The 284993-nt window shown below is 48.2% G+C and overlaps 2 protein-coding genes and 1 long non-coding RNA gene across 20 annotated transcripts in view; 2 read left to right on the top strand and 1 right to left on the bottom strand.

Moving 5' to 3' along the window:
* Positions 1-7495, top strand: part of LOC115343045 (translation initiation factor IF-2-like) — a 9399-nt gene extending 1904 nt beyond the window's left edge. The window contains exons 2-3 of the mRNA XM_030018500.1: positions 1803-1883; positions 7477-7495. Coding sequence (XP_029874360.1) covers positions 1803-1883; positions 7477-7488 — 93 coding nt within the window. The 3' untranslated portion in view covers positions 7489-7495. The remainder of the gene's footprint in view (positions 1-1802; positions 1884-7476) is intronic.
* A 54174-nt stretch (positions 7496-61669) lies between these two features.
* On the top strand, positions 61670-274225 carry CASZ1 (castor zinc finger 1). 17 transcript variants are annotated; one of them, XM_030017674.2, is made up of 21 exons: positions 61670-61809; positions 98113-98256; positions 160033-160092; positions 220723-221292; positions 228983-229823; positions 232647-232715; positions 237629-237719; positions 239799-239963; positions 242502-242674; positions 243438-244306; positions 246289-246433; positions 247662-247725; positions 250309-250469; positions 253916-254038; positions 255428-255763; positions 257505-257703; positions 258236-258407; positions 261276-261424; positions 263274-263508; positions 264949-265242; positions 268633-274225. In XM_030017674.2, the coding sequence occupies exons 4-21, from the start codon at positions 220767-220769 to the stop codon at positions 269874-269876; spliced, it is 5856 nt and encodes a 1951-aa protein (XP_029873534.1). In that variant the 5' UTR covers positions 61670-61809; positions 98113-98256; positions 160033-160092; positions 220723-220766; the 3' UTR covers positions 269877-274225. The 17 variants fall into 17 exon arrangements, with proteins under 17 accessions (XP_029873534.1, XP_029873528.1, XP_029873537.1 ...); XM_030017668.2 differs by having other exon boundaries at positions 160033-160118; XM_030017669.2 differs by lacking the exon at positions 61670-61809 and adding an exon at positions 62110-62217 and having other exon boundaries at positions 160033-160118.
* Positions 246411-277022, bottom strand: LOC115342759. Of its 2 annotated transcripts, none has more exons than XR_005932662.1 (6): positions 275476-277022; positions 267637-267714; positions 266464-266606; positions 263066-263179; positions 262763-262939; positions 246411-246500 (listed from the first exon to the last, which is right to left on the bottom strand). It is a non-coding gene; the product is annotated as an uncharacterized LOC115342759 (long non-coding RNA). The 2 variants fall into 2 exon arrangements; XR_003923891.2 differs by lacking the exon at positions 246411-246500 and adding an exon at positions 250394-250486.
* Between the last annotated feature and the right edge of the window lie 7971 nt (positions 277023-284993).

The raw sequence follows: 284993 nt of genomic DNA, 5'->3' as shown, positions 1-284993 counted from the left end.
TATTTTCCAAAAAAGGAAAGGGCAAAAAAGCCTGAACACTGATTCTTTGAAAGCTGTGAAACTTAGAACAGGTGTGAGTACAGGCAGCTGCCGGGGTGCTGTGTGCAGATATTCCTGCTAATGCCTCCTTAGAACTTAATCTCTGAAACCATCTGCTTATGGTGAGCACATGTCCCGGGGGGGGGGGGGGGGGGGGTGGGCAAGAAGCAAATCCAGCAGCCCCACAACTTCTTCCACTGTAGCCTGAGTAAGAATTTTGAACAGCAGAATAAGCTTGAGTTGTGTGTCAAGAGGCCTTATTTTCAGCTTTTATGAAGTAGGAAAACTCCAGTGTCAGTTCCCCAACTTCAGGGTGGTTACTGGAGTCTCAGAGATCAAGATCTGGCTCATGACCATCTGAACAAAAACAACACAGGAGACAGGTTTTGGAACTGCCATCAGCAGAACCCTTTGTCCCTACAAATATGTGGGATCAGTTTTTCTTACTCGGGGTCTCAGTCTGAACAAGATCAGCTAAAACCTCCAGCAGAATGCCTGGCTTGTATTACTCTAGTTTTCCAGTCTGAAGTCACTGGGAAGTTGAGTAGGTCCTTTATCTTGTCACCCTTAGTGCAGCTATCCTGATAATCTCCAGTGGAGCCTCCAACAGTTATCTCTGAGCAAATCACTTCTCTTCGTCATACCTTTTTTTCTCCTCCTGTTTCTTTGCTTTTTGACTTTGGGAGAGACAGCCCCTGCTCCAGGGTCTCTGTTTGTTATTGTTGTTGTACTTACAATGTACCTGAGGATCATAGATGTTACTGTGTTAATAAGGGAATCAAACCCACCCACTGCTGCTTGCTGTGCTGCTTGCTTTTTACCTGTCTACGCTTGTTTGCAGAGGCCAAATTGCTCTCAGCCACTGACCTATTAATGAAAAGCTAGTTTATCAACTTTGGCAAAAGAAGAAAGCAGTATTAGCCCCTGTTGCCCTGTGACTGCCAGAAGCAGTATGGTGACAGGAATGGGTCATACTTCAGCCTGTGACTGAAGGGTCCCCAGCTTCAGAGAGACATTCAGAGACTTCCCCTGCATTTGGTGCTGGCCATAAAAAATTGATCATCCTTTGTTACAGCTTCACTTCTGTCACTTTCCATCCCAGAGTCTGTTTTTTACAGAAAACAAGCTACATTCATCAAAAATGACAGAACACAGACTTAATGTAATCATGTATGGGAACATGAATTGCAAATGCAGAACACAAGCACTAAAATGTATTTTCCATTACTGCCACAAAATGAAATAATCATGAACATTTTCCCCAAGAATGAGAACACATGTAGAGTACACTGACACCTCAAAATCTGCTGCCGTGCCCTGGCCTCAGGTGCAGGTAGACTTCGTGTCTATCAGCAGGGCAGAGATCTGCTAGTATCAGAAGAGGTGGCTATCTTATAATCCTCACCATGGAAACTTGTGTTGGTTATTAGTTACGGCAGCTTCTGCAGGCTCATTTGGGTGACCTTCTGGTCATCTCTGGTTGTTAAAGATCTCATGGTACTCTTAAGCATAACCAAGCAGAAGTGCTGGAAAAATAGACAATGCTGTGTTGCTCCTTAATTCTAGATTCTACTTCTAACTACTGTTGGATCACTTTCTGATAACTTCGAACAAGTCCTCTCACCCCTACCTTGCTTTCATGCATAAGCTCCAAAAATACAGATATGCCTATTTAAAAAAAAAAAAAAAATCTGTTAACTGATTTAGAGTTGGTACAGGACAGCATGACAACATGTTAATCAAATTCTTCCTGTCCCTTGCAGATGCACTGGACCACAGTTTTGCCATGCTCTGTTGAACATCTGCTGTACCACACTCCAGATGTGGCTGTGTTTCACAGACAGGTAAGGTTATACCTGCCTTTATATCTGATTCTTTTATTTGTTTGTAACTTGCTTTAGTATCAGAAATATAAGTGACTGAACTACCTATGTTGATCAGGGTGTCAGGAGAGGCAATGAAGAAGGGTAGTAAAATTGGGAATAACCAATCTGTGAACTAAACTAAATCCAGTACTTGCTCAGTTATTTAGAGTATATTAAACATATGCAAGTTCTCATCCAGCCTGTACTTGCCACAATTCTGCAAATACAAAGCCACTAATAAGGGGTGTTGGAGCCTGCCCTGCTGAAGGATAGTTGGATATGGATCATGATGATGTCTGGAAGGGAAACTACTAGTTTGATCAAAGCCTTGTACTCAGACAGCACTGAGTGCTGATGGAATGATATAGGGAGAATAAGGCAGAAAGACAGTGGCTGGTTTGCATCTCATCCAGCAGAAGTTGTTATGAGGGACTTATTGATCTCTGATTCAGCCACAGGCCATGAGTTAAATGATGGGATATATCTGAGAGCGACCAGTCTAACTGCACCCGACAGGAGGTGCTGAAGAGAAGAGCATGCTGTGCTGGGGCAGTCTTTTTTTTCACCCTAAAGACAACGTGACCCTGTCATAAAGGGAAGAGGGAGAGATTTTGTTCTAAATGAATTAAAATTATGTCTTTGCATGAGAGCAATTCAGATTATAAAAAATACATAAAACAAATAGACGCAGCAGCTGTAGAATCCAAGAGAAAATCTGTATTTGGAAGAGATTCTTAACTTTTTTGTACTGTGACAGTAAGGAAAAACATTTGGTCTTATGCATCTTTCCAGCTGTTTACATATAGTCTGTGTCCTTTCTGACAAGTTTGCTTAAGGACCTTTATAGACATGTTCATATGGTCACATACATGCAATCTCCTTGTACAAGAATGTGGGGATATGTGCATATGTATATTTGACACACTTTATGTGCATGTACATCATCTCATAGAAATGAACTTCCTCTCTGAATTAATGTGCTTATATGCATATACATCAGTATGTCCCAAGGTGCATATATGTATCTTTGTTCATATTCCCATATATGCATGAGGTGATCAACATAGTCAAATTGAAAAACTAAGTTATTCCAAATCTGTGTTATTTCTCATTTCGTTCCCAAGGGGTAAATGGACCCATTCCAAATGAAAGGTAATCTTGGGACCTGAAGTTTTACGTTTCAGCATATAGTGTGGTTTTAACACTCTGTACCATAGATTGTAAGCTCTTCGGGGCAGTTAGTAGATTCCCTTCCTTGTTTATGCAACAAAGGCAATGTCAGATTGTTTAAGAATTTAGGTGCTAGGACAGTGAAAATAATTAATAAAAATGGTCAGATTTTATGGAAAGATGAGATGAGCTGGGTGGGAAGGACCGCAAAGAACAAACAAAGCCATCCATGTAAACTTGTGCAGGAAGTTTGTCACTGTTTTTTCTACTGGGTTGGAATACTTTCCCTACAACTTTGAACACATACCCATTTCAGTGTTGTCTCTGTGTGGCTCAAAATCTAGCACACGTGGATATTACATACTCTTCTCTAGAGCTAATATACATATGCATATGTAGTAAAAAGCCCAAACTTTCAGAAATAAACATTTACGTAATATGTCAAACGTGTCATCATCGCAGGTAACCATCTATGTACAGCATATGCGTGGCATTGGAAAGACGTGTGTCATATGTACATAAGTCTATGTAAACTTACATAGGTTTTATGCTTGTGTATATTTAGCCAGGAGTGTATGTACACGTATTCATACAAGCACTGAATCAAGTAGTGCAGTACAGATAATATGTACGCACCTTCCAGAAGAGGGCATCTGTCTCCTGATGCAGGCAGCCTTTCTTAACCAATGGCCCCCAGCCTCTCGCACCTGGGCACTTGCCTCTTGCTTGCCAATTTGAGGTTAACAGTGCCAGCACAGAGTGAAATATTAAGGCAGCCGCTTGAAATTCAAAGTGTTTCTTTTAATTAATGGGTGGATGCCACAAGTTGATCCAATCCAGCTCTTAAATTAATCTTAATTACATGGATTTTGTAACTTTGGCATTAGCCAGCCACACAAAATATGTATTTCATAATCCTAGAAACGGGTGAAAAAGACTGCTGCTGAGCTGAGAAGTCAGCTGATGATGTTATCAGCCTCTGTGGCTGTGGGTGTAAGTGTCATTGGGGTGTGTCCGAGATCTTATCAGGAATACCAAATTAATTCACTCCTGCAAATATCAAAACAAGCTTTTTTTGCCGGCAAGTAGGGAATAGGCAAGAGATTTCTGAGCTGCTATATTTGGAGTTTCTATGCCATCCAGTGCTGATATAATAAAGAATAGAAGCATCAGGGAAGGGTAGTTGGTGATCTGTCCTGTTTGGTAATGAGTTTTGAGTGTATACCCAAAGAGTGCTACTCAAGCCTTTAGCTGTTCACATTATACTTGTTGACTTGGACTGGGGATCCGGAATCCTGCCTTTGTAGCTCTGCCATTGGCTTGCTGTGTGTGACTGGTCAAGGAGAGGGAAGCTTTCCATCCCTGTGCTTGTTTTCCCTCTCTGCATATTTGTTTGTTCAGACTTCTCTTTTTCTAGATAGGAGCTGCCTCTTAGTATGTCTCCATTCAGCATTATATGGCATCTAGGTGCTACTCTGCTACAGATGATGATAATGGATAAATTGAATTATCTCAGGAGAATTGATACTGCTACTCTCTGTTAGGGATGAGCATCCAGGATCTCTCTGAGCATCCATCACACCAACTTTAAATAGAAAACAGAGCTGGGAATAGATGGTCAGGGATATTCATAGGAAATGCAGACACACAATTTGCCTAACCAGTCACTGCATATTCTTTAAACAGGAAGCAGGGCCTTGGCTGTCCCCAGGGATTGGTATTCCCTTGGGATTGACATTGCTGCTCACTGGATTACACTCCTGCTTCTGCAGATGAGACTTGAAAAATGATGGATAAAACTGGGATTAAGCACAATTGCAAGCTATTCTTTAGTCGTCTTGCTCTAAATCTGAGTCAGGATAGGAGCAGAGCCTGTATATAGCCAAGAATGACTAGTTGTGAAGTGGTAAAGTGCATTTGCGAGCTTTTCTCTGTCACTACTGCAAACCCGGGGTGGGGTGGAGGAAGACTATTGAGAAAGAGCAGAAGATCTGTTTGTGCGTAAGCACATTCACCTGTGGAGAAATATTCTGCTGTATACAGATGTACGTACATGCACACTTGTGCACACCTGTACCTTTTATTTGTGCCTCCATAAGCATCCTTTTTTCATTTACTCTACAGTATAGGCCCCTGAAATCTTTGTAGAGATAATTTTTCTCTAGAATGGGCTTGTGAATGCTAATCTTATGTCTGACCTGTGAGTTCTCTCAGTGCCTGTGTGATACACTTTGTTTGAAGACAGTCCCTCCTTCTCACAGACTTTTTTGTATTTTGCCAATCTTTTACTGCTGATTATACTTCTGTCTTTCTGGTTAACAATTTTACCTTGTAAAGCTTTTCCTGAAGTTGCTTTACAGGGCAAGGTTAGTTTGAACATCAATTTGAGGAGCTGTTTTCATAGTACTTTTGGAAACATAAGTGGGAAAATGTTAAACCTCATGTCAATTTGCCTAATTGATGGGAAACTTGATTGTGGCCAAGGAGGAGTGGATTTCCCTACTTCAGTCTTATGAATAATTTGCTCATCTGAAAAGAGAGAAAAATCTAGTCAATCCTGGCAGCCAATACGACTATCCTCACAGGTTGAGATTCTCCCAAAATACAGAATAAAAACAGGGAAATTATGCGCCTGACTACCTTGGGACACTTTTATAATGCTGAACCTGTGTATTTTATTTGTTTTGGTTGGAGTTGATGAGGTCTTCCATGGAACCAAATTATTTTGATTCCAATTTTGTCAGGTTTCTTGTGCTTTTCTCCAAAGCACTTGTTTCTCAAGTAATGGTAATGGAATCTGGATTAGGTAGACTGGTCCTGAAATACTGTATCATTTCTGTGTTCTTGAGATACTAGAACATGCCTGCTTTTGCAATTTGTAATCTCCAAGGCTTGCTGGAGTTGGTGTGACTTGGATAGGAATGATACAGAACTTCCTCAGTTTTCAAATTTGAAAACTTTTAGATGTCTGAACTCATCCAGCAATGGGGAGGAAGCCAGCAGGCAAATGGAGAAACCTTTCCAGCTTTCAGTGTAGGTAGGAAACAGAATGAGTTAATGTTGGCCCAAAGGGCCACAATAAATAATGAGAGCTCTTCCAAGTATATCGGGGGAAAGAAATACGAGAGAGAAGGTAAGCCCATTAATAAATTAGGAGAGAGATGGAATCAATGGTGATTCTAAAATGGCTGAGCTACTTAACTTTTTTTTTAATTGGTCTTTAAGAAGAAAAATACAGAAATGGAATATGGACCATTAGGAAGTAATGAGCATCTTGGCACCCTAGCTGTTGATGTAAAGCAGATAAGGGAACACTTGAAAGAATGGATAGCAACAAATCAGCAAGTCCATCTGATGAGCATCCTGGGATGTTTGGCTGCTGAATTCACTGAACTGCTGGCAGGTATTTTGAAAAGTTGTGGATTAAACAGGCAGATCCTTCATGGTAAGTCCATATCAGTAGCTCTGGAACAAAGGCCAGCCTTCAAGAAGCGTAAGTTCAGAAATTGGCCAGACTGACAATCAAACTAGATAGTTCTTTTCTTCACATAATTAAAATTACCACTTTTGTCTTCTCAGTGAACTTGCACAATTTGACCGGAGCTGATCCAACTGTGTCAGGGAAACCCACCTAATAAATTTACCTAATGGTTTGTGGATTTCAGTTTAGCTTAATGTTCAAAAATGCAGTGCCTTCAGAACAGTCTACCAGATGGATCTCTACTGGTGTAAGCTTTCTGCTGTAAGACTTCAGGCTGCTCTGATTTTTCCTGCAAATTAATTTTTTTGATACTTCAGCCAACCTTGTGCTGCTGCTGAGGCTCAACTTAGTCTTTTGTACACGGTGCTAAAGTTGCTCATTTGCAGTGAAGTACAATAGCATAGGCTAAGCAGGTCGAGGCACGTTCTAGACTGTCAAAATTGACAGGCTCTCTCTGCTGATCTGGAAGGGCTAAGTCCGTTCTTTGAGTATGGGAACACTCAATAGGCATGCCACCTCTCTATAGGTATAGGTCTCTAAACAGGAGTGGTATCTTTCCCTTAAAAACCTGGGGGATTTCCAAGTCTGCAGAGAGGATCTGAGCTCTTTCTCCTGATTCTTTGTCAGGATTTATGGAGAAAATTGGTAAGCAGAATGTAATGAGTGGTAGCACTGGATAGTGTTGGTGTTACAAAACGATTTCCCCTGTAAAAATGTCTATGAGAGGGCAATGCTTACCAACATGGAGGAATTGGCAATCTAAATACAGTGATGGATAGTGGAAAGCAGTGTATGAGCACTGTTCAAGATGGAAGATCTTGCTGAGCTGCCATGTAAGATGGTGTAGCATATCACAGGCTGGTGCTCTCCTCAGCCTAGAAATAGCTCAGTGATTTTTTTTTTTATTTATTTTATCAACAGAAAGAAATATGAAGCAGAAAATGAAGCACTTGCACAGATGGATAATTTACTTAAGGTCTTATTAATTCCTTTCTCTGAAGTTTACTAAATAAACCATCCAGCAATACAGAGCTTCCCCAGATGATATTTTCAGGTGAATAAATTTTTGTTTCCCACATTTTCTTAACAATTGAGATAACTTTAGGCAAAAGCCTGTAAATTATCTTTGCAGGTTAAAAGAATAGAGCTGGATTTTATCCTGTAGTAAAGCCCGTTCCCTTTCTAATTTTCCTCCAAAGGAGCTCATTCTGATTTGGTATATGGTTTTACAGAATTCAGAGTTAGCCCTGAAAGTCCATGCTCAGGCAAGACCTATCTAACAGCGGAGCTGCAATCTGGAGCTTGTTAGGAACCCCTGGTCACTGACCTCAGGGATCAATAACGCCCAGCCAGGATGGCTTGCTAACTGCATCCACCCCTGTCGTCAGTTCTGACACAGATAGGGACAGTGCACTGTGTGCAATGTCCTTCAGAGGGCATAGCTGAGAGATGCAGTGGAGAATAACTCTTCCCAGGTATTTGATACCTTGATTGTGTAGAGTCTTTTCCATTTGCAAATAATGTATGGAATACATTAGCACAGAAGCCGAGATTCTCCAGCAGTTACATTTCAATTGTCTGTCTGTCTTTCTAACTTCTCCTCCTACACAGCTTCTTTATACCCCCCAGTGATATAGAAAGCTTAGATTTAAATGATTTCAGTGGGTGAGAGGCAGGAGGTGGGGAAGGAACTAATATGAAAATTACTTTAATTTAACAGTCTGTCACTCACACTGGCCCAAAGGAACTCTAAGACCATTATCAGTGACCCTACTAGCCACCCTGCTTCTCCCTTCCTCAAGCATAAACTTGAACTATTATACAAACTTACGGGTGAGAGCATACTTTCTTCCATATCTGAATGTTAAGAGGTAAAATAGGGAAATGTTTGTGATGGAGGTTGAGGACACTATGAATATGAAGTCTTAACTTACCCTTGCACAGTAAGTGCTCAGAGAACTTGATTGCATTGGTGAAGTCCAGGTTTAGTTTATGTTTAAAACAGGGGTCCCAGAGGAAAAAATCATCCATGTTTGTGGTCATGGAGCAAGCAGTTCTGGGCTATTGTTATTTATTAATATATCTTTTGTGATAATGCCCAGGGACCCAAACACTGGAGTATTAGAGAAGGCTCTGTAGCAGAGGTTGAATAGGGACACTCAGCTGTCTCATCTCTTCAGTAATGGAGCCCTGGTTCAAGACTAAGGCTCCTAGATCCCACAGTAATGAATGTAATTAGTTCTAATAATGGGTGAGGTGATACTGTCAAATGAGAGATGGGAAGGTTCAACTGGGTACTTAGGGCCCTGTTCTTGTTTATGCAAAGGTCCTTTTACACCAGTCTGGCAGTGCAAAGAGGTCTGGAGGTGAAGTGAAAAGTTAGGAAGCTACCCTGTGAGTCTCTGGCTGTGACATTCATCTCTGTTCATCTGACAGAGCTGGAGGGAATCAAATACCAAGCAAATACAGTGGACTAAAATCTCCACTGGTGTAAATCAGTATCACTCCTTTGATTGCAATGAAGCTATGCTGATCAAGGCCAGCTGAGGACTTGATCCAGGGAATAAATGATTTTTGTCCTTAGTCTGCAAGTCCAAAGTCAAGTCCTTCGCATGTCATGTCCCATTCAGTGTTAGAGAAGGTCATATTTCGCCTCCTTCTCTCCACCCGGGCTGTCCCCTCTCCTCTGGATAAACTGTATTTCCCCATTGCATTCCCAGTCCCTCACGCTTCACCAGAATTAAATTCATCATTCATTTTTTATGGTTTATACATAGCAGTAATTTATGTTTTCAAATATATTGAGGTCACACTTTAGCAGAAAAAGAGTGTTTCACATTTAAATTGAAGGCATGTTCATTCCATTAAATGGAGATGTTTTGGATAATTTTAAAAGGCTAAAAGTAGTAGAAAGTAACATTAAAATAAAATTTGAGAGATGTAATTACACCTAATCGTACCATAAAATAATCAATACTGCATTACATTATTTCTGACTTCCCCAGTTATAGCCTTTTTTTGTTAAGCTTTTGAATATTGATGAGGTCAGTGGGGTCGCAGTCGACTCTCTGAGGTCTAATGGAGGTGGAATTAAGGTGATGTCCTCTCCTATTATATCTGCACGGGGAGGTGAGCTCTATACTTTCTCAAACTGGGGAGATAACATGGCATCAGAAGCCAATACCTCGGCAACATTTCTTGAGCTGAGATTAGGCTGTCAGTAACTGCTGACTGGGAAGCTGGCAGTGCTGTCTCCCCATCACAGACCCACTCAATTATACACGCCAGGACGCAGAGGAAATGATGTTCATGTCAACAGAGATCATTAACAGCTGGAGACCAGTGTGTGTGAGGTGACAAGAACCAGTTTGTTCCAGTTCAGCTGGGGCTTTCTGTGTTGTCTCTGTTCTCTGTGGGAGACTGAAAAGGGGTCTTGTTGTGGCTGTTTCCTTCCCTTCTCCTTCTCTGCCCATTTAGTTGTACCCCTCCACCTGACATATACCTCACTCTGTTAAAACAACAGCCCCCTCTGACCGGATTGCAAAGCATTCATCCTTCACCAGCCTTTATGTGTGTGGACATGCAACACACCGGAAAAAGCTGGGCAGCTGCTGGGATTCAGTACAGGTGTTCGGTCTAGGACCTTATTTCCACCGGTTTGCCCCAGAAGGTACAGGTCTGACTGCATATGAGTGAATGCGTCTCACCGTAGAGCGCTCTGTTTGAAAGGGATCTGCTTTTGTCCTGGTCAGTACTGTTCTTCATTTAGGGATCTTTTAGCCATCCGTGGATTTATGTTTGGGAATTCTTTCCCATGTAAAGAAAAAAATTACCTGCTGGGAGACAGCGATCTGTATTTTCCCTTGGTTCAGTGTGTACCCCTCTAACTACTTTCATACTTTGGGCTAGGGCAGTGTTTAGCATTTAAAGCAAGAGATGAAATACTGGATGGCCCATGTTCTGCACCCAAATTTCTCATAATGTACTGGTCTGTGCCTTCCTGCAAATGCTTTAGAATTTAACTTAGGGAAAGGGCTGGGATCTGAAGAGGCATTCAGCAATAATCTTAGGATTTGTATTTTGCCTTCTGTGCCTCTGTTTCTCCATGCATACAATGAGTATAAGGTTCTTTTTATTGAAGTCTGTTTTGCATAATGGAGGCAAGAAGAACATTTCTTGGCTTTTGAGAAACCCTTTGAAAAAGGCAACAAAATGTCATTTTTCTGGGTTCTGATCACAAACATCAAGAAGGATGGAATTTTAAAACAGAACCAAATTGAGCAGTACCACTGCATTAGCCATTTCACATTGCCACAGCATCCTCAGATTACAGTGCTCATAACAAAAGGAAAGATAACGAGCAGGCCCCTATCATTACCATTAATAATAAAAATGATATAATGTATTTTTAAAACTTTCCTTAATGCAACACCAGCCCAGTCATCCCAACACTCAGATTATCACATCTTCCCAAATATATATATATAAATACGTAGATGAAAGTGTCAGCAGGGCAACATGCAAAATACACTTCAGATGCTGGATCTCCCCCATCAACTGTATTTCTACAGAGGGGCCAGTCTCCTCCCACTACTGTTTCCACACAAAACCAGCCACTCTGCAGGCTTGCCAGCTGCCTGTTAAGTTATTCCTTCCCTTACACCCAGTGCTGTCCCTGGGGTCTGACTATGTCTGTGTGCCCCTGCCCTCATCAGTCCCACTGTGCCAATTGCTAAGGTATTTTCCTGGTACTTGTTCGCATGTACACCAAACTCTGTACTTTTCCCTTCTCCCACCCTCTTCCATTTATTCCATGCACCCCATTTTGTTCCTGCTCTGAAATCCAATTGTTAAAACTTGTGGTAGAAGGTGGGTATTTGCCCAAAAGCAAACTAACAGTGGCCCTCCCTCTATTGCAGACACAAGGCAGCCTTGCTCTTCTGATTAGACTGAATTGCTTTCAATTGACTAACATAACAAGCTGCTGCTGCTTTTTCTTTTTTTTTAAATTTGAAAATGGAAGGGACACTATTAGGAAATTTACATTTGCGAATATGATATTTAATTAGCAATATTAATAAATTAATAGAAGTAAAGAACCTTGTCGAGACTCCAGATTAATAAAACATGCTCTAGCTGAGTAAATGAGGTGAGCCAGGGATGTGATGCCCATAGAGGATACAGGGGAAATCTCACTCCCTAAATACCCCTTAAACAAAGTATGAGGGGCAATAGTGAATTGAGGCAAAGCTGCTTCTGTCTTATAGTACCTCTCACACTTGCACACTAGCCCTTTCCCTGTCCTGCCACATTACTTATACAGGAAATTAAGCACAGCTTTTCTGCCCACCTTCCCCTTTGCCCTGCCAAGAAGCTGAATGAGTCAGTGGTGGGGAGTGAAGAAGAACCAGTGCTTGCAGGTATAAGGTAACCGAAAGGACAGTGCAGGGCAAATGCTTATAATGCTTGTTCAGATCCATAGAAAGCGATAAAGGAGACGTAGCATTTCCTGATCTGATCCTCTGCCGAACATGGAGCACAGACTCTCACTTAGCTATGACTGTTTTCAGCTTGGTCTCTCCAGGGCACTTAGGGCTTTGCCTCAGAGGGACCCTCAGTCTGTGGCATATAAAGCAGTTTCACGCAGGAGGTGGTGTCTCGGTGCAGAATCCAGAAGGGAAGCAGTACAGTAATGTCAGTGTGTGCTCAAACTGAGAAGAATGACCACATTAAGCAAAGGTCTGGCACAGCATGAGATAAACTGCTGTAAGGGTCACAGGGGTCAGTCCCAGCTAGGTGTCCTAGTCTTAATGGGCACCTGTCACTGCTTTGAATCTTGGGTGCTAATGCAAAAGTGGGGGCCAGTCTTCTGCCACTCACTGATCCACCAGTCTGCAAGGCGCTCCAGCATGTGCTGCAATTTAGGCATACCTGATTTGGGGGCAATGTTTCTGTGCCTCATCTGTCCTGGAAAAAACTCCTCTCTCTCCTGGACTCAGCAGCGCAGTGAATGCAGAAGAATGTGGTACAGTCCTGTCCCATACTGCTGTGTTAGTGCAAGCAATGGTTCAGAGGAGACTGGGTGTTGTGGTTTAACCCCAGCCAGCAGCTAAGCAACACGTAGCTGCTCGCTCAGTCCCCCCCATCTAGTGGGATGGGGGAGAGAATTGGAAAAAACGTAAAACTCGTGGGTTGAGATAAATACAATTTAATAGGACAGAAATGAAGAAAATAATGATGATGATGATAATAATAATAATAATAATAGAATTGGAATATACAAAACAAGTGATGCACAATGCAATTGCTCACCGCTTGCCGACTGATGCCGAGTTAGTTCCCGAGCAGTGATCCCCCCTGCTTCCCGCCAGTTTATATACTGGGCATGACATCACATGGTATGGAATACCCCTTTGGCCAATTTGGGTCAGCTGCCCTGGCTGTGTCCCCTCTCAGCTCCTTGTGCCCCTCCAGCCTTCTTGCTGGCTGGGCATGAGAAGCTGAAAAATCCTTGACTTAGCATAAACACCACTTAGCAAAAACTGAAAACATCAGTGTGTTATCAACATTCTTCTCATACTAAATCCAAAACATAACACTGTACTAGCTACTAGAAAGAAAATTAACTCTATCCCAGCTGAAACGAGGATACTGGAGCATCAGGACTCCAGGGATCCAGTTAAGCAGGAGGCTGCAGTGCCAGGTGACTTCATCTGTTATGAAGTCTGGGACAGAAAGAGGAGAATGTGGCTCTCCGTAGCCTATAAATATGCGTGGAGAAGCCTTTGCAGTGTGATGGCAGAGAATCATCAACTGCCTGGAGATATCTTAGCTGGTGAAGTATGCCTATGTCTGTGTGCAACAACCGGTACAGTCTCTTACCTTTATCCCTGGCTCAGGATGGAGAGCAAAGGAGAAGCAGGCCCCTTGGGAACCAAGCTAGCAGTCAAAGCAGTAGCTCTCCTAGGGCCTGTGTGACATTCACACACATCACTGTGAAGTCACGCTCTCCTGCAGAGCATGGGAGAGGTGATTATTTATTAATGTACTGAGCACTGTCCCCATGCATCACTCTGCCTTGCTCTGCTGCAGCCTCAGCAATGAAGCACTGGGACACCACAGACCTGTGGCCCTCACTGTGCACGCCAAGGAAGAATGTTTCAGCACCTAGGAGGGGCCCCAGAGAAGGGCAGTGGTGCTGGAGGAGAAGGCAAACACATGAATTGTCTGCCATAATGTTGAGGTTTTTGTAATGCTTTCTGCATGCTCAGCTCTCATGGATCAGCACTAGACTCAAAACCAGCCAGTCTGATGCTCCATGTGCCTGCCCTAGGAGCCCGGGGTGCTTTTCAGCTCTGACATTAATGCTTAGTGGGCAAATCTCTCTGTCTCAGTGTTCTCCTCTGCGTATTGGGGGTAGTAGCACGTGTGGGACATTCATCCTGCACTGTCATTCCTCCCTTCAGTGCAAAGTGGGTGGAAAACTCTCCCAGTGTAAGCCCTCACTCCAGGAGAAGGGGAAGCACTTTTCTTAGGTGTGAAGGAGAACAAGGAGGACAGGCAGGGCACAACCCATTTCTTTCTAAAATTGGACAAAGGAGGATAACAAGAGGGATGTGACTACCTTGCCTGATCCCACAGTGGCTCAGCTGCTCTACTCCCTTCTCCAGGGATGGCTTGTCCCCACTACGTGGTTTGTGTTATGCTCCTGATGCCAACACCTCCACTAATTGTGGGAAAGTTTGCTATTGGAATGGCATGTACACAGGCCTCCTGGGAGAGGTGGAGTTCCAGGAAGAATTAGGAAGTGGCAGAGATACCTGGGGATTCTGGCTTGCAATGCCACTCTTGGTACAGTGACAAGGATATGGTAGGTGTGGCAGAAGAAGAAAAAAGAGAAAAGTTGGCTTGGGTGGGGTGCAGGGAGTAGAGACGGGTGAGGAAGGCATGAGCTCATAGATGTAGGCAGGAATGGAGCTCGGCAGCATGTGGATGTGAAATATGCATTGGGATCATTTTGGGATAAAGGAGAAGTCCTAGTGTAGGCAGTCATTAATCTCAGAGATGTGGGCCATGATGAGGCATTCTGAAGCTTAGCCCCAAGGTGGGGCTGCCTTTGATGGCAGCGAGCACATACACAGGCTTTGGGGCCGTGCCTCCAGCGAGTGAGGGCAGCTGCCTGGGAACCACCTCCTGACTCACTGTGGGTGGTGGGCACTTGCTGGGCCTTCCATGGACTTTGGCTTTGGACAGTAAGGCTGCCTTGCTAAGGGTCTGCAAGGTCAACTACGTGGTCTGCAGGGGGAAGGATTGTGCTGCAGAAAAGCTTCGAGACCAACATTTTTGGGTTTTTTGTTACTATGGGCTATTTTTTGTCTGCACATTGCAGGTTCATAGGCCTTAGGTCTTGAGCTATGGAGACCCAAGGCCTTTGTAAAATGTTCTCTGTCTGCAATAGTCGGTCTTGCCTTTCTTCCCTCCTTCTCATCCATGGCTTATGAAGCACTGGGAAAATTCAATAGCAAATTTGAAATACCTGGACTGGGTCTTTGTGTTCAGAGCCCATTTCTGTGCCTGGCAAAAATCCTGAGAATGAAATCCTGAGCCCTGCATGCTGCCCCAGGCGTTGCTGCTTATCGCCCTCTGTGTGGGCCTGACGCATCCCAGAAGCTGGCATGCACCGTCTAAGCTCCCACAGACATGCTGCTCTGCCACTGCATCTCCTTCCTGACCTGCTCTTCCTGTCCTGGCTCTTTCTTTAGCTCAGGTTACCAGACAGGGTGCTGGTTTTCTGAAGAGTATAGGCTACTCCAAAGCTATCTTTCTCTGTGACCCAGACCCAAGGTCTCTCATGTGAAAGACTAGGATCATAACCTTTCCACCACTATCCTGTTTAATCCCCTGCTTCTAGTGACAGACACTCCGTGGAAGCCTGAAGGAGTGTCTGGGCTCATTCATTAGCTGGAGCTCTGTCCTGCCCCTGGTACTTGGAACTGACGCCCATGTAAATGACAAGGGAGGAAATTGCAGCAGAGGAGAGAGTGAGGAGGGCATTTCCTTGTGCAATACTTGAAGGACTGGGGGAACCATCTCCACATCCCTGAGCATGACTCTCTGAGGCTATGGTGCTCAAAGGGTCATGTCAGAGGTTGTCCTGTGAGTGGGTTGAGGTGTAGCCACCTGTACAAAGTCCCTGAGCTCAGCCCTTGCGCGGCTGAACACCGCAGGCCTGAGCGCACTGCAGGCCCACCTGATGCCCTGGGCTCACACTGCTGCTGCTGTGCAGCTGGTAGGGGCTTATGGCATGATGGACCTCCTGGGGGTGTAGTTCCCACCTAAGTTTCCCAGCAGTTTTATGTATTGCATTGGGCTACATGGAGAACAGCAGGGAAAGCACTAATTCTTGTCTTTTTCTGCCTGGAGGAAGCACCGCAGTTGCCCGCCCTGGGCATAGGGGTTTGCAAGGTAGCAGACCAGTTGCAGGGAATTAATTTCTCCAGTTGCAGACACTATCCAAACTCTGAATCTGGCAGTAAAAGTCAGTCTGAGGATGCTGCATCTTTGGAGAAAGCACTGGGGCTGATGTGGCTGGGGAGCCCTTAGACCTGTAGGTTTATCCGCAGGAAAAGCTCTATTGTGCGTATTCCTTCCTTAAACAGGTGGTAAATTCTGTACTGAACTGTTTTGGCCATTGTAACTTTTCACGTACATGTATGGGGCTGCCTTATCCAGGCTGAGGTACTCTCCGCTGAAATCTTGCGGCATCCTCTCCTCTATACAGGGACTTCAGATTCTGGTGGGCTTGATGAAATCACCACTTAATAACTGCTCTTCTAAAGCAAGCCCTCCCTCCATCTCTCGCTTAGCCTAGCGTGTGCAAGCGGGGCGAGAGCTCCCAGGGAGCCCGCCTGGGAAGCACGGCCGGGCCGGACCCCAACCGAAACGCGCACACGACCCCGGTCCCGGCTTATCGCCTGCCGCGCTCCGGAGAGCCCCTCTCCTCCCGTCAGCCCCATCCCCGGGCACTCCCAGGCTCCGGGTCTCCGGCTGTGCCGCCGGCACCCCGGGGCTGCCGGGCAGCAGGGGGCGCCCGGGGCACGCCGGAGCCGCCGCCTCGGCTCGGCTCGGCTCGGCTCGGCTCGGCTCGCCTGGGCTCGGCGCGGCGCGGCCGGCGCTGCCCGCAGGCTGCCGGGCAGCGCCGGCACAAGCCGTCACAACATTTTGGCAGCTCGGCGGAGTGGCAGTTTAAGCGAACGCGGAGGGTGTGCAGCCGCGCAAGGGCCGAGCGATGAGGCGCGCACAAAGGGAGGCTTTGTCGCTCCCGGCCGCGGCGGCGGTGGAGGCGGGGGGCTGCCGGCTGCCTCGGCCGCAGCCCCGGCCCCCGGCTCGCCCCGCTGCGCGGCGGCCAGGTTGCACGATGCTGCAGGTACCGGAGCTGCTGCTCCTGCCCCCGAGGTTTCTACAAAGCCCGGTTATATAAAGTTTAATTATAATACTTGGCTCTCGTGTAACGCTTTCTATCTGCAGATCTCAAAGTGCTTTCTAAGCATTAAACAAGCCTCACAATGCCCTCTCCCGTCTTCATGTGGGAGGGTTTGCTACACCCTTTCTTTATTTATTTTAAATGCTGTCAGGAGAAACTGAGGTGCAGAGATGGGAAAAGGCTTGCCCAAGATCATCCAGCAGGTCAGTGGCAGAGCTGGATGCGGAACTGAGAAGTCTCCTTGATTTGTTCCTGTCTTTAATTCCCCGGGAATGCTGCCTTCCGCTGGGAACAGCTGTGCCTGGAATCAACTGGGTTTTGGGATCTGACTGGCCTCTGCTGATCTGCAGTGAAATGCCTCAGTGACCTACACACAGTTCACAACAGGGCTGTTCTCATTTTGGGAGCTATTCCCCTATCCCCACTCAGAAAGTTCGGGCCCAAGCCTGCCCCACTGCCTGTGGTGCCTTTTCTTGACTTAGTTTTATGAACTGCTGGTGAGGAAGGAGTGGGACCTCAGCTCAAGGTCTCACTATCAGAGGCTGGGGAGCCAATTTGGCTGTAGTGCGTTTGTACCTTAGAAGGGACCGTTCCCTGCCATCTCCTTCTCCTTCCCCATCCCCCCTCATGAAAGGTCAAGGAAATGAATGGGACAGCGAGATGTGCAAGCCTGTAAATATTTAGCAAGCCACTTGCTTTTACATTGCAGATTTCGCTCTATGGGCATGGCCGTTAATATCAGTGAGACATTAGCTCCGAAAAGCACCCGTCACACTGTTAACACTAAAAGTACTCCGTCAAAGCGGCTTGCCGTGAATTACGGGACTCGAGCATTCTTTATTAGCCTGGAGTTTGTACAGCAGAAACATCAACCTCAGACCCACAGCAGAGGGAGAAAAACCTAGTAGCAAATTAAAAGGAAAGAGTGTTACCTGCAGAAGTGATAATGCCCTGCCAAGAGCTGGGGCAGAGAGCAACCTTTACCTTATGTGGGGAGATCTTGCCTTGACAGACTGCTAAAAGTAGCCCTGATCTGTTCCATCTTTATCAGAAAGCATGTTACGTGAAGAGTGATTTGGGAGGGGGGGCAGGAGCATTTCCTTAGGGTCTTTGACTGTGTTTGCAGAGATTTTTTTTGTCTCAGAGTAGGGATGGTGAATTTTTGGTGCTGGGGGAATCTCTTGTCCCCAGCCCCCCAGTTGCAGCCAATCTGCGGTTATGTGTTGGACTCAGGGTCACAATTTGACTCAGATTTCGTTTCATTTGCACAAAGACTCATTGACGCCCGGGCCTAATGAACATCAATATTCTTAATGACAAGGAAAAGATCTGTTTTATGGGACTCCAGACAGGCAGCGTCTCTGTGCTCCTTCTGCAGAATCACAGGAAAATAGCCCCAATCTCACACACATTTGGGTTACCACCATTACAAAGTTCAAACCCCAACCTCAGAGGAAGCTCCCCAGATAAGAGCATCTTGCTTGGGAACCTCTGTCAAAGTTTTTCAGAATTAAGTGCTGTGCTGTCTTCTCAGCCTGGCTTCTGTGTTTCCAATAAGCAATCCAATTACACACATTCTTTCTTTAGAGTTGTGATGATACTGTTGGTTTTCCTGCCAAAAGATTCATAAAAACACGATGGGAATTTTTGTTGCTTTCTGATTTTTGTTTTTGTTTTTTTTTTTTTTTTTCCCCCCAAACCTAAAAATTCAAAGAGAAGTGTTCTGAAAAAAAAAAAAAATTGCTGCAACTGAAACATGAGATTGAATGGGTTGCATGTCAGCTTCACTTGCACTTCTGTTTTGTTTTGGGGGGTTAGCTTATGGGTTTTTTTCCATATAATTTTGCATTTCTACCCTCAGCCTTTTGCATCTTTGGCTACCAGATGTGTCCCACATTGAAGAATTATTTCTCCTCCCTAGAGTGAAATAAATGCAATCAATATGAGTATTGCTCTCAGGGCCTTGAAATATTACATTAATGTTCCATGTGGTGACATTTTAGCTGGAATTTTCAAATACATTATGATGGTTCAAATTAATATTTATCAGATCAGCTTTTATATTTTGCAAAAGAGAGAGAGGGAGAGAGAGAGTAAGCATTATTAAAATACAAAATGCAGATGAATTCCAAAATCGATGGTCCATTTTACCAGCACTTTCAAGGGGCTGTGTTTTGCTTTCTGGTTTTGTTTTTAAATTTATTAGTTTTACAGGCAAATCTATTTATCTTCCTTCATTTATTTTTTTCACCCATTCAGGGTTTTTCAGTTGTTTCTTTCTTTCACTCTTCTCTATTATCCCAAAATGTAAATTATGACGTTAGCTAGGTTTTTTCTTTTTTTCTTTTCAGTGATTAAATCTGCTACATGACATCTTTGTCCTTTCTATAAATTAAATCATCTTTGCTTTCCACCTTTAGCCACTGCCAGCAGCAATACTCTGATTGCCAGCAATAAAAGTCCTCACTTTACGGTCTTTATTTCCTACACAAAGCAAACCCCCCCCCTCCTTCTTTCCCCTGTGCTTATGGTGCTTTTTTTTTTTTTTTTTTTTTTTTTTTGCTAAGGGGGTGGTGGGACTAACTCCTGTTTTCAATGTTTCTCCATAAACAAGGAATTTGCAGAGAGAGATTGCAGAGGAAAAAAATCTAAACCACATTCCACTTTATTTCAGTCATTCCTAAACAGATTGTTCTATGAGGTGGAAAATCCAGGCAGATTAATGGTGTCATTTGTTTTGCTTTTTTTATATTTCTGTCTGCCCCCCTCCTGCCACTTAGGTTTGGTGAAAATGTTTGAAAAGTACCTTTTTTAGACTAATGCAGCTTTAAAGATTTGTGGATTATCAGCTGAATTTATTCTGTTGAAACAATGCTGCTTGCAGAATAACCCTCCTTTTCCCCCACATGGAAAATTGTAGGAACTGTCTGGGATCTTACAGCATTTCCTTAAAAGCTTTTGCAATTCCTAGAGGAGAATTTTTGGAAGGGTTAATATTCCGGTTTAGAACTGAACAGTACTTCCAAACTTTTCCCACTTCCCAGCTTTTTTTCCTGTCTCTGAAATAGTTTTACTGTAACAACATCTCATGGGTTTGTGACATACAGATAGCCACAGGAAAAAACATGTATGTATGTGTGTGCGTGCGTGTGTATATATGAACATCTTTATATATGCTCATGTATGCACACTTGTGTGCTCTCTCTTTCTGTCTCTGGGTGTATAGATGTACATACTCCAGGCTGCCCTTCCTATTTTCCTTCAATGCTGATCTGGGCAAAAGAACGACAGGAAACTTAAAAAAGAAAAGGAGGAGGAATCGATTGTTCGACCCGCACTTGAACTCTCCTGAAAGAGATAAAGCAGAATTTTCAATAGGTCCCCTGCCCTTTTCACCAGGAGGGAAAGAGGAGAAGAAAAACAAGAGATATTTATATGACAGCAGCTGCTGAAAATAGCATTTCAGAGCAATAAAAAAAAAAAGGCAAAAGAGATTCAATGGTAAAAAAAAAACAACCAAAACCCACAACAACAGAGAAACTCTTTTTCTTGTGCTCCCCAACAGGCGCATGAGCGGCTCGTCCTGGAAATGCATGCATGCCTCCTATAGATCTGTTTGAAATTATAGTTGTCATTGAGAGTGAATTTATGCTTCTATTGATCTGCAAAAGGAAAATATTAAATGGTTTGGTTTTGATCTTTAGCTGACCTCAGGGTCAAGGGTAGCCTAAGATTAGTATTCATAGAATTCATCACCAAATTGTAGTCTGCATCTACTTTATGCAAACATAGGGAAAACATTGAAAGATAAATACAAAGCAAAATGACAAACAATTTCACCACCACCCACCCCATCAAAGAAAAACCCCTCAGACAATAAAAACAGGGAGATACATACATGCACAAACCCAGGTAACTGCGTACAGCATAGACGGGGGAAACGGAAAGAAAATACAGAGAAGCACACAGACAGAACCAGTGAATTGCACACACGGGAAAAGACACACGACTCGGAACAAATATCAATGCACAACTATACTGAAACATGCCTGCATGAACACTCCAACACAAGTGCAAGGGAAACATATGAAGAGCAAAACAAATATAAAAAGCACACTTCTGATATATATATATATATATATATATATATACACACCTACCCAGGAAAAAAGGTGCACTTCTGTGGTGAAAAAGAAAGGAAAAGAATATGTTCACACATTCTCACACAAAGCCAAAAAAAAGAGCAAGCACGAATACAGTGAAACAGGTGCACATACTGATACATGCTGACAAACATAGTGATACACAGTTGTAAACATGTCATGACACATACACAAATGCAGACACTTCTTGTATTAGGCATTGTGGACCTCCCTCTTTCTCAGTAAGGGCAACACAAACTTAGTGAAATAATAAGAGAAGGAAATATACTCAAGTCTGAGTGAAACATGCTTGCAAAAGTCCTCCACTAAGTCAGCTCAGTTGTTCAGAAATTCAGGGCAGAATGCTTATAAGAGCAGCAAAGCAAATTCACTTACTGACAGGCATTCAAAGGCACAGGGAGATCTGTTTACTCACAAGGAGAGTGAAGTCTACTCACAAGCATTAACAGTCCAGGCTATAGCAAAAACACTCCTGCATGAACATAGTAAGTGCCATTTGTGCACACAGGAAGTATATACTGAAAAATGAAAGCAAACTCAAAGAGCACAAGGCCCCATGCCTGTTTACGTAGTCAACCCAAAGACAGAGGAAAACATCTGTAACTGTGTAGACAAAAACACAACTGCACAGAAACTCAATTGAGCACCACAGGATGCTCACCAGCACCCTGAGAAACTTAAGTAAAAGAAACTTGGTACTTTCTAGGCAGACACAGCAAATACTTAAATAGGCGAGCAGGGTAAAAGATGGTTTCTTAGCTGTTTCCAAGACTGTATCCTGTGTAGTCTGGCAGCTGATAGCCAATGTAGCTGGTTTGCACTTAGTCTCCGCTTCTGTAGTGTCAGTGTCACTGAATACGTCCAAGAAAGCATGGAGCACTTGTAAGTGGGAAAAATGCGTGGTGCAGAACAAAAGCATTGATACTTATTTTTATAATCAATTTTCCCCCAAATATAGCTTTTTTTGACTAAAGCAAGTGTTAAAAAACAACAACAATCTTATTTTAAAAAATTTGATTTCCTTTTGGTGTACAAAACTGCAACCTGAGCATTCATCAAAAATATAACCGTATTTCATTTTTGTTGTTTTGCTTATTTTCCCTGCTATAATTAAGATTCATATTTTAGTGTAAAAGCCTCAACCAACTCTGAAGCCCACCATGCTTTGTACCATATATTTGCATTGCTGGAAACAGTCCTTGTCCTGAAGAGCTTGCATTGCAGCTGGAGGAGCAGAAGAAGGAAGCAGGAGTAGCTCTCATTTACCAGCGAAGCCCCAAGGAAGTACTTGTCCAGGCTAGCCATAGAGTCTTGGCAGAGCTAGGAATTGGAGCTGCATCTCCTGATTCACAGGCCATTGCTTCAGAAATGAGATCATCCTCCTTTCCTGATTTAAATATACCTTAGCATGGGCTACCAGTCATTTAGTATTTGTGTGATCCAGTTATGAGACCCAATGAAAACAGTACTAAGTAGGAACAGTTTTTGAGCTAAACTTGTGTATAGGAAGGGCTAATTGGAATATATCAGTATAGCTGTGCTGTGAGAACCTCTCAGCTCTGACCTCGCTTACCTGGCCAATGAATGTATTAGCCATTGCAGCTTATACCACTTCCTCAAAGGATATAAGCTCTACCACCAGGAGTATTCTTTTGTCAGCATAACCACCTATATGCTTGGGCACTGGCAGTACAGTTACACTGGGAAGAATCATAGTCCCAACACTAGACATAGTTATATAGGCAGTATTTCCAAATATAGACCCGATCGTAACAGCATCTTGGTGTGGGCAGAGATTGCAACGAGCACGGCTGTGCAAGGCACCATTGGCGAAAGCCGAAGGGTGTGACGGCACTTGGCAGTGGGGAGGGGAGAGCGTGCCAGGGAGGAGGGCTCTGTGGGTAGGATCTTGGAAATGACAGAGCATGGGAAGATGCAGCAGTATTTGCTGCAGAAGTGGTAAAGGGAAGGGAACAACACAGAGATGTCAGTGGATTTCATCTGATACTGAGCAACGTGCATTACTGGAGACTGGTTCTGTAAGTCACTCGTCATCCATTGCCTGAATCCCCTGAAGTCAAGGAGAGTGTTGTGTGTGTGAGCTGTACAGCCTGGCCCTTACTCAAGGGCAGGTCTCCCTACAGTGAAGAACCAGCGCTCACTTATCATGACAGTAGAATATTCTTTATTACAGCTGCAGGACAGAGCTGGCCCCTTGCACGCTCTGTTCAGTGGATCACTGTCTTCTCAACATGATGAGGAAACTATACATTGCAATGGCAGCATTTCCAAAAATCCTCCTCATGGCAGGAAAAGACTTCTGTACAGGTTAGGTGTACAAAAATGGTGCATCCTTGCCTGACGCTACCTCACTAGCATTAAACTTGTCAGAGATACAGACTATTTTGGTGCTGTGGATAGAGGAAATGCAGCTAGGAGGGCAGAAGAGAAGATGAACACATTTTTCTCTGTTTGTTCAGTGTCTAGCAGTTTTTAGGTTGTATTATAATAGTAGTCTTGATTCATCTACTGTACTGAAATAAATATATATTCTGGGCAGCTGCTTTTCCCCAGGCTGTGTCACAGAGCATGGATTCAATCATGTTTTCATCCTTTTGGCAGATAGAGGAGGAGAAAGTGTGAAGGAGGGAAGCAGCAAGGCACAGAGGTGGAGGCAGCAGGAGAAACTGGTGTTGTCGTTTCTGTTTCATTGTTTACTGTCTATGACTTTGTACAGCTTTTAACTCCACTGTTTGGCAAGAGAGCAGCTGGCACCACTTGCCTTCTTTGGAGTGCATGTGCTGCCTGGAGGAAGACAGCCCAGGTTAGCTAATGTGAGAAGAGATGGGATCTCCTCCCAGTGAGAACGTGGGCTTGGACCTACAGACAGTCAGTGTTGAAAACCTCTCAGGTCTGAACTACCCCTCTCCCCCTTGGATCTCTCATCCATTCACCATTCTGCTCCTTTTCTCTTTATGCAGGTTTATTTCAAATAAACTCCTGTAACTTTGTACCCTGTTAAAATACCATATAACCATTTATTCATCTCCCTCCCCATCTTCCCTTTTGCCACCCATGGAGAGCTAGTAGTTCCTTCTCCTCTCTGCATTAATGCTGAACCAGTTTCCCCAGCTCATGTGCTGTTGGTAGTGCTCCTTTTTGAATGGTGTTGAAAACTAGGTCCTTCCCATTTGTCATTGTTAGATCTCCATAGCACTTTCTCCCTGTGTAACAGCTATAACCTGGGTGTATTGACTGAATCCTAAATGGCTGATGGCCAAAAATTCTAGGTAATTTCAGTGGGACTTGATACTCTTCATTTCTGGTCATAACTTGATCATATAATTTGGCTGTGTACTCTTAAAGAGCTGCTGTGGCTGGTGGAGTCATTCTTATATCCATAACAGTTTGTAAAGCACTTAAGGGTACCTTTGGATGAAAAGCACTAAATAAATGTTCAGCAAGATGATGTTATTTATCCATGTAATCACCTGTCACTTCCACCCAATTTTTGTTCCTCCCTGTCCCATCCAATCGGCCATATTATATGCTCATGCATATGGTCATGCACTCATCAATCCACCTTTATCCATATGCAGAGACACTCAAGTGTTATGAGAGCTACACAGAAAGACAGATGCATGCATCTAATCCTTCCCCGCTCATCTGTCCTCATCCAGCTTGTACAGACACATAGCAACATTTTTTAAGCACTTAAGTGACTTAGGATCCTAAGTTTCATTTCTGAGAGAGGCATAGGAGTTTAAATGCCCCTGAAAGTCAGCGAGATGTGTTCTCCAGATTACAATTCCTCAAGTCCATAAGTGTCATATTTTCAAAGTGCTCTCTTTATGTAAAGATCCAGATAGGCACCTTGTAGATTATCAAAACTGTTTAAGATAGGCACATAAATCCAAATGATTTTAATGTAGCCTGCCTTGAAAATTTTAAGACCCCTCTGGGCACTTATCTTTCAAAGGCATCTAAATCCTTTTGAAAAATTGGTACCAAGAGCCTCTAAGATCCTTTAAAAAGCAGCTTTTAAGTTACTTGCCCATAGCCAAACATCAGAAGAGCGACTGCTACCTTAGGTAAATCCATACTTTAACGAGGCAGTTTACAAAAAAGGTTACTCTGGTATCTGCTTTAATTAATGAAATACAGCATTTGGTGATTCCGTGATCCTGTAAAGGTACGGCATGAGAATCTCTTGTCAGCTCAGGCAGCCGTAACAGACCTGTGTGGGTCCTGCCCACATTTCCTGGGCTCTGCCACTAACATTGGCTCTCCCTTGTTCTCAGCAGGACTTTCCCCTGTGCCTGTGGGACAAACCAGCCAGGAGTGGTCGGGAGAGCTCTGCTCGCTAATGTCTGGGTGCTGGGTCTCTGGATGGTGGGATAAGAATTGTGGTGGGGATGGAATGCCTATGCTGTATACGAGCATATATAACAGAAAGTTATATACAACCCTATTTGTTATAATCATTGAAAAACTTAATCACTAACAGGAAGAAGGGCATTCACCTGTCAGAATCCCCTGGTCAGCAATATTTCTATGTAGGATCCTGGCTAGCTGTGGTCAAGTGAAAGGTTTGTGGAGTGGGGTTGGTGGCTCTGGTATTTGAACAAACTCATCACGTTCAGTGGACACTCACTGGTGCTGATTCTGGCATCCCACCACTTCATACAGGATTCTGCAGAAAAATCTCATAAAACAAACAAGCTTTCCAGGAAAGAAAATGAAGCAGAAAATCCTGCCCCTCTTATAAATTATGTCCAAGTAGGCTGAGCTGGCGAGAATGCCTTCAAGTGTGAAGTTCTTTCCATTTTATGGCTAGGAGTTCCCAAGAGACTATCTTCTTTCTTCTTAGGGTTTTTTTTTTTCTCTTTTTTTTTTCCACCAGGGGTGGAGGGCAGATACTGTGTGCATGATTTGGCTGGTAGGGGCAAGAATCTGTCAACAGAAAAAGGGCCGTCAGCAAGAGAAAGTGAGCTGCAAATTGTCCATTTCTAAACTGCTTGTTCATATGACACTTGCAAACTCAGAAGCCACCTGTTCAGCCATCAGTCACCAAGTGAAAATGAAGCTTTCCTTAAACCAAGATTCTGACATATACAGAAAACTAAAAAGAGAAAAAAGAGAGGAGAGAAGGAAATTCTTTTGAATTTGCTCTACTGTGAAATGAGAATAGAAACTAAGACTAAAACCCAAAGGGAGGTTTTTATTTCCTCTTCTCTCCAAACTGTAATATTTTAAGTGCTTTTTCAAACAGCAACACAAACAAACAAACAATCAAAAAATCCAACACCTTTGACGCAACATTTTTGCAGAAATCCGGAAGTGTTTCTGAAGACAGAAGTTGCCACCTCTCTTCCCCCCCCCCCCCGCCCCCCAGTAGTGGCAGATTTTGGGGGTGTGACTGACTCCTTGCTAAAAGAACACTCTGCATGTTAACAAGTGGTGTAGCTCTTTGAAGTTGCGAAACTAAAGAGTGGATTAGCTGTGATACCAAGTGCAGAGTAGGCTTTCCCCTTTCCATGCAAGGTCAAATTAAGACTGGACCAGCCAGCTACCCAAAAGTAGACCATACTAAGCAGCTGATTATTTTTTGCCCTCTTCGGGTGCAATGCATTCGCCTCTCTGAAGGAGAATTTCAGGGTAGCAGCCAGCAGGGTAGTCTCTTACGTGCGAGGTTTTTCTGGCTGACCACAGAGCACATAGCCGATGCGCCTGATCAAATAGCTTGTTAATTTCATCATTTCAGACTTTTATGGTTTTTCCAGTTGCTGCTGCTTTTATAAACAAGCATTTCGGTGACCTTCCCCTCCGGACATCAGCGCATTCAGCTCTGCAAGAATCCCAAGCTCTGAAAGTTTATAAATAAGCCTTCTATCAAGTTCCACAACAGGTGTGACCTCCCCCCCTGTCCTAAAACTGAACAGTTTTCAACAAGCAAATAAAGACTGCACAGTCCTGTCTTAAAGGGGAAGCACTCTCGAAAGTAGTATATAGGCCCTGATACTCTCAACAGAAGGCCTGGCCCATCTGCAAGAAGGGATTGTGTGGCCATAGTCTGGGGACTCCTGTCCCTTTTAGGTGGCCCTTTAAGCAAGAGTGAGAGACACAGAGTGGAACAGTGCTCACCATGACCTACATCAGCATGACATTCCTGGGCTGTCCCATGCACTGACCCCGGAATTGATTCTGGTAGGTTCTGAGTGCTGTGTCTGCCTGGCTGAGGCATGGGATTTCCAGGAGACTTTTGTCATAAACCGAAGATGCACAACCAGAATCTCTTCACTTTTGATGGGGTTCCTGCGACTGTGTCAATGGCACGTTGGCAACGCTGAGTAGAGAAGAAAGGGACAGGTCCTGTTGTGAGCTGCAAACTGGACAGCCTCATACTTGTCTGCATTTGCTTAAAATGAGACTGTTCTCCTGATTTCTGGTATACTGCATGTACTATATCTACACCTCCTTTTCCACTTTCTTAAAAATGTTATAGGGAAACCAGGGTCTTGAAGAGGGGAAATGGAAATCTGAGACTGCAGTTTCCTTCTGTGGGTGAGCACTTCAAAAGCTGAGATCGAGACAAAGATGAGGCTTCCATCTTTGTAAGAGGGCCCTACTGGCGCTCTTTCCCTCCATTTAGCTGCAACATAATCTGAGCAGAAATTGTGAAATAGGGTCAAGAGAGGAATTCACCTATGGGAAATAGTATTTTTCTCTCTCTGTTCTATGAAACTGTATGGTGTTGTCTGTTTATTACATGTGTAAGTTTGAAAGGAAACCAAATGACTTGAAGTGTCTAAGTGGGCTTCTTGGTATAGACTATTAGATCATATAAAATAGTAGTATGGTGTTCAGTGAGAAGATTTTGTGAAGTCATTGCGACAGCAGGACATAGGGGGCACTTTGGTTCCAATATAATCAGCGATAACTGGATCTCGGTATCATTGTGGAAGACATTGGCTATAACCGTTGAGACAGGAAAATACCCATATAATTAGTACAGCTGAGGAAGCCACTATAGCAAATGAGACAGGAAGACTCAATATGCTCAGTGCAGTGAGAGGAATCAGTACAATCAGTGTAATGGGGAATACCTGGTACAATCAATATGTGCTCCAGTGTTTTGAAGCTAGTGTGATGGTGTACTATGGGACAAACAGAATAATTCCACAACGAAGAGGTTTAATATGGTCAACAGATATGAGGAACCCAATGTGATCAATTGGAAAAGGGATTAAATGTTATCAGTGGGTGTGGAGACAATCATAATGATATAATCAATGGGACATCAGGTGTTTTGGCTTTCAAGCCTCATGCTGTCCATTCTTGACACTGAAAACTGCTTTAAAGAATATTTGTTTATTATGTATCTAGCACACAGTTTGCAAAAGTGTGAGCACATTGCTGTGATGTAGAAACCATGTCAGGTTGCTCCACCATGATGAATTGCACTTGTCCATGTAGTCAGGTAAGTAGGCGAGTGGAGCATGCGCAAGTGCTAAAATGTGTGAATTTTATCAGATGTAGGGAATCGGTGGTGGTGCTGCAGATCTCATGCTGCAGTCCCTTTTCTGCATCATTATGGAAGGATTTGGTTCTAAGAACATCCTAAGTACCCTGCGGAGAACAATAAGAGCAGCCATTTGGCTCATGGTGAGCCTCGTCCCTTCTAATGCACTTGCAGTCCCCCAGGGCCACGTCTAATTACTGCTCAAACACAATTGTTGCAACGATGCATCATGCCAAAACCATCCAGAATAAGCCTCACACAGTGGGATTTGTTGTCAGTCTTGCCTTTTTTTTTTTTATTTTTCTTTTTTTGTGCAGTGCTGGTAAGAAAACTTTTTAACCCCCATTCCTATTCAGGGATCTGCAGCATCTGCATCTAGCTGGCATCTGTCAAATCCCCAAGAGATCCTAAAGACAAGGTTACTTCTGAGCTCCATGAGGATCACTGGATATTTTCTACTTTGGTGAAGAGAAAGTTCCTTCCCAGGAAGTCTCTGCACGCAGAGGCTTTTCATGTGGGCAGATTTTGCTCTCCACTAGAAATCAAAGTCTAGTCCTCCCCTCAACTAAAGTCAGCCTCTGGACTGAAGTTATCTCTAAGGGCACTGAAGACCCTTTAACAGGAAAGGACAAGCTCTCTCCAGTGATAGTGTCTTTGAGAAGGCATCTAACTGCGTATATAAGCTCCCATTTAAAAGAAAACTAATGTTTCCGTTTGCTGCTACAAGAGCTGACCATAATCTTTGCTCTATCTGAACCCTTCCTCTGACATTATAAGCCCTGGTTGTCATCCCCCCAGTGTAGTTTTACTTTCAAAAATTATCATCATTTCTCAGGGATTAGGGTGTGGTCACTTACAGCAAACAAAGATAATGTCAAGCTTGCATACAAGTATATGGCTATAAGATGGATGCCTGCCTGTGCACATGTATGCACATATATATGCAGGAGTGCATAGCTATACATTACCTGTACATACATAGGAAGGTAAATGGATATATACAAACTCAGCCTGTGGTAGTTCAAACAGTTTCAAACATAATTTATACCCTCGTGGGAGGAGTCTTGCTGGTTAAGATAGTCTTTAATAAACTGATGAAGTTTAAGCACAAGGAGGTCCAGCACCGCCCCACAGGCAGGCCACAACACTTCAGGATTTCACCAGCAATGGCCCCATATGGGTCAGGAACCTTTTCAGAGAAGCTGGTGAAAACTCATATCCATTCACCAGCACAGATGGTGACTGAAAACCAGAGTCCAAATGCAAGAACTCCCAAATGTAAGGAAGCTTAAAATCTGGGTCCCCATAACCTTACACAGTTATACCTGAGGCTGAAGTCAATTCATAGTCACTGATCAGACAAATTTGCTGACTACTGTACCATAAGACATTGACCAGTGTCCTGCAACAGCCTGAAGAAAGCACATGTAACTTCAATTTATGTGAAATCTCAGGCGTAGTGAGAGCGAGGGATTGCTCACATCTGGGTTTCAACTCCTATCAGTGGTGCTGTGGAGAGCTTCATGTTGCATTACAAATTGAGATATGTGCAGGTGTATGAATGCAAAACCAGGAAATTTAAGATATCTCTTCTCTGTTCAGTGTACTTTGCATGGTCCTCACTGGTGTGAATGGCAGTTAGAAGAGTGCAATGTAAAGAAAATACACCCACAAAACAGAAGCTCTGAAACAGCTCTGTAATATGGCCAAAAAGCCATGAGTGTCCAGGAGGTAAGCCTAGATTCAGAACCCAGTGCTCTGAAATCTCTGGTTACTAGCAAAAGCATTTGAAAATAAATATAGACACAAATTAAAATGATACCATTTTTGACAAAGTAGACAGTAGTTGAAATATAATGAGGCACTGTAGAAAAATGCCCCTCCACCAAGCGAGCACTTGCTGGGCGGATTAGCCAGCATTCCTTCTCCTCCATTGAGTGGTGTCACAAGCTAATAAATATTTCAGAATTGGCTGTATTCAATCCAGCCCTTGTCCCGGTTGACGTCTGTTCTCTCAGTTTTCAGAAGGAGACAGGTGCAGAAGGATGAAAAGGGATTTAATTACTAAACATCCCCTACTCCCAGAATCCAAACACATGCTGTACTGTACATATACACCACACCTACTGTACTCAGAAGCACATATAATACTCATGCACACAGAGTCACACCTACTACACTCTGCGACACACTTACTGAATCCATGTTGCACACAGATTGTGTTTTGGAAGTAGAGGATTCATACTGCATTGCACCAATGTGTTTTGGCCATTGGACGTGGAAGGTATATGTGTGAACTGAAGTTATAGCACACATTCCTCCTCTAGAGCCACACACCCTGTTACAGAAATGCAAGAAAGACAGAAATGGCTTGTTTGTCCCCTCCTTGTGGCCAATCTGTAAAAGAATAAGAATTGGCTCCAGCTGCCTGCCAGCAAATGTAATTTTTTTTTTTTTTTTTTTTTTTTTTTTTTTTTTTCCTTCTTGTGCTCAATGTCCTGTGTTCAGTCCCTGCCTCTTCTCAGTTCTGGTAGGTGACAGAGAGTCACGCTGTACAGCACTATACCCACATGGTAGTCACCATATACTCCCTCACCTGCAGAGAGTACATTACATGCTTACATACATGTGACTTATTTACTGTGTTAATGGTTTCTGTCTACACACTTCGCTCTGATACAAGAACAGTACAAATGCCCTAACCATAACCTTTAAAACTTCTGTTCTTCTAAGGCTAGATTTTCGGATACTTTTCACCCACAATCAAGGGCATTCTCAAGAGCTCCATTTAGACACCACACAATAAGCTAGGGAAGTGGTGCAGATCATTCAGTTGGTGTCTGGATCAGTGCTGTGGCGATGTTATCTTCTCTTCCAAAGACTTTCCTGCTGTTTGACAGGGAAGATCTAGTGGTACTTTTCACAATAATAATAGTCTTAGTCTGGCAGTTGTGGGCAAATTTCAGTGTGAGAAGCTGCATTCAACCTCTTTAAACTTCCCTGGCACTTTTCAGCTACAGACAGGATACTCTTTCGTTTCCTATTCCAGGCTGCACTGGCCTAACTGTTCTTGTGGGTTGTTCAGCAGCAGTTGTGCTCCACCACAGAGACAGCTGCGTGTCAGAAAGGGCAGTGGTAGGCAGTGTGGCCAAGCTGGTGGAGCCTCAGTGGGAGTTTAGGAGATAACATCTTCCTTGGTTCTGTCCCTTGCCCATTGGAAGAAGTCAGGTCATTTTATGCCAGTTGCCTCAGTTTCATCATCTGTAAAATGAGGCTAGTAATATGAACTTTTGGAAAGTGGTTTGAGATTTACTGAGCTAGCAAATACTTGTCTGGGTAGTCTATTAGAGTGCTTTGAGATCTTTGAGGGACTCCTGAGTGTATCAGCGCAATATATTGCTGTTACCAGCTACTTTACACAGCAAAGAAAAAAGAAAGCAACAGAGTTGAAGAAAGGAAAAGTTGGGTGCTCCTCCAGTCCTGCTCCCACTGGAATTGTACTGTTGACTCCAGTCTAAGCAGGATCAGGACCTGGAAGCTCAAGTGATAGATGGTGACAAACACCAAGAAAATCAAAAGTGATGGATGCTGAAAGCAAATGGTTCTGTGTGTGGGCTAGAAGGGGTTTCCAGATAATGTATCACTTAGGTCAAATACATAACTCCATTGGCTTTAGAGCTAGGTAATTAGTGTATCAGAAAATTGGGGGAAATTATGTATGTTTTTAAGATGGGCTATTAAAGCAAGCCATGAATTATTGAGAAGGGAAACTGCTTGCTTTCTTTTATTTAAGTTAACCTTGGAGAGCAGAGAAAGAACATCAGGATGATTTTTTTCTGAGACACATGTTCTATATAAGAGCACATGTGGTTGCAATGATATTAGGTCCCCCACTGCATCTCATACACTGCAAACACATGCTTATGTGCACATATGTGCATTCATGCATACACACACAGCAGAGTCGGTAAATATTCTTGCTACATGTGCACAGTACATATATGCATACGCACGCTTGTTATCTTTTATATACAACGCTCTGTACACACTCAGAATAAAGCAGTCAGACCTCGTATGTATCACACAAATAGTTAGAATAGTATACTTAAATGTTGCACATAGAATAACGTGATAAATATAGCTTTTTCCCACCGTGCTTACACTACTTGAAATACTTCTGCAGACTCATTTGTAGATATACAAATATTTTATTAAAGTAATCTTAGGTTTCATATGCATCCCTAAATTGTAATAAAAAATTCATACTATTTTTACACAAATGTTTGTGCAAATTATACATACTGAGCAAAAGTCCCGTGCAAGTTCCTGTGTGACCCCATGTTGAGATCTACAGTAGCTTCCAAATTCTTAGTTTACAAACTTTGCTACACATACTTGTGTGCACTGTGTGTGTTTGCATATATTCTATTGATGGACTATGTCCACTCAGTACAGAATTCAGTCTTTCCTATAGCAAGCTGTAGAAGGGTTCAAAAGCTGAATTGGACCTCATTCTCCATTTGACTGGAGGGTTTTAGGAAAACTTCCATGGAACTCCATTTCCATTAAACTCTATAGGGTTTTTCTAGAGGAGATGGACTGCTCTGTTAAAAACAGGAGTGCTAATTAAGTTGATTCCACTGTAACTCTCATGGTTGGTTGACTCTACTGTCTGCGTCACCATAAGAGTGCTAATTTGATTTCATGTATAAAGTGTGTTTGTTTCCCCACACTGCTCTTTTGGTCTCTGATTCTTCACATACTTATAGACAGGCTTAAGTTCTGGTGCAGGAAGACCCTTTTTGGCCTCAGTATGACTTGATGGGTTTGTGCAGCATTACTTATTGCTAAGTGCCACCTCAAATTTTGCAGAATCAGAGCTTAAAACTGTTCTTTTCTCTACAAGACTGCCCAGCAAAAGCACCCAAAGGAGCAGTTAATTTAAACAAGCAGATTCTCACCATTTCATAAGTGAAATAAAATTTTCCTGTAATCTGGGAAACTTAAGTGGGACTGCAGGAGTCCAAATGGGAAGCACTCGTTTTTGGCACTGGGGCTTTCATTGGCATATTGCTGCTTGGGGGAATTAGTACGGAACTAGACACCATGCAGCCCCTCATCTTGTCTTTGGGCCTTGTGGTTGCTATTGTAAAGCTCTGTAACAGCCCAAATCAAAGGTTTATATCTCTGCATCTTGGAACACTGAGAAAATCAGATCTGATTCCAGTTTTGCTCTTTGTACTCATCCATCCTAATTATGACCTATATTCTACTCTGCAGCTGGGAACCGGTAAAATCTGTGACTACTTTGTGCGTGAATCAAACCACAGTGGGGATCATTCCTTTGATTGCAGGGACCAGGACAGGCCTATGGGCTGCCCAAAGTATTTGTGTTTAAATCAGGACTCTCTAGCAAATATTTGTGCCTTTTTTTTTTTTCTTGACATTTACCACCCATTCCAAAACAACAGATTGTGTGATACCGTAAGCTACAGTTTTCCAGTAGGGATAACATGGAAAGAACAAACACATTGCCTTGAATTTATTTGTAAAAACACAATTTTAAAATATTGCAGTTTCTTTCTTAAATGGGAATCTTCTGTGGCACAAAAGTTTTCTGTCTGTGGAATGATCTGTTTGGTCTCCTTTTTACCTCAGAAGGAACTGGATGTCTCTCCTGTTTTCTGTGTGCAATAGATTGACCTTTATCAGGATGGAATTTGGAAATGTTAAATTATGAAAACTTTGAGACTTTTGCAGAAATGTTCTTATGTAAAGGATGAGGCCCAGGAAGTAGGAATTAAATTGCAAGAAATAATGGCCTTAAATTCCAGCAAGAAAGATTTAGGTTAGCCATTAGGAAAAACTTTCTTACGATAAGGATAGTTAAACATTGGAATAGATTGTCTAGGTAGGTTGTACAATCTCCATCAAAAGAAGATTTTAAGAACAGGCTAGGCAAACAAGAATGATGTAGCTATAGTTGGTCCTGCACAGAAGTGGCCAGACTAAGTGACCTCTAGAGCTCCCTTCTAATCCTATATTCCTATGATATTAAGAGTCTAAGATTTAGCATTGCTTGGGTTATAGCTAATACAGCAATGTGTGCAGTGGGATGGATAGTTGGATGTTGAGGACAGATATATCCTTTCTCACATTAACACTAGTCATGGTTATGGTCCATCTAAATTCCAGTGCATTGCTTAGAAAAATGTGCCCTTTAATTTCCTAATAAAACAGCTGGGTAAATTCTTCTACTTGCAGCTAAAGAAAAAAAAAAGAACACTTGAAATGAATTTTTAATACAGATTTGAGTGGGATTGCAGCAGGCGCTTCTGATCTGATAATTGCACTGGATCAGCCACAGTCGTCATCTTTTTTTCCCATCAGAAATTTTGTGTGAGAGTTTAGTGCTGGTGAAAGTTCCCAGGCTGAGGGCTTGCAAGGTCTCCAGGTAGCCAGCGAATGGGAAGCCCGGGCAGCAGTGTGGACAGGATGGGTGAGGGCATGGGCAGCCATCAGCTCAGCTGCTGATTCTCATCCCTTCGCATCCTGTCAATAGAAGCAAGGTCAAGAGAAATCCTCGCTGTTTATTTAGGCAGTGGCCCCTGCTGAAATTGTCAAAAAGAGCATACAGTAGCACCTACAGCATGGAGCATAGCCAGCTAATAGGAACTAATGTCCGACCCCTCTCCACTAAATAGTGACTCAGATGGCTGAATCCAAAGGACCAAACAAGAAAAAGACACACGTATGTGGTCTTGAACACAGACACTTTTTTTGCTTTGTACCTCAGTAGGAAGTGCCATTTGGGGAGTCACTGACTTTACAGTGTGAGCGAGTCTTTGAAAGGTTCTTCCCTCTAGGTGGAGTCTTTATGGGGACTGCTCACAGAGGCTATCTTTAGCTTATTGAGGTTAATCTCTCTGTTCCCTGTGCAAACACGGAGAGAGGCATACTTGCCTGGGTGGCAGTTCAGAGTAGAAGCCAACCTAGCCACTGATTCACCCTCTGGGGTAGCCTGTTTTCTTCCTTGGCTTTGAAAGGTTAAGGCTAAAGTTCACTGGGCAAAAGCTAGCCCTTTTGAATACCCCTTGAAAGGGTATTGGAATAATACTTGAAATGTATTCCCCTTTCTTTCTTTAAGACTATCCCAGACTCATTACACCATCTTACTGTCTTTCCTAATTGACACTAGAACATGTTGGCTGGTATTGCTGTCAGTACATCCTACTAGTGAGACAGAGCTTGGATCAGCCGAAGAGTGCTTTTGTTGGCTTGGCATGACTTAAATTCGTTTCTTGAGGGAAATCAGCTATCTTGGTAAAAGCACTTTGGTTCCTGTATCACTGCAACTACACTACAGCTTTTCGCAGTGTAGAAATACAGTTAAAAAATCATGGCCCTAATTGACATTACCATAAATAATTTCTAGCATAGACCTGGCTCTGAGTGAATGGGGAAGTATAGCAAGAAAAGCCTCTGTGTCCTATTACCAGCTGCCCTAAGCCAAGTCTTGCCTTGACATCCTCCCAGCTTTGCTCCTGCAGCCTCACAAGACAGACCTTGTGAGACTGGTACAATCCCCAACAGTTGGGAATCCAGTGGTAAACACAGAAGGGAAATTTAGGCTGAAAACCCTGGCAAACCTGTGTTGACTTCCCCATGATTTCCTGAGCACTTGGATTTTTCCTTCAGCCTACCAACACTTCCAATAAGACGGTTGTGCTACGAGATGAAAGGGCAAAGATTTTCTGTGCCTTGCTCCCTGTATTTTTCCTTCTTTTTTTCCTCTTTCTTTTTTTTTTTTTTTTTTTTTTTGTGCCATTCTGGAGAGCCATTGGCTGCTGCCTGAGATATCCTGAGAGATGCGGCAATTAATTTTCTTTTAATCAAGGTCGGATGAAGTAAATTGGTGCGGCTCTGCAGCCCCTCATTTTCTGTTTTTGCAGTGATGCAAAACAAATATGATCAAATTATGCTCCTTCTCACCTTATTGAATTAGGAAGCGTGACTGATCCGGGAGAGCTGAGATGTTATATACTGTACCAATCCTCACCATCCCCCCTCCCTGACAAAGCCATCGGGAATCTTTTTGCAGGTTTTTTATTTCAAGTTCGGAGGGAAGTGTGGGAGTGGGTGTGGGTGGTGGGGAGAGAGTCCTATTTATTTTTCTTAGTCAGTGGGGTGAAGCTGTATATTTCACCTTACAGTGATGTGTGAGTAATCACAATAATCAGGTCCATCTGGGCTTAGGAATAAAATCTGACAAGAGGACAAAGAAGTTAAAGAGCAGACCTGCAAAGAGAAGGGCCTTTCATCTGTTCCAACAGCAGGTCTTACCTGTATGTTTGTCTGCCTGCATTGTGCATAGCTGTATGACTGGTGGGCTTTGAGGGATCTGGGAGTTGAGGGTCACAAGGGGCTCTCTCCAGCTCTGCCACTCACTTCTTCTGCAGCCTTGGGCGTACCGCCTTGTCCCTCCATGCCCCAGCTACCCTGCCTGTGCAATATGGGTAATGAAGTTTGCCATGAGATTCGCAAATGAAAAGCATTACATGAGAGCTAAACATTATTTGCACCTTGTTAGCTCTTAAGGACTATTTTGTGTTAATTTCATTGCAGCATGCCAGAGGACAGAGGAAGAAAAAGAGACATACATGCTCACACACAGAGCTGTCTCATGGAGATTTTGCTTATAGTTAGTTTGTTCATGTAATCTAAAATGAATGTTATTCTGACTGACAGCATCGGTTTGCTCTTTGTATATAGAGAAACATTACAAATGCTGTGATCAATACCACTATGGACATACAAATCGCACAATATATATAGTCCTGTAACCCATGGCTGGGAGGTCTCAGCATCCAGCAGACTCAGGCTGCTATGCTGCTATTTATTTCAGAGGGTCTCTCTGCGTAAGGGCTGCAGCAGCAGGATTCTATGGTCAGAACTTGTAATACCCTTGAGGGAGTAAAACATGGAGATGCAGCAGGAAAAATGCATAATGAGTGGGCTAACGTGTACACTATTCTTCTTAGAAAGAAACTCAATGTGGTTGTGAGCTTGACCTAAAGGGATCCTTTCCGGCGTGATAATCATAGAAATGGACAGAGAAGTCTCCTGGGAGGGAGGAAAGTATGTAGTCCATCCTCTACCCTAAGGCAAAATGAAGTGATGACTGAAATATGAACTTTCCTTGAACGTGTTAAAGGAGCTGGCCCAAGAGAGCATGGGTCAGCAACAGGAATTCAGGACTAGATCCTACTGAACTGTGAACTAGTACTCTACACACAGCATGGTGATCTCTGCACAGCTAATCTTAGTTGGTTAGATGATCTCATTGATCCCTTTTGGGGGGGAATTTACACTTCTATTAGAAACAGAGTACCCAGTAGATATGGTGGCTGGGATTTAGAAAAAAGCAGGGCAGACTGAGAAAGGCAGTCAGTCCTAACTCTGGCTAGGATGCAACAGATAAAATTCCTATTTTGGTGAGAACCTAATGACGCTAAGGACCTCTGCTAGCCAGAGCTCATCCAAGAAATACCTCTTTGTGACCCTCGTAACATGCTGAAACATTGCTCTGGACGTGATTTGAGGTGAATGAGGAAAAGCATCACTTCCTGTGTCACCAGAGCCAGTACCTACTGCATGTTAGCCCTGCAGAGCAATTTCAGCTGAGCATCCATTTCCACAATGAGAAAATGTGGGAGAGCTGGGCACTGCACAGGTTGGCAAAGGTGTAAGGCACCAAGAGAGAAAATTTGGCAGTATGTAAAATACTTTCCTGGGCATGCTGTGTGATAACAATAAATAGAGGTTATTTAGTGGGGTTTGGGGTTTTCTTCCTTTCTTTTTTGAGAGAGAGAGAGAGAATTGGAGAGAAGGTACTTAGACTGTAGGTTTTAATGTATAGACTTTACATTGACCCTTTTCACCCTGACCCTTTTCCTCATCAGGTCAGTCTTGTTCAGCTGTACTGCTCATTCTGCTTAATCAGAGCGCAAAACCAACCCCAGACCAGGTTGATAAAAGGAAAGGGAAGTTTACAACAGCTTTGCCTATTCATTAGGGTTTTTATTTAAGCACAAAACATTATCTGTAAGTCTGTCCATCTGAAATGTTTTGTACTGCTGCTGTCCATCAGTGTTGAATCTTAGACTGGCAATCACAAATATTGTGCGGGGTCTCGTGAAGGCTCGTTTCCCTGCCACAGGTATAGAGAACTTCACTTGATGTGGGGTTGTGTTGCATTGGGTGAGAGCAGATCTGGGAAGATGATTATGATTAATGTTGTCTTAGTTATAGGAGAACTGTTCAACCTCACCTCTTCTCACAGGGAGAAAGGAAAAAAGAAAAGAGGTAGGAAACAAGAATTCCTATCGGAAAAAAAAACCAAACCAAAACTGAGAAATTCCTTATCCTAGCAGGCTTAAGGAGAGGGCAAAGATACACAGGAGAGAGAAAAAAAGACACAAAGATAATATTAGGGAACATTTTATTTTCCACATTCTTCATTTTTAACCACCCTTCTCTCCTTGTTCATTAATCCTGCAATCTTTTCCTTTCTTTGAGACACTTCTCTGAGGTGTATGGCTTATGACTGCAGTCAGTGTTAATCGAAACTCTTCCTAGCAGGAGCAGGGGAAAACTTGAAGCTCTCTTTGGTCTCTGTAAAAACTCTATTCCTTCAAAGGCTGTGGGTACAAAAGGGCTTTTGAAGCAAACTCGGTGTACCAAATTACAGACTAGACCAGGACCCTGACTGTAATTAATGACAATGATGAAGGAAGGAGATACTTCTTGTTATATGGTCCAAGTTTAGGATACATCCAGCAGGGCATAAACAGAAACAAGCCCTGAAGAGGAGTCTGCTGTGCTAGTAGACATTGGAGGGGGTCATTGAGAGATTGGTCAAACAAGATTAACTCTCTCCTTCTGTCTCCTGGGTTGCTATATGCCTTAAGACCCAGAATATCTCCTTTTTGTCTTTTCTACATGTATGACTTCACAATATCAGCTGCTAACATCTATCAATGACCCAGATGTCTAGTGACCTACTGATTTAAGCCACTGCAATTTCCTCCTGCAGTGTTCAGTCTAGCTCTCTACTCCCATTATCTCCATGTCCTCTGTCTTCATAGTCTCAAATCTTTTTTCTTTCTCTTTCACATTTTTCCCCCGTTCCCTCATTGTTTCATCTCCTTCCTGTAGCAGATAGATCCAATTCCTTCGGGGGTGTTGAGGGGGGAGAAACACAACCCACAATGCATGAACCCACCAGCTCAGCAGATTTTACTTGGTACTGTTTTGGCATCCAATCCTACCCATATTTCTGTGAATCATTGTGCCATTCGTGATCAGAGCTCCAAATGAAACTCACCAGGAATTTTTATTACTCCAAGAACAGTGAAGTAATAGTCCAAACTACCAATCACTGGAGCTGGCAGGACGGGGCTCCCAGGGGAACGCAGGGCAGCACAGCTTTAATTGTCCTTTTTTTTTTTTTTTCTCCCTTTCCCTGACAGTAGGAAAGGAACCCCAGCCCCCTTACAACTGTCCCATCCTATATTTTGTTCCAAAAACTCAGATACTATAATTTCCATTTTCTGTGAAAAGCATTCTTAAGTTTTGGAATAATGCTGCCTTTGTGGCTGAAAATAGTTGCTGCATTTCTTGCTGAGGGTCTGATTGTTACAAATCATTAATAACATCCTCCACTTGGATTAGCTAGCAAGAACACCTCTTTGTTGTTATCCCTAGATCTCAAAGCTTTGTGTGAAGCAAGTCAGGATCATTATTTTCATTTCACAATGATTATTATTTTCATAGAGGCACCAAGAGGTGGGATGTCATTCCTAGGGGCAGAGCCAAGCATAGAACCCAGTTTTCTAGAGCCTCGTTTCTTGGGACTATACCCCTCATCACAAAAGGTAGCAAAGGGTGTTCCCAACTGTTCTAGACCCAGATTTTACCAGAAGTCAGAAGCTGACATAGCAGAGGGCATCAGTGAAGGCTTGGTACAAGGAACAACAGAGAAATGCTGGTTTAGGCAAGCCCACACTGGTACAGATGCCACAAGGAGCTCTGGTTGTGTGGAAAGCTTGTAGCTGCTGCAGGCTGAGGCTCAGCCTCTTCAGGTGAGAAATGCAATAAGGAGGGATGTAATGCCAGGAAGCAAAGATCTACTCTGTGCCAGCTATAAGTCTTGGTGAAGAGCACGCAGCTCACCTCATCTCTGCTAGAGTCAAAGCAGTGGCTTTCAGGGTTATGATGGTGTTCTGCTACTCTGCAGGGTGAAATAGCTATCAGTAGGAGAGATTTCCAAATACAAAATGAAAGAGTTAATGAAATGTCTTACCACTTGAGGCAGACCCTTTCTGGTGAACACAAGAGCTTAACTTGACACACCTTGTTCTGTTCCCATTGTTTATGTGACTGGGATAGGTAGGTTGCAGGAGAGAGGAGAGCTGGGAAGGATCAGGTCCCCCTTCCACATTTTTAGCAGTGAGATTCCAGCTCGGTTTGGTGGTGATGGCAGGGAAACCTCCATCTAGTTGAGTGCTGTGTCAGAAGCTACTTTCAGAAAAAAAAAGATGGTGTAGAGAGTTGGGATAGGATGTTCTTGGAAGCTGCTGAGGGAGAGGCACAGGAAAAGGTGCTGCTTTTTGGGTGACTTTCATCACGGTAGAGAGGCCCCCACTGTTCTCGCAGCCCTCTGGCTGGGAAGTTCCACAACCAGCATCTCTGGGTTAGGAGATGGAGAGACTGGTCTGATGCTACTGCCGTGCTGTGGGTCTGGCTTCCCCTCCCGAGAGGAATGCCCTTCACTCTGCACACAGGATTTTCTCTCGTCCCATTGAGAGTGGGCTCTGTGCCACTTTATACTTTGGAGGATCATTAGCAGAAATCATTAGCTATGATACAACCTCCCCCATAAATCTCCCCTGCACCTGGATCATTTGTCCATGCCTAATTTCCATCTCCCTAATTTTATGATTTGTCCCTCATTTGATGAGAGTTCCTTCCATTAATTGTGTAGTAAGTGCTTCCAGATAAAGGGCTGAGGAGTTGACCCTGTCTTGGAAAGACACAGTTTGGGTTTTTTTCCTGAAGGAGAGAGTCCCTCTGAAATATTCTTGCTTCCCTTTCAGAGGGCATCACTCCAAATCTTAAAGGCACCACAGCAGCTTCCCACAGGGAAAATGCCTCTTTCAGATAAATCCTGTTCACTGGAGGCGCTGCAAGGCACATGAAAGCAGCAAAGCTCAAGTCCAAGGTGTCCTCCGCCAGAGTTGGAAGAGTCTTGTAGGCATTATCTGTACAATTCAATTCAGACCAAGGAATACTTCTGCTTTTTCTCCCCTGGACCCCTCCTAATTATACTTTGGTGCCCAAAAGCAATTCTGTGTCCTCCCACAAAAATCTCCTCTGCTGAACTATTTCATGTTATGTTAGGCTGCAACAGAGATCCTTAGCCTGTGTGATAATGGGCAGGGAGGGAATTGGTCGAGTTGGTGGAAGAAGGGACTTAGCATCAGGCCTGCAGAGCTCTTTTTCCAGCTTTTCTGCAGACCTTCTGGGTGGTCCAGAATAAGGCAGCTCTTTCTCGGTGCCTCCATTGCCATCTAAATAAGATGGTGATACTAGCAGTAGGGTGCCATGAGAGTTTAATTAATTAATTTGCAAACGCTGTGAGATCCTCTGATGAAATTCACTGCATCAGCACAAAGTCGCATTTAATCTATATTACATATGGAGATCCCAATAGCAGGAGCATCCCAAATGCGCAGGAAAACTGAACCAAAAAGAGGTGCAGCCAAACTTTCTGAACACCTCACTACATAGTTTATGTCTCTGGCAAACAGGAAAATTTTTCCAAATCAAAGCATTTGTCCTTGAACTTCTCACTATGCATGAGTGTGAGGCAGCTGAAACAGCTCACACTGGGACAAACAACCTACTGGAGCGCTCTCAGAGCTGAATTTGACACAGTGGGTCTGCTCTGCTGTGCTGACTGTGTTTTATTTCTCCCAGCCTAATCTCCCCCATCTTTTCTCATACCTGTCCCATATTTGACATGGATGTTAGAAAATCCACCGAGATAAAGCTTGATCCAAAACTCAGTCAGAGAGTGCAAAAGCTTCCCTGGAACCACCAAGGCTGTAAATGGTGCAGGAGGCAAAGCTGTCAGATTCTCAGCACCTCTCTCACTGACTGGTATCTTTAACTGTTGATTTACTCTTGAGGGTCTGTCTGTGACATTCTTGCCCTGGTGCTCTTTTCTCCTGAGTTTCTGTCCATCGCAGGGGTAGTACAAATTCAGAAGAAGGGCATAGGAGAGGAGAGAGGCACAGTGCTAGAAGCAGCTTGCACATTTTACAGGTAACATTATCTTTTATTGGCATCCTAAAAAGAATGTCAGGCACTAGAGTGGTTTTTTCTTTTTTTTTTTTAATTTCTGCTTCACTGCTGTTCCACTGCAAGATTTTTATCACATCCATGATGCCAGCAGAGGCAGGCAGCGCTCAATGACACAACTGGCCATTCACAAGATTTCTGGAGACCTTTTGTCACATCCTCTGGAGCAAACTGTGAAGGTCTCAACATCATTTCTGTTCTAAAGCTGGAAGTAGTCTGAGACTCAGCAAGGCACAGGCCTTCCTAGCTGACTCTCCAGCCAAAAGGGTCTCTCTGCTAGTCAGCTGGACCTACTGAGAGAGATCTTCCCATTGTTTTACAAGTTGAAACAACCTTTTAGTAGTTAACCAAGACAGGTATTTCTAGCAGTCATCCAGGCCATGGAGTGTTCTTGCTCTCTCTGAAAGTCAGTAAAAACATTTCTATTGATGTCTGGGCCAGTAGAAACATTTTCACTGGCCAGGCATTGCTTTCTGACCCAAAGAGCTTCTCAGAGTCCAGGCAACTCTTGTCATTGGCGTATTTCATGTGACAGTTGACATTGCTTCTCATTTTCACAGCAGCTCAGTTCTCTCTGGTCAAAGTTTATGGTAAGATAAGACCTTTTAGACCAGCAGCAAAAACTCTGGTACCAACAGACTGACCTTGCAGTCTGTCTTCTCCTTCGTTTCAACCTCCTGATTTTCCTGACTGCTTCCCTTGTGGTGGGCAATAAAAGTACAAAAAGTATGATCACTCCCTCTGCCAAACCCACTGAAGAGCAGGTAAGTCTGTTCTGTAAGGGCAGTTGTACTGTTGCCACAGAAAGCAGAAGTGAGAAAAGTCTTTACCAGGTTTTGGATGGCTTGGCTAGCTTTGGTTGGGAACTGGAGAAAACACTGCGTTGTGACTGCCAGAAAGAGCACTGGTGCTGGAGCACTGTCATGTCAGCTCTCCAGGACAGCAAGTACAGTTTAAAACCTGGAACTTAGAGCCCTGTGGATTTGCAGAGCCCTGTGTGACAGAGCAGGACCACTTCAGTGGCTCTGACTCCAGTGGCTGCCACCCCAACCCCAAGCCAGCCTGGGCTGTGAGCACTCCAGAAGTAGATTTTTACCCTGTGACTCCTCAGAGCCTCAGCAGCAGCTGCATGGAGTCAGCAGCTGAGGTTTCTGGGTGTGTATGGAGGCGGGTGGAACTGGGCTGTGGGTTTTTGTCCTGAGTTTTGCAGTTGCTGTCTGACCCTGCAAAGGCCTTTTCTCTCTTTTTGCGGAAGACAGCAGAAACAAGCAGTTGAGCACTGGATCCTGTCCTGTATTCTCTCTGCCTTGCAACCTTCCCCTTTTTGCATGGAGCCATGCAATAAATGCTGCTGTGTCCCCTATGGCAACTGCAATGGCATGAGGAGCTTTGCTGTGGCCACAGTAGCATCTCATGCCTTTCAAATTCAAGTATGATTTTTCCCCAGGTATCAATGACTGCAGGTAGAGAGGCAGCAGGATAGCTCTCACACTCATGAGTGCCTCTTACTTTTACCAGCCTTCAGACGAACCTTGAAAAGACACCTGAGATGGTGTAAGCTAGCATAGTACTGCCTAGGCTTACTCCCACCTGAGAGAGGATCTTAGCAGGGCATCAACCCCATCAACCCCAATGTTTCTCCTTCGTGTTGCAGTTTTGAGAACTGTGACCATACACTAAATTTCTTTCCTAGTTTTCTTTTGCCTGAATGAGGCTATTTTTACTAGCTGACATGAAATTTTTACTAAATGCCACCAAAATTCACAAAGCACTGAATTTTGGGCCTCATGGCAGTAGCTAAAATATAGAGTAATTGTATTGATTTCATTGCATTTTCCCAGATGACGATGCAGATTGGAGTTAAACCACAGAAAGCAAAAGTTCAGCATGGGTGTTATCCAGTCTTTTGAAATTAAGCTGAGTGAGTTGCAGATGAGATATGCAGTGGCATACCTGGTTCTGCAGTAGAAGCAAATGCAAAGCTGGCTATAGCCCTACTTTCCACCAAACTCACCCTCTAAGGAAAGGATGAAATAATTTTTTTCCCAAGGAGGGAGGGACACTGTATATTATCTAATGATTATAGCAGGATCTAGGAAACAGGACTTCTGAATTCCTTACCCTGCTGTGCCACTGCTTTGCAGCGTGGTCTGAAGGAAAACATTTCCACATTTCTTTTACTTGGATAACATACTTGTGAAATAAACCATGCTTTATATAGGATTTTATTTTCAAAACATACGCCATGTCCATATGCCACAGTACAATGACTTTGTCTGCGATAACAGGCCGGGGTAGGAAACTTCCCACTGTCTGTCTCTGTGCTGTGAGGTGAGCTGGTAGGATCTGGTTTTCTGAACTACTGAACACCTGTACCTCAAGTCAAAATCACTGTATAGTCAAGGTGCCAAATACACTGGAGAATAAGGCCACTGAGCATGTGCATTGAACTTTGAGGTACTTGCATAGAAGGAAGTAGAGAAGTAGACAGCATTGTTGTTAGCATTGCCAAGGACTTAAGCAGGTCCCACCTGAGCAGAATATTCAGCTGATGTTGAAAATCATAGAGAAGAATGTTTGTCTCAGTTGATTCTGGCAAAAAGAGGGCACAGTGTGTAGCCATACCCTCCAGCTTTGAGAATTTAACTGAGTTGTTCTGAATCTCCTCCTTGGTTTTGGTACTTTGCATGATCGCAAGATGGATGTGTGGCGTAGCTGATGGAGGATCATAGGTGTACCCCCAGCACATGCAAAGTGCATAAAGGTGGCCAGTCACAAAATGAGGAGTACATGAGAGAACAGCCACACAGATCTGCCCCAGTCTCAGATCAAGGGCTTGACTGCAATATCAACATCCTGCAAAGTTCTGCTCTGGATGTGAATCTCTGCACAGTTAGCAAATCTCCTCAGACAGGCGTGCACCTCTCACTGAAAGTATTGTTAGGATCTGTTGCTGATCCAGACTGCCTAGAAAGCTGGATTTGAAGGGACAAGAAACTGCAAAAGTAAGGGCTTTTATTTTTTAGGTAGTCTGATTTTTAACTATGTAAATTCACGGATTATATTCTGATGATCCAAACACTCTGGGTATGGAACAAACACTGGAATTCCTTTCCAAAATAAATTCCAACACACGCAGCATTGAGAGGTCTGATCTTTCTTCTGCAGTTATCATACTGAGTTTATGTATTATGCTTTGTGTGTGTCTGCACACGAGAGTGGTGCTATTGCAAGTGCAGAAAAACGTGTGGAAACATGTGAATGTGGACAAGTGCCTGTGCATGATAACATGTGCAAGAGGCTTTTTGTGTGTTTGTGAGAGAGGGCATATGTATGTCTACAAATTTGTGTCTATGTGGGAGTATATATGTGTGGGAACATGTGCATGTATGTAATTTTGTGCTTGTGTGGGAGAGAGGAAGGGAAAGCATGGTAAAGTTATTTGAACCTGTTTGAAGGTCGGGTCTCCCCAAGGTTATCTGCTTTTTTTCCCTTGAATCTGTAAAGTAATGGTATTCACACTCACTACTTGAGAAGTGTTTCTTTTTATAGCTCTTCCAGATGACAAATAATGCCTGTTTTTGAAGTCCTTTTTAAGTCATTGTTCCCTGGACGCAGATACCATGTTTGGGTGCAGGAGGGGAACAGAGCGCAGAGCTATTTCCCCTTTCTGTCTGCAGAGAGCTTTACTGGGACTAGTGAAATTCCAGCCAGGATCATCCAAGGGGCTGCAGACTTACAGCATATGAGCTAATAGGACACCCTCTCCTTCAAGCCCCGTGACACAGTGAGAGAGAAGCAGACACCCACCACAGTCCACTGCAAGCTCTTCAGGTCTAGACCATGGAGGCTGTAAAATCCAGCTGAAATCAGTGGTAGATTTCCTGGAGTAAGCCTCCCCAAGTTCACCCATTGAGAATAAGTCAAATTCAGACTGGGTGAGTGGACAGGTGTCTGGATCAGAGCCACCCCTTACTGGGGGGCTGGGGTTCATCAGATATTGCCCATCTTCAAAGATTTTGGGCACTGTTGCCCCCTGTGGGCAGTATGGGTGTGTGGGCAGCACATACAAAATTTTCTCCACTTCCCAGAGAAGTACAACTAGCCTGTTACCCAGCAGACTAGTACAGTGCTGCGGGCACTTGGTGATACTGTTCTCTCACCATAGTGGCAACCTTTGTTTTTTTAAAACTATCCCCTTCTTCCTTGCCTTCCCTTAATCCTAAGTGCTTTGGCTAACGTCTCTCTGGTAGCAGCAACAGCCATTCTGTGCCCAGAAATTGTTCTGTACAATGTAAGCACAGGAGCATAACAGGAAACAGTATTTTGTGCTGCTTTGCCCAGGGACAGACAACTCGTGCACACCACAGAGCGCTCCCATTCCTCGCTGTTGTAGTGGAGATTTTGTGTGCCCATCACCAAAGGACAGTGAGCTTATCCCCATCTCTGAAGTCTGGCCACCGATTTACTCTCCTCCCTGCAGATGGGATAACTGAGTTTTTTCTGCTGGTCAGATCCTGAGATGTGCTGGAAGCTCAGTGTTCCCAGTGGCTATGATAGAAATTTTCCGGAATATAAACTGAATGGGTCTCTCAGGATTTGGGCCAGAGGGAATTGCAGATACCCATGAAGGTGTTCAGCTCCATAATGGAAAAAGCTCAGGGGAAATGGCCTGTGGGAAAAATAATGAGCACAGTGGAAAAACAGGGAACAGAAAAGGGGCAGAAAGATTCAAGAAGTAATCCAGAAGAGGACAGGGAGAAAGCTTGGTTGAATGGATAAACGGTCTGCGAGCAGGAAACGATATCTGACTTAATGTATTAGTCAGACAGAAAAATTAGATGGTGTAAACTGATCCTTCCTGCAAGGGGTGCTGAACTTTTTTGGTGACTTTAGAAGGCCATGTTTACAGTAACTTCAGCTCGTGACCAGGCTATAAAGGCAGGCTCTTTGGGGCAAGCAGCGTTTCATTAACACACACACCTGCCTCCATGGGCAACCTGGCTTTGCAGTTAGTGGGCTTTTTTTTTTATTATTATAAGATTGTACTTTGCTTTTTAACATAGAAATATAAAATATGCATGCATATGGCTTATCAAAGATGATAACATTCACAGGTAAGGGAACATAAGTCCACTTTATAGCAATAAATTATCTTCCCCACCCTTTTGGACTGATTAGCAGCTGCGTGTCACCTAAGCTTTCTAGAGTTTTCCTTTTAATTTTTCACCTGAATTGTTTTCTGCATTTTAGCTACAGTCATAGGGGGTGTTTTTATAAAAGTGCCTACAGGGATTTCCGATTGTTGTTCCCACTGAGCCCCTGAAATTACTCAGTCAGTTTTGAGATGCTCGCCCGAAGTGTTGATTATCACAGAGTTTAATTTTAATAACAAGAGGCAAAGGCTACTTTAGTTTGCACTAGATTTCCATTCACCTGCAGGAAGTTACCCCAGTTTGCTCTGGTTTGCACATTCATTGACTAAGTGTGCTTTAAGTCTTAGGGAGACTGAGGTTTAACATTTAGAGCTCTTCAACAGGATTTGAAAACCTGGCTATATGAACTGGTGCAAGTCTGCAAGCTGGGGACAGCTTGATATGCACCATTATATAACCCGGTTTATCATTATAAGCCATTGAAACTGATAAACTGTTTCAATCCATGGAAAGGCAGTGTGTCTCCAATAGCACCAAGCCAAATTTATTGGTATTAGGGTAAGATTCAAGTCAAGCCTCAACTTAATAGGTTACCAGTAAAGTTGCTACAGTAATTATCAGTGCAGTTCCAGAGTAAAATTTGCCTGGTTGAACCATGTTGGCATTTATGTTGGTTCAGACAAATATATTTTACTTTGCCATTGCAACTGGTCAGGAGTATGGTCAGGTACTGCATCTCAGTTGGGGAGAGGGGAACATTAAGCTGTAATAATTCAGCCACTTGAGATAATTTGTACATACCTTTAGTGTACAGGCAATCCCCAAACTTCTCCTACAAATTTTCTTGACTATCTACTTTTTCAAGTACATGAACCGATTGTGGACATCATGTGTTACTTCATAACAGTCCCAGAGAGAAACAGTTTAATAACAGAGGTTAGGTAAGCAAAACCAAAACTCATACCTTTTCCCTAAATCCACTGAAGGGAATAGCTGTGCTTAAGAATGTGAGATACACCCCCGAAAGTAGCTGGTTCAATAGTTGCTCAGAACTCTTTGATACCACTTGGGACCTTTTCCAGTACTTCTGGTTAAGCAAGTGCTCAGCTGCTCTTCTAGTCTGTGGCTGCCATGTGCATTAGAGTCAAGTGAAATATAAAGATGTCAGACACTTCCCACCTTAAATATCCTGTCTGACTTTGCCTGCATAAATGGTCTAGCCATTTTACATCGGAGGGATATACTCTGATTCCTTTGGTCAGGTTTTGTACAAATTCAACTTCAGCACCTTCCCTGATACCTGAATTAGAGCAAGGACTTTGGGACTGGGTCCGAGACCATTCACGAGGCATTTATAGTAACTGCTCCAGCATGTGGAAGGAGCAAGACTGAGTTGGGGTTACATGGGACTCTGCTTTCACTTTCTCCCAGGACTGAATGCATCACATGGAGATCATACCAGAGCAGGTCCTTGGGTGTGCTGAGTGTCCCTTCTGCTTGTGAACAAGCTCTGGCAAACACTCGCACATAGCAGTGCAGTGACCTTTGTATTTCCATAGGTGTCTCAGGTACAGCATGTTTTTGCTGTTGGAACAGGAAGGAGAGCTACCTGGAACCGGACCAAAGCAGAGACAAGGAAAGTCTGCACAGATCTGAGTACCCCACAGACAGAGTGCACTGAGGTGGCTGCTCTCTATACGGCATTTCCAGGTGGAGCTAGGCCTGGTTACATAGAGATGGTTGGGTTTTCTCCCCAAGCTCACAAATGGCCTGTAGCTCCAAATACCAAACAGACCCTGGGATCTAGTACTGTTTTCTCTGCTAGGTTGTTTCCTGCTGTTTTCAGAGGTGTCTTTCACAAGGAAATTGAACTTTTAATGCCAAAAGAGCCGGATTCCACTGGCAGATCTGGGTGACAGAAATGTGTGGCGAAGTCAGAAGTCTGGGTCTGGGAACTGAGAGTGAGAGGGTAGGACATGAGCTTTTCTGAAGGTGAGGAGGCTCTGCTGGTATTGGTTATCATACTAGAGGACAAATGTTCCTTCCCTTTGATCTGTAGCCTGTTTCACCCTGTAGGATTTTCACAAGAGGATTTATCAGCCTGTACGTTTGTTAAGTTGAAGCCGGAAAGGGAAAATAGTCCCTTCAGTCTTTGCTAGTGGAAATTGCTCTGTATGGAAACCCAGAACACAATGAGAAATAAATAAATTGAAACCCAGAGCTGAGAAATAAACAATCCCTGTGGGAATAGTGTGATCACAGGAAAATAAGAACAATAAATTGCCCTTCTCTGAGGTTTCAGAGCTCTTAAAAAAAGATCAAATAAGTCTCATAGCTCCTTCTGAATGTGGTAGTGATCTTTTCCCCCATTTTACAGATGAGGATGCTGAGGTACAGAGTGACAAAACAGTAGAAGTACCAGTTGCAATATTTAGTATATATGTACACTGCACAGCGCAGTGCCTTTCAGAGATACCTGAGCTAGCTTGATATCAGAAGAGTACAGCTCTATTAGTACAGTGATCTGTCTGGTATAATTTTCCACTGCTTGCTGTACTTATTCAGCAGTGGCTTGGGTATCTTTAACCAGCATTGTCCTATGCAGTGTCGTCATACCTTGTAATCTGATTCATATATTCCTAGGACCAGTGTGATTTTCTGTCTGACCTCTTTCATATCATGGACTGAAGAAGTGCCCCAGCCTCTGTTCTTTACACTGGTAAGCACATAGCAGAAAGCAGTCCTGCCCTGGTTTTAGCCAATGAATCCAGGTGGGACTTAGCAGTATTTCCCACCTCTTCACTTTTAGGTTCTAGGTTCATTTTTCCAGAGAAAACATTCCGGACTCATTCTCTAATCTAGCTTCTGACTGATGCTTTTTGGCTTTACCATGCTACCTAAAACCAAACATGGTCTGTTTTTCATGAGAGTTAAAAATATGAGAAAAACTGTCTGAAAAAGAGAGAAATGAGTGGCCATCAGCTGAAACCAGAGGAAGGGGTGTTTCCTCTTGTTCCTTGGGACTGGCCTCTGGGGGTCACTGTAACTGCAGACAAATGGGTTGGGTAGTGAATTAACCAGGCAGCAAGGAAAGCAACACTTAAAGGTAACGTTTCCAAAAGACATTCTGGTCTAGTCTGGACTGTTAGACTGATTCTTTGTGTGCATGAAGGTCACCATCCTCAACCAGGTTACAAACTGAGTCTTTCTGAAGTGCAGACTTTTATTGTTGAGGCAAGCATCTCCCGTGGTTGCAGAAGGCGGCTGTAAGCTTCATAGAGGGCAGTGGTTTATAAGCAAAATAGCCATAAATACATCAGCCAATGGATTAGTAACTTGTGTGGGTGGGTGTAGTACATGTGCATACATATACATATAGACATGCATATACACGTATTTATTTCTCTGCCAAGCTTATGCTAAGTGGTATCATTGAAATAAACTGCCAGAAGAGTTAGGATCTTTGGGTGAAAGTGTATATGTTTGAAAATATAGCTATAACAATATTTCCTTTGAACAGACCACTGTGTAAAGATATAATTCCATTGCAGAGGCTCACCAAAGAGTGGCTCGAATCAATCTGCGTGCTAAATCTGGTGAAACAAGTCTACAAAACAGAGTTTGTTGGTGAACTGGTGGTAATTACATTGCAACTGAAGGTTGCTTGCAGACGCAAGACTAAGCTAAAAAATCTGAAACATATTAATTATCATTACCTGCTGCAAAGCCCCTTTCACTATGAGTTGGTTTCACACTGCTCTGGGAAGGGGGTAAAAGGTAAATTTGGAGACACAGAGGAATAAAGTGTGTTGGCTAAGAATCAGCATTTTAGGCTCCCTTGTTACTTGGGAGTGGTGACTTCCATTTTTTAACACAGATTACAAAGAAATGGTCTTAGAAAAATTTCACAGATTTCAAAGGGAGAGGAAGATCCCGTGCGTGCTAGGGAAGAATAGCATGCAAAGATGTAATGCAGAGATACAATATTTAAAAAGAGAAGAGTAGTGAACATCTATGGGCTTGATCCAAATGCCTACTGAAACTGATTAGACTCCTTCCCCAGACTTCAATGGGATCAGGCCCTTGATATTTTATAAACACAGATATATATTTAAAATTATTTAAGAAAGTTAAGATGATAGAGAGATTGTCAACTTCCAGCAGCGGTGGTTAGATAGTGTAACACCATCCTCCTAAGAGATGCTACATCAAGATGATCAGGGAATTATGTGCATAAAATAAATCCTCAGGCTTCAAGATAAGAACATACTGCAGTTTCTTGCCATATGGTTCAGACTAAAATTTCTTGCTAGCCCAGCTCAGATTCTCTTCCTTCTCCTTCCTGATACGCTCCAGCTGAGCTCAGCTATTCCTGGGCTGGTTCTAAGCATATTAAGAAAAATGTATGTCAGTGCCCACTGTAGTTTATTTTCAGTAATCTGAGCTACACGGGCAACCCCTTGCACTGCTGTTACACTCTGCTGGCTTCATGGGGTCTCTGTCAGCACCTTGGGTCTGCCCCTGGGCAGCAAAGAGCAGAAGAGGGACCTCAGTCTGCTCCCTGGGGGGGATTTTTGCAAAAGCTTAGCCTCAACCTAACTGCACTCCTGTTGGAGTCAGTCACAGCTTTGCTGTGTGGGAGATTTAATGTTGACTACAGCAGGGAGCAGAACACTGGAAAAATCTCACAGGAAATAGCTGATTAGAGAAGAGTAGTAGTTTAGGCCAAAGTGAAGAGGAATCTTCTCATTCAGTTAGGATAGATGATTTTGATCAATTTTTGCAGTGGCCAGTGCAATGTGTCTCTATTTTACATGAGTTAGGGAGAATGAGGCGAGGGCGGGGGTGCGGGAAGAGAAAGAGAAAGCAGTTAATTTGACTGAATAAAGATAAAAGAATGCAAGCGCCACCGAGTTTGCTGTTTATCTGGACATTGTGTAATGTTGCGGAATCAGATGTGGCGCTCTGGCTTTTGCACAGAAATGCCCAGGGAGAAATCCAGCCTTACTGCTAGCAATAATGAGTTTTTTAGAGGAGACTTCCTGATCTCTTCTCCTCTCCACAAGGCATCCACTTTGAAAGCAAATTTGTGGCACTCTGGGCTTCCTAAATAAGAGGAATTTTCCTCTGATCTGAGGAATGAATCTCTGTTTTCACCCCACTGCAGGGCAGAAAAGGGCAGGGGAATGCCAAGTTGCCTGAACACAGAGACTGTCCCTGCAGGGGAGAGTATGGCTATTTGGGAGAGGCGAGAGCCCAGCCAGTCCAAAAAGACATTGTGAATTCATCCAAAGTTAACCTAATCCTTTTTGGTTGGGATGGAGGACTCTAGGTGTTTAATTAAGAAACAAAGGAGGGAAGGGAAAGCTGCAGAGGTTGTAAGGAAGAGCAAAGCCCTGGGATTGCAGAAGGTCTGTGAGGTCCCGCCAGGTCTGGATTGATTAGTATGCAGTATTTATAATATCTCCATAATGGTAAAACAAAAGAAAACAAGCCCAGAGAATGCATTTTTAATCATCAATCATTGCTCTTTGTTTGTCATGAATGAGTGGCGAGGGGAAATAGTCTCCCATAATCACCTCCCTTCACATCTCCTGCCACACAGGCCTCGCTGGGTGTGCTAAAAGGGAAATAAATAAACAAGCAGCAGATCTCAAAATAAATCCCAGAGACATGGGTGCTACGTGGGTTATCACACTCACACACAGGGGTCTTGTTGGAGATACGAACTGAGGGAAGGACATTTAAAAAGCAGGAGACAAAGACAAAGACAAAGCATAGACATGGCATTAAATGCAAGAAAAAAGAAGGACTGGAGTTACTGAGGGGCAGCAGGTGAAAGAGGAAGAAGCTTTCTGGAGAATGATCAGTGGTGAAATAATCAATAAGCAAAAGCATGTCAGAATAGGGACTTCTCATGGGACATAGGACATCGGGATGGAAAGCTTGAAAAGCCAACAAATCCAAAAGAATTTCAACCTTTTAAGTATCTGAGGATCGCATAATTTTAGGTTTTCCACATGAAAAAATTATTTCTTTTCAAGGATAGCATTCATGCTAGAAAAAAATATTGAAAAGCCCATAGTTTCTATTAAGAGTCCCCAAAACCGTATCTTATCAGGAACAGCACTATGCTGAACTTCTCCAATGGGATCCCTGCTTTGATCTTGCAGCAGTTCTCACAAGGCCTTTATTGTAGTCCCAAATGCCTCTTGGGAGGAAGGGAAACATTATAATTCTCCCTTAATAAGTGAGATAACAGGCTGCTGGGAGGGTAAGGCCCAAATTTTCTAAAGCAGGGCTGGTGACTCCACACCCACTCGGTGCGTTTAGCTGAATGTTCTCAGAGAGTCGGGAGCCCGGAGCCATCAGGACAGCCTGTAAGGAATAGACACGCTACATCTGAACCCTATTGAAAAATAATAAAAAGGTAATGACTTTGTCATTACTGGACATGGGTTTGTCTGTTGGTGAGGGGGGAGGAAGGGGAGGTTTTCTGCATTCAGGCTATAAATAATGTTTCCCATTATCCCCTGCAGTTCTCATGCATTCCTTACACAGCCCTCAGTTTGCCTCCATCTCACTTGGCCAGCCTGTGAAGCCCCCCATGCCATCCCATCAGGCTGGCACACACTGCTGGAAAAAAAGGAGAGGGCCAAGCAACTCCTTGTGCCCGGGCCCCAGTGCCAGCATGACCACAGAAGACACTGAGTAAGACAGAGATAATAAAGTGACCTCCTCTTGCCCGGTACATGGGTGCAGGGTGACCAAATGGGAGCAAGTGTCAGCCTGGGACACATATTGGAAGGGATCAAATTTCAGAAAAGTCCATAGATAAATGTGCCTTGATAAAAGCGTTCCGTGATACCTGAGAGATGGAGTGTAGGAGGGTTATCGTCTTGTAGTTAACTTGGCTTTGCCCACTTAAAACAGAGCAGCTCATTTGCTTAGTAGCAGCTCCTTAAGCATTTGAAACTTGGTTGCAAAGCCTGACTTTGAAGAAGTTTAAACCATTTATTAAAAGGCCAAACTAAATTGCAGTAACTCTGTCTTTAACCAAAATCAGGGCATTCACCAATGTTTGCATTGTTTAGTGAAAGGCACTCAAAATTGCACATCTCAGTTTAGTAGATGAAGTTTACTGGTGAAATGCGGATGGGAGGGACCCAAAGGACTGTTGTGACTTGGGACCTATCTGGAAAATAGCAGCATTTAAACCAAAGGTGTGTTTTTAAGTCAATGGCCCGAAATGTAGATGCCTACAAGGATATTTTTAAAACTGCATTTATATAACTAGCTTGATATAATTAAGAACTGATTTAAGCTCAAACAAAATAACTCCCTCTTGCACCCAAATTGAAGTCTCCACACTAAGAATTGCATCTGTTGAACTAAATTAGTCAGAAAATCAGGGCAGCTTTATGCTGTAAACAGACTTAGAGCTGTGGAGGATATTCCAGTTCTGTGTCCGGCTCTGCCACTGATTCACTGTGTCCCTAGGCAAGACTCTTAAGTTTTCCATCTATAAAGTGTAATAAAACCTATGTAGGTGCCAGGTGATGTAGTGCTTAATTAATTAGTAAATTAATATAATGAACTCTAACTTGAAGGTCTGTATCAGCACAAATGAATTGTTAATATAAATTTTTATTATTTATTGCTATTTAGTTGATTATTTTCTAACACGGGCAGGCTATTACAAACATACAACTTCACACTTGAATTCCAGTTTTATTATTGTTGTTGCTTGTTTATTATTGTTTTCCTCTGCATTTATTTATTGCCTTTAGTAGCCTCCCTTAGGACTAAGCCCCAAAGCGGTGGATATTACCCAGACACCCAGAGGAGTGAGGTCACTGGGAAATTTTGGGACAGAACTGGGGTTAAATGCCAGATATTTCTTGCTAAATGCCAAGTCTTTTTCTTGAACCTTTATACAGATTTAAGGCAAATAAAACATACAAGGACAGATTTTGAGCTGAGTAAATTCTTGTCTACCCTCATTTATACCAGCCAAAACTCAGTATCAGTCTATAATTTGCCCCACGTGGTTTCAATATTTTTATTATATACTTACATACTGATATTCACTACATATATTTCTAAACAAAAGTTTGCAGTTTCAAAACACAGGGCCTGATCCTCTTCGTAAGTCTTGCCCCACTGCTGTCGATGTGAAGCAATGCGTACTCTGCTCTGAGGATTTGGACCAGGGTACAATGGGGATCCAATCAATTTCTTTTTTCTTCTGAAGCATGCATATGCAAAGAAATAGTTGCCTGTGAGAAAATGGCACTTGACAAACAATGACCACATGATATTCTCTGATTACTCGTGCCACTCTTATGATAAAAAAAGAAAGCAGGTCATATTTACTTGCAACTGAAAAAATGCCTCCTCCTTCTTTGCAATTACTTTTCATTTTCCATTACGAAACTAAGTAAATCCACAGGATTTTTCTAGTGCATGTCTGAGTGATTTCTTCATTCTTCCAGTGCGTTGTGATGCGGGATGAGAGGTCCTGGATAGCACCTTGGTCTATGCTAGGTTTGGAAAATATCACTCGTGATGCCTGATGGCTATTGGGTAGTCTATATGAAATAGATGACTGTTTCAGTCCAGTTTGGTAGACTGGTCAGCCTAGACCTCAGCCTCCTTCTCACTTACCAGAGATTAAGTGCCTCTTTGAGGAATTAATGTGGCATGTAGGCCTATGTAAAGCATGCCATCTGGTCTGAGCGGTCGGGAACAAGGCATCTAGGCCTGATTCTCTGTTGCCACGTGCCTCAGAGCAACAGGAACCCCTTTTGCAGTCCTTTGTCTTCCCCTCTCAAAAAAGTGGTAGCCAGGTCACAGCAGGGTGAGCTGAGGACAGAGTTAGAGCCCTCAGCATGTATATCTCTGCTTTTGTCATTGTAATCCAGGCCCTTTTTGTGTTGTTTTAGCATCATTTTTCTTGTGTGAGTAATTTTTTAAGGGTATGTCAAGTTTTCTCAGGCTGCACTTGCACAGCTTAGCCAGATGGAGTGTGTTCTGAGGTATGTACTGGGTGTGAATAAAATACATTAATGTCTAGTCTGCAGTAAAGGCGTAGCCTATATGCTTTACCAACAGCTGTCCTGTCATCAGTCTAAATATTCTGTTCACTTCTCTTCTGTATGGCTTGTACTACCTCATCATACTCATATCTCACTACTGCACAGCAGCGCAGGAAGGAATGTGACAGATATTCAGTCTCTGTGTCCTTGCACCCCATATAGGTAATTGCAGCATGCCTACACAAGCTGCAACCACACCATCCTAATGTGGAAATAAGAGGACCCTGAGCAAAAGGGGGAACCATTCATAAAGTTCGGTTTAAGAGAGAAATTTCTGGATTTAACCAAGAGTTGTGGAAAGCAGACATAGAGGACGACCTAATAATGAGTTTGGATGCTATTATTGCTAATTGCTGAATGATAAATAGCATGAAAGGTGTCCTACAATTTCAGTCCATGGAAATTTATTTGAAATATGTAGCTCAATACCACCAATGTCTTATGGGCAGTAAGCTTTCAGTGAGCAGGATGTCCTCTCCCCAAGGGCAGCAACTAATGGTATAGCTACATGCTATGGCAGCTAAAGAAAGACTGGGAATAGATGAAACCTGTTTGGAGATGAAGGAGCACGTGGAATCTGAGCTGGCAATGATCTTGTGCAACTGAACTGTTTGTTCAATATTTGGGCAAGAAGGAAATAGTGAAGGTAGGAACCATAACTGTGTAAGGTCCCACTGGTTTTAGTAAATGATGGTAAAGAAAACCACAAAGGGAAAGGGAATGATAGTGATGTCCAAGACTCCTTTTGGATTTTTTCCACTGTCGTGTCGTATACATAAAAAAGAAAAGAGCAAAACCAAGAGGCGTTTTGGTTAGAGGTCTTTGGTTAAAAGGTCTTCAATCCCAACGAGAGAGAGGCGGTCTGGTTCAAGTTGAATCCTGAGCAGTGGGCAAGGAACCCCCACTGGCAAGAAGAAAACTGAATCTGTACTGAAGCATCCCACTCCCCAAGTACATCTCGCTCAGCTTCTGTAGAGAAGGTTTATTGTTGAATTTGCCAGTGCTGTAAACCCTAGCATAGATTTGTTGAGAAAGTAAATCGTATTTTAGGGGTTATCTGAATTAAATTGCGTATGTCCAGAACTGGTTAAAGGCTCTTGAGATTGCTTCGCCGATGGCCATATTGCCCCTTTCTTAGTCTTTCTGTGTTTCAGACCCACTTTTATGATAGATGCAGATGCCAGCACTTATGGTTTGGGGGCAGTATTGACACAAGAACACAAAGGACTTGTGAGGGTGGTGCCTTATTACAACACTAAATTAGTTGGAGAGAGATTACTGCACCACTTAAAAGGAACTCCCGCAATGGTTAAATCTATAGAACATTTTCATCCACTGTTCAACACGGAAGTAAAATTGCTTTGGGTTGATGACAGGAAGATGCTGCATAAATAGTTAAGTATGCATCATTTGCAATTTGCTAAATTATTTTCTTTCTATCTAGAACGGGCTGTGTAAGGTGTCATTACCTCATGTTCTATCTGACTGAGGAGCCGTGTGCTCTGGGGCCTTTATTGGGAGCTCGTATGGCAAACATCAGATGGGCTGAATGGGGCTTTGCACAAGCAAACTTCAGAAAGCAGGGACTACAAGGTCAAAAGACACAGGTTAAGCATGCAGAGTGGGGCTCTAAAACACATGCAGAGAAAGCTTTTGGGCAAGGTGTGGTTTGGAAGGAGGCTTGAAGCTGTTGTCAGAGGTACAGTTTGTAAGGTGTCTGAGCCTCATGCCGTGTGCAGGGGAGCACAGGTATGAGAGCTCTTTGGCGATAAACAGGACCGGCTCAAAAACACTTGACTGTCCCCAAGTTCTCCTCCTAACTAGGACAACTGCACAGCACTCAAAAATTAGCCAACTTCCAAGCAGAAAGAAGACCATTCAGTCTGTGTTCAGCACCCCAGATGAGAGAAATGCAAAAAAGCAAACAAGAGAAAATAAGTAGTAAATGCAATTAAAAGTAACGATGCAGATTTAATTAAAGGAACCTATTCTCCCAACCCTTCATTCTTCAGGGATGCCTCATAAGCAAGAATTCATAGCTTGGGACCTGCTCTTTTATACTTTTGTACCAGAAGTTGGGACATTTACTTTCAGAAACACATGTTTTTTAACCTGGCAGTGTCTCTCCAGCATACAAATTCAAGAAGTTTGGTCCTTTTATTTTCAGCAATTTATAAATACTTGCCACAGTTATTATAACAGTCTCACACAGCCCTATTTACTTTAATTATCCCATTTTCATCCCCATTTTCCTGCTTTCTTATTGTGAGCAGGTAAAAATAAATAACTACAGAATGATGAATACCAAACAATATTCAAACAAACAAAAGTCCAGATTCTGCAAAGACACAGACGCTTTAAATGCTCTGAGTATTTCCACAGAAATGTACCTCTCCGCTGTAAATTTGGCCTCGTTAGTAAAAGTCTAGTCTTTACAGGGACCTAAATATTTAACTCAATAGATGTACATTGCTAAACTTGTCTGTTCAAAATTCATGAGTCAGGCTCCCCCCGTCCCCAAGCTGCCAAATCACAGGATTTTCGCAAAAGCTATTAAAACTCCATTTCTTTGGAAGTTTCTTCTTTGTCCTCTGGCTTCTGAGGCTTTGGGGAGCACTAGGCCACATTTCCAAGCTTTCCTGTGTAAACACAACTGCTAGAAACATGTCATTCCAGGAGCCGGGGATCAAAGGAGAACACCAAATATTGGAAGACTCACAATAAAAGCTCAAGAGCTGGCAGCTGTCCTGCAAACACTCACGTATGTGAGTCACTTTTACTCACATGAGTAGTCACATCGAAATCAGAGGAATTAGTCTATTATTATTAATTATTGTTATTATTTATGTGTGTGGCAATAGCACGTAGGAGCTGTGATCATGGAGTAGGGCCCCATTGTGCAAGGCACTGACAAATCCAGAGCAAAACCATGGTTTCTGCCCCAAAGACCTTACAGTGTAAGCATCGGACAAGAGGCAACAGGTGGAGACAGACACAGACAGGGAAGCTCACGGGAAGAGCGAGACGCTCCTGCAAGGGGTTCTGTGTGGGTGTGCTGACGCAGAGCTCCCTGCTCCGAATGAGTAAAGTTATTCAAGAGTTTACAGGTTTGCATAGCTTGGGCCTAAGGCCCAAATCCTGCAAGCCCTGTGATGGAGGCAGATACATTCACCTGCACGCAGTCCCACAGATTTAATTCATGCAAGGACTAGGGGCGGGCAGGCAGGCGTATCTCCAAGCCCCAACACGGAGTGCAGGGGTGCCGGTGAGCCGAGGCTCTTGGTTCCCATGGAGGGAACCAGAGGACGAAGGAAAGGGTCTCTGTGGACGGTTTTGCAGAACTGTCACCACTGAATGCACGTATGTAACTGTAACGTATACTAACTGCCTCAGATAAAAGATAGAGCTGAGAAAGAAAAGGTAGAGCCGAAGAAAGTAGTTTCTTAACAGAAATGTGATGCCTGCCTGCTGGAAATTCAGGTGCATGCAAATGTAGGGGAACCCTTGGCTCTGATCCTGCAAAGACATTCCCCCCCGAAACCAGCCCAGTCCACAAGGCTGCCCGTGGCTTGCACGTCTGCTCCTTGACGTTTTCTCTAGGATCCAGACCTGCAAAAGTTAGTCCTGTGCATAAATGCCAGCAAAGCGTGTACTGCAGACTACCAAACCAAGAAATAGTACAGTTGTAGATGCAACGAGACGATGGTTAGTTCTAAACTTGAGTGAAATCCCGCCTAAGAACATAAGCAAAAGAAAAGTACCGAAGTTTAGAAGTTTGTAAAATAGAAACTGAACATTATGCCTAGGAAACCCAGCTGGAGAATAAAGAAGTACACGCAGCCTAGTTACTTGTGATCTCCATGGAGTTTAGTCTCAGGGAACTAAGGTGAGCAGAGGTCACCAGGCTGCAAAATAGAAAATTTTATAAAACTTCCAGCGCCTCGCTGGGAAGGAGGACGGGTGGGGGAGAGGAACCGCCTGGTGCGGGGACAGGGCAGGAGATAGGAAGCTGCCCGCGCGGGCTGGGAAACGGGGCCACTTTCTCGCCTTTTCCCTTGCCAGGGGAGGGCGATCCGGTCCGGGTTTTGCAGGCGCCCCTCCCTTGCCTGCCTGCCCTGCCTGCCTGGAGACGGAGTCCGCTCCGTGCCCGCTCCCTCCCCGCCGCTCCCCCCTTCCCCTCCCCGGGCGGGCCGGGGCAGGCGGCGGCGGGCTCCAGGCCGGGTTTTGCGCGCCGCCCGCCCTCCTGTTAGAAATAGGAAAATTCAATAATCAAAGCAAAGGGGAGCGCGAGGAGGAAAAATCCGGGATCAGGGCAAGTTTGATGGCGCATGCGCGCTGCAGCCTCCATCCCAAACACACACACATTTCCCTTGACTTGGAAAGTCACCCAAAGCAGCCCCAAGTGCAGGTAAGCCCGTCCGCTCCCGCCCGGCCCCGGCCCCGGCCCCGGCCCCGCCGCCGGCAGCCCCGGCTCGGCGGCGCCGGGGCCGGGGCGCTGCGCGGGCGGGCGGCCGGCGGCGCTGCCCGGCAGGTGGGCACCGCGCCGCGCTCGGCGCCCGGCTCCCGCGGGGCAGCGCCCAGTCTCCGCGGGCACCGGCCGGCAGGGGGGCCGGCGGCGGCCGCCCGGCTCCGCGGGAGGCGGGCGGCGGCGGGGGGTGCCGCGGTGGTGGCGGGGGGGGGGCCGGCGGCGGGGCAGCGCCGTGCCCGCTCGGCGGCGAAGCCGGGGCCGCGGCGGCGCCCGTCAATTTCCAGGACTTTGGCAGGAGCCCGGGCAGGGGAAGGGGGAACACGTGTTCCCGCTCCGCGCCGGGCGCAGGTAACCGCAGCCCCGCCGCGCCGCACCGCCCGGGGGTCCCGGTGCGGCCGGGCGCAGGCACCGGGGCGGGGAGCGGGGGGGGGGGGGGTGGCAGCAAAGTTGGGCGAGCGGCGGCGGGAGCGCTCGGCGGGAAGGGCCGGGTGCCGGCGGAGCGAGCCGTGCCGGGGAACTTTCTGCAAAGTGGCCGGGCCGGGGCCGGCAGCGCTTCGCCCGGCGCCCGCAGCGGGACGGCCGCAGTCCCCCGGCAGGGACGGGGCAGGGCAGGGGCCGCGGCGGCTGGGAGCGCGGCTCGGGGCAGCCGGTGCCCGGCCCCCCGGGCGAAGCAGCAGGTTATTTTTACCCGGTGGCATTTGCAGAATGCGCAGCTGATTTGCCATCCGGAGCCAGGAAGTTTCCCCCCTCCGCCTCCTTCCCCTTCTCGCCCCCTTTCCCCCTTTTCCCCCCATGCGCGGCGGGGCAGCGGCGGGCGGGGGGCGGCCGCCCGGGGCCGGGGCGGTGGCGGGCGGGGGGGGGGGGGGCGCGGGGCCGGGGCTCCCGGGGGAGACGCTGCCCGCTTCGGAGGCTGTGGGGACGGGGAACAGGTGTCCGAGCCGTCACTCAGAGCCGGGCCGGCGGCGGGGGGGGGGGGGGCCGCGGATGGAGAAAGCGAGGAGCGGTCCCGGGCCGGGACCCGGAGCGCCGGTCCCGGCGGAGCGGCGGCCCGGGGGACGCGGGGGGCAGCCGGGGGCGCGGAGGAGGAGCGGGGCTCGGCGGCGGGCCGGGGCGGCGAGCGAGCTGTCAAGAGGCTCGGGCGGGCGTGGGGCCGGCGCGGCCGCTCGCCTCGGTGCCGGTGCCGGCGCCGGGGCCGCCCGGCTGCGCGGCGGGCAACTTCTTCGGCAAACTTTTAGGGGTGGGTTGCGGCTGGAGGCCGCTCTGAATCACGGCGGTTTTGATCGATCGACCCGAGCCCTCCTGCCCTTTCGGGCTGGAAAGGTGAAACTTTTTCAGGAGCTGCACGTCCACCTTCTGTGTGCCCCCTCCTGTCCGCGCTGCACTGCACAGCGGGTCCTCGCAGCCGGCTCCCTGGAAGAGTAGCTGTCTCTCCCCAAACTTCATTGATGAATTTATTTCCTCTATTGATTTGCTGACTCTTAGCGTGGAATAATTTCTTGCGAAGGATTTGGACTTCTCAGTTCCAGAAGTCCTGCCTGCTTCCCACCTACCCCTTTATCTATGTGTCGCTGCCACCTTGTTAGCTACCCTAAAGGTGGTTTGGAAGAGTTTATGGGGGAATATTGTTGAACTTCAGTAATCAAGTTTCCAGATCTTATGCCTCCTGTTTAATTTATTAGACTAGTTATTTATTCTGTTGATGATAATCTGTTGCTGGTTTCTATGGAGATGTTAAACTGATCTCTTTCAGAAATCAAACTCCATATGCACTAAAACGTTTAAAGGAGCAGCGTCCCCTTTTGTTTTCAGACTTTGTACCTTTTCAGTGCTTTTATTGGGCTCCTGTATATTTTATATATTAAAGCCTGAAGTTGAAGCTTTGTGCAAGACAGAGCTTATTATGGCTAACAGAAAGTCAGGGCTTTGATCCTTTTTTTGCATCATCATTTAAAACAGATCATTTTTCCCCCCTCATCACACAAGATAGCAGAACCCTTTCAAGATCAAAGAGTCCAGCTAAAAACTATTGTTTAAAAAAAAAAAATAGAAAAAGAGCCAGTTAAATTAGGGGGATGTTTCCTTAATCTGCTTATTTTGTTCTGAAGATTTTTTTTAGCAGTGAAAACAACAACAACAACAACAGAAACTTGTGGCAACTATATTGTTATTTTTATACCTCCCAAGTCTTTTTAATGTTAAAATAAGTTCAAAGTCAAATATCTCTAAAGATAAAGTGCTTGTTAGGGTGTTTTTATTACTTGGTTTCTAAATGTGGAAGGTCAGAATCCAGAAAGCTACCGCATTAGAGAAGGTTTTAATAGTCTTTGTCTCATCTTAATGAGAGAGAAATCTAAAAAACATTTTCCCTGCAACATTTATAAATTATTTCAAAGAAGTCTCTCTGCATATAACTCAGTTTTCATTATTTCTTAACTTAACCATTGCATTATTACATGTGATTCAGTGTAATATCACTTTATAAAAAGTAATTGAGGTGAGAGAAGGAATTATTTTTTTTATGCTTAAAATTTGAGAACTCATGCTAAGCTGGTGTGTTGATCAGGCTGACGCACGGTGCACACCAATTGTGGTTTTTTGCTCATCTTCTGGAGAAAAGTTAGAAGGTTTGCAAAGAAAATACTACCAGCACGATGCATGTTTAACACAGTAAAAAAAACCCTTGTTGTACTTTCTCTTGGTGTATCTTCAAAATGTTTCCACTCCCTAAAACAGAGACGTTTTTCCTCTCTGTATGCTTCTATACTAATCTTAAAAATAAAAGAATACTCCTAGAGGAAATAGTGCATGTAACCCTTATAACTCATATATGTTTGTGTGTGTATGCCTATATACATTTATATTTCATATAGAGATACATATACACATACACGTATATGGAAAACACCTAGGTGGTTTATGACCTGTCCATACTAGACTTTATCTTTTTCCCTTGTTAATTCTTCTCCCTTTTTTTTTTTTTTTTTTTTTGTTATTCATAGTGTGGTGAAGCATTTAAACATTTTTTGTAAATATTCTGTTTATTTGTTTGATTTGAATTGCAAACAGAATTGACTCTGACAAGTAAAAAGAGGAGGGGGGAAAAAAGGAAACACTATGGCTTTAAACTCAGGAGTTTGCATATTCTCCTTGTATCTTTCCCCTTTGCTAATTATTGTGTTGTTTTCAGAGCAAATATGTCATATCCATGGCGACCAGGCAGGTTTATTGTCTTTCAGAAGCAATAGCTCACATAAGTAATTAATGACTTCTTTTTTTTTTCCTCTGGCTTAGGTTAAACAGATCATTCAAGGAAAGTCATATCTCTCTCTCCCTTTTTTTTTTTTTTTTTTTTTTTTTTTAGCCCAGTGACATAGGAACATGAGTTAGAACAAGAAAATACTTTAACCAAGAAGTCAACAGCTTATTTTTCCTCATTTCTTTTTAAAAGCTCCAAGTGTCAGCTTTCCACACACATGACGTTGTCATTCTTGCAGTTTCAGAGCGAAGCCTTGGTACAGGGAAAAGCCACTGAAAGCTGGAGTTCAGTTGGTGGTTGTACAGCTGAGCAAAGTGTGTGCGTGTCTCTGTGTGTATATGTGTGGGGAGGTATTATTCTTGCTTAAGGGTTTTGCTGTGTACTGGGAAAAGATGTTTCCCTTGCTATCCCCCTGCCCCCCCCCATTCTATCTGTATTAAAATCAGTGTTAAAATAAAGGTGTGTTTTTGTATCTTGCAGATTGTAATTCAAACAGTTTCCAGGAAAGAATTAGTAATTCATTTTTATATACAGCATATATACACACACGCTTGAGCTCCACCCAAAACAATCAAGCTAGCTGGAAAAAAAAAAACTTATTTCCTTTTTCTTTTCAAGCCCAAGCAAACTTGCACAGTGACTTTCAGAAGCTTATTAAAAATAGCCCCCCATTTTTGCAAGGAGTTTGCTGCAGGTATGAATCTTGTCCTTTCCCTTTCCAACTCTGTTTCTTCCTCCTAAAGCTGAATTTGCTATCTGTCCAAGCCAGGGGCTGGTTATCCACTATGATTTACTGAGGTGGTGATTTTCTTCTCCCCCCCGCCCCCAGCACCTTCACCCCTGTTTTGTTTTTGCTAATTTCATTTTCAGAAGGATTTATACACAGTCCAGCTATATAAATTCCTTGGGAGATAAAAGCGCCGCACACTTCCATAAACAAAAGCTTTTACTTGCATCCTGTCTTCCTTTTTTTCTTAAAGTAAAAAGGAAAAAACCCTAAAAACAAAACCCCAAGCCATCTGATTGAAGCAGGTATCATAAATGTATGCTGGTAATGATTCAGTATTCCACAATGCTGCTACTTTAACTTTTAAAATCTGTTTCCTTTCTGGTTTGTAACATTAATCAAAGAGCCGCTTCCTTCCAATTTTTCCACAGACTGGGGCTAATTAGAACCACTCGAATCATATTTTGTAAATTCCATGTGGATGTTACTTTAGGTTTCAAGATTGTGAATGCTTCAGGTTCAGTCTGGCTAGGCACTCTTAGGGTTATTTTTATTAATGTTTCTGTCTCCCAGAGCAATTCACGGTTTCTCTCCGTTTACCCCAAATAGATTTGTGGGTTCACGCTTAGGGGTGTGTCGGAAACAGACATTAGAAGTTAGGAAAAAGAAAAGCCAAGAAGGAAGGAGATTTTGCAGTGTAGTTTCCGAAGAGCAACAGAGAACCCCCTAAGTAACGTGAAGCTGAGGATTCAACAGACTTGATAATTGAGCCCTTAACCTCCTGATGTCTATATCAGAAAAACAGAGTCTAGCAGAGGGAGACAAAGAATAAAAGCAAATACTGGGTAGGAGGAAGCTGGGGAGACGACTGAAATATTGAAGGATAGTTCAGGATATGTATAAATCTGTATATTACATTTCCTTAGGTTCAGTTTTTCCCTCTGGCGAAGCGTAGCTGGTTTAAAGGTGGCTTTGGGAGAACCTGATGTTTCTAATGCAGCCGAGAGCCTGGCGTTTCTGTGGCGTGAGCAGATCTAACTTGGAGAGACTTCTCTTGGAATTGGTGTTTATGTTTCCCTGTTTCCTTTTGGTTTTGAAGGACTGACTAGTGATTTTTTTAATCTTTATGGGAAGTTAAATAGCTTGAAGTTGGGAGTTTTCAGGTTGTGATTATTAGGCTGCGCTAAAGGGATTTGAATCGAACCACTTTGAGCACCCGGCAGGGCGACTGCTTCCATGCTCTGCTACAGTATTTCTCCCCTATATATTTGTGTACCTAAATAGGGCATCCAAGAATTAGGGGGCAGTGGGCTTGCAAGAGGGATCTTAAAGTTAAGTTGCTTTTGGTATATAAGACTGCAGCTTCAAAGAAAAGCAAGAGCGCATCGTAAATTTTGCTAAAATTAATCAACCGTTTAAGAGCTCCACATTAACGAGGTTTTCCAGGCAAGCAGCTTTCTTCTCCTGTTCTTCTTCTTCTTTCTCATTCAAAGTCCGAGAGGGTTGGGGTAGAGGGGGGAAAATATGAGTAAGAGGAGGAAAGGGTAGAATTTGAGTAGAAATAATAAAAACAAAAAAGGCTGGATTTGTAGAATATAAATCCTCATGTGTCCTTGATCCATATTGTCAGGGTTTTTTTTTTTTTGGTCGGATTTGTCCTGTGTGCCTTTGACGGAAAAGGCACGTAGAGAGAGAGAGAGAGAGAGCGCGACAGAGGGGGAGAGAGAGAGACGTGTCACTGCTTTGGAGCTCATTATCATTCTTAATAAGTCTTAAGGAATAAAGAGGAGCATTGAGTGTAAATGCTGGGTAATCCTAACACTCCTCAAGGTGAGAGGAGTCTCGAGGACACAGAGAAAGAGAGCGAAGAGGAGGGGGCTACTGCGGGGGCAGGAGAGGAGATGTGGATGAAAGTGGTTTTTAAGGGAGTGGGCATGGGTTAGTAGGGCTTGTGGCTCCGGGGCGCTTCGGTTTTGTTTCACAGGCCTGTGCCGGGGAAAGTTGTCTCCAAGTTTGCATCCCGGAGATGGTAAGCAACCCAGCTGGACCTTGGGGCTGAAATATTGGCCTCTAATGGTGATGCTCTCTGACGGACTTTGGTTTGAGGAACAAGTCTGCTGTCCTCCCTTCTTCAACCTGTGCTAAAGGGTCTCGCTCCCCGAGGGGGAACGGTGCCCCAGGGTGGGGTATTGGGCTGGGGGCTTTGCCGTGCCTCCGGTTTGGCGCCTGCTTCCTCAGCTCGGGGTGAGACCTCGCTCACTTCTCAACCTGCGCACCCTGTGCTTAGCTCCTTCCCGTTTCAGTCTTGTTGGATGTCACAACTCCTTCTCTTTACCTGAATTTCCTAAAGCATCTGCCTCCCCGCACCTTTCCTTGCAAGGGGAGGATGCACCCGTGCGCAGCTCGGACACTAGGTGGCTTAAAGTACAGGCATGGCTCTGTAAGGCAGCTGCCAGAGACGTTCATTCACTCTTTCTGGTGGGCTCCTTTATTCAAACTTCAGGCTGACAGCAAAACATGGAGATGTCTTCGAATCTGTCGTGGATTCAGATATCGTGCGACCTCCTTGGCAGTGTGTCTGCAATCGCGTTGGAGGATTGGAGCCTGGGTAGCAGTAAGAAAGAGGACACCGATGGAGTGAATTCAGGGGCTGAGCTGCTTGCTCTGATGATAAGGAGTCAGGAACCTGCCTGCGTTGCTGAGTCTTTCCCTCTCCAGACGGATTTCACCATACCCGTTTTAAAGGGTGTGCGTGTTCCTTTTGGAAAAGAAAACATTTCGGGGTTGGCAGAGCCCTTCTTACTGTGCTGATGTGTAACGGAAGATGCTGAGCCTTCAGTGATGCCCACTGGCCCTTCTTTCTGGTCTCTTACCTCAAGTCCAGTTGCAGGCAGAAGGGACTGCTGGAATTGAGAATTTGCCTAATGCATCCAAAGCCTAAAGAGGGAGGTGGAATAGCACTCAAATTTTTTTTTTTTTTTCCTCCTGCAGTCTGTGTTGTCTCTCTGGTTCAGCCCATAGCTTCTGGCTGAAGTAGGAGCTTTACCTTTTTTTTTAAATGACTCCGAGTACCTTGGAGCAGGTGGGAAGGAGTTGTGGATGCTGAGTTTTGATCAGTTGGCAGGAGAAGCCAAATACAATGAGCTGGAAGTCTTGCTAAATGCTGATTTTTCTGGGTCCAGGTGCTTGGCTTCAAGGTTAAGTGTTACACTGGTAATATTATTAGGTATTAAGTTATTAGTAATGGAACTGCGGGGCTTGCCTGTACTTGGCAGAGAACTGCTAAGAAACTGTATTAGGGCTGAGTTCATCCTAGTTTCTCTGGTAGTGTCTTTCCAGCATGCCTCAACCCTGAGCTGGAGGGAGCAGTAGAAAACACGAATGCAGGTTTTGTGTGTCGTCTGCCTTTTGAACTCTTTCCTGAGACGGCTAATGAGTTGTAGCAAGGAGGCATGGGCTCTTGTACTGAGGGATCTGCCTGCAACCCCTCACGCTCACTCTGTCCAATGGCTGTTGATGAGGTGTCAGCTAATACCTTTCACGCGTGATTGAGCTGGTCTAGAATAGGACCCAGAGGTACAGGAGTCTGGACTCCCAGGGCGAGCTCTAGAGCCATCCAGCTGCGGAGGCCTCGTGTGTAATAAGCGCTGTAGGAAAGGGTCTGTGTTTGCAGAACTGTCAGTTGTTTGGGGCCTTTGGCTCCTTGCCTGCCATGGCATTTTGGGGTAGTTTTCTCTCCAGAAGGTATCCTATTTTTGTTCTGCCACCAGTGATGCTGTTTTGAAACAAAATAGGTTGCTTCCAGATCCTGAGCCATAGGGCTTGTCATTTCAATGACAATACGACAAGTCACCTCAGAGTTGGTCTGTGAGGCTGGTCCTGATCCTTCTGTGTGCAAAGTCAGCTGGCAAGGCTGGTCCCAGTGCTGGGAGTGCAGCACAGTGTCACGCATACCAGCATCCATCAGACTTTGGAAGGAAGGAGGTAGATGAACTCTACAGATTCTTCAGGGGCTTTTTAGTTTTGGATACTACCCTTTGAAAGGACAGTGTGAACTGGAAAGCTTGGAAAGAGAATTCTTACATCCCCTTGATGGGGAAGGACTATTTGGAGCTGTGAAAGGGGTCTTATTTCAGTTATGTGCTAAAATGCGTTGTGTAATGTCACTTAGGAGAGGCCTGCAGTAGTCCTTGTGGAATGAATGTTGAGAGTGTGACCCTAGCACAAGTTTGTCCAGTGGGCTGGGAGGAAAGTCGACTGGCCAGTGTTTCCTGAAAGTACAAAATAGCCTGGTTCTGGTCCCGACTTTGACTTGAAGGTAGGGATGGCAGTTGACTCTTGCTTGTAAGCTAGTTCTTTTCTTTCCTGGTTTTGCTTTTGCTTCCAGTAGCAATGGGACCACGGCTTTTTATTCCTACGCAGTATGCCTCCCAGCCCTACACTGATGTGGATAGGTAGAGCCTTCTAAATGAAATGATAGGAACGTAGCTGGCATAAATGCAAACTGAGCTATGTGATCGCAGCCTGTGGCTTCGAGGTATCTTCCTCCTGCCCCGCTCAGCCCATCCCCGTGCCAGTGAGAGCGAGGGCTGCACAGAATCACGCTTGTCTGCGTGTTGCATGATGAGGCTGGCAAAACAGCTCCGAGGCTGGCAAACAGCTCCCAGCCTGGCTGCTTCCCCATGGTGGCTGTGTCTGCAGAACATCCTCTCTGTAGGGCTGCTGGTGACGAGCCCCTCCCTCCACCAGTGCCTCAGGCTGGCCCAGCTTTACACCAGGGGAGCAGTGTCCTTTCACACTGGTGAGCCAGCAAAATCTCTCCCAGGGGTTATTGTAACCTCTCAGCAGCGATTTGCAAACAGGCATTCGGAGATAAAGTCTTGGTGCCGAGCTAAGGGCCAGTAGGGCAGATATGAAACGCGGCAGGTTTATGAAAGGGAAGGTGTATGAAATGCAGCCTGCATCTCCCATTTCACTGCACTATGCCAAAACACACAGTTTCTTATTTCAGTCACTGTGATCTTTCAAGGAGGTTAATTTCCATGACGAACTCCAGGCCACGTGCTTGGAGGATTTATCTAATTAGACTGACACTTTTCTTTTTTAAAAAAGAAAATTAAGCTGCACCTTGGAGGACTTAAGTATTTTAAACTGTGGGAGCGGCAGCAGGCAGTGTGATCCCTGCTCACAGAGCAGGAATAGAGGAAATTTCTCCTTTTTCAGTCTCCTGTTTAAGACTTCACCAAAGGTCCCCATTTACTTAATTTTCTTACATGGTGGCTGGATACTAAAGGGTGTTTTATCCTGCCTGAGTGAGTCCCTAAAGCCTCAGCTGGCTCTTTAACTCATGTAAACTATTGATGTTCTGGGCTGTTACGTATTCAGGATGGAGTAGAGGGTAAAGGGGAGACCTCTTAATGCTCCTTAGCCATGTCCTAGAAAAACTGCATCCTCCCAGGGCAGTGAATGGAGTGCCTGCAACTGTGTAATGGCTGAGGTAGGTATATGTCCCTCTCATCATGCTTGAGCACCTCATGCTCACGAATGTGTGTGTCGTTGAACCTGATGTGACTGTCCTTGTCTTGTCTGTGGTCACACAGGAAAGTGAGTCCCAGGAGAGCCCCCTAGCCCTTCGTCCAGCCTTGTTGCAGTTGGATTGTGTTTGGGTTTCCTGCTGAAAATGCCTTTCAGAGAAGAACTGGGACCATGCTGTAATAAAAATAGAGGATTTTAGGTTGAGGCTGTTACATGCAGGCAAGCCCTGTGCTTTCCTCGGACTCGACAGCTTTCGTACTTGCAGGCGCAGTGAATCATGCTGATTTTGTTCCCATCAGAGGGCTCCTGGAGTCCTGCTTTACACTCACTGCCTGCTGCCTGCCCGTTACTTGGCAGACTCCTTGTGTTGCTGTTTGTGAATCCACGTTCAGATCACTTCAGGTCTGATACTGCTCCAGCTGTTTATCCTTGCAAAAGAGGTGGTAGGAGGGTCTTCACAGGACATTGTATTTGCTGCACTAAACTCAGACAACTCGGACCACGTTTTCTTGCAGCCCAGGCTGGAGCAGAGTGGCATTTGTGGGGTCTGGTACGAATGGGGAGGGAAGTGTCCACGCAAAAGGGGCCAGCATGAGAGTAGTCTTGCCAACTCTGGTGATAATACATTGAATCCTGTGGAGCTATTCCCGTTGCAAGACTCTGCACAGAGTGAGAAAAGTACAGCAGCCTTGTCCAAGGAGATGGTCACTGGGTGTGCTACAGTCGCCAGCTGATATGCTGAGGAATCCATGGTGGATTGGACCTGAGCTTTAATTTCAGTTTATCTTTGGTGAGGAAAGGAACAAAAATAGGTGTTTCCTTTCCTAACCCCCCCCCCCCCCCCCCAACGCAAAAGAAAAAGAGAAAGAGAAATAATAAAATCTACCAGGCGCTCAAAGGTCTAACCAATAAGAGCTCTGTCGGCTGGGGAGCGATCGTTCTGGCTTGGTCAGCCATCCCTAACAAGTTACGGGTTGTATAAACTCCCAGCTTACAGCTGTAAATTTGCTCAATTTTGAATACAGCCACAAGCTGGCTCAGCAGGATCTGAAACCGTCTGCTCCAGTAGTTGTGGTATGCTTGAAATTCACAACTTCTGGGGGCCCCAGCTTTGGGCACATGTAACTGTGGAGGGCCAGATCCTGGTCCGCACTACGCATAGCCCTACTGTGCCCTAGATTGAAAGGGATCTCACCAATATGAGCCGCTGTGTTAATTTATCCTTTCTTAGCTTTTGGCTTCCCTGCCTTGGGTGAATGCCTCTTGATCTCCATAGCAGCAGGTCCACTGCCCCTGTGCCTGTTTCTGTCCGTCACCTCAAGACAGGGAGCTTGGCCAGGGGAGACTCCCTTGCAGAAAGCTTCCAAAATGCCGCCTGTCACAGCAGCGCCGTCTCTGCTGGATCGTGTAGTAGGTGGGCAGGATTTGGTCCATACGCAGTCCGGGGCCCTTTCCTGCAGTGTCTGCAGAGTCCTGTGCTGAGGTGGAGTCAGTGGGTGTTTGCTTGAGTGACTGAGAGCAAAAGCATAGTTCTGACTTCAGGGTTTGTTTCTGCGGAAGGGACCTGAACAGCTGTAATGTTGCAACGTTTGATGCTCCTAGAAAGCTGAACTTTTGGCTTGTCGGCACTGAATCCTGCCGCAAACAGAAGTGTGTTACTTGCATTGAAAGGGAATTTAGCCCAAGTACGCAGTTAAATTTTGATCACCTCTTATGTGTTCAGAAATTGGACAATTAACAGCAGCTAGGCAGAAGCAGTCTAAGGGAAGAGGGGCATACCTGCCTGATCCTGATCCCAGGTCCCCTCTTACTGCTGGCTACATTTCATCGTGTTTCTGATAGGGAAGTGTTTTGTCCAAGACAAATCCTTTTATCTTGGAATGAGGCATTGAGTGCTGCCATGTCACTCTCATTGACACCTTAGCCTTCAGCAAAACTGATGTAATATTTTCTGTTTGCTGGAATGGACTTGGAAGGTAGAGATGGCTTGAGGGATGGCCAACCCCAGACCTCCTCAGTGTGCAGCTGGCAGCCTCTGCCCTGGGCTGCTGTCCGGCTCTCCGAACCAGCTCATGACCATCTTCACTGGAGTGGGTGTGTTGCCTGGTTCAGGCTCCTCCAGGTACGGGCATGGCGAGGGCAGAGGTTATGGGGATAACATGGCTCCAAACACGGCGAGTGTTCACTCCTGAATTCAACTTCCTACAAATAAATGAAAATGAGTAGATGCAAATGAAAGGTTTGTGAGAGGTTTCCTCTCCCATCTTCCTCCTCTCCCCTGTGGAGTTGTGCTGGCTCTGGCTCCCAAAGAGTTAAGGTGACTCATGCCCCTCTCACCAGATCTGCTGGCAGGAACGCTTCATCCCAGCCTCTAATTGGTGGTGTTTGCTCTGCACTTTCTCGCTCTGGTTTTGATGAAAACATTTAACCAGGAGCTTAGTGTGCAGAGGCTCCCAGCTGACAGCCGCCGCACTGTCTTTACCAAGTTGTCCTTGCTGTGTAAATTCAGCAGCCTGGCTTAGGGGTGGCAGGGGAGGACAAATGTACACAGCGTCGCAGACCCTGGCCCCTTGGTTCCACTCCTCAGGCTGCTCTTACCTACGGTAATCTTCAGGGTCCAGGCCCCTATCTGCTGTAGTCCGCAAGTGCCTTTCCGTACCTGGACAGCCAGTGGCATTGGGAGCCAGTTCAGAGCCTTGGGACTAGGCTGCAGAGGTGGGAAGAGCGGCCCCGGCAGGTCCGGTACGGCCTGGTCTTACCTGAGAGCAGGGGGGCAGCTTGGTAAGGCTTGGGAAATCTGTTCCCAGACCATCTGGCTGCGATTCCGGGGGATTCTTCCCCAGACAACAGGCTCCAACAGGCCCTGTGCTGCGGAGGAGAGGTAAAGCTACTGGTTCTGTTACGTGGAGACGACCTACTCATTCCTTCCTATGCCGTTTGGAGCTTGTGCAGGATTTTCCCAACACAGTCTTTCATTTGCAGCTGTTTCAAGTAATAACCTGCTTGTCTATAGGCTGTTCTAATGGGCTTCACCATAAGAAGTCTCAGCTGATTTTAATTTTTGCCATGCAAGTGGCAGAGAAGTTACCATGTCCTTACGGAGACAGTCTTGAGAGCGGGCATGTCCAAGCTCCTCAGTTCCTACGTCACAGAACCCTTAGGCAGCAGCAGAACTGAAACAGCCTCTGGGGGAGATGCCAGTTTATCTGTGTTGCTGCTGGAAAATGCATTCAAATTTCTGCCCAAACAGGAGATTGTGACATGCAAGAAATTCATCTGAGCCCGTTGGGGCTGCCACTGCTCTGATATTTCTTTACTTTTTCTTTCCTTATCTCTGGTGATCTACCCTATGAACAGCAAAACAAATCCAGATGGGAAAATTTATAAACCAGAAAATCTGGATTCCCCGTTCCTGGAAAAGCATGATTCCTTGTTCTCAGCCGCCTCCGTGTGTCATGGGGTCTGCCATGAAAAGATGCCAGAACTGTTGAAAGGGGCCAGGCCTATGTCTGCATTAAAGAAACTTAGCAGCAGTGTGACACCCTGCGTGAGGGCGGGTTCCAAAACGAAATGTGCTGCACTGGGGGGAAGCAGGATTTGCCCTAGGGAGGGTTGATCAACAAAGACGTTTGTCCTCTTTAGATCCATTTCAGGACCTTGCTCCACATCGTTCTGCTGAACTGATTATGCCTGTTGAGTGAAATTTTCTGCCTCTTCCTTGACCCTGAGTATTGATAGTCTGGAACCAAATACACATACACGTGTCTCATTAAAAACAAAAAGAGCTGGGCCAGGCCCCCGCTCCGCACAACGTACTGTCTGTTATCAGCCCGGAGAAAGGGGAGCGAACAGGTGTAGGATAACAGTGCAACTGAGAGAGACCAAAGTGCATCATAAAATAAACAAACAGCCAGTGCTCCAGCTCCCCCAAATGCACCATTGAGTTGCAGGGTCTACAGTGTGCTTTTGAATGTGCTCCGAGCAAGTGCCCGCTTGGGGCACCGTTTAATTTGCAGCCAGAAATGGGTTGATGATTATCTGCATCGTGGTAGTGCCTGGAAGCCCCCCGTCCCTTCGGTTGTGCTGGGGGCTGCAAGAGCAATGTGAGCTCCCTGCCTCAAAGAGCTTACACTCGCGCCGGGGGGGAGACCGCTTACAGGGCTGACCAGCTGTGGGTCTGACTTTTGTCATGAAATCAAAGAAGTAGGCCTGGATGGAGAACTGAAGAAGGCATCTTAGCCTTCCCTTATCGTAAGTAAGGATCATAACTGTCTTTACTATGACCTTCACAACCTTTACAGTCTTAAGGGAGGAGCCCATCCAGTCTCTTCTGTGTGACAGTCTTTCATCCTGAGATCTCTTAGGTGAAGATATTTGTACCAGGATTTTATTTGATTTCTTTGCACCTTTTCTTACTATGAGAATCTTCTATTACCCCTTGTGCTTTGGGGCTGACAGAGCTTGCAGTGGTGCTGCTGGCATTTTCATTGCATTTAGCGAAGCAGCAGCTTGGCTTACTTTACCCCATCAGCAGCCAGCGCTTTAGTGTCTTAGCGTGACTCAGCCACTGGAATTGTGCTTATCCAACAATACCTTTTGTCCTTTGCCCAAAACTTCTGGCCAAGAAAAAGGGAAAAAGGAGGAGGGAGAAAAGAAAGAAAAGATAAAATTCTGCATTTAGTTGTCCTTTCATCACAGGTGGTGCCAGTTGGTTTTTGCTTTTATTTGTACAGGGTGGGGAGAAGAGAAAAAGAAAACAAGGTGGAACTCGGACAAGGCCCAGGAAATGTTTGAGCCTGACAACAAACTCCCTTTGTTCAGGGGAGCGGGGCAAAGAGAACAGAAAAAAGGGGCAGAAGACCAGCTGAAACCAACCTCAGCCCTGTGCTACTGCACAGGTTTCTTCTTCCTACTCTTTATTGTTTGGGGTTTTTTGTTTAGCTCAGGTGCCTTGTGATAATTTTGTTTGCACAAGGGCCTTTGTGTGCTGCCGTCTAGAAGGTGGACAGATGAAAGGTTTCCTGGGGACACATTTGTTGTTTGGATGGGGAGGATTTATCATTTATTCTAGGGGTATCCTACAGACTGATGCTTTGCGTGATGCTTCCCCTCTAGCCACGAAGATCAAGATGGCTGGAGGGGAAGGATGAAGGACCGTGCTATTCAGGAGGAGAGACAGATGAGCAGTTTAGGGGATAGGCACGCAAGCCATGGATTAAAATGCAGAAACCAGAAGGTTTTGTTGATGAGAAAAGGAAGAGGACCTTGAAGGCAGCTGTCAGGGATACTGCCTAGAGGACTCCCGAGTACCACCAAGTGCTAGCACATGGACCTCCCTGTCACAGGAAAACTCTCTGACTAGCAGGTTCTTGTTGGCACAAAATCTTTTGCTGAATCACCTGCAATGTTCTTCTTTCAAAAGAAGAATTGGGAGCTGTGGGATAGCTGCCCAAGGGGCACTAGAAATTAGAGTGACCTTGTGCTATATGGGACAGAATGGATTCTGGTGGGGTTGGGTTTCAGCAGAGTCATTACAGCCAGTTCATTGGTGCTTACTCGAGGTGCGATCAGGGCCATGCAGCACCCCTGGGCTGCCTGGAACTTGGTTAGAGCAGTTAGAAGTGTTCCCCCATCCAAACAGGCAGTGACGGCTCTCTGTCAGGCACTTGCATGCGGTCCATGTGTTGTACGTTCAGTACAGCTGGGCTGGGCTTGGGTGACACTCAAGCGATCTGTTTCTCTCAGGAGATGCTCTTCCCTAGGATGCTGGCTAGTACCTTCCCAAACTGCCCTTTACTTGTCCTTAGCTGTGACTCTGTTCAGTAGTGTAGTAGTCTTGTAATGTTGGAATAGCTGGGTAGTGAGCAGGCTGGGATGAAAGGCTGTTGAGTCTTTTCTTGGCCAGAGTAGAAAGATATTACGTAGTGCTTAATTAGTCTCTGTTATCTCATTTGGGTATCACAAAGTGTTGTATCAAAATTAGGGAACAAAATTGTGGGTATCGCCTGTAAGGCAGGTGCTGGCCATGCTCTCCAAAGAAAGGTCAAATGTTTTGACTTGGCTTGTAAGTGGGGAGGTGTCCAACATTTAGTACATGAAAAGGAAGAAGAGCAGAGAATCGAAGTCACTGCATGGAGCTGGACCAATGCGGCACTTTCCTGCAGTATCTTATCGAAGGCTTGCCATTCTTCTGATAATGGCCAAAATCACTGACATGCCTAGTATATTAGAAGAAAGCATCCAAAGATGCTGCTAGTTAAAACTTTTCCCCTGATACTGGGGAAATGGATTCCCTGTATTGCATTTACTGGGATTTGTATCCATAGCGTCCTTTCTTTCAGTGCAGGTTCTCTCATGAGTTTCATCAGACAGTCCTGGAGCTGCTCTTTTCCTGAATGTACTGGTAAGCCTGTGGATCTGGGACGCCTGGGTTGCAGGACACGATCCCAGTTAAATAACTCCAGAGCAGAGTCTGAATTCAGTGAGTTCCAGGCAAAAGCTGGAATACTTCCACTACAAAATACGCTCTTCCAGATTTACACTGGAGCTGCCGCATTCAGACTTTGGTCCTCAGTCTTTGCGTTAGTTTTTGTATCTGTACAATGGAGATAATAAAACTTGCCTGTAACACGGCTTGTAGCTGAGAATTAAGGAATGGTTTCCAGAGCCAGATGGAAGGCAACTATGGAACATAGGATGTATTTTTGCTGCAAGTGTATTTGTCTGGAGTTTAGAAATTAAGGCCTGAGTGGGACTAACAGAGGAAGGTGAATGCACTTGCTGCTGAGGCTCTCCGGAGACGCTCTGGGGAAACTTGCCCAGGGGTCTCGAGGGAAGAGGCTGGCACGGGGGTGCTGGCAGCAGGAGCGGTGGTGGCAAGTGAGCGGCTTTCCTGCCGTCCATTCCAGACGCAGGAATGACTGTGGGGAACGATTTCAAAGCCACCACTATGGAGATTAAGGGGATGAGAATGTAAATCTCAAGTAAAAAGGTAATTGAATGTAATAGCAAACACTGCTCGGTCTATGTTAATTTTAGCTCTTCCCCTGGATACAAGGCGCTGTATTAGTGTTTTATTACCATTTTGTTTGCACTAATAAAATAGTAAAATTTATTTCAAGGAAGTTGAAGGATGGTTTTACAATGCAAATTTGAAGAAATTGGACTTTTCATTTACGCCACTGCTATTTTAAACCCTGAAGGGTGTAAATTAGCCTCCTGTGCCTGGGTGAAATCCACTGCTTCCACAAGCAGGGGGAGGATTTGATGTGGGGGAGAAGAGAACAAAACCAAATCATCTGAATATTTCAGAGAGACAGAGATATCTGATGAGGGGAGAGAAAAAACTGACTGCCTGGGCCCGCTGAGAGGAAGGGCTGGAGCAGATTGGGGAGAGCTGTTTGAAAAGCAGGTTTCTGCTGATGAGCTGCTTCAGCTGTTGTGAGTGTCAAGAAGGGGCAGAACGAGGCAGCAGATGTGCCAGTGGGCACGGTGCATTGTGCCCCGTGCTGGCTATACAGTTCCTGCTGGTGAAGGAGGCGCCAGTAATTGGGGCTCAGCTGATTAACAGATGCTGTCGATGACAGAGAGTTCCTAGAAGTGTGGAAGCCTTGGGCAGGTTTTGCTTTCCGGCCCAGGGGACCCCCACTTCCCATGTTGCCTATACTTCTCTCTTTCTCTTGCTTTGCTGTCTTCATCTTCCTGCTGTAGCCCGGCCCATCCGGCAGCCAGGCACAGCCTGCCTCTGATTCACTGCTGAGTCACGGTGCTGCCAGCGAAGGTGCCTCCAGCCCGAGAGGCTGGTTCAGCGACCTCCTCCTTCACTCAGGTCTCCTCTTTGGCATGAAATGGAAAGGGATGGGCAGATTATCTGGTCCCTTTCGCCTTCGTAAAGTTGTTTATAACAGTGCTGTTCTGATCACACCGTTTTGCCGCTGCTTGGCCTTGATGTAAATGATGCTGTAAAGGACAAGCCACACAGAATCGGGTCCAGAGAGCCATGTTTGGTTCCAAAGGTCCTGCGCTGAGTTGGCTGCATGCCTCTTGGAGGCAGGTGTCTCGGGGTATAGAAGCATCCAAAGCTTAGCAGCTTTCTCGGACTTTTCTGGGTTTCTGCAACAGGTCTGAAAATCTCACAGGGTAACTTTGAGGGCTTCATTCTCCTTGTGCAAACAAAGGTGTGGAACAGGAGTTGTAACATCACTTTTGTCAAATCCCAGAGGTCCCATTCCCCTGCTGGGGAAGGCTTTGAGTTACTATTTTCTAATCATGTTCACCTTGCACATACCTCGGTCTTCAAGCAATACTAGCATGAAGAGAACCATTCTGAGTTTCTCCTGTGTAGGAGAATTAACGCTTTTTTCCTGAATCTTGAGTGAAATTGTACCTTCGTTCATTGTCCTGAGATGATCTTGCTCCACCTCACAGGATGGGTTGCTTGTTTGGAGGAAGTGTATGTATTACATACCTCCCCAACCCACATCGGGTTTTTGTACAGTGAGTGAGGTACTGATCTGGGTGTGAAGTCCTCAGAGAAACCTCTTCCTTCTGATATCCAGTGGACTAATGGGCACCTGAAACATTGCTTATTCCTAGGCAGTTTCTGTCCACAAGTATTAGTGATTTTGCTGCCAGCCCAGTCACACTGCTGTGGGCTGCTCCTTCTGTGGGATGTAATTGCTAATGTACTTGTTTGGTGTCTGGCCTACTGGTCTAGCTGTTGCCCTGCATTCTTGGCCAAGTGGTGCAGAGTGAGCTGGAGAGGAAAAACCAGCTCCGGCAATCTGATTTTACAGAGAGGTAGATCTCCTAGCTCCTTCGGATTATGAATATCATCTGTTACTTTTATCCTCAAGAGGCCTTTCAGGACAGAAACCACTGTTCACCCCACGCGAAGGCAGGATGGAGCTTCGGCTTGTTACTATTTATGGTTCAGATAGCAGCAAATCCACTGGGAAAGTTGAGGCCAGGCTCCAGGTCCTGTGTTCCTACTGTTGTGCAACCTCTCTTGGCATCTGGGTTTTAAAGAAAGCCTCCAAACTTTTTAAACCCTCTTGCAGGTTCAACTTCTAGCATAAAGCCACTAGCCCATGGGTGGTATCAGGCAGCCCTCTTAAACTCTCGGCCCTTCTCCTTTGGTGGGTGTAACAGAGGCTGAGCCAAGACTGAGGGCGTTACCAAAGAAAGCAAAGACTTATTTTTGGCATTGAAATGGTTTCCTATTCCAGGCGAGTCTGGGGAGCAGCGTGGTTGTGTACCCAAGGATTTAAGCAGTGCATTAAGCAGAGGGGTTACGCTCCGGGTGGATTTCAATCAAAAACTATAATTACATCAAATAGCAAACGGAAATGGAAAAAGAGGATTACTAACTCGACCCTGAACGCTGTTGGCTGCTGAACCTGCTCCATTATTCACACCCCCTCTATTGCCTGAGGTGGGGTGTGTGTATGTGTGTGTAGGCAGTAAGGTCCCCCCCTCCTTTTTCCATTTCCTTCATCCATGTGATGAAGTCAGAGTCCCTGTGTTGGTATCAGTGCTTGGAGGAAGGATGGAATTTGCATGACTTGGATTTGGGACTTTGCAAGGCAGGTTTGATCTCCCTGTGCAACTCTTCCTGGCTCCAGGCAGGAAGAACTGCTCAGCTAAGGCAGTCGTGGGAACCCCCAGGCCCACAAGCTTTCTCTCTTTTTCTGTTTCGTTATCAGACTAGTGTTTTGGACTCATCACTGTTCATCCTCAAGGAAACTGGAAAGCTCTGGACTGCAAACAGGAAATGCTTTCTAACCTAGAGAGCTAGGTTAGTGTTTAAAACTCTTCTCGAGTTAGTAGAGCTGTTCTGTGGCTGTGTTCGGTCTCTGAAAGAGACTGTTTCGCTTGGTACGACTACTAGCCAGTCCTTCCCAGTTGAGGACTTACCGCACACCTGCACCCAGAGTTTGGGGCTCCCAGGTTTGCTCTCTGGTTCAAGGTGGAATGTGGCTTCCTGCAGTACGTTGAGATACTTGCTTACAGATTCCAGTTTGCCGCTTCTGCTGTCTGGCACTGCTGTACCTGTCACCTGCCTTCTGATCTTTGTCTGCCTCGTTTCATTTGTCCTGCTCTCCCAGTCCTTCCTTGTGTCTCTCTTCCTTGCTGTCATCGGCAGGTTGTGTCTCTACATGCCTGTCGCACACCTGAGGTTGGGAGGATGCGTAGCGAGTGCACCAAGATGGCTGGAAGTGTTTACCAGACAGGGAGGATAAGGTATTCAGTCCCCCGCTGCCTTCCCAAGCTTGCTTTCTCAGATGGTTTTCCAGATGTCTAATCCCAGATTTCATAGCCCAGCCCAGCTCCTGTTTGATGGGATCTCTTCTTCTCTGTTCATGCTAAATGGGTGAGATGGCATGCTGGAGCTAGGTCTTAATTTAAGCTACAGAATAGCACTGCTCGGTGCTTTGCTGTTATGGCAATCTGCTACACCTTGACCAAATTTGTTGCCCCGTTTTTACCTGTGGCTGGTTTGGAGCTGGGGGAAGCAATCTGGTGCATAGAGGAGAAACCCCAGTACATTCAGCGGTGTGAGGGAGGCAAGAGGTTCATGCATGGTCTTGGAAGAAGCACAGGGAAAGGACAGTATTTCCAAGCTCTGGAGAGTGGCAAATCCGTACAGGGCGAGACTTTGCCAGGTTCCAGCCTCTAAACCAAAAACATTTTAAAAGCCAGGATCAGTATGATTTTGCTGTGCTTAGCCTTGTGCCTGGCGTTGTCTTATGCTAAGGGATGGCATAGAGATGTGGTCAGAGCGGCAGGCTGGGATTCCTCATCCTCTGGTGACTACCATTTTGATTCTCGCTTGGGCTGTCTTTCTCATTTGTCTTAAAAACCTGTATTTTTCTTGCAGCTCTTCCTTGGGACACTTTTGAGAATGAAAGATCTGACTGCCTTCTACATAAATTGATGTTTATTCTAATGACTAAATGGGTTACTCATGTTTCTTTCCTATAGGACAGGCCCCTAGATTTTGCCCCAAACTATAAAGTAGTTATATGGCACTGGCAGTTGTCTGCAGATAGTCACATGAGATTTTAGGGCTTCTCTTTTTTTATTATTTTATAATTTATGAGTGTCCCTGAACTGGTGTCTGTAAGGATAAGCTGACTCCCTGCACAGGAGGAAATTTCACTCAGCAGTGGGAATCTGTGCCTTTGCCTTTGACCAAAGCTGTGTTCCCACCTCCTGCTGACCAGACTATGCTGTCTTCTCCTGCCTGTTCAGAGGTGGCTGGCTGCATTTCCATGGCACGGACCTTACCTTACCGTGAAACACTTGGGGAGGAAAGGTGCTTTGTAACTGTGAGATAATATTCTTTTCTTATAGACAGATCTTTGATTTTGTAATAAAGTACAGTGAACTGTAAAAAAAACCAAAACCTATCCAAATGTAGGTTTCACTGAAAATCATTTAAATACATTAAGGAAACTCAGCCTTAGTTAAAAACTGAAATCTCTTTTAGCAGGTGGGGGAAAGAATGACGTTACTGATTAGACCAAACTTTTCTTTATTACACAAACAGGGAAGGAATTCTCAAAGACAAAAATATGACCAAGACACTTTCCCAATTTATTTTTTTGCTTATGCCTTTTACTGACTTCAATTTTAAATTTATTTCAGGCTCCCTCTGCAGTATCTAGAGTCCAGATATTGTGGTTTACGGGACTAGCTCAAGAAAACTAAAGCCTTAAACAAACTGGTTATGTCACTGTCCAAAAGAGCTACAGTGGGAAAAATAAATGGTGACAAATAAATTACATCAAACATTCTAAAATTTATCTTGATTTCAGATTTGGTTTTGTTAATACACTGTAGAAAATACAAAAATCCAAACATTAAGAAAAAAATTGTAAGACATACAGGAAGGCTGGAGTTGTTAAACTTTGTACAAGCTTGAATTTACTTCTCGCTGTGCTAAGTCCTGTTTCTGCAGCCGTGAATGAACTGGAGCCAGTGGAACAGCTCAAGTGTTTCTGCGTGTGTGTCTCTTCTAGTCCGGGGCCTTAGTGGTTTTCATGGTCCAACTGTGACCCTTCTGCTTCCTTTTTGCCTTTCCTAACAATATTTTGGAAATGACAACCCCTTTCTGTTCTCTTGTCCTCGTGTAAACCACAGTTACCTTTCATCAAATGATATGATCTCAGCAGACGTGAAATAAAAGGTTTGATTTTAAAGGGATATCATTTGCAGGTGTGGAAAAATAAAAGCAGAGGGTGAGATTGAAAAACAGGAGCAGAATGTAGAGGTTCAGGCACCCATTTTGGAGAGGTGTTTAAGACTTACAGCTCCAGCAGAAGCCTCCCAAAGCTGCAGGTGCTTAGAAATTCAGAACTGGGTCTGTACTTTTATAAGACAAATACGCATGTGCATGAACATTTCTAGTTGCCGTTAAGACATATTCTATCATTCCTTCCTGCACCAGCTCTCACATTACAATACCGAAGGTCCTGCTGGTTTCAAGGGGCCAGCTCGGAGAGCAAGGCGCTGCATCTCGGGGAGGAGGAAGGGTGTTAGACTATAACCTCCTGAGAGCAGAAATGCTGGCAGGAGGCATCTCACCTCGGGGAAGTGATCTTCATGGGTTACTAGTTTTATCAGCAGTACATCCTTTTATACAGAGAGAAGGAAGAGAGGAGAGAAATTCCATCCGGCTCTGCTGATTCAGTGGAGTAAAGAGGTGGAATTCATTAGGAAAAAATTGTTTACAGCACAGCTTTAGTCAGAGGTTCTTCCATTTTAACATCCTGCTTTTTTATGATAGATTGTTTGAAAGACAAAACAAGCACTAGGGGCTGCTTGGTGTTTTTGTTTTTATTTTTTCATTAAAGTTTAATTGCATGACTTGTTATGTGATGTAACTTCTGGAAATGCCTGTTGTAGTTGCTTGCAAAATGCTTTTTGATTTGTTATGTTTGAATCTTAGGTGCAGGAGTGTTAAACCTCAAAGAGGTATTCAGACATGCATATAGAGAGAAAACATATATATATATATATATATATATATATATATGAGAGGTTTTGATTAATGAAAGAAAAGAACTGAAACTGCTGTGAGAGAAGAATCTCCTTTATTCAAAAGCTCTTCTGCTACATCACCAGGACAGAGACTGAGGGCCTTAAAATTAGTATAACTATAATTTATATCCACCTTAAGGACACTCTTTGCCTCCTGATCAGTAATGGAGCCTTAAATATAAATGGATCCTCATCTTGCAAACACTCAAATATTTTCTTTACTCACGTGAGGTGTCAAAGGAAGGGTTTCTCTAAGGAAAATGGGGCATTTGCATAAGTACTCACAGCATCAAACAACAGAGAATTTGTATTGCACAAACAACAACAATCACATTAAAATCATACTGCTTTAATAGTTTAGGAAAAAATATAACAAAAACATTGAAACTCTAATGCATGTTGCTGTCTGTATTGGTATCGATTTCATAATTTGCATTGCCTTAATCTTGGGTGGGTGAAGATTAAGAATCTCTGTGTAGAGGTATGTGTGCGCAATAAGCGGGTAACATCTTAGGCAGCTTTCCTTTGCCTGGAAATAATGATTTGAGGGCAGAATGTTTCCTTCATAAAGTCTAGGTTTTGGAAAACAAAAGAGGATCTTTATAAATAAGAATCTTGAAAGGAAAACATCCCTTAAAAAATGAACTGGGGAAGAAAGTGCTTACTTTAAGCAAATTTTCCAAACTTCATGTGCATTGTAAACATGGCAACAGAGACCTCCAAGTGCACAGTGAAACTGACTTTTTTCCCCACTGTCCAACACATCAATTCCCAAAGGAAGTCTGGAATGTAAGTGGTGAAAAAAGGGAGAAAGTAGAAGATGTGTTTGTATTATATAATCTAAAGCCTTTTATGTATAAAACATTTATACCTGTTTAACTTGAGATGTGGTAGTTAAACTGATAGCCTGCATGGAAACAATTATTTTGGCTCAGTTCAAATTAATTAGTAACAAATTTCTGCAAAATCCAAATAAAAATAAGAGAGGTAGCTCTGCATTAAACCAGTACACGTTAATATGAGGTAACTTCTTATACACATTTTAAAAATCCATGTCTCTGAAATAGTGTTAATCAAGTATGAAAAACAAAATACAAGGAAATTCGCTCTGTAGAGCATTTATGAATTAAGGTTAACACGTTCATAAAAGGATAATAAAAATATTAGCAATGGTCACCTTCAGCTGTGGTTCCTTTGAAAGAGAGGAGAGCTTCATCAAAGTAAAAAGCAATTCACTCAGAGCTGGGAAAAGGAATCTCACCTAAAACTTTCCCAGCAAATGGTGGGGCTGAACTGCTTTTACCTAGAAAGAAGTAGGGATTTCTTGCTTCCCATTGGGTTTCTGCTCAACAGTGAGGACTGGTTTTCACAAGAACTATGTGATGAGCATGTCCTCGGATGTGCTTCTGCACCCAGAATGTATGGTTGCTTCCTGCTACAGGTAAGTACAGATTTCTGAAGAGACATACACTTTTTTCCTCTAGTTCTCATCTCTGAAAAGTTTGTCCCTCTAATTTAATTTTTGTCTAGGATTTTTTCAGATTTTGTTACTATACATTATTTGTACATTTGTATTGTCTGAAAATAGTTTGTTCTGGACTGTAAATGACTATCCAACCTGTACACCACAGCAGGTAGGTCTGGAACTGGATTCTGGGCAATTTTGTCTACAGGGCATCTGAACTTGTAGGTGTGTGTTTGCAGGGGTGGTAGACTCGGACTGTCTTGCTATTTCAGGATGCAGAAAAATGCTTCAGTTCTTGCTGGCCATCTTCCTAGTGAGTCTTTTTCTGAACCAGATAGTAACCTAAGCACAGTCCTGGATTGACCCCCTGCTGAGCAGCTTCCCTGTTGTAGAGTGTCATCTTTGAAAAAAATAAATAAAATGTAAAAAAAAGGTGGCAATTTAAAAAAACACAAAACAAAACACCAGTCTTTAAGTGGAAATAGCAGTCTCGCCTTAGAATGAGAAGTTTATTTAGCAAAGAAGGGGATAACGTGGTGGTTAGAGCACAGACAGAAATCTTATCTTCTCCTAGCTCTGACTAAATTGCTATTTGAGTTTGGTCAGGTTACTTTAACTCCTTGTTTTCCCACATTCACTGTGAAGTGAAGAATTCCCCTGTGGCGTGGCATGTCATGAAGTAAAGCTGGAAGTTTGGCTGTTTGGGCAACAAATATGTCTGCATACATGATGATTTTACGTCAGAAATCTAAGGATGTCTCTGAGTTCCCGTGCACTTGCTCATTTTTTTCAGTGAAATAACTCTGGCTTTTAAAACTAGCAAAAGCAATTAGTTCACTCTGGGGACCAATAGGTGGAAACATGTCATTTTAAAAAATGGATTTGGTTGTGGGGATCTCTGAGGCTTTCTATTAGGTTAGAGTATGTGATGTCTGTAGACACTGGGTATGCTCTGTGCTCTGAGAAAGCCAGAGCTCGTTCAGCCCCGTGATCCTCATGCAGTTGGTCTGATGGCATTAAAACGGTCTTAAAGTACTGCACATCACTTCAGCATAAGCATATGTATGAAATGGACCTATAATGCATAATTGTAACAAGTAACTAGAATACTGCGTATGCACTTCTAAAATTGGCTGGGTTAATAAAATGTGCTGATTGCTCCCTGAGGATATCAAGGGACTGGATGATATTAGTAAGGGTCACCAGTTCAAATCTGGGGCAAGTTAGCAGTGACTGCAACAACCATGTTACATCCCTGCATGCTTTTCCCTAAGTTTCTCGTAGGCAGGTATCTGTATCAGTACAAGGCCTACTTTGTTGGCAGCACAAAAAAAGGTCAGCTCCAAAAAAGGAGGATGGCTGTATGTGATTGTGACATGGGGCTTCAGAGACTGCAGTGCTTTCCTAGTCGTGCTTGGGATTTCAGTCCCCTTTCCTGTATGAGTTTAAAGCACGAAGCTGCTCACCCATGTCCTCTGGATTCACAGTCCTTCTGTCACACATCTTGCAAATCTGTCACCTTAGTTATGTATTGGAAGCAACAGTTAAATTGAATATTGTGTTGTATTTTTTAAACAAAGATGGTTGATTTTTAAGTTTTCCAAGAGAAAAGAAAGGTGGAAATATTTGGCTATTGCTCTTGCGGACCACTGGTTATGAGGATTCAGGCTGCCAGTCCAGGTCAGAGAGCATTTTCTACCTTGGGAGGCAGAGTATCACCAATATACCTGCACAATGCTGCTACATCACTTTTGAAAAGAAAAGGCAACAGTCTCAAGCAGTAAGATAATATGAGATCACCACCTGCACCTCTGGGTGAGCAGAGGCTTCTTGGCTTTCCAGCTTGTGCCTCAGGGCTGAGTGCTGTTTAGCAGGGGTCTCGTGAGGGTGTCAGTACACTCATGTGTGTAGAAAATTGGTGGTTTCTGGCTGTGCTCTCTGCAACATCCTGCCCCTCCAAGACACATGGGAAGCCGAACGACATGACGTGCTGAGCAGGAGGGCAGCTTCTGGTCAGGCGCTTGTATTTTTGCTGCCTTAGCTGCTGTTATAAATTCCTCACTCCGGCCTTTCACTTCTGATATTTTTCCCTTGGCCAAATCAAAGACGGTTTTGTTACCTCCGGCTCCCTGCGGATGCGGCAGCTTCAGGCAATGAAATATGCTCCAGCCTTTAGAGGGAGGACAGGGGACCCGCTGCTGGGAATCTGAGGTGGAGAAGGGTTCCGGGAACAGGACTGAGGCTTTTGCCTTCGTTTCAGCCCTGGCTGCGTCCGTGTGCATGTGCAAAAACAACAAACCTGCTAGTTGTGTGCCGGGAGAATAGATGAAGGTGCTTGAAAGTGCTGTGGGATTTATAATGTGGAATGAAAAACACACAGCAGCGTGTGGAGGCTGGCACTGAGATGTGGTTGCTCCTCCTTGCCACTACCCACCTGCGGAAGTAAGGTCAGCGCAGCTCCTAAATTAATATATACTATAGTAAGATGGTTGAATTAGGGAGCAGTTGTAGTATTTGTGCCTAAAAGGAACAAAGAGAGGTAGGTGGGATTGCCTGAGGTTCCCCTTGGACTAGATAGACATGGAGGAGCACAGTCCTAGTGACTGGACATGGATATTTAAGAAGTGAGAATGTGCTTTAGGCTCCTGGAACTTTTTTCCCCATTGTTTTTCCAGTGGTACTGAACAAAATTGGGATTCCACATCCCTGTTTTCAGACCATTCAAAAGCTTGAATGTACCTGTAGGACTAGTACTGAGACCCAGATGACAGTCCTTGGTGCACAGGAGAGAGAAGAGATGAGCATTTTGCTGGAGTCTGAGCGGAGCTGTGGAGTTTGCTCCTGTGGCTGCTAATGTTCAGCGTTTGGAAGTGGAGAGTACTGAGCCGCCTCTGATCTCTCGTACGTAGCTGTGTTGCTGCTCTTGAACCTGGGAGCCCAAAAGTGCTTCTTTGGTCTTTGCTGTTGATGGTAGGAGCCCTGAAAGACTGCAGTACAGCATATGGCAGGCTCTAGACTTTCACAGTTCCTGGACGAAGCCCTCTTCTGCCCCCATGAATGACTACGCTCACTCTTGGGTGATGTTTGGGAAAAGAGGAGCGTGAAGCTCAGCTTGACTGAGAGGCCGTGCCAAGGATTAGGGAATTACAGTGAAGGGTAGAAATAACTCTTCAGATCCTGCAACACGATCGTTGTATTCCCCCCGGGGTCTGGTTGAGGGCCATAGGATTTGTTTCAGAGCTTAGAAGTTGAGGGATGTTTGGGAGGTTCCCCAAGGCTGCTGGGTCAGGGCCCTTCGCACTCTGTAGGAACTTCCCTTTTCCCCACATGTACGTCTTCAACCGCGGCTTGAGCAGCTGCTGTTTGAAGTAGGAGGGAAGGGCGGGAGTTTCTCTTGGAGGGGCTGCCCCTGTCAGCAGCCTCAGACGGGTGGAGGGGGGAATCTGGCCAGCGAGCAGGCGAACGCACACAGAAATGATGCTGGAAGCCAAGGCTAGTCCTGCTGATGTGGCCCTTTCTCCTGCAGCGGATCATAAAATATGGCTCAAATTTTCATTACGGCCTCTATTGATTATCTTTTGGGACAGATGAATTATAGGGAACATTAAATTAAAAAAAAAGGGAAATATTTGAATGAGTTTGGGAGGTCGATGCCAGAAAGGCTGACGCACCAAGCCTTACCGGCACTTGCCTGCTTCGTGGGCTTGCTGGGCCCTTCCTGTGGTCCTCCTTGGGGGAGCGCCTGTCCAGGGAGCTCCCCTTGTCTCTGGAAGCTGCCCTTGGGGAGCAGCAAGCTCTGCAGTGGCCGTGGGCTATGCCTAGGGACAGCCCAGATGTGGAGGCGGTGGTGGCTGGAGCAACTGGGTGCTGTTCCCAAGTCCTGGCTGATGCCACATGCTCTGCCTTTGCTGGGAGGTGGCCCTGGGGACCTTCCAGTTAAACAGTACTTGATGGGTGTCTGGTTGGCACCTATCTTGGGATTCTCTAACAAAAGGGGAAAACAAGGGGCTGTGAATGGGAAAAGGCCAGGTCATTGCGTTTGGAGACAAATGTGGATCTGGTGTAAACATATGCGTGGGAGTGAATAGTGAATCATAAAAGTAGTGATGGGCTTTCAAAGGTTTCCCTGCTTCCCTGCACCAAGAAAAACAGCGCTGCCTTCATCTCTTCTACGTTGAGGGGTCTGTACTCCTCTCTCCAGGCTTCATCGAGTGCAGGCGCTGATTCTTGATGTGGTTTGTGGTCAGGGACCTTTGACTCCAGGTAAGAGAAGCGCCAGGATTGAGTCATCCCACTGCTAATGTGGCAGATTGAAGTCAAACCAGAGGAAGAGAGATCTGGCTCCTTGCTGGCTCTGGCCAGCTCTGATTTTGAGGATGATTGTGGAACTTTGTTCTTGTGGAGTTTCTGTGCCTGTTCAGCTTTTCGAGGTTGTACTGTATGCCACACAATGCTCTGCGCTCGTCTGCAGGAGATGGCCTGGTAAGGCTTTATCCTGTGCTCACTTCTCTGACTGTATTCCACCAGAGTGGGTGAAATCCTGTAACCTGAAATGTCATCAGCACGCTTTCAGCAGCTGAAAGTGGGGAATAATGGATGTTACCTCTTTCAAAAGAGCTGCAGTTCAGAGCACTCTTCCCTTTCCCGGTGGTAGCAGGAGAGTCCTGGAGCAGACGTTCACAGGAGCTGGGTGGCTTTAAAGTCCCTTCTCTGCGCTTTGTTCCTGGGGTTTTTTTCTGTCAGTCAGGCTGGCAGCCAGTGCTTCTGAGGAATTCTCTGTTTTCTTTTCTAAGATTGAGAAGAATGCAGCCAGGGTCCCTCTCCAGCCACCCGCCTTCACACGCCAGCTTGCAAGACAAACATCCCCCCCCAGATACTCTCCTGCATCTGGACATGGGGTCCTGCGTGGCATGGTCCTCGCCCCGCGCTGCTGCAGACTGCCCCGAGGAGACACCCCTTCTACCCTCACCAATCCCCCTGCCTGCCACCACTGCCAGCTTTCCTCCTGTGGGTCAGAACAAACACCCAAGGCGTGATCTCTGCTTTTGAGACAATTGCATGTGTTGTGGTGGTGCCTTTCATTCACACATGTGTGCAGATTCCCATTTGTCTGGTCATGTGGCCATTTGGCAGGGAGTTTAGCCAGCTTGCACATCTGCGTGTGCTGCAGGGGCAGAACCGTCTCTGCTTGTGCCATTGCCCGCACTGCCGATCTGGAGGAGCACAAGCGCTCCGGGTGTGCGTGCTGTTCGGCTGCGTGCAAAACGCCTCGTGCATTCTCTGGTGTGTTTGTGTGACCTTTCAAACAAAATCAGCATTACTAAAGTGCGAGCGTTCACCTTGCTTATGGGAGATTTAGGTGCCAGTGGACGGGGCCACCTTTGTGACTGCTTAATGCGCGCTTGCATGTACGTGTTTCACTTCCTTGCAGATCTCTGCTGATTTCACAAGCCATCCACAAAGCTTTGGCTTCACCTGGGCAAATGCAAAAGGTGGTGGTTTCCATGGCTTCATGGCCTAGCTCGAGCGACACACCCTTTTTGTGTAAGCTGGCTCCCTGGAGTCGATTGTTTTTTGGCAAACAGCTTCATAAACTCCTCCAACAATTAAACTGAAAAGAAAAAAAAAAAACACAACAAAACCCATGCATTATGGAGTGAGACAGCAAACAGGTTGGAGCAACTCCCCCAGCCAGCTCCGTCCCCACCAGCTCTGGAGCTAGCCCCAAGCCCCCGGTGCCAGGCAGGGAGGAGAGGAGCCCCGGCTGCACTTGCTGGACTTCGTTTTGGGAGGTGCCTCTGCTGCTCCAACCCACCAAACTGCAATGAGCTAACAAACATGAAGGAAAAGGTCATGTTATTCACTTTTATTTTTTCAAAGCTGCAAACATCCCCCTCTCTGGGAGGGGAGGCTGCACAGATGCCAGCTCTGATTAATTTAAATATTTACCAATCCCATTTTTTTTTAATTGTGTATGTTTGCGCTCTGTTTGTGTCCCATAAAATACCTGGTGTTTTGGGCGTACCCCGTTTGCAGGGTGCATGAGATCACACTGAAAAAATGCAGTGAAAAACATTTTCATGCCACGACACATCAAATAGGATTTTGAATTAAGATGAAGATTTTTTCCCCCTTTTTTATCTCTGAAGTTTGGGTGAAAGGGTTTTCTTTTTCTGTTTCTTTTTTTAATTCTTTTATTTAACTAGGAAGAAAAATCACCATGGAAATCCTTTAAAAGTTACTTTTGCCTCGTCTCACCGTGTCAGACAATGAAGGCAACTGTTTGTGCTGGTCAAAGCACCCGTTAGCGTGTATTTCTGTGCTATTGTCTTGATGGTGGTTTGTTCCAGTGGGCAGGCAGTGAGCAGGGGAGAAGTCTTGGGTTTGAAAGCCAGTGCCAGCTCTGAGCTCCTGGGTGAGCGATGGCAGCTCCGCTCCTTTCCCTGCCCGTCGCTCGTCTGTCTGTCAGACTTGCTCTGAGGCAAGTGCTGTCTTTTGCTGTCTGTGTATCCCTGGCATGGGGGTCTTGTCTCATTTGGAGCTGCTGGGGTGCTGCTGTAAGACTCACAGGCAGCTTGCCCGTTGTGCTTTTCAGGGGAGGCGACCGAGATGAATGAGTGACTCTTTGGTGGGCCTCCTGGTACCCATTGGGCACAGAGACTCGTGGGTTTGGGTGCCCCAGAGCTGAGCACGGTACAGGAGCCAGTTTGGACACAGGCACATCATGGCACATTGTACTCTTTGGTATGGGATTTTCTATACGCTTTTGGCCATGGACGCTTGCAGTCCTCTGGGAGGGAAGTTTTATTTGCGGGTTCAAGCAATGAGAGCATTACTGACATTCACCCCACCTCCTTTTAATTGTTTTCCGTGCCCATTGGGTCATAGTCTGATCCCAGCTCCATCTGGGAAAGTACAGAGCTGTTCCTTGGAAAAATGGAGCATCTCTAAACTGAGAGTAGCACTGCTGGGATCAGGATCCAGCCACCTCCTCTCTCTGCTGTGTGGCTAGCAAGCCAGGCCGAGTTTGGCCCAAAGCACAAGTCTTTTGCAGGGGCTTTTTGTTTTAGCACACCTATAAAGGACCACAGCTCAGACCTCCCCACTATGAACAGCAGGTCTTTAAGCTCTGTGTCGGGAGAGGTTTAGGGGGACAAGGAGGCAGAGCCGGTAACACTTCTGGAAGTGGGGCTCACGGACAGCTGGAAGTTGGCACACGAGCCAGATGTCAGTGTTGGGATGCCAGGGGCACAGCTGCCTTTTTGAAAGCCTTAAGGCTGTCACTGGGGCCAGGGTAGGATGTACATATGTGTGTGTCTGCTGGAGGGGGGGATTTGCACTGCTAGAATTTGAATACTTTGTTCCTGCTCTGCTGTGGGGAAAGGAAAAGAGAAGGGGAAAAATCAGGGTGGGTGTGCGGGGAGGGCAGCAGTTGTCTCATCTGAGCCATTAGCCAGAATTTGAAATTGGACCTGTTACTTTTGAGGAATGTAGGGCAGTGGAGGAGAGATGTTGTGTGAATGTGCACGTGGCTCTTGCTTTGGTGTCCTAGGAAAATGCCAGAGCGTAGGATGGCAAGGAGTAGTAATTACCCCACAGCTTCAGCTCCACCACTGCACTCTTTGATCACTTATTACTTTTCTATTCCTTCTGCTTCTTGCTGTAATTGTTACAAAATCTCTCTGCTTTGGGAGGGGTCCAGCACTCCAGGGCCCAATTGCATCTGCCCTGATTCAGAAAGTGGGTCACGCTGCTTGGTCTGGGAAGAAGATACTCATCTTGCTTAGCATGATATTTATTAGGAGATAGGGAAGAGAATGCAACCACGCTGTTGCCTAGAAAATTGCTCTGGGGGGGATAGCGAAGGACTTGTGAGGGCAGAGCACAGAAAGTTCTTGCGCACCCAGTGCCTGCTGAAGCTGTGCCACGTTCCCTGCGCCTGTGTTGCCTGCTTCCCTAACAGCGAGACCTGGTGCGGATAGATGGCAGGACGATAGTGGAACTGGGGACAAGGGAGGGATTTGTAGCTGCTCACTCAGCAGCTGCCAGGAAGTGATGGGCTCTTTACCTTCCTTGGAGTAGAGGCTGGTGGGAGTGGAGGGAGGGGGAGACCAGATCTGGGTTGTTCATAAAGCCGTGCTGTTTTCACAGTAGCAAGCAAAGACCCAACCTGGTTGGATTTTGCTGCTGGACACATGACCAGCTCTGCTCCTGCACCCCCTCCAAATGCATGGCAAGGATGGGTACTCAGTGTGTTGTGTGACACTGTGCCCTGAAAGGCAAGAGCTCCCCTGGTAAGAGCAATTAGAAAACCTGGATCCAAACCCTAGAGTAATTTACTCTCTGCTGTATCTATCTCTCATTAAACAACAGAGAGAAGGAAACACAGTAAAAGAAGCAGATGATGATACACCCAGTGTTGCTCCAGCAGGGTCTCACAGTAGGGACTCTGCCACAGACCGCCCTACTCGTGGGGGGTAGAAAAGCGCAGCTGATCCTGCCAGTCTGGCTGGGCCTGTGCTGCTGCTTGCTGTGAAATCACCCTCAGGATTATCCAAAGGAAGAACTGGCAACTCCAGTAACTTGGAGGGCCGGATCCTCAACTCGTTTAAATTGGCATGACTTCACTGAAGCCACCGAAACTGCACTGATTTTACACCAGGTGAGGATCTGGTCCAGAATCTTCTGAAAGAAGACGACAAAGAGGGCACAAAACAGAGGTTTGATAGAGCCCACTTACAAGCATGGGGACTCCTGAGCTGTCCTGAGTGGGCAGTGGGTCAGCAGTTCATCTCCTTATGTCTTGGACAGCTTCGAAGGGCTCTGAATTCTTGTGGCCATGGCAAATGCCAAAGCACAGCTCCCTCAGGAGGATGGGGGACCCGCATCTTTGCCTGCACTTTGAAATACATGTTGGCAGGGTTTGGCGGGAGCATCCAGTGTTGTCCTGCCAGTGTTTCCTGCTCATGGCTTTTTAGTGGCAGCGTGGTGAGAGGGCTCAAAGACACAGTGAAGACCCTCACCTTTTGATTTGGCCTGTCGTGAACCCTGCTAGGATTGTTCTCATGGGTCCTCTAAGCCTGGCCCATCTTTTCCTGTACGTTCAACACCACATGTGATGCCGTTGGCTGAGGCAGACTGGCGGCTGTGGCTTTAGCCTTACATCACTGCCACCGCAAGTTTTAATTTCTCCGAGCCTGTGAGGTGATGGGAGGAGAGTTTCCACTTCAAGGAAGGAGAGTAGCTGGTGTCCATGTCCCAAATGACTGCTCCATTGGGCAGCGTTAAGCACATGCCTCCAGAAATTCTTGGTTCTCAGTGTGGCAGGCCCATTTTGTTTTCCCAGCTCTGCACCTCATTCTTAGGTGGGGGTATTATGAGATGTATGTAAGAAGGTACGTTGTTGTGTGTTTTTAGAGGAGGTTGTTTGCCGTAGCACCAGGCTCTTGAGACCTGCAGGGATGCCCAGAATTTCCTCCAGCCCCTGGCACACACTCACATCCGGGGTGGATCTGGACAGGGTTTTAGCAACTCCTGGAGCAGCAGCTGAGGGCCGGAAGTGAAGAAGGGATAAAATATCCAGCTGAAACTCCTGTAGGATGTAATTACCTGAGCTGGAAGCTTGCCAGGACAGCAGGTATCGTGCATCATCTACTGGTGGTATCAGAAGCACCCGGCCTTGCGGCAGAGGTGGTCATGAGTGAGGAGTGACGTTGTTTGTGCGAGAGACTGGACCGCTTCCTCAAGGGTGCCTCTGTGGGCATTCAGCATAACGGCTTTTGAAGTCACTTGGTGTTTGTTTCCGTGGTTGTTCTGTGCACGTACCCTGGTGCCTATAAAATGCCCTTGGGAAACTACAGCCGATAGATGGATGGCCCCGTCCTGACGCTCATTCAAATGCTCCTACTTTTCAATTTAGAAGAAAAGAGGAAAAAAGCTAAAACAAAAAAAAACCAAGGAAAAAAAAAAAAACAAAGGAAATTGACTTCCCAAAAATTACACTAAGCTAACATTTGAGGCCTGGCACAAATCCATCACAGCCAGGAAACTCAGAATTAACCAGTGCACTCCCATGGCTGCCGGGAGGGGCGGCGCTCCGGCAGCGCAGGCTGAAGCTTTAGAAGTTGGGGGCTTGGGGATGAAAGTCCTCCACATGTCTCTGAAGCCCAGCAGAAGGTGTTTTTGTGCACCTCCGTGCATGCAAAAAAGCAGCATTAGATGCAGGGTCAGCTTTATGCTTCGGGGAGAGGGTTAACACCAGGCTTCTGGTGCTGGGATCTGACAGCTGATACCAGCACCTGACCAGGGCTTCTCGCACCAGGACTTCCCCCAGTGGGCTTTTTGTTGGTGGAGCAGGACAGTGATACAGCAGGTACCTGCAAGCTGCCGCTGAGGAAGCTCGAGAATTTACACCCTAGCCCAGGTTGCAAGCGAGGACAAAGTCGACTCTTCTTCGTTCCCACTTGCACATGACGCAGCATAGCATAAATCATTGTGATTGACAGCTTCGGTTCAGTTCAGGTTAGAGGGAAGGGAGGGAAGCGCAGGTCAGGCCGGGGGGCAGTGCTGGGGCTGTGCGAGCAGCTGGCCCCGAGCAGGTCACAGGAAGAGGCTCCGAGCAGAAATCGTGGCTGGTGCAGCGGGTCAGAGGTGGCCTGAGCTGGCAAAGCGGGATGGAGGGAGGCTTGCAAAACACCTGCTGCGTGCTCCTTGCCTTGGGCTGATGCTATCGGTGCTGTGTGTTTGCGAGGACTCGTTTCACTCATCGGTTTTGAAAAAGAACGGGCTGCTGTACCTACTGCTGCAAAGAGGCTGGCACTGTGCTGAGAGCAGGACAAAGGTCCAGCCGTGCTTCTGCTATCTCCAGCCGTGGTGGGTTGCCAACCTGCTTTTGCTGTGAATTTTCACGGCTTTGGGATACTGCAGACAGAAGACTTCATGTCAAAGCTTTGATAGTATCTCATTTCAGAGGCTGGGGGAGGTTGGGATGTGTTAAGGCTGAAAATATTTACAGGTTTTGAAGTTGAAACGCAAACAGGAAAAGCCCTTTAAAAAGTGAGTGTAGTGGATATTCAAAACAGGGATTGCCATGGAAACGCCACAATATTTGCTTAAATTGACACAAAGGTTGCTGGTTGCAGGGTTCTGACTTCTTTGGCTCCATTTTCTTTGGCCCAGCACCTATCACAAATTGATCTCAACAACCCTCTTTTGTTTTGCTTCTTTTATTTTTGTCTGATGGAAATTAAAAAAAAACACCACCAACAAAACCCTCCAGTCTACAGATCCCACCTCACAGAAGAGTCTGAAGCTTCTGAGCTTCTGTCAAATGTTGGAGCCTAGGACATTTTTTAATTTTGTAAGTAAAGTAAAAGTTCTTGTTCTTTTTAATCTGTGTATTTATTAATTTCCTCCAACGCAGGAAATGGAAGGGAATTGTCTTAACTGTCTAGGGAGAGTGTGGAGAAGGCTAAAACGTGTTGCAAAGGTAGCAGTGTGCATCCAAGGAGCACAGGAAGGGAAGTGGGACTTTTGTTGTCCAGCTCTTGGACCAAAATTTGAGAGATTTAGTTTTGGTTCCCAATTCTGCCTCAGATTTGCCAAGTGACCTTTGACAAGTCACTTAATTACTGGGCGCCTCACTAAACTGGAAATAATAATTCTTCCTTTATCTCGTCTGGTTATATTTGTAACGTCTTTGGGGCTGAAGAATTCCATTTGATGTGGGGGTGTACAAGACTAACGATAGAGCTCTGTTCTACTGGTAGTTGTAAGATGAACACAAGTGAATGATTCCCCCACAAAGGAGGGATGACATCATGATATCTCACGTGTGCAGAAATGCTCAGCTGGCTTTGGGGGGAAGCTCTTTGCAATAAGTGGCTTAGTACTGTAGGCTGCTTCTGCAACTGATTGACCTGGATTTTTTTCTGGGGAAAGTTGGAGTGCGTGGCCCACCGGTTGGTCACCTAGGTGGTTTGTACCTTGACTTTTGAGTTGCTAGCACCACATGTGGCAGAGAAGACGACTGGGATGCAGTGTGTTTGGCATTGTGTGAAATGCCTTGCCTTGCTGGACTGTTGAGTGTGACCAAGGGCTGAGGTCTGTGGGTGGCTGTGGCATTTGAGGCCGGCGTCATCGCTTATGCTCGTGATTCACCTGAGCTCTTGTACTGCTCAGTAGGGAATATTCATTTCCTTTTGAAACTCTCCTCAGGGCAAAGAGACTTCACCAAGTGAAGGGAGGCCATCAAATTCACACTGTCTTCACCTGAGACCACCTCCAAAACAAAGAACCTGACTTCTCTCCTGGCTTTGTACACTGGAGTGAACCTTGAAGCCTGTGAATTCTCAGTTCAAGGTACTGGCTTTTGTTCTGTGATCAAATGGTCTGCTCTGAAGTAGGACTGGAGTGAGTGGTTTTGACTCTCCAGAGGCTCCATTCCAGTTCCTGGGAAATCTCTAGCCTATAAAGTTTAGAAGAGCTGCTGAAAGTCATTGGTTTGGGTGGTAAATGCATGGTGGGGTGTTGGTTTGTCTTGAGCTGGCTTACAAGTAGGACTGGGTTTACCCCTGGCATCACTGCCCATTTTTGCACAGACATAGGCACCCAGCTGACACAGCAAAGCGCTGGTTTGAACAGCTCGCTCTCTTAGCCTCCTTCCTAATGAGCTGGTGTGCAGTATTAACAATTAGCTAAGTAGTATGCCGGAACAGGCTAGCATGGGAGTCCCCTGGGTAAGTATTGTGTGGGACAGTTTCTGATTGACTTGTTTCACAAAAGAAGAGGAGTTTGAGGATGTCTGTGGTCATGGTGGGAAACTCAGAAAGGTTGTGAGGGGGTGGGACTCTGTGTTTCTAAAAGCCATTTTACTCTCTTCACTGCTTGGCTCCCGTCACAGCCACTCAACAAAAAAAAGGTATGGCACAACATGGCCTAGAAGAAAGCAGCTGTAGGATACCAACAGTGGGATAATGTATTCCTTCTCAATGGTTTGGGAAATTGGGAGGTACCTGGTGGCACTGCCGTACTGCTGCATATAGAAGGGGCTGAGGATCCTCACTGTGTCTGGGCTTTGTATAATGTTATGTCTGCTCTGTAGCAGGTAGAGGTTTTGTCGGGGGGTATCTCCGTACTGTGTTGGCACTATTAAATGGTGATGATGCCTGAATGAAGATCAACAACCTGAAGTCCCTGTGGAGGTTGTGTGTCACCATGTTCTCTGTCTTTTGCTGCTGTGCCATAAATGATACTTGGGCAAAGCAGTGTATCCAAAGCTGTTGTGAGTTACAGGTACAGCTGAGACCTGAACTAGAAGTATCAGGTTGGATGAACTGTATTGGCTTAGCAAGAGGGAAGACGAGAAAAGTCACGGGGTAAGATGTTGGTCTGGGGCTTCAGCTATCGCTGTCCATCTCTGGCTGTGTGTGTGGCGTGGGGGAATTTACTCATGTTCTGAGTGTCCTACCTTAAAGAGCAACAGCTGTGATCCTCTAAGGCTCAGCAGGGCTTAGTGTTTGCCACGTGTTCAGAGCCTACAGATCTGAGTGCTTTCAGTAAACCTGCCAGTAAATACAGTATGCTTCAGGATGGGATATGGATGAACTGTGCCTTCCCACACCTTCCTAGTGCTAAAACTCCTCCAGGGTCTGGCATGCTTTATTTGGAAAGCTTGGTTTTGAACTATTAATGTAGGGAACTCTGGCCTTTATCCCTGCGTGGGCTGCTCTGGTGCCTGTGTCCCCTTTTAGAGCAGTGGCACACGCCTTCCCAAGCCTCCAGAGGCGAGAGAGCTTCCCAAATTGGAGCCCTGCCTGAGGGAATAGGGTAGTGGAACATGAAGAGCCTTGAGGTTTTACCAAATAAGATACAAATTCTCAGGTTTGAATGCAGCAGGTGAATTTTCCGCCAAACATCCTTATGTGCCTCTCTGGAGAAGCCTATCATCCAGGGGGAGAAAACTCTGCTGAGGAAGCTGCTGCATAGGTTCTGGGTCCATTTTTCCATCAGGGGGCTTTTCCTGTGGCACGTCTCACACGTTTCTGCTGGTGTAGCTCCTGGTATTGAAAGCCTTGCATGTCCATCTGACATGGACCTCGGATGAGCAGGACAGGACCTCTGAGACAAGAAGGCAAGAGGAGGAGACTGATAGATCAGGAATTCCTTAAGTGCTGAAGTGAACCTTAAGGTTCAGGTTCTTGCAGATCGGTAATCCTTTTTGATGTTTGCCTTCTCCTTCTAGTACCTACTGGGTGCATTGCCTATACAAAGTTGAGTGTCCTTCTGGGTCTGTTTTCTGAGGGACAGAAGCTCATGAGAGACAACAGAAATATTTCCCTTGACTCCAGCTGTTTTCTGAGGTCCCTTTAGTTCTACAAGCATCACTTCAGTGAAGGAGATGCATTTAGCCTTTCAGGCATGTGGCTTTGTGATCGCTCATGCTCTGGACTAGAAATCCCCGTGTTCCAGTCTTCAGCCCTGGAGCAAGTTGTATGGCTTCTACTTTCAAAACAAGCTCAATTTACTTTGGGCTACAGAGGCTGTTTGCACGTTCTCCAGAGCCCGTCCCTAGGCTGTGATTGCTTTTTCACTCTCTGTTTATAAGCACAAGCTGGTTGTTTAGTCCTAGAGCTATAAGGGTTGGAGGGAGTTTTCTTGTTCAGTTGATGAAGGGTAGCCTTTTATGCGGAGAAAAAAGCTAAAAAAGATGTGGGAAAAGGCTTAGAAATACCTGCTCTGTCTGTGTTTGAATTTGCAAAATATTTCCCCTTGCTTCAATCCTAAAGTAAAGCTAAATTTGGGGGTTAAATTGGGCTGACTGCATTTTTTTTTTTTTTGCAAGGATCCTTGGGATCACTGCATAGGCACAATTGCTAAGGGAGCGAGGTGGGAACTCTGCCTTCTGCAGAACTGCAGCTGGCCCAGCCCAGCCAGCCCTGACGGCTCAGATCCTGAGCTGGGCTGGCGAATATGAAACAGCCTTGCAAAATCATTGTGGAAATTTACCCGCCTGTGTATGAAATCAACTTGCCTGCCTTTGCCAGGAGGAGTTTAACTTGCCCATTAAAATATACATCTATTTATGTATTACTTGTTCTGTGAGAGAAAATTTTCCCAGGCAGTTACAAAACTCAGTCTAGACTGTAACATGTGGCATCTGGTGGTAACATGCCATATACATATATCTGAATACAGTATCTACTGTATCACCCTGGCTGGGAGTTAATAGCACATATCTGGATTATAGCGAGGTCTTTCCGTTTACAGTACGCTCTCACTGGATAAAAGTTTGGCCCGGTTCCTGCCTGCACTGGTCTGAATGGAGCTCTACCCTGCCTGCTTCCATCCAGATAAAGCAAGGCAGGCATTTCCATGCTGCCTGTTCTGACCTGTGGCCCCATGGTCCACCTAGGCTGGAGGCAACAGTTCTTGGGCAGAGCTCTTCCGGTATGGCTGAGTTGAGGAGAGGGAAGATGTTAAAAGCCTGTCTGGGATAAGAGCAGGGTTGTCACATCCATCTGCTCAGGCCCTGACGAGCAGCTGATCCATATTGTTAACATATTGCCTGCCATATGGGCTAGCTCAGCTCTCCAGGAACGCTTGGGAGACCTGACCTCTAGTGTGACAAGATGTGAGCATGAAGGACGGGTTGACAACAGCCCTTGGGTCTCGGAGTGTGAAACCGTGTTTCAGCCACTTCCGCTGCCTTCCCCTGCGCTCACTCGCGCGCTGTCTCTGCCTGCTTCTCTCCCTCTCTTTTCTCTCTCTAAGGGTTTTTTCCTCCCTCCCCTGTTTTCCGCATCCCTGGTCTGCGCTAGATCAATGACCTTCACTCATAACCAGACTGGACAGTTCTGACTCCCTCCCCCGGGCCTTCGATCAGATGTTTGGTTGGCGGCTGTGGAAAGCTGAATGGGGGGAAGTCAAAGGAGGGGAAAGAGGCTCATGTGTTCGGCAGGCCTTATAGCTGTCCTTACCATATCTGGTCTGGGAGTGGGACTGAAGCCTGATCCACTAAGGTCCTTAGCACCTCCTGCTTACTTGGATAACAGCAGACGCCAGTATAGTCTCCTAATGGAGGGCCAAGTCCAGCAATGGGTTCTAAGGTTGAAAAAGCTCAGAGGTTCAGGGAAGGGTCCTGATGCCAGGGTTTCAGGAGGGAACACTTAAAAGGCTTTTGAGAGATGCAGAATGATTTAGTTTCAAACGAAAGGTAGGCACAGCCCAAAGCCCTTTCAGAAGCCCTGCTATGCCCAGCAGCTAGTAATTTGGCACCTACCACCGTCCACATGAGAGAGAATAGTTGTCAGAGGTGCAAAAGCTGAAGAGGTTTTCTGGCAGTGAGGAAATCAGCTGGGCAGGATCCCTCCCAGGTATTGAAGGAGCTCTGAGTACAGAGCCTGTGTGCAGTGAGGTGCAAGCACAGAGCTCACGTATATGGATATGTGGAGCAGCTTAGCCCTGAAGAGGCCCAGTGCTTAAGTGAGGGCCAACAGTTGCCTGGGTGACTGTCATGCAGGAGACCAGCCTGCCCCAAAAACTCAGATGGAGAAAGTAGTGGAGGAGACAGGACTGGGCCAGGCCTTCATGGGTTCAGACCTTGCTTTCCCTGCCACCCTAAGTTGTTCTTCTGACTTCATGGTATTCTCAGTCTCCTAGAGCCATTGCTGATGAAGGTGGCCATCTCTTTCCTAAGGCTTCTGTCTTCACGCTTGAACTTTATGGAGGTTAAATCCTGGCGCTATTAAAGCAAGCACGAGTTTTGCCATAAACCTCAGTGGAGTCAGGATTTCAGCCTTGGCTCCTCAGAAGAGGATCAGGATGTTTCCCAATCTTTCTTATCCATCAGCTCTGTCAGACCTGTGGGCACGACTTATTTGTCTTTTAGTCTCCCCAAGTAAGGGTTGCCTTCTTTTTAAATGCCTGTCCTCTGAAAATCAATATCCTCAAAAAAGCTGTGATTTTGCCCTACTGCTCCTCATAAAGGTTTTAGACCAGTTTAGGTGCTTTTATCACTCTCCTTCCCCATATACCTGCAATTGCAATGAGCATTAATAGTGTTTATTTGTAGAGAGGAGCCCACTGAGGTATTGCAAAATAAAACACAGTGATGAGTCGTGGTTTATTTACTCAAGCTTCACTGATGTAACAAACCTGATTTTATGCTAATAATGACTCAGAAGTAGAGTTGGGAGGAGAAGCCAGATCTCCTGATTCCTTTAACCATCTGACAGTATTTCTTCCTGTCCTTACTAGATCCAGCAGCAGTTCTCTCAGCTGGGATGCAGGCAGCAATTCTGTGGCACCCTGATGAAACAGCTAGCTAAAAGAAAAAGTTAATAGTGCTTTGCCAGTTTGCAGGCTTCCACTAAACATTTAGGAACACTTTCAACTCTGGTAGGCACTCTATGTGGGGCCATCTGTCTGTCCGTCAGGCAGCTGTCCAGCGGGAGCCAACAGGGATGCTGACCTGCTGGAGTTCCTCAAGGAAAACCGATTGGAAAGCACTTGGAGCAATCAGTGCTAAGTATGCATGAGTGTTTGAGGGAGATGCATGTTCAAAGTGTAGTTCTTAGAAATCTGTTGATAAAACCAAAAAATTTGAAAAATGAACAAATACTGTAAAGTGAATGTGATCTGTTCTCTGATGTCTTCTACTGGGGGCTCATTCCAGAGCTGGTGCTCAGCCCATAGGGCAGTACTGGAGGTGAGGCTTATCTCACTACTTGAGCTGAATATGGAAAGACTGTTTTAGGATATTGCCTCTGACAAATTATGTGTTAATGCTGGGGCTTTTTTTTGTTATTACTGCAGTTATATATTAACCATTAAGAGCCACAGGTAAGCCATCTGCTGATGTAAAGCATCAGAGCTGCATTTTCAGCCAGCAGAACTATCCTGATTTTTGCCAGGGCAGTTTACGATCTGTCCCAGTGTCTTGTGATTCTTGCTGAGTTTGTCTTAGCTGTACATTAATAGAACATACAAGAGGAAAGAGGAGAGGACAAACTAAGGTGAGTTTGAAAGTAAAATGAGCAAACAATATTGCTAGCCTTGTCCTTTCAGAAGTCAAAAGCTACTCCTCTCCTCCCCCCAATTATAAGACTTAATAATACCAAGGTTTCTATGTGTTTAGGATGCACCCGGATCACATTTCAGGTTGCTGTGCCCTGCTAGTGGGAGAGCAGAGGGAGCAGAGGGAGGGATAGCACTATACATACATTGTTGTACAAAACAAAAATCTTATGCAACTTGCAAGGTCTCAGGCTTTAAGAAAAACACGAAGCATTGCAAGGTTGACAAGAGTTGGCTCATGGGAGCAATTCCTACTTGATTACCATGTCCCTGAAGTGTGCTGACCTAGAGAACAGCCTACTCATGAACCTGGTTGCCATCCTCCCTCACCAGGGCTAGTTACACCAGGAGCTGAAGTCAATTGCCCCAAAAGGCCAGGAATATTTTGGTAGACTTGTTTTCCCTGGGGCCATTTGATAGTGGAGCAGTGCAGATCCTACCTGATCTAGTCACATATGGTGTGGGGCAGAGGGGGTTTGTCCTCTGACATCCGATCTTTGAGGAACTGGTAGCTGGACATCCTCGATCCCTGAAACAGGGAGGGATAAAGGTAGAGAGCTGTCCTGGGGATGGAGTGAGGAGAGCTTCTTGGCATCTTCTACTGTAGCAGCACAGCCCAGCGCTGCTGCCTGCCCTGTTGTTCCCCGAGGCAGCTGGGCTCTGGCTTTCCCCTGTAAGAGGCTCCTTCCTTTGCATGTGACACTGTTGTATCCCTGGCTTTCCCAACCCAGAGGGAGCTGCTGGGCCATGAGGGGTGCTTCCCCTGCCTCTCCCTGACTTCCCAGCACTCCTAACTTGGGGGTGACCAGCCAAGGGGAAAGTCCAGTTACCTTCCCCTGGAACCAGCTATCCAAGCAGGGCCTGAACAAGGAACAGGGACCATTCCAGGTGCAGGCAGAGAGCACTGAGATCCCAGGCTTTTGACCCAAACTTTGAAAATCCACAGTGTTCCCCTGGCAGAGCTGCCTCTCGCCCCTTTCCCAGCTGCAGAGAGAGGTGAAGGTGCTTCCCAGGACCCCACCAAATTAGTCCCCTGGCAACTTCTGGGCTTGCTCTTTGAAGCCTGCCATGCTACCTATCCTCCCTTTATCCTGTTCTCTTCTACCCACTTCTTGCTCATTCCCCTGTGCCACTTTTTATGGGTTCGCCAGAAAGGAGAGGAGATTTTTCTTTCCCTTGTTTGCTTCACTCCATTACTCCCATCTGTTCATCCAGGCCCTTAGTCCCTTTGTTTTTCAGACTCGTGTGGATTTGGGCTCTCTATTTGCTCTCTGGGATGCTCTTCTGGACAAGGCTGGTGTGGGAAGGAGGTCTGGTTCACAGGCCAGCACAAGGGGTGGGGGAAATGTGCCTCTTCAAATTAATCAGAATTTTCTCCTCCAGAAATGCTAATGGAGGAAAAGCAATTAAAGCAGCCTGTTTTTTATTAAGTAATCTGTGTTAAGAGCTTGTAATGAAGTTTAGTGCCGTTGTGACTCGATATTTCAGCTTCATCGGTTTGAGTCAAAACAATCCAAAGTGGGAAGGGAGCGAGGAGGTGAGCTGCTCCCCAGCATCGGTCCTGCTGCCTCTAGTTCCAGCTCGCTCTTGCAGGCTTTCCAGTATAATGTGTATGAGACCACTCACTCTTTATCCTGCCCAGGAAGGCTGCACTGCATAAGAAAGGGGGCTTTAAAACCTGCACACACACACTGGATGGCTTCTTTTGGTTTAAAATACCTGTTCTCAAAGTGGCCCCTTGGAACAGCCTTCGCCTCGTTTCTTGGGGTCGTTGCAAACACCAAGTTTTCCGTAGGGAGCAATGAGTGGACAAGGGACGGCAGAGGGGAGGTGGCAGTGAGGAGCAGTGAGACCCTCTAGCCGAGTGCTGCATCCCTCTGAACAGGTTCCTAAAGCTTTTCCAACATCTGGAAAGGCTTTAGCTGCCACAGGGCGAGGGTGGCGAGGTGCCTGCCACTCCTGTCCTTTGCACCTCCAGGCCTGTGCTCATTTCCCTCTGAGCAGCGCAGCCCTGTGACCAGGGTGGCAAACTGCTGGGGGTTGCGAGCAGCTGTGGAAGTAGCCCGTCTCCTCCTCTTCTCCTTCCTCCCACCCCAGGAGAAGGCAAGAGAAAAAAGGGACAATGTCCCTTTAAACAACTACATGCCAAGCCTCTGCCGTCCTGTTTTATCTGAAGTCCAACCGCATGTTGTTCCAGGGCCGATCCGCTTTAGCTAATTAATAATCTGACAGGAGCCACCCAAGGGATTAGCTGCTGAGACGAGCTAGACCAAACCCCCAGCAAATGAGCCCCGCACTCCCTGGGGACTCGGAGGTGACTTTGGGGGGCAGGGGGCTGCACCACATGCAGAAGGGTGTCGAGGCTCTGAAGGGGATTTATGGCATCTGGGAGGGTGAAGGGGGAGGCGAGGGGTTACAATTTATGAGATGTAAACTAATAAATCAGTTAGTTGAGGAGGGGAAAGGGGGAGCACCAAATTAAAAGATAACGTCTTAAAGGAACAGTGTAAATTGATGGCACTCCTTGTGGCAGGGGATACCAGGAGAGTTCCCAGTGCAGACCGGTTGTAGCTTCCTCTGCGCTGGCTGCCTGGGAGAGAGGAAGAGGGAGACTGCAAAGCAAAAGAAAAAAGGGTGTTGATGGCGACTGAGAGGAAGAGACGCATCTTTGCGCAGTTTATGCAAACAAATGGTGGGTTGGCTTTTGTGGCAGAGGCAGCAACGTGAAGGAGGGTACAAGGCCACCTCTTTTGATCACAGGAGACAGGGGCTCTGGGTGGTTGTAGTGCCCCTGGCCTGGGAGGGGTAAGGGGGTCATCCTCTGCACTTAGATGACCACCCTCATGGTCATCCTCTGCACTTAGTCCTCCCATTTGATTAGGCTTCCAGCCTTGTAGGGAACTCTTTGGTTCCCTACTTGTTAAATGAGATTAGTGGAGTGGGTCAACTTGGAGCAAGACGAGTTACTATTAGGAGAGCTGTCTGAAGACAGTGTGTGATATATTTTCTTCTCCAAATTTGACTCTTCAGGCAGTGACGGTGTTTGGAGCATGCTCCGGAGGCAAGTGTTGGGTTTTGTTCTGGAAGCTTGCAGAGGTCTGGAACTTCCTGGTGGTGAAGGTCCATTTCAGATTCTCTTCTGATGTTGGGAGCTGTGTGCCTGCTGGGTAGGGTAGTGGCCTTGGGCATAGGTTTTCCCCTGCCTCTTCCGCTGATCAGTCCCAAAGCTGCTGTGCCTGTTGCTTTTCCATACCCGTCTCTTCTGGTGCCTTGAAACCTCTCCTGGCCCGAGGTTCTTTCTGAGAGCATGCCCAGGCCTCAGCTTTCTCTAGGGGCTGCTCTAATGCAAATGGTAATGCAAGATGGGATTTCCAAAAGCCGCCTTAGGGAGATTTGTAATCCCTGCCCCATGACGGTGCTGGACACAAGCTAATGGAGAGGGACCTGTGCGAGCTCTCTATGCAGACCCAGAGCAAGCCTCTGAACCCTTTCCAAAGGCCAAGCTTTTGACGTTGTTCCCTGCAAGGGCAGGAGACTCCATCCCCACCTAGCCTGCAGCAGACCCAGGGCAGCATAGCCCCTTCCCTATCCAGGGCCGGGGAATGAGGCTGCGGTTGTGGAGCAGCAGGCGGTCCCAGGAGCCGGGCGAGCTCCTCCTGCCCCACCCCACCCCACAGCACCCCATGGCCTGAAGCCAGCTCGAGCCCCCGCAGCCAGCCCGGCATGAGCCACAAGCAACCCTGAGGTGGTCACTGAGGAACGCCTCTTTGCTGAAGGGGTCTTGGGCTCATGTGGGAGCTGCCCTGGAGGAGCTTAGTGCAGAGCCTGCAAATCGCTCTTCCAGTGGGGCAACTGCATTAAGCAAGCAAAACTCATCTGACTACTTCTTCTACATATTTCAATCTAGAGAGCTACCTTGCAACTTGCAGGGTCCCCAACACAGACATGTTGGGCCGGGGCTGCTTCTTGTTGTGATCTCAAAAGGCAGGGAGCTTTGCTGGAGCTGAACTGTGATGCTGAGCCACCTTCCTTTCTGGGCACCTTTGGTGGGCACTTGCTTGGCTCTGGGCTGCCAGAGTGATCTAGAGCTGCTGAAGCCCTCCTGCCAGTGCTGCACCATCCCATCCCATCCCATCCCATCCCATCCCATGGCACCCCTCCTCATCCTGCTGTGCTTACACAGTCTCGTGGTGGGAGTGTGTGGGGAGGCTCTTCCGGAGGCTGGGCTGGCAGTCGCGCCGTCGCAGCCTCTCATACACACAGCCGTGGTTTGGCCTCCCTCCTGCAAAGCCGCCAGTGGCCCACGCTGCCTCCTGACCAACATCATTAGTGCGGGTATTTATATTTCATTAACAACATTAAGCCAAAATGGTATTAAAAGCAACACCAATGATAAATAGCTTATTAATAAACAGGGAACCGGCTGCACCACGCGCAAATTCAATCCCTTCCTAAACGTGTCTCTGCCACTAAAACCAGCCATTTAACTCCTGCTATCCTGGAGAAATTTGAAGGATGCTTTGGGGGAGGATGAGAATCAGATAAAAGCAGGGAGTGGGAGGACACAGTGTCATGCAGTTTGGTTCTTACTAAGGCAGCTGACTGGGGTGCTAAGAAGGTGTAGATCTCTCAAAGTGCCACTATATTTCCACTATGGGTGGGACACATTTGGTTTTGTGTTTCTAGTGTAATTTCGATTGTGTTAAAACAGCAGTAGCAGAGAGAGCATGAAACAAAAAAGCAGAGAGATTTAAGATCCAAGTGAGAGTCTGCCTTTGATTTTACCGTTCTCTGCCCTGTTTCCTGTACACACTTTCACACAACTCTCTCTGGCTTGGGCAGTACTATCCACAACAGCCACCAGCACAAAATCTCTTCCCTGCACCAAGCTCAGTCTCTCCCCATGATCTCTGAGGACAGCCAACCCTATCCTCATTCCTCCCTGTGTGTTTATTCTAGGGATTAAGAATGTTAAAAATGTGGCTTTTCTTGTAAGCTTGTCAATCAGTTTATTATTTTTATTTTTTGTTTTTGTTTGCCCCCAACTCCTTATTCTCTGAAATGACTTCCCATGCTCCTACCCCACCCTAAGTACAAAGGCTCTTTTATTGCTCTTTCTGCTCCTTCTTTCAGCAGTAAATTAATTACCTCAGAAACTTGGATGACTTTGGAGTTGGAGGCCCCCCCTGAAACCACCTCTGAGTTTCTTAGAGAGGTTCCCCTCTCCAACACAGCTCGTGCACTTTCCCAGCGGGGAGGACGTGGTGCAGGGCTTTGCCTCGCTTGATCACACTCCTGCCATGCAGCACAAGCTGCTACCTCCTTTGCATCCAGACGCACTCCCCTTCTCCCAGGGTGCGTGGGTCCCCCTGCTCTCCCACATCCAGTATATGGTCAGCAGCGTGTGCAACCTGCACGCAACACCCCATGTGCGTTATCTCCAGAGGCAGCAGCGGCAGGTTGTGGGCATGCTGCTGGTCACTGCTGCCTGCGTAGGCATGCTTTGCATGTAGCTCCCAAAAACTGGGCAGCTCTCCAGTTGGTCATGCTCATCTGTATTGCTCTGACTGCACGCACCTTGCTGGCTTAGGTTGCAGCAATTGCAGGTTTAAGACAGTAACTTTGTGGTCTCCCTGCTATGGATTCGTTGGCTCACCTTTCAGCTTGCGTCATGCAAGGGCTTTACATGAAGAACGAGACCTCTTCCCTAGCCTGACCATGTCTCAATGTCAGATCTCACTTCTAACCAGTGCAGCATTAAGCATAATTTTTTGCACTTCTGTTCCTAAGCACAGTGGTGGTCCTGAATTTAGGGTTTGAGGTGCAGCTGGAATCTTTCTGCCTCCTCGTCTCCTAGTCCTTAGGTTCTTCTGTTACATGCTGGGCTCATGCTGGATGGGAATGGAGCGCAGGAACATTGCAGAGCCGGCTGGACTCATCTCCATGAGCTGTGTCTTGCATGTGATGGAGAGCAACTTAGCCAGAAAGAGTGTTTTATCATTTGTTTGCATGCCAGTGTGGGCAGTATCATGGATCGCATGTCTCCTGGTTAGCTGAACTGTGAATTATGTGTCCTGACAGAGTCATATAAGAGAGGAAACCCATCAGAACCTGCCTGTTCCAGGCCCAGATGATTGTTGCAAGTTCTGTCCCTTACTCACATGAGCATTAAGACGCTCAGATATTCAGAGCAGGGAGGGGAGGGTGAGAGAAGGGAGAGAAACCAGGCATCAAGATAATCATGATTTCCCCAGAGCTATGTAGGGAACTCAGAGGCTGATATCCAGCAGCATCTCTTGCGTCTCGCTTTTGCCACAGCATTAAGGATAAACAAAAAACCCTTGGTGCTGCTTACCTTCTCTGGTCCCCAGCCCTCATCCTGGGGCATCCCTTCCTGCAGGGAGCTTGACAGAGCAGGGTCGAGAGGGAGAATTGGCTGTACTCACACCCTTTTTCTACGGGGTTGGAAGGGCTCAGAGAGTGGGAGATGCAGGGTGGGAGTTGGCCATAGCACTGGATGAACAACTTGTCTGTAGATGAACAGAGAACACAGAGAGGATCCAGCAGCCTGGGAGCTGCGTTATTGTAGGCAATAGAGGTTCCTACAGCCAGCAGAAAGAGAGAATGGATCGGACAGAAATACCCTGTACAACTAGTAATTGTGAGTTGCTGAGCGGAGGGTTTTTGAGGAAAAGCCTTTGAGCCTTTCATCCTGAAGCCATTCTTGGAAATACCCCTGAGGGAGCTTTGTTAAACACTCCTGTCCACTGGGAAGATCACCCCTGGCCATTGACATCTGGTACCATGTAAGGATGGTGCCAAGGCTTTTTAGGGCTGAAGGCGGTAAAAGTGGCCTTCCCCCTTAGTCCTTCTCTATTTCTATGCTTCCTTTTCATACTTTTGGAAGGATCTCTGTTACACATAAAGTACTGTTGCCTGCCAGATCTCAGGCTTTCTCTCCTTTGAATAACCAAACAAGGATGTAAGGACTTGAGTCCATCTTCTCACCATGGAGAAGACTAGCCCCTGCATAAGAGACTCTTGCGTGGACGGGAGCATAAGCTTCCCCCATCTGCTGAGGCATATGTTTCATAGGACGTTCTTACATGCTCCTGGGAGGACCCTCTCTGCCAGTTAGGAAGGAGATTATTGTGGAAGCTGTCTCATGCCAGCTCTGTCTGAGGGATGGGAGCTGTGTCCTATTTCATACCCTGACAGTATCAGAACAGGTAGACCTGAAGTGGCGTTCTGTGTCTCAAGGGTGGCTTCTCGTGGGACATGCAGCTGTGTTATGGGGGGAGCTGATCTGTACCCAGCTCCTAAACTACTGCATTTAGCGCCCACCCCTAGCAATTTTGCAAACTCCACGAGCTGCCTGTTCCATTGCAGCTCTCTTTATGGAGCGTCTTCCCTTGAAAGGAATTTTAATCAAACTTGACTGAGGAGTGCTGAAAAACATGAGGAAGTAATTAGAAATATGAATTTACAGCCTGCTGGAGTACCTCCCTCTCTTTCTCTCTCTCTGCATAACGCCTGTGTTTATCCATGTTTCCTACCGTTACCAGTCTCATTCTTCAAGCCCTCCTCCACTTTACCACCTTTGTCCAAACCCAGTGTGTCAGATTTGTGACCCTCAGTGCTGCCTCAGAGAGAAGATAAAAGGTAGGGCCAGTTCTGGGGAAGACTGTGGCCCTCACTTTCTTCTGCGAGGCAGTAGTAAGCCAGTGGGAGGACAGTCCCATGAGGAAGTTGCAGGTTCCCTGAAGGAAATTGGCTGGAACAGCCTCCCTGATTGTGTGTGATTTCCCAGCTAGATAGGCCCCAGGGGAGGGGGGTAGGCTGGAGCAGGGTGGAATCAGCCTGGAAATTAGGATGGGCTGGATGCTTCCTCCATAAGGTGTTATTTTCTCATTTATGCTGTTCTTGAGGGTCTTTTTTTTGGTTTTGATGCGTGAAACCATTATTCTGGGAGGGCTCTGAGCTTGGATGACTGCAGGATCCATAACCAGTTCCTAGGGATGGTCACATACTCCAGTGCCATTCACAGGTCACATACTCTAGTGCCGTTGGCTTTTGCTCCCTGATTCCAGTTTATATGTCCTTCTCCTTTTGTGCCATGAGTGCACACAGTGAGTCTGTATAGAATGCCTGTATAGAATGGAGAGCTTTCAGCTGCCTGCTCAATGCACACCAGAGGTTTTAAACCCTTCGCAGAAGGGAGAGCGGGGAGAATTGCGTGGGTGAGACTCCAAACCCAGTCCAGTTGCCTTGGGCAGGAATTAAGGGGCAAGGTGTGAACTGTGTGTGGGGGTAGCAGAAGAGCTAAAACAGTCAGGAACTTCTTCTCTCATCTTCATTTTGCTCTCTTCTTAAACCAGTAGAAGAAATGGCTGGCAAGTTACTGGGTACTTGGGAACACGGCTGTTCAGACAGTTGCCAGCTTGTGTGAGGATTAGGAAGAGCTCTGAATTTGTTGGTGGAGTTTAGCAGAAATGGGTAAATTTGTCTGGATGATCCTTCAGCGCATTAAAGATCAAGCCGCTTCTAACCTGTAGCTTTTTTCTTTTTTTTTTTTTTTTTTTTTGTTTTTTGAGGGTTAGACCTTAGGGGCAATTTATTTTCCTTGGCCCTAAAGGGGCCAGAGAGCCAGCTGTCTCAGTGCAAATAGGGGAAGGCATTCCCTGTGTCTCTGGCAGGCATCTGGTGTGGGGTTGAACGGAAGGGTCTGAAGCCCCCAGGGTTAGTAGGTGCCTGACTCAAATCTGAGTTTCACTGGCTGGGGCTCTCATCTTCTGGACAGTAAAAAGAAACCAACCCCAAATGCTTTTCCTAAATCTGCTATCAAAGAGGCTGCTACCATGGCCTTACCCTGGGCTGTTTGGTGATGAAGGAGAGAAGGGGGAGTAGCATAAGTACTCCCTCGGGATCCCCTCTTACACTTTCATTTTCCTGTAACCACTTTGTTTTTTTGGCTAATTAAAGACTCTGAGCAGTTTTCAGCCTGTGGGGTTTCTTTTATTTGGTTCCTCAGCAATTAACTTTTTTACTGAACAAAGTTTTGATTGAGCTGGGTAGGATCTGGGGCCCATGTCTTGGTTTAAACTTTCAGGTCCTTTCTTCCGTAGTCCTGTGAATCTGTGCCTGTTCCTATACCTTCAGTGGCCCAGAGCCACCTTCTCTTTCTCCACTGATAATTCCTCTCAGTGCTGTCCACTGCCTTGGTGCTTTCTCCTCTGCCTTTACTCTCACCGAGCCCCTTCTTCTGCAGAGAAAAGGAGAACCCAGGAGCCTTTTTGCCCCTTCTTCAGTGGACCCAGAGCCCTGTTTGTTCCAAGTTGCAGAGGCTTCCCTCTGCGCAGCGGTTTTCCCATGACATAGTCCCAACAGGCTGGGAAGAACCTGAGCTGCAGGACAAGCCTGTCTGTGAGCAGCTGTGCCCGTTCTGCTCTGGGGTCTCAGGGTGTTCGTGGGCTTCGTTCTCTCCTTGCCTGGTGCCTCAGCCCTTTCCTCAGCACGTCTCTTGCTTTCCTCACATTGAGCAGGGTCCTGGGCCTCCTGTCTTCCCCTCGTGGACCATGGGACCGAGGTGGGAGGTTAGATGTCCACATGCCTGAATCAGCTGGCCCAGGTCCCATCTGCACCAGGGACCCTGCAGCACCTCTGGGTTAGCTGAGAGCCTGTGCTCTGCTCTTAGAGCTGGTGCTTGCCCTCGCCTGTCAGGGACTCCTCTTGGGATGACCAAGGTCATAAACCTCCACACCCAGCTGGAGGCATCGGCCTTCCCTCCTGAAGGGCCTGATCCTATCTCGAGCGCTTTGCAGACTGTCTTGGCACAGCTGGAAGCACCTGACTTGCACCATGCTCTGCACCGGCTCCTCCATCCCCTTCCCCATGGAGTAAAAGGGCAGCCTTCTCCCGCTTGGCTTGGAAACTCTTTGCCCAGCTGTTTTGGAGTCCTGCAACTCGCTGAGCTCCTGCCAGACATTTTCACGAGGTAACGCATGTTGGATGTATTTGTTGTTCTGAGGGTTGGGGCTTTTTTTGTTGTTGTTTTCCCCGAAAGCTGTTTCCTTTGCTGTTGTGCGGCGGCGTAGGCAGCTGTCCCTTTCAATAAGGAGTGTCGGCACCAAAGTGCCGCCCCGTCCTCGGGCTGGTTTCACCCTCCCTCGGCCCCCCCAGCCCGTTCCCTGTGGTGAGGGTGCCCACGCCACTGAGGCGTGCGGGCAGGCGTGCACGAGCTTTGGCTTGCCGTGTGAGCGCACCTGCAGCGCGTGCACACACACGCAGGCGCTGGCGGGGTGTGCCGGCACTGCCGTGCACGCTCCCCTTGGCACCGGCTGAGCCGTGGGGGTGTGTGCCACTGTGCTTCCCATCTGTCCATCTGTCCGTCCTCTGCCGTCCGTCATGTCTGTGTGCACACATGCTCGTGCGTCTGCACGCTCTGCACGAGGCACTCTTACCCTGCACGTTCAGCAGCAGCTCTTCAGCATGCGGGAATCCATACAAACTTTTTTTTAAAAGGGAAAATGACAGCTGTTTGCTTCCAAAAAAAAAAAAAAAAAGAAAAGGCAAATGAAACCCAAATTAAACCCCCAACCTACCCTGTGTGCGTACACCAAACTTTCTGTCATCTGTAGAAAATACCCAACCTCATCCCCAAATGCTGGAGGTCTCAGACAGTTGGAGTGCAGGAGGGAGAAAAACCGTGGTTTCCAAGGACTGATTAGATGGCATGCCAAGTGTATTAAATTTTGCAGACATTTTAACAGCAATATGCTAGATAGTTGGGTGTCCCCTGAGGCTGCTGGATTTTTTATATCCTTCACAGAAGGTCAAAGCCCTCTTCTGCCTGCCCCCCTCCTCCTCTCTCTGCTGTCTCTCTCTCTCTCTCTCTCTCATATTCTGTGTCCCTTTCTCTCTCTGTCACCATCCCTCTTTCCCTTTCTCTCTCTCTCTCATTTTTTTGGTGTACTTTCTCCTTCTCTTTTGCTCTGTGCCTGTAAAATAAAAGATCAGTCATTTGTGAGTTCCCTGGTGAGTGGAAACTCTCGCACTCCCTGTGGTCTCCTTGCACAGAGATGGGTATGCAGGGGCTTTCCCCTCTCTTTTCTGCACTTTGTTTTGGGGAAAATATGTTTTCCTCCCTTCACTCCCCAAACATCAGTGCTCTCCCCCCTTTTTTATTTTTGTAGCAAAAAAAAAAAAAAAAGGGCAGGAAAAGAATCCATCTGGCATATGAATAATTGAAATGGCTCAACTCTGTTCCTGTTGCTGTTGTTTGCTTTCAGTTCTTCCTCCCCCGCCCCAACCATAGCATCCCCCCCGGGGTATGGGAGTCGGAGGTAAGGATGTATTGATTCATTTGAGGGAGGAGGTATGGGGGGGTCAGCATGCAGCTCGTACCATTCCTCCAGAGTTTTGTCTCGAGGACGGTGTGTGGTTTGAGGGGCGCAGGGGGTGTGAGTGAAGATTGCTCTTCCCCGTGTCCGTGTGAGGCCTTTCCTGTGCCGCTTTGCCCGGCTGGCCGCAGAAGCCATTCCCCAGGCGACCTGCAGCATTCGCCCGTGGTGTCGCCGGCCTCTCTTGCAGGCTCGGGCTGCCAGAACGCGCCTCTTGTAAGTGGTGACAGGTTTTGCTCTCCCCACAGCATCTTCCTCTCTGGCTGCTCGCTTCTGTGCCTCGGAGACTTCCCGTCTGATCCCCGCTCCATGGCAGAGCTGCGCAGGATGGGGGCCTGCTGTGCCGGCCCTCCCTGCTGCGTTCTGCAGCTCTCTCCAGCCGCTCCGCAGAGCCAGTGCGTTCCCCTTGGTCAGTGCGGGGGATCCCAGTGCTGATCCCTCTCCCACAGCACTAGGACAGAGCTGCTGACAGGGTAGCGTAAGGCTGCGCTTGCCTCGCATCACCGTGCTCCCCGTTGGGTGAGGACTATGAGTGAGCTTCTGGGTTAAACTTTTTAGGACATGTGTAGCAGTCTAAAAAAAATACTTCCCTCCTTGCGACATAGTCCTGGTTCTCCAGTGCGTGCACAGGTTCTCTGGCTTGGCCCCAAAATGCCGAACCTGCTGCCTTTTCAGTTTCAAAGTGCCTGAGCCAGCCAAGATACCCGTGCGCCTGGCATCCAGAGCGCAGCTTTTGCTGTCTCTTTAAAACCATTTAGAGTAAAAACAAAGAACTTTAGTGCATTAATTCTGGATGAAGATGGGTCTCCAGATGACAGCCTGATCCATATTCTTCCCCACAAGGCAACTTCCATTTTCCTCCTCCCTATCGCCTCCTGCCCAGTCTCTTCTTCCCCTTTCTGTCCATCTATCTGTCATTTTCCCCACTCTTTAGAAAAGAAAAGCTGACATAAGGTGTTGAACCTTTAAATGTACACATTGAGCTCCTTTTTTCTGTAGTTAGTAGGCTGCCTCTGATGAGTTGTATGTTTTGAAGAAGGTATTTGCTGTGTGTATTTGTGATTATACTTGGCAGGCGTTTGGTGTGCGTGGTGTGTTTTTGGGGGATGTTTGTGTATTGTTGGGGAGGAGTTTATATTTAGGCTCTGTTTTTTGTGGTTTGGGTAGGTTATGTATGTATGGGTGAGATGTGTGTGTTTATCAAGCTGTTTGTGTGTGTTTTTATTCTGTCTTGGTGTTTGTTGTGTGGGCATATGCCTATATAGTGTGTATGTATGTAGATTTGTGTATGTTTTTCCCTGTGTGAGGCCAGTGTAGGAGTTTGGGCTTGAGTCATAAGGATTTTGTGTGTGTTTTAGGATACATACTCTGAGTGTTACGTATGAGTTTTGTATGTAGTGTTTGTGATGTTTACTAATTTTATTAATTCTGATGTTTGGAGGTATGGGCTTTGGTGAGGCTTGAGTGTGTTCGGAATGTGTTTTTCATGAATGTGCACTTACAAAATTACAAGAACAGCACTGAAGAGATGTTAGAAAAGTGATCAAGGAATAGAGCCTGCTAGAAAATTCAGAGGTGCAAGCATCTTACTAATAACATTACTGAAGTGGTAGGTGTTCAAGGCCAGGAAAATTCCTACAAACTGAGAGAGAACTTCTTCTTCTTCCCCCCTTTTTTTTTTAATCTTTGTTTTAAAAATCCAGGAAAAAGGAGAAAAAGCAAAAATATTTCAGATGGCATTCAAATTAGGTTCATTTATATATATGTAGATACATAGGGCTTTACATAAAAAGACTCCTACACATGATATAAAAGTTGCATGTAAAATCTTTGGTAACCCAGCACTTGGTACAAATAATTAGATATTTATATCTAATAAAACTGGTTTGATGGGGAAATCACTCTCTTCTGTGCAGATTTCCATTTGAAGACAAGTTTCGGTGCTTGTGTTTGTTTTTTCTGACAGTAGAACCTAGGGTTTGGCACTGACAAAACATATTCCCTGTAAATATCTAAATATCTGTTCTCTGCCATAAACATTCAGAGATGTGCCCAATCATGTCAGAGGAGCCTATTTATCCACTTTGTGCTTTCATGTTACTTAACAGTTCGCTTTGCGGAGAGCAGAAACACGCAGCAAACTATAAGCAAACAGGACAATTACTGTCCCTGGGACAAAGCAGCAGCGTCCATTGTATGGGCTGTATGTCGTATGGGCTGCGTGGAGGCTCCAGGGCACACCCGTGCTCAATCAATGAGCCCCTTGCAGTGGGCAGCCACGGGCCCTGCAACACGCCGGCAAACGCCGAAGATGGGCAGAGACCTCGAGATGTGCCGGTGGGCTGGCGTCCCTGGCACGTGGTGCATCCAGCGTCTCTGCATCCAGCCTTGCGCAAGGCGCACTGTCAACCGCTTTGCTGTAGCTCCTGGAGGCGATGGGTCCCCGGTTAGCTTGTTGCCGTCCAGGTTAGATAAAGAAGTCTGTTTTACTTGGGCTGCCAGGTAAGCTGCCACCTTGGCACGGCAGCAGAAGGGAATGGCGAGTGGTGTTTGGCAGCGGGGTCCCTGTCGGTAGAACAGCCGCCTGGCTGGCACGGCGAGAGCTGGAGCGGATGGGTTGATTTTCCCTGGTCTCATCCAGGAAGAACTGTGTCATGCAGCCAGTTGCTTGTTCTGTCTATTGATCATTGTTAACACAGTTTTCACTTGAAAATGCTGTGCTCCAGGCAGTTCGAAGGACGTTCAGCAAGGAGCTGAAGGGTAGGGGCTCCCGCTCTGTGCAGGGGCAGGATTCTCATCCTTGCCCAAGCTGTGTAAATCCCTGAGTAACAGTACCATTATCCTGGGGGGGAGGCTTTGATCTTGATTTACTCTAGTGTTGCTGCAAAAAGAGTCTGGCCCACTGCCTTGTGGAGGAGGTAAAATTACCACAGATAAAACCCAGTCAGCAGAGTGGAGTCTGGCTGCTTTTGTTCTCCGAACAGGCCTTGTGGCACTAGTTGTGCAAAGCTGGGGGAAGGGGCCATGCAGCAGGTACGGCTGGGTGAAGAGCAATTTCCTGCTTCTCAATTAAAATACGTGTATAAATATGTTTAAAGATGCTTTGGGTTAAATGGAGGCAACCGTTTAGATTTTGCACAATTTTGAACCTTAGATTTTAAAATAAAATGAAATGACGGTTGTAGGTGAAGCGTTGGTAAGTGCAGAAACTTTTCATTGAGAAAACAGCCAAATGAAATAATGGAAGAAAAATGGTGTTTCTTTCTGAAAATGAACAGCTATGTAGAATTGCTTTGGATTAGTGAAAAGTTTGACCGTTACTTTGTTTACGTTTTTCATCTCAAAAAGTTTTGGTAAAAAAAAATGATTCTGCTAGAGTGGAAAGATTTGTATTTAAAATATTTTTAAAAAGATGAGTCATAGTTTATTTTCCTGTAGACTTTCACAGCATTGCTAACATAATCTAGCATTGCATCTGTTGGTTTTTGGACTTTTTTGTTCATTTCACTAAGCTAAGCATATTTTGAAAAGGTTGGGAAGACTAACGCTGGGATTGGAGACTTCTCAGGGAACGGGAGGCCTGGAAATCCCATGGCAATAGTGTCAGTTTTTAGCGCCATTACAGCCCCCCTATGTACCAAGCTTTAATTACAGCTCCCGCAGCCCCCCGGTCAGGATTTATCCCTCCCGTAGAGTCAGGATGATGTGTGCATCGCTCCCTGGTGCTTTTCCACACCTGTCCCTCAGAAAAGTGAGTGTAACCTAACATGCGATAACATCTTTATGGACGCAATGGGCTTCGTTCCACGCTGGCTTTATACTGTTTGAGGTGTGGGGGAGACTATGAGTGAGAACAGGATAGCTGTACCATCAGTTTTAATAGCTCCTTTTAAAAAACAGAAGAAATTAATTCACAGTCCTCCCAGAAGAAGAACAAGATCTTAGTAATTGGCACCTGGAAATGTCAGTCAGATTTCCCCTCCTTGTCTCCAGCACTTTGATGGTGTGTTTGCTGCTGGATGTGACTTTAACAAAAAGTTAAAAAAATTAAAAAATAAATAAAATAAATTAAAAAAACCCCTTCCTTCATGCATATGGAGTTTTTTGGGGAAAAAAAAAAAGGTATTTTAATGCTTTCTATTAAATTGGGACTAAAAGTGGTGTCTTAATTTGCATTCATTAGCATATTTGCATATAGATCACTGAAATGGTGGAAGAGGAGAAGAGCCTATAAATGAAAATTCTTTTAAAGGCGCAGGCATCCTTTTATTTATTTGCAGTCTCTCTCTCCTTCGCAAACCTCCACTTGGCCACTAGCTGAATGGTGTTTGCCGCGTGGAGCGGGATGCAGCCGAGAAGGAAGGCTGTGCAGGACAAAGGTGACTGGGCTTCATGGTGGACAAGTTCAGGTGTGGGTGCCCGTGGCTAGCTCCAAGCGCCGAGGACAGGCTGCGGAGAGGAAGCTGCGGTCCTTGCGTGGCAGCGATAGGGCAGGCGCCAGCACCAGGGAGCTACGGGTCTCTCTTGCCAAACCCTCTGCTTTTATCTCCACATCTGCCAGGGGCCTCCTGCTTGAGGAGAGCAGAGAGCCCGGTCAGGGATTTTGGAGAGTGAGGGGTTGGGCCACGCAGGTCCAGTGGGTTTTTAAACAGGTTGTGTGGCTCCTTAGTCAGGCAGAAAAGATGCACTCGTGATTCAGATCTGTCCTCTGGAAATCTGTCACTTGGGCTTTAATTCCTTTGCTCTGCTCTCACATACCTTCCCATATATTCTCTCCTGCAAAAAGATCTCTTTTCCTATCCTAAAACAGGGGGAAAAGCATTTATAATTTTCCCCAGGCTTTACACTGATTGGCTTGTAGTCAGTTATAATAATGAGAGGAACAATTACTCTTTTTTAATAAATTTCCCAATTTTATTTCCCTGTAATGCAAGGTGCTGTACAACTACGTACTTTCACACTACAGTTCTTGTCTTAGGTGATGTGCTGTCTGGCTATTATAAGAAGTATTTTGAGTGGTTCCCAAGTGTTTGTTCCAGGCTGCAGATGTTTGTAAGTTACCCTATAGATGGACCAGCTAATTTGAGATAAAGACTGTAGTGACGATAGGTAAATCAATAATGAGAAATAGTCCTTCCTATAGAGTTGAAAACCGGGATGGAAAGGGGACTAGAAACATTCAGTGGGGTGTGACATGCCCAAGGTGTGTAACAGGTCAGAAACTGAGTGTAGAAGAGCTCTTCCCAAGACAAAGATACAGTGGGGACAGGTTGGATGTTCAAGTCAAATTTCCAAGCGCTGAGGAGAAATTAGGGCAGAGAGAAGACAGTCCACCGAGATAAAAATGGAAATTCAGGCCGCAGTTTACACTGACCCAAGCTGTTCTTAGCAGCTGTGGTTTGATCCTGGCTACAAAGCCCACTTAATAAGATTCTCGGCCATGTTGCAGGAGGTAATTCAGCTGGGCAGAAGCATGCCAGGGCGCTGTGTTTGGCTCAGAGGGCTCTGGGGGCAGAGCTCTCCTCCATGGTGAGAGCCCCCCAGGGAACTGGCCAGACGTGCTCCCCCTCTCTCCCACCCATGTACCCGTGCATAGCACGTGCAACAGAGTGAAGACGATGGGATGATGCAGTTAAACTGGGGTGCAGAAACAGAAGGGCCAAAGAACCGAGGGTGTTTGGTCTGTTCCGTTGCCTACTGCTGGCATTCAAGCCTTGGCTTTGGCTTAGTCGTGTTTGGGGAAGGGAAGGAGAAGGCGGTGTGAGGCTCTGCTCTGTCCCCACTGCTGCTACCATTGCCTCTCGCCAGGACCCTTGGGCAGAGAAAATCCCACTCAGCTGTTGGAAGGAAGGGGATGGCGGAGAGCACTCTGAGGTGTCCTTTGGGCTCGAAGCAGTCTTGCTTGTGCTGGGCAGCCCCAGCATCCCAGCGCTTGCGGCTCGGGAAGCCTATTGACACGGAAAGGGGAGGGCGAGCGGGGAGAGGCTCCCCGCAATGGGGCAGGCGCCTGCTGGCCGCTGGTGCGGTTCCCTGGCCCACGTGGAGGTGAATGGGATCCGTGCGGGGAGGGCTGGGGGACGGGGGAGCCGGTGCTCCACCGCTAATGAAAATCGGAAACCGATTGAACAGCACAAGGTGCCCAGGCAGCAGGTTGTGGAAATGAGGAAGGGAAGGGGGGGGGGGGGGGGGGCTAATGGAAGCTTCTGCGAAGCGGATGTCGTATTGATTGCTGTGTGTCTATATTTATATATTATCAAGTATATAAACTTCAGCAGATGTATGGCGCATAGATAAATAAAATGCATGCTGAAAAATTAATGAAATGTACATGCAAATCCACCATCATCGATCACACCGGCTGCCAGGACCAGAGGGCTTTTTACTTTTAGGCTTTTTCCTTCCTTTCTTTCATATGCTTTCCCTCCTTCCCCTCTAAAAAAAAAAAAAACAACAGCCCCCAAATTCCCCCACTTGAGAAATTCCTCAGCCCGGGACCAGATGAAATGTGGCAGGATTTCGTGAGAATCTCAGTATTTTGTCTTGAGTGCTGCCGGTGCCGCCTGCAAGTTGTGTGGGCAGGAGGCAAGGCAGGATGGCGGCAGAGGTGACTAGCTGGTAACTGAGAGGGTACCTGGGAGATGGCAAAGCGACGTTTTACCATGAGCAGCCAGCCTGTGTGAGAGTAAAGGAGTCTGGGCAGATGCAAGCTAAGTAAAAAACATTTTTAAAGTGGGAGGGATCTGATATTTTAGGGAAGTCCCCCAAGAGCCCTATGCCTCCCATTGCTCTTCTGGTTATGGCTGGCAGGATGGCTGTTACAGGCATAGTTAGCGGGACTGGGATGGGAGGACAAACCTGCAGTGTAAGGTTTTGGGCTGAGAATAGCCCCTGGGAGGTTTGTTACTGAGTTCTGCAAGAGTGACACAGTGAGAAAGGTTCCTGGATGCTTTTTCTTCAGGGATAGTAGATGTCTGAGGAGTTAAACATGGGAATCTCCCTTTGTGCTGGGGACTGCAGCGAGTCCTGCAGGGCTGTGGGAGGCCTTGTTGGCACACGGCGCTGGGAGGGCAGCTCACTCGGCTCCTTCCGATGTTAATCCTTGTCTGTCTGTGCTGCAGGTATGCCCTGTCTGCCCTTTGCAGACTTTCTTTTGAGGTTTTCCTCACTCTGCTCAGAGGGGCAGAAAGCAGGGGACTACGCTTGAAGGGTTTGGCTCCTGTGTGTCCCCTTTCCCGACAGATATGTCCCCCCCTTCCTGGAGTGGACACTTACCACGTCCCCTTTCCTCCCCAGCGCCGTGCTGCAGCTGGCAGGGGCTGGCTGGGCGCAGCACCGGGGCCCTGTGTGGAGCTGCATGGTGCCCATTGTCACCCAGCCTGGAAACAGAAGCCAGGACCTGAGAGGAGAGCTGCGCCTGGCTCTTTAACATCATCCCCTGCTTGGGGCAGGGCTGGTTGGCAGCCAGACTGCAAAATCGTTTTCTGTCCCCGCAGTGGACTGAATGGTTCAGGCTGTGACCATCCTCTGTGAGCTCCTGGGAAGCCCAAGAGGAGACTGGCCTCGGGAAGAGCGGCTGGAGCTCCTGCAAGCACCCAACTCCCAGGGGCTGCTGGGCTGCGCAGGGCAGGCGGGGGCCGGGTATTTTTAGACACTCTTTCTGTAGTTGTTTGTTGTTAGCTGTGTCCCATTGTGAGCGGCAATGCTCTGCGCTCGCTGAGGGTCACCAAGAGTTTAATAGAGCAACCACAGAGCTCCTTGGTGGTGCAGCTGGCGACCCACTCCCAGCTTTGCTGCAGTCTCTCCCCATACCAGTCCTACTGCCCCAGAGCAGAGCTGCTGCCTGCTGCCTCTGCCAGACTTCCACACTGGCAGGGCATGGGGCTGGTATCTGGGCATGAGCGGGGCTTTGCTCTGCATGTATTTGGCAAGGTGCTGTTTTGGGAGGTCTGAACTGCAGCTGGGTACTAATGTCCTCCATTTACCTGCTCTTATTTCTTAGCAGCGTCACATGCTTTCTTTTGCTCCCTTCGGCATCTCGTTTCAGTGCTTGGCTTGATCTGCTTTTCGGGGTGTGCTCCGAACAGAAACTGCGGGTGAGAGCCCGCCTTCCTCTCCCTGTCCTGTGTCAGGTTGGTCTGTGCCGCTCCTCCAGCCAGGGACTCCGCCAAGAATGGATTTCCTCAGTTTGGCAGACCGCATTTCGTGTTGTTGCTGTGAACCAGGCAAGAAATTAGAGGTTAGGGATGTGTTAGAGCCCGGATAGCTGCAGTGTGATCCAGAGGTGTAAGATGGCATGTGATGACCTGCACCAAGGGAGCTGGGCTGGCCTTGAAACTACTTTCCTGGGCACAAAGATTACAAGCAGTTCTGGTGTGAGCCGGCCCCTCATTTTGTCCCATGAAGAGGCCAGGGAGGTGCTGAGGGCAGGCAGCCCACGTGCTGCTCAGGTCGGCTTCCCCTGGTTCAGAGCTGCGATGCTGGGGCGGGATGGGGAGCTGCAGCACCTCGCAGCGCGTTGGGCCTGGCTCCTCTCCCCGCTTCCTCCAAAAGCCACGAGGGGAAACTGAGGGAGAGTTCAGATGACAATTAAAAAGCCAAAGAAAACCCCACAGAAGATGAGCAGCAAGGCAGTGCGTTTTTCTCTTTGACACTTTTTCATTCCCCCCCTACTCCGTCTTCCTCCCGGTGTTTCCAGGAGACTCTCTCGTCGGCTCAGAAAGCTGCGTAGGCCCATGGCGGCTCAACCTTTCCCTCTCCCCGAGCCCCGGTCTAATCAACCCCTATAATTTATGCAGAAAATATGATTTATATTTAATTTCACCACACTTGCATTGTTAATTTGAGATGTAATTAACCCGTCGCTATGACAACTAATTTCGTGATGCCGTAAATTACCGCCGTCTTTTCATCAAAATTCAGTTACTTTGGCTCCTGTGTGCAATGTACTGATGCAATTAGGTTGCTAAGGGCAACCCAAAAGTGTTCAATTTCTTTTGTGTATCTGCACTGGGGTAGAAGCTCTGGTGTGTTATCCCAAAGTCCTGTTTTCTTTGGTAAAGAGCAGGGCAGACGAGTCCATGGAGGAATGTGTGTGAGGGAGACGGAGCGGAAGAGTGTCCTGCGCTGGGGTTTCCCTGCGCGAGCCTCTCCACCTCTCCGTGTGTTTATTTCTCTAATTGTTTTAAAAGAGCCGGGCTCCTGGTCACGCATGACCCTGTTCGTCTTAAGCCAGTGCGCTCTGTCTTCTCCCTTCCTCTCTCCCAAGCTTTCCTCCTTGATGGTTTGGGGAGAAACTAGGCAATGAGGGAAGGCTTTCACTGCTGCTTTCATCCTAAACACCAGCAACGCGCCTCAGTCCTTCCCTAAGAGTTTGTGTCCCTCTGAATTTGTGTGTGTGCGCAGAGAGAACTTGTTTATATAGATCTCCCCCCCCTTCTTTATTTAAAACAAAAACCCTCTGTGTTGCTTTTGTCACGTTAATTCCCATTTTGCCAACACCAGGGGCCCAGGCAGACGAGTTACCAAGGAACACAAAATTTTAATTAGTGTATTTTAATCATTCAGGCTTTCCGAGCTAATCCACATACCCTAGAGAATTCCCGAGATGCAGCACTGCTCTGCTTTACCATTTATTGTTGAGTCTATTATAATTACTGTTAGCAGGTGGGGACTGGGAGATGTTTATTATGAGTTTTTCATCTTTAGTATAATTACCGAAAAAAACAAAATAAAAAGATGTCGGTGCATTTTGTTTTCCTAGAGGTTTTTTTTGGGGGGGGGGGGGTATTTTTCCTGTTCCTTGCAGGCAGGTGCTCACCAATTAGTGCCTTTTTCTCTGTTTTTATTTATTTTGTTGATCACTGACTCACCTTTACTTTTCCAGGATGGAAGCTAGAAGCCAGTGGCTCCTGGATGGAGTGAGTTTACCTAATGTAAGGCAAGAGATTAAGCCGGGACAGAACTAGACACGCTCAGGATCCCAGTCACTGTGGGTGGGTAGAGTGCACTAAGAAGGGATGTCTCCATTTGGGGCGAGTTTGTTTGTGTTTTGCTGTCTTGCTGCTGTTTCTTAAGTGGTAGAGTTTATCAGCATGAGTGATAGGAGTCCTGGGCAGGTAGGAAAGAGTGCCTGTGTGCAGGTGTGCGTGCACAACTGCCAGTGCTATGTGTGCGAAAGTATAGGTGTGCACCTTTATGTTTCTACAAGGATGTAATCATGATTGCGTGGATATTCAGAACCCTTCAGTGAGTAGAGCGTGGTGAGGTACTAAATCTTTGGTGCACAGGGAGTGTTCAGTGTAGAGAAGGAAGAAGGGTGATTCCCTGAGCTCTGAAGTATGATACTTTCATCAGGTGAGCCTTTTATTCATCCTGGCCACTACAGAAAAAACTACTACTGCCTTTTGAAGCCAAACTTTTCTGTGTGATCCTTGTAACAAGATTCTGGCCTCTTATTTTGCAGCTGTAGCTTGTAGCAGGGTGGGGAGTGCCTGTGCCTGTCCTCCAAGACCAGCTTCTAGGCAGGCAGGTACCTTCTCCAAGTACAAATGCCTGGGAAAGGAGTGAGGGGGGATGCACAGGCTGCAGGCAGTACTGTTCCGCGCTTCTCTGTAATGGCTTGATAAAAGTGGGGAAAGGTGAGTCAGTCTAAGGGCATGAGTTCCCCGTTATATGTCATGACATTAGCTAACATTTTTAATTTTATGATCTATGGAGCTCTCCAGGTTTCATCCGAGTTTGGGGTTCAAACAGGCTTGCATATCCTTAAGCAAAAACTCCTTCAGAGAGGCTGAGTATCAGCTGTGTCCATCTCTGCCTGGTGACTTCTGCCTCATGCGATGTCTGCTCCTGTATCGTTTGAGGAATAAGCTTGGTTTAGACCATCCAAATGCTAATTGGGCACCCCCCACCTCTGTACTACTGGCTTCTCAGGTTGAATACTGGACTGTGATAGCTTAATTGAGAGCTCAGATGGAGTTTACAGCTGTGTGTGTGTATTTAAACCTCTCTTCATCCATATCCAAGTCTGTGGTTAGTAATCCCCAAGCCAAATTTCCCATGTTCAGGGGCTTCTCTGGGAAAATGCCACGCTGATTCAGGACAGCTCTGGTCAGGGACAACCCAGAGCCGCACCATGCATTCACTGCCTTTCCCGACCTCGCGCCTGAATCAGAGAAGCGAGCCCCTTCTCCACCTTACACTTTAAAGGCTAAGTGCAAACATTTTCTTCTCCTTGATGACAATTTTCAAGTTTTCCTGGAAAATTCCACATCTCTGCATGAGGCCAGGGCCCTGGCTGGGGTGAGACCAAGCAGGATTAATTAATAAAGCTCAGTAGCTTACACAGGAACTCTGTAATATAATTATAGCTTCTGTAAGAAAAGGCCCTGGAGTCGGAGAAGTCTGTGAGAATCGCATGGGGTTGGGAAGAGTGCCCTTTCAGCCCCGCACATTTCTCTGCACCCCTGGTCTGTTCTTCCCTTTGCTTTCCAGTTCAGAAGGAGTTTCTGCACACCAAATTGCCCTAGTGCTCTTTGCTACTGAACCGGTCTTTGGTCTTTGCTGCTGGCTGTTCACGCTGCCAGCTTGCACCCCAAAACTGCTCCTGGGGCTCTTCCCGTTGAGAGAGGCATCTGCTCCCAAGGTCAGACCTGCTGGCTTTGGGGACCCTTATATCTTCTGGCTTTGGCACAGCCCCGGTCAGGGTCCAGCTGCCGGCAGGCACAGCTCCTGGGAGGTACGGGGATCTCCCCCTCCTCCTCCTCCGTTCTCTCCCTTCCAGCTCTTTGAGCTGTCTTCCTCCTGCTCCGAAGCAGCCCCAGCTCCTGGGAAAACCCTTTGTGTCCCCTCCTGCACCTTCCTGCATCTTCCCCAGACTCTGCCATCCCACTCCCCTGGGCAGCACCGGCCCTGGGCGAGACGTAGGAAAGGGCCCGGAGCGAGCTCCATTGAAACGGCCAGGGCCAGCTGGGGACGGATCCGTCCCCCAGGGAGACAGCACTTTGAGCCCAGGCCACGGGGGGAGGCTTTTCTTCTGATTCCTCCAAACTTTCCCACCCTGGCCGCGGCTCTACAAAGAGGCCCTGGCCCCGTGCGCGGGGCCTTCCGCACGGAGGGGTCTCGCCAGCTCCTCTTTATTGAGTCTTCAAGCGCTGGCAGGACACTCCATTAAAAAGCCATTCGCTTTTGTGTCCCCAGGCCCCCAGCCGGCTCCCGCTCATGTGACACTGGCCACAGTTGTAAAACAACAACACAAATAGTTGGCAACTACTGAGGGTTTTTTCAAACCAGGGTCGTCATAGCAACTTCCCCAGTCAATCACTGGCGAGGCGGCCTGCCGAGGGGTGCTCTGAGTGGCAGGACAGCCCAGCTCTGCAGAGGAGCCCCGAGGAGGGAGCTCTCAGGGATCCCTGTCACAGAGACTCATCAGCCCGCTCTAATGCTTTTCGCCTCCTCCTTCAGTGAAACGTAGGCGCCTTTGCTGCGCAGAGCTGGCATGGGAAGGGGAGAGGTCCGGTCCTCAATCCCAGAACTTCCCTGAGCTTGGACCTGGGCTGCAGGGTCCCTGTTCCCACTGGCAGGGTGCCACAGGGAGAATCCCTCAGCACCCGGCATCATGCCAAAGGGGGCATCCAACCCCCCTCTCCCGGTTTGGCACAGTGCCAGGGGGGGCATCTGAATCCCCCCCCACGCCTGGCACGGTGCCGAGGGGCATCTGAGTCCCTCTGCCCATGGCGCTGTGCCCGGTGGATCAGAACGTGGCACATTGTCCTTGCGTGTGGCTCCGCGCCAGGTTTGATCAGCAGTATCAGCCACTGTTGCGTCTTGCAGGATGTAGGACCAGGAAATGACTTGGCGCTCCTGTAAACTCCTGGGTTTGCAGGAGGGTGCGTGAATCCCACAGATTTCTTGCATGAAGGAAGGAGGTGGCGCGGCTGGGAAGAGACAGCTCTGCTTAGCAAACGAGCTAGAAGTCACACCTCTGTGGCATGGGGCAAGGGCCAAGTTGGGGGAGCAGGATGGGCTCCCCCACCATGGTGGGGGGTCCAGCTGCTGCTGGGAGCAAAGGGAGCATCTCCTCTCCTCCTCCCATCCCTTGTCCTTGCCCTTTCCCCTCCTTCCTGGTGGGTCTGCAGGACTGATCGGGTATGGGTGCCTCTCCTGTCATCCCTTTGGTCTATGGAGCACCTCAGCACGGCTGAGCCTTTACGACTCTGCTTTTATGACTTTGTTGCCTTTTCCCATACATCCTGAACACTTCCAGAGTCTTGTGAGACAACTAGCCTGGTACGTGACTTACTCCAGAGCCCGTAACCAGGCAGTGCATGCAGCCAGCTCTCTTGGCTGGACTGCTCCCACCTGTGCAGGTAGCTACCATGGCCTGTGCTCCAGAAGACATTAGTTGTTGTCACTTCTGTCCTGTGGCAGGGTTTCTGAGCAGAGCAGACCTTGGGCTGCCGTTGTCTTCGTATCTCTCTGCTTGAGGTTCCCTGGCTGCCTCGAGTGACTCCTGGAGGGGAGGAATGTTAAAAATCCGCTCTTGTAGTAGAGTTGGCACCATATCCAGCCACCGTCTGCTCTGTGCCAGAGCTTAGTAAAATGTTGGCGAGGGCTGCGGCTCTGTACTCAGGCCCCCCCTTCCCCTTTTGTCTCGGTTGGTTTGGCAATTGCACGGTGGTAACACAGCTCAGGGTGGCACAGGAGCTTTGCTGCCCGTATGCAGCTGGAAAGTGGAAAGGGATTTCCAGGCAGAGCAAATGATAAAGGGAAATGGGATGTGAGGGTCTGTGGCAGCAAGCCAGGGTAATGCCAGGCGTTTTGCTAACCCTGGCACCTTTGCAGTGGCTAGAGAGACGCTGAGGATGGATGTGCCCCATACAGTGCAGCCTCGGGGGAAGGTGCCGGGGGCATGTTGCACCATGGGCAGCCAGGGTCCCTTGGCTGCTAATAAAGTGAGGCTCTGCGGAGGGCTCTCAAAGGAAGGCAGGGCTGCTGCCAGGCTTCCGGTGTTGCAAATCCCATTTGTTGGCACTGTGGTTACATGCACGGGAACTGTTGGCCTGGGCTGGGGAGGAATGATGCCGTCTCCTTCACTTTGTTGCTTTGCATCTTCGTCACTCTGTTTCAGTTCTCTCATTCATTTGTTCTTAATTATTTGTTAATTTCCTTCCCTTCTTCCTCAATTTGTTCTCAGTCGTTTGCTCTCTCATTTGCTTTTTCTTTCTTCTGCTGCTGTTGTTTGCCACTTAATTTCCTTCTTTCATTCCTCTCCCTCTTAGTTGTTCTTTCTCTCATTCCTTCTGCTTTCTTCTCTTCTTCCCTCTCCCCTCCCCTGGGCATTTTCCGTATCTGTGGCTTTTTTCTTGTGTTGTTTCTAATCCCAGGTGTGTTGCTTTCCTTCAGAGAGAGACACCTCGCTCTTCCTTGCAGAGCTCCTAGGGCTGCTGCCCCTTTCGTGCAACGCTTGGCAGAGTCCCTTACCTTTGGGCTTTGGCTTTAAACTTCGAGGGTGGCCCTAGTGAGCGAACACTGAGAAGGGAAGGAGGGAACAGCACTTCCATCCTGCCCCTGAGCAGAGGTTCGTGGCTGGGGAGCAGTGGTGGCTGGCCGTGCTCCCAGCCCTGCTGGCTGGCCCCGCTCCTTGCCTGCGGTGCTGCGCTGGATATGGCACTCGGCAGAGGAAGGAGGATGAGGTGGCAGGGCCGGGTCCGTGACCTGCTCCTGGGCGATGTGTGCTTACACATGGGTGTGGGGAGGCCTCCCGCGCATGCCGGGGTGGGCACTGGCTGCAGGCACACCTGCACGTGCCGGTGCGCTCATCTGCGCTGGTGCCGAGGTGTCAGCACCTGCCTCCCACCCGCCTCCGCTCGTGCTTCCCTTCGCCCGCCTTTGCGCCGAGCCATTTGTCCCGGACCGCAGCGCTTTCAGCCGCGGGTTTGCCTCCCCACGCATCTGCGCGCGCGTGTGCTGACGCCTGTGCGGAGGTGTGCGCCTCTGGCCAGCCCGTGGGCGCGGGGCCACTCTGTGTGTCCCGCTCCCGGTCCTCCGGCAGCTCCCACACGCGTTTGCCGTCCTTGGCACGTATTTCGGTAATGCACATGCCTGCGCACATCTGTGCTCACATGTCGCCGGCACACACGCTGATGCTGACATGCGCCAGGGCTGCCTCCCCCCGTGCATACGCTGCCATGTGCTTTCCCATGCGCTCAGGCTCACATGCTGCCATGCAGTAAATTACCTCCCCCCTTTACCCCACCGCCACCCCCCTCCCCAATACCCAGGCCAACTAAAGTGCTGTAACATAGTAGCAGCCTGAACTCCGATTCAAAGGTTAATATCAAAATCTGGAGCGGATTACCTAAAAATTACTTACAACACCATTAAAATTCTGAACTCTTTTTGTTGTGGCTGTAAATTAATTTAAAATGTCAGTTTTTTTGAGAAATCCAATAAGAAATTGAGCCAACGGAGCAATCTGTAAACTGTCTGGCACAGAGGAAAGTGTGTCTTTTCAATCGACAAGAAAAAATATGGGGCTTAACTGGAACCATATGGCAGCGCACTTGAGAGAAATCTGCTGAAGAGGAGGGAGGGGAGGGGGAGCCCATGCAGGCAGGAGCAGCAGGAGAGCTGGCGGCTCGTGTGGGAGAGGAGCCGGGGCCGCCCGGCGCGGGGACCGGTGAGACAGGTGCATGGAGGTGGCCATGCAGGAGAGGGCAGGCCCCGGGGAAGCGGGAGAGCTCTCTGCTTTGCGGAGACCCCCGCGGCTGCCCCGTGACAAGGCATCCCGTGCGGAAAGTGGCGGAGGCGTTCCCACGGTCCCTGCGGGCAGATGCTGGTGTGAAGGGGCATCTTGTCTGGGGACAGGGCTCTACAGGCTGCGTAGGGGACACTGAAGCGCTGAGCAGTGAGGGCAAGTGGAAAATGAGGCGTTAGAGTGGCTTTTCTTTGGCATCTGTGCCCCTTGCTAGCGCACCGGCGTCCTGCCATCCAGTTCCTTCAGCAGCCTCCCAGCATGGCCCCTCTGGCCAGTGTCCCCTTTGCCAGGAGGTGTGAATGGCATGGCCCAGGGGTGGCTTCTTAGCTCCGACCCAAAGGCGAGGTGGGTACTGGGAGGCTGGTGGGGAAGGGCTGCGATTCCTCATCCCCTGCCCCAGCCCCCTCTCCTTTGGCTCGCATCCCCACAGCATTCCTCGTGCTGGTGAGAAACCCTGCTTCCCCTCTGTGTCTCCTGCCTGCCGACATGTGTTACCCATTAGGCCTTAATTTCAGAAGATTTACAACACATTAAGTAATTTGTAGGTTATTTCAACTTTAATCTGCTGAAGTCGAGAAAATCAAAATTAAATTCAAAACACACGGATCTTCAAAGTACTGGGATTGGGGATGGGAGGGGGTTGTTTACCAGCCCTTGCTTGTCTCTTCTCCCATGCCACTGCCTCTGTGTCTTTTGCCCCCTCCTACGATGCTGCCCTTCCTGCCACCTTTGCTGGTAGCAGGGGTGATGAGGGCTGTACAGCTGGGATTCAGGGACCTCCTGGTTTTGATTGAAGGGTGTCAGTGATCACAGGGCGATGCCTTTTGGAGGTCCTCAGACTGATTGACCACCTCCGTGGCACAAGAGGGAAAGCACTGGGCCTAGCGGTTTCTGTACTCTCCATGATCCTGTCTGTCGTTAGCTTGAGTGGCAGATGCGCCCACGCTCCCTGGGCTCTGGAGGCAATGATTTTGCCTCTCTGTGCCTCAGTTCTCTGCCTCTGTGTTGGGAAGAGTATCATGCCTTGTGAGACTGGGTGTGCTGAAGCTGTAATGCATTGAGATGCTACGGAAAGGGAGGCTGTCAGCCCAAAGGAGCTAAAACAGGGGTGGGGACCTGGGGACAACTGTTGTTACAGACTTTCCTGTTGCTCTTCTACATCCACTGGCCAAGGGCGTTTGTGCAATTCTGTCACTCTCAGGAGTATTCCTCTTGTTGAAAAGAGACTGCCATGATCCCCTTCACCTATTCTTCTTCCATCTGCAGGTAAGATCACAGGAATACTGTCCATGTTGTGGATCTATGGTTGGAGATAGCCCCCTGGGGTTTATCCAGCATTGCCATCAGCGTACGGAGCATACCTCCTGCCCACAGCAGGATCACATCATCGACAGCTTTCAGAACTGGTCTGAAACTGGTCTAATCGTTCATTTTAATGATTAGAAAAGCCAGAACTGAGATCTTCCTTAAACTCTTGGGGTGGGATAATGAACTAGTTGAATCACAGAACTGGGAGTCTTTTCTGATGAACAGAAGCTGTTAAGGCATTATCTTGGGGCTCAGGAGATCTGAGATTTGTCTCAACTCTCTACTGTGCCAAGATTTGCGTTGATCTAAAGCAAATCACTTGCCCCATTTATGCCTCAGTTCCCCGCCTGTGTAGTTGAGATAACACACTTGGAGGAGAGTTGCGAGGATGGATGTGGTGGGCGTTAAACTCTGCGGTACTGAGAGGCTGGGCCTTGTGTGGCTCCTAGAGTGGAGTCCCCAGGTGGTCCCACTGCCTCAGTTCTCCATGTGCCCAGGGAAAATAATTGCTTTTTTCTCTCCCTGGAGTTTGATGAATGGAAAGTGTATGTGTCACAGCTCTGCTATTTCGCACTGATCTCTCCACCCACATCCCAGACGGTTTCCGGGTTCCCAGCCCACCAAATCCCTCAGGCATCTCTTCAGGGGCCCTTTCCTCTTCCAGTTTAGTGCTGCCTTATCCCAGAGCTGGGTGGCGGGGTGCAGCAGACATCCCATTTGGGAGCAATCCAGAACTGCTGAAAGGATGAGCGTGCTGACTAGTTGGTTTTTGTGCGTCCCTTGCATTGCAAGGGTGCTCAGCCCAGAGCTGACTCTGTTGCCTTGACTGTCTGTGAGCCAGATCCCCTGGAAGTCGGCTTTATCAGGAAATGTGTCATTGAATTACATTTAGGGATACAAGCACTTTTGAGGGCGATGTCCCCAGTTCTGCTCCAGCAAGGAATCTGGAGGTGCAGGAAGTCTTCAAGCATGGTATGCTTCATCTACATCTGTAGGTTTTCCTGCTTGAGGCCTGAATACCTGGCTCTGTCCATCTCTATTCTTGCCTGTGCTGGGAAATTTTTATCAGTACCATCACAGATTTGTGTTTTCTCTGAGATTACTTCACATGCCTTACACAGCTGCTCTGACCTGTTTAAGGGGGTAGATGTGGAGTACGACTCCTGTATTTTATACAGACCACTGGGCAGCCATCAGAGTAGTAACTTTCAGTCCCTTTTGGCCTGGGTTGGTTTTAAACCAGATGTCAAAGCATGTGTGGTTTAAAACAGAAATTGTTTTTCTAGTCTCTGCAGAGTTCATCTCCTGGGTCTTCTCTTTGCAAGGAAGAAAGAAAAGGATTTGTGTAGAGCAGTTGTTTGCTAACCCTTATGAAAAGTCTTGTGTAGAAAAGGTAAAAATTAATTTTGATATGTATTAGCTGGTCAAGCTAAACCCTAGAGAGCACCTCAGATTCACACTAATAAGCTAAAACATGTTAAAGCTACAACCTGCCTTATCCACATGAAATACGTCTCTGTTGAAGTAGATGGCAAACTCCTAGTGACTTCATTAAGACCCAGATTTCACTTCAGTTTTAATGGTGTCAGGAATCTGCCATCTTTCTTGGTGCAGACCTGTCCTAAGACCCTGAAAGTTAAATGAAATACTTCTGCCCACCGCTCACTCAGCTATGGGTGGTGCGAATCTGTGTTTCTTTTTTGGTAGGGAGTGCTGGACTTGGAGGGGGTGCAGAGAGATCTCCTCCCAGGACAGGAACGCCATTTAGTAATTAGTCCGGACTGTGGGGCTGTGACGTACTTGTGTTACTACCCAGCCCTTTCAGCTTTCTCCCACCTCCTGCCCATGAGGGTATAGGATGATAATACCCCCTGCCTTGCAGGGGATGATGTGCTGAGTTAATGGAGATTTGCAGAAAATTTAAGGATCCTGTGGTGGAAGGTGGTGTAGCGGAACACGAGCACACACTCTGACAGTCATGGTGCCATTTAGTTCATGTCTAGTGCCCTTGATCCTCTTGTGAAGATCAGCAAAAGTTCAGAATTTATGCACGGTGAAGAAGCATTATTGCCCTCTTCAAGCAAAGGGGAAATCAAGTCACAGGAAAAGTTAAATGAATAATTTACAGGTGTTCGTGAGCCTTTGGCAGAGCAGGGAGTGGTGCTTGAGCACCCGCCTCTCAATCCTGTGCTCTAACTTCTAGATCAAACGTTCCCAGACTTCTTTCAATGGATGGGAGGCAGCTGAATAGAGAGTTGGCCTGATTGATGCCCTTTCTGTACATAATCACAGAATCTCCCTGTGGCAATTCCAGCAATTGCTTATGTGGGAGGTAATGGCAGGAAAATACTCACAGTAGGATTTGTATGTGCTTTGTGTTTGCCTAAACCTGATCTCCTTGAAGTCCCAGAAGTCTGACTAGCCACTTCAATGCCAGCAGAATTGACCCCAGTGCTGGGCATTTTTGCAAATTCGTGTCTTCTCAATTGCTTTGAAAGCAGGTAGGTAGCCAGGGAAAGGAGGAGGAACCGACATATGTGAGTAGTCAGCTCTCCATCAGGTGATTTTCTAGGGCAAATATCAGCAGCTGGGAACCTCTGCTTTTACACCCTGCTGCCTTTGGGATATGTCATCCCTGGTGTCCTTATGCATCTTGGACTCTAAAATATGGTCATCTTTGCATCTTCTGCTCACCAAATTGGGGGGGGGGGGGGGGGGGATATGCGCACTTGGTCTCCAGGGGAAGCGCAGCCTGTGCAGCGTTGGGTGAGTGGTGCAGCTTGGCAGCCTCCCACCTCTTCTGTGGGCTTTGACCAAGTCTAAGGCCTCACAGCTCATGTGGGTGTGCTCAGCAGTGGCTTTAAACCAGCTAGCCACAGCGTGGGCAGCACAGAATCTGGTACAGGCTAATGGCCCAAGGCTCAATTCAGCTTCTCTGGAAGGTTTTGCAGCCCTTGCAGAGCTGCCATGGCTGCTAAGCGTGTGGTACCCAAGCCAGCTGTTTAAAGCTGCAGCGTAGACATAGCCTTGCTGACTTGCTGTGCCCTTTCCCATCCTCTCCCTCTTGCTGTCCTCCGTGCTTTATGCTCTCTGGTGGATATAGAGATGGTGCCTCCTGTAAACAGTGCATGCACTTCATGTGTGCAGGGTATGACTGAGACTGGGATAGTTAATTTGTCCAGTTAAATATCTAAGGGCACATGGGAAAGTTTGGGTGTGCTCTTTCCCAGTCTGATGGTGTTTGGTTCAGTGTCTTTGGACCAAAACCACTTCCCGGTTGAACTGCTGAATTAGAATGAGTTATTGGAGTGGAGAATGTGATCCAGAAATGCTGAGCTGGGCAGCAATGATGGGATCCCAGTTAGCTGCATCTTCTATGGGCACCACTCCTTGAAAGTGCGACATAGCGTGATGCTTTCTAAGCACAGTCTGTGATAGTGCAAAGAGAAGAAGAGAAGACCAACACTAGTAACTCCTGGGGCTTTTGGGGGATACTGGAGCATCTTGCCCGGAAAGCACAGAAGGGGTCATGAAAAGCTGCTTCCGAGTGACTCCACCGGTTGGGCTGGGAAGGGATGCAAGCTGGAGGGGCTTGGCATACAGCGGGAAGGAGGCCCCGGCTCATCCGAGCGTGCCAGGCAGGTAGCTGGTTGCCCTGTTTCTCCTTGGTGTCTGCTAGTCTCCGAGTCCTGGTTCACAGCTCCCTGCAAGCCAGGGATGGAGGAGATCCTATGAAAATGATGATATGTGACAATCAGTCACAGCAATTAGTGTTTTGGTTAACAGGCCTTTTTTGTTTTCTCTCACCCAGACAGAATGTCACAAATAAATCCTCGCCTGCATTTGCATATTAATTGGATCGGAGACGTCAAGCATCTTTCATTAAAGAAAATGATCTGCATATTTGGAGACATAAAATAGTTATTTTGATGGGGTTTTTTCATAAGATCAGGGGGTGGGGGAGGAAGGTGATGGGAGCAGTGGAAATTGAGGTAGAGCGAAGGCAGAGAAAGCAGCTTTTGTGGTTAACCCCTTGTGGCCCAGAACTAGCTGGTGCCCAAAGCAAAAATAATAATATAAATAAATAAATGACAGGGCTTGGAGCAGCCTGTAGAGCACTGCATCATTCCCTCCATAGCTTTGTTCTTGGGGCCATGGTGATGACAGGTAGCCACAAATGCACTTCCAAAATGTCTTCCCTTGCCAACACTCTCCAGCCACAGCTGGGCTGCTACAAGGCCCTGCTTGTCATCTCTCCTGCATGAGAGCACCTTGGCCATCCTGTTGGCTGCTCCATTTCTGGCTGTGCCAGTGTCAGGCCTTTTAGGTGGCAGGGCTGCAGGATCCATGTGCCGTGGGCGCCCTCAGTGCCTCAAGCGAGCAGTAGGTACTGGAGAACCATTGTGTGCCCTGGGGGAACACCCTGACCGCTCAGGCAGCAGGGCTGGTTGGGCAGTTCAGCCAGGGAAGGAGATTCTTGTGTTCAGGTCCTGCTCCCCTTGCCTCCGGCTTGTGTGAGTGAGGTGCCAGAGGGCTGGCGATGGATGTTAGCTCCCCTGTCAGCTGGTACAGCTGTGACCTGGGTCTCCATCAGCTCTCTCTGTTCTTCCAGAGGCAGTTCTTCTCCTTTTCTCTCCATCCAGCCCGTGGCAGTGCCTGTGGGGGACATGGGGATGAAGATGCGAGTTGTGGCTGTGGGGGTTTCTCTGCATGCCTGTATGTGTGTGCTGGACTGGGAGTCAATGCGAGCTGTGCACAAAGCTGCTGCCATCCTGCTGCTCAGGTCTGTGCAGGGGCCTCGGTGGCCCTGTGGCTCTACAGAGTTGTGTGGGTATGTGTTTCCAGACAACGCTGCTTTTTATGCTGCTGTCCAGGAGTAATGCATCTGTTTAAAACCATGGGACAGCTTGTTCTGCGTTTGTCTGGTCTGCAGCTTGCTTAGGGAACTGAAGGCTTGGCTTGAGGCGGGGAAAAAACTTTCCCAGTGCCCCCAGTCTGAATCAGTGGTGGTGTACATGGTAGATAGGAGGGTTCACTCTTTAACTTCTGGATTTCTACCCCTACTCCAGACTTTGAGTAATTTTTTCCTTCGTGTTGGCAGTAGCACTGCCCAACAGCCCAGGGCAGGATGTAAGGAACCTGACCCTCTACTTTTGAAACTGTCTGGGGAATTTCTGTAGGCAGCATGCAGTGGCTTGAGATGGATTTTGGCCAGGACACTGAGGTTAACACTGCAATGGGATCCAAGGGTACATTCGCATGAATGTAAATGATCATGTTATGGCAGATTAGCAAGTTACCGCTTGTTAGCTGTGCTGCGGTATTGGACCGCGAGCACGCTCCTTGCCTGTTGCAAATTCCAGGTAAAATGTATTAACTTGAAACCGCTGCAAACATGGTCTTAGTGACTGGCTTTTCCTTTGCAAGTTACCATGGCATCGATGAGTGCCCTTGCTCCACGAGTGACTTGAGTAGCACCTCCTCACATGGAGGCCTCCCTCCCTTGAGCCTAGTCCTGTCTTCACCTGCTGCTCTGGTGATGTGGACCAAGCCCCTCTCCAAGCTCATTTTACCGAGGTGTCCCCGAAGACTAGCTGCTCCAAGCTGGCAGGTGTGGCAACAGCTTTGGTTTTGCAGGTTCCCAGTCCCTCTCCCTTCAGAGCTGCCCTCAGGAGTCTCAGCTGAGCATTGCAGAGGAACGCGAGCTTGGGATTCCCTGCCCAGTGCTGCGGGTGACAGGAGCTGGCAGCCTCACTGGGTGCAGCAGAAAGTGGCCTCTGGCCCCAGGGATGCTTGGAGAGGAGCCTGTGGAGGGCTCCCTGCTGCTTGTGAGCAGCGACTTGGGTGGCACAGCTTTAACTCTTCATGGATTTTCCGCTTTCCACAGGAATGCTGCCTGGGGTTGGGTCAGGGAGAAGGTGGCAAGAGCCAGACACATTTGCAATGATGGCACATCATCTGTGGCATGCTTTGCTTGATTCTTCCTTTAAAAGCTAATCCAAGCCAGAAGGACCCCTGAGGACATCTGCTGGGGTCAGTTTTGAGGAATTCCCGTTCCTGGGCTTTAGAAAACAGGTGATTTGGTTCAGAAAGTGCACTTGCCTTTTGGGCAGAGCGCTGGGCTCATCATGGGACAGCCTGGCATGAGCAGACCTCTCTGAGGCCTCATTTGCTTGGGGAAGTTTCCCCACATGCCAGACACGACTCAGTCTTGAAGCTGAGAGAGTAAGGGCAAAGCAGAGGCTCTGGTTAGACAAGTACTCCAGAGTTGTCACTAATGGAGTATGCAGCGTAGGGGCTGCTGGGGTAGATTTAAGGAAGTCAGCTGGGAATAGATGGGAGATAATTTGCCTTATCAGAGTGCAAGGGAGCAGGTCTCTCTGGGCGTCTGAAATGACTGCCAGAAGGTGGGGAAGACGGTACAACCCAGAGCGTGTGAGTGCTGGCTTGGGGACCCAGCTTCTTTTCTTGGCTCTGCCACGACCCATCTAACCTTAAACAAGTCATTGAGAGATGAAATCATCTCTCTCAGCCTTGATTTCCTTTTGCCTGGCTCTTATATTTTAGCCCAACTGCCTCAGGCCAGGGGCTGTCTCATCCTCAGTATTCACCTGATGCACAAGAGGTCAGACCTCTTGGAGCGGCTGTAATGGAGGGTGTAAGGTTGCCTTCCCTCCGTGCTTGGAATCTCAGCAGGAAAGACTTTGGCACATGATAAAATCCTCAAGGCATTCTCTTCAGCAGAAAGGTTCAGCTTCCAGCTCCAGAAAGCTCTGTCCTAGATGAAGGGACTGTGTTTCATACCCCTACACTGCCTCGTTTCACAGAAAAGCCTGCAAGTAGCCACGGTTCCTCTCTTCACCCCACACATCAAGGCATGTTGCTGGGTTTTTTTCAGAATCCTGATCCTAGGAAGCCATCAGTATCCAGGGAACTTTATCACACACACTCGAAATAACCCAGAAAGCTGCCAGCCCCATATTAGGGAATGAATCCCTGTCGGAAAGTAAAGTGAATGCAAAATTTATTGACAGGCTACTGTGACTGCAGGCAGTTTGTGACCCAGCCCCCTCCTCTACCTCCACCCCTCCCCATGAACAACAACCCACAAACCCTCTTCAGTCCTGCAGCCTTTATATTTAGCATGTCTGGGTCCCTTGTCTCAGCTCCCAGCACTTGCAGTGCACTCTGGAGCCTTCCCAGGGGAATGAAATACAAACTGCGGGCAAGGAGGTCTGCACAGCGTCCTCCCCGTCTGCCCCACATCCAGTCCTCTCCATCCTCTCCAGTAGCTCAGTAAAAATGCAAATACTTAATGGAAAAAAAAACCAAAACCAAAACCAAAACAGAAAACCCAACAAAAACCCAACACCTGTCAGCCTAAAATTTCCTTTCCTGAGCTCAAACTGTGGTAGAATTTTGCTGTCTTCACTACTCCAGTGCAGGGCAGGACAATTTGGTGGTTAGAGCAGGAGGTGTACAGGAATGAGCTCCTCCTCCGCTCTGCCAAGGACGGTGCTATCTCAGTCAATCATGTTAATCTTCAGTGACTAAGTTTCCCCATTTGTAAATCTCTACCATCACTGCAGCCTCCAAATGCCTTTCATGTCTGCTGGTGAGTTTCCTGGAGAGGTTCATGGAGCTTCTGGAGCTTTTGTTTGAGTGTAAAATTCTACTTGAAGCGGCCGTTTGGGATGCTTGCTTGTGACTTTTAGCAAGAGGTTTTGTTTATGAATTTTGTTCTCCTCTTCCTCACGAGGAGGGATAGATGTTCAGGAATATCTTCTGTGAGATAGCATGGGCTTAGGCGTGAGTTGCTGTAGAGATGTGAAATGTCGCTGTACTATATATGTATTAGGATCTAGAGAAAAGCAGCAAAGTGTAGGATGTGCGTTAGCACTTGTGTTGCACACGGTAATTTTTACCTTGCGGTTCTCCTGAGAGGCAGGTAACTCTCAGGATCGCGCTGTACCAAAGTACAGAAAGGTTCAGTGTCAGACCATGGCCGCCAAGGGACTCTGCATCTAGCAAGGACTGGAGCTGCAATCTGCGTTCCTCCTTTGCTGCTAGCTGGTCTGCCTGTGCTGCTTTTGGGCTCCTTGGCCTGGGGACTCCTCTGCTAGAGGCCCCTGCTATGACAGGGAAAAGAACACGGGCACGCAAAGAGAGAGGGAGCATCTTGCAAGAAATTATTTTTGCCAAATTTTGACCAAAAGGCAGAGACCCCAAAAAGACTCAGTAGAAACTTGTAGCCTGGTAGATGGGCAACAGAAGATGCACTTGGTCTGCAGCCCTTTCACCTCTCTGCTAAGATAGCCAGCGGTGACAGTCTGTGCCGGCCAAGGTGCCGGCTTCTCTCGTGTGGCTGGCTGCCTCCCAGGAGCTGGACCAAGCCCAGTCCCACCTCTTTGATTCACTTTGCTCCAGTGGAGGACAGCCATCGGCTGGAGCTGGCCTCTGCTCGGTTCCGAAACATGGGCTGACTCTGTCCTCACTCTTGCTTTACACCGGGAAACTGCGGAGGGCTTTTAAGTTCAGTCCTGATTTACCCTGTTATGGATGGAAAGGAGGATCAGCCCTTGGCCAGCATTCAGACAGGTGACCTCCATGGCCCTGCGGATGCTGCTGGCACAGCCACGTGCTGGGGCTCTGTGTGCTGCGTACCTGTCCCTGCTTCCCTAACACCCTACCTGACACTTGAGATGTGCGACTTCGCTGTCTTTCCAGTGATTTAGCCATCCGTATCACCAGGACATGTCAGCACTGTGACAGATACTTTATTTCTTAAAAAACACAAAAACTAGAAGGGGCAGGGAGGTGCGCTGCTGGAGCATGGGGTCAGCCGGCTTGGAGAAAGGCACGGCCACCCTCAGCGAGTGAGGGGATGGCTGGGGTTATGTGAGAGAAGGGCACAGCTCAGGTCTGAGGGCCAGTTTGGTTTGGGGAGAGCCGCATCTTTCTGAGCAGGAGTTTCTAGCAGAAGAGGGTTTCGTGGTTTGTGGTGCATTCAGCTCAGCGGACGGGAACTACAAATTGTCTCTTTTCAGTGCCTGCTGTCCTTTAGCAGTCGGCCGGCACCATCAATCACACCCAGACACCATCAGGAAATGATTCCCAATCAATTATAATTGCTCTTCACCTACTTCCTGTATAAATCACTGATGTTTTACTGCAGATGCCAATGAAACAGGGGAGTGAGAGTCTCTTCCCTCAACTTTCTGTGTGTGTCTCAGGCCCACCCACTGAGTTCCTTGGGATGGCCCTGCCAGGCTGAGAAACAGCAGGTGATTGGGATTTAAAAGAATCAGCATGTTTTATTGCTCCTGGAAGCAAGGGATGGATAGGAGGAGGAAGATGCTGTGTGCTCTCCACATCCCTGAGATACATCCTCAGGTGGGGAGAGGGGCTGCGAGGCAGAGCCCACACCTTCAGCATTCAGCTGGTTGCAGAGGTTTTTGCACAGGCAATGGAAGCAGAGGTCTCATTGACACTGGATTAGGTCCTAGAACAGCCTTTCCCAATGGCATCCTGCGTGGAGTTTACCAGACAGGTGGTCTCACTTTTTTATTAATTCTCTTTCTCCTTCCTCTCTTTTCTTATTTCTTCTTCTTCATCTCCTCCAGCCTTGATTGTTTGCTTAGCAAGGAGACGTGCTCGTGTTCAGGGCCGATGTGAAGCAGGGTATGAAACCTAGCTAAGGCAGTAGAGACCTAATGCTGTTTGATTTTATGGTATCAAAACATTACGAGCTCCTCTGTTGAAATCTCAGCAGCATGTAAGATGGGATGAAACACCTTTTGGGAAGGGGAGGTCAGAGTCTGAAACACCCTTTTGGAGAAGGGCAGAAAGCCAAGCTAGAAAGGAGAGCTGCTCGGAGACTGCGGAGAGAGGATGGGGAGAGGAGTGGGGAGAGGAGGATGAGGAGTCTGGGCACGAGTGGGACTACCAGGAGGCTGAGGCTGGGCACGAAGTGGGATTGCATACGGCAGTGGAGCCGTGCCAGCGTGGATCCCGTTTGGCCTGTGCAGCCGGCGCTGGCGGGGCAGGAGCAGCGAGGAGCGTGCGTGGATGTGGGTGTGTGGCGGTGGGGGAGCCCGGCCAGGCGAGAGCGCGCCGGGGCAGGCGCGGGCGGGCGGCTGCAGCGACTTCCAGGCGGATGATTATTTTATGGAGTCCTCAGAAGTCCAAAGTTATGTGTGTTTGTTAAGCGCCGTAACGCTGAGTTTATTTAATGTGGTTTTAACTGCCGCACGCTTTTATAAATCAAAATAATTAAAAATAATAAATTTGAAGGTTAAACAACAGCCTGCGCTGTGGCAAAGAGGAGAGAGAATGTCTCCGGGCTGTGTTTGCGGGGAGGGAAGCAGGGGTTCCCGACGGCTGCCTGCGTGACTGTCACATTGCTTGGGGGACAGGGGCAGATTTCAGGCTGGTGTAGCAGGGGAAAGGCAGTGCCAAAGTCCACGGCCGTATCTTTTCACACCCTGTTGAGGCCATCATGAGGAAAAGCACATCCAAGGGCCAATGGCAGCCCCTGCTGTGTCTTCCTGACAGCCCAAGATTTCTGGTTCTCTTCCCCTTCTCCTAGTTTAAAAGCACCTACAGACACTTGGGTTTGCCATCCTCCTCATAGGATTTTCCGGCTATCGATATTCTTCTTGTTGCAGGGCATTTCTATTGATGCCACATCTCAGCTTGCATTATTTACACAGAGCTATCGAATCTGTCCCAGTATTCAGGACAGCCTGACAGAACCCAGCCTCCCTCTTTAAAGGTTAAACAGGCCAGGTCCCCTCACAACGTGGGCTCAATGCTTGGGAAATGCAGGGCTCTAAACAGCTACCTCCCCCTGCCCCCCCCCTTTTCATTTTAGCTCAGAAAGGTTACCCTGAGGCGCCTGGGACTGGGAAGTGGAGGGTGCTGGAGAGTGTGTGTGTCTCTTTAAATGCTCTTTGTGTCAGCGTGATAAGGAATTTGATGGCTTTATCAGAAATACCAAAGCTTTATTTAGCAGGGTGAGGCGAGCGCCACTCGGCTCCACACAATCTGCTGATAAATTGGAAAAAAAAAAAAAAAAAAAAAAAAAAAAAAGGAGGAAAAAAAAAAAAGAGGCAGTGGGGGGAGGAAAGTCTAAACTTTCCCTGATTACATTTGGGCATGGCCCAGCTTCCAGGGGACGTGGAGCTGGGCACATTTCCCTGCCTGACTGCAGCCGCTCTGGATGGTAAGGCCAGGTGTGTATCAGTGTTCTTGCTCAAGACCAGAGCTCCTTTAAAGGGCAGAAGCAACTTGGTTTTATCCCATTTCATCTTTCGGTGTCCCCACTGTTCACCTAGTCATGTCTCTCACATACTCCCTTTTCTTATCTTGTCCCCGGTTTGCTGCATGTCTCATCTTCCCTTTCACCTCTGCCCATGGTACTCAAGCATTTTTGGCCAACATCTGGCGTATGATACATGCCTTTGGATATAAAGGGCTTAGTATTCTTTCTCTGTTCTTCAAGCTGTGGACCTCAACAAGACGTTTGGGTTTGTCTGGTCTCTGGGTCTCATCTCCTTTACGTGGAGTCTGCCAGCCAGATCATATACGTGAGAGGCAGAGGCAGCAAGGTGGGAAAGGAGAGGTGCCTCAGGGAGTCATTAGGCACGGTGTGGAGGGGACTTTTGCAAAGCATCCCTTCTGCAGAGGGATGAGGCCGGCACAGGACTGGCAGGGAGCTCACAGCTGGAATGGGAAACACCCCCGGGATCAGGTCTGTGTCCCAGCCTGGATTACTAATCCAGCTGCAGGAGGACAGGCTGACATCGGAGGAGCATATCCACCCTTGGATCTTGCTGTCCTCCCGGTGTCCCACTGAGCTGTGAGAGGATGTGTTTGCCAGTGCTAACTCCAGTGCTCCTACTGGCGGTGGGCATACCTTGGAGGGGGAGTAGACTTGATTGAGGAGCTAGTTTGGGTGAGCTGCTGCTCTTCCAGAGCAGAGATACATAATCCGATTTAGACTATTGCAGACCACCATATTGTGGGGACCCCCTGCAGTGAGGGCAAAACCAAGTCAGAGAAATCTTCCCTTCAGTCCACTGTTGATGGGTTTAGGGAAGGCAGTGCTGAGTGAGGAGGCTGGGATGCATGACCCTGTCCTGCTACCACTGTATAATGCTTAATGCCGCTTTGCTTCTAAATGGGCTAAACCTTGATTCGGTGGTTAAATCGCAGAACTGGGAGTCAAGCCTCCTGGTCTCCAGCCACAGCTCTTCCACCAACTCCCCCGTGGAAATCTGCTGCCTTCTCCTTGCCTCTGTGAAAGGACTCCATGCACAGGAGCAGAGTAGCACCCAGGTTTGCAGCAGAGCAAGAAGGAGCGTGCAAGGTTTTCCAAAGGATGCACATTGCCACGGCTCCACCAAGGTCAAAGGAGTTGCGCTGCCTTACTGAAACAAGTCTGGCCCCATGTTTCTGTAGCACTTTGAGATCCGAGTTGGGAGGAGTTAGAGACAGACCCAGTATTTCTCCTGATTTGTGTTTATCATTAACACATGACATCTATTATATATTGTTACCATGTTTTGTTGTTCATCGCGTGCCTGCAAGCAGGCCACACACATTGTGACAGTTCTGGTCCCTTCCTGATCTCGTGCCTCCACACCTTTTCTTTCCATCCTTCTGTTCATTCTTACTCCTCCTCTTTCCTTTCTCTCTTTCTTTTGATTTTTCCTCTCTCCTCGGCTTGCACGCACACACACACAAACACATACACATACAAAGCCCTTTCACAGTTGGATCATCTGTTCTTGGCTCTCGCCCACATCTCTTTTTGATGTGGTTTCTAGAGGGTTTGGGCCAAGTCCCCCATTTCTCTCTCTGTCATCAGGAAGCCTGCTGCAGCCTCTGATTCCAGCTGGATCTGGTTAACTCTCTCTTAGGAAACCTTGCCACCTACCAGAGTAAGACTGGTGCTGTAAGCCTGGCCGGAAAGGAGAAAGAGGGCTTGAGCTGCTCTAAGTTACAGCCTGATGTTCTGGACAGTTACTCATGATTTACACTAATGTCCCTAAGCAGAGAACAAGGTCCTGAGCTGATGCAGCACAGAGTGTCTGGAGGCACTGGCTGTGGAGCTGCTCCTTTGGAAGATCTTGTTGGGTTTGTGTGGTGCTTCTCTTCCACAAAACTAGCTGCTGAGGGGCAGCACCCTGAGCTCTAGGCAGGGCTGTGGCTCATCAGCTCTCATTTTGGGGCTTCTCGTAAGGATGTAAAGCACATTTGATCTTGGTCTCAGCCTGGGGCATCTTTTGGCTTGCTTGAAGCCCTGTCTAGTGCATTGCTGTCCCTCTAGCTACTGTACGGGAGGGCAACCTGTTCACTTTAGCACCAAGTCAGAGAGAACCATGGTCCCCAGGAAATGCAGCTTTCAGTCCTACAGGCGATTCATCCTCCTTTGGAAGGCAGCATAAAAATGGTGTAACTGTGCATGTGAGAGGTTGAGTAGACAAATTTAGAAGAGGCTTAATAGCAATTAGGTTTAAATGACCCCTCTTTGGAAGGTTTCAAAGATCCCAGGTCACTTTTGGGAAGAGAGGCTTTCCTGAGTGCTCCTTGTCTGATTTCTCTCTTTGCGGCAGCAGAGCGGCTGCATCGCAGCTGGCTGCGCTCAGAAGTGCGTTGGAGTCCCCTGGGGGCTGCTGTTAATAGTTGTGCTTTCAGCACAGAGCGGGTGGATTGGACAAGAGGACAGAGGCAGGGGACACAGCACTCTCTTCTCAACACCCTTCTTGTGAACTGGCTGCTCAAGCTGCCGTTGTGGCTTGACTCAAATCCTGTTAAGTCGACAGCAAAACTTTCACCAGCCTCAGTCCATGGGCCAGTAAAGAGCAAACATTTTCAGCCAGGTCAGTTCCAGGGCCAGGGATGGGTTTAGGAAAGAAACACCTGAGAGACAGTTTGCTTTAATAAAATGGGGAGGGAAGTGAGAGTAGATTGCTTTGGGCATGGGTAATGGGGCATGGAGACCTCGCTGACTCAGCCAGCACTGCGAACTCTGTCCTGGTCACTCAAGCTGTGGCCACTTATCCTCTTGTCTAAAATGAGCCCATCAACTCAGCCTGCTACCCAGCAGGCTCGTGTCCCCTGCCACAAAACATCTTTCCACGTGGCACTAACTGGCCCTTGCTGGCTGTACGAGCCAGGAGCCAGGGCCAGAGGGGCTGTGGAGCCTGGACCCCTTTGGCGTCTCTTGCAGCTCAGTGACAAGGTAGGGACAGTTTGCCCCATGGCTGCCCAATGCTGCTCTGTGCATGCAGCCCACATGCAAACTTTGCATTTGCTGCAGCCGGCAATCCTGGACGAAATTTGTTCCTTTCTAAAAGGAAAATTTGAATAGAATGGGCTAAAAGGCCTTGGGCTCCCCCAGTGTGGGCCTGGGGTGCTGGGACAGCATAGCTCCTCCCTGAAGCTGGCTAATAGAAATCAGTCCTGATTAGGATTAGTCCAGCCAGCACTGAGCTGGCAGGCTGATAATCTAATAAAAATTCCCAGGATTGGTTTACTCTGGGGAGGATTTGCGCTGGACGCGGGAGGAGCAGGATTAGCCCAGCTGTGTTAGGGAAGGGAGGGCAGCCGAGGGTGGGCAGGGAGGCTGCCGAGAGGGTGGGGGGAGCAAGACAGACAGCAAGAGTAAGTGGAAGTGACAGGGTCAGACCGGGCCTTTGTCCTACAGCCTGATTAGAGAGTCTGCCCCCAGTTTCTTACACTTTGGGATGTTGTCGGACAAACTGGAGCTTAAATCTGTCAGAGCGCAGTAGAGATTGGAGTTGACGTCCCGGGAACATATTCCTTGCTGTGCAGAAATCCAGCCCTGCTGGGAAAATGTAAAATGCCCATCCCAGCCCCCTCTGAGCTGGAGGAGATGTGAGCTCAACTTCTTCCTTCAGCTATGTTGAGTGGTTGAGGCTGAGCAGCAGAGAGGCTTGTCCAGAAGCAGGTATCTGCCATGAATGGTCCATGTCCAGTTCCAGACTAGTCTCTCCAGCTTCATCCCCTGACGGAGAGGAAGTCCTGGAAGCCAGATTGTTGCGCTCTGGCTGAAATCACCAGCCTTTGCTTGACATGGTGGCAAAGGCACCCGCCATGTGTGAGTGAGAACTCGGCAGGAGATCCCTGTTCTTCCAGGGAATCTCAGGGTGAGCAGAAAAGCTCCTTTGTAGGCAAGGAGAAGGCCTGAGGCTGCAGGGAGTGACTCTTCAGACTGGAGGTGCCAAGGACTTCTTTGGCTGCTGTTACTGAGGAAGACCCTTAGTAAGGGAGGCAGAGCAGGAAGGTCTTTTGAAGGCAGTATTAGCCAGACCCCAGCTGTGCAGGCACTCAGGAACGTGCTTCTCGGTGTTGCTGTTTTTTTGGCAGCTCTGAAAGCGCTCCATGCCCCACCTTGAGTTGCCTGGGGAGCTGCTGGTGTGCCTGGTGCAGCGCACAGGCATGGGGAGCTCCTGTCAGCCCTCATCTGGCTGCTCTGCTGGTTAGCAGGGGGAACCCAAGCTGCCTTTCTGCTGCAGGGCTCCTCAACCTGTAGCCCCTGGAATGACTGTGAAAAATAGAAGTAACCCTGAAATGTGCATGCCCATTCCCATAATTTTAAAGCAAGAATATGTGGGGGAAGAAGAACAAAGACTCAATGTTTTCACCTAGATGTTGCACAAGATGATCTGTGGATTATTTCAGCCATGTTCTAGTGCATTATCAAAAGGTGTCCTTCCAGTCTTCTCTGGCTTCCTCAGCTGTGTAGTTTAATGCTCCCTAGACAAGGCAGGAGAGAGCCCCACAATCTTCTGAACTCATCCTTTAATTCTCCCTGTCACTCCCATCTTCTCCCCTTCAACTCATTTGGGCTGCCTTTTCTGTTGCTTGCCTGGGAAGTTCATCACAAAATCCCAGACTCTTTAAATGCATCTTATCCCTCTGGGGACACTGCAGTTGGATAAGGACGCCTGCAGAGAGAGACCCTTCAGAGCGTTAAGTGGGGAGTCCTGCCTGGAGCAGAAGAACCGGAACAGCTACTCCAGATGTTCATGGACACAAGGCAGGAGCTGTATAGGATGCAAACCCCCTCCTGGAGTCTGAACTCCACAGAGAAATGCCCTCAGAGCTCCAGAGGTTGCAGGTTGTGTGAGGGTTTTTTTTTTCCCCTTTAACAGCTGCAGCTACTGTGGATGGGCTGGAGCATTTCCCAGTGGAGTGCATCTGTCTGTGGACCAGCATCCTAAAAGCTCTGGGTCTGGCAGTTCTTTGGGAAACACCCCCTAACCATGAACCCCCACCCCCAAAAAGAAAGAAAGAAAAAGCCTCTAAGATGAAACCAAGATAACTAAATAACGAGAGCACTGTCCTCTCCAGGCTCGGGTAGCTGCATATATGATTGTCAACTTGATGAAATCCCCCCGGATGTAATGAGCTGATTTTCTGCTGTTAATATTGCATCTGCTGATGAAGGATTCGTTAGGATAATGGAACGAAGCTAAAATATAAATGACTCGCTGTCAAGAAGCAGCTTTTGCTTGTGTTCTCCTGACAGTTCCTCGGCCATGGCGAGGGAGTTTTGTGCGCTCCGCACACGTTTGCGAGGTGTGTACGATCATTTGGTCCTGCATGTACAGGGACACACGTGTCAGAGTATGTTCCCTATGAGCTGATTGCCCTGGTAGCCTGGAAGCCCACGGCACGCGCCCGTCCCGACCTGCTGGCACACTGCTGGGCAGCCGAGGCACTGGCGTTTTTCTCTGTGCCGGTGACTGCTGCTTTTTGCCTGCCGGTGGGGACCGAACGGTGCTGCTGTCAGGGAGCAGCGGCCAGACGAAGGTGCTCCTTTGCTAAGCTGAGGCTGCCAGGAGAGGTGAGGGAAGGTGTGCTGCTGGAAAAGTATCTGCGCCTTTACTCCAGGTCTTTTTTGTAGCTGGCATGTTCCTTTTTTCATTTTGTTTTGTTGCCAAAGTTGCTGGGTTTTCTTTCTGAACAAGAGAAATCAGTTTAACCACGTTAGGAGGTGAAACTGATCTTTGCTCACAAAGCTTGTTGAAATGCAGAGTATTATTTTCATTGGAAAATGCAAAAAAGATTTTGATAAAAGGGGTCTTACTATTGCTGAGTAGTAATCTTACATCTGTGCATAAAAACTCAAGGTTCCACTGTCTGTTTTGAGAGCGGGGGTTGTTTTTCCCTGCAAAAAGTAAAACGGAACCAGCTCCGTCATTGAGGGGATTTCAACTTTAATACAATTTCGCACACGCGGCCCCAGCACTAGTTTGCTCATCCCATTTCAGGGTTGTGTGCACGCATCTGAGTGTGTGTTAAATCCTTGTTATCAGATGTGCAGGGAGGAAAACCTAAGAATATGTTTACAAGTATCTTTGGTATCTTAGACTTTCTGTACATTTCATAACAGGATTAACCAAAACATAACATTGCCAACGCCTCATTTTACCCTGTGTCTAAGGACATTTGGTGTTTTCCCTTAAAGTCCGTGTTTCTGGACACAGGAGACCGAATGAGAATCTCAGCTTTCATTATTTGTTTGGTTTTTTTAGTTTTTAATCACATTTCTCGCTCTTCTGATTACCAAGGAGGAAAAAAAAAAAAGGAATGAAAACATGAACTGTAATGGCTCAAAAATGAAATTTAAAAAGGCCTTGTTTTCTATTATTATTTTTCAAATCACATTTTTCAGCCAATAATGTCAGGGATCGGAGCAGTGATTTTTTTTCTTTTTTTTTTTTTTTTTTTTTTAATAGCTGGAGCTGACACACTCAGATGTGCTGTTTTTCTGGAGGTGTGAGGTAGTGGTGTCCCAGCCCCTCCAACCTGCACATCTTTGGTGGATGTTCAGGTTCCTCTCCCAGTCCAGCAAAGCCTTGCCTGACCCGGCTCTACTTTTGGGGAGTTGCTCTCACTGTTCAGACTCTCCTCCTAGCGAGGAACATCGGTGGTTTAATTGAATCATTCTTTACAAAAGACCATGAATATAAATGATGGGGGAGGGGGGAGACACATGAATATGATGCTAGAAATTTTGCATTGAAATATATTTGATGGAAAACAGCTTTCTGACAGAGTGAAATTTGGAGTGTGTGCCTGTGTGCGTGTATAAACATATATGTATCACTTTTTCAACCCTTTTTGTGAAAACATTTCTTTGCTCTTCCTCATGATAAACACTACATGGAAGAAAATTTTCAACTGAAAAATTACTTTCCCCAAGACACTTGGCAGGAAGAACAATCCTTTTCTAACCAGTGTTCTGTCTGAATTTGAGCTACTTGTGGAAACTTAAGGAAACGAGTGAGGTAGTGGTCCCTCGCACTGGAGGCAAAGTGCAAGGGACAATTAAGTCCAGTGCTGGCTGCAGGCATCTTCCTTGGCCCCGTCCCACCGGAACCCCTAAAGATGACTCTGCATCAGGACTCTGGCATGCCAGAAAAGGCAGAGCAGGGACACTTTCCAGGGGACCAGAGTTACTCCCAATGGCAAGGTGGTGCAGAAAAGGTGGAAGGCCTTTTGTGTTTCCGCGCTTTCTATTGCACAAGCTTTGAAGTTCCAGACTCGCAGTGGAAGAAGCTGGTGAACAGTTTGCAATTTCTTTGCTGCCTCTTGGCGACAGTAACATAGCCAGTCCCAGGCAACTGGAAGTCCTAAGCTGGGCTCCAAAAACGTGAGATCATCCTAGAGATTTTGAGATGGAATAGGTAAATGCCGAAGGGTATGACGTTCTTGGACTTGCTTCCTGAATCCTTCAGCCTTCCTGGGCTTTTCTCTGCAGAATTAGCCTTGGCAAGGGAGAGGAGGTGGGCAGGGAGGTCTGACCAGCGTCCTTCCCTCTTGGCATCTCTGAGGCTTTTTATACCAGTTGCTTAAAGGCAAAGAGCCAGATCCCGAGCCAGCGTAAACCAGCACAGCTCTGTCGATGTCAGCAGGGCCTCCCTCATTCACACCCACTCGGGCTCTCCTCCCGGCATCAGGGAAGCTCTTTTGAGGAATTTGGTTGCGAATTCAAGGACTGCTTGGCTGGGACAGAGTGTCTGTGTTATGGGAGGGTCCCCTTGGCTCTGGGGGCTTGTTCGCTTTGGGCAGGCTCGACCTACAGCAACCAGCCTGGGGGGAAATCACAGACCCCCTCTCCCCAAACCCTCCACTTTGTTTTTTCCTCTGTTTCCACCCTTGTCCAGGTACCCCCAGGGCCTAGCAAGCCCAGTCACCTCTTCCCACATGCCAGGTCTCTTGGGCCATCACTTGGAGCGTATATGTGTGTTTCTGTGTGTCACACTTAGTTTTTTTCCTGGGGTCCCCTGCTTCATCATTATCTTAATCACTGTTGTGTTAAGTTTCATGCTTCTTTTGACCTTTATTTTCGGCCTGGTTATGCTGTTTATCTGCCTCTGACACTTGTCCCCTGGTGCTATTGCCAGGGAAACCCAGCACAGAGGCCTTTCCCTTTTCCCCCACCCCCTTGTCCCTTTCTGTTTAATTTTTTTCTTTCCTCTTTTTTCTTTTTTTGTCTTTTAACATGGTTTTCCTAAAAAGTTTTTTAATCAATCAAATTTGAGGCAGAAAATAGGCTTGGTCACGCCTGGTCCTTGGGTCGTGTGACACTCACTCAGGGTCCTGACAGCTCCTCAAAAGGGGCACCCGGGACGAGGAGGGGGGGGGGGCCGGCAGCGCGTTTCCCCAGGAAAGGGCCCGTTTCCATGGCACTGCCCCCACCTCTCCGCCATCCGCCAGCCCGATGTGGGCCTGAGGCTCTTCAAAAGGGGTGTTGGGAAGCGTGCGTGTGTGCGGGTCCGGGGAACAAAACGGTGGCGCGGGGGCGGCAGCGGCGGGGGCGTGCTGGCTGCGCTGACAGCTGCCGGGGTTCTCTGCCACCGGAGCTCGTGGGGAGCCAGCGGGAGCGACGGCGATTGAGCCAGGGCCCCAGCCAAATCCGCATAATCAGGGGCTTTTCATAAATGCCCCATTTTTCATCCCCATCTAAGGCATTTGCTCTGAGAGAGCCGGTAGCCCTGACATGGAGGGACAGCGCTCCTGAGTCCTGGTGCACACCCCTGGCTCTGCCTTCCTCGCTTGCTCCGCTCCCCCTGCACCCTCCTCCTCCTCCTCTGCCCTCGTCTCGCACATTGGCAAGGGCCCGCTCCTCTGCCAAACTGCAGCTCCTGCCCCTCTGGCTATGGTAGGGCCCTGCCGGGGCTGGGACGGCGGAGGCCTCGTGGCTATGTCGATGGTGCCGGCTCCCGCCACGGCAGGACCCGGTCTCTGCATGTGCCTCGCCATCCTTGGCACTGTCGCTTTTCCCTCAGATCCCCCCTGCTTCCCTCACCTCTGCCTTTCCCCACCCTGCCCTGGGATACCACTTGCCCTTCTGCTACCTTCATCCAAAGCTCTGTGCTGGGGATTTTAAAGTCTTTTTCTACCCCTCCACCCCTTTCTCAAGCTCTCTTCTTTCTCACTGCTCCCTCCTGTCCTTCTTTTCCCCATGCCCTTTCCAGTTCTCCATTTGTGCAGGGTCTTTTTCTCTCTCTCTTTTTTATAATTAATGATTAGTTTTAATTGGTTTGCTTAGGCAGCCTGACAGCAAATTAGCAGGAGCCAGCCCAGGGCTGCCGAATGCCAAGTTTGGGGACTGCTGTGCTTTACAGATGTCAGGGCGGGAGGTGAACTCCTTGAGATCCTCCCTTGGCACCCCCCCGCCGCTGTGCTGGGCGGTGCTGTAGCTGCGCTGCGAGGTCGGGGTCTGGGGCCTTTCCTGGTCCTGGGTGCCATCAGTGCTGGGAAGCTGGGACCAGCAGTGGATTGGGACCAGCAGGGCTGCTGGCTCCCTTCCCTCTGTCCCCTGCCTGGTTCCAGCAGTCCAGAGGTGGCTGATGGGCACTGAGCTGCAGGGTTACCTTCAGCATGGCCCCTGTCCCTTTTCTACTGTCCAGCACTGGTTTTGCTCCTTCTTTTTGCATCACCTTTATTGAGCTGGACTGGGCTCCGCTCAACAGGTTTGAGCAGAGGGGGAAAGGGTGAGAGGCAGGGCAGGATTTCCCCGGGGAGTGCTGTGCCGAGGGGGAGTCCTCAGGAGCAATGAAGCAGGCGGCTCTACCCAGTGCTAAAAGGCAGGTAATGGGGAAAGGGTGGGAAGGGAAGGGGGGCTTTGCTCTTTTCTTCCTTCGCAGTGATTTCCCTTTGCTTTGCTTCTCTTTTCTTTGCCTTTTTTATAGCTCCCATTTTTCTTTTTTATGAGAGAGAAACTGCAGGGTTCTCCCAGGGCTGGGAAGAGCACTCGGTCCCAGGCTGCTCCCAGCCAGATGGAGGGGAAGAGAAGGGGGGCAGTGGGCCCGTAATCCTAGGAGGAGAGTTTTCCTGGTTAAAGAGGATTGGGGATGGAGTCTAGGACATTTCAGCCTGTTGTTTTAGGAAGAAGGGGCAGACCATGACCTATTTGGGATGCTTGTTACCCTCGTTTTCGGCACAAAACTTTGTGGAGCACACTGGCAGCTGTGTAGCCCTAACAATCAGTGGATGTAGTTGGTTTGTATTGCGCTACTGGTATTGCCTTGTAATGGCAGCTGAAAAAGGGGAAAATGGGAGATAACGTGAGTTTCCCTCCCCTTCAGCCTATGCGTTTTTCCCTGAGCAGCCCAAGATCGGTAGGAGATGATAGCTGGGTGTGACTGTGTGGTGAGAGCGTGCAGGACTCTGTCCCAGGAAACTCGGGGTGTCCTTCAGCTGCCCCTTGCTCTGCCCTGTTGGTCGTGCCGGTTCCTCACCTTGGCTCACCAGCTTCTCCCCCTGCTCAGGCCAGGCTTGGGCCAGACTGGGGACGTTTCTGTGCCGCTGCCCCATCCCCTCACTCCTGAGGGAGGGTGTGAGCTGCATTCCTCTGAGCATCAGCGCCTGGGCAGGGTCCATGGCCCAGAGCCCAGGCTGGGCTTGCAGAGGAAAGAGATGGGTTTTGTAGCTGCCTTTTGTTCTGAAACATCTACTCAGCAGATGACAAGGCCCAGCTGTATTTATAGAGCACCCAGGATATTCCAGCCCTTCTGCAAAACCAAGAAGGCTTGTCGGGCTGGTGACAGTAGGGGGTGTTTCTTGTACCCAGCAATCCTGGACCTTCTCAGTTATCCTTGCTTCAGGTGTTAATGGGTGCTTTTGCCCTTTCTGGATACCAGACCAGCCCTCCAGCTGAGTGTTAATATCTACATATGCCTTTTTATGGGATCCAGAGCACATGCAGAACTGAAATAAGAGGGATCTGGTGTCTTCCTGGGATTTCTGTCATGGAGGAGCAGTCTTCTTGTCAGTCACAGAGGTCCCTGCTGCATTCCAGATTCATGAAAGATGGAAGCCAGCACAAACACGTCTGCTAGCAGATCCGTGTGTTGTTCAGCTGTGAGTGTACTGGCAAACACCATGCTGTGATACCTTGCTGCAGCCTGGCCCCTTCCCCAAAGACTCGTACATTTAGAGCTCACTCAGGTGAAAATACTGATAATGCACGTAGAGACTGATGCTATGCAGGCGTCCCCTGAGACTCAGAGGCTTTGGTCACAGTGCTCACTCCTCTGCCCCTGCCCTGTTCAGGACATGCTGCTGTGCACACTCACACAGCTCAAGTGTCACTCCCCAGTCCTGATGTGACCCTTAACAGAGAGTCCCTCACGTGGCTTTGCCAGTGTTTTGGACCTTAATTGAGCTTTGGGCCTCTGCAGAGCAAGGCTAGGGATGAGTCTTCCTTTCCTGGGAAAGGAGGGAGAGGGATGAGGGAGAAGTGTGGAAAAATACCTGCTAGAAAAGGCATTGAGACCTCCCAGCTCGTTTCACTTTTGTGTGATCTTGGCTTATTCCCACAGCTGGTGTCCATGCAGTAACAGAAGGTGCATTTTGAACTGCTGCAAAACTTCCATGTTCTGTGTGCTTAGGAAGTCCTCTTTTCCTTTTCACACCCACTCACCCTCTCGGGAGGTGTTTTAAGACCCTTTTCACTTTCTTGTAGGCTGTTTACATTTCACTGCACTTCAGTGAGCCAAAAGGGGCTCAAGGAGTTGGCCATATGCTGTACACCCTCGTGTGCCAACAAGACTGTGACAGATCCAGCTGAGCCTGGTTATGACCCAGGCTGTGTCATCTGTTTGTCAGTCCGTTGGTGGCCAGTGCCAAGGAATAAGTCGTGCTCGGACTTTTTTGGCCAGGTGAGGCTTGGGCCAGGCCAGACAGGTGACCACGTGCCCAAACCCTGTGCCGTAGCTCCTACTAGTGAGGCACATGCGGCACTCAGCAGAGAGCTCAAGGACTGTCAGTGCTGTGGTGGCTGTATTCCCACCTGTAGGGCCGAGCTCAGGATGCAGGGCACTTGCTCTGCGGCTTACCAAGTTTATTGCTGATACTAGACTGATCAGGACAGTTTCAAAAATTGGTAGCGCCACTGGAGCGTCAGGCACTCTACGAAGTTAAAGGAAGGCACAGCTCTTTCCCTGTGAGAGTAGCCGTCCTTCTTCCTGGTGTCAGAGCTGTTCCTTCACTTCTCATTTTAGCAATGTGGGTGCCAATATTCGACCTCTCCCTTTGCAGTTTAGGGGACTCCGTTACAGTTGTGTAGTTCTTGACAGCTGAATAGCAGCTGAGGATCACCAGCTGTTTCACCGTAGAGCTACGGGAGGGAAACTGAGGCATGGAGCTGCAGGTGCCTAAAGATGCCCTCAGAGTTCCCCGAGTGACTCGCTGAGGGGTTACGCTGCCTGGGGTCCTCGGTTGCACATCCCACAGGCTGCCAACACAACCCATCGTTGCAAATGAAACTGAGGGGAGCGGAAAGGAGTGATGCCTCCCACCCTGCCCTGCTGTGCATTTGGCTTGGCTTGTCGCCCTTCCTCTCCTCTTCCTCCCCCAGCACCCCTCACTGCCAGCACGTGCCCTCAGTCCTGCCTCGGCCGGCAGCCTGAGCTGGCTCCTTTAAGGCAGGCACGCCGGGGAATTGTGCGTGGTGCCAGCCTTCGCTGCAAGTGCCTCTCCCGCTTCCCCCTCGGAAAGTTTCCTGCCCAATTGTTATGTGCGATCCGATCTGAAAGTTGCTCTCTAAGCTTCTTGTCACATTTTGACTTAATGAAGTGCAACTGGAGTGGGAATTGGGGTTCATCACGCCAGTCTCACTGCGCTCCCTTGTTGTCAGAAAACAGGGGCGGTTGGGGACCGTAATGCAACGCTGCAAGTCGTTATCATTCCGGTCAGTCTGTTTAACACAAAATTAAACAAAGAACTAATTAGTGCCTCATGAATTAATAAATGCGCAGTTGCCGGGTAGGAAGGGGAGGAAGGAAAAAGGTTGTTGAAGGAAAGATACTGAAAAAGTCGAATTAGGATGTTGTGTCAAGGGGAAAAAAAAAATCTGAGTCCACTTTGGTGAAGAGTTTGGATCCATTGGTTTCCTTGGAATAAGCTCCCCTCCTCCTCCTGCGTCCTGCTTGTCTGCTCTAGAGCAGCGATGTACGGGCAGGCACGGGGAAGAGGCAGCCTTTCAGTGCTTAAAGGGGGCTTATAAGAAAGATGGGGGAAAACTTTTTAGCAGGGCTTGTTGCAGTAGGACAAGGGGTAATGGTTTTAAGCTGAAAGAGGGTAGATTTAAACTAGATACAAGGAAGAAATTTTTTATGATGAGGGTGGTGGAACGCTGGAACAAGTTGCCTGGAGAGGCTGTAGAAGCCCCATCCCAGGAAACATTCAAGGTCAGGTTGGACGGGGCTCTGGGCAACCTGATCTAGTTGAAGATGTCCCTGCTCCCTGCAGGGAGGGTTGGACTAGATGACCTTTAAAGGTCCCTTCCAACCCAAACTATTCTATGGTTCTATGATTTCTTCACGATGTTCCCTAGAAGCTGGAGCTGGGATCCACAGGCCAGTAGCCAGATATAAATATTTATCCAAAGAGCTTTATGCCCAGATGTGGGAGCTGAGAGGTGTGGGGTGGAAGCCCTTCCTTGGAAAGGAGGGAGGCTTCGAAGATGGTCATGGCGAGCAAGTCTCCTCTCTTTGTCCAGATGCTTTGGAGCATCATGCTTTCTGGTGAGGGGTATTATGTCATGGCTGGGGTCTGTCCCCAGAAGGTTTGTCTTCCTCTGACTCAGGGGAGGGAGCCAGCTTTTGGTCTCCTGAGTTAGAAGAGGGGGCCGGAGCAAGTCAAAGGGGAAGCCCCATGGAGGAGGGCAGGGAGGCAGGGACAAGGTAGGGAGGAGGAGGAGGAGGAGGGAGGGTGGCAGTGGGGTAAGCAGGAAGAGGGGCAGGGTGAGGCGGCACCCATGGCTTCACAGGTGGCGACACGTTGCTCATTTTTCTGGAGAATCCAAGATTGTCACAGTAACAGTGTGTAATCTCAGATTAACTATGTCCCAGCAACGCTCCCCCTGCCCCTGCTCCTTGCCCTGTCAGTGCTAGCCGGCCTCGCTTCCCTCACGGAGGCATGCAGCGCTGGGGAGGACGGCTGGCACTCTCGCAGCGGAGCTGGGCGCGCGGGCTGTGCTGGATGCCTACCCGGCCAGCCAGCCCCGCAGGTGCCGTGCCGTGCCACGCTGCAAGCGAGCGGGCTCTGCTCTGGCGCATTGTCAGGCAGGGAAGCAGGCAGAGCTGGGGGAGGGAAGAGTCCATCCTTAAGAGGACATGTCAAGTACAATTAGCGTTATCTGTCTAAATATGTACTGGGAACACAGAATACAAGAGGAGGCCTGGCTGGCTTTAATGGAGACATATGCAAGGTCATATTGCCTCATACAATCCCCCAATCTGATTTGGGGATTACACATTCTAAGTAAATTGGCGTTATTCCTCTTGCATCATTGATAAGCTGCGGCCGAAAGAAGGGGAGTAAAAAAAACAATTAAAAACTCAAACCCAAGAATTGACCGTGCACAGGGGCGAGGGAGTGAAGCCAGGAAGGCAGAGAGAGTTACAGGCAGAGAGCTCGGTAAAGGGGGAGAGAACAAAAGGGAGGGAGAGAGAAAAGAGCATGACAGAATAGCAGAGAAAGCGATGGAAAGAGCAAGGAAGAAGGGAAGAACAAAGGGAAGAAAAAGGTGGGAGAGGGGATGAGAGAGCCAGAAGGACAGAGGGTGCCAGGGTGGGAGAAGGACCTCAAGTGGAGGAGCTGTTACTCCAGCCGTGCCCTCAGCCTTGTTAGCACAAGGATTTGAGTGGGAAAGGAAGGAGACAGGCTGGTTATGCATCTTCCTCACCCGAGGGGCTCTCTGCGTTCCGTGTCCGTCCATCCATCTGGGATATCTCACCAGCTCCTTCCCACTCTGGGTCCCAGCCAACACCAGGCATCTATCTTTGGCGCAGCGTGCAGGCAGCGGTGGAGTGTGAGTGACAGGAGGAGGCCGTCCGCACGCATGGAGCACCAGGGCCCCAAAACACAGGGGCGAGCCACAGCGGCAGCAGAGAGACCCCAGAGCCAAGTCCCTCTCACTTTTGCTCTCCAAGGGGCTAAAGCAGGGTCCCTACAAGGAGCCGAGTTGCGGCACGCTTTGCTGCACCCTGGAGAGAGAGGCATGCTGTGAGCTGGTGCTTGGCGCAGGCGGCTGGGGCTCCTGGATTCAACCACGGACTCACTGTGCGTGACCTCGGGCCAGTTTTGCATTTCACTGCCACGTCTCGGGCAGTTGTGATAGCTGTTTTGGCAGGGTTGCAAAACAGAGACTGCAGGAATGGGCCAAGCACCCTTGCCATTGTGCGTGAAGCCACCCTGTGCTCCCTGCCACCTTCCGGCTCTGGGAGAGGGAAGTCCCTGGCTGGCTGAGTGTGGAGCAGTCCTCCCCCTCCCGCGAGCTGTCCTCCCACCCTGCCTGTGCAGGATAACCCCCTCCGGAAGTCTCACGGCACGGCTTTTATGCTCTGTCACATTTTTGGAACATATGGTTTTAAATAATTCAATTTACTTTTCATGTGTTTTGCTGTGACTTTTTTTCCCCTCTCCCTTTTCTCTTTCCTCCTCGCTCTCTGCATTCTCCAGGAAGGAAGACGCACAGATGAGTGGATAAGGGGGTTCAGTGCCTTGGGACCCAGTCCTGCACCCCGTCATCTTGTGCCTCATTGGTGTGCAAGGGAGGCCTCAGCATTAACACACTGGTGAACCTCTGGGAAAGAGGGGTCAGCAGAGGAAATGGGAAGATTGGAAAGGGAAAAATTTGGCATGGACCGGAAAGCGCCCTTGGATGTGTGGGCAGAGTATGGTGCAGACCAGCACAAGGTCTGTCTGTGGTACCTGGGAAGCAGGATTCAGGCCAGTAATGGCCTGAGAGAGTGAGCGTAATGGCCTGAGAGAGCCAGTGCTCTCTCTATGCTAAATTATTCCCAGTCCTTTTTAGGAGTCTTATGCACAGTTAAGTGCAGGAGTGACGTGTGTCTCGTGGTGTGCATGGCACTGCACGGTGCGGCCAGGAGCAGGAAAGCACTTTGTTCCCGTGCGAAGTCTGAATGCCCCATGCTGGCCCCGCTTGCAGCTGGGTTCTCACCCAGCTTTTGTGAGTGTCTGTGCCTTGGCTCTTGGTCAGGTGTGCCCTGTGTATTAACTGGAGTCTTTCTCTTCCTTCCCCAGGATGAAGTGAATTTAGAGCTAAAAAAGAGGCAAGAAACCAGGCCTTGAAATCTCCGAAAGGTAGGAGAGACTTCAGACTGCAATGGGTATGTCACTACGCCCTCCTGGGTTCTCTTTTCCTCTGTGTGTCTCTCACACTTTATGGCCTGCTCGCTGTGGCTGTGTCTGCACTAGAACTTCTGGGATTGGCCTGTTGTTAGTTATAAAGAGACATGAAAATAGAAGAAGGTCTAATGCAGACTTGGCCTGTGTGTGTCCTAATCTCATCTTTGTCTTTGTACACCAGTTGTTCTGGGCACCTGGTTTTGTCACTGTGGGTTTTCCTCAGTATCTTCTCTACTGCCTCTATCTTTACAGATAAAATGTGTGTAAGGGCTTTGGTGAGGAGGGTACTGCTTTATCTTTGTCCATGTGGGCTGGTGGGAGATGGATAAGGTCTTCTCACTGAATAGGATGCAGTCTCCATCTACTGTGAAGTTTTGCTGAGCTCAGTTCACATAATTTAAGATGGTGATGTGCACGCTCTCCTCCTCCTCTGGCACGTTTTTATCCATTCAGACTGCAGCATCATGCTGGTAGGATGGAAGCAGCTCTGTGTCTCCAGCAGAATTCTGACTTTTCTGGGTTTTCCCTTTACCTAGACCCTCATGGTCTGTGTTATTGCAGAAGACCCCCAACTTCGCAGTCTCCTAGAGCTGGATGGTCACTTAGTCCATGCCTGATAAGAATTAGAGGCCTAGAGCCCAAGGAAATGAAAGGTGATTGCCTCTCTTAAAAGCCTCATCTCCATGTGGTGGGTAGGAGAGTCCCTATGCCACCTCAGGTGATGCTCACTGAGAAGTCCCTGCCATGCCAAGGCAGTTCCTACTGTCCTTGCCTCCTCCTCCTGGCCCCGGGAGGACCACGGGGCTCCCTTGTGTGTCAGCCAAAGAGTTCCCACTCTTTTCCCCACATCTCTGTGCTGTACCCTCTGCAGCGCCACCAAGTCTAGCCTCTCCCATTGCTCCTCTCCCTCCCCAGGCGCCAAGGCAAGTCTGAATACCAGGCCAGTGGCGGTGGGGAGGGTGGGGAGTGCTCTGCCCTGTGGGACATCACCTCAGAGGTGCCGGGAGCACTCGCTGCGGTGTGTCTGCGCTTGGAGCATCCCTGCAGTAGTGGGGACCCCTGAGCCCCAGCGTCAGGGAGCTCATAGGCTGAGTCCGAGCGGTATCAAGAGGGGCCCGGGCTGGCTGGGGCGGGAGGGGGCCCCAAGCCAGGCTGGGCAGTGTCAGAGGTGACCGGTGGAAGGCCAGTGTTATGTAAATACCGTTGCTGTAACATGGCAGGCCTGAATGGCCCTATGCGTCCATCCATCATTGCTGGGGAACAGAAGCCTCCCTGGGAGCATGGGGGGCCGGCAGCGCGGGGCATGCAGACACAGGCAGCATGTGCCCTACTCATAAACTGTTTGTTTTCTTTTTGTCTCTCTCGTTTCGGGGCACCCCGCCGAGAGCAACTCTCTGTTTTGTCCTTGCAACCTCTCCCCCAACCTTCCCCCCGCCACTTCAGCCCTTCCTTTTCCTCCCTCCTTCCCCCCGCCCTTAAAAAAATGGGGGGGAAAAAAAAAGAAAAAAAAAAGAAAGTCCCCAGTTCACATTGCGGCTTCTTTCTCTGACTTCAAAGGCTCCCCATCATTGTTTGGGATCGGCAGGCAGTGGCCCTGAAAACGTGATCACAGCCAGGCACAGTGTAGGTCACCACCGAGCGCCATGCTCCGAGCGCTGAAAGGAACAGGCAGATTCTTCCCTTTTCATGCTTCACAACCCTGGTTACAGTGCTCTGCCTCGCCCGCGTGCTCCTCGCTGCGTGGCTATTCTTGCTCTTTTCTCCTCCTTTTCCTCCCGCCCTCCCTCCATCTCTTTCTCTCAGGTCCCTCATTTCTCTGTCCGTTTGCTGTCATTCTGCCTTCCTCTGTGCCCAGCATCACGCACTTTTCACACTTTCTTCTTTTTCTTCTTTCTGTTACTTTTCTTCCACACTCTCTCCTGCCTGGTATGGCACCGCAGTCCCTTCTCTCTCTCCTCTCTTTGGTGCTCTGTTATATGAATCACTGTTCTCTTTCTCCCTTTTCCCTCTCCTACAGGCCAGGCTGGAGGTTGATTTCCTCATGCTCCCCGTTCCTGTTCAGTAGCAGCCTTCCTCTGACATTTCCCTGTGTTTCTGTCTTCCCCAGTGATATCTCACTCACTGTGCCCAAAATTGCGGAGGTTCTGTAATCTCTGGATTAGCCCCAGACAGCCTGCAGTCCTGTTCTCCCCGCAAGGTGCAAGCCGACTGCTTTCATGTGCAATGGGCTTACTCCCCCGGAGTTTAGCACAGCCTTACGTGGGGAGGCAGCGCACGGTGCCTGCCAACAGCGTCAGCTTCCAAACTTGCTCGCTGGCTTTGCTGGTTAACCTGCAAGGAGCTAGCAAGTAGGGTTAGTGTTGCGGCCGAATTTGTGAAGCCAGGCGGTGACTTCACGTCTATCACAGGGAAACAGAGGAAACATTTGAATCTTGTAGGTCTCATGTGGAACATGACACTGGTGGTAGTGCTGGAGGGCAGAGTTAAGCAGAGATAAGGCAGAGTGAAGCAGGCCCAGCAGTTTGAATGGGCCTTCCAGAATACTTTTGCAGTGGATTTCAACCGGGGAGCATCACCTCATTGTTCTGAAACTTGGGCGCACGTTTGGCTGCACGGTGAGCCACAGTCAGATGGCAACTCCTCGCCTGCAAAGCATCCCCCCAGCAGCACCAAGAGTTTCATTTTATCTGCAGAAGAACAGCACAGGACTCAGCACCCCTCCAGCACCCAGCCGGGGTACAGCCGCCCTGTCCTCCACCCCCGGAAGCGGAGATCACGGTGCTTGTGCCTCCGGTGATTTGTGAGGTTGTTTTAATGCCGAAGAGCCCACCAGGACTTGTCTCTTGCTAAATAGGCATATTAAGGGACATTGCGGCAGGGGTTATAGAGTAATAATTTGTCCTAATGAGCTGGTGTCACGTTCTCCTAGGCCGAGCTGTGCGCGAGCAGGAGCCGTGGTAGGAAGGGGCTGCACTGGCTGACCTGTCAGCCCAGGTTAATGAAGTACTGTGCCGCTTGGGGGGTCAGAGAGCAGAAGCTCAGCCAGCCTGCAGTGGCTCAGGGGGGCTGGAGGGGAAGGACAGGGCTCTCCCCTGAGCTGAATGCCCCGGGCAAAGGCCTGTGCCCTGCAGGACAGAGCAGCAGGATGCACGTTATGACACTGGGATCTCTGTGCTGTGCTGGTGGGCTGAGTGCCACTGCATCCTCATCAAACTGTCTCGGCAGGCAGAGGTGAACCTGCTGCAGCTGGGATTTGGCAGGGGTTTGTCCTCTGGCCTTGCAGGGCAGCCCAGGTTGGCACATGTGGAAGGAGGCTGGAGAAATAAGAAAGAAGAGATCTCACCTCTTTTACAGGTGCTCCCAACACTGGCAGGGCTGAGCTCCCAGACCAAAAGAAAAATTCCTCGTGACACCAGGGGTAGGTGCAGGCAAGTGGACGGTGGTGATGACCAGCGTCTCTAGGAGGTTTACAGAGAGATGCCACGTGTTCATCCTCACTTTTCTCTGTGGACAGTGCATGAACAGCCAGACGAAGTTCTCTCTGTCCTTCCTGTTCCTTCTTTCTCCTCCCCTTATGCTTCCCCATGGCTTGCTGAGATCCTTTGCCTCGCATGGCAACTCTAAACCCAAGCAGTTGCTTCCGTCCCTTCTGGGTAGCTGTGCAGCAAAGGCACAGGGAGAGTTTTGCCAGCCCCCAAGTGAACGGTATTAGGGAGCAGGCTGGCAGCAGGACATCCTGGGCAGCCGTGGTTTGAGCAGGGCTCCGCACATTGCAGGAGAGGGCAGGAGAAGCCAAGAAGGGGGAGTCCTGGCCCACCTGCTGCCTCAGGGATTCATGGCCTGCCTTGCCCCTGTGGATCACACACCACCCCATTTGTGCTGGGGCAGGACAGTGCCCTTGGCCACACCAGTGCCCTGCAGTCTACAACACAAGCCCTGTGTACCATCTTCCTCCTCCTCCCACTCGCCTTCCTTTGCTCCTTCCCCCCCTGCTTCTCTTTGCTTTTCTCTGTCTCCATCTCTCTTTCCCTTTCATCTACTCAGAAGGCTTTACTCTACTTCCTTGTCACCCTAATTGATTGCATTAACCTTTCAGCGTATTGGATTTCCCCAGCACCGTGCAGAGAGCACTGTGCAATATGCTTATAATCTGGGCTGTAATGGACAGGGAGCAGTCAGCGAGCCCCTGCTCCAACAGGTTCTGCTGACAACTTCTTCTTGGGGAGGAGGAGAGGGAGTGCGTCGGTGGGGCCTGCCCGCCACGGCTGTCCTGCAGCCTGCACAGACCCGGCCTCACCGCTCCCCAGTGAGCAGGGTGGCAGTGTTAGCTTGTGAGAACAGAGTCCTTTGAAAAGGATCCAGCTTGGGAAGGGGGGGGGCAGGTGTCGTATTTGACCCTATTCCTATAATTTTTCCTTGTGTCTGAGCCCCCCTCTCCCCTGTCTGCTCTCTCTACAGTTTTGTTCCATCTGTTCGATACTAAATTAATGTACGCTTTACATCTAGGCACTTGTTGCTAGTGGCAGGATGATAAGACAATATCATGGAATCTGCATGTTTTCACATCGTGCTTGCATTTGTCTTTTCCTTTAATTTTGGTGTATGAGGATATGAGGGAGGTGGACACTTTTCCTGGGGTTTCAAAGATAAAAGCATAGGAATATTGTGCTCATGAGGAATACAGCACCAGGGTGCAGAGAGATCAGGAGGTAGAAGCCCTGGCTTATATCTCAGGCTTGGCCTTGGATAAATCCTTTTACTCCCTGGTACCTTACTTCGCCCGCAGGACGGTGGAGCTGTGATTTTGGTGCCCTGTAACGTGCTGCAGAGTCTGCAGGAGGGCTGTGGGGAGACCCAGGGTTGTTATCTCTGCTCACTGGGCAAGGGTGGGAAAGTGACTGCAGACAGGCAGTGAAGCTACACAGCCAAGTGTCACTGCTCATGCTGACTGCGAGGCAGGAAATAAACCCACAAAATCAGTGGCAAGAGCATGTGAGTTGGTTAAAGGCCTGGCATCCTTCTGGTGGTCAGGGCCAGAGCTGAGACATGCTTTACCGTTCGTTTATTTTAAAGTACTGCAATGATGGATCTGCCACAATCTGCTGGCGGTGGTGCCCCCTTTAAAGTATCCTAGCGAGGCTTCAGTTGAGCAAAATGGTTTGAGCACTGGGTAGAGTTTTGCTTAAACCAAAGTCATTTAAGCACATATTTAGAAGTTTCATTTGACATGGACTGTAGGATGAGACCTAGACCCTTGTGAGGCCCTTTTATAGTTCTCCTTTTTAAACAGCATTTAGCCCAAGATGGGTCTTCATTTATGGTTATGGCTCACAGTGTAAAAAATAGCAATAGTGGAAGGGTTTCTGTTCACTTCATAGGTCTTTAGCTCAAGAGTTACATCATCTTGTTAAAAGCAGAGTTACTCCTGCCACTTTAGAAGGTGGCCCACTCTGCCCTGGAGAAGTTTAGAAACTTTGCAAGTTCCTACGCACACCAGGAGGAGGGGACAGGGCTGTATCGTGAAAGGTAAAGGTAAATCCCCAGTCTCTCTTTGTTTTTCCAGGAAGAAAGAAGAAATTACGGGAGTCAGAGAGAGGAACAAACTTTATTTCGGGTGATCATTCTGAAAAGTGGGAGGCTCCTTACAAAGCAGGAGGTAGTTGAGGGGAGGGACTTTATTTTAGGTTAAATAGAGAAGAAATAGGAGCAGGAAGCAAAGGATGAGAAATTTAAAACAAGCAAGAGAGAAAGAGTGAGCGAGAGCAGCACCTCCTAAATGGAAGAGTAAACAGGCACTCCGAGGCATTAACTTAATTGATTGTTCTGCAACAGGCTGAACGCTGTGTTATTCTGTCGCCGTGGCAACAACCCAAAAAAATTGTCAGCCTGTTTGGATGAAGTGAAGCGAAACATTCTCTAATTTGCGGTGATCCGGGTGTTTGTTTTCCTTCCGAAGAGGCGGGGGCTCTATTGATCTATTGTTTGCACAGAGCTTTTTTTTAATGGCGATATGGGGAAAGCAGGAGGCTGGGGTGTGCTCCCGGGGCAGGTGAGGCAACGGGGGTGTCTCTGCCGTGTTTCCCCAGATCTGCCTTTGCAGGGTGGCCATGCAAATGCAGCAGAAACTCTAGCAGTAGGAACTGTCCCAAGGAAGCTTGAGGACACGGGAAAGTGTTTGGCTGTGATGAGCTTGTGCCAGAGCTACCACTTCAGTCCTTCCTGTTCTCGTCCCTTTGGGCTCTTGCAGTTCCTTCTGTATTGCAGTCTCTGGTTTTAGGTAAGGACAGCTACGACTGCCTCAGGGACAAGAGCAGTTCTGTCCCCCCGCAACTCCCTTCCCAGATCCACGCTATTCCATTTAATGTGTGCAGATCTGTGCCTGTGCACACCCTGTGCTTGTGAGAATGTGTTGTTGCACACTTAGTGGAGAAGAGGAGTCATATTTGAGTTTTATGCCAGGACCACAACTGTGGTAAGATAACAAAGCGCCCACTTTGAGCTCTGTATGACAGCAGCAGAGAGGTCAACTCCCTGGGCCAAAGCGCGAGGGATTTTGTCCCCTGGGATAGGGGGCCAAGCTGCTCCAAGGGGCTGTGTGGGACGGGAGGTGGGGACAGCCACGGTGGGACGGGTGGGAAGGGTGAATTGTGGCAGACACAGCTTGGGCCAGACCCTGGGGGGTGGCACGGATGGGGGAAGAGGCACCACAAGTTGTGCAGCGGCTTGTGCACCTCGTCAGCTGCATCTGGCCATGCACAGCCCTGGGGGCCAGGAAGGAGCTCCTGGGGATGCCACTTGCTGTCAGCACATGCTTGGTTTCAGAGTGAAATGTCGCTGCAGCACTTGCTTCAGCTGGGAAATGTTCAGTCGGAATGGGAAAGCCCAGGAGACCAGGGAGCAAGCCCACGTGGCCAGGGGTGAGCATCAAGGCCTTGGGCCAAAGACATGATGCCAAGAGACGGGTGCTGTGGCAGTGGAGGGGAAAGCTGGCAAAAAGGTGCCTTACAGGTCTGCAGCAGGGGGAACAGGCAAAGATGGCTCCGAGCCAGTGGGAGGGTGAGTGGCAGAGGTGGCTCTGGGCCAGCGGAGAGCAGAGAGGGTTTCCTTGTGACAGAGGATCAGTAAAAGGGACACGCTGCTGACCTTCCTTGTGCATGGCCCTGCACGGAGGTTTCACTCTCTCGTTTCGGGTTTTCTGCACTCCCACAGCCTTCGGACACCCCAGTGGGGAGCCCCATGTTTCCCATCCAGGCAGGTCATCCTCATTACTCCTCAGTGTCCCAGCCCACGCACAGCTGGTCCAGCTGCTGTACAGGGGCTGTCTAGTTGATCCCTAAGATTTCAGGGAGAGCTGTAGAATACGTTAGTGTCAAGAGCTGGAGAGTGTTGCTTTCTGGGGTGTGCAGGAGCAAAAAAACACAGTATGTTCCTGTGCTCTTCCTGCCTCCCTCTCTGCTCTTTTCTTTGTTGTCTTGGGGTTTTTTCCTCCACTTGTACTGTTTTTGCTATATCACCCTTTTTCTCTTCTCTCTCTCTCTCTGTCTCCCTCTCCTCTATTTCACTCTGTCCATCTGGTTTTTAACTCCTCTGCTCTGTTGCTCTTTCTCACAGTGTAGATGTGAGGGGGGATAAGAGGCTGTCGCTGGCAGGTGAGCAATGTCACTAGCTACTGTGTCCTGCTTGGGGATCTGTCCCCTGTGCTCCTGATGGGTGTGCGTGGGTGGGAGCACCACGGGCAGGTGAGAGAGGAGCACTTCATGTCTCCCGGGAGAAAGACGAGCTGCCAGTGAAAGTTTGGTGGTTATTGGCGTAGGGAGAATCTAAATAACCCTGTAACTGGTATGAAGGTGAATTCATGGTCTAGTGAGCACTGAAAATATGAGAGGGCTCTGAGACAGGCAAAGTGTGGAGAGGGGAATGCAACTCGCCCATGGCTCAGGGCAGTGCTGTGTCTTTAGAGCGGTGTGGGGACGTGTGCTGTTGCCGTCCTGAGCACCAGCTGCAGCACACCGCCTTCTGGGGGACCGGCCGCGACGAGGAGGGTGCTCGGTACTGCAGGTTTGGAGACAAATGAGGCACGCACACATTGACACGGCAAGAACGCCTGCAGAGGAATTCTGTGTACCTCTGGCTGTGGACAGCCACGCAACATCTGACTGCACAGCTCTGTACACCTGGGTGGCTGCTTGCCCGCACGGTGCCATGAGGCTGTGCACATACGTGTGCACAAACGTGCAGACAGCCGTACCCACGCAAGATCTCACAGGTTCACATCTCTGCATGTCCTCGTGTGTAGATGCATCCACAGCTATGCAAACACAGGGGCGCAGGCACACACACGCTACAAATTCAGTCCTCTGCTGTCTGCATCGGCTCGCAGTCAAGTCAAATTCCTCTCTGGTGTTAGTACACTCTAGTCAGGCAGCACGGACGGATTTATCCCAGCATATCTTGAATGTCTGTGCGGTTACCTGCTGTGAGCGGGAGAAGAGTTGCAGGAAATCTATTCTCCTTCCAGCTGGGAGAGGCTGATGCCTTGGAGTACCAGGAGATGTGCAAAGAGGAAACCCCCTTCAGCTTTTCACCTGGAGCTGGTAATCTCCTTGCGCAGAATCCCTGGAACAGGGGAATTGCATTTGAAGCTCAGCCAGTGGTGATTTAGTGTTAGACGTTTGCAGAAGAGACTTTGATTAATTCGTAGTAAAATCAAGTAGCACTTGGGTGCCAGCACCACATTCCAGGGTGAGCCGGCGACCGAGGTGCGCGCTGGGCGGGCTGCCAGGTGCCTGAGCAATCCCCGCGGAGGTGGCAGCGCCATCCAACCCACAGCCTCTCCCTGCTTGGGCTTCTTAATTATTAATTTATTTTTCTCCCTTCCTTGGCAAAAAAATAGTATTTGGTAACGACCTCAAATTGCAAAATGCTGATGATTTGGAGAATGTGTCACAGAAGCTCCAGGGTGATAAAGGGGAGACGAATCCCAGCCAACAATCCGGCTCAGCCAGTTTGCCTATTTATTAAAGAAAAAGCCCAGATCATTAACTTTTTTGTTGTTGTTCTGTTTGTGGGCAACTCCCTGCTGGCAACTTTCGGGCGCCCAGTAAATTAAACCGAGTATCGGCCTGGTTCGGGGCAGCCTGAGCACCTAGTTAAAGCTGTGAAATGCGTTAGAAACTGGCTTCGTTTATGTTAGCGCATGAATAAACCCTTTAGGGTACCGTGCAAAGGTGCTCTCTGGCATAAAAGTGGTGTCGGAAAATCCTCACTCGCTGCCTTGTGGAGGGTCAGGTATTGTAACTGGAGAGCTGAGCTTCACTTCTCCCACTGCTTGTTCACACAGTTAATTGCCCCTCGACACGTTGCTGTGCCATGTTGGTCCCTGGAGAAGCAGGGCTGGAAGAGAGCATCTGTAGGCACAGGCTTTGTTGGTTCCCCATTTGCCTGCTTGGTTTGGTTGTTGAATAAAGAACAGTTTAGGGATGGGCTTGCCTGCCTGGTGCCTCTGTGAACTCAGAGAGTTCCCTGTGCTATCAGGGAAGGGTGATCACGTCCCCCTCCTCTGGAACATCCCACGTGCTCGCTGAAGTAGTGCTTCAAGCTAAATCAGTTTGCTGAGGGCTCCAGCTTCCCTTAATTCAGTGTCAGGACCGGGCTTGCATGGCTATTATTCAAGAAGCTTTATCAGAAGCACAAAGCTAGCATCTGCCCTCCTGCTTCCCTCTGGGCATCACCAGCTCTCCTGCCCTGGGTTTGGCACACAGAGACTCGAGGGACTGCCTCACGGAGCCCATTTGCAGGCAAAACTCGTTTCAGCTCCTAGAGAGTCTCGGCTGTTACGCTGGCTAGAGGAGCGTGGTGGCTCGTTGCTAGTCACTGGCAGAGCAGCGCAGAAGTGCAGAGAACCAGCTAGAACTGAGAAGCTCATCTGGGAAAAGGGAGGAAAGATGCTGGGATCACTAGCCTCTCCCCTTTCCTCTTTCAACCCAACTCAGCTGTAATTAGGGCTGGATTTTAGGTTTTAATCTCAGCTGATGTCCGATTTCCCTCAGAGGTAGCCACCTTCTTCCCTAGGCCTGGTTCATCTCCCTCCACGATGATTTCTCTGGTGAAGCCTGCCCAGACCCGTGCTCACGTGGGTGCTGATGGGAGGAGAAGGGTATTTTTCAAGGTTTCTGCTAGGTTTTTTTCTTCTGAAATACAAGGATGTGCAATTTTTTTAGTTTCAATTTAGCATTGGAGAATTTTATAATTTAGTAATTAAAATCTCTGATAGGCTTTAGAAATTGCAGCTAATTGAATTTAATGGGAAGATGATTTTCAATTTTATTTGATTACCCGGACCCCTGGCATTGGTATTTATGGGAAAAAAATGGGAAATGTGCTGTGTGGGCTAAGATGGCATAATTGAATTAGGGCTAATCGGATTTCTTCGTCATGAATTTCACTATAATTTTCCTATAATTTTCCATTAGATATCTAGTTTACAAATATTCACAAAGAAATGAAGCTCTTTCGGAATGGAGATTGCTGGCTAACAGGATTATAGGGACGATAGCTCGGCACTGCCAGCCCGGGCTCCTTCAGTAATGCAATCGCTGCGTCTGCCTCACACTTACCGCCCGCCGCTGCTCCCCACACCCCCTCCGGCCCACTGCCAGGGCTCCCGAGGGGCTGCAGCCGCGCTTTCTCTGGGGTCTTTGCTGCCTCTTCACGGTGGTGTCCATGTGCCACTTCGCTGCACACATAGCCTCGCGCACAGGCACGCACGTCCCCGCCGGTGCTGTGCCGGCGCGTGTGCACGCGCAGCATCGGTGCGTACCCGGGCTTGCTCAGAGTCACTTGCGTGCGTGCTCGCATATCCCCTGTGTCAGCACCGGCGATGCTCAGGCAGCCTCGTTGCACAAGCAGGGCCAGCCCACGCGGATGCACGCGTGCTGCATCATGGGCATCTCTCTGCATGCACTCGTCACTGTGTCTCACCCACGAGGGGATGCTTTGCCTTCCCTCCCTGTTGCTGTGGTGGGAATGCTGCTGTCACATCCCAGAGGAGGGGTCGCGGTCGGTCCCCACTGTATGTTGTCCGAGGTCTCCTCTGGGGTCTTGCTGTCCATTTCTTACCTCCTCCATCATCTCCCCTCACTTCCCTGCTGTCCCACCGGCTCCATCAGGGACAGTCCCCAGCATCCTGCTGTACCCACCTCAGTGCCCTGCATGGAAGCACGGCTGACACAGCCTCTGCCTTTGACGGGGCAGGTAGAGCAGAGCTGATAACGTGCCAGGCTCCCTCTGCCTTCCCTCCTTTCTGCCTCTTGCTCCTGCCCAAGCTGTGTCAAATGCAGAGTGAATTTATGGAGACCATCCCTACTCCACAGCATCAGAGTCCTGTAAAATCCAGCCTGTCTCTCTGCCTGTTCCATGTCTGTTGCTTCCTGGGCTGCATGTTGAAAGCCTTTCCCCATCTGCCGGTGAGACCCAGCCCATTTCAGGACACAGTTGCTGGGGGAGCGAGTCATTACCCTGGGGAGTAAGTAGGGTAGCAGCTTCTGTCTACCCAGAGCCACTTGCCATCTCCGTGGCATCAGGCCTCCCACATATGTCCAGAGCAGGACAGTCTCTGCTAAAATGTCCGTGACAATCCAGCCCTGTCCTGGGCGCGCAGGCGGGCATCACGCCAGTGTGCGGCAGGAGCCGTATACATGTTTGTACACTTATGTGTGAACGTGTGTGTGTGCACATGGCATGTGCTCGCGTTTTTGTTTGCATCCAAGCGTGTCTGTGCAGGAACACAAGCTGGCTTGCAGCTCCTCTAGAGAGAAATCACCTTTTTGTTTTGTGCTTGCCCCGTGCTCTGCAGGAATGGGTCTTGCCCAGCCTGGGACCTGCCCTTGGGCAGTGGTTTCTGGTGCCTCCGGAGGCCATCCCAGTGCCTGATGTGCCGAGCTGGGGCTCGGAGGCTTCATGGGAGCAGCTCTGGGCTGGTTCAGGGTGGCATTTGCTGGTTTTGCAGGCAGAGTGCCTGCTCTTCATTGCCAGGTACCTTCCCTGCTGGATGCAATGCCTGGGTAGGACTATCCCCTTGCCTCCTCGCCCTGAAATCCCCAGGCTGCACCTTTAATCGCTGTAGTAAATTGTAACTAATTGTTAGTGCATTCAAACCCCTGCCACTCCTTCCCCCCAAGTCTTCTGGGCCCCTGTGGAACACGAGGACAACGCAGTGTACGTTCACTGCTGTATGGCCCGCTCCTGCTACAGTCATTCCCCTCTGGGCAGTGGTCAAGAGATGAGCAGCATTTGGCTTCCAGCAGATGCTGGAAGCTGTGGAGTGTCTGGAAGAGCAGCAGCCACATGGTGGGGAGCTGGTGTCAAACTGTTTGAGTAACGCCAAGGAATAGTAAATGGCAGAAGCAATCTCGGCAGAGCCCCACCCAGCACACTGAGACTCGGCACAGCCGCTTTGGCAATGCTTTCTGGGCGCCATGTGCCAATAATGTGATTGAAACTGAATTGAGAAGGAAGGAGTGAAAGAGAAGGAAAGGGAAAGAAAGCACGGATTGTCTGCTCCTGCCGCCCAGGCCCCGAGGCCTCCGGGCGCCTCCCTTGACGAAACAGAAATCAAACAAAATTACAGAAATAGGGCAAGAGCATTTGCCTAATAGACTCCCCAAGCAGGAGCAGGAGGAGGAGCACAGCGCTGCCAGATCTCCAACCTGCAATCTGAGAGCCAGCGCCCTGAGCCCACATGAATCCAGAGCACGGCCCCAGGCCCCGGGGTCAGCTCCAGCTAAGGAGGGAGAAACTGCCAAGAAAATGGGCTAAGCGTAAAAAACAAAGGTAGAAGAGACACAAAAAGGGGGATGTCCCACATATCAGCGTGACTCACCCCCTGCTCAGCCCTGGCACACTGTCTGCGGGGAAAGCATTAAACTGTAATAATAATAATAAATTAATCATCCTTCCCCCTCCCATTGCACTTTTCATCTGACGATCTCTGAGCACCTGGCAAACATTAATTACTGAGAGCTCCTGATGCCCCTGGGAGGGTGGGAAGGGACACGGAGAGATCTCTTCACCTGCCACGAAAGGGCAGCCACAGCTGGAGCGGACAAGGCAGCTCTCGCGGTGGCACGGCGGCGCAGTTCAGAGCAGGATGAGGGGTGCTGCCTTCCCTCGAGTCCTCCTGGGGACCAGGGGGGTCTGGGAGCCACTTCATGCCAGGGCACCGTCAGGGGCAGCTTTTCCTTGGAGGGGATCCGTACCTTGGAGGGATGGGGGAAGAAGGGAGATGCTGCCCTAACGGGGGGCACAGGGGTCCCCAAAAGAGCAGAAAGTTCCACAGCCTCTGAGAGAGGAAAGATCAAACTTTTCTTGGGTAAGAGGCAAAGGAGGGAGTATGGGGAAATAAAACTTGATTCTGTGACTGGAGATCGCTGAGATAGGAAATCAGGCCTTGCCGTTGCGTCAGCTGCAGGGCGTGGACTTCACCTGAAAAAACACCTTGGCAAGTTGTTCCTGCAAGGAGGAGTGGGAGGGACAGTGGGAAGTCTGCGGAGGGGATCCTCTGGCTGTGTTTAGGTTGTGTGTGTGGGTTCATGTGTGTCATGGTGTATGGTTATGTGTGTATTTGAATGTGAGTGAGCACAGAGTATCATTTTCTTTGTCGGAGTGCATATGCAATGTTGCGTGTGTGTGCTGGGATGGGAGGGGTGGGGAACATTTGTATACTGATGTGTGAACGTGCTCAGCTCAGTGCATGTAGAAGAACAGGTATGTTCTGTGTGGCTGTGTATGTGCAGTGACACATCCGTGTTATAGTGTGTGTTCCCCTTCGTAAAGAGTTGGAGGTACAGCTGGGGCCACTCTCTTAGGGAACAGCGGTGTGAGCAGAACTCCCACAGCTTGAATATTAAGTTCATAGGAGAAGTGCAAATGGAGAAACGTGGGTGATGCGAGGTGCAGTGAACTTACGGGCCCCGTCAGCGACCTCACACCCAGAAGAAAGCGTTGGGTCCAAACTGAGCTATTATAAAGCCGGAGATGAACCAGCACAAACATTTCTGGCGCTGTCCATTGTTTCCCAGGGTAGGATATTCCCTGGCAGGTGCTGTAGCGTCTGGCTCGGGTGTGAGGACCAGGGCAGGCTCTGACGAGGATTGTGGGTGATGTTGGCTGGGCTGGTGTCTCTGTTGGGGCCGAGTGAAATGCAGACAGGCAGGATTTTAAAGGCAGCACTGGGTGACAGTGCTGGTCGGAGCCGATGACATGGTTAGAAACCAGCAGGTGAAGTCGGGGCGATGCTGATAATGTTTTGCCCATCTCTCTTAAAGCAGTAGCTTAACTGTAGCAGGTGGGAAGGTGAGCCCTGTGCAAGGGCTCAGCTCAGGAGCGCTGCTTGGCTGGGCTCCCGGTGCCTGGTGGCTGGGCAGCACCCCGGGCAGGGCACGCTTGCCTCCTGCCTGACACTACTGTCCCCACCCTGCTTCCTGGCCCGGAGGGTCCCCGGGTGGCTCCGTTTCACTAGACTTTGTTTAGATTTTTTCCAGGAGAAGCCGGAATACTTGTGGTTTTCACAAATGACTCCCCCTCTCCTCTTCCTTCTCCCTGCCCTCTGGCCGGCGTGCTGCCTGTACGTTTTTACGCATGCAAATGCGGCGCTCGCCGAGATGATGAGTTGCAGTTGCAGTGTCGGATCTCTGGGCTCGGGACACTCTCTGGGTGCAGCATGTCCTGGTGCGTGGAGCCAAACAGACCTGGGCTGCTTCCAGCCCTGTGACTAACCTGTCCAGCCACTTTTGGCGAGTCACTTCCCTCGCTAGTGCCTCAGTTTCCCCATCCATGCAGTGGAGTAATGATGCTGGCCTCCTTTGAAAAGCACATTAAGTTCTGCTTATAAAAAGGATTTAAGAGCTGGTGAGTTGACGGACTGCTCCCCAGCGCTGGTGAGGAGCCCTGCTCTGCCAAAATCCACGGAGCCAAACGTGGTGTGTTCACAAAAACAGCCTACAACCTGCTCAAAATACCTATTTAATCAGGTAAATAATCTGCTCGTTTGTTTTAAAGAAAGAGGCTTATATCTGTGTTTACCCAACACGCCTCTTAGAACCTCCCTTGCATTCTTTGCTACTTAGAAAAATAAAGCAACAAAAAATGAGGAAATTCGCTGCAAAAGAAAAACCACCCCTCCTGTGGGCCAAGCGCTCCCGTGGCGGAGCAGCGCTGGCTTCCTGTGGGCCGTTGGGCAAGATGCTTTAACGTCCAGGATTGTGACACCGGCCACCCCGGGCCCAGGCACCCGGCGCTGCCGGGCCGCCACCGGCGACGGGTACCCCGCGGGCTCCAGCCTTCCTCGGTGCCGTGGCCCGTACCGCAAGGCCGAGCCCGGACACGCGTGGGACGGCTGTGCCCGAGGCAGCCCGCCCTGCCTCTACCCCTGCCCCTGCCCCTGCCCGAGGGTCCTGCCGGTCCCGCTCCCCGAGGCACCGGCGCGGCTCGCCCGCCCCCCGCGGTTTGCCCCGCGCCCGCGGCTCCGTCTCCGCCTGCTCCGGGGCTCCCGCAGCCCCGCGGTCACGCGTGGGTCCCGCGCTCCACGCCGGCGGGGCCAGCGCCGCCCGCCCTCTCCCGCGGCCGCGGGGCAGGTGGCGGCGGCGGCTGCAGCCGGCGGTGATGGGAGCGGGGCACCGCGGCCGCCTCGGTCGGGCCGGTCCCGCCGGGCAGCCCGCGGCCCTGCGCGCCAGCGCGCCCCGAGCGCGGGGCTTCCCCGGCCGGGCCGGGGCCGCCGCCGCCGCCGCCCGGGTGCGCGGGGGCCGCGCTGCGAGGCCGGGCCGGGCCGGGCCGGGCCGGGGCTGCCCGAGGTGACCCCGCCGCCGCTCCCCGGCCCGGCCCGGCCCGGCCCCGTCCGCTGCGGCTGCGGCCCCGGCCCCGCACCTGCCCCCGGCGGCGGGCCCGGCGCGGAGGCGTGTCCGCCGGCTGCCAGTCACCGCCCCCCGCGGCGGCCGGCGCCCGCCCCCGGCCCCGCTGCCAAAGTGACTCGGGGAGGACCGGCACGGCAATGACATCAGTGCTTTAAACAACTTGTTATTCGGGAGCAATCAGCTGCAATTAGGTATTAATTAAGTATTATGAAAGTTGATTATTTAAGTGAATTCGGCTTTCGTCTCTCCGACTATGGTAAGTAAAGCACAATTGTCCTTTTCCTGCCCCCAGCCCCCCGCCCGCCGCTCGGCGGAGCCCCCGGTCGGTGCCGGTGCGGCCGCCGGTGCCGGTGCCCCCCGCGCCGAGCGGAGCGGTGCGGAGCGCTCCCCTGCCCCGGCCGCCCCCCCGCCGCGCGTCTCGTCCCCCTCCGCCGCCGCGGGGCCGGGCGCTGCGGGCGGTTTCTCCCGGGACCCGGTGCCCGGGGCCGCCGCCGCACCGAAACTTTTCCCGGCGCCGCGGCGGGTGCGCGGGTGCGGGGCGGCGCAAGGGGCTCCCGGGCCGGGCCGAGCGGGGCGCGGGGGCGGCACCAGGTGCTGCCGGGGGCTCGCAGCCTCTTTCACTTTTCTTTCACTTGTTTTACGGAAGTTGGCTTCCTCTCCTGCCGCCGCTCCGGCCCCGCTCTCCCCGGCCCCGCGGAGGCGGGCGGCGAGGTGAGCCGGGGGCTCCGCTCCGCCGGGTCCTTCCCGGCAGCGCGGCGGCCCCCGCGGGCCGGGCCGGGCTGGGGCGGCGGGCGGGCGGCGGGGCGAGGCGCGGGCTGGCCGGGAGAGGATGCGGAGGGGAAGTTTATGGGGGTTTTGAAATGATTCTGCGTTTATATTTGTTGTAAGTTGTGTGGGTTGTTTTCTCTTTCATTTCTTTCCCCTTCTGAGCCCTGGCGTCTCGTTGGTAAAGGTTGCTTGTCAGGTTCCTGTGCTGTCTAAATGAAAAGGAATTTAATTTATTTGGGACAAGGCAGTGTCAGATGAAGAGGCTGCTTATTACATTTAATGAGTATTTTTTTTTTTTTTTCCGGCCTGGGCATATCTGGGATGGGTTTGTTTTTGTCCTTCCATGTGAGGTATATGAGACCTCCCCCACCCCTTCACATCTTGCAGGGAGGAGGAATGGTGGCCAGGCTGGGGCAATGTTTTGGTTTTAGATTACAGGCCCCAGTATTGGGGCTGGGTGTGTTTTTGGTTGTAGCTTTTTGTGGCACCTCCACTGGTTTTTGATCAGGTATCAGGACGGGGAGCAGGGTCTGGCCTGGTGGTGGGCTGGGCTGGTGCGTGGGCTCAGCTGGGTGTGGTGGCAGACGGGGCTCCATCAGGCTGGGGCGTGATTGCGGCCAGGGGCTCAGGGGCTCAATATGCTGGTGGGTTTTCCAGCCCTTGGCCGGTCTGGGGCAGGGTCTCGTTTAGATTTCACAAAGTGGGCCTCCCTCCTTGGGACCTGGTCCCACTACTTTGGCCCTGTACCTGCTAACACAGCCATACCTACACCGCCAAAATGGTGTAAACCATTCTCTCCCATTTAAAAACTAAATGGCAGCAATGGGCCAAACAGGCCTGCACTGGCGATCCGCCACGGTCCAGGTGTAATTACGCCAGCACGTATGTGTACGTGTGTGTGTGTGTTGCTTTTTTTAATAAGGAGTAAGATGGTAATAAACTGGTTGATGATTGACTGGGCCTGAACTATGTACTCTGATATTTTGATTAAGAGGATGATTTTGTCGTCGTTTATTTCATTTATTTATTTATTTATTTCATCGATATCAGGAACCGAGCGGCTCTGGAACTGCTTCCACCCGCGAGCGCGACGCGCCGGCTCTGGTCGGGTCCAGCCGTGGGCGTGTGGCTGCCTCCCTTCTAGATCAAGGAGCTGGGAGGCTGCGTGGGCAGCCCAGGAGTTAAGGATGTGGTGAAACTGCAGGAGGGCAAATGCTTTAAAGAGTAATAAACAGTGATTTACCCCTGATCTCCATCTCCAGGAGCTGTGGCAGCGCAGAGATGGGATCTGCAGGCAGCTGCCCGGGTGTTCCCGGCCGGGCTTGGCCCCGAGGCAGGCAGGGCCGTGCCCCTGCCCGGGGAGGCAGTGCCCTCTGCCGGCTGGAGCCCTGCCCGCTGGCCAATGGGCCCCCGCGCCCGGCCCCCGCCCCTGCCCGGCCCACCCAAAAAGGGACCGCGAAGCCAACGCCTTCCCCCCGAAAGGGACCCTGCTTCTTCACGGAAGTGTCGTGGGTGCTCGGCCTTTTCTGCCGCTGCGCCCAGGTAACGCGTGGGTTTCGGTGCTCCGGTGTGGGAACCCGGGGCCGCAGTAAGCCATGGAAATGAGGATCTGGGAGATCTGTTTAAGTCAGCATTACGGTCTGTGTGTGGGTGAACCCGTCTTGTCATGATCTTGGAGCAAAGACCTGCCCCATAATCACCACCTCTAGCCCTTATCTACTTGGGCCAGCTTATCTCCCTCAGTTGCTGCCTCTTGAATTCTCTCCAAGCCCTCAGGCCGTGGCTCCCCAGAGGCAGTGCCCGAGGGCTGCTCACACGAGCTGCCAGCTGGCAGAGGCAAGTCCAGAGGGGTTTCTTTCCCAGAGGGACTCGGTATGTGGGGTCTGACAGTCTGCTCTTGCCGAGGGCTTTCTCAGCTCAGTCAGTCCTTGCATGGACCTTCTAGGGCCAGAAGCATCCGTAGTGGTTAAGGGCTGGAAAGAATTCGTGGACCGAGTCTATCCGCCCAGGATCGTGGCAAGATGTTCCCTACATGTGACTTTCTGCAAGTCTGGTTGTAAATATCTTGAGTGACTGGGCACCTGTCACTTCCTTTGGGAAACTGTTCCCCAGCCTAATTATACTTGGTATGAGATTACAGGAACTGATCTCAGAATGGGGACCAAGAAAACTATGGTAAAAGGCTGGAGAAACACCTAATTTTCCACTCAAGGGGTCATTTTGTGTCTTTGTTTTGTCAAATCGCTGCTGTTGTTTGAAACACCCAGTGCATAGGAACACCTCCTCTGGACTGGTGCCAACTCTTCTTTTTTATTTTTTTTGACAGTACAGCTTTTTGGAGTGACGTTGGCTCAGTCAAGGTTGGTATCATTCCTGCGCTGAGCTCACGGTCTGCAGAAGGTTCACAGGCAGTTTGTTTGGGTGTTCAGGTCACTTTCCATTAGTCCTATGAGATGCTTGTTGGGTGGAAAGCATTCAAGTGCTTAAGCGTACCTACTGAAGACTCTTCCTTGGGAGAAGGGTTTACCCGGGCAGGGATTAACCTTCTCACTATGGTGTTAAGCAAGGCTCAGCTATTACTTGAAGAGCGTGCTTCGAAGCCAGTTGAAGTCTGTAGGAGTGTTTCTACTGGTTTGGCGCTATAGAGCGATAACTCACGGAAAGACCAGACAATTGATCCCCGAGTTAATAACCTGCACCCTGTCTGCTAGGTCCTGTTCCTTCTAAACCAGGTCTGCTACCAACAGAGTGGGGTCTGCTAATATGTGCAGGTACTGCATCCTTCTGCTGTGAAACACAGTGTCCGAGAGGGGGAGAGGCAACATATACTAAAACCGGCTGTAAATGATACAGATACCTCAGCTGGAAGGGATCAAATATTTTATACGTAGCTTCCATATCATCAGTTTCTCTTTCTGTTTTCCTGGACTATTTATGCTTCCACTCTGAGTCCTCCTTGCCACTATCGGAAAGAACTGTCTGAGCTTGGAATTTATTTCAGGGCTTTTGCCCGTGCAGCCTCGTCTGTCCCACTTCTCATGCTGCCAGAGCGCTTGGCTGCCCTCACAGCGAGAGCCTTTGTGGCCACTTTGACTCTCCCTCTGACATCAAATCATACCCCTAGGCTGCTGTGTAGCCTACAATTTAGGTTTCCCTCTGAAAAGTTGGTTGAAAGTAATCTGGAAAGTAGTGAAAAGTCCTGTGGGAGGTGAAGACAACCGTTGCTTATGCTGCATCTCCCACCTCTACCTGGGCTCCTTCCCTCCCTCCCAGGGTTTGAAGACGCGGCCGTTCCCAGGGTTTGGAGAGCTCAGGTGCCACCCAGGGCTCAGCTCCCAGAAGTGCTGACATCGCAGAGGCCACGCTGGCCGATCCAGCTGGGGTTTGGGAGAACCAATGTCCTCGTCCTCAGCTGCACTTTGCAAAGCAAAGAGGGGGCAGAGGAGGCTTGGCTGGAAGCAGGGGAGGGGCAGAACCTACAGCCAAAAGTCCCACGCGGCACCGTCTCCTCCCCTCCGGTTCAATGCGGACTGGATCAATTTGGACGTCTTCAGCAATAAAAAATGCCGATGTCGTCCTAATTCACCAGGCCCCGAGATGACAGCAAATTTACATTTTTTAATTAAACTAGCAGCCAGTTTTTATGAGAGGGGGCTGGGTTATGCAAATCAAATGGTTGTGTACGAAAGATTAGGAGAGTTTGGGAATAAATTCCACAAATGCTAATAAAAAAAAAAAGAGAGAAAATGAGAGGGGGGAGAGAGAGGGACATTGTTCCATTAGCCCCTTTTAGACTGATTTCCCTAGGGAGAAAGCAAGGGGGGTGAGAGATGGAGGCAGCTTTCAGAGACAGGTAAAATCCATTTTGAGGATTGAGAGCCCCTTGGACCAGGACCTTGTTGCTCCCTGTTTCCTCTCCCACGGCTTGCAGGGGAGACGGAGGCAGACATCAGTAGCAAAAGAAAAACTTGCGAGATTCTAATCCCCATTCCTGCTTGACCAGTGATCTTACAGGCTGAAACGCCAGCCGAGGCTGGGGCGCTGCCCCGGGTGACTGCAGCCTGGCTGAGGACGTAGAGGGGGTGCACAGTGCTTAGCCACTGGAAGGGCATGGGTGAGTCAAGAGCCGGGCCAGGTCACGATGGTGTTGCAGGAGGGTGAACGTGGCAGGGTGACAGAACAGTCCCTGGATGGGCAAAGCCCAGACTCTGGCCACAAGTGAGTACTGAAGGGGCTACGCAGAGCTACTCCAGATGGGGACCATCGTCGGACTGACAGATGGGACACAGAGCAGGGCCAGTGGCTGGGATCGGTACCCTGGGGCTTTCCCCTCTCTTTTGTGCAGCTTTGGCTGGTGGGCTCCCGGTCCCTGGGAGGAGCTTGCTGGTTAGGCAGACAGTAATACCGATCGCAAATGCGGTGTTGGGCTGCCGTTCCACATAAGCACAGGCTTCGTCTGTGGAGCAAAGTGCGTTTTGGAGAGGGATGATGATGCTTTTCCCTCCCCCAAACTGTAGACCCCCCCTTGTTGCCCAGCCATACAGTTCTCAGTGGCTGAGTCCAGCTGTTAACTTGTCTTCCTGGTGCATTAACCTGGCACCAGCCTCCTCCCCTCTTTCTCAAGAGACTTTCCATCTTTGTTCATGTGGTGATTCCAGAAAATAAAACAGTTTGTCAAGCCTTTTTGAGAACAAATAGTTACAGTGAACCAAAAACATGCACTTCACTCGTGTAAAAATATGTTCTTGTTTAAATTTCCCAAAGAATTCTGAGTTCTCATTGCGTTTGGGAGTTAGGTGTGGTGGCCAGGTACCAAAGCAATTGTTTGCTCTGCCGTGGAGAAACACAACCAGAAAATTTCTGGAGGCTGGGAAACTGCTTAAAGCTTCCAGTCCTAAGGCAGTTTCGTGCTCAGAATAAAAGCTGAACAACCCATGTAGGTTGGCAAGAGAGAGCAAGGGGTGGAGAGAAGGAGATACAAGGAAAAAGGATGGGAAGACCAGAGTCACTGGGTGCACTTTATGGCAATCCCCTGAGGATTTGGTGCCTCACTAGAGAATTTTGCCACCCATTCCTGGTTTTGGGGTGTGAAATGATGATTCATGGACGTGTTTTGCTTTGGAGAGGTGACATTTTAGCAGAGCCTCTTGTGAAATCATTAAAAACACCACGCTCCGCTGGAGCATTTCTGGAGGTGTTCCCCACACCCAACACCTACATCCCCGTCACCCTGTCCTCCACATGCACATCTGCCCCAGACACTCGCCCACCTCCATGATCCCGGACACTCGCATGCCCTGTGTTGTTGTTGTGCTGAACTTTGTGTTCTCCGAGTTGCTCTCTCAAGATAGCGCCTTCCTCTGCGCTCCGGTTCTGTGCGCTTGCATCATCATGGCGATGAATGGATCTTTCTTAGCAGCAAGAGAAGATCAATATGGTCTCTGCCCTGTGCGTTAGGTGTCCCTGTGTTCCCACCGCTGCTGCGGTGCGTCCCCCACCGTTCCTGCTGCCCGAGGAGAACGATGGCCTTGGCAGCAGGCTTGGTCCGCAGCCGCAGGCAGGCAGGCAGGCAGTTGTACAGGGGATTTTTGTAATGCGAGTTTCTGAGCTGAACTAGGGCCAAGTTCAGCCTAAATCTAACAAAGAGAGCTCCAGAACAGGTCTGTGAGACATGGCAGAGTCTGAGGATTTGGTGTGGGATGAATAACTCCTAATCTATAAAGTGGGCATAATCATACTCCCCTGTGCAGCCCAGAGCCAGGGCTGGGCGCTTCAGTGATGGAGATAAGTGAATGAGGCCTGGCTGCTGTCCATGGATGGGTGCGGGGGTCGGGCAGGAGCGCTCCTCCCTCCAGCCGGGGTGTGGTGGCTGGGGTGTGGGAGAGCTGAGCCCGCTCCCGCTTCCCAGGAGCTCCTGCACCCGCCTGACCCATGGCACCCTCGACGTCCCGGCAGCTGCAGTGCCACAGGCTGCGAGCACCCGTGGGGCCAGGGCGGGTTGTTGTGGACCCACCACGGGGGCTCTCCGGGACCTTGGCAGGGAGGTACAGAGCTCCAGCTGGGCTTTTCTGTTGTAATGGTGCCGTGGTGTCAGCCCCTCTCCCAAGGCTGGCTGGGCCAGGGCAGAGCAGAGGAAGAACCAGGAACTTTTAGCTTCCATACATGGGAAACTGTCAAAAGCCAGGTAGCAATACCAGCTTTTGTCTGGTATTTCCAGAAAAACCCGGCGGGACCTGGCATCCCAAGGCATAATTTATTATGGAAAAATAAAATAATAAAGTCCCAATCCCTTTGAGGCCTGAGTCATAGAAGCATCTTCTCATTAAAGCAGCTCCACCTCTCCGCATGGTGTTTGCCAGCACCATGCCTGTATGAATCCACTCCCTGAGCCGGCTCGCCCAGGGCAGCCCTCCTCCTCCTCGCTGCCTGCGCTTCCCCACCACAACTCTCCTCCGGCACCCCTTCCCCTATCTGGAGGAGCACGAGCAGTTCCACATGTCAAGCCAACTTCTCCCCAGGCCTCCCTTCTCACAGGCCAGGGGGATGTTTTGTTGGCATGTTTTGTAGACAAACATCTTCATCTTTTCATCCACCTTCCACCCCCTGTGCTATGAAGTTCTCTGGGCACGGCCCTGGCTCCCACATCCCCCTCTCCCAGCCACGTGGTGTGGAGGTGTGTGTGGTATCTTTCCATGGCTTGAAGCTCTCTTCCAAGTGGCCCTCTGCAAGCAGGGAAAGGAGAGGAAGCTGCTCCTGGAGTAATTACCATCTGCATGTCCCGAAGGCAGGCAGCAGATGTTAGCAGAGGAGGACCGGATTGGAAGAGGGTGAGGGAACAGAGGCTGGGGAGAGAGGGTCTGATTTTTCTTCTCGATTGCATATGAATTTTTTTAACAGAAGCTCAGTAGGACAAGAATCACAGTTTTGCAAGGTTGATCCATGCACTTGGAAACTTTCAGAGAACGCTCCTTTGCGCTCACTCTTGCTGCGTTTTCAGTCATTCACTCTTGCTTTTCTCATCCTTTTTCTATGCTGCACTATTTTTTCTTGCTAAATAGCTTTCCTTTGTGTCCTCCTTCCTTTCCTTATTCCCACAGACCCATCACTCTTTGTCACCCTCCTGGACTTCCCATGCTGCCTTTGATTCTGTCTTGGTCTTCCTTTCCTTCCGCCCCCCCCTTTCATTATCTCATGCTCTTTATTTTTCATATGCCCATTTGTCTGTGGGCTGATATTCAGATGAGCAAACTTCTTCCAGTTAAAGGAGGTCATGAATATTAGGATTTTTCTATCAAACAATGAAATATGGCTCAAATTACTCTAAAGAATAGGGCCCTTTTCATAAACCACCTGCTGTTTTTTTTGAAAGAAAGCACAACCACTCGCCTGTGTGCTTCAAGCAGTTGTCTCTCATCTCTACCTCGCCAAGCTTTGCCATTCCAATTTCTTCTTCTGAATTTGTTGCTCTTGGTGGAGTAAGTCTGCTCTTCCCAGACTGCCAGCACCCAATGAGTCTGGGTTTGGACAGGTTGGGACAGGATGGTGATTCTGGCAGGATCCTCACTACTTTGAATGATGGTTTGTGATTGTGCTTTTTTGATTGCGGTGTGCTTATTTTGGGGTTTTATTTTTGTTTTCAACAACGTTTTGGTCTGAAACTGATTACATTACCTCTCAGCTTGACTGAGATCGGGATCTCATATTCAGATGCTAGCACCCAGCAGGGCACGGAGACGCACAGACACCCCTGCCTTCTTGTCTTGCTGGTGTGGACCAACCCTCTCCCCCCATCATGAGGAGGGCTGGGGTGGAGGTGTCCTGCTCAGGCCTGGACACCAGCCCGGGGCTGTGGTCATACCCTCCTGGCTTTCACGGTAAGCTCTTGTGTGTGTTGAAGCTGAGCTGAGCTCTCGTTCCAAACTGATCTGTCAGGGCTGATTTTAGTACACTCCGGCTCACCGCCAAAGCTGGGAGTTGAATTTGTCTGACTGTTGCCAACGAGGTGAGGGCCGTGTCTGCACCACCCCAAGAAAGAAGTTAGAATACATCTGTGCTGGAGGTGAGTCCCTGAGCCAGGCAGGTCCCTGCGGGGGACAGGGGTCCATGCTGCTGTCCCCTTCCTCCCAGCCACATGGCTTTGGAGAAGGAGCCCCAGCTCCTGCACAGGAGTGCACCGGCTGCAGATGCCCTTTCTCCTGAGACCTCAGAAAGCCAGGTATATGGTCCATGACATCCTACCTTGCCTGTGGTCGTGGCTGTGCTTGGCCGGACGGTGCCCTGCCTTTGCCAGCACCAGTGCAGCTTGGCCCATTAGGGGGGATGAGGAGAGCGGTGGAGCTGTGCTCCATGAGCCTGGAGAAGTACGGGCAGGAGGGTCTCTACGGTGCCCTTGGGAGCTGCCGCAAGGCAGGCGTGGGCAATGGCAAAGACAGGGACGACAGAGGACATCAACTTGTCTCAGACTTGTGTTTTGTTTTCAGTCCAGCCTATTTATATTCATCATAGTTGCTATTTTTTCCCCAGTTACATGCATGTGTCTTGTCCTCGCTATCTTCCATCTTCCCTGAGCAAACCTTGCCTTTTTCCGCATGTCTGTCCTGGGAGGTGCACAGCATCATCCCTCTTGGGCAAAGACCACTGTCCTCCGAGGAGGCATCTCTCGGTGGTGGGCTCCTTCCAGGAGCCTGGCACAGCCCTCCTGCCCTCTCCCACCCGGCCCCACGTTTCCCTGGACAGAAACCGCATACACAGCCTGGGCTGTGTGAACACAGAGTTTGTTTTGCCAGGGTGACCTGTTTAATCATCTCATTTTCTGGTGGCCGTTTATTCCTCGTTTCCACGGTTACAGCCCCATTAAGAGGAGAAGCAATAAGGCAGCGAGTCAAACAGGTAATAAAAACATTAAAGCCATGTGCGCATTGGGAGGGAGGGAGGGCGAGCAGCACTCAGTGAGACGAGACGGGCCGTGCCAGGGAGACAGAAGGGTCGCAGGGATCCTGTGCACAGTGTGGTAACACCCAACTCAGTTCCCAACCTCTGCAGGGGCCTGGCTGCCAACACAGCATCCTACAGCATCCTACCCCACTCCCTTGGAGTGTGCTGCCACGCAGGACAGCATCACTGCCGTCAGTGTGCTGCTCTCCCCCTCACTGTGCTGCTAACCCAGAGTTGCGGGTGGCCTAAAGCATTTGAAATCAGAGTATTTTTGCAACTCTCTTTGATTTCAGGGCTGTGACTGCCTGGCAAAACTTGTAACTTGCTGTTTCTGTTTAGTTACTGCCATGCTGGTGGATCCAAACATTTGCCATTGCAATAGCTCTGCCATGGTACTTGTCAAGGTACCTGCTGTTACCAACGTCAGCTGCATTGATACGCTGAGGAGTGCGGCTCGGCAGAGTTGTGCTTCTGCACAGTTCCCAGAGTGGAACGAACTGTTCAAAATACTACGCTAATGTATTTACGGCTAGCTACCTAAACCAACACAACCTAGAGTATCATGACAGTGGTTTGAGGCTTTCCTAGGTAGAATAAGTATCTGTTTATGGAAGGGCGTATTTCTGCAACCTCCAGGAGAAGGTCAGGCTCCATGGAAACAGGATGGTTAGGTCTCTGCTCCGTGGCAGCACGTGGGCTGCTGGCAGGAGACTGTGGGGTGGGGAGGGGGTGGGAGCTGTTCACCTGGGAGCGGTGGGGGATGCCTTATGGCCGTAGCTAGAAATCGAGGGAGAGCTGTGGAGGGCAGGCAGCACAGCTCTGAATTACCTCTGTCCTGCTAGGAGGAATCCCCAGATTTCTGTTTTCCCATTGTGGGCTGATAAAAGGAAAGTAGCAACATTAAGCAACCTAAAGCAACTCCTCTAGAGTGAGGAGAAGGCAAAGAGCGCTGCTGTCTCAAGAAAAAGAAGGGGGTTGCTTTCAGAGCAGCTCACTTTCCTCCAGGCAGTGTTCCTCAGGGGTCTTGGTAGGTGGGAGCCTTTAGTTACTATATGCTTGTTATCCCAAACCTGACTTTGTCAGCAAGGAGATTGTGGCCTGTCTCCTGTGGGAAATTGCAGGCTAGATGTTCTCTTGGGCATAAAACCATGACCTGACTACAAAAGCCAGCAGAGTTACTTTTCCTTATCGTTTCCCAGTGCCATGGAGGCCAAGCAGCACTGGATCTCAGATGAAGAGATGTTAGCGAGTGAATTGACATTTTTAATACCTGTCTTTCATGTGAGGGCCAGTAGCTGTCTCTGATGGTCGAATGGAGATTGAAATGATGTCACTAAGAAATAATTTTAAAACTTCCTTGGACCCTGCAAGCCTGAGGCTTGGATTTTCAAAGTCACGCTGTGTCGACCAAATTCTGTTTCTTTGGAGTGGAGGTTTATCAAAATTGCCACATCTCAGAGCAGTGAGGAAGGCTGGGCTCTCTGGAGACCTGCCCTGGGCTGGAGAATATAGACTTTGTGAAGCTGCTCTTCGTTTCAGACAGTCTGTAAGATTGGTCTGTGAGCTGACTTGGTAATTAAGTATGGAAACGATTTTCCAGGATCCACTCCCTCTTGCCATACTGATGTGAAGGGCCCCATCCATTCCTGAGAGTGGGGAGTGGGGTTTGACCTTCCTTTGTGTGATCTCTGGCTATGCCGTGTTGTGCTGTGTATTACCCAGGGTAGGTACAAACCCTGATGCTTTATGCAAGCTGCTTATAAGTAATGGGCTTAGGAAAAATGAGCAAACCGCGTAGCTGAAAACTCCCCTGCTCTGGATGGGTTTGAGCAGCAAGGTCGCTGGCGTAAAGGAGCAGGTGCCCACGGGCTGGACAGTTCTGGCCTTTGAGGGTGAGTTTCACTGTGGATGAAGAGGTTAAATATAACAGTCTCCCTCATATAGATGGGACGGGCCTAACGGCAGGACAAAAATATTCAGAAAAGCAAACAGGAAAAGAGAGCAAGAAAATAATCATGGAAATGCAGTAAACTAACTCCAAGAATGTTTTACCTGCTTGTTTTCTCTGTTGAAATATTCTACCCCATTAGAGCCCCACTTTGCCCTGTTGGGATTTTTTAAATTTATTTCTGACATTGTTTTGGGTTTTATAGTTTCTTTTCTCCAGACTTTATCAGAAAGCATATTTGTGGTGAGTGCCTGTGAAAGGACCTGGCTTGCCGAGTAAATATTCAACGTGGAAATGAGCCGCGTGACCTTGAGGGGGGGAGAGGGAGGAAAGCTGAGAGAAATTCATAAAAAGCTGAAAAAGAAAAGAAAAAGGAGAAGGGAGGGGAGAGGAAAAAGATAAAAGGCCTGGCCAGACTGGAAGAAGTCACACAGGAGAGAAATATTGGTCTTTCTTGTTAAAGCGGTGATTGGACATGTAGTGTTAGACATCTTAAAGAGGCCCGATTCTCAGTTGTGCTAAGCACTGACACTTTGAAAAATAGGCCCATTTAAGGTGACTCAAGTTGGGCAACAAAAGTCAGTAGTCACTTTAGATCATCTTGGCTGTGTTCAGAAGGGTGAGTTTTATCCTTGGCGAAGGGCCAGCGCGAGGCCTTTCTGTGTACTGTTCCTGTTCCCAGAATAGGACTTGGGGTGGCTCCTGGACCTCGTGCTGGTCCTTCGGGGCAGAGGCAGAAACCACTGTCCCCAGGTTCTGGGCTGAGCCTCTGCCTGCCCTCCCCACGCGGGAGGCAGCGATCGACGGCTGGACTCGCGTGTCACAGACCGGTTGTTCTCGGGTTTGAAAACTGAGCCTGAATTTATTTGTGGAGTTTTTGGGGGGCTGTGGGTGTCTGGGAAAGGTGCCGGACGGAGCAAATGCCCCTGTCCTCAGTACATGGGCAGTAAGGAGCAGCAGTGCAGGTTTCCCCACCACCCATAGGGTCCCTCTGGTGTGCGAGATTGAGATGTAGATCTTTGCTTTTGGAAACTAGCGAGAATCTCGGTCGGAAAAGACTGTGAAAACACTGTTGCGAGGAAAATGCATAAGAAAGTTTGGGTAGAAACACGCCGCTGTCACTACTGGAGACAAAGATGTGAAGTCCAGATGCGCTCTGGAGTTTGGGTTTCCAGAACTGCCTGGTTTGGACTTGAAGGTTTGTACTTCAGTTGCATGCCTAGTCCTGGATGATCTGAACTGGATTTTAAAATTATATTGTAGGGATTGGAGAGAGATTAGCACTGAGTTTCTGCAGGTTTGTATTTTTTTCTTTATGGGATGTTCCTCTAGTGTGTCCTTAGTATCTTGATGACACCAGCACCGGGAAGCCCCTCAGTCCTGCAGCTGCAGCCGTCAGGTCTCTGCTGCCCGTTTCCGTGAGTCGCAGGAGGGGTTCGGGCACACAGGGAGCCGGCACCCAGCAGTCATGGCGGGCTGGAGCAGAAATCCTTGCGCTGGTCTCCAGGCAGCCGATGGCTTCTGCTAGTTTTTTGTTGTTTGAATGCACGAAAAAAAGTTTGGATGTATTTAGGATCCCCTTACAGCTCATCGTATTGTTATTTCTTCGGCTCCCCAAATTCTCTTCATTTTCGAGAGGGGAAGTCTAACTTCACTGGCATCAGCACTTCAAAAACGCTGCACACTGACATAAGCATTTCAGAGTGTGGGGCAAGGACTGTGCCGAAGCTGAGCCCTCATTTGTGTTGAAACAGTGCTGATTACCATTCTTCGGTTAAAACAAAATAGCTGCACTAATGATCTTCGCATACACATCTTTAAATTTTTCTTCATTTAGGTGGGGGTGATGATTTATTTCTTTCTGTAAGCCTGAAAATTGTAGAATTAGATTTTCATTGCTCGTATGGGAGAGCCCTGCTGTATGGAGGAGAGCTTTTTTTGATTTCTTTCCAGTTGGAGTGTGTGAAATAGTAGGGAAAAGTCTTGTCTAGTGATGACCTCAAAATAATTTCTATAGCAGTGCAACGTGATGTCAGACAGACAGTATGCAGCTGGGTGGGAAGTGCAGGCAGTGGGGGCACGGGTGCCTGACACAGGGGAAAACCGGCATAAATAAAAAACATTAGTCCAAGGCTTCGGGAGGAACTAGAGCAAAGTCACCAGTGCAGATGCCAGGGCAAGGAACTGTAACTGTACGTTTAATAGCTTTGGATGTTTGCTTTTATGTGACAGTTGCTGTTCAAGCAAACAGATTGGAGAATTCCAGACTTGCATGGATTTCAGGGATTTTATTTCTATGAGTTCAGTACAGGACGTGAGTGGGATGGGAGCGCAGGGGGTGTATGCAGCAGGAGGAAGGGCCTGGTACCCCACTCCTCCCTGCCCTCGTGCTCACTACCCCGTGCACCTTGATTTACCCACGCGTGTTCATTTGCTGAGCTGAACCTTCCCCTCTCACTCCTGTCTCCTTTCTCTGCCCTGAAGTCATTCTGCCCCCAAACTTGCCTCACTCACCTGCTCCCCGCTGCTGCTAGCATTTTCCTGCGCTCCCAGGAGCATCCTCTGTCCCATTCTCCTGCATGCACGTCCTCTGCCTCCCCGGCTATGGTGCCTGTCACTAACCTGCTCGGCCAGGGCCCTCTGCAGCCTGCAAGAGCCCTACCCTGTGCTGAAAGCCCCATCCGGAAAGCAGACGGCTCTGCCCCATGTGCCTGCCCTACCCGGCCTCCCCTGTCTGGCCCTGGGTTCAACTGAAACTGTCCAAAGAGAACTGAAAGGCAGAGGCGTGTTTTCACAGTTTATTCTCCAAAAGGAAAGCCTGCAAGGGGTGAGGGGCAGACTCCTTGCAGCGAAGGTGTTAACAAATAGCAGGTGATTAAACATGACAAGCAGTGACATTTCTGTGTGGGGTTCTCAGTACCAGCAATGCCAAGAATGAAGCTATAAACCCTGACATTTTGTGTTATGCACTGAGGTTTTTAATAGACATCTTTCTCTCCCTCCCCCCTGTTTATTTCTTTTATTCTTTTTTTCTCTTCTGTCCCCTTCTCCCTTTCCCTCTCTTCTCTCTTCCTGACCCTCACCCTGGCTCTGCCCCGTCCCAAGTGCCCTCTGCCTCCTCTTCCCATACCTCCCTCCCTGCCCTTATCTTGGCTCCCTTGCTTTACCACACTCATTTGTTTGATGGCCTTCACTTTTTCTTCTGTTCCTCTCTTCCTCCCTATATTCTTGTTACACTTTTCCAAGCTTCTTTGCTTTTCGTGGCGTCATTCCCCCTTCCTTACTCTTCTCTTCCTCCTCTTAGCTCCGGTCTCTGCCATATGCATACATGCTTGCAGTCTTTCTCACACATACGCACTCCCACACTTTATTGCACACACACCACCACTTCCCGCACACTTTTCTGCTCTCCCCCACACGCTCTCGCTCTCTCCTGCACCGTCTCTCACATGCGCTCGCACTTGCTCTTTTCTTTCTGTGCTTCCCCTCTCTTGCTCTTCTTTGTCTTTGTTACTCCCTTCTGCTGTCATCCTCCCTCTGTCTGTTCTTTTCCACTCTCTCCCCTTCTCCCTCCCTTTCCTTTCTCTTTTTGGGGCCTGATGTAATACGCTAACCATGGGCAGCCAGGCCAGTTGCTTGTCAGGGAGCAGGTGTCCCACCCCTGAGTGATGTTTTTGTTAATAACATTTTTGCCCTGACTCAGAAGCCGGCGTTTTAGAGATTGGTTGTTGGGGTTTTTTTTAAGGACAGGAGCTGAGGAGGCTGCGCTTTTGGGAACAGTTGCTGGGTTTGTACTAAAAGGACTGCAACAGTTGTTCTGCTGAGCAAGAAACGTTGGAACAACTGCAGATTCTCCCTCTCTCTCTCTCTCTCTCCATATCTATCCAAAGGGCATTTGGAGGTGACACCCAATGCACCGTCCCCCTTGCAGCCAGCTCTAATTGGAGCCGACAGGCTGCTGCTGGCTCTTGGCTTTAGGAATGGGGCACTTCTGCCACCGGAGTTGGCCCTACCCGGCAGCCCTCTGTATTAGAAAAAAACTTTCCTCATCTGCCTCGGCTGCCTTCTCCTGATGTGGTTATGGACACAAAATGAACAAAATGCCGGGGTGACCAGAGCATTCAAACACAGAGCTCTCCTCCATATCAGCAGGTCACCTGGTCTCCAGGGCTCGGTAGTAATGGCCTGGCTACACGATCTGAACAGAAGAAAGTGGTCTCCAGGTACAGAAAGATAGAAGGGTTCAGTGGCGGTCATCTGCTCCCCTGTGCATGACCTGCCTGGCTCACTGTATCTTATAAGGCTGTGATCTCCTTCGTGGAGAGTCCAGGGGGCAATGCGTGATGCTTTCCACTCGGCAGGATGGAAGTTGTGTGGGCTGGCCCATCAGAGCCTGTCTTCTCTGCCGAATCAGCCTGGCTATCGGCACCAGGGTCTGAACCTTCCCCATCTGGCTGGCCCCAGTGCCGGTCACACTGCAAAAGCCATCGCGAAGTGCCGCTTGGGGACTTGAGGCATCTCCAGAGGCTCTTTGAGCTGTGCGGCGAGTCCTCATCTGGCTGTGGGAGTCTCTGCCTCTCCCCAGGTCCCTGGGGAGGATCTGTGGGGAGCTCCTGGAGAATTACCATGCACACGCTGTCTGTGCTGTGCGTCGGTGGCTTACCGGCCCATCGCTGTAGCTGGCACATCTGTGCTGAGAGCATCGAGGGCAGGCGAGAGGCTCTTGTGGGTGGACAGCGAGGACAGAGGCTGGGGCAGCTCCCATGTGCAGGAGGTCACTGGGGCCCCAGTGTAAAGGACTCAGCAGGTATTTGAAATGAGTCTAAACTAAACTGCAGCTTCAGTCCCAGTATTTTCTTTTCCTTGACTCTGCAGTCGCTCTAAAAATCAAAATACTTCCCCCTAAAGACCCCGCCTCTCCCTCCCTGTCCGCCCAGGTCTTATTGATCCAGCACCACAGACGGTGGCTGCAGCTTGAGTTGCCAAGTAGGGCAGATCAATAGAGACTTGGTATGGGATTTTTGGCAGCTGGGACATCCATTCGTCCCTCCTCCCCTCCCACCATCCCTCCAGGAAACGGCCAGCATCGCAGTGGAAGCAGGTGGAGCAAAGCCCTGTCCTTACGCTTTCCTCTCACCTTGTCCTTCCCTGTCCTCCATGCTGCAGCCGCCAGGACTGGAGGCCTCTGCGGGAGCGCGTGGCACGTGCGGAGCCGGAGTGGTCCCCTCCCCTGCGCTGGCTCCACCGGCCCCTCTCTGCCGCTTACCCTTTGCAATGGCCGAGTTCACCCTTTTGTATACTGAGGCAATCCTGTGGGTCATTCCAGCATCCCCGAGAGCAGGATTTGGCCTCGATTATTTGCACAGTCTTTTTATTTAACAAGGGCTTCTTCCCTGCCTGGATCCAAAGTAACTCCCCTCTGCCCTTCTTCCCTGCTGTGGCCATCAGTGCTGCTGTCGTCTTTCTGCAGATGGGGAAAGCAAGGCACGGTGACGTGAAGTGACTTCTTGAAGGCCAGAGAGGGAGTCAGTGCCGGAGTCGGGGTTAGGGGCCACGTTTCTGGCTGTCCTTCACCAGCGCTCAGCCCGTTGGCTGTGGGCCTGGGACAGTGCTTCTTCCCTACTCATGAGGCTTCCTAGGGTGCCCCGTGTGTGTGTGGGTCCAAAACCTGTGGGCTAGTCTCCAGCATGAACTGGGGGAACTGGAGGCAGAGGAGAGCAGTGGGAAGGAGAAGGGTGCTGTGCAGGCAGCTTTCCCTGCTCCTTCATGTCTGGAGAGAGTGGTTAGCTCTGCTGTAAGATGTCCTTAACCCTTGCCAACCCTCCTGGCTGCCGAATCTCTGACAGGTGCCGAGCGCCGCGCACAGTGAAGTTAATGAAATGAGTATTTCGGGGGGGGGGGGAGGGAGGCTCCGTATTGCACCCTGGGGCCCTGGGTTTATTAATGGTGACCTGCCATTAAAGACTAAAGTGCTAACCTGGTCATATTTAGCAGCTTTCAATGGTATCCCAGTGGCCTCTGCCTGCAATATCAACTCCTGCCTTCCCCCCGCAGCCCCAGGCCGGCAGGAGCTGACTCCAGAGTTTCTCTGCTACGATGAGTCTGGTGGGCAGCACTAAGAAGTCTCTGCGCTGCTGCTGCCAGACAGATTTCCACCCCCTCCTGCTGCTCGGAGCAGCTTCCCCCTCTTACTGCCAGGTCTTGCCAGGGAGCACTTGGAAAAGAGAACCAAATCCTGGCATCTTCATGATCTCCTTTACTCAGACAGAGCCTGGGGGTCACTAGGAGAGGGAGACGTGCCAGTACGAAGCTTGCAGGATTTGGCCATGGAGGAGAGGCAAACGCAGGCTCTGCAAAGTGCTTCCACAGAGCTCTCCGAGAAAGTGCTGGTAAATTATCCCTCTGAGGTGGCAGGCTGGGAAACGAGGCAGCAGCTCTGCCAGACCTGATTAAAACAGGACTTGAGGCTAACAGCTTCAGGTCAGAGCAGGAGGGCTACTCTCACTGCTACTGGCCCTCTTGCTTCGGTCCAAGAGGGACTTGGAAAACCCAAGCGTGGGGGGATGTCCCCCAGGGGACAACAGCGGTTGGATATTGCAGTGACAGGCACTTTAGAAAGATGCTGGGGGCTGCTGCTGCTGCTGGTCTAGGCAGCGATCAGTGTTAGCAGAAGAAAAAAAAGCCCCAGAGTCTCCTTGAAGCTAATTCTGCTCTTGATGCCTCCCCAGAAGCAAGATCCTGCTGTGCTCTGTGTGCCAACTGAGATTATTGCCGTCCCTGATCACTTCTTCCTGGATTAAAAACTCAGCACAGAGTATTTTGCCATGTGTTATTCTAGGATACCCGCTAGAAGCTCCACGTGGTGCAGACCCTGGCAGAGGGATGGGGGAATCACGGGGCATCTCCAACTTGGGCTGCTCCTGCTGCTCAAGATGGGAGGTGGGGATGCGCCTGCCCCCTCGCGCCTCTGTTTTGCCCGGGGTGAAGGCGTGAAGAGCGAGGCCGTAAGGGATTTTCCTCTCTCCAGCAAGCCCTGTAAGCCACAGATCCCTTGTCCTCACAACCCTGCCCTTCATGTGGGCACGTTTGTCAGTGTGGGCTTCAGGCCATTCCCCAGCAGAGCCAGCGAGGGCAGGGGCCTTGTTCCAGCGGAGAGCTCCAGCCCTCACAGCCTCCCAACAGGACGAGTGCTGGTTTGGCAGCCAGGCTGGGGGCAATCCTCACTCTCTCGTTTGGCTCTGTGCCCCAGCTGATCCGGAGCCAGGTTTTGCTGTAATCCCTACATCCTGTTGCAGGTCCTTAATCAGCTGGAGCCAGCCTGGAAAAAAAACAAAAACCCAAACCCCAAACTGTTGTGGTTAAAGCTCCCCACTCCCCGGTGGTGGGGAGAAGTGTACAGCAGCCTTCTCGGGGAACCAGGTGGGAGGCTGGAAGGGCTGGGAGAGATTGCAGCTCCCTTGTTAAGGGAGGAAGCAGAGAAAAGGGTACGTGTGTGTTTCTGCTGGGGGTCTCAGCAGGACCCACTCGTTGCTGTTCCCCCGCAGAGGGGATGAGTCTGGCTTTGAGGCATTGATTCCTCCTGTTCTCCCACCGCCAGCAGAGCTAGGGATGCTGCCCCTTCAGCCCTCACTGGGCAGGCTTGAAAACTCTCTGGGTTGTTGTTGAGTTGTTTTTTTTCCCGTTTAATGCATAGAATAACACTGATGGGTCTGAACAGCTCCAGCCAGGCGACGAGGGGAAAGAATAACAAGCTCCTGAATGTCAGGCGAAATTATGGGCCATTGCTATTTAGGGTGAGTCTGGTGGATTTAGGGCCTCTCTGTTCTATTGTCCCAGCTGCTCTGAGCATTGGAGCAGGCGAGACACAAGTCGGGAATTTTATTGCAGAGCATGTGCAGGGGAAGGCTGGTTCTGAGCGTTTCCGGAGTTGAACAGCAGGGTGGGGGATAGGGGACGGTTTCTGTTGGAAAGCTGGTGAGATGTGATACTGGGAGGAGGTAGGAGGCTGGAAGTCCTGGAGAAGTGGTCATCCAGCAGAGAAAAGAGCCCCTTTGCTTCCTGCTCTTTGTCAGGATTCAGCTCCAGATGTTCATCAAACTCCCCAAGTCCATGTAGCGTTGGTCTCCATCCGTCAGACCTTAGCTCGTTGTCCGGCTGCCGCTCTCTGCAGGAGCTTCCCTTGGCAGACCCTGCTGGTCTCCCTTCCGCATCTCGCGAGCACACGGCTGCTCAGCGCCTCGTCTTCTCACCCATCTCTTGAGAAGCATTCATGGAGGTAGTCTGTATGAAAGACACTGCATAAACGTGTGTGTTGAATGGGGATTAGGAGTTTTGGTGCCTTCTCTTGGATTGCTTTTGGTTGGCGCTGGTGATGTAACCAGGGCTGGCACGGTGCTCGCACGGCCTGCCAGGTATTAGGGGGAAGGGCCCAGATGAACAGCAGAAGAGACCACAGAAAGGATGAAGAAAGTGTTATGCAGCATGATAGAAGTGGGTCGTCCATGGGAAAGTGAAGTCTGCGTGAGTCCTGAACAGGGTGTATCCTAAGCTTCCAGGTTTTGGCAAATACATTATGTCCCATGCCAGGATGGGGAGGAGTTGCAGAGAGTAAGAAAGCCGTTCTTGCCTGGCTGTCTTCACAGGCGTGAGGCTCGGCAGGGTGAATTCTTTGCTTCTTTGGGGCTCTTTTTATTTGACCGGATTAAAAAGCCTATTTGAGTTTCTTAAACCATTTAATCTAAAATCCCCAGGTAGATGCGCCATTGGATTCAGTTTTAAGCTTATAAACAAAATAGGTCTGTGTTTGTCTCTTCTTCATTTTGTTCTAAAGAAGCAAGGGTTTGACCTGTCCTCCCTGGAGTCAGGGGGTAGCTGGCCTTCTTGTGCTTATGAATCCCCTTGAGCTTTCCAAAGGGTGGGAAGGTGCGGAGACCGGGGTGCTGGTGTGACCTTGCTGCAGCCCCAGGTTGGGCGTGCGTGTGGCCTGGGCAGGTGGTGGGAGGAGGGAGCAGGGGCCAAGCTCCACTGGCCAGGTTAAATGACTGAATCGGTTCCCAGGGCTCAGTACCTACATGGAGTGCTGAGCATACGTAAAACCCCATTAAGACCATTGCTCTGCACATAGTGTGGGGAGATGGAAAAGGAGGAGACCATAGAAAATTGGAGAAAATGGGAGGAAACCATGTTGCAGTGTGATCCACTGGAGCGGTCTGGGTAATTCTTTCCAGTTCCCACAGTCCTCTGAGAGGAGTTAGTTTTCCTCCTCCGCTCCCAGCGTGCCCAGCTCCTTCCAGGGTTTCCTCCTGCACCCGTCCTCTCCACCCGCTTGGGGTTCTTGTCTCCTTTCCAGCTCTGTATGGCTTTATTGCTGCCACTCCCTGCACTTCTGAGGAGGTTTCATGGACATGAGACCAGTTGGGACTGCTCTCAGATCAGCCCAAAATGGGACAGTTCATGATTTGTGTTTGCAGGAGGGAGGTGCTAATGATGCCTACAGGAGCTACAGGAATGTCGCAGCTCCGTGGTCCACAGTGTCATGTTTCTGACAGCGGCTAGTGCCAGATGCTCTGAAGGAAGGTACCAAACCCCACAACAGGCAGATGTAAAATGATCTGCCCCTGTGTCCCCTCGATGTCCTTTCCATGTGTCCGGCAGAGACCAGCTCGAGTTAGTGATGCCTGCACGCCTGTGTGGGATGACGGTGGCAGCGCTGGGTCCAGCCCTCGCGGGAGAGGTGTCCCTTCCAGATCCTGTCCCCAGTGCTAGCAAGCCACAGCAGAAAGCTGAGCAGAAAGGAGGCTGTCTGCCATCCCAGCTCCTTCGGGCAGCCGCGGAAATGCTCATTCCAGCGCGGCCAGAGGAAGGCCATGAGGGCAGGCTGTCCTTCTTGCCTCTTGCAGTCTGCCGTGAGCAGAGAGGCCTCCCATGTCCAGGGCTCTCAAGGAGATGCTTTATGAAAGAGGATGGTGGGAACACGACTGTAGCCTTCTCCTCCCCCTTCTCCCAAGGAACTGGAGACAGACAGAGGGACAGGCATCTGTCCGATGGCAGCTTGAATAGGAGGGAGCCCTCTTGGCTTTGCCGAGGGAGCCTCTTTCTATATGGAAATGAAGAATTTAGGCTAATGGAGCTCAACCATCTCTAATTTTGCGATGGCAGGAGGATTTTGATTGAAAGTAATTAAGCAAGCTAGCTGTAAAATTAATTAAAGCAAAAGGGGGGGATTTTTTTATTGGATTGGATAGCGATATAGCGGCTGTCAAATGGGGGACGGATGGGGGTGACCTGAATTCTCTGCCCTCCCTCCTCCCACTCGGGACGTTTATGTCACTTTAATCTCCTTACAGCGGCTGGTGTGCATTTGTTTGAAATAATCAAGGAAATATGGTCAGAAATTGTCAGCTTTCAGATCTAATTTACCTGACAGCCCTGCGCGGACCAGTAAGCCTCTGTGTGTGTGTGTGAGAGCGTGTGTGTGAGTGTGGTGTATGCGACTGTGTGGTCATGGAGGACTCCTTGTCTCCCTTCTCTCCCCTTTTTCTTCATTCTGTCTTCTCTTGATTCCTAGCAAAAATACTTCTGACACATCTGGGACCACCCAGCACCTTGCAGGAAAAAGAAATAAGTTTGAGAATTTTCCTGTGGTCCCTTCTCCACCCCCACCTTTCCATCACTGCCTCCTCCCAGCCTGCTGCCTCATCCTTGCACCATAACCAGCTTTAGGGTTTAGGCAATATAGGATTAGGGGAGGTGGCTGTAATTCTTTATTCCAGATGGCTGGCAACTGCTAAACCCACTGTCACAAGTACCGAGTTATAAAAATACTTAAATTAGGCCCTTTGTTTCAGCCCATGTCCCTGCCAAGCAGCTCTCCTGGTGTCCTGTGGGCAGCTCAGCTTGCACAGCACAGGTAGGGGTCTCTGAGTCAAGACTATAATGATGCTGGGGAGAGGCTTCTCTGGACTTGCACCTATCTGGATTCCCTTGCTCAGCTCCATCTGCTTCTTTTTGCCTTTAGCACTTAAAGAGAGATCCTGCAGTAAGAAGAGCTAGGCATGACTTGGTGTACGTGTGTGCTCACTTAGCAGGTGAAGGTCCTGATCCAGGGACATACAAAGGCTGCAGCTCTCATACATCTTACTGGGGGGTGCACACTCTTGACAGAGATCCAGGTTCCCCCCTCTGGACCTAATCCTGCAAGTACCCAGTGACCTGAGCTCAATGTACTGGAAACTGGGGAGGGAGGGCAACTGCTGTAGGGTCAGCCTTTCCTCAGAGCTGCCCTGGTGCCTCACATCTGTCTTGCTAGGTTGGCTCTTAGGGTTATTATTTATTATTTATTATTGTTCATTAAGTGCTGACAGAGTTGGGGCTTTTGTTTGTTTTGTTTGGGTCTCCATTTAGAGGCCTTTGCTGAGGCAGTCTTCAGTGCCAAGACCTCAGGCGCTTTTACAATTACAGCCCGTGATCCTATTGTATTGTTTATGTAATGACTCTCAATCCCAAGGGATTCTGCAGCCTTTCTTAGACCTGAGCACCCAGCACCTGGCAGAGAGAGTGCAGGGCAAGCGCTGGCCACTGGTGCCAAGGAAAATCTCTGGGCTTTACATGCTAGGGGATCATTAATGCATAGACGGATCAGGCTGGACCTTGCTGCGAGGATCCACATGCAGGGAGGTTGATTAAGCTGCTTCAGAAGGAGCAGATGATTCATCCCTGCCACGGTCTGTGTGATTGCAGAGCATCTTGGTGGCTCAGACCTGATGCTCTGGCTGTTGGGTGTCTGCAGCCCACCAGTCTGTCTCCGAGACAGTGAGCTGAGTGACTGGTCTTTGTGGGCCAGCTTATGTGACCAGTCCCCTGAGTGTCCCAGAGCACCCTGAGCCATCTCAGCAGTGGGATTGAAACTTTTACCCTGTTAAATAGATGTGTGGAGAGCACCTCACCAGCTCTGTAACCTGCTGGACATGGGTAGCACATGGTCTAGTCCATGACCAGCCGCGTGCAGCTGTGCTGAGGTGGGTGATGAGCTCATCACCATGATACCCGGGTTTATTTCCAGCTTTGCAACTGATTCGCTTTGTATCTGTAGCCATGCGAATGCATAGCTTTGTGCCAGTGCTTCCTCATCAGTATAATGGGTATAATTAGGCTTCCCTGATAGAAGATAGTGCCGAACGCTTAGTGTGCTGGAAGATTTTTTTCTTTTGTTTAAAAGTCCTTTCCAAAAAAAGAAGGTGAGACCTGACTTTAGAGTGCTGGTTCCCATATTGTATTTCAAATATATGTGGATTAAAATCTCTGACAATATCAAACGCTTTCCTTGTGGGATAGGTCTGCTGTGAAGCGTTGGCTTCCCATAAACCTAGCAGAAGCCGAGTTAGGTGAAGACTAAGTGCTTCTAAGTGCTCAGTCTCCTCTGTATTCAGCAAAATACAGGGACTGCAGGATGTGGCACTACTGATCTTCTGTGTTAATTACAACTATAACAGAATGTAATATCAAGAATAGTCTAAATAATTTCATGGCCTGTTAACCAAAAGAGAGCTTGAGTTCTGGGATGTGGACCAGGCTACCACTGATAATGGTATCTAAAGTCAGTGGTGTCTAGAAGAAGGGTCATACTGTGCTGGCTGCTCCTATTTCCTTCTGTAGATTGCAAGACCAGGTGATTAAGAGTGCATTAGATAATTTTCTAACATTCCCTACAGGCAGTTACTGGCATTGCTGTAGAGGCATCCTGAACGACGTGTTGGAAAAGGAAGTGCACAGGACAGTCTTTCTGCATTGTGAAAATGTTTGAGACCCCCATGCAAAGCTGTGCTCTGTTCTGACTCCAAGTCTCCTCAGACATGGCCGAGGAAAATGCATGTGAGTGCTGACCTGGGGGCACCTTCTTTTGTTCTATTTGCACCTACTTGTACCTGTTCAACACATCTCCCCTCTCAAGCACTGCCACTCTCGCTGCAATTGAGTCTGCAGACCCTGACTCCAGCACAGCCAGGAGCTGGAAAACATCCTGTAGCTGGGTGAATGGGATGAAAAGTTCAGATTTGAGTGCCGTGTCTTTTTCTCTCAGTTTGATGTGAGTGGCAGTGGAAAGGCATAAGCTCAGTTCTCCTGTCACTGATGTGGTGTCAACTGGGAAAATCATTCTTCTGAGCTTAGCAGAGTGACATTAGCATAAGAGCAGTCAGAGAGGGATCGAGCCTAGCAGGTCTGGAAGAGGAGAGCTGAGGCACTGGGCTGAGAGTGTCTGCGATATTTGACATGTTGATTTTGCTTGCTTGTGCTCAGGACTAGGTAGAGATGTGCTGCTCATCCTCAGTCTGTGGGGCAGGAGAGTCTTTCAGAAAGCAGACCGGTAGCTCAGCTCACATCAGTTCAGAGAAACCTTGGGAATGTGCGAGGAGATCTCCAGGAGTGAGACGTGGCAGAGACACCTGTATCTGCCTTTCCTGGGGAGGCAGTTCAGGCTGTGGTGCTGCTGACTCACACAGCATCTTGCTCCAGCACTGAATTCTGCCTGCTGTTCTTGTACATCCAGCTGGCTTGGGGCAGCAAATGGAAGAAAAAGCCAGAGCCAGTGGCTCAGCTGATTAGGGGGTTTCAGGCAGAGCTTGCCTTGCCTGACTTGCAGTGGATTTGGGGGCTTTCTGTAGAAACCGAGGGCAAGGGCAAGTCTGAACAAGCCAGTTACTCTTAATTTCCCATGGAGGCGGAAGAGCTACAGAGAACATAAAAATGTTGCAATAGAAGGTTTGGGGATAAGAGGGCATAGTGTTGCTGGCCAAACAAGACTGTGTTTGATGATAGATCTGTCATGCCACTTACCTCCCTGGCAGTGGGATCCAGGGACCTCATGAGGATTCAGGACAGGCTTTTGTGAAGACATCCTGAGCAGTGAAGCAGGGTGCTGAGTGGGGCGCAGGGCAGCGAGGGAGGCATGGAAAGCCGTGTGTCACACTTGCAGCTCATCTGCTGGAGCCCGGTTAAAACACAGGTGTTAAGGGAAAAGGACATCAGTATGTCTCCCACTCACCCTCTCCCTTCCCCCTTACTTCCATCTCATCCTCCCTGGAGCACCATGCAAGTTTATCAGTTTACACCAGAATGCAGTAAAATCACTGAGGTTGCCAAGGTCTTGTTTTCATTAATTCTGAACCCTGATATGCCAGCCCCCCGCTCTGGCACTCATTTGCAGGGCTGTCGCTGCTAGTGCAGGCTCGCCTCACAGCTTACTAAACCAGCACCTTTGAAACCTAGGCTGAATTCACAGAATTGTAGCATCGGTAAGGTTGGGAAAGACCTTTAAGATCATCAAGTCCAACTATTAACCTAGCACTGGCAAGTCCACCACTAAACCACGTCCCTAAACACCGTATCTACACATCTTTTAAATACCTCCGGGGATGGTGACTCCACCACTTCCCTGGGCAGCCTGTTCCAATGCTTGAAAACCCTTTTGGTGAAGAAATTTTTCCTAATACCCAATCTAAACCTCTCCTGGTGCAACTTGAGGCCATTTCCTCTTGTCGTATCGCTTGTTGCTTGGGAGAAGAGACTGATCCCCACCTCGCTACAGCCTCCTTTCAGGTAGTTGTAGAGAGCGATAAGGTCTCCCCTCAGCCTCCTCTTCTCCAGGCTAAACAACCCCAGTTCCCTCAGCCGCTCCTCATAAGACTTGTTCTCTAGACCCTTCACCAGCTTCGTTGCCCTTCTCTGGACACGCTCCAGCACCTCAATGGCTTTCTCGTAGCGAGGGGCCCAAAACCGAACACACTATTCAAGGTGCGGCCTCACCAGTGCTGAGTACAGGGGGACAATCACTTCCCTAGTCGTGCTGGCCACACGTTTTCTGATACAAGCCAGGATGCTATTGGCTTTCTTGGCCACCTGGGCACACTGCTGGCTCAGACTTCAGATTTGTAACAGCTGATTCCCCCATGTCCCATGCTCTTCCAGTGCCTAGAAAACAGCTTATTAAAAATCACCATTGGTAATTGCCTGGGAAGTCACATTTTTAACACTTTCCTTTGGTTCTTGGGAGTTGAGCTCTCTCCTTTCCCAGACTATGGAGTAAATCATGACTATCCCTGCTATTTACTCTAGACTACAGAGGACTTGAAAATGTTCCTGTAGGGCCTGTCTGCCCTCAGGAAAGCCAGTGGATCCCAGTCACAGTTGTCTTTTGGTGGAAGGAGTTCTGCATGAGGCTGAGGATTATCGATTCAAAGGCAGTGATTCCCCATCCCGGGGCAGGAGCTGCCAGCAGGGAGCCAGCAGCTGCAGTGTCTGCAGGGACCCTTGACCCACCGCTGCTCTGCGCTTTCACTGTCCCCAAATCCCTTTCCTCCGCAGTGTCTGGAGGTGGCTTCTCCTCCCGGCCTTGGTGGAACAGCAGATGGAGAGAGCAAAGGCTGGGAAATGGGTTGCTCAGCGAGCGTGCCTGGGCGTTCCCGCAGGGACTTGGTGGTGTTGGTTGGTGGGAGGGCAGGAGTAGCAGAGTAGCCAGGATCCCTCGTCAGCGTTTGTGTCTTTTTTCATGTTGGTGGATATTTGCCAGTAAGTGATAGTGTTGAGCTGGATACCACTGAGCTGCTGGAAGTAGAATGAGACCTGTTGACTTTGAGAAGCTTGAAATGTGTCTTTGCCCTGCAGTGCCAATATAGCAGCTGCAGAAACAAGCTCATTAGTTCACCATTGAGAAAGCACAAGACAGAGTCCCCCTTACTAGCGAGGGAACTGAAGAGGAGGAATCAACTTCATGGACTGCTCTAAAGCTAAGCCTGTGGCATTTGGAGTACATTGTCATTGCAGAATGAATTTGCAGGACCGGTGCATGACTGTGAGCTGGCAGGTTAGCCTCCCCGAGGTGTGAGCAGGCACGCTGGGTCCGAGTGTCCTCACCTGGGTGACTTGTACTGGTGCAATACTGGGACTTCTCGGGGCATCTCCTGTGGCTGTTCGCAGAGCTGCCACAGGCTCCGTCAGCAGCAGAGTCTGGGAGAATTTTCCTCCTCCTGCACCCAAGCAAAGGAGGGAAGGGAGGCTGTAGGCAGACTGGGAGCAGCTGGTTCTACAGTCTCCACGTGCATCCTCGCAGCAGTGGGGCAGCTCCCCAGCCTGGGTGAGAGCCACGCTCCTACCTGGCTGGGCTGGCCGGCTTGGGGCGCAGAGTACCAGACTTGGGGGAGGGCTTTGTGGGAGAGGGCTCAAGGCAGCACTCCCTGAGTTCACTCTGCACAGGAGATCCACCCTTACGGAGCTGTCTTTTTATTTGCAAACTGAGCAGTTGTATTGGAAGAGATTTAGCAAACATGGGACTGCACAATGCTATGTGTACTGAGTCACACATCAGGGCTAGAGCCAACTAGCACTGTGAGCTACTGAGGCAAACATTTGAGAATAGTTACAATAGGCACCAAAAATATCTTCAAATGAGATCTTTCTGCATTGCTGCATGTTGGGTAACAGGGAGGGCTGACAACCTAAGCTTAAATTCTACCCACATGCTCTGGAGCTCATCCTGGGCAAGGCAGGCAACTGGGATGGGAACAAAACAGAGGAAAAGCAGTTTTGCTCCTATAAAGGGAACCCTGATTAGCCCATTTCACATAGGTTGAAAAAGTTCTGCTCTGGTGGGGGAGATGGGGTTGTGGTCCTGCATAGCGAATTAGGCTCTACTGTTTGGCCCTGTGGTCCTGGCTCTGACTGCATTTCAGGAGGGAATGACTCCAGAATTACTAATACCCTGTTGGATCTGCAGCTCAGAGCTCCCCACACCTGCACAGGGCCAGGGCAGGATTGGTCCCTACAAGATGCCTTCTCCTGTTTGGTTTTAAAGCTCCCAAGCAAGGGGGCTGCTCTTCAGGTCTCTTGTAGAAGCTCTCCCTGTTGCAAGATTTTCTCAGGGGTTTGCTCTGTTGTTGCTGTTTCCTCTCCGCCAGTCTCCTTTAAAGTAAAGGAGCTACTTCCCCAAAGCCCAGGTCTGGTTTTAGAGACAAAATTCCCCAAACTCAGATCTTGGGGGCTTGTCCAGGCCATCTCAATAGAATGGAACAGGCACCAGAGGCTCTTGGTGCTGTCTGGCATGTACTCGCGCAGACTGAGTGCGGGGCTGGTAGCGAGCACTGAATCCGACTCGGTGTCCTGCCAAGTGACCCTTCAGCATCTTTTCCCCAGTTGCACCGCACCATTCCCTCGCATCCTGCTGTCTGCTGTTCTCCGCACCCTCGTGCTGGGGCTGGGATCGCACCTTGGCCTCGCCGCGGCCCCTTCCTGGCTTCGAGCACACGATCTCTCCCACTGGTTTTGCAGCCGTTTTTTCTGCCAGCGCAGGGCACTGAAAAGTGCTGGCACTGCCAAAAACCCTGTGTGCACTACGACTCCCCAAACATCCCTTTATTTTTATTGTTCTGTTAATTACTGTTTAAACTTTAATAAGTCACTTCGTCAGGAGGGGGGACCTGCAGTGAGGTTTCTGTGCAAACACTGGGCCCGGCAGTGACTCTAGTGTAACATAACCCTTTATACAATGTGGGAATGTTTAGACTGTAACAGAAACTTGTTATTTTAATGACAGTTAAAGGGGGAAAAAAAAGAAAGAAGCGAATGAAAAAGGGAAGCAAGTTTGTTGGGGAAATGGCTCATCTCAATCTCTCTGTCTGGCCTCTCTTCTCTTGGCTTTAATGATAGCTGGATAAGGAGGCTTTATGGCTTCTGTTGAAGCAAGTCTTGTTCCCAGAGATGCCCTATACAAGGCAGTATGTGGTCCCCTCTGTTCTGCGGGGTAAGGCTAACAGTGGAGAGATGCTGATGGAAGCAACATGGCTTGATTTTGCTCAGAGGCAGCAGCAGATGCGTAAAGCCAATTTGAGCTCAGTCTAATTATTCTGACCCACACAAGAGACTTTCCCCATCTATTCAGAGCTTCTTCCACTGTTCAGGTTTTTTAAGTAGCTGTGCTGAAACAGATGCTGGCATGCCATAGGTAAGAGGGTCCAACATCTCGTGGAAAAATGGACCTTGAAGCTAGAAAATGCTGCCTTATTTTGACTGGTCACCACTCAAAAGGAGGAACCATTATGGACACCTGACAGAGGGAAAGGGGGAGAGAGAGAAAACCTGGCTCATAGTCTTGGCAGTGGGAGGACAGAGGGTTCACAGGCGTCCTCGATTTTGGATTGTGACTGTTGACATCTGTATCGCTTCGAGGTAGCGGAGGGGGCCTGTGCAGTGGCTGATGTCCCTGCATAAAAGCACTGAAGTCACCTCCAGGTTTGGCTTGGTTATATTTAGCACTCACTATAGACAAGACCATATAGAGTGATATATATGATCTGAAAACCTTCAACTCCTGCTGACCTCTCTGCTGCTACAGTGAAATCCCCAAAATCTGTACAGCTGGGTGAGGAGTGATGCAAGACCCGAAGAAGGGAGAGCTCCCACCTTCTCCCTGACAGGTTTCATGTTTCCCCCTCCTCTGGGTCACTGGTCCCGGGGGTGCTGGTCCCTGGGCAGCACAGCTTTCTCTGCCAGCTGTGGGTGGTAGCCCCACAGGGACTGAGGGAAGAGAGGTGCGAGGAGGGTATGGGGGTGCGGACAAGAGGTTTGGCAGACGTTGGGAAGGAGGAAGCTGGGATGGTGTTGGGAACTTGAGGAAAGAAGAGGGGAGAGGAGGAGCATACTAAGGCTGAGGCTGGCAAATCGGAGGGGAAGGGGGACACAAAGGGCAAAACTTTGGAGGGGAGGGGAGGTTAGGAGGATGAGGGGTGTAAGGAGCACTTTGCTGGAAGCAGAGCCTTTCATAGCATCAAGAACCTTCCTCAGGCACCAGCTCGTTGCCGGGAGTCCTGTTCCTCTGTGCAGAGACCCTCTCTCCTCTTTGCTGAGTTTCTGACCGAAACAGGAGCCCTGGGGACTTGTAGTCTGTAAAGCTTTTTGGTGAGGGTGAATGTAGGATGGAGCGGGAGGGGATGAAATCATGGCCCTCCGGGGGACTGTGTTTTCCCAAGTGGGTGAGCATGCAGGGAGCAGGCCAAAACGGTTCACGCTTTCCTCGCCCGCTGCTGGGGTTGTGATTGTTATTGATTGGGTTTGCTGTTCTCGGCACTTTGTGTTTTTCCAGCTGAGCATTGGCTGTCCCTTGAATTTTTTTTTTTTTTTAACCTCTGCTTTAGTTCAGATACCCACAAACATTGCATATGGGGCAGGTGTGTGCACAGCTCTGTGCTGGCCAGCACTGTGCGGCTGGGGTGAGCCTGCACCAGGGCTGCGCGTGGTTGGGAGCATGCAGGGGTCTGTGTAAGGTAGCAGTAAGCCTGCTGTCAGTAGGATTAAATTCATAGGTCTGTGTTATCTCTGGAAGTGTGTCATACAAAAAGGTAAGGAAATCTACTCTTGTAGAAAAACCAGTGTCAGGGCTTCATGTTGAAGCAAATAATAGGAACATGCAGAGGGTCTTCCCACGCTTGGGCATGTATAATGTATATCTGGCTCAGGGTGCATAAGCTTCAACCCCAAAGACAGAGGGCCAAGGGAACTGCTAGCTGGAGAAATAGTTTTGTTTCATTTCCAACATGTGGTCGTGACTTTCAGACCCTGCTGAAGCCCCTCGTGTTGGCCCGCTCTCGCTCCAGCCGTGCGCTCACGTCCCTCCTCCGCAGAGCTGTGCCTGCCCGCGGGGCCAGTGGCAGGAGCCATCCCTTTAGGAATGGCATTTTCCAGGTTCCTGTGTGAGGCTGAACATGTCCCAGCTGCAAAAATAACTAGCCTATATACCCTGTGGAAACAGGAGCAGCAGCGACACATCTGTCTGGTCTGGGCAGAGCCAGCTTGTAACTAATGCCCCAAAGGGGCATCGAGCGGCTGCAAGCTAGTTGTCAGCGTGCGGAAACCCAAAATAGAGACCTTTGGGGAGGACTAGCCCGTCGGAGGGGCGAAGCTCTGCAGTGGGCAGAGCAACAGATACCTCTGGGCCTCTTGTAGGACCGGTGGGTTCCAGCAAGACATTAATATTGACTGGCTTCTCTGGACCAGCTGCGGGGCGTGCAGGCTGCTGGCAGGGCCGAGGCGAGGGGCCGAGGCTGGCACTGCTGGGCACCAGCGTCCCCGAGAACAGCCCCAGCCTCTTCCCCCCGGCCCCTGCTCCTGCCTCCCCCATGGCCGGTGGGGTCACTTTGGTTGGAGAGCGCAAGCTGAGCTCAAGGATAGAGCCCCCTGGACGGAGCCAAGGAGCCGCTGTATAAAAAACGCTGAGGTTTTCCTTTTCTGTACAGCGCGTTTCCCTAAATTGCCTTTGACTGTGTGCATCGCTAATGAAAGTTTATGCCCTTGTTAGAAGGACAGGCAGGTCCGTTCCAGTTAGGGCTGGGTCTATCCTTCTGCCAACTGCCCTCCCCAGCACACACGCACACACTCTCGCTCGCTTGCTCGCTCTCCCCGGTGAATAAGTGGAGGCTGTTATAAAAAAAAAAAAAAAAAAAAAAAAAAGAGGAGGGGAAAAAAATTTCCATATTTGTGTAAGTTGCTTTAAAAGCATTTTATCATGTCATAAAAAAAAGGAAAGTACTCTCGGAAATTGATCCTGCACACGAGCCCATTGGACAGAAGGACGTCGGGATGTTAATGGCTATTTTGCTCCAGGGTGGCTTATTAAAAAATTTATACATAAATGCTTAAAATTGCATAAATTATTTAAAAAAAAAACATAGTAAGCAATTTGCAATCCCGATCCACTTTTCCTTTTTCTTTCCCTCGTCATCCTTTTCTTCCCTTCTTTCTTACAAAAAAAAAAATTCCTTCCCCCTCTTCTCACCCTTGTCCCCTCCCTGTCTGAAAATGTGATGCGTCCAAAATTGTACATGTATGTGTGTAAAATAAATACGATTTTAAACGTGACCCGCCACTGGCCAGTGGAGCTAGCTGTGAGGGGGAAATAAAAAAAAAAAAAGAGGGGAGAAGAAAAAAGAAAAGAAAGAAAGAAGTTTGGATATGATGAGTGTTTCTCGCAGGCGTGGAATGTCACCCACATATCCTGGAGATTGTACTGGGGAGGTTTATGATGGTTTCCCATTGATTTGTTTCCCCGACGCAGCTGCCGACCTCTATTGAGGGACAAACATAATCAGCACTGACGCAAATTAGATGGTTATTCGTTTTGAAAATTGACAGAAAAACAATAAAAAAGATGAAATGCTCCCAAATCAATAGATATAATGAAATTCAAATAATCCGAGAGATGAGGTCTCCATGGCAACTGATAATGTGGAAAAGAAAACAATTTAATAAAGGACAGACACACTTTGAAAACAGATTGGGCAAAGGGAAGGCGGGGGGGCGAGGGAGCAAGGGGGGCCGTGGGTTGGGTGGTAGTGGGAGGGGGCAGCGGGAGGAGGTGGTGGTGGGGAGCCGGAGCCGGCTGCCTCTCCGGTTGGTTAGCGGTGCTGTAGTGAAGGATCACTGTCCATCCCAAGGACGCTTGCCATAATTAAGAGAGGCTTTCGGTCCAGAAAGTGCAGATTCAGGTTTTAATACACAAAATTATTTCAGGAGCACTGAATCGGAAAGTCGTTTGTTATGACCTTCCTGAGAGGCCTGGAGCAGGGCATGTTGGAGGCGCGGCGGCTGAGCCAGCTGAGTTATGGCATATTTGTGTTTTTATAGTGCGGAGGGGAGGGGGGAAGGGGGGAAGAAGGTTAAACAGTATTTACAGCTCAGTTGTTTTCAGAAAGGAAAGAGAAATAGAGTTCATGAAAAGATGCGAGTGGAAGAGAGAGAGAGAGAGAGGGAGAGGGAGAGATCCCCTGCCCGGCACACACACTCCGCTGGGACGCCAGCTCCAATGAGACACTCACCGATGCTCTTTTTGCCTTAAGGTGTGAGGTGCAGATGGGCTGGGGGTAAAGAGGGGCTCTTTGGTGGGATGGGGAGTGTGTCTGTCCCTGCTGCCGAGTCTGTCTGCAGGGTCCGGCTGGGAGCCCACTGTCTTCTCACTCCAAGCTGCAGAATAAACCGCTCCTGGCGTGCGGGCTTGTGCTGAAAGCGTGCGTGCGTGTGAGCGCGTGTGTGTGTGAGCGCACGCGGGGCGCTCTGCACTCGCACGGGTGGCTGCCTGCGTGCGTCTGCATGTGTGGCTGCTGGTGGGCTGTATGGATGTGGGTGCTCGCCGTGTGTGCGGGGCTGAGCAGAGCTCGGTGCGTGCGGGTGTGCGCCTCTGGGGAGGTGCGTACGCTGGGTATCTGTCTGTGTATTGCGGTGTGCGGATGTAATACTTGTACGGTCACAGGTACCTAGACGTTTGCATGCATTAGCATGTGTTCTGTGTGCGTACCGTTTCATGAGCACATGCATGGGTATGCGATTGCGTGTGCTTGTGTGCTGGGTCGTGTGTGCCTCTGCATGTGATAGTGCACCTGCACGGCCACGTTTTTGTACACGTGTGTGTTCCCACTGATGGGTGTTTGCAATTAGTGATAGCACTAGCGCATGGATGGGCTCACGAGGACAGGAGAGATAAGAAGATGAGCCCTAATGACCAGAAGAAAGAGCAGCAAAAGGCAAGACAGAGAATTAGTGTCGGTGTGAGCAGTGGGAAGTGTGGGGTGAGTGCCCCCACAGCCCAGCCGGTGGGGTTTCTCTCCCATGCCGCTCTGACAGGACTGCTGAGTTAACAAGCTCAGGGATGACCCACTGCTTTCACACCAGAGCTCAGCTCTGCTCTGCTCTGGCCAGCCCGTGAGCCTTTTCCACACAAACAGGACGGACGAGCGTTTCTCCTAACCATGCTGCACAGTTATTTGCAGGTGCCAGGCATCTCCGGGGATTAAAGAGCCCCTGAACTTGCAGTGCTGTGTGTGATGGGTGCCTGCTCTGTGGGTTCACAAAAGACTCCCAGCCCCACTTGGGGATTATAGAAGCCTCTAAGGGATCCGAGTGCCCCCTTTGCATGCCAAGCCCAGAGCATGTTACCTGATCACATACAGCTCAGGCAGCAGTCGGGGGCTGTGGGGAGGACGTAGCACAAGCTGGAAGGCTAAGATGCTCTAGTTTGCTCTCTGTCATGCAGCTCTTGCTAAGGTCTCACTTACCTCATGCAGGCTAACACACTGATTTACTCTGCAGGACCTCGAAAGACCACAATAATGAACTTTTTCTGGCCCTGTGTTTCTTAGTGATGCAACAAGCATTCAGGCTCCCAACTCCCATTTAGCTCCTGACTTCCCACTGCAATTAATTAGGAGTCTGCATTCTTTGTTGGGTCTGAGCTTAAGGGTGTTGAAAGGGATTGCAAATTGCTCTTAAACTGCCTACCAACTACCGACAGGGTTTGGAGGGACCCTTTTTTAGGAGGTGGCTCACTTAACCCCTGCCCTCGATTAGGGATGACCCTGAGCCCGGCCTGAAGCCAGCGAGCTGCTCTCCACTGACTTTGGTCATGGTGGGTTTGGGTTCTCTGTAAAGTAACTCATTAAAGACAGTCACCAAGAGGGACTGGTGAAACTTTGAGCAATTCTCTTCCGAATCTGCGTCCTTTAAGAGACCTGTTGTCTCTCCCAGGTCCTTTTTATTCCCCCAGTGTCAGGTACTTGCAGCTAAGTCTGGTTCCCTCTCTACCACCTCAGTGTTTCACTGCACCCCCTGCCCTGTCTCAGCGTTTACAAAGGGGTCCGTGCAACATTTCCAAGAGGCTCACGTCTTGGCTTGTTCTTCATTCCTTGGGAGCTGGCTCCTGCACCGGCTGGCTGGCCCTGCTCCGGAGGCTTTCCCAGCCCTCTTCGTTCTCCACCACCCCTTCCCTCCCTCTCTCTGCGTCCACCGTGTCCTCCTGGCACAGCACCAGGAGTGTGCATGCGTGTCTATGGAGAGGTGAAGTTAGGCACCGTGTTTGCATTTAGTTGCCCTGACAACATGTCTGGCTTCATAGGGAGTTTTCCAAGGGCCACAGCTAGCCTGCAGGGACCTGATGGTGATGAGCTATTACTCTTCACTCTCCCTTTTGCTTCTTTCGCCTCGGTTTTCTTCACAACCTGTGGGGAGATTGATGGCGGGATTGTGATGTAGATGTTAGCAGTTCTGCTTGATTTATGGAGTTACTTAGGCTGAGTGAGGCCACTTAGGCTCGTCTGAATAGTAAACCTTTTAACTGGACTAAAAAATTAATAATAAATAAATAAATAAGGCAAGGAGGAGAAACTGGATCAGAAAAGCCAATCCTCTTGGCTTTATGGTATCTGAAAGAAAGCCTCTGAAGACAGGAGGCTCCAAAGGAGCAGCCTCTCTTAGCCTGGGGAGCCGCGAGACCCTGCTCGCTGTGTTAGGCTGGAGCTCCGAGAGCAGGTTTTCATGGGACCAAGAGGAGGAAACTGTTGAAATGTCTCATCAAAGATCCTGCATTGACAGATGAACTAGAAAGTTGGCTACAGGACGCAAGGGACTTTTGAGCTTTTGGAGGATTTTCAAACTGTCCTGAATCAGTGCTTTTCCTCTGCTGTTACTTGAATTGCAGTAGCACCTAAAACTGCAAACAAGATACTGGGCCCACTAAGCTAGGCAAGAAATCTTTGCCCAGATGGCTGACCATCTGAAGAGACCCAGCAGGTCAAGGGCAGAAGGGGAGCCTGCATGCTGTTAATTGCTGGAAGAGAAGGAGCAGGTCAGTGGCAGAGCAGGGAGCAGAACCAGAGTTCCTGACTCCCGTTACTCGCTTTTTTCCCCTCTTCTTTCCACTCTGCTCCTTTTGTTAATTCTGGAAGTTCCCTGTGTTACTTGTATGCAGAAAGAGGGGCTTATTTCTTGTCCTTTGGAGGTTCAGGGTACGTGAGTGCAGAGCGGGGCGAAGGGAAGGACAGAGACAAGGAGCTTTGTCTCAGTGCTCGGGGGTGAGCAGCAGAGCCGTAGTGGCTCTCAGAGTAAGGAGGCTGGGGGTGGACAAGATCAAAGCACATTTAGGATCATTTTTGAGATCTGCTCAGGAAAAGGTTCAGGCGTGCGTTACTAAAGAGCTGTGAAGAAGGATTAGTCCTGTCCTTGCTCGCAGTTGAACCACTTTCCCCACCAGCTGTGCCAAATGCCTGTGAAGAGCTGGTCGAGCGGCAGCGGAGCAGGTCAGTGGCAGGTGAGAAGGCAGTGTCGCAGAGACCGGCGCAGTGCGAGGGACCGGGGCCAGTGTGGAGGCTGTCGCAGTTCAGCCGTGCGGGGGAGAAGGGCCCAGAGCGGGGCTGAGCTGGGGCAGGGTGAGGAGGACGGGGTCCACGCGGGCTGGCGCGGTGCAGGTGAGGAGGTCTCTGCAGTGGGAGAGGGCCGATGCGGCAGCCGAGGAGGCAGCGCAGTGCTGAGTGTTAGCAGGTGTCCGTCCTGCTCTGCTGCCTGCCAGCCGGGCTCTGATCTCCAGCGGGGACTCTGCGGACTCTGGAGGACTTTGAGTTGCAGCCCATTGCACCATTGCAGCAGGAGCGTCTGTGCCTGGGCTGTGCTAGGGCCAGCTCGCTCCTAGTGTGAGGTCTGTGCTGCCTTTCTCTCCCTGGCCAGTGATATATGGCATAAATTAGGCCTCTGAAGGGGGATACTGCATCCTTAAGAAGAAATATGTCCTCATTTTTCTTAAACACCGTTTGCACTGAGTGAAATGTTTAGAAGGGACGCTGAGGGATAACTTTATTTCTTACTAGGGAGTTCAGAGCCGTTCAGTTAAACCCATAAAACACTGGGAGTAGGGAAGCTGACAGCCTGCCCGTGCATTAGAAAAGCCATTACTCATCTAGGGGAAATTCACCCCATGCTGGAGCCTTGCGTTACCAATGGGGTGGTCCAGGGGAGGACACAGGATCATCTCCCTCGGCCATCTAAGGGGTCAGGAGGATGCTCAGAGGTGGAAAAGACTCAGTTAGTAACAATCCAGCACAGTGACAGACTGCTGATAAGGACATCTCAAAGCACCAAGTAAACCTGGCTGGGTTCAGCCCGCTGGGTGGGTAATCATCCTCATTCCTCCTCCTCTGCATGGGGAAACTAAGGCACAGAAAGCTGGGGGGACTGACGGTTGCACCATGATTGGAAACCAGGCTGGAAGCCAGCACTCCTGGCTTTTAACCCCCAGCTTAAATCACTATAACCAAATTACCTTCCAGAGCAAGGAGTGAAAGTCAGGAGCCCTGACCCCTTGCTCTGTTTCTGCCACAAGGCCGTGTTCCCAGGGTGGAGTCGGGAGCCCTGGCTCCACCTTCATTGCTCCGACGTTCAGCCCTTTCTTCCCAATGGGATTTAGAAAATCCGATGGAAGATGAAGGCAAGGTCTTGTAGGTGGTAGCAATGGGAATTCCTGTCTCAGATGCTGGTTGGTGTGTGGTGGGCCGCGTTACAGGTGTGGCTGGGTGGGCTTCTGCTCTCGCACAGGCACCTTGCCAGTGCAGGCTGCCATCATTCCCCCAGCGGCTGGCTGTCCGAGGGGACAGGGCCACAGGCGCCCAGTGTCATGGCAGACAAGGCATCGGCCACCCAGAGGGTCGTGACTTTCTATTTGATATTTTATTTTGGAGGCTTGACACCAAAAGATTTAATATTTGTTTGAAATGAGAAACAGTTCTCAAATGAATTTGGAGAGCCTGGGAATTAATGTCAGCCCCCCCTCCCCTCCCTAAACACCCCTCCTCCCCGTCAGCTCAGCCCCCCCCCTTTCAATTTCTGAAGCCTGCTGATTTGAATATTTATAAATATCAGTAAATTATTTATTGTAGCAATCTGCTGTGCCATTTCACCAATCGCCGTTAACACTTTAGGGCTCGCTCTTCAGGAGGACGCGACTGGAGAAAACAGGCACCTGGGGGCTGGGAGCGTGCTCTGGGGAGGGGGATCTTGTGCCGGGGCAAAGCTTGCGTGGCTGTGATGCCAGGAGGGGTTGCCTCTGTATGCGGCACAAGAAGAGTTGGGGGTGTTTGCAGGAAAGTATGGGGACCCTCTGTGCCCAGTACTAGGGGACGCTGCAGGGGGACACTGGGAGAAGACATGGCTGGAAAGGGAGGCTTGTGTTAACAACGGAGGGCAGCAAGGAGGATTGCCTGGTAGGATGGGCCGTTTGCTGCAGCACCCTTGCAGGCTTTGCCCTGCAGTGTGTGGGGACCTTGCTCTGGCTTAGAGCTCAGCCCTAGTCATCTTTACTTGCAGTTTCTGTTCTCTTGAGGAGGAAAATTCCTCTCGGTTTCTCCTCTCCCATTCCCTCCCTCCATAATTACACTGCTGCACTGAAAATACACACCATTCAGAGATGATGTGGCTATTTTCTGTTTGGGGAAAGGGCGGGCTCCCAGTGTTCATGAGGTGTTCTCCAGAGAAACCCTGGCAGCAGCACCAAAGCAGCCAAGTAGCCAGGTGGGAAACTGGAGCCTCCCAGCTGGCTGGCAGCCCCAGCGCAGGGCACCAGGATCTCCAGAGCCCCGTTGCTTCCCCCTCCTCTCAGGATGACTTCTGTCATTCACTGCCCAGTGCTGGTTTCTGTATGCTGCCCCTCACTGTCACCAGAAAATTACAGCTTAACTCTGCAGCTGAGAAGGTTGAGCGAAGGGAAGCAGGACAGGCTCGCTGAAGGGAACTGGTACTGGTGTGTGCCCCTTTGGGCCAGGGTCAAACCAGGCTCTGGGAGCTGGAAATAGGGGGAAAAGCAGCCTCTTGTACAGCTGGAGATGCCAGCGTGGCAGTCGCAGGAGAAGGTCAAGCAGTGCTGAATGCAGCCAGACTGCACTCTGACAAGTGCTGGCCATGGGGACCACAGCAGAGTCCCCTGCTTTTCCTCCACGGTTTATGGATGAGGTGTGTGGTGAGAGCCCTGACGGTTGTGGGAAAGCAGGGAGCGTAGCTGGCAGCGCTTCGGTGAGGATGCCCTGGCTGCTCGCTTCATTTCTCCTCCCACGTCTTTGATTCTCCTTCTCCTCCCTGCCCAGTGCTGAGCTGGAGCCTGTCAGGTCCGACTTTCGCACCGAGGGCTTTCCCCGGCTTCACGCAGACACGCACAGGCGGGATCCATGCTTGCAGGGCAGAGGAGGTTGTTAAAGAGCCTTTGTGAACTCCCCAAGGTCAGCCAGAAGAGACAGCATCCACTAATCCAAGGTCATTTCCTGGGCTAAAAGCAATAAAATGTTTTATTGATAAACTGAAGAGGGGAAAATATACACACTAAATCCACTCTCACACATCGCGGGCCATGCCTGGACTGTTGCTGCCTTTGCCCTGGCCCTGGCTGGGATAATGCACGAGCCGTGCTGGAGGGGAAATGTTTTCTGGAAGGGGCTGAGCGTTTGGCTGCCTTCCCTGCCTCCTCCCAGCATGTAGCTGGGCATTGCCAGGGCATTGCTCTGGGGAAGCACGTTCCCAATGCCCCAGCAGCCTTCTGCTGTGAAGGTTTGGTTCCATCTTAGGGACCGCAGCTCAAGTGTGAAGAGGCTCTGGCATGCAGCATCCTCACCCCCCACCCCGGCGAGCTGTGCTGCCCTCCCTCTTTGGGGCTCCTGGACAGACTGGAGTCTCTCCAGTCAAGCTTGCACCACAGTGGTTAAAAAAGAAAAGGACTGTGCAGCATGTTGGCCCTCCTTCCCTCCCCCTTCCCGCCCCAAATAATGCCGTTAATAATTAATCGAATGAGAGCTTGCAGCTCCTGGAAAGCTGGCACTGGGACCTCCCTCTTGAACGGAGCTGCTCAGCTGGGCTTAAAACTCTTCAATAGGAATATGAAAGCTCCATCTGTTCGACGTACCCGGCCCTCTGAAGTGACAGCGTGCCGTCCCTCCCCAGCCAGCACCCCTCTCCCTACAGCATGGGCCCTCCTGCCCCTCCTCTCCTGCCCTTCCTCAGCCCCTGCCCCATCCTGGGGGGGTCCCCGCTGCACCCCCAGCTCCTCCCACACCAGTAAGCTCCAGCCGCATAGTCAGGGCCCCTTCACCTCCACCCAAGCCGGCTGGTTCATCCAGCTCCCGCATGCCCCTTTTTCACTTTGGCTCTCTTTTCCTTTCTCTGCAAAGCCAGACTTTCTCTTTGCAGCGCAGTTTGCCCCTTGGCTGGGATGTCCTATTTCTGTCGACGCTGCAAAGCCCCTCGTTCCCGCACATGGTGTGCCCCCCGCAGCCCTTCCTCTCCCTTGGGGGGAAGCAGAGCTAAGCCGTGCCCACCTTGGCAGCACCCCACTGTGGAATTCATGGGTGAGAAAGTGCTGCTTCGGGGACTGCGTGGAGGGAGAGAGCCTGGGGCTGCACACAGGGCGTTGGCAGCACATGGGGACCGGGGGAAAGAGGGGCGGTGGGGGCAGCTACCTGGCCTTGTCGGCAGCAAGTTCAAGGGGTGACGAGGCAGCGAAATGGCAAGGTGAGTTTTGTCCTCCTCCTTGCCAGGCCTGGTTGCTGCAAGCCGTACCTTTTCTGCAAAGGGAGGTTTGCTCTCAAGATGCCACGGGGCTTGGGTGCAGAGCGCAGGGAGCTGGTGTCTCCTCGCAGGGTGTGGGGAGGGGGCAAGCGAAGTAAACTCCCGGTGGCATTGTTTTCAGAGGAAGTGCTCAGTGTAAATAGAGCATGTGGGAGAGTTTGTCCTGGGCAGAGATGAAAAGTCTGTGTGACAGGCTCAGGTTATAAACGGCTTCCTCAGATTGATGTGAAATCAAAACATTTCTATTTAGACGAAGAAAATGAAGGGGGATGTTTACTTAGCCTGGAATCTTTAAACAGTGCGATGGAGACGCAGGGTGATTTGGGGTGGGGAGCTCAGCCTGGGGGGAGGGAGCCTCTGCTTGGCTTCGGGGGTCCCTCCCTGCCTGGCAGGCCCGACCTCAGGCAGATACGAGGGTCCCTCATTCAGCAGCTCGATTCCTCTCCCTCTGCCTGAGTGAACGAAACACAGATGCTCTGGTCCCCTCCGGCCTGATGGCCATCTTGAGCATTTCTTTGTAAGAAGGGTTTCCCTTCTGCTTTTGAAATTGAAAGGCTAAAAGAGGGGAACAGAAATGTTGATATAGGTAACGTCCCTCCCATTCCATAGACAAGGAAATAAGGCAATGGAAAGATAAAATGATGTGTCCGGGCTTGTGGAGAGTTGGTTGCAAGGTTGGCAGAAGAAGCTGGGAGTTCTGATTCCCTGCAGCCATACGTGCATAGGTGGGATGCAGATACGTAAGAGCCCTGGTACTACAGAGCAAATCCCATCTCAGGAAGGTCTCTGGGGGCGTTAGTTTTATAGATCAGGGAAAAGGTACGTTTTCAGAACTTGCTTTATTTTTAACTTAGACTTTAGGAAAAGATTCTCAAAATGTTAGAGCAGCATTGCTGTGCTCAAAAAAAATCCCAGTCACAAGGAGAAGGGACAGGAAAGATGCAGAGGGGAAGGGCAGGACCTGGGGGGCAGAAGCTGGGGAGGCAGAGGGGCAAAGCCAGGGTGTGTGAGGTGGAAGGAGGCAGGAACAGGAATGGAAGACAAGTTGCAGGCTCCCTGGAGTTGCTGCGTATGCGGCAAGTGCAGCCTCGGGAAGGTCTGTTCCTCTCTTCCTTTGAATAAATATTTATATATTCATTTGCCGGCTGGTGCACGCACTTGGCTGCTCACCTCCAGACCAGAATAATGGGACCTGCCCTCATTGCAGAAAGGGGGAGGGCAGTGGGGATTTGGGCTGCCGCGTGTCTGCCTCCCAGTTATCTCCAGCTGCGACCGATGCTGATCTCACCAGTTAAGCAGGGCTGGGTATCGTGAGAACGTGGACGGGGAATCACCAGGCAGCATTTGGGAGAGCGGCGCTGGTGATTCAGTGCTGACCCAGTGCCCCAGCCCTGGGCAGGCACCGCACCGCACGGGACGCACCATCCTAACTACCTGCAGCCGTCGAGGCTCCGCTGGCCCTTCGCCCGAGCATACAGGCGTGAGCTGTAGGTGTCCTGGCCAGGCTCCAGTTGGAGCTCACAGCAGCCTCCCGAGATTCCCTCTGTGGTACCAGTTGCGCATAGGATTGGCCTTCACTTTCTGCCCTAAATAGAGTGGGAATGTGATGGGAAGGGAAGGTGCCAGCACACAGAGACTTTTGCAGCTTCATGGGCGTCTGCCTGTGCCCATCTGTATGCGTGAGGACTGTGTGCGTGTGTTGGGGGAATGTGTGAAAGGGAAATGCGTGGGGAAATGTATGGGAATGTATTTTGGGGAGATGGGACTTTTTAACCCATACGTGTATGACTACATTTATGGAGCGTGCTAGCGCATACACGCAGCTCTTGAACAGCTATAATTTCTAGATGGGGAGGTATGTGTTTGGGGGCAACGTGTGCTTTCCCTTCACGAAAGCATAGATTGCACGTAGGTGTTAGTGCCGGAGGGGGGGGGGGGGGGGGGGGGGTGTTCGGAAAGTGCAGGAGTACATTTTGCCTCCCTTTGCGTGGGGGGCTGATATATTTGTCGGGGGGGGTATTTTTCTTGCAGTCCTTGACAGGGAAGCGTGTCTGAAGCTGTCAGGAGTTTACGCTAAGCAGCCACTCTCTGGCTCTTGGACAGCAGGTCTAAAGTTTCAGTCTGTTTGTATTGGGCTGTCATGTTATGGGATTAGGGGCTGTCACGATGGCTTCTGGATGCATCGTAGGGGGTCTGATTAATCTCACTGTGCTTCTGTGGAGCAGCACCTCTGTGCCGGTGACAGGGAGGTGTGGGCTGAGCTGCCACGAGGGACTCCTGTGCAGTGGAGGAACCTGTTCTCACTATTCGAGGTCTGGAGACGGTTTCTGTTTGCTCTCTGTGTGATGGGCCCCTCTTTCAGTACAACATAAAGTCTAAGAGCGCATTTTGGAGAGACCTCCAGCAGCGTCCCCACACTAACTCCAGTAGTGCAGTGTGTGTGTCCAGCAAGTGTTTTATTGGGTGCTTTTCCTGAGCTCTGGGACACAGAGCAGGGTCTGCCTCTGCACTGCACGCTGGGGGAAGAGCCAGGCTGTGTGCATGTTTCTTGCCCTGGGACCTTTAACCCTTATTAGTCTGGTTGTCTCTCAGAGGTATCATAAGTAAAGAGGGAAATGAGACAATGCAGCTGCTTTAGAATCAGGTCTTTGCTTTTATTTGCGATTGAATCTTGTTAATTGTTGATGCAATAATTATGCAAGTGACTCTGATAGGGACCATTTAGTTCAAGATTCTCCGTGACCTTGAAGTTAAGACCTTACCTTCTTCCTTTCTCCCCCCACTTTCTCTTACCCCTCCTTTACTAGCTGTCACATATGAATAAACTACATTAAAATAACAAACCCACACTAATTAGCTGATTGTGCTGGGAAGTGTGAGAGCAGAATTTCCTGTGTGTGCGAGAGCGAGCGAACAAGCAGGCAAAGGGGCTTGATCAACTGATACCAACCCAAGGTGATTTTCTCCCATAGGACTGCCACACACCAGTCTGGTGCTCCAGCACATGCACTTGCCAGGGCTACTGTCCTCCGTACTGGTTCTTTCTGGTGCATACTGGTTCTCTTCTCTGAGAATATACATAAACCCCATTAAGTGAATTCCTCACCATCCCTAGGGTTAGGCTTGGGAAGCTGTTCTCCCTGCTACAGGTGCTCGGGTGCAGTTACTGGCTGGTGTGGTTTTGGCAGCCAACACATTTGGGATGGAGCTGGGGACCTAAACTCAGGTGGTGCTGCAGTCTGAAGGGGAGAGCAAGTCAGGCTTTTAACAGACTTCACATCCTGCCTGAGCCAGGAGCAAAGGCTGGTCCGTACCACGTTCACCTGCCTGAGGTGTTTGGGGCCTTTTGAGCCCAGTTCAGTCCCAGCATAAATACATGCCTCTTTCTTGAGGCTACTGGCATCCTTTGGTACCAGCAGGTTCGGAGCGTGCCTCTCACCAGGCTCTCCTGGATGGGCTTCCACTCAGAGCTTAGGAAACAGATGGCAGTCCCACCTTTCAGAGGATGACACTGGCCATGCCTGAAGGCCCACTGGGTTTGGACCAGCCATTTGCTGTTTGGGTTCAAGTTGTCTGATGCCACTAATGCCCTTCCTTGCTTCTTTCCCTCTCTCTTTCCAGCTGAAAGAACTATATGCACTGACGCAGCCTCAGGAAAACCCACAATGGCTGCCAAGCGCAAAGGCGGCCTGAAGCTAAATGCAATCTGTGCCAAGCTGAGCCGCCAGGTCGTCTTTGACCACGGGGGAGCCGAACAGGCACGAGCGGACAAGGGGCCGCAGCGGGAAAGCAGCAACAAGGACCTGCCTCAGCCTGGGACCAAGGAGCTGGGGACAGAGTTTTCAGATGGACTCAGCCGCGTGCAGAAGATCGAGGAGGACAAAAGGAGGGAGGTGATTGAGAAGTGGGTGAACGGGGAATACAACGAGGAGCCCTTGCTGGGGCGAGCGGAGGGCAAGGAATGTAAGGGCGCTGAGAGCGTGGAGGTGCCCCCTGAAGGGGTTTACATGGTGCAGCCCAAGGGCTGCAGTGACGAGGAAGATAACGGGGACGAGGTGGACGCTCTGAGGGGCTCGCAGGATGGCAACTTCTTGGATGACAGGGATTCAGATGGGCCGGCCTCGAAGGACGATGCCTACCGGTCCTCCAGTGGCGAGACAGGCTCCAAGCTCGGGGGAGGAACCGCCTCAGGTAAGCCCTCTGCCCCCTCCACCTCCCTGCGCGGGGCAGCTTCACGGTCGCGTTGTCTGTGGGACAGACGAAGCTGTTGCTGTGCGTCAATGCCAGATACTGTCTGCATCTGGCAGCCAAGGAGGAGGGTGAAAGCCCCGATCCCCTTGCAGAAGCCTGGCATTTTGCTCTTGGGACCGTGCTGAGTTTGCCTCTGCTTCAGCCTCCCCTTCCCGAGAGGGCTTTTTGTTAGGATGGATGTGGCTGGACGGCTCTTTCCAGACCACAGGTCCCTCGGTAGAGTAGATCTCCCTCGTAGACTCCTTCACACCATTCAGATGGAGATAGCTGTGGTGTGTGCTGGTTTTCTGGTCATGTATTTCCACATGAGGGGGAAAAAAAGGGGAGCGTGCCCTTGGGGCAAATCCCAGGTGGATTCTGCAGCATATTCACGCGCACGCTGGTTTTGCAGCGCATGGCGTTGCGTTGCACGGCATTGTAGTGCATGGCATTGCAGTGCATTGCAGGCAGGGTTGTGTAAACACGCTCACGCCCGCACGTCGCATCTTACACAATGGTAATTAAGCCCGAGATCAGAGTTGACCGCGGGAGCCCCGGGCCGGAGGGAGAAGGCCAGCACCTCATCGTGCATTTCAACCCGGTGCCTGCTGCGGCCCTGCTGCCCGCGGAGGTGCTGGCCTGCCCCTTCCCCCGGCTTTCACGGGCCGGGCCGGGCCGGGCCGGCTCGGGACCTGCAAAAGCCCCCCGAGGCCGTCGGGAACCGGGGCCAGCTCCGGGAAGAGGCGCCGGGGAGCGGCTGCCCCTGCGGCGGCCCAGCCAGCCCCGCGCGGCCGCACCTGGGGAGGCGGGACCCGGCCCCGCCCCGCCCCACAGGCCGGCCGGGGCGAAGGTTCTGGAAGGGGCGGCCGCCGCGGCGGGAGGCTGGAGGTAGGCGGCGGTTTTCCCCGGGGGAACGGGAGGAAGGGGACCCGGCGGGGGGAGGCCGGGCCGGGCCGGGCCAGGGCAAGGCCGGGGTGGCCACGCGTCCCGTGCGGGACCCCGCCGAGCCCCGGCCGCTGCCCTCTGCTGCTCGGCCGTTAGCAAGCTTGGAGCGAGCTGCTGGCTAGCACTGCCCGTCTTGGTCACTTAACCCTGGTTGGCCTGCCGGTACCCCTGCCTGCGTGTCAAATAAGAGCCCGTAACAGAGCCGTCCAACGCGTAACGCTGCTGTGCGTTCCCTCATCCCGGCCGGAGGGGCTGAGGGGTTACCGCTCGCCATGGCGTTGCCTCCTTCACGAGGCAGGTGTGGGAGCCCGTCCTCCAGCACTGCTGGCAGGGTAGCACACCCTGGGTTTGGGCTCAGGCTGGTGAAGCTGTCGGTTCCAAACCTCTGTGTCCCCCGCCCCTTCGGTCTGGGATGCCAACTTGTGTGCAGTTGCAAAGTGTTTTCCCCCAGGCCGTGTGTGCGTTTCTTATTTTCAGATAGCTACCACCTTGTTTTTGTGGTTCATTCAAAAGCTGACTTCAGCAAGAGATGTTGCAGAAGGCCCCAGATGAATTTCTTTATCGCTTTCTGATACCCAGGTTCCCCCCAGATTGATTTTGGGGGCTGTATGAGTGCTAAGCCTTGGTAAAAGCTTAGGGTAGATTGAATTCTCTCCATTAGGGCAGAGCAACTCCCTCCCCCGATTTGTCACTCGGCTGGGTTGGATCTGTAATTGAAAGATCTTCCCCTAATCTGCTCCACCTGCGTGCACCCCTCCCCTGATCCCAGCACTTTGTGAATCCATCAAACTTTCCTCCTTTTGTGTGCGCGCATGTTTTCCTCCTCCTGTTAATAATGCAGCCGAAACTCATCTCCGTCTGTCCGTTCCCCTTCTGGAGAGGCACATTCTCTAGTCTTCACGAGTTCAGTGGCAGCGCACATAATTATGCATATAAGATATAAACAGAGCTGTTTAATTATCCTTCGCCACATCAGTGACAGAGTAATTAACAAACATTGCAAGATCAATGAGGAAAAGTGTGACCTTCAGTTTCCTTTGATAGGAAAGCCCTTGTCGTTCCCAGACACAAGGTGATTGTGCCTGGACTCCGTTTTTAGTTTGTTTTAATCCCCCCCCCCCCTTTGCAGCTTTTATTTGCTATGAAAACTGAAAGGAGGGGAACTTAAATGTAAAAAATATGTTACCAAACTGGGGAAAATTAAAAGGAACTGAGGTTTCTCACTGGGGTAGGAGTTCTCAGTAAAATGCCTTTGTAGGGCTATATTGTCAAAGGATCATGTAAAAATGTTTATGTACATTTATGGGGGGCTGAAGACTTATTTATGTTTTAAGGCAGGTAATGGCACATGCGGGGTCCAGTTTACTTATACAGCCACATGGGATTTGACTTGCAAACAGACGTGCTGCCAGGTCTCGAGCGTCTGTTTCAAGAACCCTGTTGTAAATGTCGTTCGCAACATTTCCCTGGAAAGCACAAACTGAAACATCCTTTGCTTTGGAAAGGACGAAGTTCTTTTCCTCTTCTTTTTCTGTCAGTGTTTCAGAAAATGGATTTTAAGCTGTTCATCACCGAGTCCTCTCAGACCTGGTGTTACTGGGTGCAAGTTAAGTTTATTCCAGCGAGATCTGGAATGGCCTATACCGAAAAGAGTTTTCCTGGGAGTTGGGGGTAGCAGGAGGCAGTCAGATCAAAGGAAAGGAATACAGCTCTGCCCTCCTGGTCAATGTGGCTTCAGAGGAGTCATGGCAGGAACCTGATTTTGAAGGTTCTGAGCACCCGTTGCTCCCTCTGAGGACATAGAGGATACAGAGCTGGCAGTGCTCAGCAGCATTTAAAATTGAGACCATACTTCTTTGGTCAGCTGGAAACTTGGGTAAAAAGCAGGAGCCATGCAGAAAAACGGATCCTATGTCTAACTGGCTTGCTTGATCAGTAGGGAAAGCGATCCTAATTATATGGGGCTGAGAAGGGCTCCTGCTTCCTGGATTCCTGGTGTGTACACACACAGCCTGCTTGATGGGACTTCAGCTACTGCTGGTGTCCTCTACTAGCACCTCCTGTAGTCTAATGCCAAATCCCTGCCACCTTTGTCTCCTTCCAGGGTCAGATGCTTGTGCATCAGGCAGGAATTTCAGAGACTTGCTCCATGCTGTTCAATCCTCACACTTTGAAACAAGACGGAGAACATGCATGTATGGTATCCCTGTTTCTTTTTCTGAGCCACCCCTTGGAAGCAAGGGACTAATGAGTCAGTGCTCAGTCTTGCCTTATGTGCCTCCCTCTCTGGTACAGCTAGGAAACATGTTCAGGAGCCTCAAAGCTGGCGTCTGTCAGGAGATGTGTGTCACAAGCTGATCTGGACGTGCAGATGTGTTTCTTCATTCATTCATGCACCCTCTCCTGCACACTGGCTGACCCATAGTTCTCTACACGCATTTATATATAGCATTTAGATTTCCCAGTACAGTCTCTGACGGAGATCCCTTTCCACAATCTCTCACTGACGCACACATACCCAGGGAGATTTTCCTATACAGTCCCAGGTTCTTTGCTCTGTTACTTATAGTCACCAGGAGCTTTCCCTTGTACAAGCTTTCAAAGTTTTCCTTTCTTTTCTTAGCCTGTTGGCTAAGTCCCTTAGAAAGGGAATAGTGGACCTGTTTTCAACAAGGCGGGGGTTCTCTTCATAATTTCCTGGGGAGACTCCACTTGGGAGAACATGCCTGATGAGTGCCAGTTTCTTGCTCATTATCCTATAGCCCCCAAGTCTACATGTTTTCCTTCCCAAGCAGAATAAAGGACAGAGCCCTGGCTGGGATGTCCCATCCCCCAGTATCCAGACCTTGCACTCCATTTGGGCTGTTTTGCTTTTCCTTCCATATATAGTGAGCTGCTGCAGGCTATTTTTAGCCCCTTTTTTGCTAGCTTCGGATCCTTTGTGATACGATAGCTGCTCTGAGACACACAGATCTCTGCTCTTTGGCAATGCCCACAAATGGAGAGCACTGGCAAGGGGAGAGGGAGCCCTTTTATTATCACATAGAAAAGGAGAGACAAATGTGCTGCAGGGGAGGGGGAAGAAGACCCCGGGATAATGCTTCCTATGCCTTCCAGGGCTGTGCACTTGTCACGGGGATTTGTTTCCCAACTGCTGTCCTGCTTCACTTTTGTCTGTGTGTGGGTATGGGGAGGGTTTTCTGTTGATTAGGTAATAATAATTACCTCCTCACTGTTGTTTGTATGTGAAATGAGTTGGCTGGGTCTCATACCATCTTCGTGGTGAGACAGCTCCCTTCCATAAGGTGCCTCTACCAGAAAAGCCTGTAGCCTTCTGGTTAGCTGCCTGTGCAAATAAGTGAAGGTTTTCTTGGCTTTAGGGGATGTGTTGGTGGGCTCACGCTGGGATGAGTGAAGGTGTGCTTGCTAGGCAGTGAGCAGTGGGAACTGGCCAAGGTTTCATCTCAAATGTGGATGAGGAAAGACTGAGCAGCACTGGCAAAGCTGTTGATCAGGGAGGGTATTGTGATCATCTGGAACCGAATTTGAGCAAAGGAAAAGCATAATGCAAGGTGTTTTGAGGGATGAGGGGATTAAATCTGGGGTAGTAAAACCTGAACTCAAGCTCAGACTTTGCAAAGCTCAAAAAAAGGTCTGAAAACTCCCCCTTTCCTGTGGTCTTGGGGTTTGCATCTAATTGTTTGCACCAGTTGGGGTCTTGCCACGTGGGTACCAACGATGCTTTCCAAGACCAGGTGTGCAGATGAGAGAAGGTTAAAAAGGAGCTGGTCTCCTACAGCATTTCATTTTCTACAGTGTTAAAAGAAAATACTAGGTTTCATTGAATTTTCTCTTTGGATTTGTAATGTCTGTGGGGCCTGAACCAAGCTGGGATTTGTAAAACTGATTTGAGATGTGGGATTGAAAAAGAGGGTCTCCCGTCTTTTTTCGTGTGCTGCAGGTTAGGATAAAGAAGGAAAGGGGTTGGCTGGCTTTCAGGGCAGCTGTTAAAGCTAGTAAAAATCAAACTTAATAGTTCAATTTCCTATCAGATCCTCTCTGTGGTATTTTTTCTCCCTTTGCAGTTTGGCACAGGTTGGCTAGAGTTTTTCTGTGCAGTGCTTGGAAGTCAGGGCATTGTGAAGGAGGCTAGGGGATTGTTTTACAGGTCCAAAAAGAGAGGAAAAGCAGAACAGGGAAAGCAGATTTAACAGAAACAGGGAAGTGTTAGACCCTGTAGGGATTTCATGGGTTTAATCACTTTTGTTGGGTCATAGGGTTACACTGAAATGGAGGTGGAGAAGAGAGAAAAAGAGGTAAAAAGGAGAACTGCTTTAAAGCAAGATGAAATTATTTAATATGTCTGTGTGTGAAAGATAAAGTTGATGGCTTTGGTAGGGTGTTGGAGGGGCCACAGGAGAGGGTCAAGTGGGGAAGCACAGATGAAACAATCCTACCTCTGAGGATGGAGTAATACAGCCTTTCCTTGTGGTTTCCTTCTGACAGGTCTTGTTATTGGACACTGTGAGGCATGATTCTGCATTTAACATCCTTTAAGATTAATACTGACCCATGAGGTTGTGCTACAGAAACCTGAGTGAGACACTGCAGGGGCACTGCCACCCATTCTGTAACTAACAGGGTGTTTATTCTGAAGTCAGGCATCCCCAAATCCCATGCAGGATGCTGGGCCTAAGTGCCCAGAGCTGGAAAGTCATTTTGGGCTAAACCAGATCCCAGTACTTAGCAGGTGCATCTTTGTCCTCCTGCTTGCAGGCTTCAGGCATGTTCTTCGCATTGCCTTTCTCATGTACCATGTAGACAGGCAACTAGTGCAGCCACACTTCTGCTACATGAACACAGCTATGCCAGGCAATATTGAAACAGGAATATGACCTTCATGGTCTTGCACATTTTAGTGCCCATTGCAGGCAGTCTCTTCCTCTGTATATTCCTGTGGAAACTGATTTGTGGAAGCTGATGGCTATTGAACTTCGACTTTGCTCATTGACTGGGTCTTGTGTGCAGAGAAGTGCTTTCGTATGTGCGTGCCTGTGCGTATGGCATCATTGGCTGTCATCCCCCAAATCCTCAGGGTCCGTTTTCATGCTTTGGATCTGCTGACCTGTTCTGTGGCTATGTCTTGGTGCCTTCCTTTTCCACTATGTTTCAAGGCAGTGTTGATTTGGTTTGAGCGGGACCCAGTGCCCAGAACCTCCATTTTGCTGCCAGTGTACCTGCCTGTGCTGGCTCCCTGTGAACGAGTGTGCTTGCCCATGAGAGCTAGAGTGAGTGATTGGAAAAGATGACGAGGGAGGTTTGAAGGACTCCTGCACACAGTAAATCTTTACTCTGCAGGAGAAAGCAAGAGGGAGAGGAGGAGGAGCGCTGTGTCAGACTGAAGCCTCAATGAGTCCAAGCTGGCACGTCAGAGCAATCTTTATTTCCTCCTTTACACTGATATTGGGTGACCTCCAGATGTGTGTTCTTCCCCTCCTGGTGGCCTGTGAAACTGCCTGAGGGAGTAGGGGAGGGAGGAAGGGAGGGAGAGACCCAAGGAAGGACAGCTTTTACTCATTCTTCCTCCGTATAATCACGCTCAGGTAGGCTAACCCCTTCCTGCCCCTTCCCCAACCCATGCTCCAGAGACCAGGCTTTCTCCCCCACTGTGGGGCCCACATCAGGACAACAGCTCTTTCTGTTCTCAGTCCAAATCCTGATGGAGAGGAGGCTGTTCCTTACCTATTTTGCACCTGTGTGGACTTTTCCCTTTCCTCATCTCACTGGAAGCTGTTCCTGGCTTCTCAGGAGACCGCCTGTAGGTTTCCACAGCCTTTGCTGAGCTGTGGCCCCTTTTTGTGTGGAGAGTAGTAGCTCTCCAGTCATTGGGATTGAGAAGGAAGGGAGCAAGTTGGGTGAAAAGAACTCTTACAAAATTGACAGGGAAGGGAAGGACTGCAGCAGCTATGGGGAACTATCCTGTCTTTGTCTTGCCTTCTTTTCTCCACTCCCCCCGCCGCCACTCCTCACTGCCAAGCTTCTCATGCATATAGCCTTTGCTGCTCTTCCCCCACCTGAATTCATCTCCACCTCTGCATCTTTCTTTCTCTACTCTGCACTTTTCCATTCTGCCCTCCTCCTGCTCCACTCCATACATTGTCTTGCCCTGTCTCCCTTATCTGTTTCACACCATGCTGTCCTGCCTGCTCTCAGCCCTGCTGTTCACCAGCACACATAGCATATCTCACATGTTTCTACCCTCCCTTACACATGCAGACACACTGCCGTCTATCCTCTGTGCACCTCCTTCCATATACAAACACACGCAAGGACAAAACTGTACAAACCTCGGCATATTGGCACTGGTCTCACTTCCAGTAAAATTACTTTTTCTTCATATTAGGCCAAGGCAAGAGTGCAGAGACATTTATGAAACTTTGTTTAATGTACTGAAAAGCCATCGGCTAGAACATTTAGGAAATTGATTTTCCTGGCATTGATGAACTCTTTTTATTTTACCCCAGTATTAATTACTTTTTTTTTTAAAACAAATTAATTTAAGAGTCGTAAAACCTAACAAGTGAGCCAAACGTCAGTAGATCATGTTCCCCTCTCCCCTTACTCCCCCTCCCTGCTACTAGTGCTGGTATAGGAGGAGAAGAAAAATCAACGCCTTGCGTGACTCTCTCACTTTGGTTCTCTGTAGGGGAAGCTTCATCGCTGCGAGATTATGCCGCCACCACCATGAATGAGTTCCTGGGCATGTTCGGCTATGATGATCAGAACATGCGGGATGAGTTGGCCCGCAAGATCAGCTTTGACAAGCTGAACGCTGCTACCTCAGAGGCCACTGCGACTGCTGCCTCTCTCCCTGGCGAAGACGCCATGAGCAAACGAGCCCGCTTCTCCAAATACGAGGAGTACATCCGCAAACTGAAAGCTGGAGAGCAGCTCTCTTGGCCCATGCACTTGGCCAAATCTGAGGAGCTGGGCTCCAAGCTGGGCAAAGAAACTTCCTCAGTGCTGGCACAGCCCATTCGGGTGCCAGGTCCAGATGCCTCCATGCTGACGGAGACCAAAGCCACCATCCTGCCGCTGCCCTCTCCCAGCAGTTCCCAGATGCAGGGCCTGATGTCACGGGCCTCCAAATATGACTTCTTCATTCAGAAGCTGAAGACGGGTGAGAGCATCAGGCCACAAAATGGCAACACTTACAAGAAGGCCTCCAAGTATGACCTAGAAAACGTCAAGTACTTGCACCTTTTCAAGCCTGGAGAAGGAAGCCCTGATATGGGAGGAGCCATCGCCTTCAAGACAGGCAAGGTAGGCCGGCCTTCCAAGTATGATGTGAGGAACATTCAGAAGCTCACTCCAGTAAAAGCTCCAACACCCAGCCTGGCCCCTGCTCCCCTTGCCAGTACCCCCAGCAGCACTCCTGTGGCTGGGCCAGAGCAGTCCGTCTCATTGCCATTCAACACTCCCGAGTACCTGAAATCAACTTTCTCCAAGACAGACTCCATCACAACTGGAACAGTCTCTACAGTAAAGTAAGTGCCCTCCCACTTTTCTTACCTTTGTATTAGTGGGGGATCATACCTAAAGTCTGTGTGTGGATCAGTGGGCAATTCCAGTTCATGGGATGATAAGTACTGCACTGTTCGTGTGATGTTTCTTTTTGTTCTCTGTTGGAGTGTCTGCTCCTCTGTTGCACCTTACATCTCTTTTACTTGCACTAAGGATGTGGCCTGCCATCAGCAGTCACAGCCATGAATCCAGAGCGCGCTAGCTTCTGGGTTCATATGTTAACATGAGAGATGAGGGAACATGGTGCTGTCAGCACTCTTAAGGTCAAGGTTGTAACTACTTTACTTTCTCCTTCTTCCGGTTCCCCAGGCATCCAGCTGTGTCTGCAGGAGAACCTGATTCTTGCTTCCATCTAACTCAATGGCAAAACTCTGCTGATTTTACTGTTAGCAAGATGGGACTTTTTGTTTGTCCCAGAACTTAGAAGACATTTTTGGTGACTAGTTCCCATCAATTTTCATAGGAGTTAGGCATATACATATTTGTGTGGGGCCAGGCCTGTGTCTTCTCAATTTGCTTGCTCCTTACACAAATAGAGGTGATTCAATTACCCCTCAGACTGGGCAAACTCATTAGCCCAATTACACTAATAACCTCCTACACATATGTTGCTGGCAGTCTCTGCAATGATGCCATTGACTGAATGGAGATATCTGAAGGCCTTGCCAAACCTTGGATTACTTTTTAATGTGGCTTCCAGAGGTGGTAGCTATAGAAAAGCTACATAGGTATGTGAGGCTGCAAGCAGGGAGGAATGGAGGGACTTCTCTGCTTTCTTGTCATGTTTTGGATTTACTTGTTTCTCACTGTGGACCTGGGGTTTTGTGAGCTGTGAATTCCATGGGGTCATTGGTAGTAAGTCTAGGACCTCTGGCCTGCACTTCTGTGGCAAATGCCATCATATGCACCCTACTATTTTGCCCTCTTGTAAGGAGGAGGGCTGGTTTATGTTTAGTATGTGGACCTAGGAGGCCTTGGGCTGAATCCTAACTCGAATGCTCTTTGCAGTCTCAGGCAAGTCTGCATCCCCCACTTTCCATGTTTCCCCACCTGGGAGGCAGAGCTAATGATAGCTGTCCTCCACGTGAAACAGTCATTTCCGAACTGCCTGCAGACAGATTTGGGAGCTCTATGGCTAAGGTGTATGGGAAAGGGCAGAGGATTATTAACATCTGCATCTGGCCCCCGCTCAGGGTGAACGCTGTATGTGCTCCAGATGGCAGGCAGGGACTCCTATTACTAAAAAACACTGTGTTGTAAATATTCCTGTAGGCACAGTGCCTTGTTGTGATGGGTGACTTGGCCAGGGACTCTGTGCCTGAAGGGTCTGCAGAATGCTGAGCTGCCTGGAGTTCAGTGGCCATCCTAGAGCTGTGCTTGGTGGGCTGTGAGCCTCTTCTTATCTGCTTTGGTGTTGCGCTGGGATCCCAGTTTGATTTCCTTTCTCTTGCTCATTTCCTGCCACTTGCAGATGTGGGTTTGCAGCACCACGGTGATCCCTCCTCTAGCCACAGGACTTCCTCAGCTGGGGCATCATGATGGGGCTGCAACAGGAATGGAGGTGACCAGGGCCTTCAACCTGGCAGTTCCCGGTGTCCTGATCACACATTGGAGTACAGAAGGGGCTCTGGTCGCTTCTCCTTCAGGCTGCTTACTAGATACAGGCTTTTATGATAAGAGAAAGCAGCCCATTAATAGCGCTGGAGGAGGAAGTGCTAACTGTGGTATCTGGGACCTGGCTTTCCATTCATAGTCCCCGCTGGGACCAAATAACCTGGCAGGGATTACCTCTTACTCTCACATGTACGCACATACACCCTAGCCATGGGTTTAAACTCTCTAACATCTAATGCTATTAACGTGCCCTGAACTAATCTACCTTCTTCAAGAGAACTCTGTGCAAAAGTGTCCTTGTTTAAACCAGGCTACAGAGCTGTCACGAGTAGGAGTGGAGGTTGGGTGTGGGCAAAACTGAGAAGGAAGACTGCGTACAGCCGGTCTGGGAATGTGTTGTATGCCACTGTCTTTTAGGTAGGCTGGAGTCTGGCCCTGTATCTCATTTTCCTCTTGCTGAACTCACTGAGGATGCAATTTTTGTCTGCTTCCTAATGATGTTAAGTAATCCAGGCTTATGTGACAGTTGGGTGCAGTTGGGTTGATTTTCTCATTGATTAAAATACATAAATACCTTTGCTGCCCCATCTGTCTATTGGAGTTGGGGTACCTGTGTGAAAAAAAAGGCAATTAAAGCCCCATCTAGGGGGATGTAGCCATGTTGCCAGTACTGGGTAGCAGTACACTGTGCCTGCTGGCCATAGGAAATGTGCGGTAGGTAGCTCACAGCGTGGCTGAAGCATTGAGACTCTTCTCCCACAGTTGAGCCTAGGGCAGACATGTCTCAATGGCCGTTCCGTGCACATAAGGACAGTGTTGCAAGGTGCTTCAGGGAGGTTTTCATGTGGCCATCACTTGTTTGTATATAGGTATTTAGTTTTTTCTGTGGAAACAGGTTTTCATGGTTGGTCTTCTCAGTGTCTCCAACACACTGAACTGCAAAGAGGGAACATGCAGGAGAGGTGGTAGGTAGACTGTATGGTTCCCTAGGACAAGAAGGTACCAGATTTGAAGGGTAAGGGGGAGGGAGGTTCAACCTTTGTGTGTCTTTGCTGGGTGCTCTTCCCTGGGCCCTCTCCTGGTGTGTCAGTGGTGTGTGAGAGAAACAAGGAGCTTAGACTGTGCCCTGTTCCTGCCTACTAACCACCTCTGCCCTGTGTGTTTCTCATTAGGAATGGATTACCCACTGACAAACCAGCTGTCAGCGAAGACGTAAATATTTACCAGAAGTATATTGCCAGGTAGGCAAAACTCTTGACTTTCCTGGGGCGAGGGCTGGAAGTAAGAGGGCGGAGTGGTGGTGGGAGAGATGAGGTCTTGTCCATCTGGATCAACTGTTAAACCGGTCTTTGGCATTTCCATTTCCCTCTGGCATCTGTACTTGCTCTGTTCCCCTGCTTGGGAGAGCAGTAGCTGTGAGAGGTGTACAAGCATGCCAAGAGCATGCTTGGCTCCCCAGAGCTGTTAGACTTTGTGACAAATAGTGGAAAAATGTTTCACTGCAGAAGCCCAGGATTTAAATGGGAGTGCGGTCTCTTGACGGTTGTTTTTTCTGTCCATTGCTGTGCTGTCTCCAGCCTTTTTTCCCCTACCATGTCCAGTGCCTGCAGAAGGCAAGCAGAGAACATGTCACCTCTGAGACTCTAGGCTGGAGGAATTCACAAGTGGCTCGAGTTTAGGCAGGTCTTGGCATCAATGTGGGATGTTTATCCTAGAAAATTTTGCAGCTCATTGATATGAGAAACCCTCAATGAATAAGGTGCAGGCTAGGGCACCTTATCTCAGCTGTGGGCAAGCTTAGGTCGGGAATGAGTGATGCTGAGAGGGAGTCCAAGGCTGCTGTTGCGGTGAGATGGAGTGAGTAATGCCATGAGAGCCAGAGGGACAGAGGAGATTACTGCATAACACCTGCCTGTCTTGTAGCTCATGGTGTAAAGGGTCCATCAGCCTTTGCCCCTGGCCTGTTGAATCTTCCATCTGTACTGTGCGAAAACTCAGTACGGAAGCCCCTTGTATACAGAAAGACACCAGTCAGGGAAGCAAGAAAACACTTTTATCCAGAGATAAAGCTGAAGGGTTTGTTCCCACCAGCACTTGGGCACTTATTAACAAGAGGGGAGGGAAATGTGTACTGTGCTTTCCTACCTTGCCAGGGTCTACAGAGCCTCACTGTGGGAGGCAGTCAGCTGCTAGGAAGGTGCAAGGGAAGATCTTAGCACATCAGCAGGGGAAAAGGGTGGGAACAGTGCTCTCCCTAGCCGGAGAGTGGAACGAGAGGCGATTTCCTTTCCTCCCTTTTGCCCAAATCCCTGATGTAGGAGAAGGGGGCAGAAGACCACGTGGGAAGAGTTGCACCACCACATGCGGCTCTTCAAGCAGCAATGCCTCTAGTCCATGTGGCAACTTACTGCCTCCTGGGAGAGTATAGGAATGAAAGCGGGGGTTTAAGCCCATCTTAGCATGGGGCAGAAGGAGCAGCACCCTTTTATTGCTGAGATTGCAGGAATCACAGAGGTTGCAGTGAGAGAGGAGATGCCACCCTTTTTGTCCCCAGTTCCCCTCTCAAGCACAGAACTGTATAAACACTTCACCCACATCCACTCTTCGCAGCGCTCTGCAAGCCCCTTCCCCTGGGTCAGGCAGGTAACTGAGGGAGGCTTGTGAGATAGCTAAGGGACACCACATCCTGCTTAAAAAGCTCCGCAAGCCGCCCGTTGGCAGCACAGCCACTTCCCTTCAATTTACACACAATTTTAAAAACAGTTTAAAGCCTTAAAATCAAGGGGTGGGGGGAGAGAGACACGACACTCTATGTCTGTACTGCATAATTAGCTTAATGAGTTTGCCAAAGCCACTGCCAAAAGCTGCCCAGGGATAATCCATTCTCTCACACAACAAAACAAAACCTCTTACTTAGCTAGTTTGGGTTGGGTTGTTCCCCCCCCCCCCCCCCCCCCCCCGCCCCGTATATTTATAATTAAAAAAAAAAAAAAAAAAAGACCACAGAAAAAATTATTATTATTATTATTAGTGCCTCAGCAGATGGTGCTTCTGGCAGCACTTGCTTAAATATTTATTTCTGTGTGGGTTTCCTCCCCCCTTGTAATTGGGGTGGGTTTTTTTTTCTTCCTTCTTTCACATCATCGTTACAGGGTAATGAGTCTGTAAACACTCTCTAAGCATGCTGACTTCTTTATTTATTATTTTTATTATTATTTATTTATCTTGGTTTTTCTTTCTAACTCTTGCCAGATCAAGACTAGTTCTTTCTGGCAAAAAAAAAAAAAAAAAAAGTGAACCGATTAAAGTAAGGGAAGGGGGATGGAAGTAAGGGAAGGGGGAGGGAGTTATTCTTGTGAAAATGAATCTATGTGCCTGTATGGACAATTTTAGAGTTTGGATTTGCATATCAGTGTGATTAGATGGTCTGTGAGTTTGCTTGTTTCAGGTGTGTTTGTGTCTGTTTGTGTGCATGGAAATTGTGGGTACGTTCATGTAAATTAAGAGGGGTGTTGATGTACCTTAGAGTATGTGCATGTAAATGTGCGCGTGTGTATGCGTGTAAGTAAGTGTGTGGTGTGTAAGCTTTCCTGTTATGAAAAAGCTAAACAGCTGCTGTGCTTTAAAAATTAATAGCTTTGAACTGTTTCAAGTGTCAGAAGAAACACAGGATAAATATAACCCTTTAGGAGCCTAACCTTACAGACTGAAAGAGCAGAATTTCCCCTTTGTGCTGTGCTTGCTGCTTCCCTCCTTCCCCAAGCGCACGGTTTGGTAGAACACTTGCCTCTCCCTTCCTGCACTGTAGACACCACACACACACACCCCTTGCCGTGGCACGTGGAAAGGAGGGTAGGAGTTTGAAGTGCTAGAGTGCTCGTTTAGCTGTTGTTTTTAAAGCTGAGCCTGTGAGTTACTCCTCCTAGGATGTTTCAAGTAACTCGTCCCATACAGTCAGATCTCTTCGGTGTCTGGCCCTTCTTTTACTGCAGTTGGCATCTCTGGTTATTTTGCATCCTCACTTTCAATAATATTTTAGACTGTTTTGCCTCAAAGGTGTGTATTTGTCAGCAAGGTCTTTTTCTTTCTCTTGTCTCTGCCTGGCCTGCGCTCCACAGTTCTCCAGCCCTGCACAGCGCTCTCTTCCCCATCTCATCAGTGGAATAAGGAGGAAGCTTTCCACAAAGCAGTTTCTTTCCTTTAAAGCTGCTGGTAGTGCTGCTGACATAAAGCCCTGGACTAGCAGGACCAGTTGGTGCGATCTGCTGCAGAGCTGCATGTCCCTAGTTTAATGCCATGGTGACTCAGGCTGCTGCCTGTGCCCTGTACTAGCCTCACAGTTGCCCAGGTGTTGAGCAGGAATTGCTTCCTCTGCTTTCAGTTCCACACCTTTGTTTGTGCAGCCAGCCTTGCTGTTTGCCTTGTGGTTTGTTTCTTCTCCGCTGCTGAGGTTTGTTCCAGTTTCTCAATCACCTGTTCTGACGTGATCCTGATTTCCTGCAGTATTTCTTCTCCTTCCCCAGGGAAAGGCATGTCTGCTCCTGGCATCTGTCCCTGTCTCCCTTTGTGAATGCTGAGGCAAAGAAGTCATTTAATTTTTTAGCAATGTCTATCTTTTCTGTCAATTAAGTCCCCTTTCTTTCTCCTAGAGGCCCTGCTGTCTCTACAGTTGACCTCCTCTTCCTTACTGTGCTTCAGAAATGCCTTATTTAGTGCTGCTTTTCGTCACGACTTTTTCTATCCTGTAGCTTAGTGTTAGCTCACCTTATGATGATCCATAATCTTCCCTGCACCTGCCCCATTCCTTGATTGCCCCGGGACCCCCTCACTCCTCTCATTTTTCCTTTTTACCCATTGCCCTTCCTTGTTTCTTTCCCATGCCCTTTATCATATGCACTCCTGCTGTGTTTAGCACTAAGTGACGTGAGGAACCTTTGAGGAACCTTTGAGCAGATGGTACTTTATCTTTGAATGTTTCCCCTCTGAGTCCCCTTCTCTCCACTGCTTTTCCCTTTCAAGCTCTTCAGCTCTTCCAGGGTCCTCTAGAATATACATCAGAGAATTCGTAGCACTGATTAGCCCGTTACTGGATCATCCCCTCTTGCCAATTACTGACGTGTCTATCAGTCAATACATTCTATGTACTGCCTGTTTGTATGTAGATATTATATGGCATTTCTGCCTTTCTGTGTTTTTTTCCACCCTGTACATCAGAAGTTTCCAAATTTGCCATGTGGAGTGCTCAGTGGTGGCCTGCAGAAATGGAGTGGGTGCGTGTTGTTGGCTGTGGCTTCTTTTAGTTGCACTCAAAGGCAGGCTGACAACCTTGTTCTTTTGCATTGCACTGTTTTTTGTTGTGAGCAAATACTGTATCCACATGGAAAATAATGATTAGCAGGGCTGTCGTGCATGGGAGAAGATGCACACACAGGGTTGAGATGGTCTGCCTGTAACGCTTTGTCCTGTTCCTGTTGATCCATCTCGCCTATCTTTCCATTGATATGTCCATCTTACTGAAAGTTCCTATGTCATCTTGCCATGATCATCATCTATCTGTGTGGCTTACCATCTAATCTACTGGTTTGCAATCTTCTCTGTAGTGTGACACCATACTGTGATAAAAAAAGTCATGAGACGTAACCTGTACAAACAAATGAATGCCTGAGCTTTTCTGAGCCTCTACTAGATGGGCGTATACCTAAAATTTAGAATCCATATTTGACCGATATTTATTTGTCTCCTTCTGGCATGGGAGATTTCTGAAACTCACTGCTGTGGTTTATAAACTCACACATGAGAATTTTAGAATTCTATGATATTTAATTCAAGGAACCCTCCTTTCTTACTCTTCCCCAAGTAAGCAACTTAGATAATGGAGATGAATTTCAAAGGGAAATACAGACAGATTAGGGATGTACAAGACCTGAATGATCCTGCTCATGAAGCACCTTTAAATAGTGACAAATAAGAAAAGGAAGGCGGGAGGGTCAACGTCCTTGGAGGGCATAAAGGAGGTGGGGTTTAATGCCATAAACATGGGATGAAAGCAGAAATGGGATTTACTTTATTTGTGCCTTGCTTACAGGCACTACTGTCACGACACTGTTTTATTCTCTCTCCCTTTCTTTCTTCTGTCCTCCTCTCATGTTTGCAGGTTCTCTGGCAGTCAGCACTGTGGACATATACACTGTGCATACCAGTATAGAGAACATTACCACTGCCTTGACCCAGAGTGCAACTACCAGGTAAAAGAATGGTAAAAAGTTATCAGCACAGCTACCTGAATGTAAAGGGGTACAGCCTAGGGGAGACGTGTGTCCTCCTGTGCTTTCCTCCCCCATGCACGCACATGCCTCTTCACTTTTCCGCTCTGAAAGAGGGCAAGATGTATTTTGAACTTAACTAGATCCCTATTTTGTTCCCATTTAACCCAGTCTAACACCATTTAACCAAACCCAGACCACTATAACGAAGAGCAGAACATAGATCAGCTCAAGTCAGTGGGAACTACTCCAGATTTACATCAGTGAAACCAAGAGAATAAATTCTGCTGTGTTACAAATTGTGCCTGAAACTAGGGAATGCTGATCTGTTAGTCTGTCTCTTTCCCTCCTGCTGCCCGGGTGACATTGTAGTGGCAGTATCTGCAACAAAACACCCAATAAGACCAGCAGCAGTCCCGGATTTGTGGGGAAAGCGTGGGGGCAGGAGCATGTGCGATGCTGTAATTACTGGGAGAATTGCCAGGGTAGCGACGTCAAGCCAGCCGAGTCACGTGCTGTGTTTGTTTACCCTCTTCCCAGGTCTGTGAGTTTGACACTGCCATTTCTGTGGTCAGGCTGCATGTGTGTCAGTGGGAATCCCAGAGTTTGCCTCTACTGTGCATCAGACACAACTTCAGCCCTAGCCCAGGAGACCTTTGGGTCTCAAAGGAATGAGTCTGACCACAGCATAGGAAGTTGATCTGGATCTGCTGAGCTTGACTGTGGGTTTCTATTGATCAAAGGAGAGTTTGTCTCTGGGATGGATGTAGTGGTCCTCCTAGCCCAGCATTTGGTAACCGAGATGAGTCTGTCCCAACTGTAACACGGATATCTCTGAACCAGAAAGAGAGAAACACAAAGGATGGAAAGACAGAAAAACCTATTATTATGATTGGCCTCATGATTATTTCCTAAGGAGTCTGGAAGCTGCTTGCAAAGGAGCTGTCTGGTCTCGCAGGGAATAAGGATTTAGGCTGCTTTTTAAAATGCAAATTATTTTACGGCTGAGATATATTTTAGAATAAGTAACGCTCTGTAATAAGTGGGCACAAATTAACGATGATTGGCAATAGCAATCCTGTATGTACGCCCTGGGAAATCATACCTCCAGCCTCCGAGGGATTCCTGTTGAAATCTATATCCATATATTCCTGTGCCAATACCAACGAGATTGATCAGGATTGATATTATAGGAGGAAAGAGTGGAAGCGATAATCATTTGTTTCCTATGAGGGAGACTAGAAAAGTTGTTAAACATTAGAATACAGGCCTTTTCAATTACTCCTCAAAATAAATGGATATTGATTTCTTTTTAAAAAAATCAGATTTACTTTCCCACCTTCACTGTTAAATATTGATGTCTGTGGGAAATAGAAATGAAAAGCTTCATTTTAAAGGCACTTAGCCTGCTCTGACAGTGGGGTACCCCTTCATTACTTCAAGCAGGTAGAGAATGAAAAGGATATTCTGGTCATACAGATGTAGCTCTGAGCTCTACTACCATCTTTTTCTGTGACTGGAAGAAAGTTCTGTGTCCCTGTTTTCCTAATAAAGCCATCCTACCTTGTAGGGGAGGCAGAAGACTTACAATGGGAAGATACTATAAAAGAGCAGAGTATTTTTCCCAATTTCCAGTCTGACATGAATGTGGCAGCCAGTGTCTTGCTAACCACTACAGTGAGTGATTTGGAAGCTTGGATTACTCTCTTGTAGACTGTTTAGTTCACTGGTTTGCTTTCTAACTATAGCAGTTCTTGAGATAGTAGCAGCTAAAATTATGTTAGAAGAATTGCAGTCTTAAAGCTGCATGAAGCATATTCCGGACATCACCCCAGTGTCATGTTTACTCTACAACTTTTCATGTGTATATACTTTCCATTTACCAAGAAGATACATGCACACAATTCCTCTTTAATCTGACTCTCTTGGAGTGATTACTGCTAAGCTTTAAACTCCTGGTACCATAAGTTTATTAACAACAACAAAAAAACCCACCCTGCCCCCAGGATTACTCACCCACTCCCATCACGTGTCTCACTGTCTGTCTCTGTATCTCTCCAGAGATTCACTAGTAAACAGGATGTGATTCGGCATTACAACATGCACAAGAAACGTGATAATTCCCTCCAGCACGGCTTCATGCGCTTCAGCCCCTTGGATGACTGTAGCGTGTACTATCATGGCTGCCACCTGAATGGGAAAAGCACACACTACCACTGCATGCAGGTAACAGCTGGACGGGGGAATAGCACACAAGGCAGTTGAAGAGCCACTGTTCGAGCTGTGTCCTTTTCGGGGTGGACTGAAAGGATTCTTGAGTTTAGGCAGCCCAACACTTCCTTGTTAGAGAGCAAGGGGCTGTCCTGAGGCAAAGGGGTGACATTCACAGCCTCTCTTGCTCACTTCTGAATCAGGCACCTCTCTGAAGAGTCTGTGCCCTCTCCTCACTGTGCTTGCCCTGCCAAGTGTTGGGAAGGGTGAAAGGAAGCACCATTCTGTTTTTAGAAGCCTTGTGCACGCAGTGAAGCAAAGCAGGTCTCCAGGTTTTCTCACAGTCTTGGACTTCACTTGTTCAAACAAGTCCCGTTCTCTGAGATTCAGGGACCTCTCTGCGATGCCACTGCACTGCCTCTACTCAAATGGGATCTGTCACTACCTTGAAATCAGACTTTTCTGTGACACATCTGCCCTTTAACACTGGGTTAATTTCCTCCATAATTAATTTCTAAAGTAATTAAACTTTACTGTCACATATCTAGACTTAACACCCCTGGTTCTGCATCTCCTTCACCAGTGGTACTTGTCTGTGGTGTAGGCTGGGAGCTTTGTTTCAAGAGCCAGGCAGGCTTCAAGAGCAGCGCAACCAGAGTTGGAGTTGCTGCACAGATGTAACTGTGATGCCTTTACTGTTTTTAGACACGGGCACACCAGATGTTTGGGTCGTACCCTGATCGTTCTTCAGATTAGAGGGTTTGATATGTACTTGTTCCATTAGAATTGTGGCCTAAGCCATTGCCATGAGAATGTGCTGTAGTTACAAACAGAATAATCAGGCAACCCTTGGTGAAAGCTTTTCTGTTCTGAAAACTCAGGTCTCGCTTCCTGCCCTATCCCAACAGTTTTAAGACCCCAGTTAAAGTCACAAGGCCTTAATCACATGCTTAAATGTTTTGCTGGGATAGACTTCAGCATATGTTTAGCTTGAAGTCAGGTATGCTTTCTGAAGTCAATGGGACTTAAGCATATACTTAAATGTTAGGCATGCACTCAAGTACTGTCCTGAATAGGGGGTGGTTTAAGCATGTGCTTACAACATTTGATAAATTGGGAACTTCATGTGACTTTCTTTTGAGGACATTTTCTGTTATGCTTCCATAATATTGGTTGTTTAGTTTCTTCAATTGACCAGGATGGGATTTGTTTAATTTTTTTTTTAGAGTATGAGGAGTGTTTCACAGCTTTAAGTCACTCTGAGTTCGAACAGAGACCCTCATTTACACAACTATATATGGGTAATTCCATCCTGTGCCCACTGTCTTCCAGTAAAATAATGCCCACGTAAGCAGTGTCTTACAGGAAAGGTGTCTGAATATAAACTCCCAATTAAAGAAAATACTGCTTAAATGGCAGAATTTGTGCCATCCATCTCATGGGGTTTTTTTTCTTTATGTCCATAATTGGTGTGGATGAAATTCAGTTAGTTGTTTATATAAACTGACATTTTTTTAGGCTTTAGCACCAAGAGCTGCATTGCAAATTATTCCTAAGGAGGTTTTTGTTTAATTCTTTTTTTTAATGCCATGCAGGGTCTGTCTTTTTTCAAGGTGTCAGTGTGGAGAGAGAGAGAGGCTCTTTTATATTGGAAATAGCTGGACATCCTTTTTATTTTTTTTTTTTCTGGGTATTTGTCATGGGTTTTGTTATTGCCTGTTTGAATCAACCTGGGCTGAACTAAGAGGTGGTGTTTTCGTTCTCTTCACTTCTGAGATGGTGCAGGCATTGGCACACGTTGTGCTAGAGAAAAAAAGAAAAAAAAAATCCTCCCTCAGCAGGGCTGAGGACGTTTTCAGATTCCAGTGTTTTTTTACTCAATATGGCAAAGTTGCCCGCTTTACCCAGAGGAAGGCAGGTTTTCAGCATTCCGTCCTCGTCACACCATTCCCATTTGCTGCATGAGTTTAAAATTATTGAAGTGGTAGTCTTGAACAGTGACGGGGGAAAAAAGTCACCAACGGTTTGCTAAGATCAGCTGAACATAGGGTTTATGCTTTGCTAGAATGAAACCTGTATATTACAAGCTCAAAAGATTGGCCTCATGTTGCACCACCCTGCCTTACCTCCCAGAAGGACTAAAGAGGTAAATAACTCATTCCCACGCAATTTTGTATTCCCCAAATTGATGAAAGTCCTGCTTCGTTCTGTGTCACTCCAAGATAACAAAAAGCAATGGCTTTTTTCCTTAAGAGCAGGAACCCTGCTTACTGCCTCCCTAAGCAGGCATGATTATCTGTAGCTGGTCTTTTATCCCTTTGCATCCTCCCCTTTTTTTCTTACTGTTTCATGCCCAGAGTTGTTGTTTTTTTTTCACAACTGCTCTATCAGTCTTTAGATTGGGAATTAAAGTGATGACTTAATACTCCTAGGAGAGGTGCACAAATGGAACTATTAAATGTATGTGTGCTGCACATGTGTTTATTATTGCTGGTAATAATGGTAGGCTGTTAAAACGCTGTGCTGATGACTCCCTGTTTTGGTCTGGGGTAGGTGGGTTGTAACAAGGTCTATACAAGCACTTCCGACGTGATGACCCATGAGAACTTTCACAAGAAGAACACGCAGCTCATCAATGACGGGTTTCAGCGGTTCCGTGCCACGGAGGACTGCGGCACTGTGGAATGCCAGTTCTATGGGCAGAAAACCACTCACTTTCACTGCAGGTGAGACAGCAGGGAAGGGGAGGAATCCTGCCTCAGCATTGCATGGTGTGTTTGCCTCCTTCTGCCAAGTCATAAATTCAGGAGTGTACACAGGGACTTGATTTTCCCTGCTGTGACCTTCTCAGTACTGCTCTTGAGAGAACTCATGCTCCAGGACAGATGTGATTTCCAGGATCATGCTGCAGACCACTCTGAAGGCAGCAGTGTGATCTGAGGTGATCCGAGGAAAGGGTACCCACTAGAAAATACATCCTAGAATCATTTGGGAAAGAGATCACAGTGCTCTTCAGAATTCGACTGAAGTAGGCCATTAATATACTGCTAATGGCACTTCCATGCTAGTTTTCTCCAGCCAACAGTCAGCCAGCTCATCCCTTTCAGGGCCAGACTCTGCCTTCTGTACACAAATGCTCTTCTATTGATTTCTCCTGTTCTCAGGGGGAGTAGGAAAGCACAGTTTGTACCTTAGTCCCCTTTAACTGCTGTTTTGGTTGGAACTTTCAGTGGTGGGTGCCTGCATCCCCATGTTATTGTGGCTGTTCCTCAGAGTGGAGTGAGCTTCCCAGCTCTCTCACATGGCAGCATTTTTGCTTGCCTTGGTGTCACAGGTTTACCCACATAAAGCTCCTCAACCCCTTTGCAGCCAGGGCCATTGTCTCGTACTGGCCCCGGTCCTTATCCCAGAGGGAGACAGGTGACGGCAGTTGCGTTGTGCTCCTAGCCCACACAGCCAACCACCCTCTCCTCCTCGATGCCCTTGCAGGCGACCTGGGTGTACATTCACCTTCAAGAACAAGTGTGACATTGAGAAGCACAAGAGCTACCACATCAAAGATGATGCCTATGCCAAGGACGGCTTCAAGAAGTTCTACAAGTATGAGGAATGCAAGTATGAGGGCTGTGTCTACAGCAAGGCCACCAACCACTTCCACTGCATAAGGGCAGGCTGTGGCTTCACCTTCACTTCCACCAGCCAGATGACCTCCCATAAACGCAAACATGAGCGCCGGCACATCCGGAGCTCAGGAGTGCTGGGCCTGCCTGCCTCTCTCCTCGGGTCCAAGGATAATGAGCAAGAGGAGTCCAGTAATGATGACCTTATTGACTTCTCCGCTATGAGCTCAAAGAACTCCAGTCTGAGTGCCTCCCCCACCAGTCAACAGTCTTCCGTTTCTCTCATAGTCCCAGCTGCACCGTCCTCTGCTGCTGAGCTGGCTTCCTCACAGGCCAGCAAGTCTGCCAACAGCATGACACCAGCCACCAAGATCTCTGGCCTGCTCTCCCAGGCTCTTCCCAGCAATATACCCTTGGCCCTGGCACTCTCCAACTCAGCACTTCCTGGAACAGCTGGATCCTTCTTCCCCATCATCCCCAGTCGGGTCTCTACACCACTTCCTGCCAGCTCAGCTAATCTGATGACTGCTGGTTCTTCTGGCTCCAATCCAACATCATCTGCTCCTACGGATTCCTCATCCCAGGCCATTTCAGGATCTGGTGAGCCAGCGGCTACTTCTTCTCCAGCTCCAGCGGCATCTATAATGGAAAGGATCTCTGCTAGCAAGGGATTAATCTCTCCTATGATGGCCAGGCTGGCAGCAGCTGCACTCAAGCCCTCTGTGGCACTTGAAGCAGGTGAGTTACCCTCATCAGTTGTGCTAGTGGTGGGAGGAAGAGCAGTGCCTGATGACTTGGGGAGGAGTGAATAAGAAGCCACCCAGTTGTCCGTGGGACTGGAGGTGGGGAGGAGGTGGTAAAGGAACGTAAATGGGAAAATAAATTTGGTCGTGTCCAGTTAACCCTTGAAGAGGGCAGTCTTGGCATGGTTTCCTGTGGAGCCTGGCTATACCCATGTGGCCAGAAGAGATGCAGGAAACACAGCTTTGCCCTCAAATGGAGTAGGCTCTTACCAGATCTGAAGGGTGTTGCCATGTGTATTGCCTACTGTAGGCTAAAAAGAGAGAGGCACTGTATTAAAAATGGAAGTGAAGCAAAAGCTTGGCCAATACTTGCAGGCCATACAGCAGCCTAAGCCCTCTTCTGCAGACTGTATCGAGTTTTAGCTGGGCCTAGTGGTATTGATCCTGTAGCTCATTGCCGATTGTTTTTCTGATCTGGGGGGGTTGGTTCCGTGCTCCAGCTCTGTTGTTGCAGCTGTGGGTTTGGAGATAGTGTTGGTACAGTCCACAAACTGGACCGTTTTCCTGTTCAGTTCTTGCAAGCTGTGCTTCTCTGTCCCTGCAGCTCCCTGAGGTGCAGGGGGCAGAGGCACCATGAGAGGGGTAAAAGATGGGAATGAGAAGTCCCCTGGGGCAGCCTGGAGCTCTTCCTGCCGCCACCTAGACCTGGGGCAGGTCGTTGCCCATGCCCAGCTCTGCCAGCAGGGACGTGGGGCTCCCTGAAGAGCACAGGGTACCTCCACAATCTCCTGCTGAACACGGTCAGCTCATGGTGGGCAATGTGGTGTCGTGGAGGGGAGGCTCTGCCTGGCAGCACCCAAAGGCATGGGGCTGCCCCACAGCCTCCTTCCCCAGGGCATGGAAAAGCCAGAGCAGGCTGCTGGCCCAGGGGTATGTGAGTGCTGCCGCTGTTCCTTTCTACCCAACAGCAAACGAGGGAGTAGGACGAAGTGATCTGATTAAAGAGGGAGGGGAACTTTCACATACTTTTAGAATTATTATTTGAAAAATTGTTTCCTAAAGCAGAGAAAGGTCATTGAGGGAACTATTTTCCTTTATTTTTTAATAAAATGCCACTTGCTGTCTGAGAAGCAGCTCGCCGTCAGCTGTACTGCCGGAGGGTAAATTAATATTTTAGTCACTTGGGGATTGTGGAAAAAAGCACTGCAGACATGTTCCTGTCAGCAACTTTTTTCCCTCCTTTTTTCCTTGCTGTTCTTCCTAATTTTTTTCTTTAATTTGTTGTCCAGTTTTCCCCCCTTCCCTCTTTTTTTCTCTTCCTTGAATCTGAATTTTTCTTCCATGGGCTCAGCACTAAACCTTCTCCCAAAAAAGAAGAATTCCCCCTTTTCGTGGGGACAACGTGATGGCGGTGGCAAGAGGTCGCGCAGTTTGAACCAATCCCATTGGCTGTCACCTTCGATAGCCCCGGCAGGGCAGATGCTCCTGCTGGGCACGCGCAGTGGCGGGCCATCGCTGTCGCTACGGCAACGCTGGGATTGGGGACGAGAAAGGGGGCTTGACTAGCAGTCGAAAGCTGCCACATTGCCTCAGCATTAACAGAGTCTTTAATAAACGCTTAAGAGGCAGCCCCGCAAATTAGTTATGACAGTTTGTGCAGAGAATCAGGTCTCCCCCACGCTCCTTCCGCCCTTCTCCTTTAAAGGGCCCATAGCCTGGACAACTTTGACATAATTTTGCAATAATTATCACTTGAAGAATTTCCACGCTGGAGTGGACGTCAGAACCCATCATGTCAGCTTGGCAATAAACGCTGACCAGCAATCCCAGCACCTCCCTCCCCCCACACTTTTTCTTTGCTTTTTCCATTTATGCACTGGTGCTAGTGATTTAACTTACTTATTTGCCATTGTAACCTCATTTTAGACCTACATTTTTCATTTAATTTTTGCATTTAATTTTGGTGTCTTTCTTAAGCAGGGAATGGACAACCAGCAGCTCCTGGACGGTTCAATCCAGTTCAGGTGAAGCAGGAACCTGTGGAGGCTATGGGATCATCATCCGCCACCAGTCAGGACTCCTTGCAGGAGCACAGCTTGGACCTGAGCGTCAAGGATCATGGGTGAGAGAAGTGCGCAGGCAGGCACACTTAGCTCTTTCCAGCATCAAGCTCTGAGAAGTTTCCGTACCTGTAATATGAGAGGACACAACATGTTGATGAAAGGCAATTTCACAGTGGCTGAGTTGGACACCCCCAAACTGAAGGCAGGGAGGCTCTCTCTACTCCCCCTCAAGTGTATGTTCTCCAGACGTTTTTTTGGGCTCACAAGCACCTGCTGACTCTTTGACAAGAGCCTCACCTCTTGTGCTCCCCTCTGAAAAACGAGCCACTGGCAAAGCTCCTTCTGACACTTAGATATTCCTGCTGTTGTCATCAAGAGCTGATCGAAGGCTGCTTCAATGCCACACTTCAGCACACTTTTAGCAGGAGCATTTGCACTGATGTAATAGGGCATTGAATCGGGTCTAAGAGAGGCACCTTCCAGAGAAACTGGACACACAAAACAACTGGGTGTCAGGGTAACTCTGGTCTGGGTCTGGCATGTGCTAATCTATAGTTATGGTGATGAATCTTTGCACTTGTGCAGATGTGAATGCACCTGTCTCAAAACGTGTGTCCCACTTGTCCAGCATCTCTACTGAGAATAGGAGTGTTTGGGGATTGTCCTGTGTGGAAAAGCTGCAGAGGAACTGACACTGGGGATAACTGAGCCTACTCCACTTTGACCTTTGTATACATGCCTTTCCATACTTCATTTAAATAAGCCTCAATTTGGGACCCCAGCACTTGTAGTCAGCTACAACTATTACTGATGCATGTGAAATACTAAGGTTGTCTTTCGGCATGCTTAGCTGTGGCCATATGGATTGTTGCGTTGCCTTCTCCGCTGCAGAGGGGGCCTGTATCCCTGGCAGTACGAGTCTTCTGTCAGCATCTCCCCTGGTTTTGTGGCATATTTCTGAAAGTTGTAATGGGATGAAGCAGTAAAACATGGGGTGGGTTGTGAGTCAGCTAATAAAAAAGTGTGATGGTATGAATACTGGAGGAAGAGGTTTGGACTGTTTGATAGCTGAAAGTACTAAATTCTGCAGACTTGGGACCCTCTTTCTCTCCATCTTGGCTATCACAAGTAAAAGGCTTTGGCCTGCCCAAGGGAGGGTGGGCATCATTCTCTTCCTCTGGATGTAGCAGGTGAGGAGTGAGGCAGCTTGAAGGGAGAAGGATTAATCTCAGTGCTCACAGTCCCTGTGCACATCTTAACTAAACCCTGTTGGTTTGTGTGTTCCAGTAATGAATCAAATGGCCACACAGTCTCGGCAAATTCATCTCTTTTATCCTCGCTTATGAATAAGGTAAGAGCCATCCATCAAACGCCTTTCATTCCCCCCACCAAGAGAAATTAAAGCTGCGATGGCGGGGGGGGGGGGGGGGGGGAGAGATGCGTTTGTTTTTTAATGTTTTGCCTCTAATAAGATGAGTTTGTACCATTTAAATTTTGAGACCATTTTTCATCGGGTATAATTTCAGAGCCACTGCTTACGAATTAATTTAATGAACTGGCTGAAGAAATATATTGCAGCCTCTGACACCTTTTTTTTTTTTCTTCATCCTTTCTAGACAGAGGAGGGCTCCGAAAGACTTTTTTTTTTTTTTTTTCCCCATTTTTATTTCCAGAACCTGGCAACTTCTCTCTCGCTCTCTTTTTATAGTTACTCATTTTGTTTATTTACTTAAAAACATTTTCTTTCATTGGGGGAGGGGGAGGAGAATCATTTGTTTTTATGAAAGAGAAGAAAAAAATTAGAAGTTTTGAGCCAAAATCATCAATTTCTGTCTTTGTGGTGTGAGTAATGGTGTTCAACAGAGCCCCCTTTACCACGTTCTAGAATATTTATTTTAGATAATGCACAGTTTCTTTTTCCTTACTTTTTCCTTAAATTATACATCATCTCAAATATATATTTCCCTTTCACATGATAAATTCTACTGTACCAAGATTAATTTTGCTGTTGTGTACAACTGCAGTAGAGATCAGGGCAGCCTTTGAGCCATGCTTTAATATTCTACTGTGTGATAGGTTTTACAGGCATAACTGTTGCCATCCCCTTGGCTCTGGGCGTTACATGCATTGAGGCCATATAACCCTCAAGAGAGGGCAAAGTGACTTTGCCTAGTAATCTCTCGCCTCCTTGCTCTCTTATTCCATCACTCTTTTTTCTCTGTGTTTTCTAATTTCTGCATTTATCCTTATGCCATTTTTCTCCTCCATTGGCTCTCTGTTACACTGGGTTTTTGATGTTCCCTTTTAAACTTAATTTCTTACTCCTTCCTGCCTATTGTCCCTTCAGTGATTTCAAATATGCAGCTCTTTCTCTAGCAAGCAAATCTTTTTAGTAAGTCTGCTGTCTGGGGTCCTGAGTCATTCTGAAGGCCCCAGCTCAGGGAAATTCTGTTTCAATAGATACTTCACTTGAAAATCTCCAGGAGAATGAGATTTAAGCATATGCTTAGAAATAAGCATTTGTTTGTGTGCAGCCCTGCATAAGATTGTTTATGTTGTGCAAAATAAGTGTAGCACAGGCACAAAATATGAGTTCTTCAGGTTTATTCCTTTTTTAAAGAAGGAATGGGATTAACCAATGACATAAACCAGCAAAGAATAAAGCCCACTGATTTGAAGGAGCCTATTCCAAGACTAAGGATTGCCGAATCAAGCTCAATGTGCTGAGGAACACATCACGCTTGCTTCTTCCTCTTGCTGCACACAATTTCTGTTCATGGAGGAATCCTTTACTATTTGTCTAGAAGAAAGAACCCTTTACAGAAATTGAATGCCCAGCAAACTGCAATGGAAAAAGACGACCTGAGTTTCTGACTCCAGCCATAAAGAGTTGCGGTCTCCACATAGCAGCAGGGGCTTTACCTTCAGGGGGCATTAAGAAAGCCTCAAATAGCCAGGGTTCCTGTAGCGCATTGCAGTTTATTTAGGGGGCTGTCAGGCTTAATTAACTGATATTTATAAAGGGCTTCGAGATCCTCAAGTGGGTGGAGTTTATAATGCAAGTATTGGGCCCGATCCTGCATTTTATTCATGCTGTGAAATTCACTGTTGTTACTGGAGGTAACTGAGAGTACAACAAAGCAAGAAGGGGTCTGGGAAATGGTGCACTGATTCTGAAAGAAAATTTTCTCTCTAAGCACTCCTGAGTAACTTCTTTTTTCTATCCTGCACATCATACACCTGGACCTCTAAACCTTCTCTGTGTAGATCTATTTGAAGCCTTTCCCACAATACAAATTGTGAGTCCAAGTCCTGCTTTGTGGAGGATATGTCCATTTAGCACAGAAAGTGACATCATTTCTTTATTGAAGTTAGTAGGAATTTTCCAGGAACTTAAGTGGAGCCAGAATTTTTCCCCAGTTGAATGAGATTTCCCCCCTCCCATCCCTAAACATACCTGATAGTCACTTTAAAGAAGGAGACATCCTTGTGGCTGGGATAAGATGATTCTAAATAAACTAGAGCTTACCAATTCTATCGCTAGGTCTGTACTAAGAGACCAGCATTTTGTAGAAGCTATGTAGGGCTATTAATGTTTAAGCTTGCACACCTTTTCCATGCTCAAATAGGGTATGTCTCTCTTCACCTCAGTTTGCCCATGTATAAAGTAGACATGATGCTTCATTACTTCACACAAGACCCATGAATATTAGATGGGCACCTGAGTACTTTGTGATAGTTGGGTGGAGGATGCAGAAGAGTGAGGTGTTGCTAAGTTTTGCTGATGCAGTTGAGGCAGCCTGCGCAGACTTCTTGTCTTCTCTCTTAATCTTTGAAGACACAGCTTTCCCTGGGACAGTCCTGAGGGTATCCAGACTGGCAGTGTCCACAGCTGTGTGCTGGGCTTGATGCGGTGTCTATGTTCTTGTTCCAGATGTCCAAGACCAGTGCCAGCCTTGGCAACCTGCTGAACATTAAGACAGAAGGAGATGGCAGCCAGGCTGGGGCTGGAGAGCCAACACAGTACTTGGGCAAGGCAGTGAAGGCACTTGTCCAGGAGAAGCTCTCTGAGCCATGGAAGATGTACCTGCGCCGGTAAGGAGAGCATGGAACTGGGAATAGAGGAAAGGGAAAATTACTTCCTTTGGAAAGCGTCTGACTCGTTAGTTCACACTTGAATGCAGAGTTCTCTTGAATTGAAAGGCCTAACTCTGTGATACGCTCATCACCTTCTGGAGTGCATTTAGTCCTCAGTCCTGGCTAGCTGCAGTAGGTGTTAATGTCCTATAAGAAATACCTGTCTACACAGAATTATTTTGCAAAGGGGTCTTGAGAACCAACTATGAGCACAGATATTCACATAGTATTGTTAGCCTAGATTTCATCTTAGGCTCCTCTTTATGTCCCCAGTCTGCAAGTCCAGGGGACCTGCTGCAACTTGCTCTTAGCACTGAACTTTTGTTGGACCATGTTTAGTTACTATGCACAGATCACAGAAGCCTTAAAATGCTTGCTGTGGCATCTCCTCTGATCATAGGAGTAGCCCACAAAAACAAAATAAGGAGTATAAGGGGTATGGGAACTGGGATGGTTTCTGCTGTTTTTGTTGTAGACAAGAAGGCTCGAAAGGAAAATGGAACAGATACAAAACTCACCCACACACAGACACATGCACATACATGCCCAGACAGACACATGCTTTGAGCATACACAGATACACCCAGGCAGACACATAGGGGTTTGTGCTCTGACACAGTTGCCTACAAATGCCTGTGGACACTTTGTAAATCACAGACTTTAATGGAGAAGACTAGAAAGTCTTCTAGTCCATCTGCCCCTGGCCAGTGTGAGATCCTTCCCTGCAGCCCATTTGCATTTTGTCCAGCCTAGTTGTAATTGCACCAAGCAGCGTGGCTATTTTCTTGTCTCTGGGAGCATTATTCTACCACCTAATTCATTTCACTGTCACAATTTTTTTTCATGGTATGCTGCCCAAATTTCCCTTTCTGTAATTTTGTTGCAGTTCTCCTGGTTATATCCCCTTGAACCACAGCAGATAATTCCTTTCCACAATTGGAGTTTACCCCCTTCAGATAGTCACAGACTTTTAGCATACCATTTAACCAAGCTTATTTACTTCCTTTAATCTGACTTTGTAAATTAGTCCCTTCAGCCAGCTGATCGTGTTGTTGCTGTTGTCGTTCTTGCTGTTCCCTGAATGGGTGCAGAATTGGGCTGCTGTTCCTGTATCACCACACCAGATACAACAACATTTCTGCCCCCATATGTGCAGCTCACAATTGTGCTACCTTGTTTGCATCTATACGGCATAATGTATATGTATCATGTTTACCATCCACTGTTACACAGGATTGCTTTTAATGTTGCTCTCATGAGTGCCCTATGTATAAAAATACACCCCCCCACACCCCAGATGTATTAGCTGTATGTTTCCAAATACGACTCTCGTATTCTGAACCTTCTCCCTTGTCTTGCAAGGCCTCTCTGTTATTTTTCTCCTCTTGCACTGGTGTTGCCAACTCCTCCCAGTTTAGTATCTTCTGTGAATTTCATTAACGTGCTGTTTACTCCTTCTCCTAGATTACTAATGAAGATGTTAAATAAGCTCAGACCTAACCAAAGTCATCCTTGCAGCATGCACAAGATACCTCCTCCCAGCTCAATATATTGCTGTTTGTCATTAGCCTTTGTTTACGGTCCTTCAGCCAGTTTTCAATCCATGAGGTAGCATTCCCATCCAGGCCAATTTGAATTAATTCTAAGCATATACGAGACTGTATCAAAATGCTTTACTAAAATCCAAATATATTGCATCCCTTCATCCACTAATTTTGTAATTCTATCAAAAAAAGCAATTAAATTTGTCTGGCAAGATTTATTCTTTATAATCCTGATGCTGTTTATTGCTCGTGGTTCCTTTATCCTCTAGATGTTTAATGATTTTCTCCTCCCTCTTAATATTTGTTCCATTACTTTACTGGAAGGAGAAGTTAAGACTAGAGGTATGATAATTGCCAAAGATCACTTGTCTTTTTTTTCCCTGAAAGAATCAGTACCTAGATTTTTAAAATTTTTTTTGCCAATTTCCTAGTACCTCCCTCTTCTCTATGGCTTAAAAAATAGCAAATAGTAATGCAATCAGTTTGCGAGTTAATTTCCATTGCACTTCAGGACATACATTACCCAGACAAGCTGATTTGTGCATATTTTTATTTTCCAGCCAGTCCCTTTATCTGCTCTTCTAGAAGGTCTTCGTTTTGTCCCTAATTGTCTGCTTAGTCTTCAGTTTTCCTATCTAAAGCAAATTTTATAAGGCAGCCATTTTTGACTCATCACCTCCCTTTTTTTTTATTGGACCTTCTTTCTAAGTACAATACCTCTTGTCCCTGATAAAACAACCCCTTTAGCTTGCAGTAACTTGGTTTCTTATGTCTTACCACACCTTTACTTTTCTTCATCTTCTCCGTGCAAGCTTTAACTGACTGCATGTATTCTATATCCACTGACCTTCTTTCTCCAGTACAAGTTTTTTTTCTTTTTCCTTTACCCTCAAATTGTTAAGAGGTCCCTCCTGGGACCACACAGGCTGCTGTTTGTTTCTTGCTTTCCTGCTCATCAGAGCAATTGTAGTTTGTTGTATCTTAATTATGCAAGATTCCCCTGTTAAGTTTCAAATCCTTCCTGCCAGTGTTTCTTACTTGATTTCTAGATTCCTTGTGATTCTGGAGTTTCCTGAAATCACATGTATTTGTGCTACTCTTATTAAGTCTGGAGAATCTCAGCAGCGGATGAGCAGTGAAACCATGCGTAGTTGTTTTTGCCCTCTTGACCGTTTCCTCCAAGATGACAAGAGGCATACCTTAAGACGATGGCTTTTGCTCTGGTTTTTCCATTGCACCATTGTTTATTCCGTACTTCAGGGATTGTGCTTTTCAGTATTTATGCATCCTAGGCTGTAATTGCTATATAGGCGATACTTTTTCTCTCCCATCTATGTGATACCCTGTTGTTTCAAGGCGGGAGGTGGGTGGATTCTAGATCTAGATTCCCTTGAACCACTGTTGTTTCTTCCCTTTTGCTATTCCCCCTAAATTGAAAAAGAAGAAGAAAAAAAGACCTGTAATGTTTCAGCAGTGTCCTCTTGGTCTGGATTGCCTTTAGTTTACTAACCTTTGATCATTCCTCAGAGCCTTGGCTTTTGTACATAGATGCTCAAGAACACTTACGATTGTCATCTTCTGTTTCAGAGTAGTTCTGTATTTTGCTCCCACTAAAAGTGAATGGGAGTTTCTCAGTCAAGTTCAACTGGAGAGAAATTAGGTCCTTGTTCTGCACGTTCAGATCTATGTAACAGGCAATAATCAAGCAACAATGCCAGCAGTGCCATTTGTGCAGCAAGGGACAGTGATGTTAGAAAACAGAATGGTAGTAGAGTTGAAAACCAAAGAAAGTATGTCTGTTCCAACACTGCTTCTCTTCTGGGACCTTCTGTAATATGCCTACTTGTCTGCTTTGGCCAGGTTTGGTACCAAGGATTTCTGCGATGCACAGTGCGATTTTCTCCATAAGGTGCATTTCCATTGTGTCGTGGAGGAATGCGGTGCCCTCTTCAGCACCCTGGATGGAGCCATCAAGCATGCCAAGTAAGTAGGAGAGCGCAAGTCCTGGGAAACCTTGAGAAAACTCTAAAACACGCACACTGCAGGATGAGAGAGACCTTACTGAGTAATTCTATTCAAGAGCAGGAATGTGGGCAGTCCTGAGGGCAGCAATTTGGGTATCCACGTGCTTCCTGTGTAAATGTGCTCAGCTAAAATTTTTGCAGAACTCTATGTCCTCTTTAATTTTGTTTCATAATAAATGTGCTCAACTTGTGAAAAAGTGTTGGCAAGGCTGAGCACTGGACATTTGTGTTTTTCCATAGCCTACTTGACAGTGTGTTCAAGGAGACCCATGCTTTTCACAGCACACAAATGCACCATACAAAGAAATAAGAAAATACGGGAGGGACAGGATCCTGTAAACCCAACCATTGTCACTGGATACACAGTTTTTGTGGAGTAGGCAGCTGTCCATCACTGCAGTGTAGAAAGCATTTTATTGTTCTTTGTCTTGTCATGACAAATCTCTTTTAACAACTTTTCCCTAGCCCTTAGTTTATATGGTTTTGTTTAAGAGGTTCACATCATGTGGATAAGGATCTTGAAATGAAGCAGTCAAACTGTCCAGCCCAACAGCAACCTCCTTCTCGCCTTGCCGTGCTCTTATATTGTAAACCCTTTGTCATTTCACATTTTGGGAAGTAGCGGACAGCCCAGAGTTTGGTAGCCAAGAACTGTAGGCTAGATAATACGGCCTATATTACAGAGGCTGTACAGCTGGCTCAGAACTCTATATGACTCTTGGGTGAAGGATGAATTTAAGATACACTCCCACTGTTACAGTGAGGGGACTAGCAAAGGAACGGTGGGATATTGGAAATTTTCCTGTTGCATATTTCTAGAGAGCATAATCTGCAGTTCAAAACCATGCCAGGTTCCTTTTAAAGGCAATGGAAGATCTGCCCGAGTAAAGAATGAGTGAGGCCTTCCGCAGGTGGCCACATGACTGATTCTGAAGGGGTTTAAAGGGAAGGAGATGTTGCAAATTTTAAGACAGAAAGATCTGTTAGCACAGTTGGTCTGTGGCGTTGCATAGTTCCCTGTGGTTCACTACAGCAAACTACTGGCTTCTCACAACAGCCATGGGAAGCTGCCCTCATAGGCATATTGATCTTGCTGACTGCAACAATTCTTGCGTCTCTCTGATTTCAACATGTTTTTGCACCTTTCTGTCTCTACCCCTCTTAATTCCCATCTCTTCACAGACAGTCTAGGAGGCCCCTAAATCTTTCCACAAAGTTTGCAGAGCCCCTTTTAGGATTTAACCTCAGCTAATTTGTTTTCAGACTCCTGCCACATTCTTGTTGATCTTTAATCAAGTTATATGCAACGGTCAAGGATTTATGTCTGAATTACACTGTCTTTTTGCAGTTTTCACTTCCGAACTGAGGGTGGAACTGTGAAAAGTAACTCTGAGTCTCCCTTCTCAACTACTACTGAGAATAAGGCTTCACTAGCCCCTTCATCACCATCTGCTACTTCTGCCACCATGGCAAGTGCTCCTGCCCTCGACGTGCCCACTCCAAGTCCAGCTACTGTGCCCTCTGCCCCCACACTGCTAGCTTGGAAGCAGCTGGCTTCAACTATACCCCAGATGCCTCAGATCCCAGCATCGGTGCCTAACCTGGCAACTTCACCCTTGGCAACGACTTCCCTGGAGAATGCCAAGCCTCAGGTCAAACCCGGATTTCTCCAGTTCCAAGAGAAGTAAGTTGTAAATGATGGCTTGCCTCCTTAGGTCCTCTCCAGCCTTGGAATCCCCTTGTTTACCACTCCTGAGCTGTAGTACTACATCTATACTCACCCACTGAGAGACCTTCTGTCTAGAAACTACTCTGGGCTTTATCTCATAGAAAATTTACTTCCATAAAGTCTAGAAAATACCTTCAGTTATCCTAGTTAAAAACAGGATTTTCGAGTACATCTGGGAGCACTTTTAGGTATGAGTTTACAGGAGAAATAAACTTGCTGACATACCACTGCAACCCTTTTTATACCTCGTGAGAGATACACAAAAATACATGTGTCTTTGCAGTATTTTTGACACTGAAGGCTACAGAGGAAGCATAGCATCTTTAAAGTTTTCAGCATGACGCCTGACTAGGGCACCTCCAGATCATGCTGAAAGTTTGAGACTTAACCGTGAGTTTCTGTAGCTGAGTAAAAATCAGTGGGCAGCTGAGTGCTCAGTCATGCAAAGGTGAGGTGTTACTGCAGCAAAGTACACAGAACTAAGAGTAGATGTTTACAGATTGCTGAAAAGAAAACTTGAAGTATTTCTCCTGGATTTGCCCCCAGTAAGCTCTGTGGCCTTTTCCTACGAATGCTGTCTCTAACTCGGTATAATACAGCTTCATTTTTTCTTCTCAGTGAAGAAGACTGGGGGGTCAGATAGTGGAGGGGGCACAAGTGCTTGGACTCTGCCTTACCAGGAATGGGTGTCTCAGCAGCTCAAGGAATAGGGAGCAATTCTTTCTCACTTCAGATTTGTCAAAGTGTTGCTGTCCTGGCTGAAGTTCTGTACAAGTGTAATGAGTCTCCTTAAATTCTGTGCCTCTAGTTTTGTAGTGTTAGTTTACAAAGTAATTCACAAGGGACTCTGGCAGAAGGTAACCTACCTTGCTGAACTTCTTCTAAAACATTAAAGAAGTTTCACACTGTTGCTGTGATGTTGGTGTTATTTCTGTTACACAGACAGAAAAAGGCACAGAAGTTACATGGTTTACAGGACACAGGAGTCCAGGACCAGGTTAGGCATTACAGCTTAGTTATTCAGGCTGGTGGAATATTAGTCTCAGGGTTGTGTATTGACAGTCATTTGTCTGCTTTCAAAGAAGTGTATTAATTCTGTTTCACGTATCTGAGTAGCTATCATTGGGTACAGTGCTTGGGATCCAAGAGATCGATGTTCAGCTACCTCCGATCTGACCTCTGTGCAGCTGTGCAGCCAGAAATCCATGAAATGGGTGGGGGGAGTAAGGTACCAAAACCATTTAGCTGATTAAATAGGCCACTGCTGATTTTGTCTAATCAGGGGAAGCCCTGGCATCTTGCAGTGTGCATGCCCAAGAGTTTCATTTCAGTTACACAAAATTGAGATGGGAGAAACGGTCTGAATCCATTGAGGTAAGTACAGGCAGAAGGGGAGAAACAGTTTCTATCCAGATCTCAAGAGAGCTTTAAATTGGAAGTGTGGCCCTCAAAGACTACAGAACCCACCATGCATTGCTGTATTTTAATAATCTTAATCAAGAAATTGCATTAGCTCAGTGGAATTGCAGTAGTGTTGCCAGCATCAATTTTAGTAAAGAGGAAGGTGGCTATGGGAAATCTGTAGGCCATGTTTGGAACAGAGGCTTCAGCTGGGCTCCCCTTGAATTAAATTTTGGCAAAGAAACAAATGTGTGAGATGAGCGAAGGTGATGATTGGGTTTTGGATGTATTCCAGTGATCCCTGCCTGGCAACGGACTGCAAGTACGCCAACAAATTCCACTTCCACTGTCTCTTTGGGAACTGCAAGTATGTGTGCAAAACCTCTGGCAAAGCAGAATCCCACTGCCTGGACCACATCAACCCCAACAATAATTTGGTGAATGTGCGAGATCAGTTCGCTTACTATTCGCTGCAGTGTCTCTGTCCGAACCAGGTAAGAGCAATTCAAAAGCAGTGTTCTAGCCAGAGTATGTGCGCAGGACAAGAAGAATGAGAAAGAGCAAGTGGAAGAGAGGCTGAGTGTTTCATTCCTGGTCTAACTACAGAACCCTGGAAGGGTCTTAATTACATGGTCTAGCAAAATGTTCGGTTTCCATCAAATTGAAAATCACAGTGCTTTTATGTTTCTTTGACTTGGTTGAAGTGGACAAGGCAACTAGAATGATGTAAGAGACACAGGACAAAATAAAATAAAAATCTGTGAAGAATACCAGGGAAAGCCACGAGTTAGTTAGGTTTGGGCTATTTCAACGTAGAATAGTGCAATACAGAATCCATGACAGCAATATAAAATACATGACAGGGAACAAGGTTGCATTGCAGCTTGTGGAAGATAAAATGGATGTGATCTGGAGTATCAGGTCAGGCCTCTCTCATGTCTCAGAGGGACAGCATTAGTAGCGGGCACATGAGGGTGCATTTGTTTTAGATACACTTAAAGCAACCTGCCTGTTTGCTCTCTCTAGCACTGTGAATTCAGGATGCGAGGGCATTACCACTGTCTTCGTCCTGGCTGCTACTTTGTGACTAACATCACCACCAAGCTGCCCTGGCATGTGAAAAAACATGAGAAGGCAGAGAGAAGGGCAGCCAATGGCTTCAAGTATTTTACCAAGCGAGAAGAGTGTGGCAGACTAGGTGAGTTTTCTTCTCCTTCCCTTGTCACCTTTCTCATGTGGTCTGTCCCATGTCCAGGCTAAGAATGCCATGAGTTAGAGCCTGCGAGTTATGCTTAAGATGTATTTGGTCATTAAATCACTAAACAAGAAATGGAACAAAACAGAAACCAGTTCCTGATCTGCTTGAGCTGAAGCATGTTTTCCCAAACAGACCCAAGTTAAATGGCTAGAAACTGTAATATAGAGGATTATATATATATACACGCATGCACACAGATACATATATATATATATATATATGTATGTATATATATGTATTGTCTGGAGATACAGCTTCCCCTTTGTTTCTCCTTTTTGTCTAATTGTCAAGGCCTTTTTTGTGTTTGGGGTTTTTGTTTTGGTGTGTTGTGTGTACTTTGTAGTCTTTTGGGCCTACTGCTTGTGTTGGGTGGAGTTTAAGGGTGCTCTTAGGAGTTAAAAAAAAGCATAGGGGAAATGCCTGTTCTGAGGAGTGCCTTGTATGAAAGTCTTTAGCCATTGCCAGTGCGGCATATTGAAAGCCAAAGGGCAAATAACTGGCGATAGAGTTATGGAGAAGAGCATTCAGTAAACTACTCCCTTCTCTTCCAAAACCATTCTCCACAGGCACTCCTGAGCAGCAGGGAATACAGCGCTCTATACGGCCTAAGGAAACACCTGAGATGTGGCACAGCCTCAGACTGTGGCTTGCCCACTTGCCAAAACTATTAGCAGCACTGCAGTAGTTATTAAATCTAAGTGCCTCTAGTGTAAAGCTGGTAAAACAAACGCACAACAACAGACAGTAGAATGCATTCCCAGGGAGATATCTAGAGCTGAAATCCAGGGCTCTGAACCAGGGGGGAATCCCTAAAGATCGCTCCAGCAGAGCTCTAGCCTGAACTGCCTGGGAGTCACTTAACCCTTCTAGTTGCGTTTTGGCCTAACAGTATCACGGACCCAGTCTTCCCTATCACTCCTGGTTGGAACAAAGGCTGAAACAAAAACAGGGTTTAGAATAACACTTCCAGGTGCTGTTCTCTCACACTGCAGGGAAACAGCCCCACTAACCAGAACCAAACTTTTCAGCTTTGAATACATCAAGACTTTATATGCAAATGGTAGCTTGTTTGTGGTAACCAGGGTAATGAGTGTCAACACACCACAGCCAGTACTTACCTAGGTCTCATTTACACATGTCAGGAGATTCAGCAGTTGCTGTTATTTACTCAACTTTAGGTGTTTCAGGTGATAGCAGGGGCCAGACAAAGCAGGACAATGATACATGACACCCAGCCTACACGGATGCCCTAGCAACAGGCGAGCCTCCACCTGCCCTTTGCTGATACTGTTTCAGTCCCGCCAGCACTGTTTGTTCTCCATCCCAAAGAACAGCACAACGTGATGGGGAGGGCAAATGAGGTGGGGCTGTGGGGGAGTGCAATACCTAAACAAACATAAACTTGGCATGCACATAAAATGCTATCTGTGAGCTAAAGATGGGCTGTGGGTAATTCAGGAGCTGTTTGGCAGCGAGGCATCTACAGGCTGTGCGTGTGTCAGCAGTGTTTATTTTTGGGAGTGATGGGGTACTTGCATCCAGCAGTATGTACATATGCCTATAGGTTGGGCTTGCCATGCAATAAACATATGTTTAGTTAGCACTCTGCATTTGCCTATGTAGATACAGGCAGCATGATGGCATGGTGTAGCTGGATGTGTTTGCGTAGGTGTGTATGGGTATACCAACATGTAAATGCATGTCTACTTCTCTCTACATCTGTATGCTTTTTACATTGTGTATGTCTCTATAGCAGGTGCAGAAAGCACTGGCCTGCTTTAAGGGCTGTGAATGTTTCTGAACACACACAATCGATATCATTTTTTTTAATATGTATGTTTGTACGTGTATAAATATATACATGTGTGTATAGGTGGGGAGGAAGAGAGAGAGAGAGATGAAAAATACGTACATATGTAAGTAAAGGTGGATGGGTACAGATAGATGATAGATGAGTAAAACTGAGCCTCTCTGTAGATTTGTACCTCTATGTATATAAGGGTATGGCCAAGGGATGATGGTGAACAGACAGAACCTGATTATTGATATAGCTGTGTTTTAACTTTAACAAGCCATTATTTATCAGCTATAGAACGCAGCTGTTTGTTTAGGATTGTCTGTTAATGAGATACACAGACTCCTGGCATGCATGGCACTATCCACGAGGAGCAAAAAGTGTCAAGTGCTGTATGCCAGAACCCATATAAATTGCTTGTTGTTTAGTAGCTGCCTCTATTACACAACAAATTTGGAGTGGCAATAAACACTTCCTGGCTCATTTCTATCTGACCAGAGAGCATACGCTGTCCAGAGCTAGAGCTTTTAAGAGACTGCTTTTCTGAGAGAACAGTTAAAGGAAAAAAAGAGAAGAAGAACTTTTCATTTCTAATCTAATTATGAGTGTGTATTTTTGATTGTAACTTCTATGATACAGTTACATGTCTTGGTTTTGTTGTCTTTGTAAAGGAAAAGGCACTAGCTAAGACTGGAGAGCATTAGGCACTACTAGATGTAATGGTAATGTTCCTTTCTTTATAACAAAACGAGAAGGGATGGGACTAGTCTGCAGCTCAGGCTCACTTCTTAGATCTATGTACACTGTAATCCTCTCTTGCAGTTGCTCAGCAGGCAAAAGATCATGTTTTTCATTCAGGACTGTTCCTGAAGAGCCCATGACCACTGATAATCTTCAATCCACCAGAAATCCATGTAGCAGCAGCCTTGTCCCATCTCCAGATCATCTTCCGTACAGTCCCTTTCCCTCTTGGTACCTTTCATGTACTACATACAATGGTTTTGTGTCTGTAGGTTGCAAATACAACCAGGTGAACAGCCACTTCCACTGCATTCGAGAGGGCTGCCAGTTCTCCTTCCTGCTCAAGCACCAAATGACATCCCACGCCAGAAAGCACATGAGAAGGATGCTGGGAAAGAACTTTGATCGTGTTCCTACTCAGGTGACTCACTGGTTAAGTTGTGGATCTGCATGTAGTGTTGGTCCTTTTGGTTGCTTGCTGCAGAACTGCTTTAGCACCAAGACACTTGTACCCAAACTCTTAAGGATATATGTCTGCATTAGGGGATGCAACTGGGATATGAGAGCTCACCCAAGGTAGCTTTGCCTGGTTGGGCTTCTATAATACAAGGAAAGATGATGAAACATAGACATCAAAGCATTACTTAGTGTAAACAGCTTTTCCTTGCGAATTATGGAGAAAAAAAATGGAGAAGGGTAACACTTAGTATTTTATACTCATATTTACAACTTGCACTCCTTCCCTGCTATTTCAATATAAACCAATTGGCTTATTAAAATTAAAGTGCTTAGGATGTGGAAGAATTGAACGTGCTGGTTAAAGCAGACATTTCCTGTTGCACATAAAGAATTATTTGCTGCTTCCACTTAGGATGGGAGAAATACCAGTCTCAAAATTTCTCTTCCCTTATTGATTGGGAGTTAGTTTGGGGCACTCCTTGTCCTCCCTCAGGAAGTAGCAGAGCGATGCAGTGCCGCCTTTTCTAACATGTAACCGAGAGCAACTGGCAGATCAGGTTTGTCTGTTTCATGACTAAATCAAAGAGTTTCAACTGCAGCACTGAGCTGCTGCTCAGAATGGCAGCAGTCCTGCAACCTCCTGCTTGTTCTTATTGCTTAGTTGCTTTAACTTCCATTGACTTGGGAGATGAAACAAGCTAGCTTTACTTAAACGCCTGTGACTGATCTGACCCTAAGGACATCTTCTAATATATGAAACATAAAAGGGGGCACCTGTAGGAGCAAGATGGGAACCCCCTTTCATTCCACAAGAGTTCACAGATGCCAAGGAACCTGTGTTACTGTTGTGGTAGCTTTTGTTCTTAAGCTTAGGTACAAGCTAAAAGCTTAGGTACAAGAACCAAACTTAGGAGAGATTTAACAAATTTGTCTTCACTACTCTTCTAGTACATGCTGAGTCTAGCCCAAAGAATTCTAGTACATGCTGGGCAGAAAGTGCTAGTTTTGACCTCCATCTCCTTTCACTGGCAATTCTGTGTCAGTTCAGCAGTGGAGAAGTAGTAATCATGGCCTGAGCAATCCTGGGAGCATACAGTGCTAGTCTTATTCTGTTGCTGTGCTTAGCCCATGGAGCAGTCCAGCAAACAACAAAACAAGGATGAAACCACAAATCAGGGCATGTGGCAAAGCTAATCAGATTGCTGTACTGCCACTGCCTTTCCGCATTTAAATGTACTACCTCCAGTTTTTCCTATGCCTTAGTGGTATGTTTGGATATACATTGCTTCTTGGTACCTACCCATGTAACTATCCAGAGAAGACCATGCCACGTCAGGCCACAACAGCTTCACGTGAACACAGCATACACATACGTCACTGGTTTCAGTCTGTGTTCCCCTGTTGCAACGTCTCAGCATGCAGGCACTAGGACAGTCATGTCAGTAGTCGTATTTCCAGTCTCTGAATGCAGCAGGACCTACACAGTAAGGTAGTAACGCCAAGATTAACACCTCCTGTTTTTGAATGCATCAGGATCCACACACCAGGATACTGGTGCCAAGATTAACACTCCCAGCCTCTGAGCGCATCACAATTCACATACCAGGATACATGTGCCAAGTTTAATGCTCTGAGCTCCCAGTGAAGGAGGATTCACGCTCCTAGCCACCGTGCCATGGGTTCCACTCACGAGCATGTTCCAGCTATCCCTCATGAACTGTGACAGAGAGAAATAAACGTGCAGACAGATGGTTTTGGTCTTGGCATCTTGCTTTTGGTGTGAAAGTCCCCGTCCTGTTTTCTTGCTGCAGGTTATTGGCCACACTCCAAGAAATGAAAATCTGCCCCAGGTTGGCAGCATGGCACCCAGCCCAGCCTCATCAGGAACCCCAGCTTCCTTTCAGGGACCCCCAAGCATGATGGACACTGAAACAGATGAGTACATGGATTACACTGGCTGTAGCCCTGGGGGTATCTCCTCTGAATCTTCCAATATGGACCGCAGCTGCTCCAGCACTCCAGTGGGCAATGAAAGTACATCAGCAGGTAAGAGAGAAGCAGGGTGTTGTGGGGTGAAATGGATCATCGGTTGCCTGCTCTCTTGGGAGATAAACTCATGAAGAGAGGCCAAAGGACAATTGCACCTTAAAATATAAACTGTACCAGCTTCACAGTAGTGTCTTGTACTAACCTAGCTCCCTCCATCATTTGAGAGGAGATCCATCAAAATGTACACCTCAAGCATCCATGAACTAACAGCGTATCTTTTTTTCTCCCCTGAAGAGAGGTTTTTATTCTGTGTCTTGAAGTTGGATCTATTTTAATAACTGATTTAAAAAAAAAAAAAAAGGAAAAAAAGAAAGTTGTGAGCCTCTTCAGTACTTGGCATTTCCCTGATATCTTTTTGTATTTCCTTGTGCAGCATCTGAAGTCAGGCACTTTCCTATACTGTTGAGGTACAGAAAGACTGTTAATAGCAAATACTATATACACAGGGGAAAAAAACCTACGACATCTTCAGAAAGCAACATATAAAAGCAGTTCACTGAGCTCCCTTCCTCATGCAAAAACTCTTGTTCCACTTTGTGCAGTGTTGCACAGAGGAAACCTCCATCATCCCCTCTTTTTGGAAGTAAGTTTCTGCCATTGTTTCCTGTTTGCCAGGATAATGTGTAGCCATCTCCCACTGCCCTGTATTACAGGGTTATCTTTTCAGTAGTCAGATATCTTTTATGAATTCTGTTATCATTAGTGGTGATACAAGGATCTCTTAGCTGTCCTTCCCAGGGTTAAGTGTTACATTCTAGATAGGGTGCCTCATTGAATTTGCTTTAATTTCATACCCATTTTCCTACTTTTCTTTCCCACGCCAATTATACGAAGGTTATCATATAGCACATCTAACCATATGTTGTATGAACGCTGCTGGGTCAAGACAGTGGTTGCCCCATGACATTAAAGGTCCTCCAAAGAGTTCTGGTGGGACAGTGGTTCCTGGCACTCTCTCTCTCCTTTGTCATTATGCTGTCTGGCCCAAGTCACACTTCCTAGGAAGTGGTCCCCCACTGCTATCCAGGTAGCGAGCAACTCCACCTTCCCAAAGTGTAAGACCACCCTTAGAGCTAGTAGTTGGTACAAGCTGGCACCATATAGATGAACAAGGACCAAACAGGAATTCTGTGTGAAAGCCTGTGGCTCTTCCCCCATGCCACTAAAGCCACCTTACCTTCTGCAGAGACAACCATTCCTCTTCCTGATGCTGTCAGTTCCTCACCCTCTGTTTCTTCTCTGTTACAGTTCTGTTTCATACATTTGTGAATGTATTTTCCATTTTCATCATATTGCTTCTGCTCTTGGGTTCTCATTTCAGTTCTTTTTTTTTTTTTTTTTTTTTTAATTTTTGTTTGTTTGTTTTGCTTTGGTTTTGTTGTTTTGTTTTGGTTTTTTTTCCTTTTTTTCTGCTTTTTTTCTCTCCACATTCTCCAGGCTGCCTGGTTCCTTCTACTGCTACTGCTGCTGCCGATGATGCTACCCACAATGCACCACAACCTCAACCACCATCTCTGCCTCCATCTTTCTCACAAGCCCTGCTTAGGTCTCCCCTTCCCACCCTCCCCTATCTTTTCTCTCCATCTTGTCTCTCATACTCTCTGCTCAGTGCCACTCTTGGATCCAGCAGAGGCATTGTCATGCCTGCCGCCAGCACCACTGGGTTTTCGCCCATCATTGCCACTCCAACTCCAGTAAAAAGTGACGTTCCCTTAGTTCAGGATGCAGCAGGTAACACTTCTTTGCTTTTTCTCTTAGTGTCCTGTGCCCATCTCCTTCCCCACTCACCCTGCCCACATTTTTTTCTCTGCACCTTTGGGTCAGTAAAAAAGCATATGTCACACTGTGTCTTATTTAACTTTTAGCCAAGGGCCTTTTGTCTGCTGACACAGTAAGCACAGCTAAGAAGGGTAACCAAAACCACAGCAAATCATTGAGAGACATTTGGACACCTGAGAGCAATTTCCACCAATTCCAAACTATTAGAAAAATCTAACAAAATCCATAGTTAAAATGCACTTTCAGCCTCTTGATAACAGCAAGGTGGCCACAAAGCAAACTTTTGCTCATGTAGCATTAATGGGACTTGGAATTCTTGTTTAGATCTTCCAGGCCACCCAACCCAGTGCCTACCATAGTCTGCTGTACACATCTCAGCAGGTAAATGTCTGACAATGTACCCAGTTCCCATATTTTTGTTGATCTTGTAAGCTTCACTCCTTCCTATTCATATATGAAGCAATAAAATTCAGAGTTGCTTTCCCCAGCATAAGTGAAGTGCAGTCAGTGTCACTATGATGACATCATCAGACAGCTCAGGCTGTTTCTCACACTCACTGTTATTTATATCTGCTCTTAACAGCTGCAGAAAATACATCTAGAGTTTTAGTTTTAAGCTGCCATGTTTCCCATGTGTGACTAAGATCAGAGATGTCTCAGGCTGGGGATTCTCATTCCAGCTGGGAATGGTTTTTAGGGTGTGTCTCAGTTTTGGCTGCTTTTCCCAACTCCCAGCTCTTTTCTAGTTAATTAAGGGCATATTTGTGCTTAAAGTTCACAATAAAGAGGATTCTGGCAGCCTACAAATGTCCCAGTTATTCTTCCTGCCAGTTTTAGTAATGCACAAATCCAAGGTAAATGGTTGGGAGTATGGTTGGAGAACCAACTCCACTTGGACGTTCACAGGTTTTTCTCATGGGGCTTGGCAGGAGAAGGATCCTTGCCTGTCCAGAGGAGTGCGTTCCAATGAACAAAATTCACAAGAAACTGTATTTTTGCCTTTTTTTTTTTTTTTAAACTGAGTTGCATGCAACCAGAAACATCTTAACCTTGTGCTGTGCTTTCCTCTAATTATATATTTTTAAGTTTAGTTTCTTTTTACCTTTGTGTAGTTTCCTGACTGTTTACATTATTAGTAGTTGAAAAGAAGACAAGCTTATGGCATGCACTTACCATTGAGATTTGCTTGGGATTACATCTGTTGAGGCTTTTAATCTTCAGTTGGGTGCTAGGGACTGGATGTTGTCTAGTGGCTAAAGGAGGAGAGTGTACCAGGTATCATCTCTCTTTTTCATGCCCTTGCTCTGAAACTTTGCCTGTATGAGAAAACAGAATTGGTTTAACTAAGGTTTTAAGCATATCTGTTTGAACTGTTGTAAAAGCTGGGCAGATACATTGAGTTTAAAAGAGGTAAAATTTAAAATCTACTTATTTCCCAGATTTCCCATTCAGAGTCTTTCCCTTAAGATGGCTTATCCCATGTTCCTGTCTGAAGGCAGATGAGATGAGCATTCATAGTAATGATAAAAGACTTGATGGTTTGGCTGTAATTTTTTTTTAAAAGAAGGAGTTGATCTGGATAGCAGCGATTTGTCCAGGCAACGATGCACTTACACTAGTTGCCTGGAAGCAGAGAACTAGATTTTACAATACCAGATGTTTGGGGGGGGGGGGGGGGAGCAGAGAGTTAATTGGTCACAGGTTTTATAGCTAAGAGCTTGCTAATTTAAAATCTACAGTGACAGAGTTATTCTTTCACTGGTAGCTGGTTAAATTAGCCTTAACGTGCAGTTTCCACCAGCTACATGTCACTAAGATGGTCTCACCATGGATGCCCCAAGCTGGCGTCCTTATTTGCAGTCTGAGCAAAAGTACCAAGTAACGAATGGATGTGGAAACGTCTGTTGTTCTTCGCTTATCCTGCAATCTGTATAGCCTGGCCATACGAACGATGCAGGAGATGAAGTTGCTGCTACCATTCCCATTGACTTGTACCTTTCAATACAGTGCCAGTTAAACTTTTGGAGGCTTCCTTCAATGATCGCCACCTTCTCTTAAAGGGTTGTCACTGGAAGGGCCAGATACGGCAAAAACAGCATTCATCACTTTTAATACCTGCTTATCAGCCAGAAAAAAAAATAATTCTACAACAGTCAAATAGATGACTGTTTCTTCAGTCTCCTAGACAAGGATGCAAGCTGCTCTGGATTCTCAGGCCCCAGGCACTGCATGTCACAAATCATGCCTCTTTTTAAGAGGATGGCAGTTTCAGCATGAAGAGAGGCAAAAAAAAAAAAAAAAAAAAGTATGTTTTAGTTGCAAGCTATAATTTCCAATTACACTCACAGTTCTGCACCTGGTGAGAAATTCTTGCCTCCAACCTTGTCTGTGTTGCGTGTTGATACTGGAGATTGTGGTTTGATTCTGGAAATAGCAAGCAGAGAAGAAAAAAAAGTTAATAGATATAATGAGGTCGAGTCCTTGATGTCAGCTTGATCCTAGGGGATGTGAGCACTAGCCAGTTATGCTGGCCCTGTGAAGGAAAGTGGAAGATAGATGAGGGCTCTTTATTTACTAGGGGCATCATGTGATTTTTGAGACCCAAGGGAAAGCTGTAGAACTAGTATTTTCTCTCAGAGTCCACTGGCTAGTGATGATGAGAATTAGCCCCATTGAACATCTGTCCATCTGTCTTTCTAAGTGCACTCATCGTAATATGTAGGCTCATTACAGTGAGGGATGTTGCAGTCTCCTGGCCAAAGTCCATCCTGTTTCTATAAATTCCCCCCCTTGCAGTTTTAATCACGCATGGGATCTTCCTTCACTTCCTGCCTGACTTTGGCAATTGTACTGTATTACAAGAGCCTGGACAGGGGTAAACAGTACACATGTACCAGTTTTTAGCATGCTTAAACTCTTATACCACTTCAACCCCAGTGAACTACAGTAACACACCTCAGTCCTTGGATTGGAACAAGCCAGCTCCTCTGGTAATAAAGTCCGATTTGAGGACAACAGGACTAGAGATTAACTAAGCAGGAGGAGAAATGGTGAGAGTAGCAAAACAGAGAAGCAACAGTTAGCATGTGGACAATATCAAGTATACCAGAGCAGCAATTAGAGGCAAGGTAGGATATGCTGAAAATTGAGGAAGTGATGTCTAGCAGGCATCAGCCAGCCCACGATCCCAGAGTTCAGGCTTACTTAGAGCTTGAGGGATGAGCTGCTGGGTGGGAACAGTTGCAGCATTGTGTCTTGGCAAATACAGAGCTCGCCAGGATTGTTAGGAGATGAAGAGAGACCTGGCTGTCAGCGATACCGCTCTTTGCTTTTTCTCCTCAGGGAATACCATCACTATGCCAACTGCCTCAGGGGCCAAAAAGCGTTTCTGGATTATTGAGGACATGTCCCCGTTTGGCAAGCGCCGCAAGACCGCATCCTCACGCAAGATGCTGGATGAAGGGATGATGCTGGAGGGATTTCGGCGCTATGACCTCTACGAGGACTGCAAGGACTCCAGCTGCCAATTCTCTCTCAAGGTTACCCACTACCACTGCACGCGGGAGAATTGTGGCTACAAGTTCTGTGGCCGTACCCACATGTATAAGCACGCCCAGCATCATGATCGTGTTGACAACCTGGTATTGGATGATTTCAAACGCTTCAAGTCTTCACTGAGTTGCAACTTCCCAGACTGTCAGTTCTCTGGCAATAGCACACACTTCCACTGTCTGCGTTGTGGCTTCCGCTGCACTGACAGCACTAAGGTGACAGCCCACCGTAAGCACCACGGCAAGCAGGACGTCATCAGTGCTGCTGGCTTCTGCCAGTTCAGCTCAAGCGTGGACTGCGAGGTGCCTGACTGCAAGTACAAACTCAAGTGCTCCCACTTCCATTGCACCTACCCTGGCTGTAAACACACAGTGGTGGGCATGTCACAGATGGACTCGCACAAGCGCAAACATGAGAAGCAGGAGCGAGGGGAGCTTCCTGCCATTTCTCCTGGCCCCGAGGGCCTTGCCCACTCCACTCTCGAGTATGACATCCAGAACTCTTCCATCAACCTGGACAGTTCCCTCAACCTCAGCACTGACAACAACAGCTCCCTCTTCTTCCTGCAGAATGCGGCTGGTGTAGGCCTCAATGATTCCCTGGACCTCAGCAAGAAGCAGTCAGAAGTCACTGAAGGTCCATCACCGAGCAGAGCTGGGACCGCACCTCAGGAGAGGGGGGCGGTGGCATCTGGCTCTGGTGATGTGGAGGACGAGGATGACTCTTCCCAAGAGGATGAAGAGGATGATGAGGAAGAGATGAATGAAGAAGAAGAGGATGATGAAGAGGAGGAGGATGATGATGACGATGAGGAGGATGATGAAGAGGAAGACTTGAACACGGATTCTGAAGAATCGCTGCCTGACCCTGAGGGCCTGGCCACTAAAGAAGATGGAGAACCAGAGGAGGCTGCTTCTTCCACAGACCATGGCGATGCTTCCAGGCCACAGGGCGAGCCAGCCCTTAGTCCAGCCCCAACTCCTGCTCCAGCTGCTGCCCCAGCCTCTACTGTTGCTCCAGCAGCTTCTCCTTAATCTTAGAGGCAACAGCGGCAGTGGTTTGGTTTTGCTCTTAACACAGAATTACTAAGAGGACCCCATATGAGGCAAGAACAAAGATTGGGATGGCAAGTGAAAAACAAACTCCGTGCCACACACATGAGAGAGAGAGAGAGAGAGAGAGAGAGGAAGGAAGGAAACCCATGCTCCTCCACAGGCCCCGTAAGAGAGACAGGTTCGCAGCAGGACTGGTGCTGCATCACTTCATTCTGCAGATCACAGACCATGGGGGCAGGATGCAGCAAAAACCACCCTTTTATATGGACATGAACCTTGAGGGTACCAGCTGCTTTCTCTTGCTCCCTGCATGGTGCGTGGGGCCTGTGCCCATCTGGGGACCCTTTGTTATGGGCGGGGCTCTATCCCCCCATTTTTCTTTCTGGCTTTTATTTTTCCATGTTTTCAGTTGTACGATATTAATAATAATCTCCACTTCTTGGAGGGGGGTGGGTGGGAACAACAGGTAATGAATTTTAGAAATATATATTTGTGTGTGTGTCTCTGTATAAATGTACACACACACACACATATATAAAATTCAAGGAATTGGTGTCACAAAGACAACTAGCTCAGCTTTTGCCAGTGGGAAGGAGGGGGTGAGGGATGCGTGCTCTCTCTCTCTCCACCCCTCCCCCCCTTCTTTCTCCAGCATTACATGAATGGCATCAGACAGCAAGGGTGGGAGTGGGTATTTATTGTCACATAAATGAGGACGCATTAATGAATGAGCAGGGGTGGGAATGGGACACTCCTCTGTTCTTCCAGATCCTTTTTACTATTAATGGTAATAATTTTGAATGCTATTTATATTGTGAAACTTTCTCAGTCTACACTTTCTCTGTAGGACACCTCTCCTCATCCCTGCTGTTCTGCCTGTAGGGTTTTAGCTGAAGTAACTCGGGAAGAACACAGCAGGCAGTTAAAGGGTCTGTCACACTGGAGGACTGGGGTTAATCACCCATCCAGTTCCATCTCATCCCAACCCCCAGGTGCTTCCTCTCTGTTGAGGGTGAGGCGTTTTTGTGGTGCTTCAGTATCCCCATCTCAGGAGGTTGTGAGCTGACACTCTGTCCCGCGGTGCAGCACAAGGAGCACCGTGCTCACGCAAGAGCGTCCTAGCCATTAAAGCAGCCTTGAAAATACTACTTGCTCTCTGACCCAAGCAGTTGTACAATGACAGGTATGTCCCCAAGCCCTCGTCCCCAGCCTTTCACTGGGGATGGGCAAGTCTGTCTTTCTGCATGGACTGATGTAGAGCTCTGGTGACATCTGGGAGAGGGTGAAGGCACCACTGAAGAGGGAGGGGAAGGCAGGCAAACATGCAGGATCCCACTGTGGGATGTCCTCCTCAGACTGGGGGTCTCTTTTGCTCAGCACTGGGGTGGGGAGGGGGGAACGACACTGTTCTGCAGTACCTGTGTAGCTATTGGCCCAGTCACGGGTTTTGCAGCTACAAAACATGAAGCTGCTGCAACCTACGCAGCACACAGAACTCAAAGGTGGGGAGAGATGCTAGCTGAGACCAGGACGTAGTCCAGCTAAGAATTAATGCATTTCTGGGTCCATGCTGATAAATTTTGACAAGTAGGGCTAATAGCTTGGGCACTGCATAAGCAAATCAACTATACTGTGTTGAGACCTGCCACCTCCAGAAGCTTGGCCTTTCCCCTGGTTACAAGCTCTTCCCTGCTCTCTTTTCCTATCCCAGTCTGGGAGCACACACTACAGGATACTGTCCTGGACTCTGACAGGTGAGACAGTAGCTGTTTGACCCCAGAGCCTCACCTGAGTCTGAGAGGGAGGGCTTGTCTACATACACCTGGGCTCCAGAAGGACTAGCCATATAAATTAATTCTGATAGTAGTTATTTCAGTGCCAGTTTGTAAGTATACCAGCCTAGCAAAAGGTTCCTTGTGTCTAAAGTTTGTCCCTTTTTAAAAAAAAAAAAAAAAATTTTTTTCCTAACATCATGCAGGCACCCCCCCCCCCCCCCAACTCCATAAGCACTTCAGCTCCAAGGGATCCCCATAATTTGTTTTCACCCTGAACAGATAAAGGCCTCAAGAAGTTTAGGTTCCTCTTTTTTTCTTTAATTATTTCCCTAAGGAACTGGTACAGATCAGGTCTGATTTATAAACAAGCAGCTCAGCTGTGTAAATGTGGGGACAGAATGTTCAGATAGTGTTTCAAAAGGAAAGGCAAAAAAAAAAAAAAAAAGTTGTACAGTATTTTTCCTGTAAAGGTTATTACTATATATAGAACAAAAGAGAAACCACCAATGCCAGGGGGATGAAGGGGGTCACCTGCCTTCTGGATAGCCCTTAGATACCATACCGTTAATTGTGTGCAATTTTTTTTTTTTTCTCTTTTTCTTTTTTTTTTTTTTTCTCCTTCAATGTAGTGTTTGTTTGTAGGGGGTGGCAGGGGAGGGGGGGGGCCTTAATGCTACGGTTTGAGGCTGACTTCACACTCCTGGCACTGACCGAGCTGCACGATTCCGAATTCTAACTTGAATTTTGTAGAGATGAAACAAATGAAAACAAAACAAATGAAATATTATTATTACTAGTTTGTAGTTTATTTAATTCTTTGGAGTTCTTTTCCTCTATCAGCTATTTGTGTGGCTTTTATTTTTATAGGGGTTTTTTTGTTTGTTTGTTTGTTTTTGTTTTGTATATCCCCTGCCCTCGACTGTGTGTTTTCTAGCACAACCCAATTCTTGAATATAATGAAGCTCACGTTCCTGGGGCAGAGTGAGGGAATGAGGCCCTGGAATTTCTAGAAATGGGATGGGGCAAAAAGATTTTACTTTCATGGCATTTGCTGCAGGTTCTGTACTTGTACATTTTTCCCATATTCAACTACTTAGATAGTATGGTGATGGGCTCCAAGAGGAATCCTTGGATGTAACACAAGCCACATCTTGCAAAACAGATGTGTTTATTTTGTACCACTGAAATCAACGTGATGTATATCAGTGACTTTTGTGGGAGCAGGATCGAGCCTACTGCCTTCAATACAACATCCTGCAAGGTTTACACAAAACCTGCCGTGAGCATTGTTAACACTGAAGGCAAGCGGGGAGTCTGGTTTCAGTGGCAAGGCACGGGGCTCACTTGGGCCACTTGTTTCCATTCAGGATAGACAGGCCATTTCCCTGCTGTTAGGAGCTGGGAACGTGCACCGTGACATAGTGTTTTTACCTCTCCCCTTTCATATCTCACCAGACTCCACTGACTGAATCACTGCACAACAGTGGGAGAAAGCAGAAGTGTGTGGAGAAAAGGGGTAAAAGATCTACCAGTAGCTCTGCTAACGCTGGCCCACTTGGGTTGGCGTTGCACGTAATTCATCATCCCAGGAGGCAGCTTTAGGCAGGTGCGGCCAGTGCAACTGCACGAGGATCTGCGCTGGAACGGGGCCCTGTTTCGCATGTCCTTCTGTGCGGCTAAGCGTGCCAGAAGGGCCTGTGTTTATCTATGCACACCATTTTCTCCCCCAAGGCACCCTACTTCTCCCTAACATCTCAGCCTTTCTCCCAAACTTTTATCACCTCTTCTCCGGGAGCTGGCGCAGGGAATGAGACTTCTTTCCCAACAGGCTACTGCTAAATGCGACACCCGAGCAGGGCCTGACCCCCCCAGAAGGTCAGATACCCTCACAGGACAGTGGCCACTCTGCCCTTCCAGACAGGGCCACCCAGCAGGCTGGCCCTACCCCCAGAGTGCGTCTTACTCAACCTTCTCCAAGTCTTGTTTCTGTAAATCTCTTACTATGTCTCTATTCGCAACAACAACAACAAAAAGTCAAGAAAGTTAAACCCACCTTTTTATTCTGCCATGTTAAGGCTTTACTTCAGCAAAACTCTTAAGCAGATGCTTTCTGAACGGGCACAGGTTTAAGCCCGTGCTTAAGTGCTTTTTCTGAACAAAGGCCTCAACGGCACAAAGATCCCTATTACAGCGAGGTGTTTTTTTCACTTCAAGCTATCATATCAATAGGACTGTTAATACAATACTATTGAAATATGTGCTTAAAAGAATGACCAGAGAAAGAGAGGGAGATTCAACTAACGGTATGAGGAGGGGGAAAGAGGAGAGAGGAAATGGAACTGTTCTGTCCAAAACAAGATAAAAACCAAACAAAATAAACCTTGAGATGGACCCTCCTGATTCTGCTACCATTCACTGCTGAAGAGCAAAAAAAATGAAATAAAAACTATTGACTAGATTGTTCATTCTAGCCACAAACTCAACTGGATTAAAGTCTGCGTGGAAGGAATTTTGTAAAGAAAAAAAAAAAAATTAAAAAAAAATTTTCCAATGTAGCAAAAAAAAAAAAAAAAACAAACCAACTTTAAAAAAACAAAAATAAAAAAAAAAAAAAGACAAAGAGGGAGGATTCTAGCCTTTTGTAATATCCATATTGCACACTAGGACTATAAGCCATTGCTAGCTCATTTTGAATTTTAAATGTGTAATTTTTTTTGTTTTGTTGTTGTTTTTTTTTTCTTTCCGTGGGGGAGGGGGGGAAATAAATGCTTGAACCACCAATGCTCTTTTTAATGTTTTATAAATATGTATGTGTATATATATAAATATAAAAATAATATGTATGCACATATATATGTGTGTGTGTATATATCTATATGTATATACATATATATAGATATATAGATATATATATAGGTTTTGAGACAAAAATGCAGAAAGTGAAAAAAAAAACACCCTAAACAGGATGGTGTGCTCTGATTTACTTGAATCTGGTCTCTTCAGCACCTGCGTTATTAAGAACTGAATATTTTTCCACTTGAATTTAGTGCTATTAGAAATTTAATATATGTGTTTTATTTATTTGATTTTTTTTTTGCATGACTGATGCAAGGTTTGACATTTTCACTCAATAAAAACTGGAAAAAAAACCCCAAAGTTTTAAGTGATCAAGTTGTCTTCTTGATTGAGGAGGTGTTTTATTTTTTTAAGAGCTAACAAGTCCTGGAGCAGTTCGGGTCTTTTAAAGCACTGCAGTCCTAGTACTGGCCCTGCACCTGCTTTAACAGCCACTGTTTTAACACTAGTATTAAGGTGGTAAGTAAGTGCCATAGGAACCAAAGTTCTCTTTATATGGACTCTGGCCTCAAGCTTTTTAAGCAGCCCTGTAGTTTTATTTATTTGAAGCGCTCATCAGTGCCCCTGACAGAAGTGATGCTCGCATCTCCACGATTTGCTAAAGTGGGACCTGGAATTAGACGTGACTGCTCACGTTTTGACTTTTCCCTTCCTACTTTGGCCTGCAAACTCGGGGTGGTGGATTGGGATCCATGGTGGAACTGTGCTTGCTGTAACCCACTTGAAACTTTACAATGACATTCAAAGTCCACTAAATCAATAGATGTTTGGCTATCACCCTAGCAAAAGAGACAAGGAGCATGAATGAAGCATCCTGTCTGCATAGAAGGGGTGGCGGCTAATAAATCTACTGATCTCCACTAAAATGCAATGTTGAAGCCATATACTTTGACAGAACATAAAGCTGCATGCCACGCATCAAAGATCTGAAAGAAAGCATTCCTTACCTGGCCATTCCATAGCTTTTTCCTGCTGCAGAAAGTTGTATACGCCATGCGCTTGCCAAGTACGGCAACTGCCATCTGGGATGAGAAAGTCTTTCAGGGAAGAGGGTGTCCTGACAGCCACAGTGCGACGCAACACTGCCTCAGTACAACTGATCCAGCAGTCATGAGTGCTGACTGTAAAGGAACAATAGATTAGATAAAACCACTGCACGCTCAATACAGCTTGTCCCCACCATTCTCCTATCCAAGACTCATCCCAGGCCTGGGCACTTCCACACCGGAGGTGGGTCTAGAACAGGCTTTCATCAGCAGCATCCTTGCTCTGAACGAGGCAGATGGGGACAGGCAGTAGATGCCATTTTACAAGAAAGCAAGCAAGTGACTTTGGGGAAAAAAAAAAAAAAAAAAGCATTTACAGCACTTCACGTGCTCTAAAGCAATTGCTCTCGTGGTACCTGCCAGGTACCAACTTGCCCCTCAGTGGAAGACCTTTACAGGCACACATCCTAGCAGTCCTTGTGGGAATTGGTACATGGAGCAGGACGTAACTCTGCACAAGAGCTACCTCTGTGTTGACCCCCACGCCCTCCACCCCGCCCAAAGCTGTTCTTTCACCAGTGAGGCACGAAGACCGCACACAGCCCAGCACACGCCCAGCTGCCTTCCTGATAAGGCCAGGCTTGAGTGCCCTGGAAATGCAACTGGTTCTGGCAGGTATCGGGGTGTCTGCGTATTCACCCTCTCAGTCTCAGTCACAGCCTCTGCAGTGTCGGGTGAACTGCTCCTACGCACTGGCCTGGCATGAAGCACTGCTCTGATGCCCATCCTGCCAACGTGCTGTTGGGGATGGGGGGAAAGAGCAATGTCAAAGTTTTTGTTTTACCCAAGGAAAGCAGAAAATCCCTCCTGTGTGGCTCTTCCCCTACCATCTCAAAGTAGCTGGGTCTTTGCACCTTTCTGCCACCCGTCAGAGAGCCCAGGAGCAGCAAAGCAGCGCTTGCCAAGCCTGATGCATTGGCAGCAGCTGCCTCCTTATTAACAGAGAGGATTAGACTCCTCTCCCTTTCAAAGCCCCCTCGTTGCTCTGCTGCAGCTCCCAGCCATCCTGTTTTCAGATGTCATTATCTGAACACACTCCTAATCCGACCTTGGAGCACAGAGGTTTGTTCTCACTGGAGCTCTGCCCACAGCACATGGGATATTTACATGACTTTGTTTCCGGGGCGGCGGGGACAGGGGACATGAATGACACGACTCACTGCTTGAAAGCTCTTGCTTGAAAGCTTCTTGGAACTTGCCTCCTTTCTGTGGAACTCTGACTGCACTTCATGACTAAGTCATGGGAGAAGCTGCAAGCTGAACAAATCAAAGCCTCGCTATTGCATTCATTCCAAACCCTTGCAACTGGTGACACTGCAGCTCTGCATCCAGCCCCTGCAGTTGGTGAGCCATGGAAAGCAGCAGACACCTAGCAAGGCTGCTTGTTCTAACGTCAGGACAAAAACTGGACCGTTGCTGCTGCTATTATACTTTGATTACATCAAGCGTACCCCTGTAACAGCATTTTTTTTGTGAGTGCAGGACCCTAGAGTTACACGCATAACCACGAAAACTACACTGCCTGTTCTACATAAAACACTGGATATCCACTTTTCAGCACACTACCAAGTCTTCTGCAGCACCCACCAGCATAGGCACCCACAGTGGGAGTATCCCTTGTCATCAGCCCAAACATAGACAGAGGAGCACTGCTCTCCCCTCTCCAAACAATTCAAGACTTTAAACCAATAGAGGCAGCAAAACTTCAATTGCCTCAAACATAAACGAGCAGCATTCAAGGTATTCTAGGACACAAAATGGGAGACCAGATGGTTCTGCTGCTGCTTCCAATCATCCTGGGTTTTGGATGTCATTAACCAAACATGCCTAGTCCAGCCTTAGCACATGGAGACCTGTCCTTGCTGGAGCCATAAGGGCCAACAAGGACAGAAATAAAGAGAGCAGATTATCAGTGTTGGCCAAAAATGAAGGTAATAGCCATCACGGTGGCTCAGAAAGATGATCATCGCTATTCATCCAAGTGCTTCTCACAGACACTCTAGTAAGGGTTTTTTTTAGAGATTACTAGGAAAATAATACCTCGGGTTACACCTCTCCTTATGTCCCAGACCTACAAGTAACAGTTTTTGTACTGTGGTAGGCATTCATTTAATTTGCAGGAATCTTTCTTACAAGCTTTTATCAGCTCCAAACTTAACTCCCCTTTAGTCAAGCGGCCATCTCACAGGGAGCTGTGAAGACCAGAACGCAGAGCAGTCGGTGTAGGGCAGTCAGCGGTCATCCCTGAGCCACACCATCAGGTGTGCAGAGCTGGTGCACATGCCCAGCGAAATACTCCTCATAGCTTGCTCAGCTGAGTACAGAACGCAGTAAAGCATGTCTGACTCTGGGAGGATATTTACTCTAGTAGCACAATGCCTCCTACACCCAGACAGAAGGAAATTCAGAATTCTGATGCTTACTGGTACAGAGGAAAAGCAGCTGTTACGACGCACAACACATACTGGGCATAACTTACAGTTTGCAAGGACCAATGCTCAACACTGGCTTCCTAAGGCATAATGACATTTAAAAAAGAGCTGGAGACTTGCTAGGGAAATAGGTCTGTTAAATAAGCCCATCTTTATACCTCCAGATTAGAGAATCAAATTTGGAACCGAGCAAGATTTTAGCATAGAAGAGCAGTGGCCAAGTCCCTGGGTCTAAGTGTGGCCGAGATGCCCACAGGAGCCCAGTTGCAGGGGAATCCATAGGGCAGGGAAGGGGAACGACACGTGCTGCTGCAGCTTTAGAAAAACCTACTGTTGAGAAACTAGGGCATGCCTCTGATCGGGTGGCAGGACTGGAGACTCCTAGCTCTCTTAGAAGACTATCAAGAGTTATTCTAACACATCCTCCTCCCTGTAACAGGACAAGAGGCCAGAAGTAGAAATTTTGACAGAACACAGACACAAAAGGGGAAAAAACATTCACACAATGGAAAAAAAAAAAATAATCGAGCCAGCTTTTTGTACTGTCCATGTTGCTCAGGTATGGGAGTTAAGACAGAAACCAGCCATTACCAGATAACAACTAGTTAATAGATAATAAATGCTTTGAGACTTCCTGGAAAAAATATTTTCACTGGGCATTGGGTATAATAACACAAAGGAAGAGAGAAATATTGTGACACAGAAGTGAACAAGAGAGTGTGGACCAAATGTTTAAAGCTAAGACCTTCACTTGACCTCCAAAATTTCCTTCACAGTTCTACACAAGCCATTTCCAAGAAGTAAGGTTCTGAACCAACAATCCTTCCGAACCAACAGACTGCATCAACTGCTTGTGTCACAGCTGAGTTTTGCATTTGCACTTCTGGGCTGTTGCACACAGGCAAAATATTGTGTTCATAAACCTATGGGTGCCTTTTCTGAAGACCATGGGAAGCCCTTTTAAAGAAGAAGCTCTTGGGAAAAGGGAAGGAGAGGAGCTATAACCAAATATCCTCCCCCCGCCCCCCCTCAATCTGCATGCAATCTGCATAGAAGACAAGCTTTCAAACCGGACAATAAAATCTCACATCATCTTCAAGGGGAACATGAACTTTAAAGACTTCTCTGAAAGTCAATGAGCAGCTTGTACCTATTCCAAACAAAAAAAAGCATGTAGATTGTTGGGATTTTTTTTTGGCGTTTCACATACGCGCATGCACACACACGAATAAATAAATAATTCCTGTCTTTCTCTACAAATCAAGGCAGAACTTAGTTTAATATCACCAAACTTGGAAAAAGTGAGAGCATGCATGAATATATCTGTACACAAGACTTGCACATGCATAGCTACAGCAAAATATACAGGTTTGCCTAATACTTTCGTGGGGACAAGGAAAGCATGCCAGTTTCAGTGAAAGCATGCACTAGCATGTGAAGGAATTGCATGTGTGATATTTACAATACCTGGTATATTTTATGGGTACCTATAAAAGGTAAGGATAGGCAAGAGGCTTTTGAGTCCCTCTGCTGCAGACACTGTTATGTGGAAATCCAAGATTCAGAGAGGAAGCCCCCACTTTTTGGGTCTCTGCTGTCTTGAACAAACTTGACCAGTACCTGAAAGCTGACAACACCTAACTCTGGAAGCAGCAGTCTCTAGCAAAGGGGTGAGGGCAAAGAGGGGAGAAAGACACTGTACAGCATTTGTAGGTACAATAGATGTTAGAAGGGATGACGAGTTCTTTGTGCCAGCCCTGGGCCAAGAAGTGGGCTCACTGGAGTCCCTAACACGCATCTTCCCTTACAAGGGCCAAGCGTTTGCTCAGAAGATAGGAACACGGCCCCTCGAGAGGCAGATTCCTTCATCTTACCCAGGGGGAGGCAGGGTGCTCTGGCCCCTAGTCCTGCTCTTGCCCCTGAAGTGCCCCAGACCCATCCTGGCTGAGGAGGGGTGGCCAACAGAGGCAGCTTCCCTCCTTCCTTTTGCTCTTTTTTGGCAGGGAAACTCTTAAACAAACAAATGAAGAAACACTGAGGATTTAAGTAAACAGACAAAGATTTATCTGACAGGCAGACTGAGCCTTTCCCTGCCCCCTTCCCTTCCCACAGGGCAGGGCGCTGCCTTGTGCTCTTGCTGCGAAGCCAGTTACCAACAGCATTTGCCCCAAGCCCTTGCTGTCACCGGCAGCCCCTAGGACCCTCCTGTGATCCCAGGCCACAGCCAAGCTCTGCCTAAACGTCAGAGGTCTACAGTCGGAGACATTAAAGATGATAAAACAAAGCCATTTGGTCTGTGGCCAAAGCAAGTTAGAGAGCCCCTCACGGGGAAGCAAGCTCGTTCGTTCAGCCACCAGGCACTAACCCTGCAAGTCACGCCTCAGCTAGAGCCAGTTGCGCCTACAAGATGGAAGGGAACCAGCTCTGGCCTGTGGCTGGTGGTGGCACCGTATCTACCTGCCTGTGCCCTGCACCGAGGCTGCTAACACAGCCACCTGTGCAGAGGTGGTTCCCTGCCGCTGACACAGCTGCAGCCCCTCCCCGTCCCCTCTGCAGAACTACAGAGGGGACACCCACTGCCAGGGGCATTCACTACGCTTCTCTACACTTCTCTATTTGACACGAATTAGCACACTCTGCCTGTGGTTTTTTAGAGTTGGGGAAAAAAGGTAAGAAACAGATGCAATAGTGTGATGTTCCAGTTTCAGTCGAAACACCAGGCTGCACCCAGCTCATTCTGGGGAACAGAAGAGACTGCGAAGCAAGAGGGAGCCTCAACCTCCATCTCGCACCCAAAACTTGCTGGCTGCTGCAGTGGAAGCGTTGATATTACTGTACAGCAATGCACAGACACAAAAAACATACAAGTAAGAAGGCAAATAGGCATGAAGAGATGAAATCTACTGTTGATACTGTAAGAGGGCAGGAAGCAAAGAATAGTTCATCTACACAGGAAAGCTGCAGCAATTTAGCACACAAGTCTTTTGTGCATGCACGTATCAGTTGAAACTGTTTAAGTAAAGCAAATCTGTTCAAAGAGACGGAATAATGTCCACCCAAGAATTTGCTCTGGTTTAATTAAATCAGTTAAAGAAATTAATTTTAAAGAGGTATTACTCTAGCTCCACACAGATAAAGCCTCAGTACTAGCTTACAGAAGCAGAGGGATAAAGTTGGAAGCAGTCTGTTTCTGAAGTGTAAGAAAAAGGAAAGAGCATTAGACATTAGGAGACAGGCACGCATGATGGAAGACTGAAAAACCAACAACAGGGATGCTGTACAAAACAGACATGCCAAGCAGACAAAGTGACTGAGAGACAGACAAGCAGGCTGGCAAAGTGACAGACACAAAAAGAGGCAACAAATAAACCAGTTGTACTTCTAGTTCCTCTGAATCAGCCCTATCCAGCCAATCACCTTCTCACTCAGGAGACACAGTCCTAAAGAAAAGCAAGTATTTTACCTAAACCAGAAAAAAATATGTCAAATCCCCCCCCACCCATCTTCAGGCACGTTCTTGCAGCCAGCATCATAAAACATCTCTTATTATTTGCGTAAATATAGAAAAAAAAATCCTGAAGGGTTAAATCCTTTAGCAGATGCAGAAAAGAAGGGCTTGGTGGGAAAACAGGGGTGTTCCAAGATGCTCCATATTGTAAGTAACCCCTGAGCAGTCCTTGCAAAGCATTTGGGGAGATTTTTAGTCTGAAAGACACTTTACAAAAATAAATTGTAATTGAGTTTAATAATCTTCCCCTTTTCAGAAAGGGCCTGACAGATGCTGCCTAGTGCTCACTTCTGCCCCATTTCAAATATTTTTACCTTATTTGGATGAAATATATTATTTTTCTAATGAAAGGAGGTTGGTTTTTTTTTTTTTTTTTTTTTCCAAAGAGCTGGTTTTCCCTTCGTCCAGCTGGTGCCTTTATTAGGTTAGTGCTTGCTCCCTTTTGGGGATGGGATTGTTTTTTTCCCTGAGCTGGGAGAGACCATGCCAGCCCCTCAATCTACAAGTGCGCAGTTCAGAGCTTCTGCTGCACAGCAAGTGGAGGAGTTGGGCCCTGCTCTCCATTTTCCCTCTTCCCTGATACCCCAAAATTCACCTTAGGTATATTTCCATTATTTTGTTTCATTTTTTGAGAGCGTACATAGTGGTGAGAGCCAGCCTTTCATCAGCATAATAGGTGGACACAGTTCTAAAAGTGCCTACAGAGGCTGACTCTGAGGAAGCAGCATAGTCTGGGGATAAGATGATAAAAGAGAAAATGAAGAAAGCTGGAAGCTCTCTCCTGTACCCTTAGGTAAATAATTTGCTATATTTCACCTCCCAGCATCCCTTTATTTATGTTTTCAATCCCTGGAGGCCAAGCCCCTCTCTTGATTTGCACTTGCATACAACCCAATGGCATGAGAGGTCAAGTCCAGCCTGGAAGACTCTCAGCTCAAGATGAACATCAGTTTTTGGTGTGCAGGGTCACCACCATGTACAATTTGTGCTTAACATAAAGCACCACCACACAGAAGGGACTTTCCAAAGCTTCCTGTTGTCAAAACCTTTGGGAAACACATGCTCCACAACCTGCTAGTCAAGCAAGGAGACCTTAACACAACAGGTCTGCAACAAAAAGCTACTCTGGACCTGCTGTCTAGCCTTTGTTTTCCCCAAGCATGGCACTGCCCCACCAAAGGAAAAGCAAAGGCAGCCGCCATTTCTCTAGCACACACTGCAAATGAAAGCAACGGAGTAGACGCAGACTGGGTTTTTCCACAGGCTCCCTCCCTGCCCCAGGCAGCAGCCCAGCATATACCATGCTTCCTTCCACCAGTATACATCAGAATAGACCTTCTGGCAACCCTTCTAACAAACCCCAGACCAGGGTGAGGTAGCTACTGGAAATGCAGCCAGTTCCCCCGCTCTATTGAAGACAAAATCAAGAGAGAACATAGTTATTAAAAAGCACTTACTTGCCAGAAGAACCTGAGTTGCAATAAGCAAAGGCCAGATCTAAAATGTCTACCTGCAGGCCAGGGCAAGCTGGCTAACTGACCAACGCAGGCTGCTCCAGGATGGTAGGGCAGTTCCCCTCACACAGCTGTGCAGTCCAGGCTATCAGGGGACAGTGGCTACAGCTGTGTGGTGTGCTGCAGCCTTGCAGTGCTCTCACTCCAAAGCACAGCCAGCAACGGGGGCTGGGGCTCTTGCTCCAGGGCACAGCAGTTCATGGGGTTTGGGGTTTTTGTGCAAGCTGCAGGACCTAGCATGAAACCTGGTTCCCAAAGTTGGCTTTCTCTTCAACTTGTCTTTGTCACATCTCTGTATTTACCAGCCAGTAATTTTTTACCATCACATGGGGAAACTGAGGCACACTTATAAGTAAAATACTTTGCAAAGCATCATGCAGCAAAGCAGAAAGATCACAAGGGATCCTACAGTCCATCCTCTTCCTTCTGATCCCACACAGTTAGGTTACACTCCCAACACACAAAAGGCAAAAAAAAAACCCCAAACCTTCCTGCTTCTGACAAAGATACACGTAGGACTTAATTGTCACATCTGGCGGTGAGGAAGGCTGGACAGAGATGATCAGGAGACATCTCTCTTAACCCTTTCCCACATCATCACATTTTTTGAGTTCCCCACATTTCTCTTGCAGCTATTGAAAAGGGAGCTTTTATATCCTCAAATTACTGGAAAGCACCAGCCTGATACTGTTTCCTCTAGGAGAGACAGCACAGGCTCACACGGTTTCACTGAAGTGTGCTCAAATGACACTGTTCAGAGGAAGCTCCCTTCACCTGCTTTCTATATGCTGTCAAGGACCTATAGAAACCATGTTACAAACCCACTGAACTCACCAACCCGGGTGTTGTTATTCTTCTTCCTGTGTCAAAACAAAGGCTGATTACACAGTAAAATAGAGTACTTGAATAAGCCAGATGGTGGGTAACCGCTGCTGCTGTCTTTCTTGTTCTGCAGAAAAAAGGTTCACTACCTGGTCATCTTTCCGCTAATATGATGCCATTCTTAGTGCCTACTGGCCAGTGGGCTAAACATTTCACAGGGCAGCTGATCTAAGAAGTTTGTTTCTAGCAAAAAAAAAAAGAAAAAAATTACAAGTTAGCAGTCAGGCTACATGGTTCATAAGGACCAAAATACTCGCCCTAGAACTGTTGCTATGCTGGAAAGACAAGGAACATGAGACAGAGGAATAAAACTTGTGATTCGCAACAATACCTGCTGGTAAGAAGGTCTGGCTTCTTCCAAATTCTCTGCTGGTGGGTTGGATCTCTTCAACAAAGTACACAAACACCCCATCAGCAGCCAGAGGCCCAGAGTTAGATTTTTTGAGCAACAACAGCTATGACGGCGTTTTCTGGGATTCATCAGGTTGGGGAAAGGAAAAACTGTGACCTCTTGAATTGGTAAAGGTTCTAAGAAGCAAAAACTACGGGAGGAAAAAGAGCAGCAGCAGAAAACTGCCTTTTACTCTGCACCAGAAATCTTGAGGTAAATGAATTGAACACTGGCAACATGGAGGAAAAGGGGGGAAAAATGAACCCGCAGGGATGCTTGTACTGTAAACCTCGTAAGTCACTCTGCAAGGCACATACCTCAGCAACATATTTTCCACATTTCACCAACTGCTGTTGTCCAGGCACTTTCTATTTTCAAAACCTTCTATGTATATGAAATGTACACAGGCAGGACAATACTTTTTCATCACATCCCTGTGTTCAGTTGTGTTTTCTTTTCACAAGGATTCTTGGCTTGGAGAAATGAAAAGTGCCATCTCTTAAGAAAAGCCTTTCCTTTTAAACACTTTCAAATTTGCCCTGTTTTAGCTAAACGTGACGTTCTTTGTGAACGTTAAACAGTGGAGAGAGAGACTGAGAGGGAGAGGGGGAGAGAGAGACACACACACACTCACTCCTGGGGAAGATATTCGTCCATTTAAGGAATGAGAAATCATCACATTCAGCAGCAGG

This window comes from Aquila chrysaetos, chromosome 6 (genome assembly GCF_900496995.4).
Source record: "Aquila chrysaetos chrysaetos chromosome 6, bAquChr1.4, whole genome shotgun sequence".
NCBI lineage: Eukaryota > Metazoa > Chordata > Aves > Accipitriformes > Accipitridae > Aquila > Aquila chrysaetos.
Note: the sequence above shows the minus strand (reverse complement) of the source record. Positions and strands in the feature narration are given on the sequence as shown.

Excerpts from the sequence above, each read along its gene's own strand:
- CASZ1 (XM_030017665.2), top strand. The coding sequence starts at position 176,253 with ATGAAAGTTGATTATTTAAGTGAATTCGGCTTTCGTCTCTCCGACTAT. Across the intron at positions 247,726-250,308 it reads TATCCTCGCTTATGAATAAG|ATGTCCAAGACCAGTGCCAG; the intron begins GTAAGAGCCATC and ends TTCTTGTTCCAG. Across the intron at positions 265,243-268,632 it reads CTTAGTTCAGGATGCAGCAG|GGAATACCATCACTATGCCA; the intron begins GTAACACTTCTT and ends TTTTCTCCTCAG.